This window comes from Lissotriton vulgaris, chromosome 12 (genome assembly GCF_964263255.1).
Source record: "Lissotriton vulgaris chromosome 12, aLisVul1.2, whole genome shotgun sequence".
NCBI lineage: Eukaryota > Metazoa > Chordata > Amphibia > Caudata > Salamandridae > Lissotriton > Lissotriton vulgaris.
The window spans coordinates 294,846,175-295,095,572 of NC_141700.1; the positions used below are offsets into that span (position 1 = coordinate 294,846,175).

At 47.1% G+C, this 249,398-nt stretch overlaps 1 protein-coding gene across 1 annotated transcript; it reads left to right on the forward strand.

Annotated features, from left to right (window-relative positions):
• The first annotated feature begins 15,210 nt into the window (after positions 1-15,210).
• Positions 15,211-141,795, forward strand: GCSH (glycine cleavage system protein H). Its single transcript, XM_086945087.1, has 5 exons — positions 15,211-15,456; positions 37,489-37,568; positions 128,660-128,723; positions 135,512-135,643; positions 141,036-141,795. Exons 1-5 carry the CDS (start codon positions 15,273-15,275, stop codon positions 141,131-141,133), a joined length of 558 nt encoding a protein of 185 aa, XP_086801213.1. The 5' UTR covers positions 15,211-15,272; the 3' UTR covers positions 141,134-141,795.
• Positions 141,796-249,398: the final 107,603 nt, after the last annotated feature.

The following is a 249,398-nucleotide window of genomic DNA, read 5'->3' on the forward strand; positions in this document are numbered from 1 at the left end:
ACCTTCCTTGAACTGAATCTTAAGCCCCAGCTGGACAGGCTGAAGGCGGACGTGCGCCACTGGAAAAATCTCCCCCTTACACTACTAGGTAGAGCAGCGCTCTTCAAGATGATGGCGCTGCCTCGCTTCCTCTATGTCCTGGAAAACACGCCGGCGATGGTCCCCGTATCATTCTTCCGCCACGTGTCGGCACAATTGTCCGGCCTTCTGTGGGGTGACAAACCGGCTAGGGTTGCGCAGTTAAAGTTAACCAGGGACTGGTACAGTGGGGGGATAGCCCTCCCCAACCTCGAACTGTACTACTGGGCCGCTCACCTCAAGGTGATCAACCAATGGGTCCACGCGGCACATGACGACCCGGCATATGAAGCGGATAGGCACCAACTGGGCACGTCCACCCTCCTGGCCCCACTCTATAACAAAGGAATAGCGAGAAAGTTAGAGGGACCTACCAAACACACAGTAGCCATCTGGCACAAAGCGCAAAGGCGGCTGGCATGGGAGGGAGTGATCACTAAACTCACGCCACTATGGGACACCAAAGCCCTCGGCAACCTGCGCAGTTCAAAAGGGTTTGATCAATGGGATACCATTGGGATCTCCACGGTGGGTGACCTATGGACAAGGGATGGCGTGCTCTCCTTTGCGACCCTGAGGGAGCAATATAACCTAGAGGTGACCGAAACATACAGATACATACAAATTAGGCACGCACTCTTGTCAGTGTTGGAACCAGGTGTGACGCTTCCGGAATCAGCCCCGTTAGAGGACCGATTGCTTACGGACTACATGGAGTCCAGTGCAACCTCCCTCACTTACCGCAAACTGATGAACAACCTACCGGATCCCCTTGGAAAGCTGAAGGAATATTGGGAGGATGAGATAGGAGACCTGGACGAGGCAGACTGGAACGCAGCCCTGGCATCGCCCAGGGAAGCAGGCATTTCCACCCGATTCAGGCTGGTCCAACTCAAAGTACTACATAGGGTCTACTACACACGCACTACATTATATAAAATACACAGAGCAGAACACCCGTATTGCCTGAGAAACTGTGGGGAGGAGGGTACACTGTTCCACACTATATGGACCTGCCCCATCATACAGGACTACTGGAGGCGTGTCACACGCACGATCAGTCAAGCCCTCCAGAACCCATTCACGCCTGACCCCAGAATTTGTCTCTTGAATGTATGGGGCCCAACAGATTTATCACTGCATGCAAAGGGCTGGGTGGTCATTGGCGTAATGATGGCAAAGCGTGATATCGCGAAAAATTGGGGGGCACTAGAGGCACCGACACTGGCGCAATGGTGCAGGAATATGGACGTGCTCATGGTGACGGAGAGGGCAGTGTATCAACAGCGACATAATCCACGTAAATGGAACAGAATCTGGACACCATGGAATACATACAGGGGGCACATTTGTGAGCCTTTGCCCGAAGAGGAGGATGGGGACAGCTCAGGGGACGATGAGGATCTGGAATAATGGAAGGGGGGAGGAGGGAGGCCCAGATGCAAAGCATGACACAGGGACCTGGGGAATGTAAATGGAGGCGAGAATGTTATTACCAGAGACTGTCTTTAGGGCTGCTGAACGCCTATATACAGACCAATGTTGCAATAGACTACAGTTCAGGATCGTGCACTTTAACCCTTGAAGTAGCAAGTTTTAAGTTGGGGGGGGGGAAAATAAAAGTTGCTCTATTAATCGTAGACAGCTGAATGTTGACGCTGCTCTACAGAACGAATGACTGTTATTGTATACCATGTGATAGCAACAACAAAAATAAATTAAAAAAAAAAAAGAAATAAGACCATGCCACCAAGGGTTTTACTGAGCAGTGACCCATATACTTGTGAAATGAGGCAACACAGTGCTGAGGGCTTTGCAATAATGTATTCATAGATGGAGTCATCCTGCTCTTTACCTAAAAAGAAAAACAAAAATATATCTGGCATTCAAACCTGAACAATTTAGATGAACTTGTAGAAATATTCTAGCTGGGATTTGTGTTCACTCATAGGGAGCAGTTATTTATGCACAGTGAGATCGTCTTTGGATTACATATTATCAGAAATGGAATTATGGAAATAATAAAAAGAAAAAAGCAGCATTTTAAAACCTGAAGCATATAAAAAACCTTTCATTAGGTCAAGCCTACCAGACAACACAAGCTGTCTTATTGCGAATTATATATTATTAACATAGAGTGGGCTTAAATCCCACTTGTTCCTTGCCATTGGTTGGCTTTATTGTCACTCTCACTTGGTTGCTTCTCCTTCGTTGGCTTGCCTTCCACTTCCTATGTTTGTTCCTCTGCTAGAGGATAACCCTTTTACTTGTGTCCTTCCACTGCACAATTTCAGGGAACTTCTTTTTTCTTTTTGTTTAAGCACTCCACAAGAGTGTATGTCTTTTCATGGGCATTTCCCTCACTCACACCCTAATGTTGCTCTGTCCCTCGCATCATTCTGTAACTGTGCGCATGAATGGTGACGCATGCTTGTGCCTACACAATAACAAACCTGGCAACAGAGTTCACATCAAAGCACCTTTTTAATGTTCCTTTTTTTTTTACAAATGCTGTGCAGTATCAGCAAAAAACATTTTGCTTTGCAAACTGCATTGGCAAAGTAAGTATTCCCAAAAGGTGAGACCTATTGGCATTGCAAATCCTTGTTTTCTAGCTGTAGTTGCCACCTGATGGTTGGGCTACCCACCCCTCCCTACCCCAAGCTGTCAACTCTCAGTGTTTAGCCTGAAGCTCATTCATTTTGGTCTAATAACAAATAAGAGGGTCTACTTTCTCAGGGCTCCCACCTATGTTCTTAAAACCTATGACTAGCTTTTAATGTTTCAGAATCAAACGGAGAAGTGTGGCTCACTGGTTAGAGCAGGCAGACCCTGAAGCAGAGGTCAGACCCGGGACCAGGGTTCAATTCCCAACACGGCAGGTTCTTGAGCTCAAATGTCCATGGACTCGATAATTCTCGCTTCGGTGCCTGACCTAATCATGGGTTCACACTCTGCAACTCTGGACATTAAGCTTGCTTAATCTCCACAATGCCCCCTCTCCGCCCCCCCCCCTCTCTTCCCCGCGGCGGGATGCCTGGCTTTCGCCTTGGGGATACCCTGTAGGGGCTATCTCACAGGGAAAAGCCAGGACGGGTTCCCAAAGCAAGTGGGGAGATACCCTTTCGGGGTCGATTCTGGCGCTATATAAGAAAAATAATAATAACAATTTTTTCTCTTTTTGTACATCTAAAGATGTTTCTTATAATGAAAACACTTGAACGCCATAGTTTCCAGACATGTCAAGTCACACGCAAACTGCGGGTGCCACCTGCATTTTGGGTCAAACGTTGGCACCTCCACACATTTAGGTTCTCACCCACAGATGTGCTGACGCCGACAATTGCCAGGGTGGCTAATGTTCTCCAATCCCGGCTCGATGGTGCGAGAATGATAATTATTCAGGAGTAGGAGACAGGCACCACACGTGACTTCATGTCGGTTAATGTGATTTGTATAATCGACTGCCTCACAAACTATCAGGATTACAGGAATGGGCAAATGACAGGAAGCAATAAAAGCCCAGAGCAATGCTTTGGTAGCTCAGAGAGGGAATTACGCCCACAAAACATTTCCTCAAGAAAAATGCGGACATCATATGGGAAATGAATGGTCATTTCCAACAAACTCCCTGTAACTGTCAAAAAATCGTTTTCGCCGGGGCCACACTCTCAATCGCTTTGGTTAACTCTTATGGGGGGAGGGGGTGGCAAGATTTGGTGCTGGTAAATTTTTATAGCAATGTTTTTGACACGACACGCAGTAGAGTAGCCAAAGCACTTGATCATGGCCTTGAAGCTTTTCTACGCCCTATTAGCCCTATTAATACTTGATTTGTTTTCTTATGGGAAGGCGATTTTAACATTCAGGTTTGCTCTCTACCTGCAACACTAGTAATTGGATATACTAATCAAGAAGCGGTGGGCCTCGTTCATTTTTGCCATAACAAGAATGTGGGGATGCACGAAATTCCATCATTTTTAAGTATGATTTACAGTTATTGAAGTGTGGATGTGATGTTAATGGGCAGCAAATTCCATCCTTTACCAGAAGAAACGTCTCTACAGACACTGACCATGCCCTGGTATCTGCTTCTGTAAGTGGTATTCGTGGTACCCTTAGTATTGTTCAGTCCGCATTAAGTGACCATGACCCCTTCTTATCACCCCTTCTTATCACCTTTCCTTTTCTGGGGTAAGAAATATAAATCATTCTCCCTAATTAATAATATCACTCCTAAAAGGCTTACTGTTGTGCGAATTAAGTGGGAAGGTATTGACCCAAGAAGCATACCGCGAACAATGGTAACAAGAAATCTCACTGAAGTATATTACTGTTTACAGGAAGATGTGACTTCTAATCTGCTGATGGATAGTTTTAATCATATTACCTGTTCAATTAAGTTACTTATGATCCGTTCATCGAATATTACTAGGAAAAACAATAGGAGATGGTTTGATCATGCTTGCACCCAGGCATCCTGGAGTTTGAAACAGGCTTTATGTAGCGCCCCTTGTGATATTATGGTTATCAGATCCCTCCGTATACAGTATAAAAAGGCCCTTGCCACATGGAAGAAAGCACTTCAGGAAGAGGCGTGGACAAAATTGATCCTAGCCGCATAAACTTTTGACAATAAGTTATTCTGGGACACGGTCAATGCACTGTTTTAAAAAAAATGACACCATGCTTGAGTTCTGTTCCTTTGTTTCCTGTGATGCTTGGGTGGCATAAGTTTCTGATTTTTTTAAACAGAGCAATAGGAACAGTGGAGTAGAAGATTCTGAGGTGATGCACAGATGGGAACCCCTTCCGCTGGATATCACGATTGACGAGGTTCTCTCAGCTTTGCATGCTAGTGCTGGAAGCGGGGGGCATCAGGAACCAACGGAGTGCTGGTGGATGCATTCAAATCTGTCACAGAATTATGGAAGCCTATCCTTACAAGAGTGTTTAATGTAGCCGCTGTTGATATGATCCCACCTTCCTGGGGTACCTCTATAATTGTACCTATCTACGAAAAGGGTGATAAATTTTGCCCTAAAAATTATCGCCCCATTTCGCTCTTGGATTCCCAGTGAAAGTGATAAGCATGCTCCTATTGATGAGGTTGAAGGTATGGGGACAAGAGTATTCTATCTTAACTCCAGTCCAGTTTGGTTTAAGAAATGGCTTAGAAGCCCACTAGAAATGCATCAACCTGGATTTGTTGATTGGAAATACACCAGAGCCAAATCAGGTGCTCTTTACATCTAAGAGGCACCTTTGATTTCCTTGACCATTCCATTCGTTGGTCATCATTATTTCCCTTGGTGTCCCCGGGCCAATTATTTGCATGCCTTTATCAGAATTTATCCAGTAATGTCTGTTCTGGATCCCAAAGTGAATGCTCGCCCGCTTTTAAAGTGAGGAGGGGCATCCGACAAAGCTTCAATTTGATCCCTTTATTGTTTTCACTTTTTGCAAATGGGGTGGATAATTTTTTACAGGTTTTGCAAACTGATGCTAGCTGTGCCACCGGGCGTTCTATACCAGTGTTGTTGTACGCTGATGACACCGTCTTGCTATCTAGGACCCTGGTCGGTTTACAGAAATTTAAGAATGTTGATGGGGAGTTTATGTCTTCTAAAAAATGGTGATTAGCAAATCTAAAACTTTTACAATGATTTGTGGGCACAAACCTAAAAAATGCAGAACTTTTTTTTATCGATAATACTTCAATTGCAAAGTTAACTCTTTTTCGTTTTTGGTTTTTTTTAATGAGAAGTGGTTCTTGGGCTCAACAGATATTAAATTTTAAAGCTTAAATGAGCAGGAATTCTCAAGGGATCTTCAGGTTTTTATCCAAATTAGGTAGCCAACCCATCTTCGAAATGATGGAAATATACAAGGTTAGAGGGGTAGTTACTGCCACATATGTGGCCGACCTTTGGGGTTATATATTCAGCACAGCACTGCAAGTTCAATTAATCAATCAAGCTTTGTATAGCGCACTACTCACCAGTGTGGGTCTCAAGGCGCTGGGGGAGATGGTGTGAGCAGCTCTGTTGGTCATTCGAAGAGCCAGGTCTTGTGGTCCTTTCTGAACTGGTGCAGTGTCAGGCTTCAAGTTGAGAAACATAGCTTTCTAAAACAATTACTATGCCTCCTTGCTTCTGCCTCAACTATGATTGCACATCAGGAGGTTGGCCTACAGTACCTGGAGGATATACCTTTGGTAAGACCATTGCTATTATGGTTTTCTTTATGGGCAAAAGAAGAAACCGGCTTTACCAAATCAATTATTCTAGATTTTTTAAATTTGGATAACGTTTTACATATCGCATGGTTAACTTCTATTAATTCTTCTTTTTTGCACATTGCTTAAACTCTCCATATGGTCAGATCCCATCCATGTGTTATCACTTACTAAGAAGACAATTAAAGAAACTTTTTTGCTGCAAAAACTGGAACAGCTTATGGGCATTGAAATTATGAAATCGACGGTTGCTTTCCACATGTCACTCGCACCAGAGGAGGGTTGTAAAAGTTATTTATCATGTGTTACTTATATGCAGCACCGTTTTGTTTTGACAACACTCAGATTTGCTATTATGCATCATTTGGTGACTTTTCCTAACACAAAGTCTTGTCTCTCATATATGACCACTTGCCCATGTGATAGTCAGTGCAAACAAAGCATGTTGTACTATCAGTTATTTTGTAACTTTTATCTGAACTATAGGCGTTTTTATCTTAAACCTATTCTTGTTGCCCAGGACATTAGATCTTATAAAGATGCCCTGACGTTTTTTTGCTTGAATTAAATGAACTCTTTGTGTATTTGAATGTTGCTTCTTTTATCTTGAAGGCCATTATCTTGATGAAAAGGTTCATGTATTAGCTAGTCCTTTGATTTTAGAATTCTCTAATGATTGTATGGTGATGATGGACTACCTATTTTAAAATGTGTTTTTCCTGGATTTGTCAAATACTGTTTTTATTATTTATGTCTGTCATCAGGATATTTTTTATATTGTTCTTATTATAAGTTTTCTGTACTTTTATGACTGTTCCAAACTAGCCGAATTAAGTTAATGAACCGAATGGTCATTTTAACATGTGCACAGCTACCTCAAGAGTTACAAACTGACGAGTTCCAGTGTAGAGGCAGCGATTTATTAGCACTTGCGCTATGATACTCGTTAGAGCCTATAGTGCGCCTGAGGGGCTGGCTGGTTTTGCCTCATCCACAAACTTGTGACTGTACTGGACTATAATTGCTCGTCAGTACCACTTGGAAAAGGAATAGAGAAATGCACCTTTTCTCAGAAGGAACCCCCGTTTGTTTTTCTCACTTTCTTTTTACAAAACAGATAAGAGCAATGAGAGGTCATAGATGAAGGACTCGGCAGAATCATCTTCGATTACACAATTCATTAATGATTCATATACTTTCCTTCTTGAGCATACTTTTTCATCTTTATGTCTGCTGGGTGGGCTAAAAGAGTGTTGACTCTAAATTAATATTCTCATTTTGCACCAACATCACACAGGACCACCTCTAGGCACTACAAATAAGATAAGGTACCTGAAACAGAACGAGGTAGGCCCACTGATGGAGCGAGATGTTGTTCACAACTCACAAAGTTAAACTTCCATAATGTAACCGTATTAATAGCATGTGCTGAAATAATTAATCAACCTAGATTAAAATCGCACACATTATACGCGGAACTAATGTGCTTTCATGTTGCACTTGCAAGTTTGTGAAAAATAATAAACTAACCTTGTCTATCGTTATTGTCAGTATTAAATGCAGCTGTTTTATTAATAGCATGTGCTATATTTTTGTGCATATGTTTTGTCGTGTCATTTATGTGGCAAAAGCTCGTGGAGAATCCTGGTGGCCTAAAAGAAGAAAGTTTTTATACACGCTGCTTATATGTGCCTTGCTAGGTAACATAATTAATGAGTTAATATTTAGTAAAGGGGAGGGTAACAGAATGGGTTTCAATTCTTTAATTAATTACTGTCTTGTGTTTGTTTAAATACTAGTTCTTCTCGAGTGGGCCTAAGAAAATGGCTGACTGGCAGTGCTGGAAAATGCGAAACTTGACCAGAGTGAAGCCTTCACTCACATGTAGAAAAAAAGAGCTTTTTTGCTAAACAATGGAATAATAAACGGAACTGTTTTTGGTCGAGTTGTACGTGTTCTTGGAGAAGAGCATCAAGGACAAAAAGCCTGAATTGCCTGCCAAGATTAGGAAGTATAGGTTTTTATGTTCGGTGAAATGTTTCTTTTCTGAGGAAGCTAGAAGGATGGAATCTAAGAACAATAAGGGCTTATGATGTGCCCCGGACTTGGTCAGGAAAGTATGACATGAGGATGGTCTGACATCTGTCAACCAATGGGAACCCTGATGGCAAGTTAAAGTGTACTTTTTGAGAAGATTAGCTAGTAAGAAAGGTATAAAAACTTCCCGATTCCTGAATGACGTGCTGACGGACTCTTGGCGCACGTAAGGATAGCAGTCTTTATCATTTATTTCTTTAGGTGAAGAGAGTTTTAGACAGGGAAATAGAATTCAGGGAATGGAAACTTTATTTTTGCTTTAATTCATGCTAAATGATTTACTTTAAAATGTCAGACTAATAAGCCTTATCCTTGAATGATGCTTTCAAATTGTTAATAAAATAATGATTTCTGAATAAAAGAATACTCTTTCTCTGAATATAATAAAGTTAATTAAATAGATTTTGAAATAACAAGCTGGTCTTGTTTATTCATGGTCTAGTTATCGTTATTAGATCCATTCACCTATGTGACTTAATTAATGTTGTATGATCAAAACAATGGTTAAATACATTAAACTGCAGTTGTATATAGTTTTGTAAATATTTTACGAACAGAATGTTATAATTAGGTCACATGATTCAATCGCTCAGAATTGTCTCCTTAGTTTATGGGCCTAGGTAGTGTTTTATGATTAATGGTGAGTATTGTGGAGATGAGTAGCGTTTGTGAGACAGTTTTTCATTAGGAGCGCTGGATCAATTATCTGGTAGCAGAGTTACGGTTACTATGGTAACTGACATGTTACATGTAGATACATAGGATACATGTCTAAAACACGTTAAGTTTGTTCAGTTGTTATATGTAGTCGAAAGGTCTTTTCCAGCAGTGAGAAAATTCCTAGTGTGCCGGCAAGAGTAGTGTGACAAGTGAGGTTACACAGTGCATTTGTTCTGTTTCAAAATAGTGGTATTGACATATATCACTAGTGTTGTGGACATACAGCACAAGTTTAGGGACCTTAGGTGTGATAGGTAGTTGAATGTATAGTGAGGGTTGTCTATGAAATCGTAGCTTTTGAGTATAGGGACAACTGTCCTGTTTTAAAACTTACTGTGAAAAGAGTAATAGAATTTATCCAAGCTTGAGTGAAGGGTAAGGAAACGTTGTTTCTTACTGGCAAGTGAGGATTTTTATTGGCGGGTTAAAGTCCTACCATAAATTTCATGTATGAATGGTTAGGGAGTCTTTCCGTATGAATGCGTATGATAGAAAAATATTTTGTGAAAATAGCGTCATCTATTTCACGCGAAAGGATACTTGAATGATTGTAAAAGCTATCTTTTTATTTTAGCGAAACAGACAAATGGTTTGTTTATGTGAAGTTACTAACTGAATTTCCATTGAAAGATTTGTAAAATGTGGCGCTGTGAAAATATTTTGTAAATGAGTGGTTAGGAATGAAGTGGACTGACGCACTTCCACTTGTCTTAATGTCTTTGAGAAGTATTCCTGACAGAAAAACAGGTTTAAGTCCTCATGATATTCTCATGGGCAGAGTAATGGGACAAGCATTTGTTCCAGTTGGAAAGGTACTTAGCATTAATGATAGTGCAGTTATGGAGTACTGTAAAACTCTGTCTGACGTAGTGACTTCTGTGTTCCATCAGGTGGGAACTGAAGTGCTCACAAGAGAAAAGGAGCAGACTCATGATCTTTTGCCAGGAGATTGGGTGAGGACAAAGGGTCATCGAAGGAGAAATTGTCTGGTACCCAGGTGGCAGAAAGAGAGACAAGTGATACTTGTTACAACACATGCAGTTAAGTATAAAGGTCTGAAAAGGTGGATACAAGCTAGTCATACTATTCGAGTGCCACCACCTAAGAATTCTGACGAAGAAGGTGATACAACAACTGATTCAGACTCTGAAGGAGAACCTGAGAATCCAGATACTGAAGATTGACAAGAAAGTCGAGATCTGGACAATGCAGATGTGAATCAGGCATCGAATGAAAAAGATCTAGAAATCGTGATACTAGACTCTGAAAATGACGAAGATCTGCTAGACAAAGAAGCAGAAAAGGAGTCAGATCAAGAAGTGATTCAAGATCAGGAACATATTGAAAAGCAGACTGGAAGCTCTGGAAGAAGGAACGAAAATTCTGAAACTGGTGGATTGGAAGTAATTCAAGAGGAAGAAGAAGACGAATTACCAAGTACCAGGTATAAGGATTCCTAACGGAGTGAAGCTGCCGAGTAAAGAAGTACCTGAATCTAGAATTCTAGTCTCAGAAGCAGAAAGTGAAACTGATGAAAGTGCCGAAGAATCAAAAGTAAGAGAATTCAGAAAAAGAGCTTGGAGAACTGAATGTAATCAATCTGAGCCAAAGAGGAAACTATTCAGAAAATGAGATAATTGGCCAAATGAGAATGAAGGCCTGAAATTCAAATTAGTGAATAAGTCAAAAGAACAAATAAATGAGATTTCGAGTCAAAAAAGTGAGTTGGATAAAAAAAATCAAGCAGGAAAGAAAATAGAAGTGATTAGCAGTAGGGGAAAAAGACCATTAAAGCCAAACCAGAAGTATAAGTCACCTGAATGGACTTACATCATTATCCCACCAATAGTGGAAGTGAGCAGTATTAGTCTGGAAGAAATAGATGACACGAGTGACATCGATTGAATTTGTTTTAATTGTAAGTGACATAAGGTCGAAGAAAATGTGTTAGCTGGAAAAACACATTGTAAGACGTAAGGTCGAAGAAAAGCTGTTAGTGGATTCTTTTAAAAAAAAATTAAAAAGGGGGTGTCATTTTTAATTTTAGTGATTTTTAAGAATTTTAATTTTTGTTTTTTCTGAAAGGCTCTTGTCTCAAGTAAAAGATGCCTAATTCTAACAATAATTCGAGATGTTCTATCTTAAGAAGGTGTTGCAAAATGTTTTCTATTTGTGTGATTTTATTAATTTTGGTCTGGTTAATTCTAGCTGTCATTTTCCCTTTTGGAATTGACAAAGAAATATGCAAAGCTAATATGACTAGTAAAGCTGAGACTAAACAAGCTGTTCATGATGTAGCAGGCAAAACTAATAGAGTCATTGAGCATAAACCAGAGATCCACCAAGATAGATCTGTTGGTGATGTATCTAGTAATACTTTTTCTAGACTCCTGTCTGAATATGTCAAGGTGATGAATGTCAAAGATTGCTACGTTTGTGTGAAATTACCTGCTTCAGTTTCGGAAGGGGTGACTTATAATATGCTTCCCCTTACCTATGGTATAACTTGTAGTGTATTAACAAGCTTGTTTTATGAAACAGGTCGGTTGGAATATTATTATTCTGACTTTGATGAAATATTTGCAAATCTAAAAGTTGTAAATAGCTTAAACAAAGTGAGGCCTGCGAAACAGATGAGGGAATTTTTCTTAGTGACTGGTGAACTCAATTATGAGTATGCGTTCAAAAATAATCTAACATGTAAGTTGAGAACAGAAGAAAAAACGTTGCTAAATATGGTGGAAGAGAGAAGAGCAATCTATAAGAGAAACATGATGACGAAACATACTAAATCTAAGTTTTGACAAAAGGAGGACAAGAACTTAATGGAAGAAATTAAAATGTTGCTATTAACATAGATAAACCTGATAGAGGAAAGCTTTGCATTAGGAGGGATAACACGTTAATTACTTTGTTGGGGTAAGTCAATGTGAAGATACCTATCGTATTATAGGGGGTTGGGGATTTAAAGGGGGCAAAGATCTGATCATTCCTGGAATTTATTTCATTTGTGGAAATAAAGCTTATTACAGTCTTCCCAACCATTGGTATGGGACTTGCTTTGTTGGTTTAGTTTTCCCAAAGATATTCCATGTAGATAGAAATTCAAAGGGTTCATTTGAAATTGGTGATCACCTGAGCAGATTTAAAAGAGAAAGTTTTTCAGAAATTATTGGAGATATATTTGGCGCAATAATACCTATGGTGGGAATTACCCTGAATGCGAATAAAATCAGAAAAGTATCTACAATTGTTGATAGATTGTCAACAGACACTGCAAGAGGATTTCAATTAGTTGACACTGAACTTGTTGCCATGAGATCCATGGTAATGCAGAACCGTCTTGCTCTAGACATTCTGCTAGCTAAAGAAGGAGGAGTCTGTGGGACATTGCATGTCCAACATTGCTGTACATTTATTCCAGATAAAAGTAGAGATATAGAAATGTATATAAAGAATTTAACAGAAATACATGCTGAAATTGAACCTGTTGAAGATGAGAGTTTTACAGAGCACTTGGCTAAAAGATTTGCAACAATTAAACACTGGTTCCAAGAGATTGGTAGCTCAATCATTGGGAAAATACTTTATCCTGTAATAGTTATAGCTATAGTAATACTTTTGTTAAAAATAAGTTGCATGTTACACAAGAGAGAGAAATTTGTGAGGGAAAAGAAGAGAATTTATAAGCTCAGAAAGGAACAGGAGAAGGAAATAGGACTGGAAGAGCTTCGTAGAGCTCATTATGAGAGTAGTAGACAAATTGCTGAATCTAAGCTTTAGAACAACTAACACAGAGAATGTTCAAAACATGATCAATATAGATAAAAAATTTATTGAAAATTTTTGGGTGTGGTTTAGTGATTATGAAATCACCAGATGAGGGAGTTGTTGGAGCGAGATGTTGTTCCAAACTCGCAAAGTTAAACTTCCATAATGTAACCGTAATTAATAGCATGTGCTGAAATAATTAATCAACCTAGATTAAAATCGCACACATTATACGCGGGACTAATGTGCTTTCATGTTGCACTTGCAAGTTTGTGAAAAATGATAAACTAACCTTGTCTATCGTTATTGTCAGTATTAAATGCGGCTGTTTTATTAATAGCATGTGCTATATTGTTGTGCATATGTTTTGTCATGTCATTTCTGTGGCAAAAGCTCGTGGAGAATCCTGGTGGCCAAAAGAAGAACGTTTTTATACTCGCTGCTTATATGTGCCTTGCTATGTAACATAATTAATGGGTTAATATTTAGTAAAGGGGAGGGTAACAGAATGGGTTTCAATTCTTTAATTAATTACTGTCTTGTGTTTGTTTAAATACTAGTTCTTCTCGAGTGGGCCTAAGAAAATGGCTGACTGGCAGTGCTGGAAAATGCGAAACTTGACTGACTGAAGTTTTTATTAAGCGTTCGAATGCTGCTGCGTCTTGGCGCTGTAGAATAGAAGGTGATGCGAGACAGATCAGGGCAGGGAGAACAGCCATGTTTTCAGGGATTTTCTGAATCTCAGTTTGGAGGCTTGTGAGCGAAGTTCGACAGGCAAAGAGTTCCAGAGTTTGGAGGCCTGATTAGAAAATGATTTTCCACCCCAGCGCACTTTCCGGATTCTAGGCACGCAGAGTGAAGCCTTCACTCACATGCAGAAAAAAGAGCTTTCTTGCTAAACAATGGAATAATAAACGGAATTGTTTTTGGTCGAGTTGTACGTGTTCTTGGAGAAGAGCACCAAGGACAAAATGCCTGAATTGCCTGACAATATTAGGAAGTATAAGTTTTTATGTTCGGTGAAATGTTTCTTTTCTGAGGAAGCTCGAAGGATGGAATCTAAGAACAATAAGGGCTTATGATGTGCCCCGGACTTGGTCAGGAAAGTATGACATGAGGATGGTCTGACATCTGTCAACCAATGGAAACCCTGATGGCAAGGAAAAGTGTACTTTTTGAGAAGATTAGCTAGTAAGAAAGGTATTAAAACTGGCCCTACAGGCAGGAGGGGGTTCTTGCTTCCCGATTCCTGAATGACGTGCTGACGGACTCTTGGCGCACGTAAGGATAGCAGTCTTTATCATGTATTTCTTTAGGTGAAGAGAGTTTTAGACAGGGAAATAGAATTCAGGGAATGGAAACTTTATTTTTGCTTTAATTAATGCTAAATGATTTACTTTAAAATGTCAGACTAATAAGCCTTATCCTTGAATGATGCTTTCAAATTGTTAATAAAATAATGATTTCTGAATAAAAGAATACTCTTTCTCTGAATATAATAAAGTTAATAAAATAGATTTTGAAATGACAAGCTGGTCTTGTTTATTTATGGTCTAGTTATCATTATTAGATCCATTCACCTATGTGACTTAATTAATGTTGTATGATCAAAATCATGGTTAAATACATTAAACTGCAGTTGTATATAGTTCTGTAAATATTTTACGAACAGAATGTTATAATTAGGTCACATGATTCAGTTGCTCAAAATTGTCTCCTTAGTTTATGGGCCTAGGTAGTGTTTTATGATTATTGGTGAGTATTGTGGAGATGAGTAGCGTTTGTGAGACAGTTTTTAATTAGGAGCGCTGGATCACCACGATCACACAATAGGTCAAATACAGACATCACTATTTAAACCACATCATCTGATGCGGGTAGTCACTAGGATGCAGCTCTACTTCTCATTCCCCTCATTTTCTTTTTCCTATTTAACGTACCCAAGGGGTATAAGCTGTAGTGATTATTGGTAGTGGTAGTAGTGACCAGTCGATGTGTGGCTATCCATTCTATTTACACAGGAATCCATGGAGTATAATCTTTAATCTAATTCTAACAATGGTTCTGCGTTGATAAAGTTTAGAAAGTGCCACCTTGGGAACAACCTGGAGTACCTCACGCCAGCAGAGAGGGTACTTGTAAAACCACAGAAACAACATTCATTTTATGGCTTGAAAAGTTGACAGGTACGATGGTTTAAAATTATTTCAGTGGTGTATGTGAACCTCCTGCCGGTGATAGCTGCTGACTGCTGAGACGCAACCTGACAGGGCAAATTTGCAGTTGGCGCATGCGCAGACTGACGCTCACTCCCTGGGCACGCTCAGTCTACTCTCTGCCTTGACTGTGAAGCGCGTGCACGACAAAGATGGCGGCGCAAGTAGCGGTGACTGCGAGAGCTGCTCTCAGGACTCTGTGCTGCCACAGTGGGAAGGGGACAGGAACCGCGGCCACCTTTGCCCTCTCCATGCGAAGCCTCGCAGCTGCCCGAAAGCCTCTCCAGCCCCTCCATACAGCCAGAGGCTTCTCCACCTCCGCACTGCTGCTCTCCGGTGAGGTTCGCATGCACGGTACAGAAAGTGAACTACTCTGAAGTTCTTAGGGTAGGGGGCGCGCCGGTGCACAGCTGCATTGAGGGTTAGATTCGAAGGGCACCTGAAGGCATTGCATGCCCCTGGGCACTAAGGAGGAGTTAGGAGTGAGGGCACTTGCGTGAAGGCGCCATGGTAGTGCAGCATCGTAAGCGTGGAGCAAAACAGTGGGTTGTGACTTCTTGCACGTGATATTCTGTTTTCTTAGAGATGCTCTGGTTCAGCACAGCTGCGCAGTCCGAGGTCACAGGCTGCACAGCCTAGTTAAATGCAGCTCCAGCTTGCTACTTTGTGTTTTCTTTTTTACAGCGCGAACTCGACCCGAAGGTATTGGAGCACTTTACGTGAGTACCAGTTACGTTACACAAAGACACATTTATTTTTCGGTAGGGGAGATTAAGCGCCAGCTCAATACCCAGAATCACAGAGTATTGAGCTGGCGCAGAGGCTCGAACCTGGTTCCCCAGTTCTAAAGCCGGGACCTCTAGCCGTGAGGCCACATCCTATAGCAGTGTGAATCCATGCAGAGCAGACCCCTCATTTTTGGAGGTGGTGTAAAGGGAATGGGAGATATTATTAATCAGTGCTTTAAATGGAAATAGAAAAATGTAGGTACTCGCTACCCTGGAGTACTTCTTGGGAAGTGGCGGTACTTTTCCATTAAAAGTATTGCACAGGTACTGAGAAGCCAGGTACTCTCTCTTTCAAATTAATAAAAATGCATGTACTTGGTACCTGCCCATTTAAAACACTGTTGTTAACGGTAACAAGTAGGCCATCGCCAAGGGACAGAGCTGGAGTGTTGGAGATGATGTGGTGATGCATGTTGGCATGTAGGAATACTTAGACACCCCCAGTAGATTAAGAGAAAGTTTGTCGGTTGAATGGATACATAAATGACCCCACCAGGAGCAGATGTAGATAGATGCTCAGACGTGGTCTGCCTGGCCCAACCGCCCTTCAGAGACCCATCATAACCCTAACATTCCATGACATAATTGGGTAACCTGAGAAGCAGGATACCATAGGTGATAAAGCGACAAATCTTAGTTTGGACAATTGATAATAGAAAGAGCCCCTAAAAGCGGTCCTTTGGTGTGTCTGGGTGTTTTAGGTCTGAATTTAGTGCACAGACCAACTCGTCCAGGAAGAGAAAACCACTGACTACCTTTTAGGTTTCGTGCCTAGCGTTGCAGTGCGCAGCAGTGCTCATGCAACGTGAGACCTCTTGTACGGGGTTCTGAAGGCTAACCACCCGCTCGTGCGTGTGGTTTTGCTTTTGCCCGCTTCCCTTGGCTTTAGCGTGTTAAAAAAAATGAGGCACGCAATTGGGCAAAGGCGGGCGCCTGTCCCGCCTTTGCTCCGCCCAGTCCCACCGGTGTCTGTTATGCGCATCAGCGCGGCACAGACAACAGGCTCCCTCGCCCCCCTCTCCTCTGTGGTACGCGCGCACCAGTGGTTACACCGGCCCCTGACTGGCTGTGTGTGCGTGATCCGGCGGTCCCATAAAACGCGCTCGATGTAAAGCTGCGACCAAAATTCTTGTTAAAACACCTTGCAACATAATTTTACTGTCAGCATGGTGCCCGTTTCAAGAGCGCTGTTCTTTATCTATTACTTGCCGTTTTGGCGCTACATCTCACTTTCTAGTGCACTCCCTCCCACCACAAAAAACTGCCTGCCTGTTCTACGCCCCTCCGAGCTCAGCTGCCTGCTTAGGGAGACCGCACATTTGTCGTCATCTGGACTCAACCTCTCTCAGGATCAGCTCTAGAGCCACAGGGGCCACTGTGATCCCCCGCTGCGCATGTATCAGACCTGCCCACTTCCCTTCCTCCCCCACAGCAGCCGATCTGCCTCCACTGCTCTGCAGCATGCAAGAAGGTGGGGTCGCTGGTTGATAGACAGTCACCTGGCGATGGTAGGTCTCCTTCATGCTTGTTAGTATGTGTGTGCATGCTAGGGAAAGGAGAGGTGGCGTGGGCCCTATTTTGCCCTGGGCCCTGACACCACCTCAAGGCTTGGTGCTCTTAGCTCCCCTCACTCTGCGAGCCCAGCCCACGTTAACAGGCAGCTGCAGGCACCTGGTTGCAGCCATAACAGCTCAGCCTGCAATGCCAGCTTCCTTCTCTTGACATTGCACCACAGGCACATGTGCTCTGCCTGTTTGAGTGTTGTGCGCACCTTCTCTAATGAACAGAAGATGTGAAGCACTGTATGTTACCGATGGCGTGCAAACATTTTTGGGGGTAAGGCAACTGTGAAACTAGCAGAGATAGTGACCTGCACAAAGTCACACAATTTGTACACTTAGAGTAAGTAGGATTCTTACGCGGGTCTCCTGTTTAAATTAACTCCCTATGGCACACACCCTGGTGGTAATTTTTTTCTTCTCACATGATATATGCTCTCATTTTTAAAGGGAAAAACACAAATTAGGTGGTTAACACACAAAACAGTGCTAATACACAGAAGTTGCGTACGATAAGGCACGATGCATCAAATTCTGAATTATCATGCATTTTGTAAAGCTCGTTTCAATGCTAGCGTCATTCGATATTTTTAAACACATGAGTGTTTCCTACCAGCACTCGTTCTCTGGACGATAGGAGGATGAAAGGATGAGTGCACCACTGGCGTCAAATCTGTGAATGGGTGAATTGGTTTGTGAGTCTTCATGCTCCATATAGTTGGGGTGAAACACTGCATTGGTACCCAGCACCTTACAATTAACATCAAAATAAGAGCAACACACAATAGAAAACAAATGTGCCTACAACTAAAGGTACTGTGTTCCATATACAATATGAAAATGCAGCAGGTACTCAAGCTATTCGATTTTTTTATTCATTGTCATGTAGAATACGTGCTTGTTTGTTGCAACATAATGAATATAAATGTAATCCTCAATTTAGAGCTCGGTTAGCCATGGTTGAGCTGTCACAGATTCCAACAGCAGCTGCTGTATAAATGCATTCCTAGGTTTCACTTTCCGTGACACTGCTATCTGACGTGCTTCTTTGTCCACTGATTAACACACTGACCTGTCTGATGCTTCCTAGATTAGTCAGGTAAACGCTTGCCACTGACATGTGCTGGGATATTATGGCCACTGCACAGTATGCCACATAATTCCACTGCACAAATCCATTCCACACCACACAATTCCATGCCACAGAACACCACAACTAACCATTCCAATCCGACTCAAATAATCCCACTACACACCACATACATTAATTCCACTCCTTAACACATAGGCAAGAAACATTTACACCACCAATAGCTCTAACTCTTTCTCTTATTTTACACTCCCAAACACTCAGAGCTGGAGCTTACTCATACCGATTTGTTCTTTTTCATCACAAAAAAGGCAAAGCATTCCACACAGTTCCATGCCACACATTTTCATCCCACATTACATAATTCGACACCAAATCACATAAAACAACTCAACACAATTACACAACACACTACATACATCCAATCCACACCACATACTTTCATATTATGTCCCAAAATTCAACAGCAAACCACATAATTAAACTCCACTACACATCACTCCACGATACACAATACCATTCTATATAATCTATATAATCACACTCCATAACTCAAAATCCCACTCCACATAATTGCTCTATCCTCAATGGTATATAAATACCATCCACATAATTCCACAACAGACCATGCCACATAATTCCTCTACACAAATCCATGTCACACAATTACACAGCTAACTAATCCAATCCAACCCACATAATTACACTACTCACCACATACATACACTCCATAACACATTGGTAAAAGACATTGCCATTTACAATGTCAATAGCTCTAACTCAAACTAATGCGAGACCTATTGCATTTCTTTTTTTAATTGTAATACTTTATTCGATGAACATACATCATAAAAGTACAAACGTACAAACATATAAAACAAATGATCCATAGTACTGCAATTACATCTCATAAAGCAGGAAAAAACAGAAATTATTTTAAGAAATTATCTTCCCCTTTCCCGAAATTTACACATTGTTCACCAATCTAGAGCGTAATATCCACGCACCCCCCAAATATTTGGCCACCCCACAAACAATGTACAAAGAAACCGTGTTGGTTGTAATAATACGTAAGGCTGACATACAATCTTTAACCCCCAACTCCCTACATACAGGTTTCAGCCATTTAGTTCTAACAACTTTATACGTTGGGCAAGCAAATAGGAAATGGGGAAGGGTTTCCTCAGGACATTGGCACCCTGGACATTTTAATTCAGTTCCCCCCTTAGAATCCCATTTTCCCACAAAACCATTAAGGGGCAGGGTGCCATACCTTAATTTCAAATATAATGTTCTATGGCTGGCTATTTGGATGAAATCTAGGAACTGTTCTAGCTTCATGTGTGGTTTATGAGCAAGAAAGTTCGTTGTTAGCGTTCCCAAGTTTGAACTATTATTAATTTTGGACTCAACCCAATCCCAGTACAATTTTTTTACACTTTCTTTTGGGGGTGGATCCTGTGACGCCCAAAACTCCCCCAGTCCTACTGACACTACTAGTTTTTTGAGGTTGTTAAGCCATTTTATTTGTTTGGAAACATTGAGAGTAATTAGCTCATCCAACACTCGAGCGTACCCCCTTAATTCCTCGGTTCTTCTAAGGCGGACCCAAAATAACAAAGGCCGAAGCCGAACTTTGTCCGCAATTGACTTTTTACCCATGTCAAAAAATAGGGGTAACAAGGGTGAGGAAATCGGAAGTGACACTAAATCTCTGATAAACTTATTTTCAGCAATTACCAGTGGCCTAGTGTTTTCTGCCCCCCAAAGTTCGGCGCCATAAACTGCCGAAGATAAAGCCTTCCCTTCGTAGACTATTAGGGCCGGGGCTACCGGACGGCTTATGGAGAGTCGTTGATTTTTTGTTATTGCACCGGACACCCTTTTTAAATTCAGTACCATCTTAGAAATATGGGAGTCCCAAGTCATACGGTTAGACAGTCTCACCCCCAGGTAGTCAAACTCACTCACAACCTCCAAGGGTGAACCACACAGGGTAACATGTACCTTTCTCAACTTACTATTGGGGGTTAAGACCATTAGTTTAGTCTTCAAAGTGTTGACAGTTAACCCACGGTCCTCACAAAATAAAGAGAAACGGTCAAGAAGCGTTTGTAAACCTTTGGGGGTTTTAGACATCAAGAGGGTGTCGTCAGCAAAGAGGAGGGTCGGGGTTTTCTCCCCGGCAAGAATGGGGGCATCTGCCGGAACCTCCCTCAAATGGTCCACCACCCCATTTATAAAGAGGGAGAATAGTGTTGGCGCCATCACACATCCCTGCCGTACCCCCCTGCTGACTGGAACCCTCTCTGTCAGTTGGCCCTGCTTTCCCCAACGTATTCTTGCATAGGTGTTCTCATGCATTTTAATAACTAATTGGAGTAGAGGGCATGGAAACCCCATAGCTTCAAGAATTTCCCATAACTTAGCCCGAGGGATAACATCGAATGCCGTTTTTAGATCAATGAAAGCCAGGTACAGGCAACCCTTGGTGATTAATACTGACTTCCAGTATACGGCACAAAACCGGAAGACTTGGTCCATAGCACCAACATTCCGCCTAAAACCGGCCTGAAAATGCGTGAGGATGTCATTATCCATTAACCAGGTCTCTACTCGGTTTATGATGACCCTACCAACTACCTTCTGGATAGTGTCAATCAGACTAATGGGTCTGTAGTTAGCCGGGTCCTCTCTATCTCCTTTTTTAAAGATTGTAATCACCTCCGCACCTTTCCATGATGCAGGGATTGGGTGGCCTAGCTGGATAAGAGCCAATAAAGTAGCTATATAGTTAGCCCAGAGTGGGGGGTCATGTAGTATAAGATCTCCCGGCAGGCCGTCTGGGCCAGCTGCTTTCCCTGGATACATCTTTAAAATCGCCGCTTTAACTTCTAACTCGGAGAAAGGTAATCCGTTAGTCAACATTTCCGAACCAGATGCAATTTTACCAAACTCCAACAAAGACGGGATGGGAGCCTGAATAACAGGATTACAGTATAGTTTTAAAAAATGGGCATACCATTGCTGATCAGTAATATGATTTACAATTGGGCTACCAGCCCTCCTGTCTAACTTGTTAATCAATTTCCAAAATATAATGGAATTTTTACCACTGGCAGCAGTTTTAAGCTTCTGCCAGTGCTCTTCCTCCCAATTTTTTTTTGCCAAGGCAATGGCACCACGGTATTCTTTCCTTGCTATTCTAACTAACAGTGGATCCTTTAATTTTATTGCTGTGCCAATAGCTTTCCTCTTGGCTTTACATTCTGCTGTAAACCACGGATTCTCTTTAGACAATCCGTTGGTCACTGCGGGTTTCCTTTGCGGTGTTTTAACAAAATTTGCTCCTACTTTGTCAATGAAAGTTTGGTATTGGTCCAAAAGTTTTTGGCCCATAGGGGGAGTATTACTTCTTACCATTTCGACAAGGTTGGAAGTTTCTATTCGGACCAATTCCCTAATTTTATCGATTTTCCCCTCTTCAAGCTTAACCACCTCCCACCTCAGTTTCCGATTGCAATTGGATGGTTGAACATCCTTTGTGATCATCTCGGGGCCACCTTTGTTGTTAATCCCAATGCCCCAGTCAATTTCCATACAAAGTGGGTTGTGGTCACTGTCAGAGGACTGTTTAACTTCCATATCTTTTAGACTAGCCCAAGAAGGTACATCTAGGAAGATATAATCAATACGTGAAGGGCAGTTAATTCTATTGAAGGTCATTGCTCCTTCACGATCAGAAATTGTCCGACCATTTAATGCCCGTAAGTTATGGTCCAGAGCTAATGCATTCAGCTGTAATGCTCTTGCTGTCCACTTTTTGATAGGCACCAACGTTAACAGTGGAATAGCCTGACTCACGTCTTCGGTATTTGAACCCATGACATCCTCCTCATCCAAAGGTTCAAATGTACAATTAAAATCTCCCCCCAGCAAGATTCTAGACTTAGGTGGAAGCTCGGACAATTTAACATCTAAAAGCTCAATCGTTGGGGAAATAGAACCACCCGGTGTCCCTCTAGCATATACACAAAACAGATGAACACAGCTCCCATTGGGACTTTTCAGAGAAATATGCAGGATATCGCTTGACAGTGTATTATGTAACATAACAGAATAATTCAAAATCACTTTCACCCAAATAAGCAGGCCGCCAGAGGGGCGCCCTTTGCCTATAGAGACCGCTGGCACAAAGTAGGAAGAATACCCATTTTTATATTGGGGAGACATGCACCATGTTTCCTGAAACATACAAATGTGGAACTTATCAACAAAGTCATTCCATTCTGGGATTTCAAGGTTTTTCCTTAGTCCCGCTATATTCCAAGAGAGAATGTGGATGGACCGAGAGTCAGTGACTATTACCGGAGTTGAGGACAGGGGACTGCACTCAGATTCAATCGCTCTAATGGGCATATCGATCAAAGAATCTTCTCTATTTTCTCCACCAGTCTGTATTAGGACCCTATCACCTAGGGTGTGGGTTGGAAGTCAATCTACTCCCTCTAAGCTGCTAAAATGATTGAAACATGGAAGAGGGGGGGGGTAATGTTGCTGGCCCGACCAATCTCCCTGAAACTGGCTAGCCCCCTGAGGGTATCTGCCTGTTCTCCTTCGTACGGTACTCCATCCTCTATCTTCCCCTCCATCCCAGAAGTTAGCTTTATGATCACGGAAAGATTCTCTCGATCCCCATCTTGAATTGTTCGGAGCTCTTAACCAACTCCATCTATTGCTACGTTGATCATGAGACATATAAAAGTAAGAGAGCGATTTAACCTGAATAGGCGAGTTAGTGTCACATGGGGATCCGGCACATATGAATTCTACTGTGCGCGGGTCCCCAAATGTCACAACTATACAATCCCCCTGAATGTTTTTGGTCTTCTGGCCCACCCAAGGTGCTCTTTCTAACATAAGCATGTCACTGCGAGTATTTGGCGGTAAAGGATAATTTCTGTCAAGCCAGTAGCATACTTTATTCTTAAGAGCCCAAAATGGTTCAGATGAAGAGGGGGGTAGCTCGGTAACTCCTGTTAAGACAATTACATAAGGGTGAGCATCAGGGGGTAGGTTGATATTCCGTCGTGATTTAATACCTACAGGAGGGGCTGAGGGTGGTTTAGAATCAATTGTATTGGAGGATTTAGTACCTACAGGAGGGGCTGGGGGTGGTTTAGGATCAGTTGTATTGGGAGTTTTAGGGGCAGTAGTTGAGGCAACCTTCCCTATTAAAGGCAAGCTGGTTGACTTAGAGGGAAGGATGTTGGAGCTATTGTTAACAGTCTTGGCAGGGAGGATTTTAGCAGGACGCACATGTGGGGCCGGGACATTCCCTACAGCTGGTAAGGAGGGCAAGGAAGGTATATCACCAACTAAAACTTGCCCTCCGGTGGTCTTTACTGGAAATGGTATTGGTTTACCTTTTAATTCTAGATTCAAGGCTTTCAGATTATCTTCTATGGCCTTTAATCTAGTTTCCAAAGGGGCCAGAAGGGAAGCCATCAGTGTAGCTATAGAGCTCATAAAAATACCTCTCTCGTTTTCCTCCCCATCAGGTTGCTCCACCTGAGAACAATCCTCAAGGAAGTTTTCCAAACTTTGGGTTGAGGCTGTGTCATCGGGAATACCCAATGGTAGGGGGTGAGAAGCACGATGCTCCGCAGTTTTGTCTTCGCTGGTTAATACGAAGCCCACAGTATCGTTTTCTACCTCCAACCCACCAGACAAACAGTTTGGATCTCTAGGGGTTCCCCCCTCAACCAATACGGGTATTAAAACAGTGTTATTCTGTTTCGAACAATGCGAGGATTTGGGTATAGCACCTTCCCTAAGACCTTTAAGTGCGAGTAGAGCATCAGGTTCATTAGGATTATTTGGATGTACTATTAATGAAGTCAAAGAGGCAACTTGGGGGGTTAGTAAGGGAGTATGGTCCTCAAATGCAGTATGACTGGTAGAACCCGGTTGGTTTTCAGAAATGGATTGTGAAGGGTCTAGGAGGCGAATGCATTGGGAACTGTTTGGTGAGGGTGCATGGGCTAAAGGGCCTAACGATGATCTCCTAGCAACCTCGAGATCCCTGGACACTCTTCGTTCCATGAGGGCAATTCCCTCATCTATTAACGAGTGAGTGCGCACAATAAAATTATCCAGGGTTCCCGTCAGTTTGGCGGCGCTAGCAGCAGCCTTACTTCGGGTTTCACGAGTGCACATCCCTGGACCCAAAGGACAGCCCTATAAGAAGTAATGAAAGACACCCTTATTTATAACAATTACCAAACAATCAATAATAATAACCTGGAGATATGGCCCAGACCAGGCTCTACGGGACTCGGAGGGCCACAGAGGGCCCGCCCTTTGCCCGGGCTTAGCCCCGGGCGCTACCGCGCGCTACCGCGCAGCGGGATCCACTAACTCTGATATAGAGCTAGGGGCGGGGGCGTTGCCGGCAGGGAGAGCAGCCACAGGTGTGACAGGCAGGGACTCTTGGGATATTGAGTCCCTGCAGTACTGCTCGCAGCCCTGCCGGTGCCTCAAGACGGTTGCAATCACTCGGTCTTCACAGCCCCAGAAAGTCCAAGAACCAGGAGGGCGCAGCGGGACCCGCGAAGCGGGTCCGGCAAGGTGTGGGTTGTCCAGAAGCAGGCGAGGGTAAAATCTTAAAATCGGCTCCCAGCGTCAGCAAACAACCAGTAAGGGTTCCCAGAGCACACTACCTCCAGCACAGTTTAAGAAGGGGCGGGGGCGTTGCCGGCAGGGAGAGCAGCCACAGGTGTGACAGGCAGGGACTCTTGGGATATTGAGTCCCTGCAGTACTGCTCGCAGCCCTGCCGGTGCCTCAAGACGGTTGCAATCACTCGGTCTTCACAGCCCCAGAAAGTCCAAGAACCAGGAGGGCGCAGCGGGACCCGCGAAGCGGGTCCGGCAAGGTGTGGGTTGTCCAGAAGCAGGCGAGGGTAAAATCTTAAAATCGGCTCCCAGCGTCAGCAAACAACCAGTAAGGGTTCCCAGAGCACACTACCTCCAGCACAGTTTAAGAAGGGGCGGGGGCGTTGCCGGCAGGGAGAGCAGCCACAGGTGTGACAGGCAGGGACTCTTGGGATATTGAGTCCCTGCAGTACTGCTCGCAGCCCTGCCGGTGCCTCAAGACGGTTGCAATCACTCGGTCTTCACAGCCCCAGAAAGTCCAAGAACCAGGAGGGCGCAGCGGGACCCGCGAAGCGGGTCCGGCAAGGTGTGGGTTGTCCAGAAGCAGGCGAGGGTAAAATCTTAAAATCGGCTCCCAGCGTCAGCAAACAACCAGTAAGGGTTCCCAGAGCACACTACCTCCAGCACAGTTTAAGAAGGGGCGGGGGCGTTGCCGGCAGGGAGAGCAGCCACAGGTGTGACAGGCAGGGACTCTTGGGATATTGAGTCCCTGCAGTACTGCTCGCAGCCCTGCCGGTGCCTCAAGACGGTTGCAATCACTCGGTCTTCACAGCCCCAGAAAGTCCAAGAACCAGGAGGGCGCAGCGGGACCCGCGAAGCGGGTCCGGCAAGGTGTGGGTTGTCCAGAAGCAGGCGAGGGTAAAATCTTAAAATCGGCTCCCAGCGTCAGCAAACAACCAGTAAGGGTTCCCAGAGCACACTACCTCCAGCACAGTTTAAGAAGGGGCGGGGGCGTTGCCGGCAGGGAGAGCAGCCACAGGTGTGACAGGCAGGGACTCTTGGGATATTGAGTCCCTGCAGTACTGCTCGCAGCCCTGCCGGTGCCTCAAGACGGTTGCAATCACTCGGTCTTCACAGCCCCAGAAAGTCCAAGAACCAGGAGGGCGCAGCGGGACCCGCGAAGCGGGTCCGGCAAGGTGTGGGTTGTCCAGAAGCAGGCGAGGGTAAAATCTTAAAATCGGCTCCCAGCGTCAGCAAACAACCAGTAAGGGTTCCCAGAGCACACTACCTCCAGCACAGTTTAAGAAGGGGCGGGGGCGTTGCCGGCAGGGAGAGCAGCCACAGGTGTGACAGGCAGGGACTCTTGGGATATTGAGTCCCTGCAGTACTGCTCGCAGCCCTGCCGGTGCCTCAAGACGGTTGCAATCACTCGGTCTTCACAGCCCCAGAAAGTCCAAGAACCAGGAGGGCGCAGCGGGACCCGCGAAGCGGGTCCGGCAAGGTGTGGGTTGTCCAGAAGCAGGCGAGGGTAAAATCTTAAAATCGGCTCCCAGCGTCAGCAAACAACCAGTAAGGGTTCCCAGAGCACACTACCTCCAGCACAGTTTAAGAAGGGGCGGGGGCGTTGCCGGCAGGGAGAGCAGCCACAGGTGTGACAGGCAGGGACTCTTGGGATATTGAGTCCCTGCAGTACTGCTCGCAGCCCTGCCGGTGCCTCAAGACGGTTGCAATCACTCGGTCTTCACAGCCCCAGAAAGTCCAAGAACCAGGAGGGCGCAGCGGGACCCGCGAAGCGGGTCCGGCAAGGTGTGGGTTGTCCAGAAGCAGGCGAGGGTAAAATCTTAAAATCGGCTCCCAGCGTCAGCAAACAACCAGTAAGGGTTCCCAGAGCACACTACCTCCAGCACAGTTTAAGAAGGGGCGGGGGCGTTGCCGGCAGGGAGAGCAGCCACAGGTGTGACAGGCAGGGACTCTTGGGATATTGAGTCCCTGCAGTACTGCTCGCAGCCCTGCCGGTGCCTCAAGACGGTTGCAATCACTCGGTCTTCACAGCCCCAGAAAGTCCAAGAACCAGGAGGGCGCAGCGGGACCCGCGAAGCGGGTCCGGCAAGGTGTGGGTTGTCCAGAAGCAGGCGAGGGTAAAATCTTAAAATCGGCTCCCAGCGTCAGCAAACAACCAGTAAGGGTTCCCAGAGCACACTACCTCCAGCACAGTTTAAGAAGGGGCGGGGGCGTTGCCGGCAGGGAGAGCAGCCACAGGTGTGACAGGCAGGGACTCTTGGGATATTGAGTCCCTGCAGTACTGCTCGCAGCCCTGCCGGTGCCTCAAGACGGTTGCAATCACTCGGTCTTCACAGCCCCAGAAAGTCCAAGAACCAGGAGGGCGCAGCGGGACCCGCGAAGCGGGTCCGGCAAGGTGTGGGTTGTCCAGAAGCAGGCGAGGGTAAAATCTTAAAATCGGCTCCCAGCGTCAGCAAACAACCAGCAACAATGCTTGTTTCAAAAGGGTCGCTCTTAGTGACACTATGCGTTCTCACCAGACGTTCACGACACATCATCACACGCTTTCCCTCCTGATTTGGCCATCTGCATTCAAATCTTTAGAATGTATTGCTTGTCTTTACTTTTGCACCTGCAGCCATTTTAGTGATATATCAGGTTCTGAAGAGGTCCTAGTTATTATTGTTTGTTTTAATACATTTGTTCCTTGTGAAAGTAAACAGCAGCACATTGAATACTTTTTTCATAGTCAAACCCGACTTGCTGTCCATTTCTTTTTCCAATCACCACAAAGACACTCGCAGGGACATCTTTCTAAAGAATCCACAGCAATGTATGTTGCTGTTCCCATATTGATTCGATAGAATATATTGATCTATGGCCACTCTTAAAGTCATCCGTTTTAACAGTCACAAATGTGTGTATCCACTTAAGTGTGTTAAATAAGCCCTCTGATGCTGAAAGAAGACATCTCCCATGACACTCATGGACAATTCCTGGGCACCTTAGTGGCTTTCGTGATGTTTCAGCACAGTTGTGCAATTTGCACTGTCTAAGCTTCTCAGTTTGAAAGTCTCACTTCTCACAATGCTTTTCTCACTAACAACTACTTGAAACCCAAGAAATGTTCCTTTGTGTGTGCACTTGCACCACACAGAATAATATGCTACTCTCATAGACATCTGCTATCAAGATGTACATGCAAATTTCTCGTCTGTTCCTGCACTGAAACCAGCGAATATTCTTGCCCTTATAAACATACAAATATGGCGTACATAAGCACGCTGCTCTTGGTGGTGCTTCAGAGAAGCTACAATTTCTGGCCTTGCATAGTGTGGCAATGTGTTAAGACATTACCAAAAAACCTTCACTGGTCTGTACTCCTAAATGCAGGGCACAAAGACCGTGTTGGACGGCACCGGCTTACTAAGGTAACCCAGCAAACACAGTTGAAGGAGACACGACCCGCTGCACATGTATTGATTGTCAAAACACAGGTTAGCAACCTGTGACTGTGCGGGAGATCATTCTTCCTCGTTGAAATATCGAGAGAGAAATCATTCAGTAAGTAGCTTCTTTAATTAATTACTTGGAAAACTTTAGCTTTCAGCCACCTCCAACACCAGGGAGTAACTTAAAGGACAGAATTTCTGTTTATCACAATCTCCACCAAAGACGGAACGTTCAAAGTCATTGCAGTCTATATTTTACACACTTTTACAATTCTGATGTTGTGCGACATAAATTGGATTCTGTTAACGTCTTGATTTTACATAAAATCCAATTGTTTTTAAGGTGATGTCTTTTAACTAACGTTTGTCATATAAATATGGCCATTTTAGACAAAATGGGGACTTGTTTGAGGAAAATACGAAAAAAAAGTATGTCTTGCAAAATGCACTTAACATTCGAGTCTTCAAGCACACCTAAATAGCTGTCATCTAGTTTTTTATATGTAAAATTATAAAGCTTTTAGTTTCCTTCAAATTCAAAACATGTGTACAGAGTTACACAACAAACGTTACATGCAGTTCTAACCTGTTTACATATTAAACAAATACTTTTTTTCAGCAATCTGGTAAGACAACAGGCTGCAAGTAGAACCTGAGAAACCAGTCGATAGCTGTACATTGTTCACCCGGCTCTGTTATTCATTGCACTTTGGGGTTCTTGCAGTATTGCTCCCTTGCCACATATCCTCTGAAACGGAAGTGAAATAAATGTTGATCCTTTTATTGCAGCTCCTACATTTGACTGAAAGGGATAATCGAGTTGGATATTACAGATGTAAAAAATGGACTTTTTATGATTTACTAATGATGAAGTTTAAGTTCTTAAGTGCTGCCAATGGCTGCATGCCCTCCCCAGTGCGTCTGTCAGCTATAGACCAAACACTGAGGAGGTTAGAGGGGGCCCTCTGGTGCTTTGCACCTGAGGGTTTTAGTTTTTTCTCCTGCAGCTCGAACTGCTTAGGAATAACTTTCTTAGTAGCTTGAGCGTTCTTTTTTTGTAATGACGATCAGCGCGCAGGACGTCATTACATTACATAGGTGAAAGTAAAGCACGCACTGCTTCTTCTGGGAGAGGTATTGTTGGAAAGTGGAGAATCTCTCCTTTTTAATGGTACCTCGGCTCGTTGGATCTCTACTTGGAGCTCTCCACAGGAGAGTGATCCCCACGCAGGGATCCACCCACTAGACACCGCAGATTGAGGAGTAGCCCCTTGGGCAAGTGCTTGTGCTCCCCCCCCCCCCCAGCATATTTCCTTTTAAGTCTTTCTGCCCACCTCTGGGATGCAGATGTGGGCAATTACCCACTAATCGAGGGGGGGAGCGGGAGGTCAGCGAGTCCACTGAACACTAACACTAGGGATTGTTTTTGCATATAAAAATATTGGGGGTGTAGAGCAGCATATAGAAGCTGCTCACTAGAGCAGGGGCCGGATGCAGATTGCCCATGTGTATGTGTATATGTAAATGTTTTTGTACTTGTGTAGCGCACAGCTACCCGCAGTGGGTTTCCCGGCACTTGTACGAATACCGCAAGGGAACCATGCCTGGCTTTCCCTGTGAAGTGTCCACTCCTGGGCACCCCCAAATGTTGCAGACCAGGCATCCCTCGCGTTGTGGGGGCTGTTGTGGAGACTAATCAAGCTGTTGCCCAGAGTTGCAGCGTGGGACCCATGATCAGAATAGGCACTGAGTGTGTGTGTGTGTGTGTGTATATATATATATATATATATATATATATATATATATATATATATACATATATATATATATATATATATATATATATATATATATATATATATATATAAAGAAAAACGATCCACTCCAAAGGAAAGATCAGAGGACACAGCAGGGGAAATATATATATATACACACTCTGAAAAAGCAAATGTTACAGGGACGTTTATAGTTAGGCTCAGGGTTCACCCATACAATACCAGTGAGCTAACTATAACTCGCGCCCGCAATGCACTGCCAATGACCTCACATATTTCATCACTCATGACCTGGTCAGTGACATCGATGATGACATCAATGATGTCATCATCCGGGGACTGTGAGTGTTTTAAAAAGTTTGTGTGATAAATATATATACCAAGGTGTATTGGTGAATCAGTGGGTGTATGAGTGCTTGTTTGGATGATTCAGTGGATGCATGACTGGCTGTATAAGTGAGTGATTAGGTGTCTCAGTGAATTTATAGGTGAGTTACTGGTTGTGTGAAATTCTATTTCTCTGTCAGTTGGTGTCTAAGTAGCTGTATGGGTGTGTGAGTGGATATGTGAGTTTCTGTATGGGTCGAGTGATTGGTTGTCTGAGTATCTTTATGGGTGTCTGAGTGTTGGTGGGTGAGGGTGTGTGTGACTGCCTGTATGGATGAGTGAGTGGATGAGTCAATGGCTGTATGGGTGAGTGTGTGTGTGTGAGGGGCTCTATGGGTGAGTGAGTGAGTGCAAGTGTCAGTGGTATATGGGTGGGTAATTGGGTATGTGAAAGGCAGTATAGATGGGTATGTGAGTGACTATGGGTGAGTGAGTGAATGAGTGTGTCTGTATGGGTGTGTGCTTGTGTCAGTGAATGTATAGGTGAATGAGTACGTGTTCGTATCTGTATGAGTGAGTGTCTGTGTAACTGTATGGGTAAGTGACTGTGTGATTGACTGGGTGAGTAATAGTGTGTGAGTAGTTTAATGGATGACTGAACAGACAAAGGCACCTACCACCTAGTACACACAGTGGTCAAGGGAAGGAAGAACGTGGTGGTAGAAAGGTCATTTAGCGAAAACTCCGCCACGGATGTATACATTGTGTTTTAATGAAAGAAATATGTCCAGAGAGGTCCTTTTCTGGGACAGAACTTTTTGACTCTTTATCGTCCTGAAAACAGGTCATTTTACTTTTACCTTCTTCTCTCTCTCTCCTTCTTTTCTGTTTTTATCCTATTCAAATATTGTAAAGATTTTTATTAAACAAACAATAAAATAATGATGATGATGACTGTGTGTGAGTGGTTGTACAGGTGTATAAGTGGATATGTCAATGGCTGTATTAGTGAGTGGGAGTATGAGTGGTTTTATGGGTGAATGAGTGGATGTGTGTGTTGATCTATAAATCAGTGAGTGGCTGTTTAAATACTGGTATGGGTGTGTGAATGGGTTTGAGAATGGTAGTGTTGGAGTGGTTGTATGAAAGGTTATATGGGAGTGGGTGCGTCAGATTCTGTGGATGATGTCATCAGTGATGTCACTAACTATGTCATGAGTGATATAATATGTGAGGTCATACGCAGTGTAATGCGGGGGCGCAAGTTAGTTAGCTCACTGACTAGAACGGCTAAATTTCTCTGGTTTTGTACAAGGGAATCCTAAGCCTAACAATAACGTCCTTGTAACCTTTGTTTTTTTCAGTGAATTTCTCAAGTTTTTAAAATGCTGATTTCTAACTATAATGTACCTATAACCTTTGTTTCTTTTCAGTGATCTTCTTTGGTTTTTTAAGTAGTAGTCATGTTTGCAGAGTGGTGGAGAAAGGGGGTGGGGCCTCCAACCAGCTCTCAGGAATCATGCTGTGTAGGACTTACAGGCTCTACCAGGAGGGCCTATTGGCCCCCAAGTCCTTCAGGAATAAAGTGGCTTCATCCCCCAACCAAGAGCCGCATTTGCAGAGTGGTGGAGAAAGGCGGTGTGGCATTCGAAGACCTCTTAGTAATCCCTCTTCGTGGGACTCACTGCAGGTAACAGGAGGGGTAGTTGGCTCCCCAAGGATGTCCTTGGGGGCTAACTACCCCTCCTGTTACCTCCAGTAAGTTCCACACAGCACAGCAAGATTGCTGAGAAGTTGTCAAAGGCCACGCCCCCTTTCTCCAACACTCTGCAAACGCGCCTCCTGGCACGCTGCTAGTTGGGGAATGAAGACCCCTTGGCTCTTGAGGGTTGTCGGGAGCCAACTACCCCTCCTGTAACCTCCAGTAAGTCCCACACAGTGGGATTGTGGAGAGGTTTTTGGGCTATACCCCCTTTCTCCACCACTCTGCAAATGCACTTCCTGGCGCACTACTAGTTGGCGTATGAAGTCCCCTTGGCTCTTGAGGGTCTTTGGGGTCCAACTACCCCTCCTGTTACCTCCAGTAAGTCCCACACAGTTGAATTGCTGAGAGGTTGTTGGAGGCCACGCCCCCTTTACCATTCTACAAACCTCCTTCCTAGCGCACTACTGGTTTGGTTAAGAAGTCCACATTAGTCCTGAGGCCCTCAGAAGTAAAGTGGAAATCAGTCTCCAACCAGCAGCGCGCGAGGGGGCACTTTTGTAGAGTGGTGGTGAAAGGGGGCATGGCCTTCAAGTCCTCTAATATTTTCCTATGGAATCTTTGGACCTAACTATACCTACCTACTGGCGAAGTAGGAGATCAATCTATCTAGTTATCTTATCACCAGGACATGGCCATGCCCCCAATAAACATGGAGCAGTCTGTGTCCCCCGCCCCCAGCGGGGGAAGATAAGATGATTACCCCAAATCTGCCCCCCTTCCCCACCGGTGGGGCAGAAATCCCACGAGACCCCAGAGTATAATTTCTAAAAAAGACTAAACGCAGGGTGGAGGCTGCTCACCAGTATCCTGGCCATACCCCTCCCACCCCAGAAAGGGCACATACAGTCATTCTGCCCCTTTGGATGACTGATGGGGGTGAATACTCCCAGTCTGCTCCCAGGGGAGAGGCAGAAAGTACACTAGACACAAGGGAGAACACACTGGAGCAGGGGCTGCCACCAATCCCCTGCACCCCTAAATAGGGCTCAAATGGATCAAATTTAGGTCAGTGGTTGTCCCAAGGGGGAATGACGGCAGCTGTTTAGAACGTCACCGCTCTCACCTCTGTCTTGCAACAGTGAGGTGACTCGCTAATGACTGGAGAGGAGTGATCAATTATGCACAGACTTCTCGTGATAGCCTGTGTTTTTTTTGGGGCTCCTTACACATGCAAAGAGATCACGGAGAGCCATTATATTTCTTTTTACCCGGTTTGATTCATTCCTGTGGTGGGCACTAGGCCCAGGCATACAAGTGGTGCAGAGTTTTTATTGCCACAAGTGTGGTAATTCTGGTTGGTAGCCTTTTTTGAATTCCTGCGGATTCCAGGTGTTTCCATCACAAACAATATATGGAAAATTAATGATTTGAGGGAAAGTTTGAGACTTGCAGGGCAGGATGGGTAAGAAAACGTTATGGGATTTCTGCAGGACACACCACCCTGGAATCCCCTGGTTGTCTAATTTTCAAAAATGTTTGTGGTTCGTATGTTTGCTGTGGGTGGCACCACAGCACAGCCCTTAATGCAGCTGCTACACCTATTGCTTATCTATCAGTGTAGCACATTAATGTCTTTTTTGCCATGTTCTCTTGGCCCACCCATACAAGTTGGGTACCATTCTTATCGGGGGACATGTTGCAACTCATGGTGATAGGAAATTGTTGTTCCCCACACATTTTCATCACAGAAATGTGAGGAAAATTTTATTTTTTGTCAGTTTCAGGTCCACAAGGGATTCTGGGTATAAAAAATAAAACGATAAGAGCCACAAAAGTTACCCCAGCCTAGATTCCCCCAGGTGTCTAATTTTCAAATGTGCATGTTTGCATCGTTTCCCTAGGTGCCGGCTGAGTTGAGGCCCACTTAGCAAAAAAGGGTCAGTTTTCAGTGGAAAAATGTGATGTCCATGTTGTGTTTTGCCCCGTTTCCTGTGGTGGGCACTAGGCCTACCCACACAAGTAAAGTACTGTTTTTATCGAAAGACATGTGGGAGCTTAGACAAGTGGAAGATTTGTTATTACCAATTGGATTTTGCTGTATTTGTGCCTTTTAAGTTTATGCCAGTGTGTATGAAAGAAGGCATTTTGAAACCCACAGCGGACCCCACCGAACTCAAGAATTACCGCCCCATCTCGCTCCTCCCGTTTCCAGCCAAAGTCATCGAGAAGACCGTCAACAAGCAGATGGCCGCCTTCCTCGAGACGAACGGATCCCTCGACCCCTCACAGTCCGGCTTCCGAGCCAACCACAGCACCGAGACCGCCCTCATCGCCGCCACCGATGACATCCGAGCCCTGATGGACAATGGAGAAACAGCGGCCCTCATCCTCCTAGACCTCTCCGCGGCATTCGACACGGTCTGCCACCGCACCCTAGTACGGCGCCTCAGCAACATCGGCATCCAGGACAAGGCGCTGGAATGGATCACCTCCTTCCTCGACGGAAGAACACAGAGAGTCCGCCTACCACCTTACAAGTCAGAGGCCTCCGAAGTCATCTGCGGCGTCCCCCAAGGATCATCTCTGAGCCCCACCCTCTTCAACGTCTACATGAGCCCCCTCGCGGCCATCGTACGCAAACACAACCTCAGCATAATCTCCTACGCCGACGACACCCAGCTGATCCTCTCCCTGACCAACGACCCCGCCGCCGCCAGAGCCAACCTGCACGAAGGGATGAAAGAGGTAGCCGAGTGGATGACGACCAGCCGCCTGAAACTGAACTCGGACAAGACGGAGGTCCTCATCCTGGGCTCCTCACCCTCCGCCTGGGACGACTCCTGGTGGCCTCCCGCCCTGGGCACCGCACCCAAACCGACAGACCATGCACGAAACCTGGGCGTCATCCTGGACTCCTCCCTCTCCATGACCAGGCAAGTCAACAACGTCTCCTCGGCGTGCTTCAACATCCTACGCATGCTACGTAAGATCTTCTGGTGGATCCCCACCGAGACCAGAAAGACCGTCACCCAGGCCCTCGTCACCAGCCGGCTGGACTACGGCAACGCCCTCTACGCCGGCACCACCGCCAAGCTCCAGAAGAGACTCCAGCGGATCCAGAACGCCTCAGCCAGACTCATCCTCGACATCCCACGAACCAGCCACATCTCCGGACATCTGAGAGACCTTCACTGGCTCCCCGTCAACAAAAGAATCACCTTCCGCCTCCTCACCCACGCACACAAAGCCCTACACGACCAAGGCCCGAGCTACCTCAACAGCCGAGTCAACTTCTACGCTCCCAAACGCCACCTCCGATCAGCCAACCACGCCCTCGCCGCCGTCCCCCGCATCCGAAGAGCGACGACAGGAGGAAGGTCCTTCTCCTACCTGGCCGCCAAGACCTGGAACTCCCTCCCTCCCGACCTGCGCCTGACCCAAGACCACCTCTCCTTCAGGAAGAAGCTCAAGACCTGGCTGTTCGAGCAGTAGCGGCACCCCCCCCCCCCCCCCAGCGCCTTGAGACCCTACGGGTATGTAGCGCGCTTTATAAGTGTCCTTGATTGATTGATGCTGGTACAGTTACCCACAAATTCAGTGATGTACAAATAACCACTGTTCCTAAACTCCATATTGTGCGACCATTTCAGAAATACATCTGTTTCCTTTATACCCATTTTTTCACTCTACATATTTCATCATGTGAATTGGTCTATACTTATACTTGGTACAAAATGAACAATCCTTGTATGGTGCTGCTCAGTTGATGGCACTGGGTACCATGGGCTCTTGAAGACCCACAATCCCTATATTTCCTCACAACAAGAAGGGTCTAGCGGATGTAATGGTGCATTGCTTTTGTAAATCGATCATCGTGACTAAAAGTTACAGATAAAACATTGTCAAAATGGCTGTCATCTGCTCGTTTTCAGTATCTCTTTATTTCAACAGTCGTTTCTTTGGGAAAATCGTAGGTGATCTAAACATATGACCCCTTGCTGAATTCAGTATTTTGTATACTTTTCAAAAATGTATAGCTTTCCTTGATCACCCGGGGTGTCACACTAGTTTCCACCACAAACTGGAAGTAGGTTGAGAGCATGGGCTACTTCTTTGACAATGGCAAAACTGGCTCCTGAAAGCTGGGAAGGTGGTGGCTTTAGCACAGCAAACTGCTGGTGCCTTTTTTAGGGGGAAAACACACTTTTATACGGAGCCCTTTTTCCCCTATTTTCCCCCAAAATTCAAAATGCTGCTATATTTTGCCTATTTTTTCAGTCCCCTCCAGGGAAATCCAACAAACCCTGGGTACCTTTTTAGAATCCACAACATAGTCAAAAAAAGGGCTCAGCACAGGAGGGAAAGGCCCAGCAGTTAAGAGTAATGAACCTAACTTCCCCATCGCCAGACAACTTAATTTAAAACTAGGGACTTTAAAATTTCATATTAAAGTGAATAGTTTGATGCTTTTTTGTTATTTAACCAAATTCTTTTAATGGAAACACTCTTGTTAAAAGAAATTTTAAAAAAATCGTATTTTTCTATTTCCAGGTTTCATTTATTTGCTTTCGATTAGTGCAGTTTGCATAATTGAAACACTGAAATTTCCTAGAAAGTAATACTTTGGTAATATGGAAATAATTTTTCAGAAGTGATTTTTATTTGCTTTCAGCCTATTGGCTTTTTTGATTTTCATTTAACATTTATCCCGTTCAAAAAAGTTGTGATGTTAGTGATTCCCACCACCAAGACACTCATGAGATAGATGAGTGGGTTAAAAATAAACTGAAGATTTGTGGATAATGTGCATATGGCTCAAACGTGAATCCTCATAGAGGTGGGTGACTTTCACTACTTAGAGAGTGATTAAAAGAGTAACATTAAATAGCCTATTAACCCATACTAAGTGTCATTCGGTTTGTGAAGTGTGCTTTATAAATTGCTAGTCTAATTGAGACACTTTCTTCAAATATATCTGTCTCTGAACCAGTATAAAGTTCCTAATTCTCTTATTATAGCTCGCAAATTCACAGACAAGCATGAATGGATATCCGTGGAAAATGGGATTGGAACCGTAGGAATCAGCAGTTTTGCACAGGTATTGACTTGTTTGCTTTTCAGTTCTGCAATATTGCTGCAAATCTATACGAGCACCTATCTGATCTTTGGACTTTTTTAACCTTTTTTATGGTTATAGCTTGTGTAGCACATTGTGGACTTGGATCTTTTCCAGTTTTTGTGGTACTAACTTTGCTGTGCTAGCATTCCTAATCACTTCTTGATTGTTTGTACCTTGCCTTATGAAGACAACCTTGTTAAAGTTGCCCTTATTATGTAGAACTTGTTTATTTAACATGCTTACACACACTGTGTGTGTGTGTGTGTATATGTATGTATATATATATATATATATATATATATATATATATATATATGCATTTATTATCTGAAACTGCTAATAATAAGTGATCTGCAGATTGCACTCCAATGTTTAACATGTTATTACAAAAAGGAATTTATCCTATGAATTCTGGTATCTAGTAGAAAGCCTAACACCACTCCTTATATTCACCTGCTAGATTTAAAATGCTGATAACTTGGGTACTAACCTATACTAGGAAAAGTGTGAGGGGACCGTGATACCTACTAAAGGGGGAGGGGGTGATGACTGTATAGAAAATTAAATAATATTGACAGATAAAGTCTAGACACATAAAACAACTCCATTTTACAATTGAAAATGTCTAAATGCTCTGTAAATGTGAAGGAATTTAAAATTGGAGAAAAACAATTAAGTTTGAATCCATAGCTGATTTGCGGGAGCAGTGCATGTATAGTAAACAGCAGTTTGGACGATTGATGGCATCAATTGAAACACTAAAAACAGACAAAAAGGGGGGCGTGGCTTGGCGGGCGAAGATGGCGGTCGCAGCCTTGTAGAGCTCCCGCCGGCCCGGACTTAATTCGATCATTTATCCTGACCCCCGAGCCCACTGTTGGTGCCCAGTGATTGCTTTCGATCTAGTGAAGTCTCCTGTCTACTTTGGTGTGTTGATCCTGCAATTCTTCCCTTCCTGCGATCAGAGGGAGGCGGCGGCGGAGTGCGGCCTGGTGGCCGGCCGGAGACCGGGGTCCTCGAGTTTCGCGACGCCTGGTGGCAGTTGCGACCTAGCAGGTGCGGGTGGCATCCGCTACGCTGCCCTTGGCTCATTTCTTCGGCCGCGATCGCCTGGAGGTCGGGACGATCCCAACAGCTCCTACCCATCGGCTCGCCCCCTGAATGACCAACGAGCGGTGGCGGTGAGGCGTGGCCCCGCGACAGTCTGGAGACGGGGCTCCTTGTGCCCCGAGGCGGCCGGTGACGGACTAGTGGACGGTAGTGGCATCCGATCTGCCTCTCCTGGCCCGGCCCGCTGGATACGGCTGCCCACAGACCACGGACCCACAGATTCTTCCTGCTGTACCTTGGACGGCTGCTTGTGGGGACGAGTGCGGGTGCGGCCTGTCCTGCCGGGGTGACGCCGGGACCTCGATTTTCGCGACACCCGATCACGGCGGCCGGCCCGCATTCCTCTCTGGGGCCTCATCTGGGCCGTCCCGCTCAGGACTTGTGACAGTGCCCGAAGGTTCGAGGGTGGTGTCCGCCCTGCCCAGCGCTTGCCATGACCAGGGACAGAGGAGGTGGCCCGCCTAAACATGGCCCCATCGATAAATTCACCGGGCCGAGTGGTGGCGCCGGGGCGGCCGGTGGCAGCGGCGGCCCCGGGCCGGACAATGCAGCTATACTGGCGGCCATCACCCAATCCCGAGACATGCTCGATGCCAAGATTGGAGCGGTTGGGGCGGATGTCACGCTCCTGCGCCAGGACCTCCGCAACGCGGTGGAGCGGATCGCTGGGGCTGAGACCCGTATCACGGAGACTGAGGCGGACATTAGTGGCCTAAAGAAGCGACTGGCGGAGGTGGAGAGCGTCCAAAAGACACTGGCGGCCCGCGTGGAAGATGCAGAAGGGCGCGCGCGGCGCAACAACCTCCGCTTCATTGGCTTTCCAGAGCGGTGCGAGAAGGACAACATGGAGCGGTTCCTAACCGGGTGGCTGGAGAGCTGGCTCCCCGAAGGGGCACTGTCTACGTGCTTCGTGATTGAGAGGGCCCACAGGGCTCTGACCCAGCGGCCACCAGAGGGTGAGCGCCCACGGCCAGTTATCGCTCGCCTGCTGCACTATCATGACCGGGATGTTATCCTGCGGGAGGCGAGGAACAAGGGCTCACTCGCCTTCGAGAATCATACTATCATGATTTTCCCGGACTACACGAAGATGGTGCAGCAACAGAGGCAATCCTTCATGGACGCTAAGGCTAAGCTTAGGGGCCTCAAGCTCCAATACTCGCTACTGTATCCGGCTCGCCTGCGAGTAATATATCAGTCTCGGACCCATTTCTTCGATTCGCCGGAGGAGGTGTTCCGCTGGACCGATGAGGCGGTGCGACTCCGGCCCCATGCCCAGCCGGGGCTGGACCCGGGCAGGTCTCAGGGATCGTCGCCGGAGCGGACGGATCGCCCGAACAGGAAGGGCCGCCATCGGAGGTCTCGCTCCAAGAAAAGATCGGCTTCCGCCTGTGCATCGCAATCGGGTGGTGCCAGGGACTCGGAACACTCCGATGCGGGCAGCTGAACATTGCTGGGCCTACACGCACTTTGTATGCTGCATACTGAACTGCTCTGCTTTGGCTGGTGAGACTGTTTCATTCTGTCCTTGATGTGCCAGTCGGTTCCCATGTGAAGACTTCAGTTATTGCCATGGGGACGCAGTGGGGCTCGGAGGGTACCATTTGTGGGCCTCAGACCCTCACGGATGTGAGTGTTGTTGGGGGGGTGGTGTGTGTGTGTCATTGTGGGGTTGTGGGGATCCATTGGTATGGCGGGCCCTGGGTCCTCTGTTTTGGACCCGGGTCTCTCCATGCCGCGACAGATACTTCAATGTTTTCTGAGGTATTGGGGTGGTGGGTGGGGGGTTCTGGTGTTGCACTTGTTGGGGGGGTTCTGGGTTGGGAAGGGGGCGCTGAGTTTGCGGGCTGGGGGGGTGGGTCCACACATGTCTGAGGCTTTGATTCTTGTCGATTTGCGGGTTGCACCAGGGTGGGAGGGAGGGCCAGATTCTGGACTGTACATTGACAATGGCTGATACTGCGCTTATGTCTCCTTCAAAGACCCTGCGGGTGGTGACATGGAATGTGCGGGGTATCCTGGATAAGATCAAGCGTGGGGCTGTGCTGCGGTGGGGGAAGAGGGAGATGGTGGATGTACTCCTGCTCCAGGAAACTCACATGCTGGGCTCCAAGGCCCTTAGCCTTCAGAGGTTCGGTTATCAACAGGTCTATCATGCTGGCTTTACGAGGGGATCACGGGGGGTGGCCATATTGATACATCGTAGGGTGGCCTATGTCCATGAGAAGCAATGGATTGATCCTCAGGGCAGGTTTGTCTTTGTTAAAGGCCTACTGGGTTCCGAGCCGGTGGTCTTTGGAAGTGTTTACGCCCCTCCCCCCCTGCAATGGGCATTGTCTGAGCGGCTGTTTGCGTTGTGGGACGAAATCCCCGAGGTCCTGACCGTGGTGGGGGGTGATTGGAACGAGGTCATGGATGTGGGCCTGGACCGCCTGAGGCGAGCGCATGTAGTGTCTGACCCCCCTCCCGCGGCTGCCCCCACCCGATTGTGTGCGACTGTGCGTAGTCTGGGCTGGATTGATGTGTGGCGGCATTTTCATCCCGCAGTGCAGGCCTTCACGTATGTATCGGCGGTGCATGGGTCCTTCTCGAGACTCGACTATCTGTTTGTACCGGGTGCCTGTCTGAGCCGTGTCAGGGACGCCACGATACTCCCCAGGGGCCTCTCGGATCATTCCCCTGTCCTAGCCACCGTGACCCTCCCCTCTAAACGGCAACCCTTTCGCTTGCGTATGTCCGCCTGGCAGCTGCAGCGGCCGGAGTACGTGGCGCATCTACGCGAAGAGATCGATCACTTCTGGCGCGAGAACTTGGTGGGGGGTGTCGATGCCATTGTTGTGTGGGAAGCGCTGAAGCCTACGATCCGGGGCATCGATATAGCTTGGTGTGCGGCCGCTCGGCGGGAGCGTCGGGAGGCCATTGTGACTGCCGCGGCCCGCGTGGAGGAGCTGGAGCAGCGTGGTCGACTCGGGGGTGACGAGGGCGTCGTGCGACAGCTCCTGCAGGCCCAGCAGACATATTCCTCGGTCCTGTACGAGGAGGCCCGACAGGCGTGGCTCGCCACGCGCAGCAGGGTGTATCAGTGGGGCGATAAGTCCTGCACCATGTTACATAGGCTTTGCCAGGCGACTTTCCAGCCCCTTGAGCTACCCGGCCTTACGGCGGAGGACGGCTCGGTTATGACCGACCCGGGTCGGTTGGCGGCTAGCTTTGCCCGCTACTACGAGGCACAATACGCTCCTCGTGACCCCTTGGTGGAGGGCGAGATTGCCTCATACTTGGACGACCTACTCCCACAGGCAGTCCCGGAGGAGACTAGAATGGCCTTGGAGGCCCCGCTTACGTCCGAGGAACTTGGGGAGGCCCTTGGCCAATTGAATACTGGGAAGGCGCCCGGCCCGAGCGGTTATCCTGCCGAATTTTATAAAAAATTCCATGTCCAGCTGGGACCCCACTTTCGCAACGCCCTGGAGGCAGCGCGGACTAGAGGCGAGCTGCCACCTGACTGGCGTCATGCCGAGATTGTAGTCTTTTTGAAGCCAGGCAGGGCGCCGGACCGGCACGACTCTTACAGGCCGATCTCCCTCCTCAACATCGAGGCCAAGATTTTGGCGAAAGCCCTGGCGAACCGCCTTCTGCCCCACATCGCCGACCTGGTCCACCCTGACCAGGCCGGGTTCATGCCGCGCAGGGCCACCCGGCATAATATCCGGCGGGCGCAGGCAGCGATCGACGCCATGGGTGCTAGGGATGAACAGGCCGCACTCCTCCTTGCGGACATGGACCGGGCCTTTGATTCAGTGAGTTGGGCGTATTTGTTCACCTTGTTGGCCCGCCTCAATCTGGGGCCTGTCTTCCTGTCCTATATCCGTCTCCTATACACCAATGTTACGGCGTCGGTCCGTGTAGCCGGTGCGGTCTCAGGGCGCTTCCAAATCGGACGTGGTACTCGGCAGGGTTGCCCGCTGTCCCCCTATCTGTTCGCCCTGGCCATGGAGCCCCTGGCGTCGCGGATACGAATGGATGCCCATCTCCGTGGCTTTGTCTGGAACGATACCCTAACAGATAGGATTGCACTTTACGCAGACGACGTCCTCCTGTTCCTTACCGACCTGCGGCGCTCGGGCCCTCGAGTTTTGGAGATCATGCGGGGGTTTGGCGAAGTCTCAGGGCTCCACCTTAATCTGTCTAAATCGACCCTGTGGATTTTCCATGGCGGAGTGGTTGTCGACCCTTGGGCCGCCGACCTGCGCGTGGCGACGGACGGCCTGAAATATCTGGGTGTCTTCCTCTCGACTTCGCGAGCCGTGGCCTGGACACGCAGTGTCTTGCCGGTGTGGGAACGGGTCCAGGCTGATGTCAAAACATGGTCCAGGATGCCCCTTACAATCTTTGGGAGGTCGGCCATCTTTAAGATGGTGGCGCTGCCGAGGCTGTTGTACCAACTCCAACACTTCCCGCACCCTATTGGCATGGAGTGGTTCCGCCAGGTGAACTCTGTGCTGAGCCGCTTCCTGTGGGATGGCGGTGCAGCCAGGGTAGCCCTGAGGACGTGCTTTCTGTCCACATACTGTGGTGGTTTGGCCACATCCGACCTCCTCTCCTACTACCAGGCGTCACATCTACTTGTCCTCAATGACTGGTGGTACGGGGATAGGAGTGACCCGGCCTATGCCCTGGAGAGACATCTCATGGGAGATCGTACGCTCCACACCATTCTTTATTCGGCCCGTATACGCCGTGGGTTGCCGTCGGTAACTAAAGTGGTCTTTGCAGTGTGGCGGCAGTCTCTGCGCCGCATGGGTTGGTGGGGCAAATTAACGGCTGAAACGCCGCTGTGGCACAACGGTTTGCTCCCGGAACTGGCGGCCCTGGCCGGGTTCGAGGGTTGGGAGGCTATTGGAATTACACAACTGGGCCAGGTCGTATCAGGCGCCACCCTCAAGTCCTTTGAGGAACTCCGTGTGGAGTTCCAGATGCCTCAGTCCCAGTTCTTCCGTTACCTACAGCTGCGGCATGCCCTCGCCCCGAGCATTGCCGGCCTCGACTCCCTGCCGGAGTTCAGTCCGATTGAGGCGAAAGTGTTTATGGGAGACTTGGGAGACAAGAAGGTCTCTAGGATCTATCAGTCACTTGTTACTCACTGCTCATCCACTCTCAGCTCCCTTCGGGAGGCGTGGGAGGTAGACGTGGGCGCCTTGGATGAGGACGATTGGAGGGAGGCGCTGGAGTCCCCGCGCGGCACCGCTATTGCGGTTCGGCTCCGCCTGATACAATTCAAATACCTGCATCGTGCCTATTATACACGTGAACGGCTGTGGAAGGCTGGTTTGATTGCGTCATCGGAGTGCCTGCGCTGTGGGGAAATGCCTGGCTCCCTGCTGCATACGGTGTGGTCGTGTGGTCGCCTGGCTGGATTCTGGAGGGGCGTATGGAGTTGCCTGGCTGAGGTCCTGGGCTGGGATCTTCCTCGAACCCACCGGCTAGGCCTACTGCACATTATGGAAGGGGTTGGGGGCAACATGTATAAGCGACATCTGTTGCTCCTGGGCCTGGTGGTTGCTAAGCGTGACCTGGCTCGGGCCTGGAAGTCTGTGAGGGCCCCCCCCCCTGTCTGCGTGGAAGGCTGGACTGGACTACTTTATGGGTCTTGAAAAACCGGTCTTTGAGGCGCGGGGCTGCCCACGCAAACACTTCAAGATCTGGAAGCGGTGGGCCGACTACCGTGGCCTGTCCTTGGAACCCCCGGCGGAGCAGGAGGAGGACATTTGATCGCAGTGACTCTTCTGGCCCGAAAGGCACAACCCTGGTTGCATTATACCTGCTTCTTCTATGTGTATCGTCTTTGTGTTGCTTCTGTACATGTGTGGCGGGGGGGGGGGGGGTGTTGGGTACGGGTGGGGGTGTAGTTGGGGTTGGGATGGGTTGTTAGGGCATTTTTAAAGCTGAGCTTCATTGACACTTGCTTCATGGAATACTATGTATGTCACCGTTACATTGATACTGTTGTGGGGATCTTGGTGTGTGAAGATACCACATTCTGGATACTCTTTTGCTCAATAAAATTGGTTGTGAAAAAAAAAACAGACAAAAAGAAAAGCTGCATTAGGTGTACAAAAAATAGTGATATTCTAGAGTCTAGCATATTGCTTTCTCTTTTAGAAATCAAAATTTGAAAAGTCCCAACCTTCGAATTCAAATTTCGATGTAGTTTTTTATTTTTGTGAATTACAAAAAATATTTCACAATTGATTTACTTGTTTGATGTATACTTGTTTGTATAATTTTATGCATTTTATTGAGGTTTTAATTTTTGAAGTCGCTTATTGCTTGAGTCCCGGGCTTCCAACAACGATTCTGTGGAAGTGTTCAGAAGTTAAACAGTTAAGAAATGCTGGTGTAAGATAGTCATCCTAAACAAAATATTTACTAGCTCCCTATGATCTAACATATGTCGGCCTGCACACTTGTCTCAATGATCATATGAAAATAAATCCAATGGCTAGGACGGGGAGCAATGTAATCCTGATACGAACTTTGATACTCCCCGATTGGACACACCGCTAATACATTTTGTGATTAAGTTCAATAATCAATACTGAGACATTCGTCAAGGGTGATCGACACCGGATAGTAGTTTGAAATTTTGTATAAGAAATTAATGGGCAAGCGTACAATCCTAAGGTACTAAGAATTCAGTAAAGTTCAGTATGAAATCCGGCATAGATTCACCTTCTAAAGGTAGGAAATGGGGGTTCCGGGATATGGAGTTTATATAAGACTTTAGAGAAAGACTTTTATACATTCTACACAAGTACATGATTTTCAGGATATGCACTAATCGAAAACAGCCTAGAAGAAATATTCTACTACAAAATACATCTGAGAATTATCTTACAGTAGCATTACATATTACATTAGAATTTAGTGGCTGTCAAAGTTTATTCGTGCATACTCTTTGATTCTTCATTGGCTCCCAGTTAAACAGAAGATATTGTTTAAGGCCTTGACAGTTACCCATCGGCTCTACATCAAACTGTACCTCTTTATCTACAAAGGAGATTTAAGAAATATGATCCCATTAGGGTTCTATGCTCCTACAACCAGGGACTGGTGTATATCCCTAGGATACATAAAGAGAGGCTAGGAGGATGGCCTTCTACCTATTTCGCCGCTAAAAACTGGAATTCACACCCTAAAGCTCTGAGAGATCCAGATGTGAAAAAGGTTTTCAAGGCATCATTAAAAACATACTTATTCAGGGAATGCTGAGTGTGTTTGTTTTGCTCTACAAGTTTATTTAGCGTCCGGACGCTTCTTGGGAAGCAGCTGTGCACTTTACAAATGATAGAGTAAAACACGATCCTTGATTTAGAACTAGAAATTACACAATATCGTCACGTGGTATATTATGACACTGATGCAAGATGGAGGACAGTGTAAGCACAGTTTATATTAGCATAACCTCAGTTTATAATGCATTTAAAATGGGTAAAGAAAAACTCCCACACATTTATTGTGCAAGACATCTTTGCTGCTGTTTCAGCATATTTCCATGTATGTACATCTACCGTATTGAAGGACTGGGTTCTTTAAGACCCAGCGGTGCCAGGGCACAACACCTGAAACCTTCGTGGGTAACCTGCTCCGGCGTACGAATCACAGAGACACGGGACACTTCCTTCGACGTCAAAGATTCAAGGTTTATTTGCTGCAGGGAACACAGAGATCACGACAAGTACACAGCGTGCAACTTGGGGAGACTGCTTCAAATTGGTTCTGTGAATCGCTCCTTTTATACAGTTTTTACCCATAGGATTATATTGAACACAAAAGTTTACAACCCGGTTCCCACCATTATCCCCCAGAGGGGTCGCTTTGGTCACTTTGAAACACATGAGGTCCGGAACATAAGTGCGGAGACATTTGGCGGTTCCCAACTGTAAAAACCATCTTCCCACCATTAGCAAATTCCAATCAACAGTAAAACAGATCGAAATAGGAACAAGGACAGGTGTAGAGGAAGACGGAGACAGTGGGGAGATCGGAAAGGGTGTAAAAGGGGAGGTATCAGGAAACACGATATACAGGCATCAAAGGGACGTGCCTAATGAGATGCACGGCTGAGACAATAAGTCCGTGCGGCAAGATGAGCCTCGAGCGGCGCCATCTGCCTTGCAGTAGCAACCCCCTCGTCATAAAGATACTCACAAAGAACATGTGTCTTCCGCAGATATCTTGGGAGTCCCAGGGTCGCGAAGCGGACAACGTCCGTTCGCTGGCTACTTGAGGGCAAGAGACAAAATGGATGCCGTATCTAAGATGGAACCCGTGGGTACAGATGAAAAACCCACATAACAAACGAACGGTTTAAGTTAGCACAGCGAAATTGCGCACACTTACTAAACTCGTCATTTGCGGTTCATAGATACCAGACTCGACCATATTCGTGCGAGTCGAAAACACCACTTACAATTGTCACGGAACCTCAGACGCTCCTTTTGCCCTCATGTAGGCAAGCACTAGTCGGAATCATATTCGATATTCATCAGACCATCGAGATGTTGCTGTAGCATAGCTCTGTCCAACCGAGTCCCCTTGGTAACAGATGGTTGTCTCATACACGTTGTAGCACAGAGGCCACATAAGGCAGGACCACACTGCACACAAAGGCAACACGTGAACAGGAACACTACAACGACTCAGATGATCATCAGAATCTTCCAACCCCAAGTCGACATCAGGCCCCAAAACCATCCAAGTAGCGTCCAATCCCCTACATCCACGTGTATGGATTCGGAGATCTTATGCAACCTCGAGATGGCTTGATAAACAGTAGGAGCATTATCTGGGATGAAAATGCAGCAGCTCGAATGGATCACCTTACATACCCCACCTCGATCTGCTAAGATGACATCTAAAACCATACGGTTTTGTAACGTCATAAGTCTCTCCGCCTGAAGTTCTGTGGTGATATTACCAAGGGCACTGGCAGTAATATTAGCTGTCGATTCTACCACTCGAGTCAACTGTCTCAGGTTCCTACTATTGACCATAGGTCCCCAAAACGGGAGGAAACCCTTGAAAAAGTCTCCTGCCTCTTGACCGGCAGTATCCTCTTCACTAATTACGCCTCGCACAACTCTAGTCTTATGATAATCGGCATCTACAGTGAACGTCGGAGGCAACAGATTTGCAATGAAACATGAGCCCATGAAGTCTGCGGGCAACCATGTGTATGCACGATCATAGCAGATAAAGTATGTACCCTTGGCAGCCAGAAACACAGGGGACGAGGACATCGGCAGAATGTAATTTTCAGTGCAAGCACTTGCTCCAAGTCGGGCTTGCGATCTTCGGCCACGACCCATAAGACATAAATTACCAGTGTGGGGTACGACCCATATCGGAGGCGAGCTTTTAAGCTGCTTTTCGCTAGTGAACACACTATATTCACCTCTACTTAGGACCCTATAGGCCTGTACCTCTTCTTCGGGAATAAGCGAGGGATCATAGATCTCACTATCTAAATCCTCTATTGCTATCGACAAAGGTTTCTGATACGAGGTAGGACCAGAGTAGGGGGAACGTGGTTCTCGAATGGGGTGGAAACCCAGTGCGCTTCGAAACATTATTTGAAATGCTCGAGCTGACCCTTGGGAACTATACGGTAACACCAGATATGGAATTCCCTTATCCGTAGTGTGTGGCATCAACCCACACACCCAACAATTAGTAGTGTTAACCACTAACTGATGCTGATGGAGGAGCTGAATAAAGGAATTGTTGCGGAATTCTACACGTCTAGCCTGCTCGTGTTCTGGTAACATGTGAAAGGAATGGGGAGAAGCAGTAGAGGTAAAATTAGGGTAAGGAGTAGGAGTAGGTGTAGCAGGTAAGAAGTAAGACATCGTGTAATACACCCCACCCGCCAATAATGCAGAAGCAGTCAAGAACAATACAAACAGTTGGAATATGAAACATTTGGTACGACTGAGTTGCTGCAGCTTGAATCTGTGGACTTGAGCTCCCTCCAAATCATTCAGCTTCGAGAATGTCATTCCCTACGACCGTCCGCAACGTTTCTTGACGCACTTCGTTCTGTGCAGCAATAGTCAATCCCTAGGAGTTCCCAGGAACCGACGGCCTTTAACCTAGCGTCAAGACCTACTGTCCAGAAGGAAGTACGCGCGCGGCCCTACGGCCTTCAATGCACAATACGTATGTATATGCAAAAACAAAGTCTCTCAGCTGTAAAGGCAAAAGGTATAAGGAATGAAGCTCAATATATGTATATATATATACAAAATAATCACAATAATACGAAAGTTCAGAACTGATCACGGAAAACGGGATAATGCAGTTGTCAATACAGTAAGGCAAGATCTTTTTATTTGTCCTTAGTGCGAGATCGCAAAAAGTATCGGGTTTTCCCAGGACGTGTCTGCTCGTCAAACAAAGGATCCGTTGAAGAGACAGCGTCCTGCTGATCAGTTGAGTGTTCTGGTCTTGAGTCTTTTGATGCTAATTGTTCAACAGTGTCTTTCTGCTGCGCTGACGTTTCTTCAACAAGCTGTGCGTCGCTAAAAGGCACAAACGCCGGCAATGTTTCTGTTTCAGATGACGCAATGCCTCTCCTTACCCACGGGTCTGCTGGCAAAGGGATGGGAACTCTTTTGGTGTGCGTGGCATGCACCCAATTCTTACGTCCCTCAAGACGAACGGCAGTCCTCGTGGCCAGGAGCACTTGGTAGGGTCCGGTGAACCTCGGGTCCAGGTTATTTTTGCGTGAAAAGTTCCTTGTCACCACCCAGTCTCCGGGCTGGAGCTGGTGGCCCGGACCCTCCGTCTGCGTCGGCAATGCGTCGTAAACCTGTTGGTGAATTAACCTCAGTTTAGCAGTCAAGTCATGTAGATAGTCGATCAACATTGGGTACTCAAGATCAGAAAACATTCCTGGCCTAGGAACCCCCCACACATTCGCAGGACGGCCGAACACTATTTCATAGGGACTAAGCCCTACTCGGGAGTGTACAGTCGCCCTAGTTGACAGTAATGCCAAAGGTAAAGCGTCAGGCCACGAAAGACCAGTCGTAGCCTGAATCTTTGCTAACTTTAGTTTAAGGGTGCCATTGTACCCTTCAACCAATCCAGCTGACTGGGGATGATTGGCGCTGTGGAATTTCTGATTAATTCCAAGGCCCTTACACACACTCTTCATCACACTTCCAACAAACTCACTTCCGTTATCTGACCACACGACTCTAGGCATTCCATACCGAGGAAAATATTCCTTCAGTAGGATTTTCGCAGTAGACAAAGCAGTATTATCTTTGAGGGGATAGGCCTCGATCCATCGGGAGAATGCGCAAACCACAACTAAAACGTATTTCAGGTTATTGCATCGCTCCATATGGATGAAGTCCAATTGAATCACCTCAAAAGGATACGAAGGGGGAGCAAAACTGCCAGGAGGAGTTGGGGTTCCTTTGCCAGGGTTGTACATAATACACACCATACAATTCTTCACCAGACGTTCAGCACATTTCGTAATGCCGTCATTCTTCCACACAGGAGCCAGCAACTTACAAATACCTTTCGCGCTAATATGTGCTAACCCATGCGCCATTGTCACAACGGCCAGCACATACGCATCAGGCAACAACCATCTTTTCTGATCCGACAAATCAATCCAACAACCATTCGTATCCAACTTTCCCGTACTTTCTTTCCACTTCGTCTTTTCAGTCTCGGTGGCCTCATTCTGAATTGCTTTCACACTCTCGATAGTGTCTTCACACATACTCGATTCTGTAGGCCACCTAACCGAACTCGTCACATACATCCAAGTGCTAAGGTTTCGGGCAGTCTCCTTAGCAGTCTCATCCGCAAACGCGTTACCACGACCAACATCATCCGTCACCTTACGATGCGCACTACATTTAACAATCGCAACTTGCGTAGGCAAAGTCAATGCATCCAAAAGATCGTTCACAAGCTGGCCGTGCTGTATCTTCGTACCATGTGACGTCAAGAAACCTCTCTCTCTCCACAATCGTCCAAAACTATGTGCAACGCCGAACGCGTATTGGCTATCGGTAAACACATTCACGCGTTTCCCTTTCGCCAACACACATGCTCTGGTAAGAGCAATCAATTCTGCAGCTTGGGCAGAATTTTGATTCAACCTTGCAGTCTCAACAACAGTATTCAATGTTACAACAGCATAAGCAGTAGTCACATCGCCATTCGGCAACTTAAAACATGACCCATCCACATACAAAGTGCCATCCGGATCTTCCAATGGGGTGTTTTTAAGGTCCACTCGACCTTTTGTTTCCTCTTCAGTCCTCAAGTAGCAGTCATGTTCTGCTACTTCATCCGACTCTGTGCTAATTGGTAACAAAGTTGCCGGGTTCAGAACGTTACAACGTTTTATCTGAATGTGGCTTGCCAAGAGCGTCAACTCGTACCCAGACAACCTCGCACTCGTCAAGTGCTGGGTTTTCGTTCGATTCAAAAGAGTATCGACTGCATGCGGAACCATCACCGTAAGCATATTATCCATGACCAATCCTGCTGATTGTCGGATGGAGACCGCAGCTGCCGCTGTTGCTCGTAAACAACTCGGCAACGCTCTAGCTACTGGGTCCAAGGTCGAGGAAAAATATGCACATGGACGTTGCTTACCACCAAAAGGTTGCGTTAAGACACTCAAAGCACAACCTTCTCTCTCATGAACATATAACGTAAACGGCTTACTGTAGTCAGGAGTACCTAACACAGGAGCCGAACACAATGAATCACGCAGTTCAGAAAAACTTTTCTGACATTCTTCCGTCCATGGTAAAGGAGTTGAAACATCCTTGCACGTAAGAGCCACCAATGGTTTCGCTAGCAATGAAAAATTTGGAATCCATTGTCTGCAGTACGACGTGATACCTAGAAAGGCACGCACATCTCTTTGGGTTTTTGGCACAGCCATTCGCGCAATCGCTGCAATTCTCTCTGGGGTCAATCTCCTTCCCTCCTTTGACAATAAGTGACCTAGATAGGTTACTTCTTGACAACAATATTGGAGCTTAGAAGGTGACACCTTGTGATTTAACTCAGAGATGTTGCAGCAATGACACCGTAGCAATTTTGCAAATGTCCTGAGTATCAGCAGCCACCAATAAGTCATCGACGTATTGGATCAAGGCCGCACCGACCGGCAACCTGAATGCATCCAGTTGACCCTTCAAGGCTTGACTGTAAATAGATGGACTTTCACAGTAGCCCTGAGGAGCGCGTTTGAACCGGAAGCTACGTCCACCGAGAGAGAAACCGAAAAGGTCCCTGCTCTCCTCGGCAATCGGGATGCTGAAAAACGCATTTTTCAAGTCCATCACCGAAAACCATGATGCAGAAGCTGGAATCAGAGTCAGTAGCGCCGTGATGTCAGGCACAACAGGAAATTGAGGAACCACAATTTTATTTACCTCCCGTAAATCGATAACAAAGCGATAAACAGGCGGTCTGGAAGGATCAGTACGTTTAAGAATGGGCAGCACAGGGCTGTTGCACACGTTTCCCCGAGTCTCTTCAATAACATCTTTCTCGATCAAATCATAGATGATCGCCAACAGCGCTCGTTCACCATCAAGGGAGATACGATATTGGGGAATACGTGGCAATCGCACATTAGATTTCAGCTGTACAACATAAGGGGAGATATCAAGTAGGCCCACGTCATTTGGACCTGTTGCCCACAAAGACGCAGGAAGAGAACTCAATTCCGGTGGGAGCTTATCGAGGGACAAATACATAGGAGAGACAACCCTCTCTCCTAACGTAAGTTTCACACCCGCAGGAGAACAATACAAAGTCGCATACAGACGTTTAAGCAAATCCAGGCCCAAAAGATTTTCGCCACAACCCGTGGTTAGAATCAACGGAGCTTCTAGCTCACGAGGCCCAATTTTAAGGGGCAAAGGGCGCGAAACTGGATTGCTAACGGGGGCGCCAGAGAATCCAACGGAAACATTTGTTAAGCCAGACAAAGGTGCGCCAGGGAGTTTCGAATACATGATAGAACTTTTCGCTGCACCAGTGTCCAACAGAAAAGGCTCAACGACGCCCGATGTAGCAACTGCGACGTAAGGCCCTCTCTGATCAACCGGAACTGATACCACTCCCTCTCCTTGTCTATGGCTGTCCTAGTAATTACTGTCGTCAGTTCCCTGATCGACGTAATAATCGTCTACATTGTACTGCGCAGATCGTCCTTGCGATGATCCACGTTGATCGAAACAATTATTAGAATTGGATGAGTTATCTGAGCGATCATTCTGAGCACCACGACCTCTACCACGTGATGTTTGCTGCGAACCACCACGACCTCCTCTAGATGAGTTACCATTGTTACGTTCATTCAAAACAGGGCAATTGAATTTAATGTGTCCCTCCTGTCTACAATAAGCACATTGATTGTACCCTAACGAGGATCTTTGGGAGGAGGAGTCATTACGGGTTTGGGATCTGTTCGATTGTGGCTGTGACCTATTCTGTTGCGAATTAGTCTGATTTGAACGTGGAGGATACGCTTGTTGCAACAACACTTTAGTTTTGAGCTCTTTCGTCTTTTTATCAGCACGGTCGTTCTCTTCTTTCTCTCTATTCTCATAGTATTGTGCCGTAGCCAATATCTGAGCCGAAGTAGAAACGGCCCATGCACTTTCCGAATTTCTCAATTTATTGCACAAATCGGGCAATAAATTCGAAACAAATTTATCCACAAACAATCTCTGACCACCCTCGGTACCCATATCCTGTCCACTATGGTCAATGAATGCTTCCTCGAACCTCGTAAAGAAGTCGGAAACACTCTCATCCTTCTTCTGCTTACAGGCTGACAATTTGTCCCAATTCACTCTCATAGCTGGCATAAGAGTTTTCATTAATGTTATTATTCTTTGAGGGAGAGCAGCAATCAACTGTTCAGGCTTAGCGCCGCCAACTTGCAACCCATCTGCCGCTATAATGGCCGCCCAATCACCACCTAGTTCATTTGTGTGATTTTCCTGACGAATCTTAGCCCATACCGGTTGTGGTACGACATTGCCAAACAACATGTCGATATCGGCAAGATTCATTACCGTAGCATCCACGAGCTGCGATAATTCTTTGTAATACCCTGCAGGATTTTTGCGAGGGTCAGGCAAAGATTGCTTCACCTGCAACACTTCCGATCTTTTCCATGGGAGATGTATCCATACTCTCTGGAAATACGGCGGGACCGGAGGGGCAGCTGCGGGGTTACCTGGCATCCAAACCGGTGGAACTTCACGCATGGGATATTGGCCAGAGTCATCTGGTTGTTTTTCAATATCCTCAACAAACAATGCATGAGGTATCGGAGCGGGACGAAGAGATAGCAGTCGTTCAACGGCACGTCGAACATTAGTATCCACTATCAGTCCATTTGCGAACTGAAGCTGAAGATCAGACAGGGCGGTCAGCACCTCGTCAGGCGCATCAGCCGCTATTTGATCATAAAGGAACTTACACATTTCATTAAACACATATCTCTGGGTTGGTACATTGAATTGACAAAATGTATCGAGGACAACACGGGGTGGACACCTAAGAGGATTTACCATCCAACCCATCGCCATATTATATAACGCAACGCGTTCTCTGTTTCCGGGAAGCTGACTACGTCTCTGAGGACCATCGGAACCAGCGGACCCATGAACAGGTCCGAGAGAATGAAAGAAGCTAGCCGCAAGAGGAGAATTGCGACTACGAGTAGAGGGAGAAGCATACGATACAGGACTAACAAGAGAAGGAGTAGACACGGTAGCAACAGCAGGGGTTAACAAAACAGGAGCAGTAGCAGGAGCAGTAGCGGGAACAGGAGTATGTGGAAGCGGAGGAGCAGTAGGAATAGAACCAGGCAAAGGAGCAGGAACAGTCGGAAGAACGGGTGCAGTTTGAGGAACAGGCAGAGGAGGAATAGGCGGAAGAACAGGTACGGCAGGGACCACAGGAGCTGCGGTACCCTGTACGTACGGAGGTGGCGACTTCATAAGATAAGACATTAAGGGATCCTCAACTGGCTCTTCCTTCTTTTCCGACTCCGTAGGCAAAGCGGGGTAACATTTATCTACAGTCATACGCTGTAATCGGTCAAACACTTCCTTATCCTTAACCTCCTTATCATGCTGAAATTGCTCTGCTTTCTTCACTATGGTAGCGACATTATCTCGCTGATTACGTTTAGTCTGTCTGATTTCTTTCTGTCGGGCTTCTTTGCGCCACAACCGAAAGGCATCAAACATGGCCGGCCGTGACTTTCTTTCGAACAATTTAATCTCTAGATTATCTAAAATCGGGGCCTCGAAGCTACCATGAGGTGGCCAACGAAGGTCGCCATCCTTTTTCGTATATTTAATCCAGTAATCGTTAAAGGTAACTGGGCCTAGCCCATGCTTACTATAGAGCTCATACGCGGGAGTTCCAACCGGAGGTATCGGACACGAGTCCTCCAGTCGGGAATCCGTACCACAAGATCTGAAACAACTAAACAAAGTACTGCGACCAGGCATCTTGCACACTAGCCGAGTTTCACAAACTTCAAGGGTTACGGGATTTACCAAGTCCCAGCAAAGAACAAAACCCTCGGTTTTTGGCGGCTGCAGTCGTCAAACAACACAACAAAGTACGCTAGCAAAGTGTCACCGACAAAAACACTCACACAGCGCTAACAACAAAAACACTCGCTAAAGTGTCAACAACCAAGAACTATGGGAGCGACCCACAAATACTTAACTCAAAAATCGATGGCGTCACCAGGAAGGCCCGTCAATCGTCTCGCTATACCAAGGTCTACGCCAGGCGCCAAAACAGGTCTACAGTCAGGGCAGCAGTCCGTCGCAGCCGTCCGGAGGCGGGAATCTTCGCGGGAAAAGTCTTCGGGCCACTTATTTCAACAACAGGATCGATGAAGCGGAGTGCACCTTCCCTCGGAGATTTCACACGAAGTTCCTCACGATCGTCGGGCTTGGACCGGTACCACTGATGCAGCCCCACGTTGGGCGCCAACTGAAGGACTGGGTTCTTTAAGACCCAGCGGTGCCAGGGCACAACACCTGAAACCTTCGTGGGTAACCTGCTCCGGCGTACGAATCACAGAGACACGGGACACTTCCTTCGACGTCAAAGATTCAAGGTTTATTTGCTGCAGGGAACACAGAGATCACAACAAGTACACAGCGTGCAACTTGGGGAGACTGCTTCAAATTGGTTCTGTGAATCGCTCCTTTTATACAGTTTTTACCCATAGGATTATATTGAACACAAAAGTTTACAACCCGGTTCCCACCATTATCCCCCAGAGGGGTCGCTTTGGTCACTTTGAAACACATGAGGTCCGGAACATAAGTGCGGAGACATTTGGCGGTTCCCAACTGTAAAAACCATCTTCCCACCATTAGCAAATTCCAATCAACAGTAAAACAGATCGAAATAGGAACAAGGACAGGTGTAGAGGAAGACGGAGACAGTGGGGAGATCGGAAAGGGTGTAAAAGGGGAGGTATCAGGAAACACGATATACAGGCATCAAAGGGACGTGCCTAATGAGATGCACGGCTGAGACAATAAGTCCGTGCGGCAAGATGAGCCTCGAGCGGCGCCATCTGCCTTGCAGTAGCAACCCCCTCGTCATAAAGATACTCACAAAGAACATGTGTCTTCCGCAGATATCTTGGGAGTCCCAGGGTCGCGAAGCGGACAACGTCCGTTCGCTGGCTACTTGAGGGCAAGAGACAAAATGGATGCCGTATCTAAGATGGAACCCGTGGGTACAGATGAAAAACCCACATAACAAACGAACGGTTTAAGTTAGCACAGCGAAATTGCGCACACTTACTAAACTCGTCATTTGCGGTTCATAGATACCAGACTCGACCATATTCGTGCGAGTCAAACACCACTTACAATTGTCACGGAACCTCAGTATACGTTTACTTCAGTTCAGAACTATTCATTACATTAGAAATGTCAATGTTTTGTTGTGTGTTTTATTACATGTTTTATAATTGTATATTTTAACTTTATTACATAAACGCAAACGGTCATTGAAGTACTGTTGATATTCCTTCACTTGGTAACTACTGTGGATAAGTGATTTTGACTGTTGATCGAGTGGCGTGAGCCATTATGTATAAACCATTGAAAGATAGAAAATGAAAATGTGTGCAGGCCAGATAAAAAAAGACAACTTTTGTGTTTTCTTTTTTAAATAAAGCACTGGCCCTATACTAAAAAAATGTATTACCAGGGCTAATTCAAGTCAATATAAATCTGAAAATGGGCAAAAGAATTTAAGTGTACTTCTTGGTCTTTTAGCTAGAATTGTATCAAGGTACAACCCTAGGTGGAAGTTAGAAGTAAGGAGCCTGCCAGTTGAGGATTAGCCGTATGGTAAAAGTGGTCATAGGTTACAAAAACCATTGTGGAGGCACAGTTTGGTTAAGTCTCATCTAGTCGTAGGTGGTTGGTTTTCTGGATGATGGAAGTTTGAGGCAAAGTTTTATTGAGTGACAAACAAGTGTTAGCTGATTGTATGTTTTGAGATTAGTTGGCATTAGTCCTTGGTCAAGAATTTGGAGGAAGACCATTTTTTCAAAACAAACTGATTTGAGTGCTGCACAGACTTGGTCTAAGGAAATTCAGAGCTTCAAACTCTGCTGTACGGCTCTTTGGCAAGGCTGCTGAATGATAAAGTTCTGCAAAGTATTGGTGCTACCAATCTTGAGGGTGATGCCAGCTCCCAGTTTCAGACTCCACACCTAGCGGCAAATGCTATTGAGGAGCTTCTCTTACAGTCATCCCATGAGAGCTTCTGAGTTTTGTGTACATATTTCTTTTCTGAAACACCACAGATAACCACTTCTCTCTGTCTTACTGAACAGGGATGCTGCAAACTACTGATACTAATTCATGGCTCTTCATCACTTGTCACCTGAGTGTCTGCTAGATGCTACACTCCCATCACACCAAGGATGTACCAATTGAATTCTCCTAATCTCACTCAAGCCTCCGTGTACCACACCTAGATTTTGCTCGTTTTACCCTCAAGAACATAATCACTGCAATTTGCATCCCCCATTCATTTGAGTAAGCATCTCATTCCAGGACTTGAACAGTCCCGAATAGTCTTCTCCTGAAACTGGAATGAAAACAGTGATTACCACCAAACACTGCTTTTATTCATTATAAGAACATATTTCTTCCTGTATATCGTGCTAGATAAATGCATGTCGATCAATTGTCTGTCTTTCTATTTAGCATCTTTGATCCTCATTTCTAGTTTTTGTTATTAGATTTAACCATCCACACTTTCTCTGTGTACAGTCCACATTCTTAGTACTACTGCATTTCTGGTCTAAATGTTTTGGCTACCAATATAAACAAGTATGCACAGGCAGCCAATGCAAACTTTCTTGTGGGCAAGAAAAAGAGTCAACTAAATTCCAGATGTTTGGTCAAACAAGGTTGACCTCAAATGTTCTCCTAGTGAACTTTAATTATCACTGAATACCTTTGCTAGTCATAGATAAAATCTACTCTCTAATCCCCTGACTACATTTCTCAAACAAACATTGAGCAATACAGACCAGTATCCTGGCACATTTGTCTATACTATTTACCATTATTCAAAGAGTAAGAGTATAACAAATTACAGATCCGTAAGTTAAGCTAGTGGTAAACATCTTTAAACACTGATGCCAGTGCCTGTTTCATATAGTAGACAATCGTGCTAAGCTTTCTACTTTTTGCACAGCACGCAGGTATCATCCTTGCTATATCTGAGGCTACAAAGAGGACACATCCTTGAGGGGGCTGCCCCCTGTGCTGAAAGTCCTGCATCAAAAGGAAAGCATCTGCAACCGGACATGAAAGACCTTCTGAAATCATCTGAATTTAGGATCTGAATTTAGGCTGTGAAGTAGGGCCCCTAATGGTCTTACCATGGCAATTAATTTTTATGGAAAATCAAAATTAAAAACAGACCTTGGGGGCGTGGCCAAGATGGCGGCGGAGTAGGACGCCTTTCCGAGCCGCTCCGGCGCGGATCCGACGAAAGCATCTAATAGCACGGTCCTGAGGGAGCGCCCCTGCTCCAAAAGTGGTGTGGAAGGCTCCCTAGCGAGGCGGAGTGGTTTGGTGCCGTCGGTGGGACGAAGAAACCCCGAGAACGTCCTCGAGATCGATTGAACTCCACGGCCTGCGCATCCCCGGCCTCTCTTGATCTCGGCGGCTGGTGTAGGAGGAGGGCGGAGCTCCTGAGAACCCGCTTGGAGACCCCGATGCTGGCGGAAGGTGGAGAGTTGCGTTGAATCGGCAAAGCGGAAAGGTTTTGCTACGGAGGTGGCTTGGAATCCCCTGGCTTGTGAGGTGCAGCAGACCCACGGGGCTCGACTGAGAAGGCTCCACAGCAGCCGGCGGTGGTCGCCGAGAGGTGGCTCGAGACGTCTGAACGCCGGAGGCGATGAACCTGGGCGGTGGCGATTACCCTGGCCGAGACCGGGGGTGGTGAGCGGCGCCAGATCAGCGGATCCCGGTGGAGCCCGGGCCACGTGTGGGACGGAAGCGGTTTCGGGGATAGCGACAGCACTCATGCATGGCCACCATTGGACCTCTGCTCATCTGCGGGCCTGAGCTTTGCCCCGTGCACCTGTGACGACTAAGGCACGTGCTGCTGGATATGCTGTGAACGTCGTATCAGACGGGCCAGGGGTGCTGCGGACTATAGTTTGAGGCTTGGCACTTGAGATCGCAGGCACCCGCTCTTGCCTGGGCCGAGCGACAAGGCCCGCCATCTTGTTTGGCCACGTGGCGCCTGGGTGGTGCGCTGCCTGCCGCCATGTCTAACGCACAGCGCAAAGGGCGCCCGGGGAAGGATGGCACTTCGAAATCCACCCAACAGCCGGCGTCCCCTGGAGCTAGTGGATCGTCGAAGCAGTCGGATGATGAAGCCCCGGCGACGAAAGCTTTCATGACTCAACTCTTTGCCTCCATTAAGGAGGATATCTCCGAGCTCCGGGCGCAATTGGCCTCTGATCTGCGGGAGGTGCGGAGAGATGTAGACTGTTTGGGCGAAAGGGTGGCGACCCTGGAAGACCATGATCTAAGTATGGCCAACGACGTGCACTTGCTGCAGCAGGATATCATTCGCCTCACCGAGCAGAACCTGGACTTACAGACGCACAAGGAGGATTTGGAAAACCGTTCCCGCAGGAATAACATTCGTATCCGGGCTGTGCCCTGGGATGGTGAGGCAGGGGACCTGCGTGGTTATGTCCAGGAGCTGTTCCTCCAAATACTGGATGAGGAGGATACACGGGAAATCCAAATGGACAGAGTACATAGAGTGGGGCTGCCCAGGCGCGGGGGGGCCCCCCCAGATATCCTTGTGTGCGTCCACGACTTCCAGGTAAAAGAGCGGATCCTCCGCAAGGCCAGAACACTCTCGTCATTGCAATTTCGGGACCACCGCCCCCAACTGTACCAGGATCTAGCGGCCTCCACCCTGCGGAAAAGAAGGGAGTTCCGCCCAGTGACTGCCTTTCTGAGAGACCGGGGCATCGCTTATTCCTGGGGGCATCAATTCCGGATCATCTTTCGGTGGCAGAATCGACTCGCACAAATCCGCACGCTTCAGGCGGCAAAAGACCTTCTGGGCCTGGAGGATGTGCCGCCTTCGCAGGACACAGCCACTTCTCCGTCCCGGAGGCGCCACCGCTCGTCTTCCTGGCATAGGGTGGGCGCTTCGCCTGACCGGCGGCGGCCGGACCTCACTACCAGCCTGCAGGAGCGGGGAAGCGCTGTGGCATCGGTGGCTTCGGCCACATTGGCTGATACGCAGCAAAGCTCCGGAGCGGCGTGACCTCCTTATCTTGATGGATCGGCGCCGGAGGGGTTCGGGCCTTCCGGTCTGGGGGTATGAATGTACTCTTGGAGGAGACACCCTCGACTGTGGCTATGGGGGATTGTGTGCTAGTCCCCCCGGCCTGCTTCCTGGAAGGAAGGCCTCTTACGGACTCCGGCCTTCTGGACATGATGAGTACTGTCTCTGCTTTCACACTTTTGCTTTTGCTCTTGTTTTTGGTTGTGTTTCAATTGAGGGAGGGGTGGGAGTTGGGGAGTTTGGGGTGTTGGGGGGGACCTGTGACGGTTGGAATGGGGGGATGTTTGCTGTGTGGATGCGGGTGTGTGTGTACAATGGCGTTGTAGATATCATTGCAGTGGTTGGCCGGCGAGTGTTGGACGTCTCTTGCGTGTGTATTGGCCTAGTTGCGGAGAGGGGGACACTTGGAGTGATGAGAGCAGTTTTTTGGGTCCGCCTTTGTTATGCCGATTAGCATAGGGACATGGAATGTTAAGGGCATGAATTCGCCACAGAAGCGGCAGAAGGTTTTGAAGTACGTAGTGGACCACCACCTTGACATTGTCGGGTTGCAGGAAACCCACCTAGCGCGGACAGATGAGATGCGGCTCCGCCATAGGGCCTATCCCATTATTTATAGATCTTCTGCTGCTACGAAACACAGGGGGGTGGCACTCCTTTTCCGAGCTACGCTGCACTTTCAGCCTGTGGAGGTCCGTCACGATAAGGAAAGCCGTTGGTTGATGGTCAAAGGGCTTATACAAGGTCGATTGTGCACCTTCGTGGTCGTGTATTTACCCAATGTTGGTCAGAATAAATATCTGCAGGATCTGTTGGTGAAGGTGGGGGACTTTGCAGAAGGTCAATTATTCCTGATGGGGGATTTCAATCTGGTGTGGGACAAGGATCTGGATAGCTCAGGGGGACATAGGGCGGGTACGGGAGTGTTTTCTGATTCGGCACAGCAAGGGGTGGGGGAGCTGGGACTAGTTGATGGCTGGCGATTTTTCCACCCTACCACGAAGGATTACACATTTTTCTCACACGTGCATCATTCCTACTCCCGTTTAGATTTCATTTTTCTTAGCCAGTCCCTGCGCGGGGACGTGATGGATGCCGCCATTCTTCCAATCTCTGTATCAGACCACAGTCTCTTGGTGCTTAATCTTCGTTGGTCGCCACCTGATGCATCGCACCGGAAGTGGTATTTTCCGGCGTCGGTGGTCGGGGACGATGTCTCTAATCAGGCATTGCGCCTCGCTATCCGAGAATTCTTTGACCTCAATCCCCCATCGGACACCTCACTGTCGACCACGTGGGACGCCTTTAAAGCTACGATCAGGGGCACGTGCCTGGGACTCAACTCGCAGATTAACGCATTGAGGCGGAAGGAACGTGAGAAATTGGAGGCTGAGGTGGTCGAGCTCGAACGAGCTCACAAACTCAACCCCTCGAGAGTGACTCTTCGGCCGTTGACGGCAGTGAGGGGTAAATTAAAGGCACATTATGCCAATAGGGCCGAGCTTACTCTTCTGCGACTGGGGCGTCAATCGTATTCTTGCGGCAACAAGATTGGTAGACACTTGGCGCGACAATTGCGGGATAGGAGGGAGCGGGAATACATAGGAGGGATCAGAGATGCCGCAGGAGTGTTGCAACATCGGGATGGAGCGAAGGCGGACATTTTTGGGCGCTTTTACGCCGAGTTGTATACGGGCGACGCTCTGGATGCGGAGTCGCAGCGGGAGTTCCTGCGCCGCTTGCCGTTACCCCGAGTGTCTAAGGAATGGAACGAACTGTTAGAAGCACCGATCTCGAGAGAAGAGGTTCTCTCCGCCATCAAAAACTTGAAATTACACAAGGCCCCGGGTCCGGATGGTTACACAGCGGTCTTCTACAAGACGTACGCTACTGAGTTGTGTGACTTTCTGGTGCTCTCTTTAATGATATGGCTACGTCCGGGAGGAACGCAGGGACCCTGGCGGAGGCGGTGATAACGGTCTTGCCGAAACCAGGGAAGGACCCGGAGCACTGTGCTTCGTTTCGTCCCATAGCCTTGCTTAACATTGACGCAAAGCTGTACTCGGCGATTCTGGCTGGCCGGCTACAAGATCTGCTGCCGGCGATCATACACCCAGACCAGTCTGGCTTTATTAAGGGTCGCCAGACTCACGATAATACCCGTAGAGTGGTTCACCTCATCGAAAAGGCGGACAGGTTCCGCATTCCGGCTGTGTTGGTGGGTCTGGACGCGGAGAAGGCGTTCGACCGCGTGGATTGGGGCTTTCTGTTTAATACGCTGCGAGCTTTCGGCTTCTCTGATAAATTTATTACTATGGTGCAGGCGAACTTTTGCAGCCCGCGTTCGAGGGTGGCAGTGAATGGCCACCTGTCGGCCTTCTTCCCACACTCGCGGGGCACCAGACAGGGGTGTCCCCTCTCCCCCTTGTTATTCGCACTCAGCATTGAGCCCCTGGCGATGGCGGTGAGGGAACACGAAGGGGTGAAGGGCATACCGTTCACGGGAGAGCAATACAAAATCTCCCTCTTCGCGGACGACGTCCTGCTCTCGGTGGCTGATCCGGCTGGTTCTCTGCCCTGTGTTAGGGACATTTTGCTTGAATTTGAGGGTGTGGCTGGATTTAAAGTAAATTATGGCAAGTCTTACATTTTGAATTTGACTTTATCGCAGGCTGATGTTGCCCAGGTGCGGGCGTTGACGCCGTTGGCTTGGGCTTCTGGCTCGATTGTCTATCTGGGAGTCCACCTGACTCCTACAGTGGGTAAGCTATTCGCGGCCAACTTCCCGCCCCTCCTGGCGAAGACTCGGGCGGAATTGGAGAGGTGGAAACCTAAATTCCTGTCCTGGTTGGGTAGGGTGCATGCGATTAAAATGGTTCTGCTCCCCAAACATTTGTACCTATTCCAGGCCTTGCCTATTCCGCTGGATAGCGCTTACTTCCGGCAACTCAAAATTATGGTATTGAAATTTGTCTGGCAAGGGGGCCGAGCGCGACTGTCCTTCGCGCTTCTTCGCCGACCGGGGTTGGTCTCCCGGACCTGCGCCTCTATTATAAGGCTGCCCAACTGAGGGTCATGGTGGAATGGTCGCAGCAGTTCTCTGAAAAACACTGGCTGCATATGGACCGGAGCGTGGCGGGTCGGTCCATCTGGGATTTAGCCTGGAAACCGAAGAGGGATCGCCCCGTGAATGCTTACATCAGTACCCCCACGGGCACTACGCTGAAGGTATGGGACACCTTGGCTGGTGAATGGAGGTGGACGACCTTCCCATCTCCGTTCACGCCATTGCATTTCAACCCGGCCTTCCCGCCGGCGCTTGCCGAGGGGCCCTTTGACGCATGGTGAGAGGGTGGATGCAGGACGCTGCTTCACTTGTTTCACGGCCCTGATCCTTTGACCTTTGCTAATTGCGTGCGAGACTACCAGGTGCCGCAAACTGATAGATATAGGTATGTTCAATTGCTACATTGGGCCACGTCGCCGGGGGTGCTGGAGGCTGCCACGAGGCCTCCTTCGAAATTTGAGGCTTTTCTGCTGCGGACGTCCACCATGAAGGGAGCCATTTCCTTCCTATATCAGCTGCTGCTTCAGTCCGAGTTGTCACCTAGGCCACGCTATATAGAGCAGTGGGAGGAGATGGTGGGGAGGGACATCGCCGACGCCGAATGGTCAGCGCTGTGGAGAGATATGACCCAATTCAATCACTCGATCCACTTACGGGAGGCTCATTTAAAGACTCTCACGCAGTGGTATATGGTTCCGACTCGGCTCCATCATATCTACCCGGCTACCTCGGACAAGTGCTGGAGGGGTTGTGGCCTTCTGGGGGACTTCCGCCACATTTGGTGGGATTGCCCAATAATCAAGCCGTTCTGGGATGAAATTCTTTCCCATATCAAGGATATCCTGCGATACCCTATTGAGAACTCTTTGGCCTTTGTGCTCCTGGGCCTACGGGACCCCGGTCTTGAGCACCAGACGCGCGCGGATAAGAAAATCTTATGGCTGTGCTTGGGAGCAGCCAAGCTTACGCTGGCGGCGGCTTGGAAACGGAAGGAGGCACCGGCGATTTCCCTTTGGCACGCGAGGCTCTGGAGACTTCTGAGTCTGGAAAGAATGGCGGACATCTTCCTCGGTAATTACAAGAACTTCAAGCACGTGTGGGGTCCTTTTGGTAGCCTTTCTGTCTACTGGCCTACCTTCAGCGGTTTGCCCAGCATCATTGAGATCCTTACACCTCTTCCAACTTTAGTGTGCCTGCTGAATGACTGTGGTATGTTTGTGTCGCCGTCACGGGGGGAGGAGGGGGGGGGGGCTGGGGAGTTGTATTTTTTTTCCTTTCTTTTCAGTGTTGCAACCGGGGTGCCTAATTTCCACGGATGGTGCATTTTTGTGATCTTTGGGTTGCTCGAAGACCTGCTTGAAGGGACAATTTGATTTCGCAAAGACTTAGCTCCTAAGGAGCACTATTTTTGGTTTTTCTTTTTCTACTAGTGCTTGTCCTCATTGCCTGATTTTTCTCTTAGCATTGTGGCATTACCACCGTCTTAAATTGCTTCATTTCCCACTGTGTGGGAACATGTGTGACGCCCCGGTGCGGCTTATTGTGTTTTCTTTTCCTTTTTGTTAATTGCAAAATAAAAATTTTACAAAAAAAAAAACAGATCTTGCAGATTCCTTAGCAGATAAGAAAATCAATATACTTGCGCAGGACCTAAGTGACACATTTAGAAGCCAAGTCTGCGGGGAAAAAACAAACCAGCAGAAATGAAAATCGGAATTAATCACGAAGAGATCCAACAACGTTATCTCAGTGAATCTAGGATCTTGGAAGTTGAAAATGAGGGCATTAACAGTTGCGTAGAAGCTCCTATCAAAGTAACTGTGTGTTATCCTTAAAGCCCTTCGACAACCCTGTGTAGGTAACAGTGTATAAATACATTTTTTAATCAAATAAAGAGGTTTCTGCCCAGGATGTAGTGTTAGTCTTTTGTTCAAGCACAAAGTAGCTTCCAAATCCTATTCAGATGAGACTGGGTAAACCTTTTCCAGAACGAATGGCCCAAGTACAGCTTCCGGTCTGCAGCAGGTGTACTTCCACTGGCCACAGACTCCTATTTATTTTTCACTTTTGCACATGCATTCCTAAAGAGTTTACAGTTTCAGTTTCTTTCCCTCATCTTGCTGTCCGTCGTTTCCCCACCCTTCTCCAGTTGCCTGTTGTCCCCTACCCTCCTCAAGTTGCTTGCCTTCTCCCAACCCCTGCACGTTTTTTAGGTCTCGCCTGTCGATGCGCATGCGCATCGAGCAAGCGAGACTGTGGCGATTCCTTGCAGTGCACGAGAAATTTAAGCTCAATGCGCATGCGCATTGAGCTTAAAAGCGCGTGCACATGCCCCCAGCCGCGTGCCTTGCCTACTCTCCCAGCTGGTGCCGCTCCACCCCCTGCGGCATCAAAGGCTTTCACGGCCGGCCGGCCATGCTTTCAGTTTCACGACCGGCCGGCCGTGTGAACTGCATTTCAAAGCCCGCTCTCCCTGCTCCGCCCCCTGCTCCGGCCGAGACGCATTTCTCCTCCCTCCTCCCCCCTCCTGGGTCAGGTTACCCTGCTTACTCTTTCTTCTTTGTTTGGTAGTTTGTTTATTTTACCCAAGTGACTTTGCGCTATTGCAAACACGAAGCATGGTTGAGCTTGCAAACACGAAGCATGGTTGACCATGTACTTTTATTTGTTTTACGGGTTGATCGTTCGAACATTATTCATTGTTTATTTTTACTAGTAACACCTATGAAAAACTCTGCGGCTTTTGAGATCAACACTTGAACCTCGTGCCCACCCCTGCTGGCGAAGAGAGGCTTACACAGGAGGCTGCACACGACCCAGGGGACGCTCTGTGCACATGGCTTGTGTCCTGCCCATCTCTTGGCGTGTCCCTTCGCTGCCTCCGTCGCCGCCTCCCCGGGCACCGCCTGAATGGAATGGGTGGGCGCAGGTTGTGCATCGCCCTGAGAAGTGGGCAGCTGTGCTGGCGATTCCTCGAGCTATGCCAGCGAGGAGCAGTGCCGACACAGGTCCGACATTGCTGGAAATGTGACCATAAACTTCCTTAACCTTGACCTTGTAAGTAGAGGGTGGTGTCAAATGTTGCTTCAATACCCTACATTAAAGTTAGCCCCGGGTGAAACCGTGTGAAATTGGCGTCACGTGAATAGAATTTTATGGGTGCAGCTTTTTGTAGAACGGGCTCCTCAGCACAGTAGTTGGAGGAGACAATGCTTGGTGGTAACAGTGACGTCATTGCTGCGGGGCTCCTAACTCTACAGTCTCCAGCTGGCTCACGAGTATGGTCGCTTTTCGCCAGAATTGAGCCATTTCTCCGAACTTGTGCCACGATTCCCCATCGACCGTGTGTTCATTACAAAGAAGTGTTGCCAGAAAGGAACCTTTGGGTTCCACAAACTTATTCCAATCAAGTATTTCTAGAGGAATGGAACAGTGTACCTGACGCTGGAGCTGAGGGCTTTCTGTGGTGTGGGGTGAAAGGACACTTGCAAATACACGCGCTGGTCACTCAGGGCCCCGTGTACAGGCTTTGCATCTGAAGCACGTATCGGGAGAATCCCTGCACTTTACCTTCAAGTGCCTGAATTCGGTCTCTCACCCCCTCACCCTCCACCCTCACTCACCCTCAACCCCTCACCCTCACCCTCACACCCTCACCCTCACACCCTCAACCCTTCACCCTCACACCCTCACACCCTCAACCCTTCACCCTCAACCTCTCACTCACCCTCACTCACCCTCAACACCTCAGCCTCACCCTCACCCTCACTCACCCTCAACCCCTCACACTCACTCACCCTCACCCTCACTCACCCTCAACTCCTCACCCACCCTCACCCTCACTCACCCTCACCCACACTCACCCTCACTCACCCTCAACCCCTCACCCTCACTCACCCTCAACCCCTCACCCTCACCCTCACTCACCCTCAACCCCTCACTCACCCTCACTCTCACTCACCCTCACTCAGCCTCAACTACTCCCCCTCACTCACCCTCAACCCCTCACCCTAACTCACCCTCACTCACCCTCAACACCTCACTCACCCTCACCCTCAACACCTCACCCTCACTCACCCTCACCCTCACTCACCCTCACTCACCCTCACTCACCCTCACTCTCACTCACCCTCACTCACCCTCACCCACCCTCACCCTCACTCACCCTCACCCTCACTCACCCTCAACCCCTCACTCACCCTCAACCCCTCACCCTCACACAGTGCAATAGGTCTCAGACCATTTCAGTTAGAGCTTTTAGAAATGTTTATGGCTTTTTTTATTCGTAATTCTTTAGCATTGGCTACAGGAAACAAAAATGCTAAACATTTACAAAAAAAACCCATAAACAATTCTAAAAGCACTAACTCTAATGGTGCGAGACCTATTGCATTTCCAATGCTTGTTTCTTTTTTGCATGTTGCAAAGGGGCACAAGCTGCAGTGTAAGATTTATTAAAGAAGCAAGCATTGAAAATGCAATAGGTTTCGCATTTGGTTGAGTTGGAGCTGTAAATGACAATGTTTTTTACCTATGTGTTATGGAGTGTATGTATGTGGTGTATAGTGGAATTATGTGGTTTGGATTGGGAGTGTTAATTGTGGAATTGTGTGGCGTGGAATTCAGTGGTGTGGAGTGGATTTGTCAACAGGAATTATGTAGCATGTTGTTCAGTGGATTCTGTGGATAGTAATTATTTGGTATTAAGTACTGGAATTATCTAGAATGGGATTGTGTGTTATGGAATGTAATTATGTGAAATGTTTTTTCTGTTGTGGAGCATTATGTACAAGTTTATACAAGTTTATTAATTTAGCACAGTTACTTAAAACCATTGCTATACAAAATCTACTTTAGCTCAGTTATAAAGTTTAGCTTTTAGCACATTTATCATATAAAAACGGGGCTAAAAAACAATTTTCCAGGCTTAAAGACCGGTATGCTTATTGAAAGAACAGCGTTATAGTTGCCTGTATTAACGTTTTGCTGTGCTTAGCCTGATAAAAATAATTAAAACAAAGGGTACTGGGCCAAAGGACGGAAAAAGTCTGTAATGAGTTTTTGAGGGGGTGGGGGAGGAAGCATGGCGGCCAAGGGAGGTAATAGAAGATTGTCCAAAAGTCTCACAAATTTACCAAACCTTGCGAACACTTGGATGTCAGTAGATGTAAAGCACAAGGTCTAGGCCTCCCAGCACGTCCTAGCACCCCATTTTAAGAACAAGGGTTTCAGGAGGTACCTTCTGGGGGCTGCTAGTGCCGGGCAGCAGCACAGGAGATGCAGCCATGATTCAGACTGGTATTTGCACAGCCTACAGGCCCCCCCCCCCCCTCCCCCCCTCGCTTGTTGGAGTCCATTTGTTGAAGGCCGTCGAGCGCAGGCCTAGAAGTCGCATAAACATTATATTCTTCCGAGCCACTGCGCTTAAATTTTCTCGGAAATATGCTTGTGGGATCCCAGGAAGATACGACGAGTTCAAAGGGAGCAGAATGGTTGATGACTTTACAGCCTGCAGATCCATAGACTGAGAGATAAGTTTGACTTATTTGTTGATGGCGCTTTTCCAGGCCGAGTATGGAATGGTGACTGAAAGGAGAGATGACTTGTCAATCTCTAACACTCTTATGGCCTTTTCAATCTGGGTGTTCCAGGGCTTGCCAGGACTGGACAGGATACCGTTTAGCTGGAATTTAAGCGTGTTATCACTGCTTTTAGAGTCCTTATAAAACATTTCAGAGTGTCGGTCTCGCAGTAAAGAGATTGTCTTTGTAGACCCAGCTCCAATCGTAGTCTTGCCCGCTGAATGAAACTTGGCAGATGGAACATTTTTTTGTAGGTGGAGATTTGAGCGAGCTCAAGACTGGGGGAGCATGCGCCAGGAAAGGCCTGGTGTCCATAGGTTAACGCAGGAAGTAGAATAGCTTTAGTCACCTTCAGGATGGCTTCTGCAGATGGGCTGCTCAGGGTTTGGTTCAGCCGGGTCAGGGAGTATGTATTTGCGCCTGCTCTCTTTTGCAAGGTAGCTAGGTGAGCTGTAGGCCTGGACGTCTCATTGAGCCAGACTCCCAAGTAATTATATTTTGTTGTTGTGCTAATCCTGGCGGGCCCGATGTTCCATACCAGCCTTTTCTTGTTCTTGCATCTGCCGAATACCAGTACCTTCGTCTTTGCCTGGTTGATTTTCAGAGCGTTGGCGGTGTTATATATATGGAGCGTACTTGGTGCCCGTTGGAGACCCGATTTTGCTTGGTCCATTATTACTATGTCAGCGTACTGTAATATGTGAAGAGGCTATTTGGCGGGTCCTAGTTTTGGCGGGAGAAGATTACTGTTCTCCAAGAAGGTACCGAGATCAGCTGTGTAGAGATTGAACAACAGCGGCGCAAGAACACAGCCTTGCTTTAGCCCGTCTTCGACAGCAATTCTTGAAGAAAGTGTCTTTGGGCCGGTTTTAATTCGCACCCACGTGTTCTTATGCAGGGAAATTAGTGCTCTTAGTAGATCCAGCGGAATCCCCCATTTGTTCAGCTTCCTCCACAAAATGTTCCGACACACTTTGTCAAAAGCCGCACTGTAGTCTATGAAGCAGCAATAGAGTGGAGGATGGTTTTTTTGTACTGCTTTTTGACTCAAAATGGCTAGAGTAGTGATGTGGTCTATTGTGGAGGCCGAAGCCCGGAACCCAGTTTGGTAGTATGGAATTATGTTGTTATCTACGACCCATTTTTCAAGCAACCGAAGGCGACATCGGGCATATGCCTTTGCCTCCAGATCTAATTGGGCCATGAGGCGGTAGTTAGCCGGTGACGCAGGGTCTCCTTTCTTGAATATGGGGCATAGAGTTGAACCTAACCAAGAGTCTGGTAGCTGGCCTGTCGTGAACATGTTGTTAAATAGGGGAGTCAATAGGGCCGCACACTCTTCCGGGGCACTTTTGAATATCCCGGCAGGGAGTCCGTTGGGCCCTGGAGCTCCGTCTTTTTTCATAGCTCGCAGATACTTGGCGACCTCGACTGCAGTGGTCAGTTCGAGAGTTTCCATTTGAATGGAAACAGCGCGATCTCTTAATTCAGTCACAGCGGGGTCCCCAGAGTCACTGCGGTAAAGATTGGACACGTGCAGGGCCCAGGCTTCTTCGCAGACTGCGTTACCTCTCGTCTTGTTGGTGGAGCGGAGTTTGTTCATATAATTTCAAAACTGGGACTGGCTTTTGCCCTTGAGTAGGGCAAACATTTGTACCCACTCAGACTGTTCTTTAAGTCTCTTGGTCTCCCATAAGGATTTCTTGTAGGTCGTCCGCAGCGATGCCACCTTGTTGGCAGTATGTACAGTTCCAATCAGTTTGTGCTTGCGGACGGCTTTCCTGAGGATATTTAGTTGGGAGGCTAACAGTGGGTCATGGGTTTGCTTCGGATGTGGCCCGTGTGTTCTATGATGAACCGCGGGCCCTACCAGAAGATCCTGTAGCTTACCAATTGCCTTATCCCACCAATAGTGTGATTCTGACGGAGCACTATGTCTGAGGTTAAGTATTTCGCCCTTGAGCCAGGTTTCCACCTTGGCAGATCCCTGTGAATCACATTTGATTCTTCTAAGCATGGTGTGCAGTTCGGCCAGCGTTGAATGCCCCACTTCTGTCGTTTCGAGGGCGACTTGTACTTGCAGGTGCAGTGTAGCCATTATGGGGTTGTGGTCGCTCTCCAAACGATAGGGAATTTCCATCCTGGCCAGATGATTGCCCAGGAGCGGTTAGAGAACAATATAATCGATAGTTGAGGTTCTCCTGAATGTTGGTAAGAAGTGAGTGTTCGGGTGCTGTTCCAGCGTGATTTGCTGAGCCAAGCGGAAGTTATGAGTTGTTAAAAAAGTGGTCATCACTTCTTGCTGTTTGTTTTTCCTAGCTAATAGGCTGTTGGTTGCTAGGTCTTTGATGTTAAAGTCTCCTAATAGCAGTACCTCCGTGGATGCAAATTCCGCTAAAAGATCTTCCAGTTGTTTTATCAATTGATCAGTTAGAGTTGATTTTGCGGTTTTTGCTGTGTTATGGTAAATATTAATTAGGAGGATAGAGCGTGCCCTGCCGTCAAATGACAGACTGGTGATCAGGACCGTCTGCCCTGCCGTCCGGTTCCGAGGGATAGGTGTGGCCGTTATCTTACACCTGTGACTGATGAAAATAGAGAGGCCCCCTGAGGGTCTTCCATGAGAATTGACCTGAGCGGCCGGTTGAAAGAGTTCATAATAGCCAAGCAGAGGCGATGGAGATAGCGACCAGGTCTCCTGAAAACAAATGATGTCGCTTTTGTTCAGGAATTCCACGGCTGATTTTGAAGCAAGGGTTGACTTTAGCCCGGACGTGTTCCAAGATATGATAGTTAGTTTGGAATCGGGCCAGTTGGTGTTCTTGTTAGGAGGATCGCTGTTGATGGGCGAAGTTGATTGACGGCTCTGGGACGGAGTCTCCGTGGCGCATGTTGTTGGCATGAGGGGCAGGGCAATTAAGTTTGCAGCTTATCATACGTTGATTGTTGTAGCATGCAATGTTTAGGAGATTGTCAGCTTTCAACGCATCTGGGAGCCAAGCATGGGTTGCGCCCCGGGACCCCTGCAGTACGTGGGGGTATTTTTGTTGAATCGGAGCCCATATTTCAATGCCCCAGTTTTCAAATCGATTGGCTTCCTTGAGAATTGTATTCCTGATGGATTCCTGGGACCACATTGAAGTGATGGCCTCTGAGCCCCCTTTCCCTGGTATTGTGTTGAACTTGACTGATATAAGGTCTGAAGAGGTGACCCCGGCCAGCGCTGGAATACAGTTGAAAAGGCGGAGGAGGTTGCATCTGTTAAGAGTGTCGTGTGGGCCCTTGTGCTCATAGTGTGGGTAAAAGATTAGTTCTGCTCCCTTTTCCGGGATCTGGTGGTCCTGACTCCTAGCTGTTCCAGGTAAAGGGGCTGTCGCCATCGAGGGTTGGAAGCGTGCTTCGGGTGGGTAAATAGTCCCCCCGGTTGACTTGTCGTTCCCGAGACTTGTGGCACTTGAGACAAAAAATGCCTCTGTGGGTGCATGTGGAGGTCCCAGCAGGCTTTAGTTGAATCTTCTAATGGATGGAGCGCACAGCGGTCTGTTACCTTGCCCGCTGTTGAGCTATGGAGATCCATGTACGTGATTTCTGCCATTACCTGGGGTTTAGGTGGACTTTTCCGGTCTTCCACTAATGCTTCAGTGGTCTGTACAGGGTTATTCTGGTTCCCAACGCTGTAATCTTGGGTACTTGTTCCTGTAAATTTGTTTGGCGGTGATGGGTTTGCTGTAGTTGTGGTGTGCGCTTTAATAGCTCTTGTGATCCCGGGACTGCCCAGGGTTGATGGCCCGGGCTGTTCGCTGGTGACCTTTGAGCCCGCAGGCGTCGTGCTTGTCTCGCTATTTTTATTTCTGGTTTTAGAGGCAGGTTGAAAATGGGGAAATAGGGGAGACCCCTTGGTTTATTAACTGGTAGACTGGGTGCCGCTAACCCTTTGAGCCCCGCTCTTCTGTTCGCTAAGCGTTGTTTTTAGATTGTTTGTTTGTTTTTTAAGTTTTTTTCTCTCCCTCCTTGACAATGAAGTTTTCATTGGAGGCTTAGAAACGCTATGAGTCGGACCCGTATGGGTAGTGTCCGAGCGGCATATGGATAGTGTCCGAGCGCCGTATGGGTAGTGTCGGAGCATTATGTAGTGGAGTTTAATTATGTGGTGTGCTGTTGAACTGTGTGGCGTGGAACTGTGTGAATAGTTTAGCTTTTTTTGTAACACAAAAACAAATGGGTAGAAGCAAAGCTCCAGATCTGTGTTTTGGGGGTTTGGGTGTTAAAAAAATAACAACAAGGGCAACACACCTTTAACTCATTACCCACCAATGACCTAATCGGGTTCCTCTGTATAGTAATTCTTTTAGTACTTCTCGCGGTAGCCAACTCCTGCATTTTCCAGGTGTCTACTGTCACCTAATGAAAACAGCAAAGTTGCTTTTAATATAAATTATTTTTCTTTCTGCAAAGCTGCGTGAAAGGGTGGGAAGGTGAGTGAAAGGATGGACGAATGAGTGAAATGGTGGATGGGTGGGTGGATGGATACATACATACATGCATGGATGAATGAGTAAAAGGTTGGATGAATGGACGTGTGAAAAGGTGGATGGATGAAGAGGGAAAACATGGATTGATTAATGAGTGAAAGGATGGATGGTGAGTGAAAGAGTAATTGGCTGGACAGGTGGAATGAGTGGATGAATTGATGATGGCTGGATTTCCGTTTCTCTTCACAATCATGGGGTCTCCTCACCCGTAGTAAATTGTACACTTAATACCCATCAGTAACTGGTCTACAAAATAGTCTTTTTTGCTAATCAATTGTGTTCTATGCATTGTATCTGAGTGTAAGTAAACGAGTGGCTAAGGAAAGGCTCTCACTTAAATCTCTCTAATTTTAGAACAGGTAGCGTTGTGTCCACAGACTTGCCACTAAAAAACGACAGACAACTGTTCTCCGTGGTAGCTAAGACTGCGTTTTATTTAGTGTAAGTGTGAGTAAAGTGTGACACTCTCTTTTAGGTGCATTAAGAGTAGGATTAGACCAGAATATCTTGCCCCATTCAACCTGAAAAACCCTGCAGGTCCATAGCTAAGAAGTTTCATTAACTAGGAGCTGAAAATCCTTACACTCCACCTGTGACTTCACACATACACTTTCCACTTGAATGTCAGTGGTTTTCTCTGGCACCGGCACAGAAGAGGACCCAATGTTGCCAGGTCCCTGCCGTCCATCCCCATTCCGGTAACAATTGTAATTGCCAGAATTTGGTGTGGGAATACCAGGCAGGTCTGGAGATTTCGGTCCTTCCAGTATGAGTAAGTGTCCCACTAAGTTTGATATGTAAAAGATTAATCAACTCAATTTTTTTATCAGACTAATTATTGACAGTCACATGGTGTTTGCTCATATATGCAAGCTCTCAGCTGAATTTGAGCTGTTTGTTCTAGCTATCCCTTGAGACACACGGATACCTCTTTCGGTTTGCAACACTTTCCCGTGCTCTCCAGGATGCTCAGGGTTTTTTTAAAAAGTTTATCAAGGTATAAAATGATAGTACTATCCCTTAGAATTGCATGCAAGCCAACCGAGCGATAGTCGTAAAAAAAAGGGCAGCCATATAAATGGCGTGGTACTTGCAGGTACTGAGATCAGCTTTCCTTTAATATTAAAGGAAGTGCACCAGCACTTCTCTGAAGGGATGCAGCAGGGTAGTGGAAGAGGACAACAGACAGGTAGTCTGAAACAGAGAGTTTGGCACTTTAACATGTTCATGTCAGGCACTGGAACGGGAGCCTGGATGATTTTCAGCTGAAAAATAAAATGTAAAATAACACTTTAACCTGTGCTCGAGAGACTATCGTCTCTCTGCTGTGCTTGCTTATGAGTAAAATGATAGACGCTTTTAAAGGATACAGATTAGACATCTGTGTGGTTTAGAAAAGGCTGTGATATTTACACGCAATTTATTCTGAACAAAACCCCCGCTCAGCGCGGCGACAAATCACTCCTGCCTGCAGCTTAGAAGGTTCAGCTGCAGCCATCTGAGTCCTGGCTAATGCACTCACCTTTTTAGGAGGAAATTGAGGGTTGTCTATACTTCCCTTTCCTTCACTCCCGACTTGCTTGCTAACGCATCCCTTCATATCTATCTATGTTTTATCTAAGTTTTAATTTTCTTGTTATTTTAGCATGCACAATTGCACAATTTGAGCTCAGAGCAACTGAAAACTTCAAGCACTCTGGTCAAGTGCTCTTGGAGTAATACAAAAGTAGTCCCCAAACAGATACTACAATAGGATAGTATAGTCCTTTATAGAGCGCTCGAATGCCGCGGTGTCTTAGCGCTGGAAGTGAAACGGGAGGAGACCAAGTAGTAGAACTGAAAGGTTTAGCTTGAAGGGAACAGCCAGGTTTTCAGCGTTTTCCTAAACATCAACCGATTGGGTTGAAGTCGCGTGCTAGAAGGCAATTGATTCCATAGCTTGGCTGCACAGTGTGATAGGCTCTGACCCCCCCCCCCACTCCTCCTCTTACTCTACAGATTTTAGAGGTATGGATGAGGCCCGTGTTTGTAGATCTAAGAGTTCTGGTTGGAGAGTACCATGAGAACATCTTCTGAATCTTCACCGACCCTCCTCCATAGAGAGCTTTATGCGCCAGACAGAGGGCCTTGAATTCAACTTGTTGCTGGACAGGGAGCCAGTGGAGAGACCTTATGCCTGCCGAGGTAGAATGACCTTTGGGAATATTTAATAGCAATAGTGCAGCAGCATTTTGCAATGATTGTAGGTTCCTGGTCTGAGACTTATCAATGCCCATAAAGAGCACGATGCAGTAATCTAATTTCGAAAGAAAGAGCGCTACTACAATAGTTTTTTTAAGCTCCCCTGGCATGAAAGGGAAAATCTTCTGTAGACACTTTAGTAGGAAGAAACAGGAAGAGGTCAGACGATTAACCTGGGCAGAGAAGTTAAGCTGATCATCAAAGATCACTTCTAGGTTTATGACCTTCTTGGTGGGACAAGGACAGTCACCTGCCTCTTGTCGGCCACCAGGTTTTATTCCACAGTAGCAGGCCCTTGCCGAACGCCAGAACCTCCGTCTTGTCGGTGTTTATCTTGAGGAAGTTTTGGCTCATCCAGCTCATAATTTCTGTCACACGCACGAAAGCCACTGGCGACTGTCTCTGGTTGTTTAGACACAGATATTACGAGCTGGGAATCATCAGCGTACGAGACCAAGGTGAAGCCATGCTTTCTGATGAGTCTGGCCAGAGGGGTGATACACATATTAAAAAGCGTTGGAGACCAAGCCGAACCTTGTCGTACTCAGCACTGGAGATGAAAGGAGTCGGACTGTAAACTATCCCAGTGTAAGTTTTGTCCCTTGCTTCTAGAAAGGAGGAGAGAAGGGCCAGAGCTGTATCCTCAATTCCCATGTCCTTCAGCCGCTGCACTAACACTGTGTGGTTCACGGTGTCAAATGCTGCCGATAGGTCTAAGAGAATGAGAACATATCCGCCCCCCCATCCATCACTTTCAGTATTTCCTCCGTTGCCGTTATCAGGGCCGTCTAAGTAAAGTGGCATGGCCTAAAGCCGTGCTGTGTAGGGTCAAGCAGATTATTGGATTCGAGGTAATGGGTTAGCTCCTTGTTGACAATGAGACAAGTGGAAGGGTATAAGTACTGGGGCACTGCTCCTCTGAATTGAATAGGAGGGACAAATAGGAAAGATTGACCAATAGCAAGCAAGGATTTTTAAAGGACACTGAAACATACTAATGAAAAGCAGTAAACCCCCATAGAAGTATATACAAGAGGTCTCGAAAGCTTCAACTAAAAAAAGCTATATGACGCTGTCGACTCTGGCTGCTTCATAGTCCTTTTTTATTAAGCCATATTGCACAACAGCTCAAGCTGCTGTGCACCATGTAAAAAAAATTGTCAAAACTAGTAGAAACTAAACCTGTTTGCTTTGCCACTGCGTGTTCAAGCTTTGCGAGTAAGTCAATGTTACATATAATAAGAGGGGCAGGCTTGAATGGACATATTTCGAGCATATAACCTAATATTCCTACAATAATATCAAGTTGGGGGCTGGCGGCATCGATCAATTTTGCATTAAATCAATAAAAAAACAGTTTTGTATTGTCGTAGCTTGGGGTAGTCTATGCGTCCGGGCATAAAAACATTTTGCAGCAGGATTAACAAAATGGTATGGCACGAAGAGACAAAGTGTGGTGCGTAATGTGGCAAATTTTTGACTGTATTGTCACGATTTTGTCATTTTTGTGTTATAATGTTAACACTGTCTGGGCAAAGGTTTCACCTCATTGATAGCAGTTTAACACCTGAGTGTAGCAGTCGAGGAAAGGTGACGTCACTGTGCAGCAACATGTGTAACGCATATGTAGTAAAACTTGATGTGTTTCTGTTTTTTAATCTACACATAATGCATCATCTTCTGTATAATGTTGCAAATGTGGCAAATCCAAAATTATGTGGAAAGTGCAGGAGCTACTGAATTGCATTCTTCCAGTGGCCCTTATAGAGAGGCCTTTGCCTGCATGTCACTGGTTACTTTATCAGGTCAAAGCTGCGAGAGCAACCTGGTCTTGGTGTGCCCTATGTGTCAGGGTGGTACAAAAGGGGGTGGTGATGGATGGAGCATCTGAATCAATCAAACGCTCACACCCAGTCAAAAGATCTGGGTTTAATCCATCACCGTTCTTTAGCCCACTCTGCAACCCCAGTTCAGAGTGGCATTTGGCATCCTCTTAACTTTAGAAACAGTGCAGTCATAAAGTGGTAGTAGGATACTTTTTCAGCCTACAGTGAGTCAATGCCAAATCATAAGTTCATTCTGTTTACAATGACAATTGTTGATTGCTCGCTTCGTGCTATCGTCTGCTTGTCTGCTCTTAATGTATTTGCTTGGTTGGAATACATTACTTTGCAATAATTTTTCAGATTGCTGCCTAGCATTCTAAGATGTATTGTTAAATTGTGATTTTGTAAGGCTGGTGGCCTATTAAACCAGCCTTGCTGGTGGGCTGTTTTTGTTAGTTTGACCATGATTATTGAAGTTTTATCAACCAGTGAGCTGGTTCTTTTGCCATAGTTCGTGAAGCTGTTGGACACATTTTAGCTTATTAATTCGGAAGGTGATTTCTCTTAAGCACAATAATTAATTAGCTAAAGACTGTGTCACCTCTCAAATCAACCTCTGAATCTGTTAGATTTGCAGGCTTGGAACGGTTATTACTCATGAACGGATGAACAATATTGGTTGTGGTTACTGCGGGTCCTAAGCTTTTACCTGTAAATAATGTGTAATAAATGTTGTAAGGGCCACAACCTTTTACCATGTTTGTCTTAATTGCACTGTCTTTTTTGGATTTTTAATTTGCCTAATCTGTCCTTTTTAATTTGTTATGATGAAGTCTGAAGGCCTGCAATTTAGCTTAGTGGGGAGGTTTCTGTGGTCAATGCTTCACTATTCATATCAGACAAATCCCTATAACATTGTGGGACCATTCACATATGTTGTGTCTGTCAGACATCAAGTTGCACTTCATTTATATTCTTTTAGTTTGTGTAGCTTTCTGTAATACTGAGGCCAATGCTATTCTTCCTTTGTTATCACATTTAACAGTTCGGGGGCGTGGCTTAGCAAGCGACGATGGCGGCTGTGTCCTGCTGAGGCTCCGCGATCGGGCTAGCATCTTGCCCAGTTCCTGAGATTGCCGGGAGCCTCAACCTACAGCAACAACACCGGTAATGCTCACCCGCACTGGGGCATCTTCTGGGTGAGCTGCGAAGGCTGCTGGCGAGCAGCACGCACGGAACATCTCTTGCCAGTGCCGAGCCCAAAAATGGCGGACGCGGCTCCGTCTCATTGATGTATACGCCACCGAGAGCCTGTTCCTAGGGCGGCGACCCTGAGCTACGTGGACAGCCGGCGGCTGTGGAGGTCCCGGGAGAGCGGAGTGACCGGCCCACGGGGACGTACTCCGGACCAAGCTTTTCTTCACAGCGGCACTTCGGCACGCAAGATGGCGGCCGCCATACCGGAGCTCCACTGCACCGGCGCTCCTGCACAAATGGGAGCCTGACCTGACCCCAGCACCAGCCAGCCCGCCGCCGCGGATCGCGGGGCACCAGTGGACGAGCCGCCTGCACAGCACGGCGCCCTCCGGACATCCGCGGTCTTCACCTAGGGGCGGTGAGTGCCAATCCTTCTCCCCCCCCTTCCGTGGATCCCGGCGCCGGCGTCCCAACGGCCTCCTGCCTCCTCTGGGGGCCCTTAAGGGGGTCGCGGATCACATCGGCCCTTGGTCAGGGAGGCTGGAACGCTCCTGCCGCCACGAGCAGCTCGGCGGACCCGAGTGCCTGACCTCAAAATGGCGCCCGCGGGGACCTGGACACCGTGACCAGCGCGAGCCCCAACTTGGGAGCAGGGGTGCCCCCATCTGAACCTGAGGCGGTAGCACGCCACATCGCAGCCGTCCGCTGCCCCGGACCCCTCCGGGGCCCCTATCACCTGACCCTTGACCCCCAAGATCGGCAAAGACACTGCACCACACGCCGAAGGGGGAGAGAGCAAGAACCGGCCGCACTCGAGATACCTTGTCTCCTGGGGAACCTGTACAGTGGAGGAAGAGCCCCCTGATGACACGCGCCCGTGGGCACCCGCACGACCTCCTGACACCAGAGCTACCATCCCCAACAGCCGCAAGCCGCCACTAACACCCCGAACCAGTGGGGGCTCCCCGGGGTGAACCAGAGCCTGCCCTAGGACCGAGAAAGACTGGGGAGACCAGCCGGCACTGAGCTGCCACCTACCCGGATACACTGAGAGACGCCGGTCTGCCGATCCCGGGGTTCACGGGGGTCCGGGCCCCTTTTGACAGCACTCATGGGGAAACTGAAGGCCTCGCAGGTGACGGCTGTCCCTGAAACGGCCATCGAGAAGATGCCACACACAAGAACGTGGACGCAAGCCAACATGTCGCAAACCGACCCCACGCTATCGGCGAAGTTGGATCAGGTGTTGACGGCAATTGAACTGTCCCGCCTTTCGATGGAGGAGAGATTGGGCGTCCTGACGACGGACATCAGCTTAATCCGCGACGATCATCGCAAGTTGGCGGACAGGGTGAAGGAAGGAGAACGGATTGTGACGGAGCTACAGCCCGCGGTGAAAACGCAGGAGGCAGACATGAAGGAGGTCCTGCGTCGCGTGGCGGTCCTCGAGGAACGCACGGTGGATTTGGAGGGACGCTCGAGACGATGTAACATCCGCGTCCTGGGCCTGCCGGAGGGAATCGAAAATTCGGACCCTCTGACCTACATGGAGTCATGGACCAGATCGTTCACCCCGGAAGCGGAACGGTCGGCATACTTCTCCATTGAAAGAGCCCATAGGGTCCCGGCCCGGGCACCCAAGCCAGGCCTTCCTCCGCGACCCATGTTGGCTAAATTCCTGCACTTCCGAGACCGCGATGCGGTGCTCCGTGCGGCCCGGACGGCGGGCCCTCTACAGGTGGAAGACCAACAGGTCATGGTGTTACCGGACTATGCCCGAGAAGTCCAGCAGCAGCGATCCACCTTTCTGGAAGTCAAAAGGCGCCTCCGCGCAAATGATCTTCAATACTCCTTGCTATTCCCGGCCCGCCTTAAAGTGCTTCACAAAGGGAAAGCCCTCTTCTTCAACACAGCGGAGGAAGCACAGGATTGGACTGAGTTTCACTGCCCACTAATCCCTAAACCCGGACCCCAGAGGACACGCAACAACGACTTCAGACGATCCAGAAGACGGGGTGCGAGCCGTGCCCGATCAGGTCGCCCCAAAAGCCAGGCATCCTCCCCCACGGGCTCACCCGACCTCACGCAAATCATGCAGGAGCGACGAGACGCCTTACGGGCGGTGACCGAACTGCACACATCACCCCCGGCATCAGATCTGGAAGGTCAACCACACCTGTTCGCCCCTGAGAAAGACCGGGACAGTGATGGGACAATGTCGGGGTTTGGCCCAATCTCTTCCCCCCTCGTTGTGGCACACACATTGAACGCTGCCCTGGCCAGCCAACTTAACACCTCTTCGTGATGGATGGACTGTCAACTGCTATATCCTTCTCATGGTTGCCTACTGTATTGCGCGACATCTAGGAGCCTAGACTGCTTAACCAGATAACTGTATGCGCTAGCGAGCGATAGACATCTCTCCTGCAAGAGCCCGACCCGCGCACAAGCCCAGCAGCGACACACGCTGCCACCCCCGCAGATTTCTGTTGTATTTCTCCCCTAGTGGGACACTAGTTTGGATATGCCACCTCCGGTGATATATCCCCTGTATTGGGACTGTTACCCACCCTAGGTTCTACTTGTTGTTAATCCCATTAGTTCCTCCCCCACGATTGTGGAAGCTTGGCGCGCAGGAGCACACGCGACACATAAGCACTGGCGGCCCTCGGGGACTGTAGGAGGGTCCCTTTCCCAACCACGACACCCTAAGGATGGCGGTTCCACAATCAGACATTAATGTCCTTACACTGAACGTACGAGGCCTACACACGCCCAGCAAACACTACTCTGTTTACTCCTACATTAAGCGTATGTCAGCTAGTATTGCATTTCTGCAGGAGACGCACATTAACGCTACCGAACTCACTCGTTTGCAGGCCAAATGGCGAGGGATCTTTTGTGCCACACAATACTCAGCATTTGCGCGCGGCGCATTAATCTGGGTCAGACCGGGCACTCCCTTCCGGGTGCTCCGGCGGGTAGTGGATAGAGAGGGCAGATGTGCACTTCTGGAGGGAATACTTGACGGACAGGGAATCCTCCTTGGCAGCATTTACGCCCCTAATACGGACCAGGATAAATTCTGGGACCACCTCACGGGCATTTTGGCCCAGTTCACCACAGTTCCGTGAGTGTTGGGAAGTGACTATAACTGCACTCTGGACCCCACCCTAGACCGCTCGCACCCTCCCCCCGCACACTCCCCAGTCCCCCGGCAGGCAGAGCTCTTCAGGGCATGGACCACACATTGGGCGCTCACTGACGCATGGCGACACCTACACCCACTGGCTCGCATTTACTCATTCCACTCGATCCCACACAACCTCCGGGTCCGCCTAGACCGATTCCTATGCTCTGCACCAATCCTCCCGAAGATAACATCTACAGATTACCTAGGTCGGATCCTCTCAGATCATGACGCCCACATCCTTCGTCTGACCTGGGGCCCCCACACCTGCCAGTCCCCACCTGGCGCCTCCCTAGAGATTGCCTATCAGACCCAGCCTTTAGAGACGCACACAAAACCAGCATACAAGATTACTTCACACACAACACAAACACGGCATCGTCGGTACTGGTGGAGTGGGACGCGTTTAAAGTAGTGGCAAGGGGAGAATGCATCAAACAGGTAGTAGGGGTTCGCCGCACATTGGAACGGACGCTCCTATCCTCAGAGCAGAATTTAGCCGCACTCACTAAACGGCCTGACGACTCGGAGGAACACGCCGTGCTCACGGCCGAGGCTAAGACAATATATCAGACTGCCTGCGCTGAACTCCGAAAATACAACTTTAGGGCTTACGCCTCTAGGGTGCATAAAGACAGAGACAAAACGGGGGCACTACTGGCCTGGATGGCGAGGCAGGACACCGAAATCAAGCCAATCACGGATATTATCAATCCGGAAGGTGTGCTGGTGCGTTCACAGGCCAAGATCCTTCTGGCGTTCCAGCGCCACTATGCACAAGTGTACGGGACCCCGGCCCAGTGCTCCCCGTCTTATGTGGATCGTTTTTTAGACCCGCTGACGTTACCCGCGATATCGGATGATGACAAGCGCACACTCGAAGCCTAGATAGTAGCCTCAGACATCACCCAGGCGATACGTGCCATGTCTCGGAATAAAGCGCCGGGACTGGATGGCTTCCCACTAGAATACTACTCGACATTCTCTCCCCTAGTGGTCCCCCGACTATCTCGGATGTTCGGGGCATCCCTTCATCTAGGGAGGTTACCCCAGTCACTGCGGGAGTCCGTGATTGTCACCTTTCCCAAACCCCACAGGGATCCACTCCACATGGGGTCGTATCGTCCCATCACGCTCCTGTCGGCTGACTGTAAGATCCTGGGGAAAATCCTGGCTGATCGGTATGAACAGGTTGAAGGACTGGGTTCCTTTGGACCCAGCGGTGCCAGGGCACAACACCTGAAACCTTCGTGGGTAACCTGCTCCGGCGTACAAGTCACAGAGACACGGGACACTTCCTTCGGCGTCAAAGAGTCAAGGTTTATTTACTGCAGGGAACACAGAAGTCACAGGAAGTACATCGAGTGTAGTTCGGGGAGACTGCTTCAAATTGTATTTGTGGATCGCTCCTTTTATACAGTTTTTACCCATAGGATAACATGATACACAATAGTTTACAACCTGGTTCCCACAAGTTGCTCTCAGAGGGGTCGCTTTGGTCACTTTGAAACACATAAGGTCCGGAACATAAGTGCGGAAACATTTGGCGGTTCCCAACTGTAAAAACCCATCTTCCCACCATTAGCAAATTCCAATCAGCAGTAAAGTAGATCGAAATAAGAACGAAGACAGGTGTAGAGGAAGACGGAGACAGTGGGGAGATCGGAAAGGGTGTAAAAGGGGAGTGTCGAGAAGCACGAGATACAGGCATCAAAGGGACGTGCCTAATGAGATGCACGGCTGAGACAATAAGCCTGTGCGGCAAGATGAGCCTCGAGCGGCGCCATCTGCCTTACAGTAGCATCCCCCTCGTCATAAAGGCACTTACAAAGAACATGTGTCTTCCGCCATATCTTGGGAGTCCCAGGGTCGCGAAGCGGACAGCGTCCGTTCGCTGGCTACTTGAGGGCAAGAGACAAAATGGATGCCGTATCTAAGATGGAACCCGTGGGTACAGATGAAAAACCCACGTAACAAACGAACGGTTTAAGTTAGCACAGCGAAACTGCGCACACTTACTAAACTCGTCATTTGCGGTTCACAGATACTAGACTCGACCATATCCGTGCGAGTCGAAAACACCACTTACAATTGTCACGGAACCTCAGACGCTCCTTTTGCCCTCATGTAGGCAAGCACTAGTCGGAGTCATATTCGATATTCATCAGACCATCAAGATGTCGTTGTAGCATAGCTCTGTCCGATCGAGTCCCCTTGGTAACAGATGGTTGTCTCATACACGTTGTAGCACAGAGGCCACATAAGGCAGGACCACACTGCACACAAAGGCAACACGTGAACAGGAACACTACCACAACCCCGATGATCGTCAGAATCTTCCAACCCCAAGCCGACACCAGGCCCCAAAACCAACCAAGTAGCGTCCAATCCCCTACATCCACGTGTATGGATTCGGAGATCTTGTGCAACTTCGAGATGGCTTGATAGACAGTAGGAGCATTATCTGGGATGAAAATGCAACAGCTCGAATGGATCACTTTACACACCCCACCGCGATCTGCTAGGACAACATCTAAAACCATACGGTTTTGTAATGTCATAAGTCTCTCCGCCTGAAGTTCTGTGGTGATATTACCAAGGGCACTGGCAGTAATATTAGCTGTCGATTCTACCACTCGAGTCAAATGTCTTAGGTTCCTACTATTAACCATAGGTCCCCAAAACGGGAGGAAACCCTTGAAAAAGTCTCCTACCTCTTGACCGGCAGTATCCTCTTCGCTAATTACGCCTCGTACAACTCTAGTCTTATGATAATCGGCATCTACAGTAAACGTCGGAGGCAACAGATTTGCAACGAAACATGAGCCCATGAAGTCTGCGGGCAACCATGTGTATGCACGATCATGACAGATAAAGTATGTACCCTTGGCAGCCAGAAACACAGGGGACGGGGACATTGGCAGAACGTAACTTTCAGTGCAAGCACTTACTCCAAGTGAGGCTTGCGAGCCACGACCCACAAGACAAAGATTACCAGTGTGGGGTACGACCCATATTGGAAGCGAGCTTTTAAGCTGCTTTTCATTACTGAACATACTATATTCCCCTCTACTTAGGACCCTATAGGCTTGTACCTCTTCTTTAGGGATGAGAAAAGGATCATGGATCTCATCTTCCATATCCTCTATTGCCATCGATAGCACCCACTGATACGAGGTAGGACCAGAGTTGGGGGAACGTTGTTCTGGAGTGGGGTGGAAACCCAGTGCGCTTCGAAACATTGTTTGGAATGCTCGAGCTGACCCTTGGGAACTATACGGTAACACCAGATATGGAATTCCCTTACCCGTAGTATGTGGCATCAACCCACACACCCAACAATTAGTAGTGTTAACCACTAACTGATGCTGATGGAGGAGCTGGATAAAGGAATTATTGCGGAATTCTACACGTCTAGCCTGTTCGTGTTCTGGTAACATATGAAAGGAATGAGGAGAAGCAGTAGTAGTAAGGTTAGGGTAAGGAGTAGGAGTAGGAGGAGCAAGGAAAACGTAAGACATAGTGTAATACACCCCACCCGCCAAAAATGCAGAAGCAGTCAAAAACAAAACAAACAATTGGGATACAAAACATTTAGTACGACTGAGTTTCTGCAGCTTGACTCTATACGCCTGAGCTCCTTCCAAATCATTCAGCTTCGAAAATGCCATTTTCCTACGACCGTCCGCAACGTTTCTTGACGCACTTCGTTCTGTGCAGCAATAGTCAATCCCCAGGAGTTCCTAGGAACCGACGGTCTTTAACCTAGCGTCAAGACCTACTGTCCAGAAGGAAGTACGCGCGCGGCCCTACGGCCCTCAATACACAATATGTATATATTATTTAGCACAATATTTCCCAGCTGTGGAAGGAAAAAGATACAAGGAAGAAGCTTGATATATATATATATATACAAAACAATTTTCAATGATACGAATGTTCAAAATTGATCATGGGAAACGAAGATATTGCAGTTATCAATTTCAGCAAAGCAAGCAAATTTTATTTGTCCTTAGTATGAGATCTCAAAGAATATCGATGTTTCCCGGGACGTGTCTGCTCTTCAAACAAAGGATCCGTTGAAGAGACAGCGTCCTGCTGATCAATTCGTTGGTCTGGTCTTGAGTCTTTTGCTGACAAGTATTCAACAGTGGCTTTCTGCTGCGCTGAGGGTTCCTCAACAAGCTGTGCGTCGCTAAAAGGTACAAACGCCGGCAATGTTTCTGTTTCTGTTGACGCAATGCCTTTCCTTACCCACGGGTCTGCCGGCAAAGGAATAGGGACTCGCTTACAATGGGTAGCATGTACCCAATTCTTCCGCCCCTCAAGACGAACGGCAGTCCTCGTGGCCAGGAGCACCTGGTAAGGTCCGGTAAAGCGGGGGTCCAGATTGTTTTTGCGTGAAAAATTTCGGGCAACCACCCAATCCCCGGGCTGGAGCTGGTGGCCTGGACCCTCCGTCTGCGTCGGCAAGGCGTCGTAAACCTGTTGATGAATTAACCTCAGTTTAGCAGTCAAGTCATGTAAGTAATCAATCAACATCGGAAACTCAAGATCAGAGAATACACCTGGCCTAGGAACCCCCCACACATTCGCAGGACGGCCGAACACTATTTCATAGGGACTAAGCCCTATTCGGGAGTGTACAGTCGCCCTAGTTGACAGTAATGCTAGAGGCAAAGCATCAGGCCACGAAAGTCCAGTCGTAGCCTGAATCTTCGCTAGTTTTAATTTAAGGGTGCCATTGTACCCTTCAACCAATCCAGCTGACTGGGGATGATTGGCGCTATGGAATTTCTGATTAATTCCAAGGCCCTTACACACACTCTTCATTACACTACCAACAAACTCACTTCCGTTATCTGACCACACGACTCTAGGCATTCCGTACCGAGGAAAGTATTCCTTCAGTAGGATTTTCGCAGTAGACAAAGTAGTATTATCCTTGAGGGGATAGGCCTCGATCCATCGGGAGAATGCGCAAACCACAACCAAAACGTATTTTAGGTTATTGCATCGCTCCATATGGATGAAGTCCAACTGGATCACCTCAAAGGGATACGAAGGAGGAGCAAAACTGCCAGGAGGAGTTGGGGTTCCTTTGCCAGGATTGTACATTATACACACCATACAATTCTTCACCAAACGTTCAGCACACTTAGTAATTCCATCATTCTTCCACACATCAGCCAGCAACTTGCAAATACCTTTCGCGCTAATATGTGCTAACCCATGTGCCATTTGCACAACGGCCAGTACATACGCATCAGGCAACATCCATCTTTTCTGATCTGACAAATCAATCCAGCAACCATTCACATCCAACCTTCCCGTACTTTCTTTCCACTTCATTTTTTCAGTGTCGGTGGCCTCATTCTGAATTGCTTTCACACTCTCTATGGTATTTTCACACATACTCGATTCTGTAGGCCACCTAACCGAACTCGTCACATACATTCGAGTGCTAAGGTTCCGAGCAGTCTCCTTAGCAATCTCGTCTGCGAACGCATTACCACGACCAACGTCATCCGTCACTTTACGATGCGCACTACACTTAACAATTGCAACCTGTGCAGGCAAAGTTAATGCATCCAAAAGATCGTTCACAAGCTGGCCATGCTGTATTTTCGTGCCATGCGACGTCAGGAAACCACGCTCTCGCCACAACCGTCCAAAACTATGCGCTACACCGAAAGCATACTGACTATCGGTGTACACATTCACACGTTTACCTTTTGCTAATACACATGCTCTAGTAAGAGCAATCAGCTCTGCAGCTTGGGCAGAATTCTGATTCAATCTTGCAGTCTCAACAACAGTATTCAATGTCACCACAGCATAAGCAGTAGTCACATCACCATTCGGCAACTTAAAACATGACCCATCCACATACAGGGTGCCATCCGGGTCTTCCAATGGGGTGTTTTTAAGGTCCACACGACCTTTTGTTTCCTCTTCTGTCCGCAAGTAACAGTCATGTTCTGTTACTGCATCTGACTCTGCACTAATTGGTAACAAAGTTGCCGGATTGAGGACATTACAACGTTTTATCTGAATGTGGCTTGCCAAGAGCGTCAATTCGTACCCAGACAACCTCGCACTCGTCAAGTGCTGAGTTTTCGTACGATTCAACAGAGTATCGACTGCATGCGGAACCATCACCGTAAGCATATTATCCATGACCAATCCTGCTGATTGTCGGATGGAGACCGCAGCTGCCGCAGTTGCTCTCAAACAACTCGGTAATGCTCTAGCTACTGGGTCTAAGGTCGAGGAAAAATATGCACATGGACGTTGCTTACCACCAAAAGGTTGCGTTAAAACACTCAACGCACAACCTTCCCTCTCGTGAACATATAACGTGAACGGCTTACTGTAATCAGGGGTACCTAACACAGGAGCCGAACACAATGAATCACGTAATTCAGAAAAATTGTTCTGGCATTCTTCCGTCCATGGTAAAGGAGTCGAAACATCCTTGCACGTAAGAGCCACCAATGGTTTCGCTAGCAATGAAAAATTAGGAATCCACTGCCTACAGTACGACGTGATACCTAGAAAGGCACGCACATCTCTTTGGGTTTGTGGCACAGCCATGCGTGCAATCGCTGCAATTCTCTCTGGGGTCAATCTCCTTCCCTCCTTTGACAATAAGTGACCTAGGTAGGTTACTTCTTGACAACAATATTGGAGTTTAGAAGGTGACACCTTGTGATTTAACTCACAGAGGTGTTGCAGCAACGACACTGTAGCGATTTTGCAGATGTCTTGAGTATCAGCAGCCACCAATAAGTCGTCGACGTATTGGATTAAAGCCGCACCAACCGGCAACCTAAACGCATCTAGTTGACCCTTCAAAGCTTGACTGTAAATCGATGGACTTTCACAGTAGCCCTGAGGAGCGCGTTTGAACCGGAAGCTACGTCCACCAAGAGAGAAACCGAAAAGGTCCCTACTCTCTTCGGCAATCGGGATGCTGAAAAATGCATTTTTCAAATCAATCACCGAAAACCATGAAGCAGTAGCTGGAATCAGAGTCAGTAGCGCCGTGATGTCAGGCACAACAGGGAATTGAGGAACCACAATTTTATTTACCTCCCGTAAATCGATAACAAAACGATAAACAGGCAGTTTGGTAGGATCAGTACGTTTAAGAATGGGCAGTACAGGACTATTGCACACGTTTCCCCGAGTTTCTTCAATGACATCTTTCTCGATCAAATCATAGATGATCGCTAACAAAGCTCGTTCACCATCAAGGGAGATACGATATTGGGGAATACGTGGCAATCGCACATTAGATTTCAACTGAACAACATAAGGGGAGATATCAAGTAGGCCCACATCATTTGGACCCGTCGCCCACAAAGACGCAGGAAGAGAATCCAATTCCGGTGGAAGCTTATCGAGAGACAAGTACATGGGAGAGACTACTCTCTCTCCTAACGTAAGCTTTACACCCGCAGGAGAACAATACAAAGTCGCATACAAACGTTTAAGCAAATCCAGACCCAAAAGATTTTCGCCACAACCAGTGGTCAAAATCAATGGAGCTTCGAGCTCACAAGGCCCAATTTTAAGGGGCAAAGGGCACGAAACTGGATTGCTAACGGGGGCGCCAGAGAATCCAACGGAAACATTTGTTAAGCCAGACAAAGGTGCGCCAGGGAGTTTCGAATGCATGATAGAACTTTTCGCTGCACCAGTGTCCAACAGAAAAGGCTCAACGACGCCCGATGTAGCAACTGCGACGTAAGGCCCTCTCTGATCAACCGGAACTGATACCACTCCCTCTCCTTGTCTTTGGCTGTCCTAGTAATTACTATCGTCAGTTCCCTGATCGACGTAATAATCGTCTACATTATACTGCGCAGATCGTCCTTGCGATGATCCACGTTGATCGAAACAGTTATTAGGATTTGATGAATTGTCAGAACGGTCGTTCTGAGCACCACGACCTCTACCACGTGATGCGTTCTGTGAACCACCACGACCTCCTCTAGACGAAGTACCACTAGTACGGTCATTCAAAGCAGGACAATTAAATTTAATGTGTCCCTCCTGTCTACAATAAGCACATTGATTGTACCCTAACGAAGATCTTTGGAAAGAGGAATCATTACGCGGCTGCGATCGATTCGATTGCGACTGTGATCTATTCTGTTGAGGCGCAGTCTGATTAGAACGCGGCGGATATGCTTGTTGTAACAACACTTTAGTTTTTAGTTCTTTCGTTTTTTTATCAGCACGGTCATTTTCCTCTTTTTCTCTATTTTCATAATATTGTGCCGTAGCCAATATCTGAGCTGAGGTAGAAACAGCCCACGCACTTTCTGAATTTTTCAATTTATGGCTCAAGTCGGGCAATAAGTTCGACACGAATTTATCTACAAACAACCTCTGTCCACCCTCAGTACCCATATCCTGTCCACTATGATCAACGAATGTTTCCTCGAACCTCGTAAAGAAGTCTGAAACACTCTCATCTTTCTTCTGCTTACAGGCTGACAACTTGTCCCAATTTACCCTCATAGCTGGCATAAGCGTTTTCATTAATGTAATGATTCGCTGGGGAAGAAGTTCAATCAACTGATCGGGTTTAGTAGCAGCCACTTGTCCAGCGTCTGCCGCTGTAATGGCATTCCAATCACCACCTAATTCATTCGCATGATCTTGGTGACGAATCTTGGCCCATACCGGTTGCGGTACGACATTGCCAAACAACATGTCGATATCGGCCAGATTCATTATCGTAGCGTCTACGAGCTGCGACAATTCCTTGTAATATCCAGCAGGATTTTTGCGAGGATCAGGCAAAGTTTGTTTCACCTGAAGCACTTCCGATCGTTTCCAAGGGAGGTGTATCCACACTCTCTGGAAATGCGCCGCCACTGGAGCATTAGCATTAGTATTATCAGCGGGTACCCAAACCGGCGGAACTTCACGCATAGGATATTGGCCAGACCCATCTCCTTTCTCAATGTCCTCAACGAACAATGCATGAGGAATAGGAGTGGGACGAAGAGATAGCAACCGCTCAATAGCGCGTCGGACATTAGTGTCGACTATCAGTCCAGTTGCGAACTGAAGCCGAAGTTCAGACAGGGCGGACAGCACCTCGTCAGGCGCAAAGGCCACTATCTGATCATGTAAGAACTTGCACATTTCATCAAACACATATCTCTGAGTTGGTATGTTGAATTGATCAAACGTTTCGAGGACAACACGAGGTGGATTTCTAACAGGGTTTATCATCCAACCCATCGCCATATTGTATAGCGCAACACGTTCTCTATTACCAGGAAGCTGGCTACGTCTCTGAGGACCATCAGAACCAGCAGACCCAAAAACAGGTCCGAGCGACTGGAAGAAGTTTGTCGCAAGGGGAGAATTACGATTACGAGTAGAGGGAGAAGAATAAGACACAGGACTAACAAGAGAAGGAGTAGAGACATTAGCAGCAACAGGGGTTAACAACACAGGAGCAGTAGCGGGAACAGGAGTATGTGGAAGCGGAGGAGCAGTAGGAATAGAAATAGGCAAAGGAGCAGGAACAGGCGGAAGAGCGGGTGCAGGTTGAGGAACTGGTGGAGGAATAACAGGTGGAAGAACAGGTACGGCAGGGACCACAGGAGCTGCGGTACCCTGTACGTACGGAGGTGGCGACTTCATAAGATAAGACATTAAAGAATCCTCAACTGCCTCTTCCTTCTTATCCGACTCCGTAGGCAAAGCAGGATAGCATTTGTCTATGGACATACGCTGTAATCTCTCAAACACTTCCTTATCCTTATCCTCCTTATCACGCTGAAACTGCTCAGCTTTCTTCACTATAGTAGCAACAGTATCTCGCTGACTACGTTTATTTTGTCTGATCTCTTTCTGTCGGGCTTCTTTGCGCCAGAACCGAAAGGCATCAAACATGGCCGGCCTAGACTTGCGTTCGAACAACTTTATTTCCAAATTATCTAAGATCGACGCTTCGAAGCTACCGTGAGGTGGCCAACGAAGATCGCCGTCTTTCTTTGTATATTTTATCCAATAATCGTTAAAAGCAATCGGGCCTAGCCCATGTTTGCTATACAAATCATAAGTAGGAGTTCCAACCGGAGGTATCGGACACGAGTCCTCCAGCAGGGAATCCGCACCACAAGGTCTAAAGCAACTGAACAAAGTACTACGACCAGGCATCTTGCACACTAGCCGAGTTTCACAAACTTCAAGGGTTACGGGATTTCGGGATTTACCAAGTCCCAGTAAAGAACAAAACCCTCGGTCTTTGGCGGCTGCAGTCGTCAAACAAATACAACAACAACAAAGTACGCTAGCAAAGTGTCACCGACAAAAACACTCACACAGCGTGTACAACAAAGACACCCGCTAAAGTGTCTACAACAAAAACACTCGCTAAAGTGTTTACAACAAAGACACTCGCTAAAGTGTCTACAACAAAAACTCTGGGAGCGACCCACAAATACTTAACTCAAAGATCAATGGCGTCCTCAGGAAGGCCCGTCAATCGTCTCGCTATACCAAGGTCTACGCCAGGCGCCAAAACAGGTCTACAGTCAGGGCAGCAGTCCGTCGCAGCCGTTAGGAGGCGGGAATCTTCGCGGGAAAAGTCTTCGGGCCACTTATTTCGACAACAGGATCGATGAAGCGGGGTGCACCTTCCCTCGGAGATTTCACACGAAGTTCCTCACGATCGTCGGGCTTGGACCGGTACCACTGATGAAGCCCCACGTTGGGCGCCAACTGAAGGACTGGGTTCCTTTGGACCCAGCGGTGCCAGGGCACAACACCTGAAACCTTCGTGGGTAACCTGCTCCGGCGTACAAGTCACAGAGACACGGGACACTTCCTTCGGCGTCAAAGAGTCAAGGTTTATTTACTGCAGGGAACACAGAAGTCACAGGAAGTACATCGAGTGTAGTTCGGGGAGACTGCTTCAAATTGTATTTGTGGATCGCTCCTTTTATACAGTTTTTACCCATAGGATAACATGATACACAATAGTTTACAACCTGGTTCCCACAAGTTGCTCTCAGAGGGGTCGCTTTGGTCACTTTGAAACACATAAGGTCCGGAACATAAGTGCGGAAACATTTGGCGGTTCCCAACTGTAAAAACCCATCTTCCCACCATTAGCAAATTCCAATCAGCAGTAAAGTAGATCGAAATAAGAACGAAGACAGGTGTAGAGGAAGACGGAGACAGTGGGGAGATCGGAAAGGGTGTAAAAGGGGAGTGTCGAGAAGCACGAGATACAGGCATCAAAGGGACGTGCCTAATGAGATGCACGGCTGAGACAATAAGCCCGTGCGGCAAGATGAGCCTCGAGCGGCGCCATCTGCCTTACAGTAGCATCCCCCTCGTCATAAAGGCACTTACAAAGAACATGTGTCTTCCGCCATATCTTGGGAGTCCCAGGGTCGCGAAGCGGACAGCGTCCGTTCGCTGGCTACTTGAGGGCAAGAGACAAAATGGATGCCGTATCTAAGATGGAACCCGTGGGTACAGATGAAAAACCCACGTAACAAACGAACGGTTTAAGTTAGCACAGCGAAACTGCGCACACTTACTAAACTCGTCATTTGCGGTTCATAGATACTAGACTCGACCATATCCGTGCGAGTCGAAAACACCACTTACAATTGTCACGGAACCTCAAGGTCATACGCCCACTAATCCACCCCGACCAATGCGGCTTCGTTCCAGGGAGGAACACCTCCCAGAACCTCCGCCGAGTCTTCCATGTCCAGGATCAGGTACGTGACAGATTTCCCCGCGCCGCCTGCCTCATTATGGACCTGGAGAAGGCGTTCGACACCCTCACCTGGCCCTATCTATTCTCAGTCCTGCGGCGCCTCAACATCGGCCCGACACTCACGGCATACACACGCCTTCTGTACACCGATCTAACCACTCGTGTTCGTATCGGGAAACGCATATCACCGGTGTTTGGAGTTCGGCGAGGCACAAGACAAGGGTGCCCCCTGTCGCCTCTTATTCGCGCTGGCAGTCGAGCCGCTGGCGGTTCGGCTGCGCCTGGAGGGTGCGAACTGGGGCATTCCGCTTGCGGACGGCACACATTGCGTCTCCATGTACGCGGACGACCTTCTCATATACGTCCGAGACATCGAGACAGACCTGGCCCCCATAGGGGTAACGCTGGCGGAATTTGCAGACGCCTCGGGACTCTAGGTGAACTGGGACAAGTCCACAGTCTACCCCTTTCACTCGAGTCTACCCCCCGGGAAGTCGAGCTCGGACCGCATAAACTCTCATGGTCCGCAGAAGCCCCCCGGTACCTCGGTGTCCGCCTGTACCATTCTCCAGCAGACATTTTTGAGGGTAACCACCGCAAAGCACTCGCTAGCCTGCGCCCGACTGTTGCCTTCTGGAATAAACTCCCGTTGGCCCCAATAGGACGGATAGCCCTGGCTAAAATGGTGATCCTTCCCCGACTCCTTTACCACTTCACAAATTTACCGGTAGTGCCACCCAGGTCCTTCTTCCGCGACGTCGACTCCCTCCTAGGAACCCTTATCTGGGGCGCGGGCCAACACAGGGTTGCCCTGAAAACCCTCCAACTTCCCACAACGCAAGGTGGGCTTGGAGCTCCGTCCTTCGAGTCATATTTCCTCGCGGCGCAGCTCCAATGGCTGTCATACTGGACGGCGGACCGTTACCCCCAAGAGACTTTTACCCCGACCAGCAGAGTCACAACCCCGGAACTCACCCGTCTTCTCCTCCCGGGCACCAAGCCACGGCGTACATACCCCCTTCAGGCAGCGATAGCGCGCCGGTGCATGATGCGGATCCACCGGATATCCCCCAGTAGACCTCCATACTCCCCGCTACTACCGTTGATAGGCAGCCCCAGGCAGGACTCCTACTTCACGGCTCCACTGTTCACCGAATGGTCGCACTGTGGCATCACAGATATGGAATCGCTCTTTGAAGAAGGCCAGCTGAAATCACTCGACCGACTGGTCGCTGAATGCGGGCTCCCCCCAGGTCAATTCCTCAGATATAGACAGCTGCTCGATGGGTACCGGCCCCATTTTAATCTCTGAACTGGCGAGCCAGACACGCACCCAGTAATACATACTATCCTGCATATGGGAGTGGGACGCCACTTAGTCACCTGGCTATATAAATCTATCCGGGAACTCTCGCACGCTCCCCTGACGACCTTACGTGCTACATGGGAGGAGGACATAGGTCGTGCACTACACGACTCGGAATGGACTAAAGCACTCGAGGCCCCAAAACGCGTCTCTAGGAACGCCCGCTTCAAAAACATCCAATACTATATTTTACACAGGGCATACCTCACCCCAGCGCGCTTGCAGAAGTTCTATCCCTCCACACCATTCCTATGCCCCAGATGTTGCTCCCCTGCTGCTGATTTTCGTCACATGTTTTGGAGTTGTCCCAACCTTCATCCCTTATGGCGGGCGGTGCACGGAAAAATGTCGGAAGTCACAGGTCTCACCACACTAGCCACCTGGGAGTCCAGCGCACTAGGCATTTTTCATGTCTCTAAGCAAGAACCGGTGCATAGACGCTTCGTGTCCTTAGCACTCCTGTTGGCGAACAGATGCATAGCCATGCACTGGCGATCCCCGGAGGGTCCCCCTATAGCAGCATGGACGGGGGCGGTCTGTAAGTGGGCGGCGGCGGAAGAGGATGCTCTTAGGGAGGAAGAAGCCAGGGGCGCGCGTAAAATTCCCATATCCATGGAATGGGCCATGCTCCTTTATAGCTTCCGGCAGTCCATGCGTGCAGGAGACCCACCTACTACCCGCCCCCCCCCCCGCCCGAGAGGGCCAGTAGTCTCTACCTGGTGTCAACCATCCCAGGGCCGAATCCCGGTACCCCACGCATCCTGGTCAAATTCTCATCTGTCATACCACCCATCCCATCACTCACATACACGGGATGTATCCACCCCCTGTCCGTCCCTCTCCCCCCTTGGAGTGCAAACTGGATAGCCCAGTGCCCCTCCCCCCCCCCCCGACGCCCATCACCAGTATCCCCCTACTTGGACCCTGCTAGCGCTCACATGCTTCCCTCCCACAGTTTTGTCCCCCCCCCCCCCGTTCTCTGGTAGCACCACTATACGAACTGTACAGACCCCGATCCTACGCCCTTGAGGCGGGATCTTACATGCCTGCTATTGTTCACCGTCCTCTTGGCGATGCACGTTCACTGTCTCCCAGCCTGCAGACATATTTGCTCGATCTGTACTGTTTAATGGAGGAAATGCCTACTTGTACCAGTTGTATAAAACAAGAAAACGTTGCGCGCCTAGCTGATCGTGGCTGAATGTTGACGCCACGTCAGCAGATAATTTACACTGTACCCATATATTTTGATGCAACAATAAAAAACAAATAAAAATAAAAAATCACATTTAACAGTTCTCTTATTATTCGAAATGGTCTTTGATTAAGTGGGCGCTAGCTCTCCTTTACAATGAGTATCCAGTGACTGTAAGAATCATTCTCCATGGCTTGCTTTCTAACAGTGAGCCAGACCGGAATTGGTTTAACAAGATTCACCCCTCCCCCCTCCCTCCCACCAATCTGGAGGAGATGCTTGTAACAAGTAAATAGACATCTGTCAGTAGGAAGTCTGTAATTGGGTTGCACTCCTGAATTATACTGATAGATAAGGCAAACGTGTTTAGAATACAATGTAGCCAGATGTCACTTAGCAAAGTCTTGCAGTTCTTGATCTACAGGAGTGGTTCTTAACTAGTGGTTCGGGGAACCCTGGGGGTGCGCAGAGCCTACTCCGGGTGTCTGTGACTGTTTAGAAAATTAAATAATCTTAACAGATTAATAAATTGCATATAAATAAAGCAATTAAATATAAACATTCTGTAAAATGAAGGAATTTGAAATTGGAGGTTAAAAATCAAGTCGGCATCCTCCAATTGATTTGTGGAAGCAGTGGAAGTGCACCAAACAGAATTTAGAGATAAGTACCCTCAATTGAATTTAGAAAAATTCGTTTTTTACATTAATTTGTGAATATCTAATAATTTTTGTGTTTGATGAATGCTTGTTTCTGCATTTTTAGTATATTGTTTTGCAGTACAAATCATCGAAAATGGCTTAGGCCGAAGTCCCGGGAATGCAGACTTGTGCTTTTTATGCAGCTCACAGAGCTAATGTTTGCTACCTTTTGTTGTTTATTGGATAAATGCAGGTACATACTGAAACTTAAAACCAATAGTGTGGTCAGTCTAAACTGAAAAGAAATAATTTTGTTTTGTGAGGTTTAAACTTCAGTATGGTTTTGAGAATAAGTGGAGATTTTGGAAAGTTATATAAAGGTTTCTCTGATCAGCGTATGTACCGGGCATTATCTTGGGTTTCAGAGATGCTGTTGGTGAAATTCTGAATTTCACATTTTTTTGCTTGTCTGAATGAATCTTTAGCTGTCTTACCCCATGAGCCGAGGATGTCTAAAAGCACCTCATCGTTTGAGACCAATGTGTCCACTTCTTGCAAATACCTTCTCACACAGTCTGCTTTGTTGTTCTGTGTGCCTGGTAGAAAATGGGGGTGACGCTAGTGAGGCTCTGAAACAGAGACTAAATAAGATATTTGATTTGTTTCTCCACAAGACTCAGTCACCTTTCACTTTGTTTAGTTAATAGCCAAAATCAACATAGTCGAACGTGGTGTATGGGAGAAAATGCTTCAGACTTAGGTGGTCTGTTTATATTTCCAATGTTTGTGTGGTAAGATTGTTCTGTGGAAATGAATTTACCTTTAGATTATCTATTTGGGTTTCCCATCCTTAAGATAACCAAGTGCCTGTAGAGATCTTTCACAGGGGACTCTTGCCAGCATGTTGGTTCCCTGTCATCACCAAGAACGCGGTACTTTGCCAAATAGGGTATGGTTATCCAGTTATCTGTCGGAATTTCGCGCACCTGTTGTCCTTCAGACGTTCTTGCTAAGGGCTCCTGAGCGTGGTGCTCAAGAAGAGTTGTCTGCTCTTTGAAGTGATGATGAACCAATCAATGGTAAGCAATGAGTGGGGTCTGAGCTTCCGTTGAGCTAACAAAACATCTTGTGAGCGACCGCATTCACTGTCGCAGGTGTAACCTAATAAGCAAACAAGTGACAGTGACAACAATGGAAAGTAGCTGTAACTAATGGGCGTGCTTTAAGCCCTCTCTAGGCTTTTGGTGTAGTCCAAAAGAAAACCGCTAAAAGCAAACCATTGTTATGCTTTTCATGAGGCTCAAAAATGTTCTGAAACAAGAAGTCATTGTTTTAAAAAGAGAAGTATTGTTTGAAAGCGTGTTTGGTATGGTCTGTCATTGAATAGTATAGAATGGAATGGCCTTTTTATTGAATGGTATGGTCTCTCACAGTCAGTTTGTCCCGTCATTGTAGAGTATGGCATGGTATGGATGGCTATTGTACGGTATGGTGTTGCCTGTCACTGTATTGCATTATATAATATGGTATGGCCTGCCATTGAATGGTGTATCCGGTCATTGAATGTTGTGGCCTGTAATTGTATCCTATGGTACCATTGTATAGTATAGTAAGGCCTGTCATTGTATAGTGTAGTAGGATATGACCTGCCTTAACGGTATGGAGTGCTAAAGCCTATCATAGTATGGTATGGCCTGTCCTTGTGTAGTATGGTATTGCCATTCATAAATGGTAAGATGTCTTGTCTTTGTATAATATGGTATGGACTGTCAATGTATAGTATGGTATTGTATGCTAATGTCTGTCATTGTATTGTATTGTATGGTACAACCTGCCACTGTATAGTGTGGTATGGCCGGCCTGCCATTGCGTGGTATGACCGGCGTGTCATTGCTTGGTATAGCCATCCTGTCATTGTATTGTATGTTATGGCCTTACATTGTATAGTATGGGATGGCCTGTCATTGTATAGTATAGTATGGTGGCCTGTCGTGTAGTATGGTGTGGCTGGTTATGGTATAGCAAGCTATGACTTATCATTATATAGTATGGTGTGGCCTGTCGTCGTATAGTGTGGTGTGCCTTGTCATTGTATAGTCGGGTGTGGCCTGTCAGTGTATAGTGTGGTGTGGCCTGTCATTGTATAGTGTGGTGTGGCCTGTCTTTGTATAGTGTGGTATGACCTGTCTTTGTATAGTGTGGTATGACCTGTCTTTGTATAATGTGGTATGACCGGTCTTTGTGTAGTGTGGTATGACCTGTCTTTGTATAGTGTGGTATGACCTGTCTTTGTATAGTGTGGTATGAGCTGTCTTTGTATAGTGTGGTATGAGCTGTCTTTGTATAGTGTGGTATGACCTGTCTTTGTATAGTGTGGTATGAGCTGTCTTTGTATAGTGTGGTATGAGCTCTCTTTGTATAGTGTGGTATGACCTGTCTTTGTATAGTGTGGTATGACTGCTCACTGTATGGTATAGTCGATCATGGTTTTTTAATGTAATATCGATCAGTATGGTCTGGTATGCCCTACCACTGTATAGTGTGACATGGACTATCATTGTATCATATGGTATGGAATTATATGGGCGGTAATTGCATAGTATGGAATATTGCTTGTCAATGTATGGTATAGCCTGTCTTTGTATGCGATGGCTTGTGGTATGATATGGTATAGCCTATCTTTGTACAGTATGGTTTGGAATGACCTGCCACATACAGTATGGGTTTTCATTGTACAGTATGGTATGGCCTGTCATTGTATTGTTTGTGTAAGAAATATAGTTATTGGTTGAGGGGGGTGGAATCCCCACTCGGGTAACACCCATAGTACTGGTCAAGGTGAACCACAAAAGTCACTAAATTAACCCTCTGGTATCTTAAGCAGCCAGGCTTTACTTGGAGGCAAGGTGTGAAGTATGCATGCAGTAAAGGAGTAAACCCTCGTGGGTAGAGAGAAAGGTAACTCTCTTACAATGAGCACTAGTGCTCTGGTTAGCACATTTTGCCCCAACCTGTTACTGGATAGAGCATATCCTTATAGAAGACCCCTCACTCACCAACCTAGTTGGTGACATGCTTCATCATCGGGGTCCCACCCCATAGGCCGAGTGCCTACAGGGTGTGCTGCGACACCTGATTACAGTGGAGCTGGTTTCGTTTTTATGTGTACAAGACTATCAAAATTGTGTATTAAAAAGGGCCAACACTACTCACTTCAAGTATTTATTCTTGAGCGCTTGAACCCTTAGTAAAAATAAAGTGTGGCACCTTTGCCCAATTAGGAAGGCTTTGGTGTCAAAAAGTCGTGTTAAAATATATAAAAATAGCGAAAGTGTGCTATGTGAATGTGAATGTACAAAACTATTGTTTAAAAAGGTCTACATGTTTCAACCCAAACATGGATTCAAGGGTTTTCGTCAGGACCGTAGGTGATTTGAACTGGGTGGTCCGCCCACGCTAAGGAGCGTCCTGCCCTAGTTCAATTTAGAGATCGTAAATAGGGATCTCGTGCAAAAAGGTGCGTTTTTCACTTTTGAAAAAACCTGTGAAAAGACAGGGAAACAAAAAACAGGAAGGGGTCACACACAGGGGTAGACAAAATGGATTGTACCACATGTAACATATATATTCATGATTATTTAGGAACAATCATAATATCCACGTGTGGAATCATACCAGCATATCACTATCGTGATTAGAACATATCTACTGCGTGGGTGGCAACAGAAATATAGTGATAAAATGCCGGGAGGTGCCTTTCAATCAAAGGGCAGCCGCCAAATGAGAGGTGTCGAAATGGTTTGGCGTCTGGGATACGTGAAAATCAGGGGTCGATAAATGGGAGAGTGACCTGTTAGCGTGCTGCGCTGTGAACGGCTGCCAAATAATTGTGAGCAGTCGTGAGAAAAAACCGTCTCAATAGTATTGAGGCGGCTGGTTATTCAGTGCTTACGCTTGAAAGCGAAACTCTCGCTTCATAGGCACCAGCGTTACCAAGTGGACAGGATTCCGTTCTCCTGTAGGTGAAAAAACAAGTTTCCAGTGTCAGCGCTGTGATCAAAGCGCATTGACAATCGAGTATTGCCCCAAGAAGAAATAGTAAATAATACAGGCGGTCGTTCCCGCTTAGCGGTCCTTCAAGTGTACTTACTTGTCGCTTCTGTTCATCAGACCGATTAACCTACTTGGTTCTTGCTCGGCGTGCCCCGTGGAGTGTCTCCGGTACCTGTTTGCCGGTAATGTGAACACTTCCTCGTTGGGCGTGGCCGGGTCACGTGTGGTGAGCACGTGATCCGGAGATGGCCAATCACAATCTTCGGTGAACACTGTTGTAGGACTTGCCCGAGTCAAGCAATGTATACATTGCCATGGAAACAGGTGCAGTGATCTCGGGCGGACAGCGCTCGCGTTGCTTAGCTATATTTCTTGGGTATTTTTATCGTGTTTCTAAGCACATACATGGGAGTGGATGGGCAATATTTACAAGGTGTTTAGTATACAGAGATTACTTTCAGGACATAGGAAAATGATTGCCTTTTAGAGACTTTGACAAAACCGGACAGGCATAAGATAAATCCGTCGGGTGGGGTGCTCTCTTATGTCAGTACATTGTTCCACGGAATGTTATCGTTTAAGCCGGTTTTGTGCGTGGAAAGTCTGTAGACCCACCTCTGTTCCTTCTCGTATAGGCGTTTTTCTAGGTTTGTACCAGGTTGTATTTGTTCAATTATTGTCCACTTTATGTCATCAGCAGTGTGACCTACCGACAAAAAGTGTTCAGTAAGCTTTGTATTCGTTTTCCTGCACCTGATGGTGCTTCTGTGCTCTCCTATGCGAAGTTTTATTTTTCTGCTGGTCATTCCTACATAATGCAAGTCGCATGGGCATGTCAATCTGTAGATGACATTCTCGCTATTGCAGTTGGTCTGTCCTCTAATTGTCCACACTTTGTTAGGTTCCAACAGTAATGTTTTTGTATTTGTGGTAAAGGGGCAGACACTGCAACTTCCGCATTTGTAGTGACCAGTTACCTTAGGTAGACCCCATAGATTAGTTTGTGTTTCTTTCTTAGGGTGTATCGCTAGGGGTCTGGTATTGACTACCGCATCTTTTATGCTTCGTGCTCTTTTGAAAGAGAATAACGGTTTGTTCCATCTTAGGTTGCCTGTATTCAGAATGTTCCAGTGCTTTTTTATTATTCTTGACACGTCATTGGATATAGTGTTATATGTTGTAACACACGTCAAGGGGATCTCTTCCGGGACCCTTTCTTTTGGTTCCAAGAGCGCTGCGCGAGGCTGATTACGAGCTCGCTTCTGGCTTTTCTGGAGGATTCTGTTAGGGTAACCTCGGTTTTGAAGTTTCTGAGAAAGATCTTTGGCTTGGCTCTTGTAGTCATCCAGTTCACTACAGTTCCTACGGATTCTAAGGTATTGCCCGTATGGTAAATTTTCGCGTAGGGGTCTGGGGTGAAAACTTTCAAAATGAAGGAGGTTATTTTTGGCAGTAGGTTTGTAATGGGTAATAGTAGTCAATTTCCCATCTTTTTTTGTGATTTTTACGTCTAGGAAGACCAGGGTGTCACTGCTTTTTTCATATGTGAACTTTAGATGATTGTCTCGAGTGTTTATCCAGTTGAAGAAAGAGGTTAGTGATTCCTCTGAGCCTTTCCAAATGGTTAGCACATCGTCGATGTACCTACGCCATATCAGGAGATTGGAGCTATAGGGGTTTGTATCGCTGAGAATGTATTTCTCTTCAAAATCAAATACATACAAACCCGCTATGCTTGGAGCAAAAGAACTGCCCATGGATGTTCCACCCGTCTGTAGGAATATTTGGCCCTCAAACTCAAAATAATTCCTTTTTAGTGCTAGCCTTGCACACTCGAGAATGAAGTTTTTGGGTGTTCTTGATGTCCATGTTTCCTTCTCTAGAGCTCTTTCTAGTACTTCCAGCGTTGCATCTTGAGGGATGCTGGTGTACAGGCTCTCAATGTCAAAACTCACCAGGATGGTGTCATTATCCACAGTGAGTTGGTCAAGAATTTGTAGGAGACTCTTTGTGTCCTGTAGGTATGTGCTGGTTCTTTGCACCATGGCTTTGAAGAAAACGTCGCAAAATTGTGATAGTGGTTCGAGGACTGATCCCAAACCAGAGACAATTGGTCTACCTGGCGGTGGTATCCTGTTTTTATGTATTTTGGGGAGGGTATAGAAGTAGGGGATTTTCCCTTCGCTGTTGCAAAGGAAATTTGCCTCCTGTTTAGATATAAAACCCTTTGTTTCTCCATATTCCACTAGCGATGTTATCTCGCTTTTCAAGTCTTCTGTTGGATCCACTGGTAGTCTCCGATAACTATTGTCATCTGCTAGAAGTCGAAGACATTCGGTTTGGTAAGCTGTGCGATCTTGCACAACAATTCCTCCACCTTTATCCGCAGGTTTTATCACTATTGTTTCACAGTTCCGCAGGGTTTCGAGGGCCACTCTTTCCTGATTAGTCAGGTTCATGAATTGTTTCTTGGGTTTTGTATTCTCAATTTCATTGAAAACAGCCTGCTCGAATGTGGAAACTTCCACAGGTATCGAGTGTGGCGGAGGGGTGAAAGTGGCTTTGTTTCTCAGACCTGTTTCATTAGGATCTGGATTCTCCTCAGTGATTGGTCTTTTTTCGAAAAAGGCTTTAAGTCTGAGTTTTCGAAAAAAAGACGAGAGTTCGCAGTGAAGTCTGAATTTGTCCAGATTCGCTGTCGGTACAAATCCTAAGCCTTTATTCAAAACTGATTCTTCGTCTGTGCTCAATGGTCTAGTTGCGAGGTTGGTTATTAGGTTCTCCGGTTGCTTGGTCCTGCTTGTTGCGGTCTGGGCTTGTTCTGGTTCGCGCTCGGATCTTCCGCTGCCCAGTGTACCTGAGCTCCCTGGTTTTGATTTCTTCGTTTTCCCCTTCCTCTTCCGCCCCGGTATAAAAAAGGGGGTGTGTAGGGGTTTGGTTGGAAAAACGGCTGCTGGAATGGTGGTTGCCAGCCATACATTGGCATATTTTGTGGGTGATAGTATGGATCAGGTGGTCCTTGCATTGGTACCGGTGCGTAATGTGACCAGTTCCCTTGACCTCTACCCCGTCCTCTCCCTCTTGGTTTGGAGTTGCTTCCTCCAGAATTTATACTTGAATTAGAAGACTGGGCGGCCATAGCATGGCACTGTACGCACGACTGGATCGTTTTGATATTAAAGACAGCCTTAAGACTGTCCGAAACAATACAAGTCGAGATCCAGGTGACAGAAAGCCACATGAAGACTACGATTACAGGCTTTAAGAAAAAACTTGATGAATTAAACAAGGAAATGACAGACTATAAAGACAATTTGACCCAGCAAAAAGTGCAAAAGCTCCATAAGGATCTAAAGAGATTTTCTTATACCAAGGCATACCCATACTCTGACCCAGAGTTTACCCCTCAATCTAAAGGAGAAGATACCTCAGATGCCTCCAGTAATGCCTCAAGCAATACTTCTAATTCAAGTATAAATTCTGGAGGAAGCAACTCCAAACCAAGAGGGAGAGGACGGGGTAGAGGTCAAGGGAACTGGTCACATTACGCACCGGTACCAATGCAAGGACCACCTGATCCATACTATCACCCACAAAATATGCCAATGTATGGCTGGCAACCACCATTCCAGCAGCCGTTTTTCCAACCAAACCCCTACACACCCCCTTTTTTATACCGGGGCGGAAGAGGAAGGGGAAAACGAAGAAATCAAAACCAGGGAGCTCAGGTACACTGGGCAGCGGAAGATCCGAGCGCGAACCAGAACAAGCCCAGACCGCAACAAGCAGGACCAAGCAACCGGAGAACCTAATAACCAACCTCGCAACTAGACCATTGAGCACAGACGAAGAATCAGTTTTGAATAAAGGCTTAGGATTTGTACCGACAGCGAATCTGGACAAATTCAGACTTCACTGCGAACTCTCGTCTTTTTTTCGAAAACTCAGACTTAAAGCCTTTTTCGAAAAAAGACCAATCACTGAGGAGAATCCAGATCCTAATGAAACAGGTCTGAGAAACAAAGCCACTTTCACCCCTCCGCCACACTCGATACCTGTGGAAGTTTCCACATTCGAGCAGGCTGTTTTCAATGAAATTGAGAATACAAAACCCAAGAAACAATTCATGAACCTGACTAATCAGGAAAGAGTGGCCCTCGAAACCCTGCGGAACTGTGAAACAATAGTGATAAAACCTGCGGATAAAGGTGGAGGAATTGTTGTGCAAGATCGCACAGCTTACCAAACCGAATGTCTTCGACTTCTAGCAGATGACAATAGTTATCGGAGACTACCAGTGGATCCAACAGAAGACTTGAAAAGCGAGATAACATCGCTAGTGGAATATGGAGAAACAAAGGGTTTTATATCTAAACAGGAGGCAAATTTCCTTTGCAACAGCGAAGGGAAAATCCCCTACTTCTATACCCTCCCCAAAATACATAAAAACAGGATACCACCGCCAGGTAGACCAATTGTCTCTGGTTTGGGATCAGTCCTCGAACCACTATCACAATTTTGCGACGTTTTCTTCAAAGCCATGGTGCAAAGAACCAGCACATACCTACAGGACACAAAGAGTCTCCTACAAATTCTTGACCAACTCACTGTGGATAATGACACCATCCTGGTGAGTTTTGACATTGAGAGCCTGTACACCAGCATCCCTCAAGATGCAACGCTGGAAGTACTAGAAAGAGCTCTAGAGAAGGAAACATGGACATCAAGAACACCCAAAAACTTCATTCTCGAGTGTGCAAGGCTAGCACTAAAAAGGAATTATTTTGAGTTTGAGGGCCAAATATTCCTACAGACGGGTGGAACATCCATGGGCAGTTCTTTTGCTCCAAGCATAGCGGGTTTGTATGTATTTGATTTTGAAGAGAAATACATTCTCAGCGATACAAACCCCTATAGCTCCAATCTCCTGATATGGCGTAGGTACATCGACGATGTGCTAACCATTTGGAAAGGCTCAGAGGAATCACTAACCTCTTTCTTCAACTGGATAAACACTCGAGACAATCATCTAAAGTTCACATATGAAAAAAGCAGTGACACCCTGGTCTTCCTAGACGTAAAAATCACAAAAAAAGATGGGAAATTGACTACTATTACCCATTACAAACCTACTGCCAAAAATAACCTCCTTCATTTTGAAAGTTTTCACCCCAGACCCCTACGCGAAAATTTACCATACGGGCAATACCTTAGAATCCGTAGGAACTGTAGTGAACTGGATGACTACAAGAGCCAAGCCAAAGATCTTTCTCAGAAACTTCAAAACCGAGGTTACCCTAACAGAATCCTCCAGAAAAGCCAGAAGCGAGCTCGTAATCAGCCTCGCGCAGCGCTCTTGGAACCAAAAGAAAGGGTCCCGGAAGAGATCCCCTTGACGTGTGTTACAACATATAACACTATATCCAATGACGTGTCAAGAATAATAAAAAAGCACTGGAACATTCTGAATACAGGCAACCTAAGATGGAACAAACCGTTATTCTCTTTCAAAAGAGCACGAAGCATAAAAGATGCGGTAGTCAATACCAGACCCCTAGCGATACACCCTAAGAAAGAAACACAAACTAATCTATGGGGTCTACCTAAGGTAACTGGTCACTACAAATGCGGAAGTTGCAGTGTCTGCCCCTTTACCACAAATACAAAAACATTACTGTTGGAACCTAACAAAGTGTGGACAATTAGAGGACAGACCAACTGCAATAGCGAGAATGTCATCTACAGATTGACATGCCCATGCGACTTGCATTATGTAGGAATGACCAGCAGAAAAATAAAACTTCGCATAGGAGAGCACAGAAGCACCATCAGGTGCAGGAAAACGAATACAAAGCTTACTGAACACTTTTTGTCGGTAGGTCACACTGCTGATGACATAAAGTGGACAATAATTGAACAAATACAACCTGGTACAAACCTAGAAAAACGCCTATACGAGAAGGAACAGAGGTGGGTCTACAGACTTTCCACGCACAAAACCGGCTTAAACGATAACATTCCGTGGAACAATGTACTGACATAAGAGAGCACCCCACCCGACGGATTTATCTTATGCCTGTCCGGTTTTGTCAAAGTCTCTAAAAGGCAATCATTTTCCTATGTCCTGAAAGTAATCTCTGTATACTAAACACCTTGTAAATATTGCCCATCCACTCCCATGTATGTGCTTAGAAACACGATAAAAATACCCAAGAAATATAGCTAAGCAACGCGAGCGCTGTCCGCCCGAGATCACTGCACCTGTTTCCATGGCAATGTATACATTGCTTGACTCGGGCAAGTCCTACAACAGTGTTCACCGAAGATTGTGATTGGCCATCTCCGGATCACGTGCTCACCACACGTGACCCGGCCACGCCCAACGAGGAAGTGTTCACATTACCGGCAAACAGGTACCGGAGACACTCCACGGGGCACGCCGAGCAAGAACCAAGTAGGTTAATCGGTCTGATGAACAGAAGCGACAAGTAAGTACACTTGAAGGACCGCTAAGCGGGAACGACCGCCTGTATTATTTACTATTTCTTCTTGGGGCAATACTCGATTGTCAATGCGCTTTGATCACAGCGCTGACACTGGAAACTTGTTTTTTCACCTACAGGAGAACGGAATCCTGTCCACTTGGTAACGCTGGTGCCTATGAAGCGAGAGTTTCGCTTTCAAGCGTAAGCACTGAATAACCAGCCGCCTCAATACTATTGAGACGGTTTTTTCTCACGACTGCTCACAATTATTTGGCAGCCGTTCACAGCGCAGCACGCTAACAGGTCACTCTCCCATTTATCGACCCCTGATTTTCACGTATCCCAGACGCCAAACCATTTCGACACCTCTCATTTGGCGGCTGCCCTTTGATTGAAAGGCACCTCCCGGCATTTTATCACTATATTTCTGTTGCCACCCACGCAGTAGATATGTTCTAATCACGATAGTGATATGCTGGTATGATTCCACACGTGGATATTATGATTGTTCCTAAATAATCATGAATATATATGTTACATGTGGTACAATCCATTTTGTCTACCCCTGTGTGTGACCCCTTCCTGTTTTTTGTTTCCCTGTCTTTTCACAGGTTTTTTCAAAAGTGAAAAACGCACCTTTTTGCACGAGATCCCTATTTACGATCTCTAAATTGAACTAGGGCAGGACGCTCCTTAGCGTGGGCGGACCACCCAGTTCAAATCACCTACGGTCCTGACGAAAACCCTTGAATCCATGTTTGGGTTGAAACATGTAGACCTTTTTAAACAATAGTTTTGTACATTCACATTCACATAGCACACTTTCGCTATTTTTATATATTTTAACACGACTTTTTGACACCAAAGCCTTCCTAATTGGGCAAAGGTGCCACACTTTATTTTTACTAAGGGTTCAAGCGCTCAAGAATAAATACTTGAAGTGAGTAGTGTTGGCCCTTTTTAATACACAATTTTGATAGTCTTGTACACATAAAAACGAAACCAGCTCCACTGTAATCAGGTGTCGCAGCACACCCTGTAGGCACTCGGCCTATGGGGTGGGACCCCGATGATGAAGCATGTCACCAACTAGGTTGGTGAGTGAGGGGTCTTCTATAAGGATATGCTCTATCCAGTAACAGGTTGGGGCAAAATGTGCTAACCAGAGCACTAGTGCTCATTGTAAGAGAGTTACCTTTCTCTCTACCCACGAGGGTTTACTCCTTTATTGTTTTTTCAGATTAATTGGGGGACCAGGAGTTCCCACCTCACATAGTGCCTAGCATTATTATTTTCCCTCTCTCTCTCCATTGTTGTGAAAAAAAAGTATGCATGCAGCACACAAACAGGACTAAAGCTAAAACATAACAGAAATTCCAAGCCATTTAGAAAAATAGAATAGATTTTATTAAAATATCAGGAGGACAAAAATCGAATCTGTAGAACCAGAGATCTTCAATTTCATAGTTTTAAGTGACAATAGTGCCTAAAAGAACAAATCGCTAACTGTGGTTATCTGGTCGTGTTGGACCGGGAAAAAGTCACAAGTTCAGGTTGATTACTATGGAGTGTGGGCCAGCCCCAGGGACCAGGTTAATCCTACTGAAAGTTGTACATTATGTCCTTGATGCAAGGCTTTTTGTTCCTCTGTGTCGGTTCTGATCAGGAGCTGCACAGTTCTCAGTGCAAAGTCCTGCATCGCACTACGTCTGTTCCGATCAGGAGCTGTGAGGGTTGCAATGAGAGGTCCTGCATCTAGTTGCATCTGTTCCGATCAGGAGCTACAATGAGAGGTCCTGCACCTAGTTGCGTCATGCTGCAGCAGTTCTGATGAGGGCCTGGAGGCAAGGTCCTGCTTGGCGCTGCATCGTATTTGATGGAACCCATTATTAGACAGGGAGGAGCACACTCTGAAGCCAGTCAAGGGTTCAGTACCTGCTGGGTATCAGGACTCATTCCAGGCAGAGACCAGCAGCCGGGCTCAGGCAGGTCGAGTTGCAGTTCCAGTGCAGCAGGTCAGCTGGGCAGTTGCAGGGAGGCCTATGATGCTTGTTGTGTCCCCGTAGTTCACACAGGTGGTCACTTAACTGACCCTTGAAGTCACTCTGGTTAGCCTGGTATGAAGGTAAGCTAGTCCAATATTCCTTCTCAGACAGCAAGGCAGTCCTTCTTGCAGCAAAGCACTCCTCTGTCAGCGGGGCAGTCCTTCATCTGTAACTTCCACAGGTCCACAAGTGTTCTGAATAGTTATTCTGAGGGTCCAGTATTTATACCTAGTGCCACTCTTTGTTTGCGTAGAACACCTTGTCTCGCTCCCAACCTAAAATTTGGCTCCTCATTAAAGAGAGTTTTAAATTACATTTCATTTGAGTCTAAACATGACCTGCTCTATTTTCTCCCAATTCAAAGTTAGCACGTATGAGATGTAATAAGGCTGCCCCATATTAGTCAGTGGTAGAGAAAGGCCTTACAGTAGTGAAAATCAAATGTACGTTTTTTCACTTTTTCACTTTGAGGGTATGGAAAACATAAGCCTACTTTGAGGGTATGAAAAACATAAGCCCACGTGTCCTACTTTTTAAATACCGTGCACCCTGCCCTATGGTATTAAAATGTAAGGGCTAATATGGTATTAAAACGTAAGGGCTAAACCTGGCAGAAGGTTTATTTTGCCAGGTTAAAATGGAAATTTAAAACTGCACTACAGGCTGCAGTGGCGGACCTGTAACTTCTTTTTAAAGGTTGCTTCTCTGGGTGGTACAATGAGTGCTTCAGGCCCACTAGTAGCATTTAATTTACAGAGCCTGTTATATGTAGTACCTTATACTAGGGACTTACAAGTAAATTGCATTACTTGTAAGTACATTTTACCATGTTCTTGTGTACAAGCACTTTATCACTGGTTAGCAGTGGTAAAGTGCACAAAGTACTAATGCCAACAAAAATAGAAGGGGTGAAGGCAAAAATCTTGGGGGAATACTCCGCCCAGGATGTAAGGTCTAACAGTTTGATATTGTGTGACCTGTCATTGTATAGTATGGTATAGTCTGCCATTCTATAGTATAGTGTGGCCTGTCATTGTATGGTACGTTGAGGTACGATATGATATGGGATGCCGTTGTATAGTACGGACTGTCGTATATTCTGGTATGGCCGGTCTATGTAGGTAATGGTATGGTATAAGCCTGTCTTTCTCTAATTTGGAATGGTATGGCATGTCATTGTATAGAAGAGTTTAGTACGGCATTGTATAGAAGAGTTTAGTACGGCATTGTATAGAATGGTATGTTATGCCAGTGTATAGTATGGTATGATTTGGGCTGTCATTGTATAGCATATGGCCTGTCATTGTATTGTATGGTATGGTATGGTATGGCTTGTCATTGTATGGGATGGCTTCTCATTGCATGGTCCGGTATGGCTTGTCATTGTATAGTAAATATGGCCTGTCATTGTGTGGTGTGGCCTATCATTGTATAGTGTGGTATAGTATGGGTTGGCCTTTTTATTGTATAGTATGCTATGTTGTAGCCTGTTATGGTGTGGTGTTGCATGGCCTGTCCATGTATGGGATTGCATGGTCTGTCGTATAGTATGGTATGGTTTGGCCTGTCTTGGTATGGTATGGTGTGGCATAAGTGGCCTGCCATATGGTATGGCGTCCCCTGTTGTATAGCATGGCGTGGTCTGTCATTGTGTTCTATGGCATGGTATGCTGTGGCCTCTCATTGCATTGTATTGTAAAGTTTAGAATGGCATTGTATTGTATGGTAATAGCCTGTTATTGTATTGTATGGTATGGCATGGAGTGGCCTGTCATTCTATTGTATGGCATGGCCTTTCGTATTTCATGGTATGATAGTAATGTTATTTTCAATCTAGAATGTTCAGTCTAACCTCGTAATCATGCAAGCATAAACCAATTTAAAACCGTGTTATTGCCTATAACGTTTTAATATTGCCAATACATCCTATAAATCAAGAAACATGAACCATTAAAGGACTTTGTTACAGACTAAACCAGTGATTACATAATCACGATAGCGCAAAGCCAATTACGTATTTTAAAATTTAGAGACACTAACACTCTCTTGCCTGTTGATATCACAGTTAGCAACACCTTTTGTGAAACACTTGTATTACATTTTAATGATCAAGTTGTCATGGCTGCTTTAATTTTGGTGGTGTCAGAAAAGCTTTGTGCTTCTAAATTATACCTATATAAATTGTAATAATTCTCCTGCTTCCAGTAGGAGCTTTATTACAATTTTGGCATTCTGCTGCACCAAAGGGTTGAAGTGGAGAAGAAGAAAAGTGTAAAAGGAACGTACACAGGAAACAAGGAGGCAAAAGCAACTGAGCAGGTTCTATCCAACCATTAGTCCTGCAAGCATAAACCAATTTAAAACACACTGTTTTTTGCATAAACATTTTAATCCTGCCCAAAATATCCCATAAATCAGGCAACATGAACCACAATAGGACTTTTTCACAAACTAAACGAGCGGTTACTTAATAGCAAACATGGGAAATGACCGGGTGAAAGTAATGTAAAAACACAAACTCCTAGGAAACTGCTGAAAGCAGAAGAAAGAAATAGGCCTGGACAAACTGACCAAACAGGAGTCTGAAAATAAGAGTAACTATGAAGGAAACAAATGGTAGTCAGTGGGCATGCTCTGAGCCGCCTTAAGTTAACAAAATGTCTCGCAAGCAACTGCGCATGTGCTGTCTCAGGTGAAACCTAAGAATAGAGAATAATTTAATCAATTAAATGACACCAAATCGACAAATCCAATAAGGGAACCGTAGATATAAATTCTTAACGATTTAAGTAAAATTAGTGCCCAAAACATCAAGAACCATGCTAAGGTCTAAATACAGTTTCAGGCCGACCCCTATGGAGCGTGTTTCGGATGCACCAACCATGTTTGACCCTGTCTGAGGGTTTACCTTGGGGCTTACTCTTTTTTTTCTGGAAGTCCATATCCTTTAATGGGGTAGGGAGCAAGCTGTATCTGAGGAGGCATCACAAAGTAAAATTGGTGTTGGGTAAGGTGCTGGTGAAGCCATTAAGTTTGGCGGGAAGAGCTTGGATCTGGGAAACTTGATGCCCAGCGAAGTCCTTTCCCTGGACAGATACTTTGGACTCCTTAAACCGGTCAAGATTTTTATTTTGGGATTTAGTCTCCTTTTCATAGCTCAGAACCCTCCAACAGGACAAGGCTATGGGCTATGTCAGACAAAAGCTCCACAAGTCCAGATATATTTTTTCGGCGGTCGTGCTGAAATGGATTTGGTGCTGCTAAGATGCTCGGGATGGGGGAGTCCTGTTTATTCAGCCCAGCAAAGTCACACCGTGAGCAGATTGGCTTGTCTGTTTGTTCCAGGTCCTCTGTAGATTTTGAAGTACAAAGTCCCAGGTTTTCTGGTGGCAATAAAAGATCCCCGTTAGGCAGAGCCAAGTGTTCCCAGGACCTCGTGAACAGCACTTGGGAGTCAAGACTCACTCCTGAAAAGGTCACCAGGAAGCGATCGGTCCAGTTGGTACTAGTCAGCTGGAAACTTAAGGGAAAAGGCCTCTTGAGCTTGCTGTAGCCCTGTAGCTTACACAGGAGGTCAGCCAACTGACCTTTGGAGCCCACTACTTTGTCCCTGGTAAAAGTAAGTGGGAGCAGGTCCAGCCATTCATGTTTACTCACAGGTCTCAAACAGCAGATGAGACCTCCTCTGGTCCAGGTGAAGGGGTCTTGGGGTGCCACCTTGATATCTGGCACTAGCTTGTGGGTGGGCGTGACTCCTGGCCCCTTCCCAATCAATAGGGTAACATGTCAAAAGGATAACCCTTTCAACTTTGGCAGCAGTTCCTGTGTGCCTTACTGCAAGCAATCCAACAGTACCCCTCACTCACTAAATCCAATCTGGAGAAACTCTTCCCTCTTGTGTAAAGACTGTGTGCCCACCCAGAGTTGTGACCAGGGTAATAAGTAGCCCGTCTTCTGTGGTCACTCCAAACCAGTTCATGTGGTAGCTTAAGTGTTTCCCTATGGGCCAGCCAACATTGCTACAGCTTTTGGGTGCTAGTTACTGTAAGGACAAGTTATTTTTTTATTTCTACATGTCCCATTTAAATCCCATGCACACTACCTTGTGGGATGCAAGGCCTACAGTGGTGTGACATTTTAATATTTAAAAGGAATGTTTTCTCCTGCCTAAAGAAGTTATTTCGAAAGGCCGGAGTACAGGTTTAAACTGCAGCTGCCAGGCAGCAGTGGCAGTCTGGAGTCATGTTTGCTGTGTCTCGCTAGTGGGTGGCACAATAGTACTGTGATCAATAGGTAATATTTAACTTTCTATGCCATGGCATTTGACCTTGTGTACAATGGCCTTATTGGATAGCTAGGTAGGCCATTTAAGGTTTAGTCAATTGCAACCATTTTTAAGGGGTCTTAGCACATACATTGGGCACTGGACATTGGTGTCCCAGAGTGCAGAGTAAAAAAAACCTTCAAATTCAACAAATTTGGGTGACCACACAAAAAAGGGATTTTTCCCACAGCAGCCTTCACGCCAGAACCCCCCAGAATCGATCACTGTTCTTGTAATCAAAGGTTCATAATGGACTGATTTGTAATGCAGTCTATACAATATTTTAAATAGTTCTTCCTTCTCTTGAACTAGTCACATGAGATAATGCTGGAAGCGATTTCACCCTCCTGTATACGTCTAGGTAAATTCATAAGACTCTCATTGTTTATGAGATGGTAGTTTTGCATGCTAGGTGGATGGTTAAAGACTGCAATATTGATGGATGGTCTTGTGAGTGTAGGATGTATTTGATTTCACCAACATCTCAAAGGGTGCAGGTTTTGTGTTTCCCAGCTTCTTGCACCTGTAGATTATGCACCTACTGGTGAATTTGCTAATAATGAAATAGTTTGGACTCCGTAATGTCCTTTATCACTGCACGCCCTTCAAGCCACAAATCACTTACGATCCATACCCATGTAAAATACCAATTACTCAGGACATGGGTGAAAGGTTCTAAGTACACAGCCAAATCAGCGGATGTACTCGGAATCATTGATTACATGCAGAGTAGTCTTACTAATCAGGGTAGATACAGCCCATAGTCATCCATACTGCTTCCTACAACAAGTCTCGACCTGATAGAGTATGGTCCACAAAGCACCACATCTTGTTTGTCTTCATGTGAGATAAGCAAAGGTGTGAGGCCTGATGATAGTGTAGTAAATGGATATTCCTGAGCTTCCCTCCTTTGGGGTTTATGTGCTGTCTTTCCATCCTTTCCTTCTTCTCGACCATTCCCCATATAGAATTCAAACATGCATCTTACAGTAGCTGGATGTCAAATCCGTCAGGGTATGAATAACCAATGTGTCTTAAGTACTCACAGTATTTCCTATAAAGTGGTCATCTTTACTGCCATTTATTTTACCCACCCAGGAGAGCATATGATTATTTCAACTATGCACTTCTGCCCTGATATTACGGAGAAAGTGTTGTAATATTTTGGTAGCCTCTCTGGTATGGTGTTGACCATGTATACCCCTATATATTCAACAGTGAAATGAGTGCCTGACACTGGGTGACAGTGTTGTGCTTTTTGTTGTTGCTGTAATTTGACATTCACTCTCATTGACTTGCAGAGCTCCATCTTAAAGTGGGAGACAGCTTGAAAGTGCTGTTAGACAGACACGTAGGCTGAAACTCGGGCAGGGGAAGTACAAGACCATTAGATATCCCTGACCATGGCATTTTCAACTCCTAACTTGATACCCCCTCCCGTGGATGTTTGACTTCTCCTTCATTTTCTGCAACAAAGATTAAAGATGATCACCAGAAGTGGAAATATCTGGTACCTCTGTGTAGTACTCCGTATAATCTGTATTTTTTCAGACAGTTTCCTATAAATTCTGGGACTTGGCATTGGACACTTGTTAGGAAACAGTCATGGTTGGAAGTGTTCCCCAAAATCAAAATTTGGATGCCTATAATGTGAGACCATTACACTTCGTTGAATACCTTTTCAGTGTCAAATGAAAGAAGGACCTCCTGCTTTCCTTGTTTCGGGTCTGTGTTCGTAAAAAGGATAATCTGTGTTTTTTGTCATCTCCATTTACTCTGTATTGAAGGAAACCTGATTGGGCTTATGCTCGAACCTTTCCATCCAAATCAATCTAGCCAGGTGGCCAGTATCCTATTAAAAAGATTGATGCTTAATTTCAATTCCAATGTAGACTAGTTGGATTGCCATATCTCATCCACAGGGTGAGAACATCTGTAGCTTCAATTTAATTAATCGGGTCTTTTAGAGTTTGTAAAAGTGAGTGTGTAAATATCCTGCAGAACTCTGCTGAAAGCAGCCTAGGCCCGATGCTTTAGGGGCTTGGAGGACATTTATGGTCAGTAACTCCTGCTTACTTATGGATTATTCTAGGAGCTCTCTTGCTTTGTACGAAATGGCGGGGTTAAACACCTCCGATACATAGTAGTGCCTTTACTCCCTCAATGCTTGGTCTGATTACTATAAGGCTGTGCCAAGTTTTGATAGCACTTTAGCTTGTTCCATTTACCTGATGCATAATTATGATCATGATCTTGAAGTTCTATGCAGTATCTGGCTTGTTTCTCTCTGGTTTAGCTGCAAAGGGCCTGCCAGCTTTGTTTTCCTCTTCATGGTACTTGTTCTGAGTCTAGCAAGTAAGTTGTCAGCCCCATCAGATTTTGTGCGCTTCAGTTTAGAAAGTATGATTGGCATCTGCTTCTTGCTGTTTCCTGCTTCAGAACCTAAATGTGTTCCACCTTAAGCATTTTAAGCTGGGATGCCTCCAGTATGTAATGACCTCTCACTACCATCTTCAGGGCAGACCAGAAGACTGCCTTTCTTATCTAACCTCTGGTTCATGCACCAGGTAGTACATAATGCATTTAATTATAGACTTGCAGACTATGTTGTCGCTAAGCAAAGTTTTGTTTAGCCATCAACAACCTCTTCTTAAGTGTTACCTCTGCCGCACACCAGCAGAGAGTAGCTGTGAAGGCTTCACAATCTGAGACCATCATTGGGCGTTTGTCCACCTCTTCAAATTTAATACAAAAGACACTTATCTGTAGGAAAGAAGTTGAGCCTCCTATACCAGTGGTAGGGCACCAAATAGTGCAAATATTTTCTCTTTATAGGGTCTCTAGCTCCAGAGGTTAACTACCCCAGGCTTTCTAACCATTCCTTACTCCAATCTGAATGAACAGTTGAGCTCTGGTTACTACTGGTGAGTCTCATCCTTGATTGGGGCCATGACCAAATTCAAATCTTCTGCTATCACTAACCGTTTTTGTGCCTTCTCTTGATTTTTCCATACAGCCTTTTTAGGGAGGCCTTGTTGCCCTGATTTAGACATGCCCTGTATATAGATTTTATTGCTTACGCCATCCATGCCCAATGGGGCACCCTAAACCGAATTTTGTGGTATCTGAACCTTTTTTCCAAGTCTTCTTGTGTAAGATTTTATTCCGCTCCTCCAGACGGATGGTGTGAGCTTTAGATGTGCCTTATGTTGCTCCGAGAAGCCACTTTTCATTTCATTGAACTCTTCCTTGAGATCAGGTTTGACAGAAAGAATGCCCTCCTTTATGTTCTTAGAGTCTTTCCATAAAACCTTTAGTTGCTGGTTAATTTTCCTCAATTGTTCAACTTTCTGGTGGGCCTAATCACTTATTGGGGTGCTGAGGACAATTCTGTTTGACAGCCCCATGCAAAAATGGTTCTAGCACCCTTTTTGGCCTAGACACTGGCCAACTCATGCAAACCTATCTTATTGTATTGAAGAATCTCAGTTGCAGGAGGCATCTTGTAACATGCACTTGATGTTGAGTGCTCCCCATCTGCATTCCTGTTAACAAAATTGTTCCCCCTCAGGGAGACACTTAAGGAGTAGGTCAGCTTGAATGACCAGAAACTATCTCTGCCACCCAAATGAGTTAAGCAGCAGCCTTCTTGCACCCCCTGCATCGCTATGTGTGTGATTGGATGGACTGACCAAGCCAAGGATGATGCTTTCCCCATTGTAGCATCCATTGCCTCCTTCTGTACTTTTGATTTGAGGTTCTGTCTTACCTGGTTTGAATTTCACCCTGATGGGTGGCTTGTGTAGCCAAGGCCAAGTTGGGTGCAGTGTCAATGTGTCTATAGAACCTGTAGGAAAGTGGCATGTTATGCAGCGAGGCTGGTTAGGCTCCAGTATGTAACCCTCTGGCAATACGATTTACAATAATAAATCCTTAGCTCAGTCCTGGTAGAGTGCAAAGCACAGTCGGGCTTTACTAGAGGGATATATGTTAAGTATTTCGGAGTCCCAACATGGATGATCAGTGACTGGCACGACTCGAAACACATCGGACACCACTTTATAACAACAAAGCTGATTTTTATATATATTTAGACACCAAAATGAAGACAACCTGATGTGTATAACCGGAGTTATGAATTTTAGAAGGAAAACATTAATCTGTCAAATCAGTACTGCATAGCTTTAGTATTGTGGTCAATTGTAAAAAGCACTAGTGATAGTCGATCACTTGCAGGTCGAGTTGTGTGGAACCGGCTAGGGGTTAAGGTAATGACAGTTCCAGGAGCAAGATATGGCAGTCCGTTGAATTTTACCCGGCTTGTAGGGCCCAGGTGCAGAGTTGCTCTGGCTGTCCTTGGTGAGGAAGCGGGAGCCACGTGGGAGTTGGTTTTAGCGCTTAGATAGTGCTGATGAGGTAACTGGTGCAAAAAATCGACTAAGGGGCCACTGTAGTGGTCGGGTGAAGGTGCGGTGGAGTTATCTTGTGTTGCAGTGTTGAGTAAAGGTAGTGGCAGCCGGACTGGCCACCAACGAGGCAGTGGTAAGGTCAGCAAGAAGTAGTTTCAATGTCCAGAGGCCTGGGGTAAATTGGTAGCCATCTGAAACTTGCTGGGGGGTCAGGACTAAGTTTCCCACAATGCACTGGATCATATACTTTTTGGTGATCCTTCTGAGGGCTTGATGGCTAGCGATTCTTTGGTTCTGGAGCGTTTTTACCTGTGGACAGCAGGGGACTGGTGCCACTAGTCAAAGTGAGTCTGGGGTTGCCTTTGGCACTCAAAGGGGTCACTTTGTCTGGGGGAACCAGTCTGTGGTCCGGGACAAGTCGATGTTGTGCAGTATCAGGATGGTTGCCAGAGGTGCGGAGTATTGCACATTTGTTTTGTGCAGGTCTGATGTCGCAGACTTGGGTCTCTTCTTTGTCCTCTGTTGCAATTCAAATCAGAATTGAGGTTCTCGTGCTAGGGCTGCCCTTTAACTCCTAGATTTAGGTGTGGGTGCAAGTGGCCAATGGGCTACTAGCCCCAGCGTCTAATCCGCACCTGATGTGACGACATCCATGGGTGTGTCTCCGTTTCTGATCAGAACCCTCTATTCTGACACTTTTAAAAATGGCAGAAACCTTCCTTGGCTTTTCAGACCAGGTTTGCCATCTGGGGGTGTACAACTCCGGACTTCATAATGTTACTGTCTACCCGGGTGCAAATATGCCTGGAGGAAGGGGGATGGCTGTGTCCTCCTCTGGGAGGCAGCCTGGATGCATATCCGAGGCGGTGAAAGCTTTGAAGCTCACCACCTTGCTGTGCCACGTAACTATCTATACTGTCAGGGAGGCAGGTATGATCTCCGTCCCATCCAGGCCACTGTTTATGACTCCTGGGAGAGTTCATACTTCCTGGCAGAGGGTAAGATTCCTGTCTTGGCTGCAGCAGCTGCGAGCTGTCAGCCAGGGCACAGGAAAGGCTGGGGACGACAGGTGGGCAACCTCTAAGATAGCCACCTAGGTGCATGCCACATCGACTTTGACACAGGAATCATGTCAGGGGTCATGAGGCAAGTTGTTTGATACTAAACATCACATATTTTGGCGGTACCATAATGAGTTGGCAACCGCTTGGGTGCCTGGGTGCCAGCACATGCTATCCTGTGACCCGTTGATCACTTGTAGTAGCTCTTAATGGAAAGAGGCTATTATAGGAGCATATAAGGGGCTTGCACTTATATGTCCGCACCTTTAATATAATGCACCCTGCCTCCTGAGCTCAGGAGGCCTTCCGTAGCAGTGACTGGCATATATTAATAATAGTGCTTTGACCAAGTCACACATGGTGAGGCCAAGTAGAGTTCGAGGAGTTTGCGCTGCTCCTGCAATGGCAATACTGCTGTCCTTTATTTACTTGAGCCACTCAAGGTGGCACAAACAGTGTTTCAGGCTCTGGTGACCGCTTTACTTCCCATGCCCTATGTACCACTGGTACCATTTACCAGGGACTCATAAGGGGATTGATGTCCTTGCCAACTGGGGTTACATATTCTTGTGTCTCAGTTTTAGGGAGAGAACACTTTCACTGAGGCCCGGTTAGAACTACCCAGTGCACTTTCATAGTCAAAAACCAGCATCTAGTAGTCTAAAGGGGGAGGGTGAAAGTGTGTGTGGGAGGGGGTAAGGGGGTCCTGCAAACAGCTTGAACTGCATTTTCTCTGTAATCTGTGTTAATTCATTTTAGTTGGGTAACTGCTAAAAGGCCATGCACTCCGGGTGCTACAGAAAGCATACCCAAGTCATGTTAAGCTGTGAAAACCCAGCATTTTGGGAAGTCTGAGGTCCACCCACTAAGCATAATAGAGTAGGCCCTAAAGGTTCATGTCGAAGTCAGCTCGCCTTATACACAGTAGGTGTCTTGATTCAAAGCTGTGTAAGTGTCCTAAAAAGGCATCTTAAAGCTTCTCACCTGATGCAAACAAATGCTGTGTCCTTTAACAGATGCTGGACCAATACACACTCTCCTGTGGGCCACATAATCAAGACATCTTTGACCCAATGGCAAGATGACATCCAACAGGACAGACAAGCCAATCTGGGCCATAAATCGTTCTCCTCCCTCCCAAAACTGCTTGGCACCCTAGTGCCTGTCATCTGATGGGGACCAAATTCCTATCGGTCAGCGAGCCTCTCCCAATCCCCCCCCCCCCTCCCCTCATGGTACCCACCCAAGCACCAAACTTCAGAAGGCTTTGAATCCCTTCTTTCATGCTGCACACTGGGCCCAGCGCTGCTGCCAGCAGTCATGTTGTGCAACTACTCAACTGCTGTTCGGGAGACTCCTGACACTTGTATGCACACTGGGGAACTCCAACAGCCAGGATCAATGTGGAGGTGGTGGAAGAGGAGGAGAATGACGGGAGATGCATTACAGCTCGATGGGGCATAGCTCTGTGATTAGACTACTTTCTCCATCTTGCCTGTGTTGGAACTCCATCAGTAGTTTTATCCAAATCTTTATCCTGTACCAGGAACCTCGACAGAAACCCATAGATCTGCTGTCTAGGATACCTGGTAAGATACTGCACTTTCTCTGTTTTGCTCGGTTGTCTGGCTTCTGAGTACATTTCAAGTGTCCAGTTAAATCTGCCCAAAGAATTTGTGGGCATTCTGAAGGAAACAAAGTACCCTTTATATACTTTAGTATATACTACTTGTGGGCTTAACGCCATCCCCTGTTTTTCATTTGTTTGTTTCAGTGTCCTTTTAAAATCCTTGTTTGCTAGTGGTCAGTCCTGCCTTTGCCCCTCCTTTTTTCTTTTGTTTCTCCAATGGAGCTGGGACCAAGTATTGTATATTTACACTTTGGTTTTTAAGGGGAATACTTTTTTTCTTTGTTTCCAGCTTGTGTTTCAGTGGGTGCATTTTCAACTTCATTCTCCCGGGCCTGCTTCAATATATAGCATTTCTCTATGGCTGCCTGTAAACCTGGTATGATAGGGATGCTTTTTCCCATCCTGCATCATTCATGACAAAAAACCAGCAAGGATTCTCGTCCTTCCCCCGGTAGGCTCCATAAGCCATTAAACATGCAGGTACATTCACGCGCCTCAGGCAGTAGTACACATACCATTTTCAGCAGCTGCAGATGACCCTATGCATGTGAAGAAGAGCAGCAAATCTTCTAGCGAGCAATACTATCCTGGTTTATTTTTACCTCCGCCCTTCTCTTTGGCTCTGAGCCATCAGGCAGCCCTTGGCTACTGCATGTTTCAACCCAAGTCTGCAGCTTTTCTCTGATTGCAATCTCTCAGGACTGCCACAGGAAAGCAAAATAAAGCTGTGTGAGCGCAGGCCCCGGCTGCCGCACGACTGAGCCACCGGTCGCAGCTTCCCAGAGACGGCTCATCGGTTTAGCCGGTGTCCGCATATATTCCCTGGTGCCTCACACCCACACGAGGGCGTGGCAGTCTGTCCCTCAGCTACAGATGTTTGTTAAATGGCCACGCTCTCAGGGGAGCTGTGCCTGTGCTCATCCCTCCTGCAAAGGGCATGGTTGCGTGGATAGATTATGTAAATAATCTTGATATACTTTTATAGCCTATTCTTGAATCTGGTAGTTTTTTATTTATTCTGGGAGGGTGCGAATAGGGAATGGCAATATCATTTCAAAGCACAAGGGAACCCAAGGAAGCAGTACGCTAGGGACCTTAGGGAATTACATTTTTGCACAGGACAGTGGTCCCTAGTCAATAGGATATTTTGAAAAATAAATATAGACTTAATAGCAACTATATTCATTGTCCAGCCGGACAGTATTTAATTTCTAATAAGTAAAGTACAAAAGTAATATGGTGTGATACAAGCCGGACACCAGCCGATGTCCAACTAACACACTCAAGAGAAAGACAAACCGGAATTTGCAGGCAATTCAGGTACTGTGTATCACAATTCACAATCAGACAATACAGTTAGCACACTATTGCTAGCAAACATTAGCATAATTCATATGCATATAGTGTGACAAAGTCGACGAAGTTTCGAACCCTATAATTATTCAGAGTTCATCTTCAGGACAAACAATGCATGCCTTCTTATTGGAAAGGTTCACAAATAACTTTCTTTAGCCCATACTATGGGTACCAATTGCAAGAACATATATTAGTACAAAAGCAAAAAGAAAAAAGGGAAGAAAATACAAAAACAAATTAGGGCATTTTTCAAAAGATCATACACTTAAAGAACATATGTACAATAAATTCACCCCATAGGAGAATTGTGCCAACCTTCTATAAACACAGACCGCATTTCAATATGACAAGGTGAATTGAGATTTCAAGTAACGCCGTTTAAAGAATGTTTGAGCAAGATGGTTAAAAGGGTGAAGTGCTATAACAACAGACAAGATCGACCGAAACACCATGTGCCCAAGTGCAAATAAGGTAACCACAGTAATGTAGTCAGGCAATAATTACATGCCTCTCGGGCTAGGGTTCATGCATCATGAATTAAGATCATCGTAAAAAATGTCTAGCCCACCATGTGACGAGTGCAAATAATTAATTAAACCAACGTGCAACGTAAAATGTTGGTAAACTCCTGAGCGGTGTCTCGTCAGTCAGCACGTATCTGATGTGCTTGCAAAGGCTACATGCTCCAGGTGCAAGGCTAGATTGGCACTGCAAGACGCAGGAGAAACCCCCTTTGCAGAGGGCCAGCGAGAGCTGCTTTTAGGAGTGGAGCATGGGCTGTCCAGTCTGGCAAACTGCCCTTAAGGAACACACAATTTTCTCCTACAAACTTATAAAATGTGCCCCGCAAATCCACTTGGAGATGGCTGGAATAACTTACTACATTTTACAATATGTTCACTCAATAAAAGATGGGGCGGTTGTGATGTGATCTTCGCAGCAGCCCTTGTCTAGGTGCGCTAAATTAAAAGACAATATATGTGCAAAATGTAGCAGGTATTATTCAACAGCCTAAAAGTCCAGTGTATCAGTCTCAGAAAAAGAATAAAAGTGATATAGGGACCTGACAGTTTCAGACCATTCACCAGGGTGTTTCTCATAAGACTCGGCAGCAGGAGCATTACCCGCAATGCTGTCTTGCCCGTTTGGTTTTTGGTTTTGGGCGGTTTGGGTTCTTACTCACACTGGCCAGTATACAACACCAGTCCAGCAGGGGCAACAAGGTAAAGGGAGGGCAGATCAGCTCTAATTTCAGCTGACCATGCACAAGCAACGCTTCTGAATGTGCGGCGTTCATTTCTTAAGTAGAGTAACTACACCAATTGCTCTAACTTTCAACAATGTGAGACCTATTGCATGTCAAATGCTTGTTTTGTAGGTGCAGGGAGAACCACACCCTGTTATCTACCCCCAATCTCCCTCCCATTCACCGACAAACCGCCCTCCCGTTCCCCACCCAAATGCCGAAGACATTAGCTCGCTCATAAGCAAGACATGTTGACTTTGTCAATGCTTGTTTATTTTATTGGCATTATGATTGATCTGCACCTTCAGTCTAAAAAAGTACACTTAGCTGTGTATAGTGTGTCATAAAAACCCTTCCTAGGAATTCTTTTTTTTCAGTATTTCAGTAATTCTTTAGTTACCATTGTCGGAGCAAAACGGCCATTGATGCTTTCAGAAAAAAAACATGGCAATTTCAGAGGTTTCTAAAGAATCCACTTCGAAGTAATGATTCTGATGCTACGACAAAGGCAGTGGTGGGATAAGAGTCATTATTCTATCTATCTGATTAAATATCTCTGATATTTTTTTGTCTTTGACTGTACCCTAAGAACATTCCATGGTGGGAGAGGAGAGTAATGTGCACCACTAGTACTCCATCCTGTTGACCTTTGAATTAGCTATGAAAGTGCAATGGTTTTGAGCTAGACCATAGTCTACTGGGTTAGGTTCATATTGTAACGTATAAGATCTCAGATGGGATATTTGTTATCGCTTCATGATTAGAGAACTGTACCATTAGTAGTTCAAGTGTAATGATTTATTCTGTGATTTAGTTTTTATTTGCATGTATACACCTTACAAGAAAAATAAGCATTTGCAATGCAATAGGTCTTGCATTAGGAAAGTGCGAGCTATTGTTATTGTTAATAAAAATATATTTTTAATGTGTTGGCTTTGAAAATATATAAATTGATAGCATTGTTATTCACAAAGCCAATAGCTTACTTTCCTAATGCGAGTCCTATTGGCTATGGCAATGCTTGTTGGTAGCAAGCAAGGACAGTGCTGTTGTGGTGCTGAGTGATGATGTGGTTGGGCTGAGTGATGTGGTGGTGTATTAGAGTGATGTGGTGGTGCCCCCGAGTGATGTGGTGGTGCCCCCGATTGATGTGGTGGTGCCCCCGAGTGATGTGGTGGTGTCCTTGAGTGGTGCCCCCTGAGTGATGTGGTGGTGCCCCCTGAGTGATGTGGTGGTGCCCCCTGAGTGATGTGGTGGTGCCCCCTGAGTGATGTGGTGGTGCCCCCTGAGTGATGTGGTGGTGCCCCCTGAGCGATGTGGTGGTGCCCCCTGAGCGATGTGGTGGTGCCCCTGAGCGATGTGGTGGTTTCCCTGAGTGTTGTCCCTGAGTGATGTGATGGTGCCCCTGAGCGATGTGGTGGTGCCCCTGAGCGATGTGGTGGTGCCCCTGAGCGTTGTGGTGGTGCCCCTGAGCGATGTGGTGGTGCCCCTGAGCGATGTGGTGATGCCCCTGAGTGATGTGGTGGTGCCCCGAGTGATGTGGTGGTGGTCCCTGAGGGATGTGGTGGTGTCCCTGAGTGATGTGGAGCAGGGGCAGATTGTGTGTTGAGCTGCAGGGAAGGGGGTCTGTGAGGTGTGGCAAAGTGGTGTGAGCTGTGTGTAAGGGGGTCGGTGAGGTGTGACGAAGAGGTGTGAGCTGTATCTGCGTTAAGGGGAGCAGCGGAGGAGGGACGAGAGGCTGTGGAGCAGAGGCAGATTGTGTGTTGAGCTGCAGGGAAAGGGGGTCTGTGAGGTGTGGCGAAATGGTGTGAGCTGTGTGTGCGTTAGTGGGGAGCACCGGAGGAGAGAATAGAGGCTGTGGAGCAGGGGCAGATTGTGTGTTGAGCTGCAGGGAAGGGTCGAAAGTATGAGTGTAAGCCTCTTAGCCAAACAAGTTAATTGTAAAAAAAACTAGAGATACTTTGGTGTGCAGAGGTCAGTGGGACGGTCAGTATTCCTAAAGATATTTTTTGCACGGAGACCTGGTGAGTATTTCTCGCACTGTGCCCCTTTAGAATGATGCTTAGGTGTACCGAGCCCTCCTGGGGTTTGGGTGAATAGAGAGCTCTGTGGAAGGTAATGGGCACAGGCGACGTAAATATTTTATTATTCTCAGTCTGAGTACTAAGAATGCCAGACTCACTGTGAGAACAAGCAGCCCAGAGGCCGCATCTGTGATTCATTGGACAGTGGCTGTCATGAAGCCCTGCAAATGGCTGGGGGAGTCTTATGAGCAGGCCTTGGGATACCTGCTAGAGACACACACACTCTCACGGGACACACCGGGTACAACACACTTACACTATTGCACGCACGCACAAACACACTTTTGCACACAAACACACATAATGCACGCAAGGAAATAGAACTGCTTACATCAAAGTATAACAAGAAGAGGATGAGCCTCGAGGCACAGCGTGAAGGGGAGGCAGCCTTGAGAGCGATAATTAGGAGAAGACTGGAGTGATGGGAAGAGGGGCGAGAAGGACAAGGCAAACAAGCATGCTTGTGTTTTTTGTTGCAAATGTGTGCATGGCTTAGGAAGTAGAGCTTTTGCTGGTGGCAATTAGGATAGTCTAACGTGGAAGGGTTTGAATCCAGGAATTATGTTCCCCGCTCCCGTGCTACTCATGTTCACATGTTCATACTTATCATATTAGTATAAAGAAGAGGGTAATTACACTTTCAATTAAGAGCACCTAAAATCGTCAGATGTGGGGTATGAAGAGCTAAACAACAAAATTTGAAGTAAAGCTTCCACGTCGCCCACTTCCCTCTCACACTTAACTGAGAAGAGCTCTGAGTTTATAGAATGCCATTTTCCTCCCCACTGTCCTACTGTTTTGTGAGATCACAAACATGACACCAGTATTATTAGCCCGACCAGTGTTCTTTAGTCAAAGCAATGTTTCGTTGCAGCTGCAGGCAACAAGCATAGCATATAAAACAATCAAAAAAACGCAAGAGTGAACCTGTCCGTCAGTGTCTTGTCCGCAGAGACTGGCCGCTGATGATATAACATTTACTCATCTTCAGTGTCTGAACATTTATTACCTAAACTTTCCACTCCGACTGCCTGCATGTTTATTCATTTACTTAGAAAAGCATGGAATTCAAGTTTTTGGTGTCCTTTAATTGCTAGCTGGAGGCGGCTCATAATAATAGTCTATAAGAATTAAAGGGGTGAAGTGGCAATCAGAGGGCTAGGCGCCTTTGTACCAGTGAACAATGACTCGAGAGCTGCTCCGTCTCAGCCTCTGGGAGGGTTGCTTGCTCAGCGAGTTTAGTGGCGTGGATTCCGCAGGTCAGGAATGAAAGATTGCACTGGGGATCACTTGTTATGAACCTTTCATGTGTCTCTATGAAATGGCTGCATACGTTCTGCCGTAGAAATGCATTTCATGTCGGTACATGGAATGCATTTCTGCAAAGCTTTTTAGTTTGTGCTCGAAGGTCGAAACATCAATTCATTGCTGTTACAACACAAATACAGGATGCCTGCAAACAAACTCCCAAACAGAGGCTGGAAACAATTAAAAACAAGACGTCAGCGTTTAGTTGCTTCGGCTGTGAAATGGATCCAGAAAAAAAAAGAAGCTTGTGAGTGGTGCCGCGCGCGCGCCACTGCGAGCAGATGTCTTTAATTATGGCGGCCGAGTCTGGCCGCCATAATTGAAGACGTATGGGCTTTGCTGCTCGTTACAGACACCAACAGGCCATAGGCGGAGCTACGTGACCGCCTATGGCCTATTGCGTGTTCTGTTATAAAACAGCACCCATGCAAAGCCCAATCAAAATGGATCTTGAAATGCACATGCACAAGCTTTGTGGAATTTCAAGGTCCATTTTTGAAACCCTAGTAAAAGGGCTTTTCGCTCGCTTCGCTTGCGAGCCCTAAAAACCTGACTGATTAGGCATGTACAAAGTTTTTTTTCTAATCTTAACGACATGGAGGAAAATTTTGACATACATACAAATCATTCTGCTGATATCATTGTGATATTCTTAAAACCCGACAGTAGTCTTAATCGTGTCCCCCAAATTTATGTGGAATATAGGTGGATATAAATAGTTTCATTTAATTAATATATCTTAATAGTTGGAGACGACCCCTGTTACAGAGGTCTTTCTCTCTAATGTTGAGTTCATAAGCACCTTACCCTCTTCTCCGTGAATTCAAGTAGAAAGACCGTTTTTCCGGCAAGAGTCGAAGGGACAGTACTGTTGATAGAATTTCTTAAAAGGAGCAAGGTATGATTTCCTATCCTTGTTAAAAGTAACTGCGGTGGCTTAATTTCTGGTTTATTTGTTTGTAGTAGAGATAGTTTATTTATTTTTGGAAGACAAATTTAATAGTATTTCTTTTACAAATTACAATTGACTCTTTTAAAGTCAGACCGTCTTATAACTGAAAGGCCTACTTTTTCTGCAAAAAAAAATTGAGCATTTTACATAGTAAATTTGTTATTTTAATTTATTACGCTCACGAATCTTCTCCGGAGGGGTATTTCGGTGCGGGGCAAGGATGACAGACAACGTCTTAAGCATGGACGCAAGTTTCTAATGTTTATGAGCTGAAAAATATACCCTCGATGGAAAACTAGGGTTTGCTATAAGGAAATTTCGTTTTCGTAAAATGTAGGAAAGTCACGCGGGCTGTACATTTCCTTATCCTTCTTTATCTTGTTGACAAATGAACTGGCCCACAGCTTGACTCCTTTTTTTTTTTTCCTTCTACTTTTTCGTTTCAGGAAAAATTGGGAGATGTGGTGTACTGTGGCCTTCCTGAAGTAGGAACAAAATTGAATAAACAAGGTAAGTGTTTAAGACCGGCTATAAACATTTTTTATTTTGGTGTACTTGTACACTGTTAAGTAGAACTGGTAAATTGATTAGCAGCTGGGGCTGTATGCCATAAAAATCTATCAGTGTAACAGGCAAACTGTTGTTTCATAGCTTATGTTTGTTGTCTTTGAGGGAAGAGACTTGCCGTTTTATTCTCGTTGTCGAGTTTAATGTACCAACCAGAATGACTTGACATCATTTAAAGTTGCATCTACCAGAGGTCCAAAAGATGTACATGGCACAAACTTTCTTTAAAAAAAAAAAAGAAAAAAATGCTAAAGTTAAAACTGCCACATACTAGCAGAGTTTAGCAAGTAAAGTTACCCCATTTTTACTGTTGACTCCATAAAGCTATTTGAGTTTAGGCAGGAGGTTTTACTACGAGCTATAGTATTAGGTTTGGAACTCCGATACTGTATGAGACTGTATTTGCACACAACAGGCTAAGCGTCCAGCTAAGCTATTGCTTTTTTTTACTTTATCCACAAATAGGCAATGAAGTTCAATTAAAATGATTAATAAAACCAACAAGCTAGTGTTGTGCATAGCTAAAAGACGCTACGGTCTAAGGAACAGAGTAGACCATGGACAGCGTTCTCCTGAAGGGGGCAAATCACAACTTCTCAGTTGTCTTAAACCAGTTTCGCCGTTCCGACACACTGCTATCTGCACATCAGATCTGCTGTGACACATTTTTTCTTTGCCCTGGTTTCCCTGTGCCCCTGGTTATAAAGTGATGTGTGTAAACATATGTGAATTTGCAAAAATGTGTACACTCAAAAAGCTCCCTCCCAAAAGAAAATTGGGGTTTCCAGCCTACAAAAAGGCACAGGTCAGGTTACCAAGAACTGTTTTTTTAAACTTCCAATGTTGTGATTCCAAAGTATGGAGTGGTCAGTACAACGTGCGTGGGGCACCAAATACATTTGCGAGGTGGGTGGGTAGTGTTAGAATCCGCTCCAACTTGTCTCCCATGTCGGTGTTCAAGATCATACACTATAATGGCAGGCTATGGACTTCGCAGCAACAGCGGTTTCTCTGGGAGTGGTCCAACAACTTAGGAACCTGTATTTTTCAAGTGGTGTAGCATGATTGAGAAGTTTGTTGGTGGTGACACAGACAGGACTTGGTGCACCCACTTGACTCACAGGTTCTCATTAGTAACTGGGGAACTGGTCTTTAAAGGCAGGGTCATAATGTACATTTAGACCACAGTATCTGTGAAACGTACAAGGTGCACAGATCCGGCCCATCAAGGTCAAAGGAAAAAAAAAACATGATTGTCCTTCTCGTGCTAGAAGGGTATTAATATGGTCTTCTCCTAGAATGTCTGGTGTAATCTAGTAATTTTGGACAGACAGGCATCCATAGCAATCTAAAAGTGTGCCTGAAGACCAGGGCTGTTGAAGCGCACAACGTTTCCCACGCTTTCTAGCAAAAAATTAAGAGCAGGTATCAAATTATTACAGGATACATATATATATATATATATATATATATATATATATATATATATATATATATATATATATATAAAGGGAAAACGTGTGGACCATGTAACTTCCGGAGACATTTTAGCTTAGGAGGCTTCAGGTTGAGTACATATGGTCTCAAGGTTGGCTCGCAGTGGATAACCTGCCAGCAAATCCAAGAAGGGAAAAGCTCATCTGCTCCAGGCAGAATGGTTTTGGTCAGAGCCTTATTTGCCTATAGGCTCAGGCGTGCAGTGGACTTGAATGTTGAATCCACAAATATTCTTAGATGGGATACAGAGCTGTGCATTGGAAAGCTACATGAAAACTAGTGGCAGTGAACCCCCATCGCCTGCTTCGTGTCATATTGAAGGACATCACTCATGAAGCACATGTGTACCTTGTCCTGTAACTTGTAAACCAATCATGCTCACCACACAGGCTGCATGTCGTAGCTCACCACATGTTTACATGGGTTACCAAAGGACCCCATTTATGAGAGCTGTGCATATTTTTCAAGAAGTTAGTTGTGTTTTGTCTCCCAGACGTGTGGTTAAAATCATTTGTGTCTAACACTAGTATCTGCCAACAGAAGTGGGCCTCCATTTAGCCGTGTGAGGGTACTTTAGGCAATGTCTGTTACGAACAAAGTGCATAATGACGCATACCCCAGTCCACAAGAAATTTGCTCTCAGGCTTGTCCACTGCTCGGTAGGCAAAACAAAACCATTGGAGCACTACACGAGACTTGTAGATGCAGAATTCAGTTTCAGACGAAAACTCAGGGACACTGAGGAAGGTCAAATGAAAACACTCTGAAGGCACCCACTTTTTCAACCACCCCCCCAAGCAATTCTTAGAATCTGAAAGAAACACGTTAGTGATAGATTCCTTACCTTAGAATAACCCCCAGGTGTCAAACTTGATCCGGAAAGCTTTCGTCAGCAGTACCCCTGTGCGTCGGTAGGTGTCGAACCATGGCTCCGCGTACGTCGTTGGCGTTAAGATGATGTCGCTGGAGCTACATAGACACGCGCTGATGTCAGTTCTTTCTTTTTCCGCACCAGCAAGCGCAGATCCGGAAAGGGCGGTACCCCCAGTCAATTTTTGACTGACTTTTTGGGGACTTTTGTCTCTGTTCTTTTTTTTAGACTTTGACTCCTGGTGTGTAGGGATGCCCGGTTTTAAATCTTGCGGGGTTTGTCCCCGCACTATGTCGGTGACGGAACTGCACCCTGAGTGTCTCTACTGTTTGGGGCACGGCCGTGACTCCGAGTCTTGCCCCGAATGCCAGACCCTGGCTCCGAAAACTTTGCGGGAGCAGTCTTGAAAGTTACTGGAGGCCTGAGAGTCGGCTCCGCACTGTTTAAGGTCCCGGTCCAGTGGGAGGTCGAGGGACCAGTTGCGGAGCCGCCATCACCATCGTTTGAAGAAGACTTCGCACTCGGAGTTAGGTAAGGCAAAGCACAAAAAGTCAAAGAAGCGACGTGGCTCTTTGCCTTCCCCTAGCCTGTCGCACAACAGGGTAGGGGGTGTGGGTGGCCTACCTGCCCTTTCCGGGTTTATCTGCGACTTTGGCCCAGCTGCAGGAGTTCTTGTCAGCCACAGCAGGCGTCTTTGGCCCGTCGGGCCCCACGGGTCGGACTGGGGCTCCTCGCTCTTTGTCGTCGGTTCGTCGTCGACGACTACGCCAGGCTTGACGCCGAGAAACCCCCATGGATCCATGCTTGGATCCCAGCCGATGTCGGTTGGTCTGGTACAACCACCGTCGACAGCGCTGCTGCCGGCGTCTGCTGGCTCCCCGACCGGCGCCGTCCCCAGCTTCCACCCCGACGTGGGGAGGGTGCCGGACTGCTGTCGATCGATCCCGACGCCGATGGGGGATTTCTATCCCCTTCTCCATCCACCTCCTTTTCTGCCTGCCCGGCAGGTTGTGAAGGACGGGTACGACTGCGAAGGGTCAGAGGGCCCTCTTGCAGCCTAGTGCGAGTTAGACCCAGACTGGGAAGAGGAAATGGAGGAGGCAGGTGACCTGGAATTTACTCTAGAACCTGGCACACTATCTCCTCGTATCGTGGCTACGGAGGAGGGTGGTAAATATTCTGTGATGTTGCGTAGGGCGGCCGAGGCTCTCCACCTCGAGCTGCCTATGGTGGCCGTCAGGACTAACCACCTGACAGAAGTGCTTCGGCCGGCATCTTCATCTGCGGAGCCGCTACTGGGGCTCCTGTGGATAAGAACGTGGCCCAACTCAATCTTCTGGCCCTGGGTGACCCCATTTTCCTCTCCCAACACCGTACCCCTGAGAGCTTGGTTCTCCAAGCCTCTGCGTCCCCAAGCGCATTCCCTTCCACACCTCCGGACAGGGAATTCAAGAAACTGGAGCAATTTGGGAAGAACATTTTTACTTCCGTCGGTTCAGACCTGCGGTCTGAGAACACTGCATGCCTCCTGGGCCGTTATTCCTGTTCCATATGGGACACGGTTGCGCAGGTGCTGCCTAAGTGTCCGGAGGAGTCCCGGACGGTGCTCTCCCAAGCTATTGCTGAGGGGAGAGACGCAGCCAAGTTCATGATTCGTTGTGGCCTTGACACCGACGACTCTCTGGGCAGATCGATTTCCACGACAGGGGCGCTACGCCGCCACACCTGGCTGAGGACTACTGGTATTTCCGGGGATGTCCAGAACACTCTGATAGACATGCCCTTTGATGGCACTTTTTGGCGACAAGGCAGATCTGCCACGCGCACTCCTTCCGCTTCTGCTTTTCGCTCCTTTCGTGGCCAAGGAAGGGGTGCCCAAACACTTGGAATCAGAGCCACAGGCCTGCGCAGCAACCGTCTCAGTGCAGCCGTTGACTTGGAACCAGCAGAGGTGGGTCATGGGGCCAGCGGGCGGGTCAGTCCACCACCTCCCCTGCAGCCACTGCCTCCAAACCTTCATAGTCTGATGTTTCAGGCCCACCAGAGGCCAGTGGGTGGCAGGATTCACCATCACCTCCCCCACTTGCGCACCATCACTTCGGACAGGTGGGTTCTGCAGATAGTCCGACGGGGCTACTCCCTCCGCTTCGAAACTACCCCTCCAGCCATGCCACCTCAGTACCACCACATGTCAGTGGATCACTTGGCACTTCTCCAGCAGAAAGTTGAAGAGCCAGGTCTTGCGAAGTCGTCTGAAGGCAAGGAGGCCTTGGGTCTGCCGTAGGTTGTTGGGGAGGGTGTTCCAGGTCTTGGCAGCGAGGTGGGAGAAGCATCTGCCGCCGGCGGTTGTTCTCCGGATGCGCGACTCTGTGGCGAGGCCGGCGGAGCGGAGCTTGCGGGTAGGGGCGTAGAAGCTGAGTCGTTTGAGGTGCGCTGACCCGGCGTTGTGGAGGGCCTTGTGTGCGTGGATGAGGAGCTTGAAGGTTATCCTCTTGTTGACAGGGAGCCAGTGTAGGTCTCTCAGGTGGGGGTGTGATGTGGCTGCAGCGGGGGATGTCGAGGATCAGTCGTGCCGAGGCTTTCTGGATGTGTTGCTGCCGTCTCAGGAGCTTGTTTGATGTTCCTGCGTGGAGGGCATTTCCGTAGTCCAGCCTACTGGAGACGAGGGCCTGGGTTACTGTTCTCATTTCGGTGGGAATCCACTTGAAGATCCTGCGGAGCATCCGTAGGGTGTTGAAGCAGGATGAGGAGACAGCGTTGACCTGTTTGGTCATGGAGAGTGTGGAGTCGAGGATGACCCCCAGATTGCGTGCATGGTCAGTGTGTGTCGGTGCTGTTCCCAGTGATTTCGGCCACCAGGAGTCGTCCCAAGCTGAAGGGGTGGAGCCGAGGATGAGGACCTCCTTCTTGTCAGAGTTCAGCTTCAGTCGGCTGTTTCTCATCCATTCGGCGACGGCCTTCATTCCTTCGTGGAGGTTGGTTTTGGCGGTGTGAGGGTCTTTGGTGAGGGAGATGATCAGCTGGGTGTCGTCTGCATAGGAGATGATGTTGAGGTCGTGCTGACTGGCGACGTAGGCGAGGGGAGCCATGTATATGTTGAACATCGTTGGGTTGAGGGAGGAGCCCTGGGGTACGCTGCAGATGATCTCGGTGGCGTAGATTGCTCAAAGGCATTACTCACCTTTTCCCTCCTATTCCGTTTGTAATCTCTCAGTGGGACTTGAATCTGGTTCTTACCTATTTGATGTGCGCTCCCTTTGAGCCGCTTCACACCGGTCCTCTTCGTTTATTGACTTTGAAGATTGCTTTCCTGGTTGCCATCACCTCCGCTAGGCACCTGAGTGTGCTCCAGGCACTTTCCTGTAAGCCTCCTTTTCTGTCGGTCCATCCGGACAAGTTTGTGCTTCGCACTCGTCCTTCCTTCTTGCCAAAGGTTGTCACTGCCTTCCACATCAGGCAAACTATCACCTTGCCCACTTTCTTTCCACCTCTGCACCCTGCCAGAGGGGAAGAGAGGCTCCACCATCTGGACCCAAAACGTGCGCTCTCCTTTTATCTGAATCTCACACAACAGTTCCGGGAGGATGACACGCTCTTTGTTGGCTACACGGGCGCCAAGAAAGGCCAGGCTGTACACAAGAGGACTATCTCCCGCTGGGGCGTCTTGTGTATCAAGGCCTGTTATTCTCTGGCTAAAAAGAAACCTCCAACGGGATTGCGTGCCCATTCTACCAGGGCGACAGCAGCTACTACTGCATTGGGACTTGGTGTCCCCCTGCAAGACATCTGTCAGGCAGCCATGTGGGCCTCGCTGCACACTTTTACTAAGCATAATTGCCTTGACAGTCAAATCCGGAGAGACCGCTTCTCTGGCCGATCTGTTCTCTGTGACTTTCTGGTGTGATCTTTGTTCGTAGACCCCTCAACGGGGTTGCTATAGGTGGGGTATGTGTTCTAAGGTAAGGAATCTATGAATCTGTGCCACCCATCCTAATTTTAAACAGTTTCGAGATTGGTAATTCGTGACATGTTATGCCAGTCTTGACTTTAGAAGGCAAAGCCATTTCCTCTCTAGGTCAGCCAACTAATTACAATTGTATTTTGCCTAGTCCGGGTGGGAAATATTTATTTGTTTAAATGTATACACTGGATGAGAATATTTTAGCCTTCATACTTCTTAAGTACCAATGATGGTGGTAATATTGATTGCATAGAACACTGCGGGTGCATGCATTCTACAAAAAGTGAACAAAAGCTCAGCTTGATACTTCTTTTAATCACTTTTAATGTTTCCTTTCATTATTTTGCATTTTGTAGCAGGTGGTTTGTTAATAAAAATCTGTATATTTTACTTCCCACTTAGATGAGTTTGGTGCATTGGAAAGTGTGAAGGCTGCAAGTGAGCTCTACTCACCCCTTACCGGTGAAGTTACGGAAATTAACAAAGCCCTAGAAGAAACTCCAGGCCTAGTCAACAAATCCTGCTATGAAGACGGTAAAATTCTTCTGCTTTCTTCAATGTAACTAAACATTAATATTCAGATTGTGGCCAGACAATGTATCATTGCTAAATTTGGTGCCTGGATTTGCTTGAGAAATACTTTGAGAAACATAACTGCATGAACTGTCCTTAATGCCCAATAATTTTTTATATACATTTTTTTTAAAGTCATGACTTGAGTGACATGACTTGATCGTGTTATGTCAGCAACTAGAACCTCTGTGTCTGAAATAACAAAACCGGGTCCCGTTACTTTGCCTTCTTTTTTTGATGTTTGGGTCAGCATATGTATTCAAGAATATATATTTAGTGCCAAATAGCAGCATATCTGACTTATTCTGCATGTTCGGTGTAAATAATGAATGACAGGTACACCTGGGACTGAACAAAGCTTAAAATCCAGTTATGGTCTGAGGATTTTCATACAATATTTCATAGGTCTAACATTTGTGTACTTGATATGCAACCATTTTTTAATTGTTCAATGTTTTTAAAATGTTTTATATATCTACTTGTCCGTGGGTCAGGTTGTTTCACAATTTTACTTGTCCTTTAAAAATAATCCACTTTTTCCTTTTGTGCCTCTTAGTGCGGCGACTAATTATGACAACAATCTCAATATATAAGAACTTCAAGAAAGGCCTCTCTGATTATGCCAGGGCTCAAACTATAGTAGAGTTTGAATACTAGCAATTCCCTTATTTTGCCACCTTTCCGCAGATCTACATACTGGGGCTGGAGGTAGCGGTGAGCAACAGTTACAGGGGCGAAATGCCTTTTGAGGTGTGCAAGCCTTCTAACTTGCATGTTTTAGTAGTTTTCATCAGCTGTTCTCTAATCTTTTCCCGTACTGAGAAATGTTGGAAATGTACTTCTAACAAGGGCAGAAGTAACACTTCCAGGGTTGGGGAGAAGGTAGTTGGAGCGAAAGTGAACTTGTAAATGCTCAACAGATTTTGGCATTAACAAATTTACACATGCATATTTGCTCATGCTAAAATGCAGTTTACAAATATTTTCTAGGAGTATGACTTCCTACTTCCGTAAATTCTTGTGAATTCATGAAAGCCATAATTGTACACTAATGCAAGGACATTATACCATGGGTGCACTTTTGTGACTTTCTTTAAGAATTGGGCCCCTAATGAGGTTTGGCATTAACCAAGACTCTTTTTTTTATTTTTTTTTAATAATCTATCGACTGATCTACTGGCTTCCCTGTGAGTGATAGCATTTTGCTCTGTCATAAGAAGCACATCCTCACACAAATTAATTCAAAACAAGCTTTATTAGATTTTTGTAATAAAATCATAAAAGCATACATTTAAAACACATCTGCATTACGGGGTTTAAGAAAAAAACTTGAAATAAAAGTAGTTGTGTTCAGTGCAAAGAACTATTGTGGCAATCTATGGTTTTGGGACCAAAAATATATTTTTGCCAATGTTTGTAATAATGGTGAGGCCCCAGTAGCTCCAACAATAATAAGGTTTTACAAAACCGTGTCAAAACAAGACCCACATTAACAAAAACGAAAAGGCTAATTGCCAATACTAGTTTATTTTCCCATAATCTTGTTGAACTGATTACACTGATTTTCCATTATGAATTTGTTTTGGAAATGCTAGCATACAGCAACACATTTTACTGTATGATGCTCCAAAGAAATTGTACCTAAAATGTTGCAGTAGTTTTGGAAAACATTTGTTTCCCTTGTTGCGTTTATTTGTGAACATTTTATTTGAAATCAGAAATTCTTCAATCTTGCTTTCAAGCTTCTGCAATTATTTGCATCTAATTAGAGCGCATTCTAGGAGCATTATGGTAATAGTGTAGTTTGTCGAGCAATTTTTCTGTGACTTCAGACGGTATTAGGAACACTAAAGGTAGATGCAGGAATAAAAGACCCTTAAATCAACCCAAAGAAAAAACATTCTCTTTCCTCAGATTGAACTGCCGATCCCGTCCGAAACATAAAGCCGAAATTTTCAACTTATTAACAGACGAAGAACCTGATGCCATGTTCCTAACGGAAACTTGGTTCCAGGAAATCTCTGGGACAGAATTGGCTGAAGCATTACCTGACCACTATGCAACGGTTAGGTTACATCGAACAAATAAAGTAGGAGGAGGAATTGACATCCTTTTTAAAAAGGAATACAACTGTGAATTCACTAAACTACCATGTTCCAACTGTGAAGCGGCTGTAGTCAAACTTGCTCTTACTCCCAACTATACACTAACTGGAGTACTTATTTATCGCCCACCAGGAACGGCGATAAATTGGGTGACAGCCCTTCTGGAACTCATTGGTCCTTTAGTTATGAAGGCATCACATTTCTCCCTATTGGTGACATGAACCTGCACCTAGAGAATCCTAACTGCTCAAAAGCCATAGACTTTATTGCTGATCTAGCATGCCTTAACTTAAACCTTATGAACTCTGGACCCACACATAGTGTTGGACATTTACTTGACCCGATTTTCTCCAATATTAAGGAAATCACCACCCTCCCAGCTCTGCCACTTTGCTGGTCAGACCATTACCTAGTGACATTTTCTCTCCAAATTGTCATATCAAGGGCGGAAGCTACACCTGAGCAACCACAGTTCATTAGAAAGTGGAAGAAACTAGATACTGACGCTTTGAACACTTTCTTAAACTTATCCACGCCTTGTTCTAAATCATCGGTTCACACCTTATCCACAGCCGTACAGAAATGGCTTATGACAGCCATAGACACTTGCTTACCAAAACCTAAATTAAAATGTAAAGAACATAGACCCCCTGCCCCCTGGTTCACAGAAACACTAAAAACTAGAAAAATCTAAGTGCAAAATTCAGAGCGTACGTGGAGGAAAACGTACTCATCTGAAGCCAAAAGGGAGTACAAGACTAAATTAAATAAATATCATGCACTTTGTAGTAAGGCTAGAGCTGACTTTGTGTGCTCTACAATTATGGAAGCACTGAATCGGTCAAAAGAACTTTTTAAAATGGTGAGAACTGGCAGGTTCCAAAACGTCACAACCTCCACTAGACCTAAGTAAACAGCAATGTGACTTATTAGCCACGTTTTTTGTCAGTAAAGTGGATAAAATATATCAGGGGATAGAACAAGCTCAGAATAATAGCTATCGAGCACATACTTCCTCACATAGCGCCCTGATCACTATTAGCACGGACACATTTATCGAGCTACTTAGCACAATTAAATCTGGGTCACCAAATGATCCGTTACTGTGCTCAGTACTTAAGACACTCGATGAGAAGGCAGTGGCTACTATTACAGACCTTTTACATTTTTCCTTACAAGAGGAAACTGTACCAAAAGAATGGAAACATGCCATGGTTCACCCACTGCTAAAAAAGGCTGGAGCCGACCCTAACCTGCCGTCCAACTTTAGACCCATTTCCTTACTACCCATATTTTCTAAGATATTGGAAAAACATGTGCACCATTCCTTAACTGAATTTACCATGGCTCAAGACTTGCTGCCTCCCCATCAATCAGGTTTTAGATCAGAGTTCTCTACGGAGACGACACTACTGGGAGTTACTGAAAATATCCGCTCCCTGATGGATAGTGGCGAAACGGTTGCACTGGTACTTTTGGACCTTAGTGCCGCATTTGATACGGTATCACACACTGTATTAATGAAGACACTATATTTATTAGGTATCAGAGGCCCGGCTTTAAATTGGATTAAATCTTTGTTGGAGGAACGCACCTTTCAAGTTTTCTCTCGATCTGCTTGCTCTGATGTCCAGGTCTTCAAGCATGGGGTACCACAGGGCTCTATATTAAGTCCACTATTATTCAACCTAATATGTGCCCATTAGCAAGGGTAGTGGAAGAAACTGGGCTACAAATGTAATCCTATGCTGATGATTCTCAGCTGCTCTTTTCACTTTCCTCTGGAAATAAAGATAATCCCTCTATACTCAAACAAGGGCTTGTGAAAATTGCTGGATGGATGCAAGAAAATGTTCTCAAACTAAACGGTGAGAAAACCAAAGTGATGATACTGGGCAAAGATAAAAAGTTATGGGGCCCCCAACATTGGCCACAAGAAATGGGCCTACTCCCAGTCCCAGTAATGCAAGCACGTAATTTGGCCATTATTATCGATGATTCTCTTAATATGCATCAACAAGCAGTGACAACGTCTGCCACCTGCTTTGCCATTTTAAAATGGCTAAAGAAGATTTGTTGGATGCTACCAGAATCAACTAGGAAAACTGTAATCAACGCATTAATTACATCTAGGCTTGATTACGGAAATGTGCTGTACCTAGGCGCAAAGAAAGCTACGATTCGTAGGCTGCAGACAGTTCAAAATGCTGCAGCCAGACTCTTATGTAAAATTCCTACCACAACCCCCACCACTCACTATATTCGGATCTCCACTGGTTAAAGATTAAGAACCGAATCAAATTTAAATCGCATTGCTTTATGCACAACAGTTTCACAAAAAAAGCCCCAAAATACCTTCAAAATTTGGTTCATCCATATTGCCCCTCTCGTGCTCTCCGCTCTTCTGCAGCAAATTTTTTTATAATCCCTAAAATCAGACGCTCACGCATGGGCAGCAAATCCTTTTCTGGGACCCACCTTATGGAATTCCCATGCCCATTACAGCCCGAAATGAGACCAATTACATGAGCTTCAGGAAAGTCCTAAAAACCTGGCTGTTCAACATGTAAGCTGGGCCCTGTCTATAGTAGAATTATTCATCTTCTAAATGCGCTGGGAAACCCTTTGTGGGTAGCTGTTGCGCTATACAAATAAAATGAATAATAATAATAATTATTATACATAGCCTCATATTAAACTTTGGAAACGTGTACTCATTTTTATACTCCAACTACTGTCAGTAGTGCAGTCCAAGCTTACAACATTTCCTTACAGCCTCACCCTAATAATAGAGGCTTTGCATTAATGAACCATAAATACAAGCTCGAGCTGCATTAACATATAGACACAAATGTTATCTTTACTGCGCATAGTGCCATTCCCTGATACAAAATGTGGTACTGTAAACTGCCAAAGGTTTTGTGCTACAGGGGTTGAGTCTATTTGTCCCAAGGGCAAAATTAGCATGAAAACCTGTTGTCTTTAACCCCAAACAATATGTACTGGGCTTCGGGCTATAGGAATTCCACACCCCTGTTTTAACATGTGGCCACTATTTTTATATTTATATACTGCATATTGAAAAGCATGCTCTTTATCTACTTTTATCATTCCGTTCATTTGACATGTGGTGAAATGCCTTGGGGCTTACAAATATGTTTATATTTGCTATAAAATAACTGCTACTTTTAGAACTCTTATGAACCCAAACTCCTCTTTTTATTTAACACTTCAACTCTTCATTGTAGGTTGGTTAATAAAGATGACTGTGGAGAACCCTTCTGAACTTGACGACCTGCTGAGCGAAGACGCCTATGAGAAATATATAAAGTCTATTGACGACTGATCAAAATCTTGGACATTTTAAACTAAAATCTTTGAAGCACTTAGCTGTGTGTAGTTCATCAAAAAATAATGTACAGAAGTTCTGAAAGCTGCATATCACAAAGTGTGATTTGAAGACAAATGAAAATACATCTGTAATGTTTTTGGTAGGAGGACCAAACTTCTCTGCGGATAGAATTGATTATACCTGAGGCTTCGCACGCCTTTTTGATAGTGTGGATTTTAGACTACTGTGTCTAATTATGACATTTTCAACTCTTAATGTTCAATAACTTGGTTATTAATATTTTGTTCTTAAAAGTAACACTAAAATACAATTGCCTTAATTTTAGTAGACCGATGGTGACTGGTGGCTGTTTTTTTCTTTTTGGATACTATAGAGTACTGTACAAAATTACAGGGAAAGGACTGTTGGTTCGCTGGAATAGTTCAATGGCTGGAATAGTTAGGCCTCCCCATTACCATTTACTGTGATGGTTGTGTTTAGTTTGCACAGCATAATTTTTTTGAACTGCTTCAGCTGCTGCTATTTATGAAAGCTGTTATCTGATGACGGAAAAGAAAGTAACAGTATTTAATTTTAAAAAGACTGTTGACGTTTCGTCTTGTAGTGCTTTTCACAATGTGTAATTATTAAAGCAATAAGACCGACTCCTCCCTAAACAGAATTGGACTCTTTTTATTTTTAAAGGCCAACGTAATTGAGCAGTGCATGATTCCCAAAGGCAGAAACATTTAAAATAGTACTGTAGAGGTGAAGGTCAATGGCCCTATACCGTGTTTCGAACAGAACCTCAATTTGCCCTTCTGGCATAACTGTGAGGTTTTCTTATTCAGGAGACCTGTCTCACAAGCTTCTGCAAGTTCTCTACACTCAATTTATGCTGACAACCAACAGTACTGGTCTCTTTTGGTTGATGCGGTACACCTAGAGTGGGACTCCTTTTAAAAAGGTTGACTCCCTTTAAAATGGTTGACTCCCAGGCCATGACACTACTGATAGTACCTGTTTATTGTAGTCGTTGGATGCAGACCTTTTTAACGAATCCCTCTGAGGAGACTGCCTACTTGTGCTTCCTAATTAATCCACATAGTTTGTCATGAATGGGCCCTTTGATTTTACGTTGTGTGCACGAAAGAGCTTGCCTACATGCACACTGCTTCCCCCCTCCCCCCCCCCCCCCCCCCTCCCCAAAGCTTGGGCCTCTCCTTTTTTGGATAGAACCTCTAGGGCTGTCCTGTTCTCCCATATGTCCCTGTTTGCTGATCCTCATACCACCCTCCCGGCAGAATCATTAAGATAAGTGCATCTGTTGGAGCTCTGATTCATGTCTAGCGAATGAAGCAGTAAGGATCTTTTCTTGCTAACTGAGCATGGGCACGGCTAATCCTTGCAGGCCACTTGGTTGCCTGACTAAAAGAGCACCTGAACAGTTGAGGCAAAACCAGTATCTGCAATACAAATTGAGATGGACTACTCCAATGTGGGCCATTGTCTTGGAGCTGTGGCACACATGAACAGAAAGCACTCTCTCCTAATATCTCCCTGTGAAACTCCACCCCCACCTTTCAAAAGTATTTTTGCTGGACACTTGGTTGCAGACCAGTGGCACTAGCACTGTGTGTGTGTGCAAGTTTATACTCTGTGCTCATTCACTGTTCCCTTTATTCTTCAAGGAGCTTTCCACAGACAGTTCTGTCATGGAAGGTTGGCATAAGATGCAGAATCTTTGCCTGTCTCACTTCCAGAGTAGGAACTATACTCCAGTAGGAAGATAAATTGCTGCTGCATCTGAAGGAGAAGAGTGCTGGCTTGTGTGCAGTGCTTGCCTTATTGAACCAATGCAGAGTTGAAGGGTCCCAAGGTCTTTTTTTTTGGAGCAAAACTAAGCATGTATAGATTGGGAGTTTGTCCGTTGCTCAGCCATACCAAAGATTCCCTAAGGACAACCTGAGCCCACTTTCTTCAGCCTGCTGCTACCATGAAGAGCATACCAGCTGCAAACGCTGGATCTACATACTGCTAGGTGTGGTTCTGTTAAATGACACAGATGTATATGTGAGCCCAGTTGGCTTCCACCTTCTGTGTTGAATGCCCTGCCTGACAGTACAGTTGTCTGTGAATCGTGTGTATGTTTAATGGTGTGTGCACAGTCTACACGCATGCTGATGTTTATTTCAGCGATATGAGAGCATCCTTGTCTTGAACCCCACTCCAACTGTGGTGCTGACACTCCTGCACCCACACCCCCCACATTTGTGATGTATCCAGAAACTCTAGTGTATTGATTCCTACTGAGAATGATTACTACTGTGATATTATGTTCCTGTTTGTATGCAAAAAAATAGTAAGCCATTATTCAGGTAAGTGTTGTAATGCTATTCTTATGCATGAATACTACTCACAAATTTGGTTTGGCACAGCAAAGCGAGCGGAACCTGTAACCACGCGAGTTGAGCTAAAAATGTGGTAGTCCTTGTAGAGGTAATTCGTATAATCAAATTTCGAGCCCTTGGAGGAGTAGCCAACAATTGATGCTGTCGAACTCTGGTCTGTAAGCCTTTACCCCGAGTATATCCTAATCCAATGACATCCAGACAACCCCCAGGTAAAACTATGAAACTCTGCAAACAGTAGACCCCTCAGTCCTGTTAAAAATTAGAGATATGCGACACCAGGAGCTGGTAGTAGATTGAACTGAATGGAATTGGGATTGAGGAGCAACACTCAAGAGGGCGACAATGGAAGCTAGACAGATGTCAACCTGTAACTGAGGGCAGTACACATTGCATGGACACTGACGGAACAGATGCTAGCTGATTAGCGGGGAACAGAGCAGTAACTCCACCCAACCTTGTCTACCCTGAGCATGTTTGGCCTCTGTCAGACCTGTTTGTGCATCAAAATTGTTGAATTGAGGCAGAGTTGTAGCACTGTGGCTTAGGGAGGGGCTTTAAAGGAGTCATGGGGTGACGGCTTTTGCCCTGGACCACCTGCGGCAGCGGTTCTGAATGTTTGCATAGGAATAGAAGCAAAATGGATTAGTAAGCAACCCTGTTATGTTTCATGCAGGTACCCCGATATAGGCTCAGGTAGTAACTAAACCTTTCACCTATATTTCCCTGCCCTGCCATTACACTACAAACGGTTCTTGGTACTGACCTTTTACCTAGCCACTGTACTGCTTAAATGATGTGGGGTTTTCTCTGAAAACGAGCCTCATTGATTATGCATGGGTATTCTTGGAATCTCAGCAGGACTACCATTGTCTACATAATAACTATTTATAAGGGCCATTTCTTCCGTCATCCTAGTCCGACATGACACAGCAAGGTAGATCCCCTGAGGTTGCCTCTTTGGGTATATAAACACCATATCATTGCTGAGGCAGGGATAGGAGAAAAAGGACTTCCAAGCTGACACACGGCCGCAAGACGTTGAGGTTCCTGCACGCGGACACTCTAGCTCGAAGTGGTCTGACATCTCTATTGGGGTGTCCATCTCGAGACAAATACTGGGTCCCAGAGTCTCTCACTTAAGGTAAAGGGGTTGGCTTCAGCCTAGGGGCATTCTTGGCTCGACACCTACATACATGCTAGGTACACTTAGGTACAGCTAGTTAGAGTTGCATCGTTGGAGTACACATTATTACTGTCATGTATTTATATACCTGCCTGTATTCATTGTTTTAGCACTATGGTAAGAATCTACCATCCTTTTACTCTGTTGGTGCTTATAATCATTTATATCGGTTTCTGTCTTATGGTTGTTTCAGCACACCTATTTTACACTACATTGCCGCTGGTTCAATAAATGCTTATTGAAAACGTCCCCACCGTTTAATCTGTGTATCTCCCTGAGACAAAATGAGCACGAGTGACTGAGCAAAAAGTACTGTACTGTTTCCACGATCCCTGATGGGACAGAGTTGTCATGTTCGATAGTATCCAAGAACTATTCTCTTCTCGGTAAGAGGAGTTTACAGAGGCACTGTGAGCTAGCTGATTTACAGGCAAACATACCCGGTGGGGGTGTCTGGAATCAGTCTGGACACCAATCCCACAGTCTATGTTGTCTAAACATGCAGATCCGATATAGGTTTATAGGAGCTACACGGCATAGCACCGCCAACATTGGTTTGGTACTTATATAACGTTCAAATCTGAGTAGTTCAGTCGTGCTGGTCTCAGAGATCCCTACTTGCATATACCCACAAAGTAGGAATATCCTATGTATTGGCTGTAGGTTTATCAAGCTTGAAGGACAAATAGTTCCCTGTTGTGTACAAAACCTCATCTCCGTTTCCTTGAAACATCTCCTTTATCAATAATGTCTGATGAAGACGCCGCTGCTCCAGCGAACGCAGTAGTGGAAAGAGAACAAGAAGGTGAAATATTCATTTTAGAAAATGTCAGAACTGTCCTTACATTAAAACTAGAAGACTATGAAGTCACAGCTAGGGGTGGGAGAGTAACTTTCATGATTGAGGCACACGAATCATACAGAACAGAGGTATTCTATTAATGGGTTAAATTCCTACCAGCGAATGCACACGGAATACATTTTATTCTTACACTAAAGATGAAACACCAGATGAATGCTGTGTATGAGGACATTTAAATTCGGCTCACCTACCAGGAGCACATAAACTGGTTTAAAGGTGCCCTCCCACTCACAAAAGAAAAAGTAAGACTCTGTTCGCCTCGAAGAGATGGTGCAACTTGGCCAGTCCTAGCGGCTTACACACCGCATCCAGACATTGACACAATACCAGTAGCAGATTTACGTCCACTTCACAAAGAGATAAGAAAACTTTACAGAAACCTGACACAATTCGTGATGAGGACACTCCCACATCAGCCAGCTAGGGCTACACCTACAGGACAAATTCAGGGATCTACAACTAAAATAACTCTCCAAACGCTACACGCAGTTATGGGTAAAATGCCCACTAGACGTGCACAAATGCCATTCTGGATAGCTCAGAAAATAACACAGTTCGAGGCGGTATTTTCATATGCAAGCCCTCAAAAAAAACAGAGAATGCTAACCATTTGCCTGCCAATGGGGATAGATCCCCAGCTAGAGGATTATACTTCTTGGGGGTACAGTCTTTGCTACCATATATACCAGAACTCATGGTATCCCTTCAATAGCAGTAATACCAGATGTATTAAGACAAATACAGAATGAGTATGGAGCAGAACCTGCTCTGAACATAAGGATGTAATTGTTATCTAATTTTGCCCAGGTATGAACTATTATATTAGCAAACATACCAAGCATTGGCATAGCCAAGAGGTCTCGCCTTTGTGACCTGCTGCATAACTAAATACTTATAAGGTCCCAAAGGCGAGACCTATTGGTTATGCCAATGATTGTTTTATGTATGTCTTTTGCTAGATGTCTGGCGGGTGTTGTGCTTCTTCTTCGACTGTGATCGCATTGATGACTTCTTTGGCGAGAGAGGCCGTTTTGAATTTTTGTGACATGGGGTGTCATTTCCGGGAACATCTTTGCCAGAGTATCTGTTTTTACTGTATGCAGCTGCCTTTAGTGAAAGATTTTTGCTGACCGTTTATAGCTAGAAGGTTACGCACCTTCAGACTAAAGATCTGCATTAAAAAGGAAATACACCCCTTCCCTGCCACACACGACCTCATACAACTCTAGGAGCAACAGACAAAGGACACCTCTCTCTTACATGATCTCCAGGAGCACAGTACTATAACTGGACTTTACTGATGTCGGCGTGATGCAGTGAAAGCGCTGCAGTGTCCTCTGGACTTACGGCCTAAGCCTTGCGGTCACGAGCGAGGAATGCAGCTACAGCGTCCTGCGAGTGGTGCGCGCGTGCACTCATGTTGCTCGTAACCGCAAGCCTTAGGCCGAAAGTCCAGATTGATTCCAAGAGGTCGTTTTACCTAGATCCGCGCATGTGTGCTGCGCTAGGCTCGACCTAAAAAGGGAGGCAGCAGCAGTGGTAGTATGCCAACGCGTGAGAGATTTCACTCCCTTACAAAAGGAACATGGATTACCTAAAATGATCGAAGAGACCTATGCCAAATTAGGTAGAGGTAGTTTGGGAGCTAGAGCAACAAAAACTCAACTCATGCGTGGTCCTGATAAAGATAACACCAAGCAGACACCTGATTCTTCTAAGAAGGAATGGAATAATAATGAATAACAAAAGAACAGACAAAATAGTATGCCAAGAAGTTCCCTTGGAGGTGTCACTCCTTACGAAAGTCCTTATTGAGATGAGAATGTGGCGACCTGATCTCGATTATAAAACCACAGTGGCGGATGAAAAATCATTTGACATAAAAAAACGTTTGGCTGTTTTACAGGATCTCAATGAATTCTTGGCACTACAAAGCAACGTGCAAGTAAAACGCACCGCCACTGGAGAAGTCAAATCAGTCATGGCAAGACCTGCCTGGATCCTAAAAGTCTGGGATCTGGTCCTTGAAAAGAATGTGGACAAGAAAGAATTTGGGCCATCATACAGGAAGCCTGTGCCTGTCCTGGCCGTCGAAGGATCAGTACTTCTTCCACCTCTTGCCAGCAAAAAAGTAAAGAGATATGTCTCCATTGAGCTAATCAAACCACACTGTGGCTGATACTGAATAGGAGGCCTCGTGGGCTCCTGGGTAGCCCAATTGCTCCTCGCTCTAACATACAGGAAATTCAGACAGAAAGGCTCATAACATTTGAAGTGTCACCAATACAAAATTATTGACTTTACAACAATGAAATGGAACTTGTTCCTGTTGAAACAAAACACTAAAACACAAATGAAAGACAAATACCAATTTGGCCTACCACCGATATCTACATAAATATGCCTCTACAAGGGATCTGCCAGTTCAACAAAACCTGCTGAGCTACCAAAGATAGATCAAACTGCATCTGGCTACTTCAACGATTTTTGATACCTTTTCTCTTGATCCCAGGGAACCTCAAACAACGCCTGCTCCAGTTTACTGTAAACGACAACTTCATGATTTTGACTTTTTTCTGAAAAAGACTTACCTGGTCTCACCATAGCTACAGCTCTGGATAATAATTGGAATATTGTTTCTTCTGTTCTGGATTGGCCTAGTGACAGTAATTTGCTTACTCCTGAATGGAAATGATCTCCCAGAACGCTCTGCAGTATCAAATGTGAACTTGGCCCTGAAACCTCATACGTCATCTCATTGTGAACAAAGAGACATGTCCTTCATGAACATTACAGCTGTTCCAATTCCTGAAGGTATAGTTTGGGGCAGAGTTTCATATGATGTATTTGGTCCTATAAAACCTTTGAAAATATTTAAAATTACTTTAAATTATATCCTTACCTCCAGTACATTTTCTGCTGATTGGGATTTTGAAACTGTAATTAATGTCTGATTTAGAATAATTGCTACATTTTAAGCATTGAAATGTTAGAGGACACAACTGATTATGACACAATGTACTGTTGCCAACATTATGGTCATCACTTTTTACATAAATCCATTATCCCATGCAATGTTTTTACATACCACCAATGAGAACATTGCCCAACACCACCGAAAGGTAGTTCACGAACGTTTGCACAAAAAATTTCTGCCCTCCTGCTGCTGAGTCAAGCTAGAGCAGGAGAAGGCAGAACAATAGGTATCCTGTCACAGGGAGGCGTGACCGGCTCTCAGACAGGATTTAGTGTATTGGGATGGGTGCACTTTCCAGCACCACTCAGTCTGCATAAGGGTCACATTTGGTGTCACTGTGCGTAGTACAGTTCAAACCAGTACTGGGAGCCGTTGGCTCCTGCTCTGGCATGAAACTGGACAAAGGGCATGGGAGCAACCTCCCCCCTGTCCAGACCCTCCCCTTGGTGGGTCCCCTTTATCTTCCCAACCCTTTCCGAGGGTACTTAAGGGTTTACCTCGGTGTAGGTCCGTAGATTCGTCGTGGGATAAGATTCAGATCCGACACCACTGCACTTCTACCGTCTGGGCACTCTAGACTTCGTTTGGGCCTGACTTTGTCTCCCTTCCAGTCTGCTGCATCGCCTGTGCTTGTGCATAATACAGAATGTTTCCAAGGCCTGTGAAGCATCAACGACACTTGAAGAAATCTCCCTTGGAGAGAAGGAGTCACTCCACCGCAAGTAAGTCGACTGGTCTGCTGATCCTGAGCTCCCCCAGACTCCGTGGGCTCTGCAACACAGGTGGTTGTTTTACACAGCTCCTGAGGCCTGCTCTGCCCTCTCACCAAGTTTGAGGCCAGTACCCCTTGTGGGGGTTGCAATAAAAGAACCCCTGTGAACTGTGTCCAACTTGCAGTTGCAAAGGTTTGTTGGCTTCTTTCCAAGAAGATCTTCGGGCTCCAAGTAGCCCCACCTCGACCATCTCCAGAGTACCGAATCTTCAGCCACACCACATCGTTGTGCACCGTGTCCTGCATCTTTTGGTGAGCTGCTTGAGGTTTTTTTGTGACTCCAGTGCCTCCGGCCTGTGGATCCCATTGAGGGCCACACTTGTTTCTTTTGGGCTCCCCTAATTGTTTGGGGCCGTCCCTGACTCCCCTGCTTTTGGTGAGTCTCTTGGACCTTGCTAGTTCTGGCGTTGTTCCTTCTTTGATTCCTATGTTAGTTCCATTTGCCAAGGCTTGTTGGTGCTCCTGCTGGACACCGACCCCTTAGCACTCGACATCCTTCGTGGGACAGCTCATCCACAGCTCCTGGTCCTCCTCGGCATCGCCTGGTTCACACAGCTGCAGAGTCAAGGTCATCGTCATCCATCTTGCAACACCCAACATCGGAGGGCATTCGTCTTCCAAGTCTCCTGGTCACTCCTGAGTGACATAGACTCTAGCCCCTCTGCCTGCAGGTACCTCTCAAATTGGTTCCAGCTCTGGATTCCACTGGACACTTTCTCCTCCTCCAGCAGCAGCACTTTCCTGAAGTTCTCCATTTGGTTTGACGGCGTTTTCCGACACCACTTCACATGTATGCATCCGGCTTCCCTGGTGTAGGTAACATGGGTACTAGGATATCCATGGGTGGGATGGCTCTCCAACCGTCTGTCTTCCATGAGATTTCTCCAGGGTCCACTGGGAAGGGTCCTTAATCTTAAAAAATCGAACTGCGACTTACACGTAAAGTTGTTCGGAGCAGGCAGTCGTGTTCCCACACTGCACACACTCTCCGTGTGGTCTCTGTCTACTCACCTCGGGTTAATCCTTGGGTCCCCAGCACTTCTACCTCCTCTCCACCTTGTCTTGACCCGAGTTGTGGTTCTTATACCACTTTCTTAGTATATGGTTTGGTCCCCTCCCCCCGGGTCTACTGTGTATTTCGTGCAATTTACTGCTTCTTTTCTGAAGTATTGTGTGTATTGTGCATATCTCCAGGTAGTATATATTTCTATGTATTAGAGTATTATATAATAAATACATATTTTTATAAATACTTTGTGTTTTTTTTCACTTTATACTATAAGATTGCATTTTGGTAAACCAAGCTGCTTTACACTCCTTCTGGACTAAGCCTGAAGGCTGCTCTCCACTACTACCGCTTAAAGAGCGATCCAAGGTTGTCTAAGACCTCTTAAATCACGATAAGGGTTGTCTGGACTGGTCCAAGGTGCCCAATTACATTAGTGGACATATACCAGGCCAGCTCCTCTCAAAGGCCAAATAATGTGCTGATAGTAGAATTGCCAAAGAAAATAGGCCATAGCATGTTTCTGAAGGAGTGGCTTAACACACAGCTGACACTAACAGGTATCCAATTCTTCATGAGTAAAGGGTCCTGGTGAATCCTGAGCTGTGGGGACATAAATAATGTGGTACACGGAGCATGTGAGTCTAGACCAATACATGTAAACAATAGCTTGGAACTCCAGTTCCCAGGTATATGTCTGTGGTACAATAGCAAAGAAGGGCCACCTTAGAGCTTAAGCACAAACGGAGAGCCCTGTAACTCAGATAAATGCTGTTATTCCCATTGAAACTGACGATACTAGATGCTAATACATTATGCTTCACGGACTCTAGAGGTGTGAAAATGAACACTGTAGTGGACTGCATCACAGTATACATAAAAACTCTGCACCTTATTGGAGAAATGGGAGACAAAAGAAATGACATCCTAGATGTGTAGAAAAACCTATATCTTTGCAAGCAGCAAGTGACAGAGATGCAAAATAGGCAGCAGATACAACCTGGCTTCATAAAATGTGACCAACCTAGTCTTCTCGATTTTTGGCTTAAATACTTAAGAGGAAGATACAGAAATGGGAACAACTACATGGACCCAAGATTACACTGATGACAGCAGATGAGTGATCTTATTCCAGTTCTGTACATTTGTTGTGTAAGATGCGACTTTTGCGTAACTCTCCAAGGTGTCCTTTCCCACCCACGGGTGTCACCGGTGAACTTAGTTCAATGCACCAGTGATTAATGTGAAAGCCAAGTGAGTGTTGCCCCGCAAAAGGCTATTAAATGTGTAATGGACATTAGAAGCATTGCTTTTGGGTTACTTACAATCCCATAAAAAGGATCAGGAGCCCCATGGAAACAGCAACAACCATATTTCATTATTCATAATATCTCACACACTGTACTAAGAAAAATGAAAACTTTTAAATTAAACATATTTATTTCTACAGGAACAATCTGTTTCTTAGCACATCTAAAACTACTCAAAATATTATAAAACAGCAACAAGACACTTTAGAAATAACAAGAATAAAAGGAACATTTCCAGCATTTTTAAAATGACATTTAAAAGAATATCTAGAGTCTAACACCCTAATGCCTAGTTCTTTACGCTATCCCATGCGAGCATGAAAGTCGGAGCAACTTGCGATTTAGAGTTTTAGAGAAAAGAGATACACTGTGTACCTTGTTTACAGCTAAGGCTGTCTTTATCAGCGAAGGCATGAAGACAGTGTTCCCTGTGAAGGGGAAACGCCCACTGTGGTAGCAGTCGCTCTGTCTTCCTCCAGCACTTGGCGTTATCAACTTCAGGCAAGGTGTATCCTCTGCCAAGTGTGAAGTGCACTGGCAGCAGGTGAGACAATCTCTGAGAGAATAGCAGGTGCGACCATCTATGGCAGAATCTCAGGCGATAATCTGGGCGAAGGGCCTCTCTTGTCAGGTGGCAGTCCTTTATATCCTAAACCTGATCAGAAATTGGATTTTTTGACCTAAGTTTAGGAATGTCTGACATAGATTATGCATCCCAGACATTTCTTTATGAACACATGAAGCAAAAGGAAGTCAATTCAGACTACATTATTTTGGTTATATGTCTGTATGTGTTCTTATTTGACCCTCACATGGTGAAGAGTAGAAATTTGGCCCAGACGACTGTCATATGAGAGATTGTATCTATGCCATTAATTAAGAAACTTGACACTATCACAGTTCCTAAAAAGATATGGTCTGATGACATCGGGGTTTGAAGGCAGACATGACTGATTCTGCATAATTCAGGGAATATGGCTGTTGCCATTGTCTAAGTGAGGTTAAGATGGTGATCTCCATCAACTAAGATGGAGTCTGATCTTAGGGACTTTGTCGCATTGAGTAAATATTCTGTTAATGAGGAGAGGAGAAATGAAACGAGAGACTATTCTGACACAAAATGGACTACTGTAGGAAAGCAGGATCTGCTTCTTATGGTTACCCCCACTTTTTGCTTGATGTTACTGTTTTGACTAGTCTGACTGGGATCGATCCCAGTATCTCTGCTTCCTCCCTAAAATGTTATGACATACTTGGGTATACTCTAGATTGGATACTCGGGTACCCTGGTCAGTTACTAATATATGGTATACATGTACACAGGGCATAGGTACCCCAGAGACCTCCCATGGGCTGATGCATGTATTATGTCACCCATGACAGGCCATGCAAAATGGAACTATAGGCCTGCCATTGCAGCATGTGTAAGATGGTGCATGCACCACTTACTTTATATATAGGTTTACTATATCTATAGGTCACTACACCTAAAACCTATGTCCCCCCTATAGCAGGCCTTAACAATCCTGAAGGCAGGGTGCTGGGTTTATGTGAGAGGGTGCCCCTGCAGCCTTCGGAGACCATTCTCCTGGGTTGTCAGTGACGCTGCCGGACATATAGGTAGAGGTGCATTATATGCTTGGGAAAAATGCTATCTCAAACGGCTACAACAAACGATGTCATGTTTGGTATCAAACACCGTGGATTCATACCTCCCACACTGGTAACCGGTGTGGGAAATATGATTCCACCCTTCAGAAGCAAGCTTTGTGGGGCCTCCGGTCTTCCCAGTACCTGGCTTCTCGACCCAGACAGCACAAAATGGTTGCTGCTGACCAGAGACACATTTCTGCCCTCCTGCTGCTGAGCCAAGCTCAAGCAGAGGACGGCAGCACAATAGGCATCCTGTCACAGGGAGGTGTGACCGCCTCCCAGACAGGATTTAGTGTATTGGAGCTGGGTGGGTGCACTTCCAAAGTGCCTGAAAGTCTGCATGAGGGGCACATTTGGTGTCCCTGTGCCTAGTCCAGTTCAAACCAGTCCTGGGAGCCATTGGCTCCTGCTCTGGTGCGACACTGGACAAAGGACATGGGAGTAACCTCTCTACTGTCCTGACCTTCCCCTGGGAGGCTCCCCAGAATCTGTCCAACCCTCTCCTGTGGGTAGAAAAGGGCCTACCTGGCTGTAGGACCCTAGATTCGGCATCGACAACTGACCTTTTTCAGACTTCTGGACACTCTGGACTTCTACTGGGCCCGACTTAATCTCCCTCTCCGTCCAAAGCCTCGTCTGTGCCCGTGCACCACAGGTTCTGTGCAGGACCTGTGAGGCATCAAGGACAACTGAAGTATCTCCCTTGGGGTGAAGGAGTCACTCCCCTGCATTTGCAGGCACCGTAACGCAACTAACTGGTCTGCTGATCCTGAGCTCCTGCAGACTCCAGCAACACAGTAGGTGGGAGGTGGGTTCCTATGTTCCTTGAGGTCGAGCTTCCTTCTCACAGAGATTGAGGCCAGTATCCCTTCTGGGGACCGTATAACCCGACCCTCTGCGCACCATGTACATTTGCAACTGCATATGCTTGTTGGTGTTCCCCAACTAAGGGGCATATTTACAAGGGCTTCATCTTTGTAAGCCAAAAAAGCAGAGATAAAACCAGCCCCCTATTGACAAGAGGATGCTAACATGCAAAATCGCATGTTAGCACCCTTTTTCCCAACGCCTCCCTTTGCATCTCCAATGAGATGCAAAGTGGGCGTACCCCAGATGGACTACCTTGCAAATATCGCTGATGTTTACATTGCGATAATTACAAGGCAGCCCACATGATTTTAGCACACATTAGATTTTGGCAGAGACAGCAGTTTTTGCCAAAATCTAACATCTGCTAAAATCCTGACTTAGCCATCCCTAACATAGGGGATGGATTATGCTGATATGACCCTGTGGGTCATCAGCAAGGTTATCGCCCTTTTGCAGGGAACATCACTGAAAAAACAGCGATGTTCCCAGCAAAAGGGCAATAACCTCGCTTCTGCGATAAATACCAGAGATAGCCTGCAATAATATAATTATCGCTAAGCACGGCCAGCGATTATTATCGCTGGCTGTTGTTAATATTCCCCTAAGTGCATTGGGCTATCGATAGCCCAAACCTCTGCATACATTTTGTACAAAGGACTTCGGCCTCCACGCATTCTGTGCCCTGCAAGCTGTTGTTTTGTGAAACTGCTAGAGGTGCCCTTGCGACTCCTGTTCCTTTGGCCTATGGGTCCATTTGAGGGACAACACTGCTTTTCTTGGGCTCCCCTGCTTGCCCCAGGCCTGCCCTGACTCCCCTTGCTGTGGTGAGTCTCTTGGTCCTTGCTGGGCCAGACCATTACCTTCCATGCGGGTTGCCGCTGCCAAGAGTTGTTGGTGCTCCTACCGGACACTGACTCCTCGCCACCCAACATCCTTTGTGGGACAGCTCATATCCGTCTCCTGGTCCCCTTGGCTGCAGAGTCAAGGTCTCCCTCTTCACACCTGAAGCACCTGACATCAGTGGGCATTCGTCTACCGAGCCCTTGGTTACTCCTGAGTGACCCAGACTCAGTCCCCTCTGCTTTCACGTTCCTTCCATCAAGAATCCGCCTGTGGGTTCCACCGGACACTTTTCCTCTTTCCAGCAGTGGCATTTCTTTGAAGACTACCATTGAGAATGACAGTGGTTTCCGACGCCACTTCAGCCCTATTCACCTGGCTCCCCAGGGATAGGTAACTCTGGTAATTAGGTTTTCACAGGTGGGGTGTCTCTCCAACCTTCTATGTTCCAAAGGGTTTCCTCGTAATCTACTGGGCAGGGTCCTTAAACACTAAAACTGCAACTCACCCATTGAATTGTACGTAGCACGCAGTCATGTTCTCACACTCAAATCAATCAAATAGTACATTTTATAAAGCGCATGCTTACGACATCTCGGCGTGTCCCCGTGCTGTAGTGAGAGGGAAGAAGGCAGCCCAGCGGCACACAGCGGCTGCGGGATTAACTAGGGAATAAATGGGTTTTAAGTCCCTTTCTGAACTTAGCTTCAGAGGTCTCCATCCGGAGTTTTAACTGGAGTTTATTCCAGTTCTGAGCTGCCAGGACCCGATAGGATCTGCCCCCCATTCTGGCTTTCGTCACCCTTGGTACTGTTAGCAAACCAGTCCCACTTGATCTCAAGGACCTCCCTGGTACATAGCTGGTAACAAGATCCCTCAGGTAGGAGGGACCTTTGTAATGCGATGGCAAGTGCAGAGCGCTTTAAACATTACTCTTTTCCTTACTGGGATCCAGTGCAAAGTGTCGAGGGCTCTTTTAGAGGCAGCCCTCCTTGGATGCATGAGAACAAGTCGAGCAGCAGCATTCTGCATAACCTGCAGTCTACTAAGACATTTAGCAGTGGCACCCAGATAGAGAATGTTGCCATAATCCATGCAGGATGTTATAAGGGCATGTACCAGTGACTCTCGTGCCTCTATTGGCAGGAGATCCATTGTTTTACGTAGACTTTTTTGGACTCCAAAACATTTCCCTACTACGCGGCTGATGTGCACTTCATAGGAAAGAGTAGGGTCCAGCCATACCCCAAGGTTTTTCGCCTGGGTACATGGTATAGGTGTCGGACCCAAACTTAAAGGCCACCATGCCGACGTCCAACCTGCTGGATCGCCCCCTACCACAAGCACCTCAGTCTTATTGCCATTTAGTTTCAGGCATTTCTCAGCCATCCAGGAGGCAAGCTTCTGCATGCATGCCCTGAAATTAGAGGCTGCCACGTCAGGTGCCTGAGACAGGGATATCACCAGCTGGGTGTCGTCCGCGTAAAAGACGACCTCCACACCAAAACCCTGCGCTATTTCCGCCAGCGGATTCACGTACAGGTTAAACCGGGTAGGGCTCAGTGCAGAGCCCGGAGGCACACCCTTCTCTAGTTTAAAATCCTTGGAGTAGTGAGCTCCCTGTCTAACCTGAAAGCTGCCTTCGGTCAGGAAGGACTTCAGCCATTTCAGGGCCGGGCCCGAGACACCGCCCTTGTTCAGGCACTGGAGCAAGGTGTAATGGGCTACAGTGTTAAAGCCGACACTCAGATCTAGCATAATAAGGGCCATAGTATGTCCTGCATCAGCCCCCTTCCTGATGGACTCAGTGGCAAGCAGTAATGCGGTCTCCATGGAGTAACCAGCGCGAAAGCCGATTGAGACGGATGTAGGAGACTAGAGTCTTCAATATAAGTCATGAGCTGTTGATTTACCACCTTCTCAGCTACCTTAGCTAGATATGGCAAAAGCGAGATGGGTCTGAGATTCTGCAGAATATCCTGGCTGATGTTAGGCTTTTTCTGGAGTGATAGAACAATAGCTCTTTTCCAGCTCACTGGCACCGTGTGCGATATAAGTGAGACTTCCAGAACATGCCTAATGTAAGGTTCAAGTATCTCCATACTCTCGCCCAGCAATTTAGGTGAGGCGGGATCTCTCGGAGAGCCAGACTTAATGCTGAGACAGATTTTACTGAGCATCTCCGATGGAGGGATGGTAAAATTGCTCAGTGTCTGACCTGTCTCAGCTTCATCTGCTATTTCCTCGAATTCCAAACCCCTCCTTACTGTCCCAGAAAAGGATGAGTAGATTTTCTCCACTTTTCCCGAGAAATAGCTCGCAACCCGGTTGCAAGACTCCACCGAGCCTTCTGTTCGGGTGGCCCTGGTTGAAATGTGTCCCTCCCACCCGTGTTCCATAGGGCCCCTCACCTGGGGGTCCCAGCGATTCTACATCCTCCAGACACTGTCTTGACTCGAGTCGTGGTTCTTATACCACTATTTTGGTATATGGTTTGGTCTCCCCCTGGAGTACACTGTGTATTAGTGCTGCTTATGATTGTTTCTATGCAACAGTATTGTGTTCCTTGTGTTAATCTGCGTGTAGCAGATACTGTGAGGTATTTAAGGTGTGCTATAATATTAAATACTTTTTTTAAAACTACAGTGTGGTTCTCCTTTCCTTTAACCACTACAATAAGATGGCATTCTGGTAAAACAAGCTGCTTAACGTTCCTACAAGAATAAGCCTGAAGGCTGCTCTCCACAGCTACCACTTGGATTGCTTTCTAAGGTTATCTTTGACCTCTTAAATCACCATAAGGGTTGTTTGGACTGATGCAAGGTGCCCACTTTAAATAGTGGACATCATATACCAGGCCAACTTCTCACAACTACCAATAGGGGTAGACAGGCTGGGAAGAATATACGCTGTTGGATTTCTCAACCTACAACTCATTGATTTTTATGGGTGAGTCTAGTTCTGTACCTTGCGTTAAATGGGCATTTTTTGAGGGTTTGTCAGTTCAGATCACATGTTCTGGGCCTGATTCACAAAAGTAGGTTACACTTTTGAAATAGTTTACTACTTTAGGTATTTACAAAGTCACAGTGTAAGTTACTATAAAAAAAAGAGGGGGGCGTCGCCAAGCAAGATGGCCGGTCAAACGTGAACCAATCCGGCTCTGCTGCCAGCCGGCTGTTGTGAGCTGCTCTGGAGCTCCAACGTAACTGAGAGAAGCATGAAACAGTGCTGTACAAGGTGGGGAACCGCGGGAGCCCATTGTAAGCGTTTTTCTCACAGGGAATTTGGCGTTTTGCACCAGTTTTGCCGACACGTCCAGAGAGATCAAAATGGCGCCAAACCCCTGAGGCCAATCAATCAATCAATCAATCAATCAGTGACACTTGTATAGCGCGCTACCTACCCGCAGGGTCTCAAGGCGCTTGGGGGGGGGGGGGGGGTTCCTGCTACTGCTCGAACAGCCAGGTCTTCAGCTTCTTCCTGAAGGAGAGGTGGTCTTGGGTCAGGCGCAGGTCGGTTGGGAGGAAGTTCCAGGTCTTGGCGGCCAGGTAGGAGAAGGACCTTCCTCCCGTAGTCGCTCTTCGGATGCGGGGGACGGCGGCGAGGGCGTGGTTGGCTGATCGGAGGTGGCGTTTGGAAGTTGATTAGGCTGTTGAGGTAGCTCGGGCCCTGGTCGTGTAGGGCTTTGTGTGCGTGGGTGAGGAGGCGGAAGGTGATTCTTTTGTTGGCGGGGAGCCAGTGAAGGTCTCTTAGATGTCCGGTGATGTGGCTGGTTCGTGGGATGTCGAGGATGAGTCTGGCTGAGGCGTTCTGGATCCGCTGGAGTCTCTTCTGGAGCTTGGCGGTGGTACCGGCGTAGAGGGCGTTGCCGTAGTCCAGACGGCTGGTGACGAGGGCCTGGGTGACGGTCTTCCTGGTCTCGGTGGGGATCCACCAGAAGATCTTCCGTAGCATGCGTAGGATGTTGAAGCACGCCGAGGAGACGTTGTTGACTTGCCTGGTCATGGAGAGGGAGGAGTCCAGGATGAAGCCCAGGTTGCGTGCATGGTGTCGGTTTGGGTGCGGTGCCCAGGGCGGGGGGCCACCAGGAGTCGTCCCAGGCGGAGGGTGAAGAGCCCAGGATGAGGACCTCCGTCTTGTCAGAGTTCAGTTTCAGGCGGCTGGTTGTCATCCACTCGGCTACCTCTTTCATCCCTTCGTGCAGGTTGGCTCTGGCGGAGGCGGGGTCGTTGGTCAGGGAGAGGATCAGCTGGGTGTCGTCGGCGTAGGAGATTATGCTGAGGTTGTGTTTGCGTACGATGGCCGCGAGGGGGCTCATGTAGACGTTGAAGAGGGTGGGGCTCAGAGATGACCCTTGAGGGACGCCGCAGATGACTTCGGAGGCCTCTGACTTGTACGGTGGTAGGCGGACTCTCTGTGTTCTTCCGTCGAGGAAGGAGATGATCCATTCCAGCGCCTTGTCCTGGATTCCAACGTTGCTGAGGCGCTGTACTAGGGTGCGGTGGCAGACAGTGTCGAATGCCGCGGAGAGGTCTAGGAGGATGAGGGCCGCTGTTTCTCCATTGTCCATCAGGGCTCGGATGTAATCGGTGGCGGCGATGAGGGCGGTCTCGGTGCTGTGATTGGCTCGGAAGCCGGACTGTGAGGGGTCGAGGGATCCGTTCGTCTCGAGGAAGGCGGCCATCTGCTTGTTGACGGTCTTCTCGATGACTTTGGCTGGAAACGGGAGGAGCGAGATGGGGCGGTAGTTCTTGAGTTCGGTGGGGTCCGCTGTTGGTTTCTTGAGGAGAGCGCTGAGTTCGGCGTGTTTCCAGCTCTCCGGGAAGGTGGCGGTGTCGAAGGAGGTGTTGATGATGTCCCGCAGGTGGGGTGCGATGACAGCGTCGGCCTTGTTGAAGACGTGGTGGGGGCAGGGGTCGGTTGGTGATCCGGAGTGGATGGAGTTCATGGTGCGGATGGTGTCTTCGGTGCTGATCGGGGTCCAGGCGTGGAGGGTGGTGGTGGGGGGTGGTTGTTCGGTCAAGGTGTGCGTTGGTTGGTTGTTGACGCTGTTGTGTATGTCCGCGATCTTGTTGTGGAAGTATGAAGCGAGGGAGTTGCAGAGGTCTTGTGATGGGGTGATGTCGTTGTTTCCTGCGCTGGGGTTGGAGAGCTCTTTCACGATGTTGAAGAGCTCTTTGCAGTTGTGTGCGTTGTTGTCCAGTCGGTCCTTGAATGCTGTTTTCTTGGCGGCGCGGATCAGCTGGTGGTGCTTCCGGGTGGCAAGCTTGAGGGAGGGCCTGTTGTCCGATGTGGGTTCCCTTCTCCAGACTTTCTCGAGGGCTCGGCAGTTCTTCTTGGAGCTCTTGAGTTCGTCGGTGAACCACGGGGCTTTCTTGCTGCCGGGTCTGCTGGGCGGGGTCCTCAGCGGGGCGAGCTCGTCCGCGCAGTTGCTGATCCACTTCGTGAGGTTGTCGGCGGCCTGGCTGGGGTTCGCTGAGCTGGCAGGAGGGTGCTGGCTCAGGGAGGTGACGAGCTGGTCTGCTGTGATCTTGTTCCAGCTTCTGCGGGCGGCCTGTTGCTGGTGGTGGTGGGTCGTCGTTCTCTTGAAGGTGAAGTGGACGCAGCTGTGGTCCGTCCATTGAAGCTCTGTGGCGTGGCTGAAGTCGATGTCTGGGCTGGAGGAGAAGACTGCGTCCAGTGTGTGTCCGGCGAGGTGGGTGGGGGTGGACACCAGTTGCTTGAGTCCAAGATTGGCGAGGTTGTCCAGCAGGGTGGTGGTGTTGCGGTCGTTGTTGTTCTCCAGATGGAAGTTGAGGTCCCCCAGGAGGATGTAGTCAGCGGAGGGGAGGGCATGCGGGCTGACGAAGTTGGCGATGTCCTCGCTGAATTGTGTGCGTGGTCCAGGGGGTCGGTAGATCAGGGTGCCTCTGAGGGTGGTGTTCGGGCTGGTGTGGATCTGGAAATGCAGGTGTTCGGCGCTGGTCAGGGTGTTGTCGGTGCTGGTTGTGAGACGGATGGTGTTCCTGTGGATGATGGCGATGCCTCCTCCCATCTGGTTGGCGTTGCGGTCCCTCCGGACGATCTTGTAGCCCTCTGGGATAGCGATGGCGATGTCGGGAGCTGAAGAGGCGTTCATCCAGGTCTCCGTGAGGAAGGCAACGTCAGGGGCTGTGGCGTCTAGGAGGTTCCAGAGTTCGATGGCGTGTCTGTGGACGGAGCGGGTGTTGAGCAGGATGCATTTGAGGTGGGTGCTGCTGGTGTTCGACTTGGCGGGTGCTGGTGCGAGGCAGGTCCGGATGCAGGTGAATTTGCAGGCTTGGCAGCTGAAAGGTCCGTGGGTGCGTCGTGGAGTGGCTTGATGGCATTCTGGGAGTCGGCCGGTGTTGAGTGCGATGAGGGTGGCGGCGGAGTACGTCAGGCGGGTCGGTCGGGGTCTTCGTGGGCCAGGGGTCCTGGCGCTGGGCGCGGTCCAGGCACGGACGGGCGCAGACGGGCTTACCTTTGGCGCGCCTTCGGCGCACATTCGGCGCCCGTGCGCGTGACCGCTGTGCGTTCGCACGGTCGCCATTTAAGGCGAAGTGCGCGGGTGGGCGGAGCAGCTGGGAGGCGGGAGCGGGGAGGGAACAGAAGAGAAAAGGGGCGTGGCCACAGGCGGTGGCGGGAAGCGGGGAGGGAGAGCGGAGGGCGGCGAGGTAGGCGGGCAAACAGGAAGGAAACTGGACACGGCAAAGAGGATATAATTACATTAACAGGCACAAATGGAGGGAAAAATAAAGCAAAAACAGAAAGGAAAACGATGGTACAGCACAAGGGAATACAGGCACAATTGACGGGCAAAACAGAGGAAAGCAGCTAAAAAAGCGATCGGACGGCGCAGAAAAAACAAGCACAAATTTTGGGCAAAAACACTGGCAAAACCAGAGGGGAACGGCCAGGCGTCAGCGAGGCCGGCGGCGAGGCAGAAGGCAGGCAGAGGGAGACACACGCAGCAGCTGGTGGCCGTGCGGCGCGGGGGTGTCCCACAAGTGGGTCACACTCACCTGCGTCGCACGGTCGCCATTTAAGGCCAAGTGCGCGGGTGGGCGGAGCAGCTGGGAGGCGGGAGCGGGGAGGGAACAGAAGAGAAAAGGGGCGTGGCCACAGGCGGTGGCGGGAAGCGTGGAGGGAGAGCGGAGGGCGGCGAGGTAGGCGGGCAAACAGGAAGGAAACTGGACACGGCAAAGAGGATATAATTACATTAACAGGCACAAATGGAGGGAAAAATAAAGCAAAAACAGAAAGGAAAATGATGGTACAGCACAAGGGAATACAGGCACAATTGACGGGCAAAACAGAGGAAAACAGCTAAAAAAGCGATCGGACGGCGCAGAAAAAACAAGCACAAATTTTGGGCAAAAACACTGGCAAAACCAGAGGGGAAAGGCCAGGCGTCAGCGAGGCCGGCGGCGAGGCAGAAGGCAGGCAGAGGGAGACACACGCAGCAGCTGGTGGCCGTGCGGCGCGGGGGTGTCCCACAAGTGCCACCGCGTCTGAACGACGGACAAGAGGGGCAGGGCGCTGCCCAGTACGGAGCTGGGACGACATTGGAGGGGCATTATGCGGTAAGTAGGCTGCCAGCAGATGGACTTACCGGCTCACACGGCTGTGCAGTCACGGAAGGGACATGGAGTCGGATGCCCCGTGCTCTTGTCTACCATGGAGGGCTGATTGCTGGAGAGAGCCGAAGGGGGTAAGTACGTAGCCCATAAGCTGAGATGTGATCGTCTGGGCTCCCCAAGGCTAGTGTGGTGAAGTCATAGGCAAGGTGACCGCAGCAGGCATGGAGCTGACTCACTCCTTGGGGCGCCTGATCTTAAGATGGCAGTCCCTGCACCAAAAGGGGGAAACTTACGCTGTGGAGGCCCGGGAGGCACCAGATAAGGGAGAGGTCACAAACGGAGGCCCCTGGGATTGCAGTGGAGCAGAGGGTAGACCTGATGCAAGGAGGAACCAGAGCTATGGCCAATGCCTGACTAAGATGGCTGCCGCTAGGTACATCTGACAAGTGGAGTTAATTCACTCCTATGAGTTTGAAAAAGGTCTGTAGCCAAGTTAGAACACATGAATAAAGATCAGAACTAATTAAACAAACAATTAAAAGACCCACATGAAAAGGACTAATCACCAACTTGCTAGAAAAATTCTTACATTTTTATTAATCAAAAAGCTTATTTTGCAATTATTAATGATATTTCATACTGTTATGCGTTCAGGGTGTGATCCATTATTTACACAGCAGCATTATAAAAATTCATAAAAATCACATGACAGACATACACATAGCGTTAGACAAGAAAGGCGATGGAGGCAATGCGGTAGATAGAGACTACGCGCGTTTCGACTTGTCAGCCTTCATCAGGTAAACGTCTATTGCACTACAATTAAATAAAATAGGTGATAGTCAATTATATACAGTGGGCATCATAGAAACAACAATGCTTGTTGAAAACATTACATCTTGACATATGATCTCCCACAAAGAAAATTTAAAGTACAGATACATATTTACACAACAATGTGTGTTATATTTACAGAGCCACACATGTTATATACATGCATTTAACTGGTATATACATAAAGCATTAAGACCTATTTAATAAATAGTTCAACAAAACAGAATCATCTGCTTCACTTCAGACATCTATGTAAAGGATCGTCTATGACAAAACGCAAACCCAGATATGGCATGTAAATGCACATTATTCTACATGAATTTAAGATAAGGTTCATATAAAAATATTGTAATTGGGTGGAAACATGAATATCCTGCTAGTATCTAAAAAGATTTACCATATCAAAAGGGAGAGAAAATAAATAATACTTACAGACAAAAAACACAAACTGGAAAACAGGTTAAAACAACCAATCGTCAACAACAGATATTCCTGTTTGAAAAGAAAAACACAATAGGGAAAGGCATAATAGCCTAGAAACAATGAAGAGCACAAATTGATAACATCATGGAATAACAGGTTCAACAAGTACAAAAAGACATAAAACCAAATACCAATATGCTTGACTAAACTTAAGGTCTGATTCGAAAATAAAATATAATTAGAAAAAGACAAAAGCGGCGAAAAGATGTGCTATAGATCAAGTAAAGAAAGAAAGAGAAAACCCGAAAGCCTTAGTAAAAAGTTACAGATCAATTAGAGTTAAGGGCTACCGTAGGCAAGGAAATCAGCACTTACCAAAGAATTGGAAAATAGAGAGAATGATGACAAATGTAGGGGATGACATAGTACCTAGTGATAAATTGAAGAAGAATCATCATGTAAATTACATGAAAAAAGCAAATAAATGACCATGAGGACTAGTGGTGTTTGGCGTGCTGAGACCATTGAATGTATAGAATATATATACCTCCAGTGTAGGATGGGTCTCGCAAATATCCTCTTAAGTGTCTGTGGACTGCCGAGAGATGAAAGGCTTAACAAGTACGACAAAAGGACAGTCGGGTGGTTGACAGGTAATCTATAAAGAAAATACTCGGAATAGAATATCATACCAAAGTCCTGCAGGCCAGCCATAGCCACCCCTATCTCGTGAAGGTATTCAGAGTATAGCTGGATGACAATATTGTGTACAACATTGTTACACCACACAATATTGTGTCAAAAGTTAACATATTTTGAATGTAAACTACCAAAATATTGTCAACAATTTGAGGGAAAAGAATTTCCTGAAAATAAGTATATCAAAATGTTTAGTATATATAGAATTACAAGTCTTTTTTTAATTACTGTACACAAATATAAATAATAGTTTTAATGAATGGTAAAATATATACATATATTGTTTCCTTTAAAAATATAGAAAACAATATATACAATACTTTAAGTATATTTAAAATAACATACTTTAAAATTCAACATATATAACCTAATTAAATATAATAAAGTTGTAATTAATACTGTAAAATATATAATAACTAAATATTTATCATTTGAGTTACAATACTCTTAAACTTTAAAATATGTTAACATATCGCAATAAACTAAAAACATTAATGTAAAAGAAAAATCTAAATTAAATAAAATTTTCTCAAAAATATATACATTAAAAAATATATCTTAAAAAAATTACAACAATTAACGGTAAACACCACCACCTAAAGACTCCGCTTTACTAATCTAACTCCAGTTTTAATAAAAGTAGAAATAGTGTTCTTTTGGAGGGTCAAATGTAATATTCCCACTCAAACGTTAGCAAAAACAGAGAAAGTGTAGACTTTGGAGGGGTTCAATTTAATATTCCCACTCCAGTCTACACAAAAATAGGGAAAATGTTGAACTTTGGAGGGGTTAGGCTTACCATTCTCTCTTCAAAGTAAGTGAAAACAAAAAGTATTTAACTTGGAAATGGTTACATGTACCACACCAACATCTAACGATTTTTAAACACATTTCAATACATAACATACAATTATTCAAAATAAAAAATACATAATCTATAAATAAATAAATACATAAAAAAATAGAATTCTAACAAATAGAAAAACAAGCAAATACGTTTAAAATACACTTCCCGCCATACAACGCGAAAGTTCTTAATACCCAATATTAAAATCGTAATTTAAAAAAACACATTTAATAAAAACCAAACTTAAGTATTACATTGTTTTTAATAAATACACTTGGCAGTAAATTAACAATTAAAATAATACTAATAAGTTACATAACAAATAATGAAACAATTAAAAAAAATGATATTAACATGAAATATAAGGTATTGAGAAAATTATAATTTCAATACCTTCCGACCCGGTCTCAACATGCAACAACATTTTTGATTATTAATTGAACCATAAAAATAAAATATAAATTAAAAATGACAACACACTTAACAAATAAGCAGTTTGCATAATTAATCACCAATTAAGCATTTAACTTAAAAAATTGAAAATAAAAAATAACTAATTAGCAATTGAATACAATTTTAATTGCACAATAGAAATGTCAAAGTATCATTAAAAAAAATTATACAATTACATTAACATTGAAATTGAATGACTAATATATTAATATAATTTAAAAAATGATTCAATACAACCGTATTAAAGTAAACAATATGACATTATTTTTAAAAACAATATTATATACCTAAAAACGATATTTTTATCGTCTATGTTCTGTTCCTCAATATTTTTGCAGAGATGTTAGTCATATTAAGGTAAAATTCTATTTTTGAATAGTATTTGTGTCCTTTACCTCGAGAATGTCAGAGAACGGGGAGATAACCATCTCAACGCATGCGTTAGAACGCATGTGTTTACATCGTATGCCGTCACTACGCACGTGATTATATCGCATGCGCTTTGACAACGCATGCTTTTAGAGCGCATGGGATATAATGGACGGATCGTGTGCTGGGACGGGCTCCGGGAAGGTCGTGCGCCTGGACACAGACGACGGAAGACAATGCTGGAACCACGACGAGAGACAGCTAAGGACGACACAGGACTCGTAGTGTTTTAGGGTTTAAGGTAGATGATAGGGAGTCCACTGGGGGTGGTGTTTTAGACTTTAGGGATTAGGGTTTAGGGCTTAGGGTTGAGGAAGTTGTATATGGTTGTGTTTTAGGCTTTAGGGCTTAGGGTTGAGAAAGAGGTAGTGTTTTAGGCTTTAGGGTTTAGGGATTAGGGTTTAGGGTTAATAGAAGTGCTGTAAATTCAGGCCTTCATATTTGTGTAAAGTTTTTATTTATTTTATGTCATATTTTACAAGTTTTCTGCTTCCATATCTGACACTGTAATGATTACAAATAAGGATGAAGAAATTAGTAAAATTGATGTTGAAGTGTGAAAAAGTTTTTGGTAAATGTCTGCCATTGACATGGTATGGTATTGGGTAGTAGACAAAATATTCTGCCAGTATCCTGTAGTTTGCTGGTTAGAAAAAGGTCTTGGTCCTTGATAGGAGAGGACTGAGGATAGGAAAGCTATTTATGCTGAGGAACTGGTATTCCAAAATTAATTGGTTTGCGGATTTGCTGTTGCAAGAGGAGGGGACAACGCAACGGCTGGTGTGGAGAAGGTCTCATTCAGGAATAAGCAGCAAGCATGGTGGGGGGGCGTGTCTACGCCGCATAAGGGATGGCCGCGGCTACGCCGCGTACAGGATGGCCGTGCAGCGCTGAAGCTCTCCCGTCACTAGCACCCACTCTCCATCAAGCCGGACATCCATGAGGCTACAAACTCCGGGAAAGTGTGGTGAAACCCTGCAGATGGCGCAGATAACCTCAGCGGGCCCCAGAAGCACGGGTGGGGGTGAACAAAGATTGGATTGAGCAGATTCTGTCCGGACGGAGCGTTCGGGGCAAGATGGCGGCCACAACGATCCTGCGGAGGGAGGAGACTGCGGAGGAGTGACGTAGCTGCCGGCTGGCGGCAGGGGGACGGTGCGGTAAGACTGTACACACTGCGATGCACCCGGGACTTGGGGGCACCTCTCGGTGGCGCAGGTAGGGAGAGGAGGGAGCGGAGAGCCAGACAGGCCTGCTATGTCGCACCCTTGACTGACCCTGGAACCATGAGTGCCGCCCCCACACCGCAGCTGCCCCATAACACGCGGCATACGGGACTCCGAGCTGGGTCCTGGTTCCACCTGCCTGCAACACTCCTGGGACAGCGGGTAACAACATTGAGCCCCGGTGCTTTGGCTTGCACACAGCACCTCCTCCCCCCCCCCCCCCCGGCGCCTGGAGCCCCTGCTCACTGGGGGGAATCGCCTGCTGCCTTGTGCTGTGATCCGCTGGACTGAGTGGCATGATCAAGGCGCGGCCCCCCTCTGTCAACTTGGGGCCCGTGGTGGGGGGGACACCACCAGTCTGACACACTACCTCCTCGGCCCCCACATATTGCGGTAAGGCAGAGCAGTGAGCAGCGGCGGAGAGACTCTAGGCCCTGCAACATCTAAGGGGGGCTTCCCTGGCATTGTATAACAGTTTGCTTATCGCCCTAAACTATCTCCTGTCTTCACAAGTCCACCAGCCCGAGTGGCTGCGGCATGGGCCGCAGAGACCCTAAACAGCGTGTCCTCCCCTTTGAGAAACTAGGGGAATCTTCTAGAGACCAACTAGGCGACATGGCGGTCGGTAGGCACCCGTCTACTGCTCCCACAGACGACCCAAACCACTTGCACCCATTGCTATTGGAAATGAGAGCGGGGTTCAAGGCTCTGGATGGCCGCTTCGACTCCTTAGACAAACACATAGCGGATCTTGGCACGAAACTCCAGGTGCACGATCGCTGACTGGATGTTGTTGAGTCCCGTACATCGGACCTAGAAAATGGAATGGCACAGGCAGTGAAGAAAATAGACCGCATGGAACGGATACTACAAGAGGTTGCTACGAAGAACGAAGATTTGGAAGCGCGAAGTCGTCTCAATAATATCCGCCTGGTGGGTGTGCCGGAGTCCACTGCTTCAGGGCGCATGGATAATTTAGTGGAGACAACCTGTTTGGGAAAGAAGCTTTTACTCCTGGCTTTGTGGTGGAGCATGCCTACAGGTCTCTGGGCCCCCGCCCCAATTCAGGGTGCCCACCCAGGCCCATCATTTCGCTAATAATGAACTTTTGCAACAGAGACACTGCACTGCGGCTGGCTCTTGAACGAGGCGAACTCTCCTGGCAGGGGTCAAGGCTGTCGCTATATCCAGATTTTAAGACCATGGTCCAAGACGCAAGGAGGAAATACTTAGGGGTCAAAGCTGCACTAAAAATTTATGACTGAAGTATGGCATGCTTCATCCCACCAGGCTGAGTGGAGGTAAATGGTCGTGTTCGAATTTTTTACACTCCTTCAGAAGTGCAGGAATTCTGACGCAACTATAAAATCAACAACAAACACCCCGCTGAGACAGACACTGCTTCACCACCGCACATTGGCTCTGCCCCAAGTGTGGACTTGTTCTCAAACTCTGGGCATGGCTGACTGCTGGGCTTTCGATACCTGATACTATGCCTCGCATTTGGAAATCTACTGTTGAAAGCCGGGACTTCATGCATTGATTATATTATTTGTTGAGTTGCTAGGCCATGGAAAGCGATGCACCCCCCACTTCGTTGTACACCCAAAAGATTGTAATTGTGATGTTTGACTGTACCGCTTTGGTTTTATTGTTGGTTATTTTTACAAGGCCATTGGTACTATTACAAGTTCTTGGAATGGTGGTATTGCCTCTCCGGAAGAGCGGGAAGGCTGGGTGGGGGGAGGGGTATTGTTCGTATTGCATTGTACTGATGCTGTGAATCCTGTTTGTGTCCAGTCTATCTGGGTATTGTGCTTGGTTACTCTTGACAAAAAGTTTTTCTTTTTCTGGATGGCACAGTTAGGTTGTAATTTAGGCCCATCGAGTGTCATATTAGCGACATGGAATGTTCGGGTTTAAATGATACCTGGAAAAAACGTCAGATTGTTCATTATTTGCTCAGGCACAGGGTAGATGTGGCCTTTTTTACAGGAGACGCACCTTCCCACCAGTGATCAGTCCAGGTTCGCTGCTTCCTGGGGCCCAAATAGATTTTTTACGAACTACAGCAACTACGCCAGAGGCACAGCCATCCTATACACAAGAGACTCTCTTTTAAATGTCACTCTGTCATCCATGACCCCGACGGCAGGTATGTGATAGTGGTGGGAATGTTGCTAAGTCACAGAATAGCATTCGTATGTATATATGGCCCGAACACCGATTCCCCTGATTTTTACGATATTGTGCTATCCAAATTGCTACAGCTCGGCCCCATACCACTTCTTTTAGGGGGTGACTTCAATATTACCCTGCACCCACCCACTGACAGTACCTCTAGGGCCACCGACCCAAGCCCCGAGCGCGTAAGACTCTGTACTCGATCATTGAACACTTCTGCCTCCTAGACATTGGCCGGACGCGTGACCCCTGCCACACCACCTACACCCATTATGCCAGTTCCCATGACACCTGAACCAGACTGGATTATTGGTAGGCTACCCCGGACATTTCCAGATGGTTCCATAGAATCCAAACGCTACCCAGAACATATTCGGACCACTCACCAGTGCTGCTCTCCCTGATGATCCCACGCCCCGGGGGCTTTGAGAGGCAGTAGAGGTTCCCCCACCGAGCACTAGAAGATGAAGTTTTTAGGAAAGATGTCCAGGACGCGATTGAAGACTACTTTACACTTAATACTGGGTCGCTGGACACGGAGGCAGTATTATGGGAGGGCTTTAAGGATTACATTAGGGGCGTGTACATGGCCAAAACCTCTGGAGTGCTACGTGATATTCGTAGTACTCTGACGCATGTGGAGGGCGAGATTGGTGCCCTAGACGCTGCAAAGATGACGGCCACAGACCAGACCCACAGCGAGAAGAGGGCAGCTTTACTTTTGGAATACTGGGAAACGGCGGAGAGGGAAATCCTATACATGGGGAAATACCACAATGCTAGGGTATATGGAGAGGGGGACCGCCCTGGTAGGATTCTAGCACAAATGGTTAGACCCCCTTACACGAAAACCTACACCACTGAGCTGCAGCCACAGGCGGGACAACACATCACTGACCTAGTGCGCATACAGCAAGAATTTCGCACTTATTTTAAGACGCTATACTCCACCAGGTTGGGGCAGGATCGTACAGCTCAAGAGGCCTATTAGGCAGAAGTAGCGCTTGTCTACTTAGAGAAATTTATGCAGGACTTGTTGGCGATCCCCATCACGGTGGAGAGCATAGATGAAGCCATCTCCTCCTTGAACACTTCTACTGACCCCGGGCTTGATGGGTTTACTGGGGAATTTTACAAGGCATACAAGGAACTCTTGATCCCTCATTTGTTGGATATGTATGCTGAAGCCTTGGAAAAGCAGGTCCTCCCGCCTACGCTCCGCGAGGCAGTGATTATATTACTTCCCAAACCTGTGAAAGACCCGTTGCTGTGTGGCTCTTTTCGTCCCTTGTCCCTCCTCAATATAGACTATAAAATCCTGGCCAAGGCATTAGCATGCCGTCTATCGCTCCTTATTCAATCCATAGTATCACCAGCTCAGTCGGGTTTTATACCCCACCGCTCCACGGCATTCAACCTCCGTACACTGTTTAACACCATACATAGAGTAGATCTGGACACCCCCGCTGCTGCCATCCTGCTAGACACGGAGAAGGCCTTCGACTCCCTGGAATGGCCCTTTTTTCTGTCTGTAATGCAGTGAATGGGTATGCTGCAGGGTTTTATAGCTACCACAGCCCTGTTATATAGTCAGCCCACTGCCAGACTCCGACTTAATGGCACCCTATCCGAGCCCTTTTCCCTGTCCGGGGGTTACCAGGCAGGGGTGCCTGTTGTCCCCCCTGTTGTTCATACTGGCAATGGACCCACTAGTAAGGCACTTCCAGGAGAAACATCTTCACAGAGCCCCGTACGGGCCGCTGCTGGTCTCCTTTTATGCGGACGATACAATCCTTTATGTCCATGATCCTCAGACTAATTTAGAGCCCCTTATAAGAGAAATTCTGCGCTTTGGTACTCATTCTGGGCTAGGGATTAATTGTCATAGATCGGTTATTTATCCTCTCACAAAGTGCACCACCCAATGGACAATGGAATTTCCACTTGAGTGGTGCTCGGACTCAGTGAAGTATCTGGGGGTGCACATACACCTTGAGGTGGACCAAATCATTAGTCGCAATTATAGCGTGGCTATTTCCAAACTCGAGACACAAATTGACCATTGGCTGAAACTCCCACTTTCCATGGCTGGACGAGTAGCCCTCATTAAAATGATAATCCTACCAAAGTTCTTATACTTATTTCACAATATCCTGATTCCTCTTACAAATACATTTTTTAGCGCACTTCGTACCCAGTTGATCAGACTGGTCTGGGGCGCTAGGACACCCAGAGTTCGATGGCAAGTCATGATGCTGCCTTACGCCAGGGGTGGGTATGGCGTTCCTGATTTACGGCTATACTACCTAGTGGCGCGATGCAGCTTTGCGCAGGCCTGGTAACACCCGGACGCCAGGATTACTTTTCTGAAGCCGGAGTGTGACTTTGTCCTACCAGACACGCTGGCCGCTGTATTCCCTGTCGGTATCCCGCGAGACCGTACAGATATCCAGCGGGTCTCCACAACTAGCTGAGCATGGGCCCAGTTGGGGCGACTCCCGAACACCCAGATCGTGTATTCCTCAGACATGCCACTCCCAACACTAAGCTACTGCAGATAACGGGGGCAAAGCTTATACAGAAGACCTGTGCAAAATTCAACATTGCCAAGCTGGGAGATTTTTTCCCTGCAGGCCATATATTTCACGCAGAAGACGCGTCCATTTTTCCAGATGCCACGTTCATGGATAATTTGTCCTTGCCAGGCTTCTGTCGGCCCTACAGCCCAGATTCCCAGACTTCTCGCTGGAACCTCCTTCTTTCCCACCACTTACAATGACTATAGGTAGTAGCAGGGGGGTTCCACTTGATTTCGCAACTTTATAAAGCATGTGCAGAGTTGATCCCGGTTGATGATAGCGGAGTGCATCGGAGGCAGATCTAGACAACCAGATATCTGATGAACAATGGGCGACATGCTGCCAGGAGACTAAAACTGTCTCCATAAACAGTAGACACAGGCTGATCCACTTCAAGTTTCTACGACGAATGTATGTCACCCCAGACAGAGCACACAAGATAGACTCCAATAGACCACACCAATGTCGGAGATGTCATTCCCTTCAGGCTGATTTCGCCCATCTGGCCTGGACGTGCCCACGCATACAGGCATATTGGGTGGAGGTTCACCACACATTAAGGAAGATTATTTAGTTCCAAATCAACCCACTCCCCGAGATTGCACTCTTGGGGTATGTTGTTCAGCTCCCTCTTAAGGTTAGACGATTGGCCGCTATAGCCTTGCTATTGGCCAAAAGAGAAGTAGCAATACATGTGGGAGGTGGGAAGGTACCCATGAGGCAGAGTTAGCTCCAAAGCTTGGCATCCTGCTTTAATAGGAGCGAGCAGTATGCAGACACTGCCCCCCCCCCCCCACCTCCAGAGACATATGTGGCCCCTACAGGGAGTACCTTGTGGCACAGCAGCAGGACTACCCCTCGCAGCGTGAACAAGGCCTGGTTCCAATTGGAGTGGGATAAGTGACTGTTTTTTTTTTATTGATGGAGTATGCTTAGAACCTTACCACATTTACCACACAATTCGAGCTGTCGGGCACGCTCCATTCCTGGGTGGAGGGTTGTCGGGTGCAGATGGGCTGGTGCAAGGGGATTTAGCAATAACACAGAAGCTGGGCTTTTACAGTGTTAACAATACTGGATGTGCTATCGCAATATTACTACTATGCTCAAATACCGTTTAATGAAGATGTTGTGTACCTATGTAACCAAGATGCCCTGTTAAATCAGCTCAGTGCCTTGCTCCATGTTGTTTTTCATGAAACTGCTAAATAAAGTTAATTAAAAAAATTTAAAAAAGCAGCAAGCTTGGTACATTAATGATATCTTGCGAACATTTTATTTTAGACTTCTATGAAAATCTAATAAATATATGAAAAGATGTATCCAGACTTGTATATCTATACTACTATTATAAAGGAAGAACTTTGAACCTTTGAGGCGGGTAAACTCGGAAACCACAGCGCCAATCCACACACCCGATACATCGTTGTAATCGTCAGGGTGTGCAGATGGACATAGGCTATATGAACTTAATAAGTATACGTTATTTAAAAAATTTACAGAAAAAAAGTAGTTCCTTGGAAGAAGCTCCGGCCGCGACGTGCGTGCCCGACGTGAGGAGCGCGGGGAGGAGCGGCGTCCAGGAGCGCGAGGAGGACCGGCGGACAAGGAGCGGTGAGCGGCGGTTGAGGTAGGTTATTTATTTATTTATTTAGGTGCAGTGAGCGGCGGAAATATGAAGCAAAAATGAAAATCGTGAGCAAGAGGAAGCAAACGGAGCATTACAAAAGTGAGCCAAACTGTGCATTACAGGAGGAAAAAGTTACGTGTGCAGGTTACAAAAGCATACATCGTGAGCAAGAGGAAGCAAACGGAGCATTACAAAAGTGAGCCAAACAGTGCATTAAAGGAGGAAAAAGTTACATGTGCAGGTTACAAAAGCGTCCAAAGTAAACATAGAGGTATAATACTGCAATATAGGTACATAAAGCATTTGAATAACAATATATTGAATAATGTATGCGTTATCCAAAATAGGATTGAGTCTTGGGTATCTTAACCCTTACCGTTCAGTATTTTAGTGGACCAGAGTTTACCAAGTTTCTGCACCACAGAACTTGTAGTGCTGTATTGAACTTTGTTAATTTCAAAGACCTTGCATAATCCCAAGCACATCACTTCTACTGAATATGCTACTAGAAAAATCAACGTCCACCAACTGTTATTATCTGAAATGTATTTCATATTTCAATGTGTTAATCATACATGGACACTTTAACAGTTATGCCTAAAGTTAGGCAATAAGAGGATGCCTAGCCTAAATTTCAGGTAAAAAAAAATCCATTCATATGAATTTACCATCCTATCGGTATATCTTTGCCCTCCAAGTAGGGATTTTGCACAAAAACTCGGGGCAAAGCTGCTGACCAGAGTTCAATGTTTTGTGATTTAACTGCTCCCAATATTACGCTTTGGTTATTGCCAATCCTATTATATTTCCCAATGTAATTTCATAAGAAGAATTTAATACACATTTAGGGCCTTATTATGAGTTTGGCGGTTCAATGGACCGCCAAACTCATTGTGTTGATACAGCTAGCGCTGCAGCTGTGGTCCAACCATCCAATTACAAGTAGGGCAGTAGGACCGCTGCTGCCACCATTGATCTGCGGTCTTGTAGCGGTCTTGATGCTGCAATACGCATGGCAGGGCCGCTGTGGCCCTCCAAGCATATTACAAGGTTCCTCCCTGCCTCACTTTTCACGCCTGTGAGCCCACTGTGAAAAGCTTGGCAGTGAAGAAACAAAGGGGCCCTACAAAGCCCCCTTGTGCTTCTGGCCCTGAGGATGGTGTGCCTCCCCTGTGTGCATGCACCCTTAGTTCCTGCAGGAACTTGCTTTGGCATTCCCATTGTGGTGCCTTTTATATAGGCACTGCAGTGGGACCTCCAAAGAACCGCCCGTCCGTGATGAAAAACATCAAAATCTGGCAGGCGGTGCTCACATCGCCAAGCACATAATAAGGTCGTAAGCATACTATAAAGTACATGATTTTTCAGTCTGCCTAGCCGCTACTACATGACCCAACTTCAAACAAATCAGACAATGGAAAATACATTGAAGGTAAAGATGGTCCTAAGTGAGTTGACGTCCATCAACAGATATTACATTGACCCAAATGTGAACAAGCAATGTCACAATATTGTCTCAGTATTTGCAGTAAAAACTCCTCAGAGCTGAAATTTGTGATACTATAACTTATTTGGGTTCCGACCCATGTGTTAATATAAAGCCCTTATATCAGATGTAGTGGATTTTGTCCAATATTAGAAGCAAGTTTGTTCCATGTTTTCGCCTGGTCAATTTTCTAAAAAAAGCGCTATTGCTGCGACAGCAATATTAACTTGTTTCTTTGTGCTGTTTGATGCAGCTGACACCAGGGTAGTTATAGCAGCGATGTTACCATATGTGCTGTATCTGGCGTTGAGGTCAGTTTGAGGCAAAGTTAAACCATGATTACATTGCAGCCTCTTGATCAAAAAGTGCTAAATATATTTGGCAAATAATATACCTTCTGCTTCTAGCGGCCAAATGCATCAATATTGCTGTTTGCGAATCCTTAATTGCGAAAATTAAGGAATCGCAATTAAGAATTCGCAAACGACAATGCATTAAAATTTCGCAAATATTTTCGCGATTTCTTATTTTTCCTTAATTGCGATTCTCAATTTGCGATTCGCAATTAAGGAATCCCATTCCCATAGATTCCTATGGGCCAAGGGCCCATAGAAATCAATAGGAAGGCATTCACAATTTGCGATTTTCAATTTGCGAATCGCAAATTGAAAAGGCAATTTCAATGGTGCAGGTGGGGGTCCATAGAACCCCTCCCTGCACCCCTGAAATTAAACTTAAGTGCACTTTACACACACACATGCCCTAAGGACATGTGTGTGTGTAAAATGCAACTTTCAAAAATGCAATTTAGTGCATGTTTGAAAGTTTTCGGTAAATTAGCATGAAGTCCAACTTCATGCTAATTTACCTCTTCCAAATTGCGAATTCACAATTTTGAAATGATCATGCATTGCATTTAAGAAATCTCAAATTGCGATTTCTTAAATGCAATCGCAATTTTAGAAATCGCAACATAATTGCGATTTCTAAAATTGCGAAAAAAGCAGAAAAGCTTAATGCATCCCAAAAAAATGAATTGCATTCGCAAACGGCCGAATTTTGCGATTCGCACTGTTTGCGAATGCAATTCAGTTTGATGAATGTGGGCATAAGAGTGCAATTAGGGACCAGTTCTTAGGGTCACTCCTGTTGCCTTTCCTAACTATTGGAATACATGCACTCCCATGACAAGACTCCTGAATAACACCTATGTAGGTTATCCTATGAAAAAATGGGCTTATAGCTGAAGCTCAAAACTTTGTTTTAGAACTGCAGGCAGGAATATCCTTTTGTCCCATTGCCATAGATATCTTTGAAATATTAATGAGGGATGTTGAGAAAAAAGTTTTTTAGACTCACTTCCTCTTGAAAAGTAACTCTTTGATATAGCCAACCCATACAATTATCAACAGCTTTTACTAATTCAATTATGGAGTTTCTGAAGAGGAACTCATTACCATTACATTTAATTACCCATTTCCACAATTGTTTACTGCCATTAATTTAATCATATGAAACAGTTTGCACCCTTCATATTCCTGGAAGTTACATTTTGCCCTAAAAAGAAATGTCCATACTCTAATTGGGCATCGTTCAAATTGTTTTACTTGTGATGATTTATCCTGGATACATTAGGTAATCGATTAATGTGTTTCTTTTTATAGTGGTAATTAAACCAAATGTTGCCAGTGGCAAGGTCAGTGAAAATTAGGGTTGAGAATAACTCAAAATGTAAGAATTAGCATGCTGAGCAACTGGTCACGGGCACCAGTACATAAATGATAGAATGTGGTCATAGAAGTAACACTTGACACCATAACTTACTTGCATGACAACATATTTATCCTAACGGCCAGCATTTCTGCTTTCTTGCCCTCTCTTCGGGCTCCATCAAATTGATCAATCTAAAGTGTCTTCAAATTCCCTGAAATCTCATGAGCTCAAGAATTCGAAACATGCAAGATTGTAAATGCCCTGAAGCACACAGCACTGCCTCAAAAGATCTGCAGTGCCAAGGTCATTAAACTTTAAAAAAAAGCTCTCTCACACATCATTACCACACTTGTCAGTGGCATGTTTCAGAACTAAGAAATTTCACAACTTCTCACAGTATGATTACTCCACTACTGAAGTAGGCCACGACAAACCCTAAAGCTCTTGCAAGTTCTTGTGAAAAATAGTCAAAAATATTGGAAGCTTTGTTCCTCAGTCAACTTTCAGCTCAACTTTAACAGCAGAAAATACTGAGTAATGTGCAATCCGTCCAGAGACAACCACCAATATCTGAGAAATCCTCCTGCACACTCCATATCAAGGACAGGTTTGTACTTGGCCTCTCCTTGGTTTTTCAGCAGCGTTCGACACAGTTGAACATACCATAATATTGAACCAACTTTTATCTCACCCTGGAGTCAATGGAACTGCCCTAAATTGGTTTGCTCCACGCCTACTCAAGAGGTCTCGTGGTAAACGTGTCCATTTAATCCCGCTCGAATAATATTACTTGTGAGTCCACCAGGGATCTGGTCCCCTGAACTCTTTTTTAACATGTATGATTCGACTTGCGAATATCTTGGAGAGATATAAATGGGGGTGACTTCCATAGGCAACAAAATTCACATTAAAGATTCTGGCATTGCCCAAAAGTCATGGAATGCTTTGTGTGTCCAAAACAGGATTGACATGAATTATCACCTGGCCGTCAGGCTGCAATGCACCAACCACTTCACTCTGATAACCCCCCATTGGCTACCAGTGAAACAAACAATTGAATTCAATCCTTTGTATCTTGTAAATAATGCTTTTTGGGGCTAAGTACCATGATACTATGCCAATATGATTCTGGTTTACTGTCCTACCTAAGGTGAACCACTCACACTCTCTTCTTACCTTTGAGACAGGCAAGATAGAAACCCTTTGGGGACAGATCCTCTAGAACTTGCTACAGTAACCCTCTGCTTGTTAGACAATGTCTGCAATTTCAACAAATTACTGTAGATGTGACTTTTGTGGCGCCTTGACGCCCCAGGGCTAAGTTTGTGCTCGATAAAGCTTATATTCATTCATTCATTCATTCATTCATTCATTCATCTGTTGCTCAGTGTTTTGACACTCCGTCACACACCACCCGACACAAACAAGCATTTGCAATGCAATAGGTCTCGCATTAGGAAAGTTTGAGCTATTGGTCTTGTAAATGACAATTTTTTTATTTATCTGTTGGTTTTGAAAATAGCTAAATTAATAGCTTTGTCATTTACAATGCCAATAGTTATAACTTTCGCAAATGTGACACCTATAACCTGGGGTTGCGCTGAGTGATGCTGAGTGGTGCTGTGGTGGTGCTGAGTGATGCTGTGGTGGTGCTGTGGTGGTGCTGAGTGATGCTGTGGTGGTGCTGAATGGTGCTGTGGTGGTGCTGAGTGGTGCTGTGGTGGTGCTGAGTGATAATGTGGTGGTGCTGAGTGGTGTTGAGTGGTGCTGTGGTGGTGCTGAGTGGTGCTGTGGTGATGCTGAGTTATGCTGTTGTGGTGCTGAGTGGTGCTGTTGTGGTGCTGAGTGATAATGTGGTGGTGCTGAGTGATAATGTGTTGGTGCTGAGTGATGCTGGGGTAGCGCTGAGTGATGATGTGGTGATGCTGAGTGGTGCTGTGGTGGTGCTGAGTGATGCTGTGGTGGTGCTGACTGATGATGTGGTGATGCTGAGCGGTGCTGTGGTAGTGCTGAGTGATGCTGTGGTGGTGCTGAGTGGTGCTGTGGTGGTGCTGAGTGATGCTGGGGTGGTGCTGAGTGATAATGAGGTGGTGCTAAGTGATAATGAGGTGGTGAAGAGTGGTGCTGTGGTGGTGCTGAGTGGTGCTGTGGTGGTGCTGAGTGATGCTGGGGTGGCACTGAGTGGTGCTGTGGTGGTGCTGAGTGATGCTGTGGTGGTGCTGAGGGATGCTCGGGTGGCGCTGAGTTATGCTGGGGTGGCGCTGAGTGATGCTGTGGTGGTGCTGAGTTGTGCTGTGGTGGTGCTGAGTGGTGCTGTGGTGGTGCTGAGATGCTGTGGTGGTGTGGAGATGCTCTGGTGGTGCTGAGTGGGGCTGTGGTGGTGCTGAGTGATAATGTGGTAGTGCTGAGTGATAATGTGGTGGTGCTGAGTGGTGCTGTGGTGGTGCTGAGTGGTGCTGTGGTCGTGCTGAGTGATGCTGGGGTGGCGCTGAGTGATGATGTGGTGATGCTGAGTGGTGCTGTGGTGGTGCTGAGTGATGCTGTGGTGGTGCTGACTGATGATGTGGTGATGCTGAGCGGTGCTGTGGTGGTGCTGAGTGATGCTGGGGTGGTGCTGAGTGATAATGTAGTGGTGCTAAGTGATAATGTGGTGGTGAAGAGTGGTGCTGTGGTGGTGCTGAGTGGTGCTGTGGTGGTGCTGAGTGATGCTGGGGTGGCACTGAGTGGTGCTGTGGTGGTGCTGAGTGATGCTGTGGTGGTGCTGAGGGATGCTGGGGTGGTGCTGAGGGATGCTGGGGTGGTGCTGAGGGATGCTCGGGTGGCGCTGAGTTATGCTGGGGTGGCGCTGAGTGATGCTGTGGTGGTGCTGAGTTGTGCTGGGGTGGCGCTGAGTGATGCTGTGGTGGTGCTGAGTTGTGCTGTGGTGGTGCTGAGTGGTGCTGTGGTGGTGCTGAGATGCTGTGGTGGTGTGGAGATGCTCTGGTGATGCTGAGTGGTGCTGTGGTAGTGCTGAGTGATGCTGTGGTGGTGCTGAGTGGTGCTGTGGTGGTGCTGAGTGATGCTGGGGTGGTGCTGAGTGATAATGAGGTGGTGCTAAGTGATAATGAGGTGGTGAAGAGTGGTGCTGTGGTGGTGCTGAGTGGTGCTGTGGTGGTGCTGAGTGATGCTGGGGTGGCACTGAGTGGTGCTGTGGTGGTGCTGAGTGATGCTGTGGTGGTGCTGAGGGATGCTCGGGTGGCGCTGAGTTATGCTGGGGTGGCGCTGAGTGATGCTGTGGTGGTGCTGAGTTGTGCTGTGGTGGTGCTGAGTGGTGCTGTGGTGGTGCTGAGATGCTGTGGTGGTGTGGAGATGCTCTGGTGGTGCTGAGTGGGGCTGTGGTGGTGCTGAGTGATAATGTGGTAGTGCTGAGTGATAATGTGGTGGTGCTGAGTGGTGCTGTGGTGGTGCTGAGTGGTGCTGTGGTGGTGCTGAGTGATGCTGGGGTGGCGCTGAGTGATGATGTGGTGATGCTGAGTGGTGCTGTGGTGGTGCTGAGTGATGCTGTGGTGGTGCTGACTGATGATGTGGTGATGCTGAGCAGTGCTGTGGTGGTGCTAAGTGATAATGTGGTGGTGAAGAGTGGTGCTGTGGTGGTGCTGAGTGATGCTGGGGTGGTGCTGAGTGATAATGTGGTGGTGCTAAGTGATAATGTGGTGGTGAAGAGTGGTGCTGTGGTGGTGCTGAGTGGTGCTGTGGTGGTGCTGAGTGATGCTGGGGTGGCACTGAGTGGTGCTGTGGTGGTGCTGAGTGATGCTGTGGTGGTGCTGAGGGATGCTGGGGTGGTGCTGAGTTATGCTGGGGTGGCGCTGAGTGATGCTGTGGTGGTGCTGAGTTGTGCTGTGGTGGTGCTGAGTGGTGCTGTTGTGGTGCTGAGATGCTGTGGTGGTGTGGAGATGCTCTGGTGATGCTGAGTGGGGCTGTGGTGGTGCTGAGTGATAATGTGGTAGTGCTGAGTGATAATGTGGTGGTGCTGAGTGGTGCTGTGGTGGTGCTGAGTGGTGCTGTGGTGGTGCTGAGTGATGCTGGGGTGGCACTGAGTGATGCTGGGGTGGCGCTGAGTGATGATGTGGTGATGCTGAGTGGTGCTGTGGTGGTGCTGAGTGATGCTGTGGTGGTGCTGACTGATGATGTGGTGATGCTGAGCGGTGCTGTGGTGGTGCTGAGTGATGCTGTGGTAATGCTGAGTGGTGCTGTGGTGGTGCTGAGTGATGCTGGGGAGGTGCTGAGTGATAATGTGGTGGTGCTAAGCGATAATGTGGTGGTGATGAGTGGTGCTGTGGTGGTGCTGAGTGGTGCTGTGGTGGTGCTGAGTGATGCTGGGGTGGCGCTGAGTGGTGCCGTGGTGGTGCTGAGTGATGCTGTGGTGGTGCTGAGTTATGCTGGGGTGGCGCTGAGTTATGCTGGGGTGGCGCTGAGTGATGCTGGGGTGGCGCTGAGTGATGCTGGGGTGGCGCTGAGTGATGCTGTGGTGGCGCTGAGTTGTGCTGTGGTGGTGCTGAGTGGTGCTGTGGTGGTGCTGAGATGCTGTGGTGGTGCTGAGATGCTCTGGTGGTGCTGAGTGGGGATGTGGTGGTGCTGAGTGAAAATGTGGTAGTGCTGAGTGATAATGTGGTGGTGCTGAGTGGTGCTATGGTGGTGCTGAGTGGTGCTGTGGTGGTGCTGAGTGATGCTGGGGTGGCACTGAGTGATGCTGGGGTGGCACTGAGTGATGCTGGGGTGGCGCTGAGTGGTGCTGTGGTGGTGCTGTGTGGTGCTGTGGTGGCGCTGAGTGGTGCTGTGGTGGTGCTGAGTGGTGCTGGGGTGGCGCTGAGGGATGCTGGGGTGACACTGAGGGATGCTGGGGTGGCACTGAGGGATGCTGGGGTGGCGCTGAGTGATGCTGTGGTGGCGCTGAGTGGTGCTGTGGTGGTGCTGAGTGGTACTCTGGTGGTGCTGAGATGCTGTGGTGGTGCTGAGTGGTGCTGTGGTGGTGCTGAGTGATGCTGTGGTGGTGCTGAGTGATAATGTGGTGGTGCTGAGTGGTGCTGTGGTGGTGCTGAGTGGCGCTGTGGTGGTGCTGAGTGATGCTGGGGTGGCGCTGAGTGGTGCTGTGGTGGTGCTGAGTGATGCTGTGGTGGTGCTGAGTGGTGCTGTGGTGGTGCTGAGATGCTGTGGTGGTGCTGAGATGCTGTGGTGGTGCTGAGTGGTGCTGTGTGATAATGTGGTAGTGCTGAGTGATAATGTGGTGGTGCTGAGTGGTGCTGTGGTGGTGCTGAGTGGTGCTGCGGTGGTGCTGAGGGATGCTGGGGTGGCACTGAGTGATGCTGGGGTGGCGCTGAGTGGTGCTGTGGTGGTGCTGTGGTGGTGCTGTGGTGGTGCTGTGGTGGTGAGTGGTGCTGTGGTGGTGCTGAGTGGTGCTGGGGTGGTGCTGAGTGGTACTCTGGTGGTGATGAGATGCTGTGGTGGTGCTGAGTGGTGCTGAGTGGTGCTGTGGTGGTGCTGAGTGATAATGTGGTGGCGCTAAGTGATAATGTGGTGGTGCTGAGTGGTGCTGTGGTGGTGCTGAGTGATAATGTGGTGGTGCTGAGTGGTGCTGTGGTGGTGCTGAGTGGCGCTGTGGTGGTGCTGAGTGATGCTGGGGTGGCGCTGAGTGATGCTGGGGTGGCGCTGAGTGGTGCTGTGGTGGTGCTGAGTGATGCTGTGGTGGTGCTGAGTGGTGCTGTGGTGGTGCTGAGATGCTGTGGTGGTGCTGAGATGCTGTGGTGGTGCTGAGTGGTGCTGTGTGATAATGTGGTAGTGCTGAGTGATAATGTGGTGGTGCTGAGTGGTGCTGTGGTGGTGCTGAGTGGTGCTGCGGTGGTGCTGAGGGATGCTGGGGTGGCACTGAGTGATGCTGGGGTGGCGCTGAGTGGTGCTGTGGTGGTGCTGTGGTGGTGAGTGGTGCTGTGGTGGTGCTGAGTGGTGCTGGGGTGGTGCTGAGTGGTACTCTGGTGGTGATGAGATACTGTGGTGGTGCTGAGTGGTGCTGTGGTGGTGCTGAGTGATAATGTGGTGGCGCTAAGTGATAATGTGGTGGTGCTGAGTGGTGCTGTGGTGGTGCTGAGTGGTGCTGTGCTGGTGCTGAGTGATGCTGGGGTGGCGCTGAGTGGTGCTGTGGTGGTGCTGAGTGATGCTGTGGTGGTGCTGAGTGGTGCTGGGGTGGTGCTGAGTGGTACTCTGGTGGTGCTGAGATGCTGTGGTGGTGCTGAGTGGTGCTGTGGTGGTGCTGAGTGATAATGTGGTGGCGCTAAGTGATAATGTGGTGGTGCTGAGTGGTGCTGTGGTGGTGCTGAGTGGTGCTGTGCTGGTGCTGAGTGATGCTGGGGTGGCGCTGAGTGGTGCTGTGGTGGTGCTGAGTGATGCTGTGGTGGTGCTGAGTGGTGCTGTGGTGGTGCTGAGATGCTGTGGTGGTGCTGAGTGGTGCTGTGTGATAATGTGGTAGTGCTGAGTGATAATGTGGTGGTGCTGAGTGGTGCTGTGGTGGTGCTGAGTGGTGCTGTGGTGGTGCTGAGTGGTGCTGTGGTGGTGCTGAGGGATGCTGGGGTGGCACTGAGTGATGCTGGGGTGACGCTGAGTGGTGCTGTGGTGCTGGTACGTGGTGCTGTGGTGGTGCTGAGTGGTGCTGGGGTGGCGCTGAGTGATGCTGGGGTGGCGCTGAGGGATGCTGGGGTGGCGCTGAGGGATGCTGGGGTGGCGCTGAAAGATACTGGGGTGGTGCTGAGTGGTGCTGAGTGGTGCTGTGGTGGTGCTGAGATGCTGTGGTGGTGCTGAGTGATAATGTGGTGGTGCTGAGTGATAATGTGGTGGTGCTGAGTGGTGCTGCTGAGTGGTGCTGTGGTGGTGCTGAGTGATGCTGGGGTGGCGCTGAGTGATGCTGGGGTGGTGCTGTGGTGGTGCTGAGTGATGCTGTGGTGATGCTGAGATGCTGTGGTGGTTCTGAGTGATAATGTGGTGGTGCTGAGTGATAATGTAGTGGTGCTGTGGTGGTGCTGAGTGGTGCTGTGGTGGCGCTGAGTGATGCTGGGGTGGCGCTGAGTGATGCTGGGGTGGTGCTGTTACATTAGTTAGAAGTCAACGAGTAATTTAAGTCCTTATTCTTCGTCCAATTTATGGCACCAAATTTACACCTCTTTGCAGTGTTCCAAGTGGTATATGCCAACTCGTACTCAGGGATTCTCATGCCACACTCTTTAAGAGGTTCAAATGAAAAGTTTTGGGGGTCAAGCTATCTCGGTGGCCGCACTAGTGCTATAGAGTTTGTTGCCTCAATCTTTGTGTCAAAAGTAGGGGTGGGCGTAATGCGCATAGCTTGGTAGAGCAGAATTACGTGACATTTAAGCACATTATTCGGCATTATGTGAAGAATTTAACCCATATTTTAACCCTAATTCCATAGTGCAATACAGATCCTCCATCCGAAACACAAGAGGAGGTGCCTTGATGAGCTTACAGGGACAGAGGCTCTCCTTGCGTTTTACAAATGGGATGTTTCCCTGCAGAGTGAGTGGTGCACACTCGCAACTCTTGCACCAGGGCGTTTGAACTGCTAATTTGGGCATGTGTTGTTCGCGAAATCAAAGCAGCATCAACACTGCCTCCCGCAAAATAACTTCCCAAAACAGAAATAAGCATTACGCAAGCGGCACATTGCTGCAGGTAAGACTGCACTTAAATTAAATTAAATGGTTTCTAAGCTATGTGAGGATGTGCCGGGGATGTATAAATATGCATGGGAGCTAAATATCACGTTTTAGAGCTCACGCTGCCTGTGCTCATGATGAACAGCCGAGGAAGGAAAGGAAACCCGCTTGCCATTAAATGCAGCACTTACATTAACCGGAAGCAAAACATAAGGAGCACGAGGAAGGGTGCTGTAAAAATATGAAATGTGGCAGACACAACTGTACCAGAGTGAGCCACTGAACAGGCGGCTTGATTTGCGAGGACAATGGATTTTTATTGTTTTCCCCGTAGGAAGATTTTCTTGACATAACAGAGCTTCCTTGGAAAAAATACAGGAACACAGCTTCAAGGTAAGGCGTATCTGGCCACGCAATGCTTCAGAAATTCAGAATGTGTGGGGAAGGGACAATGGTGTTTGCTTACAAGCGGGTCACAGTGAAGTTGTATTAGTAGGGGGTAGTGCATTCCGAGGGACGCGGGGAGAGAAGGGAGGGGGAGGTGCAATTAGAGGAGCCTCCAGGAAGCAGAGGTGAAGGGACGAGTTAATGCAATCTGAATGACGATAAGAGCGGGAGAAAAGGGAGGGAGGGGGTAATACGAGCTGAGGGGCTGATGCAGGTTTGCTGAAGCACAGATTCAAAACTTTTTTTAAATGCTGAAAGGAGCCTATTTTTTTTTTTTTAGCCAGCGGTGATGGTGGGGAGGGGTGTGGGGTGGGGGCAGCCAGACAGAGACATGCTGGGTGGGAGGAGAAAGGGAGCGAGTGAAAGCACAAGAGCCACGAGAAAAACAAGTCTTTGGAGGAGGGCTCATTAATGCGATGATGCGGGCGGCTCGGGGAGCAAACGGCAAGCGCGTGCACGGGCACATGTACTCGGCCTAATCCGTGATGGTTTCAGACCTTGGTTTTGCCTCTATACTCTAGTCCTATTATCCCTTGTAGGATTAATAGGCGAGACCTAAAAATAAGTGAATGTGTCCTTGTGTAACGTAACCGGCGCTCATGTACAGCGCTCCAGTACCCTCGGGTGGAATTTGCGCTATATGAATCTGCATTAAAATAAACAATAAAATTCAAGCAGCGGTTCGAGGCCCGGTCTTCATCCTTCTGAGGTCAGTTAGACAAGTTACAATTCCTTGTCACGCGGTGCCTACGGGCGCCCAAGAGACATAAGCGGGGGTCAGGCGCTGTCTGGGGAGGGGTGAAGGGGTGTTATTACAGTTGGGCATACAGTACATACAATTCCACGGAACCTGCAGCGCGCATGGACGACTGACTGCACCCCCTCCCTGGGCCTCCCCACCACCACCACCCCCCAAGTTCATCCGGCGGCAGGAGTGGCGCAACGTGCGAGAGGATGGGTGATGGGGAGGGGGTTACACATGGTATTTTATTTTATTTTATTTATTTAATGCGATTTTATATAGCGCGAACTTTACCCGAAGGTGTCAGAGCGCTTTACATAAGAACCAGTTGCAAAACATAAGGACTGTGGATTACATGCGTTACATAAAAGATACAAACAGAAAAAATTGCAAATGTATAAGATGTGGCTTTAAAGTGTGTAGGGTGGGGGGCGTTCTCAATGCAAGTCAGGTATGCGCAAATACTGGGAAATGGCAGAGGATGGATGTTTTGCCGGGCTCAGCCCACTGACATGTAACTATCTGTGAAGGATTAGAAGTACCACAGAAGGTTTAATGAGCGAGGCAGCGACAGGAAGAGGCAGCGACAGGTCTAGTTACAGGGCTAAAGGGAGGAGGGGAGCCGGGGGACGAGACCCTCCAAGAGAAGGAATTTTCAGATAAGGAGAATGGGGTGGGCTGGCTATCTGGCTATGAGCCATTGGGCGGTCCCTCAAATCTGGTCTGTAGGGGTGAGATGGCGAAAGTTTACCTAGCACTCCGCCTTACATCGTTCCAAGGCCAGTTACAGGAATGACTGTCATTTCTTGTACGGGAGGGGGGGGACACTGGGGCGGTAGGAAGGGAGTTTATACAGTGAGAGATGCGAGGGAAGCCAGAGCTGGTTTGCTCAGGTGGGGGCAGAGCAGACTGTCACCTTCGGGAGAAGAGGGGGCCCCTCGGGGCGGGTGGCGGTTCGGACGCATGGGGAGTACGAGTCATACTCAAAAAATTAACTGTTCACCCTTTATATTAACTGAGCGCTTTACATAGCACCAGTTGCATTACATGAGGACACATTCATTTTTGTTAGGCACAGGGAAATTTTGTGATTTGCCCAGAATCACAGCATGTTCAGAGTCCTTGCTGAGACTCTAGCCGTTAGACCAACCGTACTCTGTTATACTTTAGAAAAAGCTGTGGTACTAAGCAATTTTCATGCAAAGGATTTATATTACCGAGGACACTACGTGTCTCTTTATTTGACAAGACACAGGTAGGGTTATTTTAAAGTTTCACCAGGTAATTGGGAGTATAACCAACGGCTTTGTTTGTCGAAAATGTACTTGTTCAATTAACCTGCTAGATTATACCTTAAATCCAGAATAGGGTCACAGATTACCACAAACTGTAGACAAGATTAGACATTGCAAAACAGACATATACGATGCTGCTATAATTACCCATTGAGAGAGTAACTAAAGTACACATTCTTAGTTCATTTTGATGTGAATTAAACACCGTGGTGGTTATAAATTGACAAGTCTACTAGACAAGGGTTCAATTTATGAATCAGTGTGGCCCGTTTCTTCGGTTGTCTGTAAACAGGCCGCCATACCCTGCAAAACACTTGCACAGCGGTTTGTGCAAGTTAACAAAAAAAAAAAAACACCAGCCCTCGTTTGCAAATTTGTGACACATAAAAAAGCCTTTGATGCAGCAGGGGGCGGAGCGGATCCCCTTGAAGTGAAGCTGCTGGCGGCACCACGCTGGGGAAGCAACAGATGGCTGGCTTTGATGTGGTGATGCGAGGCAGGCAGGCAGGCAGGCGGATAGAAGCGCGTGCACGGGACACATGCACTTCTGTAAATCCGCATTTTTTGAGAGGTTAGTTTAGCTCTTAGTTTAGCCCCAATAGGTTTCGAGTTATAAATAACTCGACCTAAAAACCAGAAGCATGAAAATAAGCCTAATCACAAAAGGCACGTATCCTGACCCCACTTGCCACAATACATCCCACTACTACGGACCTGTTGAGAAGTGGCCCAAACTCTGGCAGGACGACATGTAAACGAGCATGTGATTCAACCACTGTTATGTTTGAATAATTTTTACAACTACATTTCTACATGTTGCCATTGAAAATAGCCCAAATTCCCCACTGAGTACATAAAACAAAACTGGAATATATCTTTTCACAGAATGGGCAATGGAGCTCAGACCGTAAAGTGTTTTCTGGAGTTGGTGTTCGCTTCAGTATATCTAGCATTTGTATAGAGATCTCTGTATGATCAACAGGGTCACAACTTTCTTTGCTGGTGTCCTGTCAGTTACCAACTCCTGCGCCTTCTGTTTGCTCAGTACAGCCACTGGAGTATGTTTCCTCGGGATTCACAGCGGACAATTTCCTAGCTGTTTGCCATTAAGTCCTCTACCCCCTATGAGGAAGACAGATTGCATTCATTTGACCACCAGGAGCAGGAGTAACTGGATTTAGAGGTTCTGAACCCACCTATCCCTCCTTCACAACTGATGCCAGTTATTGCTCTTATTTTAAACGCAATACATAGCTCAGACTCATTCCTGGATGTCTGAGATTGAAGTTGGAGGCTACGGATACACCTGTGGCCCCTGCCAGTTTCCATTGCTGCTCTCAGGAGCATTGTCCAGTCACCCTGACACAGCTGAACTTCAGGCTAAACACTGAACTGGGCTACTGGGAATAGGTCCTCACTTTAAAATAGGGTTCACCTGGGGAAAACCGACATAAGATCTTTTACTAATCTGGAGAAAGGTTCAGATCATGCTGAGGACTTGCACCTAACTAGGTACTATGGTATGTCATGCCAGACCCTTATTAAGAAAATCATCCCATGAAAAATTGATCCTAGATTTTACTGCTGTCATTTTTCATATCCAGTTGCATCTAATAGCGCTGACAAAAGGGACTGCTGATCTACAGGCCTTTGAGAAGGTTATTTCAATTCCATTGATGATCTGGGGTTCTTTAGTAAGGGGAAATAAGCACTTTTATACATTCAGTCTAATATCCTTAACATTTTGGATATAGGAATCATACCTTGTTTATGCTGCTCAGTCCATCTGGTGCCTTTCATTCCATAGACCATGATGCCTTGATAAACAAGGTCTTCAAGGCATGTGTGCTGTAGATACACATGCTTTGCATACTCCTGCCATTTAGTTTTGGGTCCGGATGTTTGCAAGTTGTTTTTCTTCAAAGAAGTCTTTCCTCGTCACGAGGTAAGGTGACTCCTCCTTTTGATGATAGTGTGCATGGGCATCGACTCCACTGTTAGATAGTTTTTTCCGGCCATGGGGTTGGACGTGTTTTGCTGCGCTCCGGTTCGAAACCGTTTTCAGGTTCCCCTTGGTGCGCAGTCCATTCTACTCTCAACAGTATTGTTTCATATGTGTTTCCCACTTCTTCATTTATCGATTCTGTCAACAAAATCTCCAATTTCGATCAGAAAGTTTTGTGGGTACCTTTCAGGCCTAACTGCGTCGGTCAGCTCTTCGTCAATGGAATGGACTCCTTTAAAATTCTGTCCTCTGTGCCAAGCCAAGTACCCGCGTACTGACTCGCACCAGGTGTGTAACTTGTGCTTGTCTCCAGAGCACAAAGAGAAGATTGCAAAATGTGCAAATCGTCTCGGTCGAAGAAAACTCTCCACAATTGTCAGGCTCGACGTCGGGAGATGCAGTGCCAACAAGCCGACAATACACCAGATATCTTCGGTGAAAACTCCGAGCAAGATTACTTCGAGCCCTCAGTGGCTGAGGAAGAACAGGCCTTCTCCATGTCTGACTCTGATTCAGAGTTGGAAATAGATCTCAACGTCAACAATGTTTGCAGGGACAGGGTGACGTGAGTACAGAAGATCCCTTGCCCCGTCCACCACCCCCCAAAAATCTAAGGCTTTGGCACCACCTCTGCCTTCTGGCCAAGGTCGGCACCGAGACAATGTTTCTGACACTCTGCCTCCCAGCTCGCCACTGAAACATGTCATCAAGCCTTCCGGCTCGGGACTGAGTTGACTGAAATCTACCTCAGAGCCGAAATCTTCCGGTTCCAAGCCAAAGTCGGTTTGGAGCCAAAACCCTCCACGCCAATAAAGAAACAGCCTTTGAAGCCGAAACCTTCTGTGCCGAAAGACCATTCTATCTCGGCCCCGAAACCGTTGGTGCCGAAAACCAAAGATGTTCTTTCAGCACCTTCGGGTCTGAAAATAGACATTTTACCATCTAAACTGGATCCCAAACAAAATAAACTGTACATTATTCCTTGTACAGGACATATTCACGCAAAGCCTTCTAAGCACAAGCTTCCTGATGAGAACAGTCATTATAAAATCCCTTTGAAGAAGAAACATGTTGGTGCCAGCCCTTTTCATCCACCACTGCCATCTCTTCCACCTCCACCCTCCTCTCCACTTTTATATCCTTTGCACATCACACCTCACGACTCTCCACTACCTGCCCATGACAGAGACAATATTGATGAGGGACACACACACTTACCAGGGGATCCATGGATGGATTATACAATTGACAGGGGGTGGCTCCTCCATTAAGGCAGAAGAGCATCGCCCACTGCTTTCTCGCAGTGCGAAAAGCAGAAACATAAAATGGTAAACCATTTTATGTTTCTGCTTCTCGCACTTCGAGAAAGCAGAAGGGTTTGGTTGGGGTCAGGCATGTCTGCTGGAGGGCATGGGAGGAGTGGCTACCCCAATGCTGTGGGCCCTGACGGTTTGGTCAGCCCTTGGGGGCTGACCATACCAGTCATGCACACTCTCCCTTTTCTCCATGTAGGTTACATGCAGCCTTCATGGAGAAAATGGCCTCCCCATAGGCGCCTGGCTGGGCGCCGTCCCCACCAATCACAATGCTGCCATTTCAGTGTTGTGATTGGCTTAGGGAAGGGGAGGGAGGCTTCCTGTTCCACAGGACCTAGCCAGGCTTCCTGTTCCACAGGACCTAGCCAGGAGCTGAGATGGCGCGGGACCTGGTAAAGAAAGTTTTTTATTAATTAAATCCCCTCCCGTGCAAACCGCCCCGTGTCACTCTGCGCTGCAACTGCAATTGACCCTGCATTGGATAATGATCAAGACCTTTACCCTGCCAAGCCATCTCCACCTGATGACAATGTATGCTCTCAAGAACTTATTGCCAGGGATGCACAATACCATGGGGGTGGTACTCCACAAAGAATCTTTAGAAGAAGATTTTTTATTTGAGATACTGGGATCCACACACAGGTCGAGCCAAACACTCTGTGCTCAAAGGAATGATGAGGCACGCAGACAAAATTTTACAGGCCCTGTACGTGCACAAATGCTGACTCCTAGAGTTGATACAAAATACAAAGGGGCAGATTTATGAAGGACTTGCGCCGCCGGTGCGTCACTTTTTCCCATGTTAAAAATGACGCACCGGCGGCGCAAGGCCTTCATAAATCTGCCCCAAAGATTCCCCAACAGATCTGGTATTTATTAAAGGTAAGTTACCACTTGACTCCATTGTAGTTTCCAATGCTCGTATTTTAAATGTTATAATTATGCTGAGCTCTTCCGTTAATTGGCCTATCTCACCTGGCTTGTAACTTTTTATGCTGCTCATCTGTTCATTACCGCAGCCATTTAATTCAATAACAACCTAACAGGAACAGCAATGTCTTCTGATTGCCATTATTAAGGAGAAACATTTGTGTTTAAAGTATATCACCAAGAGACAGGAAACGGACCATTTAAAGCATATGTTACACAAATCCTGAGCAGTAAAATAAGTCTGAACCGAATTGAGAGTAAGCAGTTGCTTAGCTGCAGAGAAGAATCTGAATAGGCCTGCCAATACAATTACAGCACAGTGACTTATTGAATGGTACACACCTCGGACTGGAGGTCCAGGTGTTTATCCTAGTGTTCTGATGGCATTTCCGACCCACGGGCTGCGAGGAATGTTTACTTGAGGGCATAGGACATAAGGCAGTGTTCGATCGACAGACACAGACACACACACACAGACACACACACACACACACACACACACAGACACACACACAGACACACACAGACACACACACACACACACACACACACACACACACACACACACACTCACTCACTCACTCACTCACTCACTCACTCACTCACTCACTCACTCACACACTCACACACTCACACACTCACACACTCACACACACTCACACACTCACACACTCACACACTCACACACTCACACACTCACACACACACACTCACACACTCACACACTCACACACTCACACACTCACACACTCTCACACACTCTCACACACTCTCACACACACACTCTCTTTTCCTGGGTTTTTGAACATTAATAACTTGAATTCTCTTTGATGAATCTCCATGAAACTTCGCAAAACTTTAGCTTTTACTACATTGACAGATGATGCAAAGTTTTGTGGTTGTTGGGCATGCGAAAATGTAACAACTGTCACTTGTAATCAACGCATAAACACATGTGTGGCTTTCTACAAAACACAGCAAATGTGAACTATTTTCTGGTTACATTGTCACATATACCACATCATGCTATAGTAGCTGGAGTAGCTCTGCAGGAGGCTGAGAAGAAGGCGGAGTTGAGGGAGCTGGGCACACATGGGAATCACCAGCCCAACTTAAACTGCTGAAGACCAGATAACAGAATGGGTCTGGCAGATTCTTCATGTGCTTGGGACCTGTGAAGATTGTTTTGCAGGGTGCAAAGGACAAACAAGGTCCTGGTGTTTTAGGGCTGGTAGACATACCAAGTTGAGGGTCCAACAGATGTAGCAGTTCACATGTGATACATGCATCATGTTGCAGCCTGGAAGATTCCCCGTGACCCTAGAAGGATAAATATGTTGCTGCACTGGCTTCCATCTTACAAGCAGGGCAGGTGAAAACTGATGTTGGGATCCAATCAGCCAGGAAACTAATGTTTCTGTTCAGCCCAAACCTGCCTAAAGGAACACAAAAACCGAGAATCTAGTGGCACTGGGTGCAAGGTACCCATATGGCCATGGGTTTTGGGGAACGCTTGATGTGACTGAAGCACAATGGCATCACGGGTAATGGGATCAACGGTCATGGAATCTTTTTTAAATTTTTTTTTGAAAACCTTTATTTTGTAAAAAGGGAATACAGTTACAGACCTACAACCACGGAGGCTGGTCAGTAGTACGCAATACCAGTAGCACAATAATACACAGCTCATCGGCCGACAACCCGAGGGCCCGGCAGCGAAAAGGCACGATATAATGGAGAACTTGTGGCAATAAGAGGATAAATAAAAGGTTTCACATTTTATATTTTATAAATAACAAAAATTGAAACACAAAAAAGAGAGTCGAGGTGGTACCATGCAATGTAATGACTGTCTCATACGGCAGGGGGAGACAAATGATTAATGAGTATTGCTATGAAGGAGGAGAGATCCTGGAGAGGGGGGGGGCCGAGAGCAAAACAATACATCACATACAACAAGAAGCTAAGAAACCGGAACGCACAGTCAAGGGAATTGAGGAATGTCGGGAGCTTCAGTAAAGGGGGGAGTGCTGATCTCTCCTCAGTATGAATTCCATTGACCCCATATCCCTCCCCATTTCTTGGGCCTACCACGGGAGATATATACGATTTTTTCTCTAAACATGCACCAGTCCATGTTTTCTTTCCAAGTTAAGACTGATGGTGCCCTCTCAGATCCCCACAATTGAGCAATGACTCTTTTCGCAATCATGTTGCCCAGTGTGACCCATTGAGTCTGAGCAACAGTGCAATCATTCGGCTCCCAAATGTTCAACAAGCAGTGTCTGGCCTCAGGCAATAACTCAACACCCGTCATTTCCCCCATCACCGCATGCACACGATTCCAGAAAACCACTACCTCCGGATATTCCCATATAATGTGAAGGAAGGTAGCAAGCATACCACAACCACGCCTACACAGCCCATCCGCAGAATGACCCATATGTATCAAACGTGGACCCGTGACAGAGACACGGTGCAGAATCTTCAGTTGCACCAGTCGGAGATGCGCCGGAATCGCGACCTCTTTAGGGGAGGATATCGCAGCCTGCCAGTCTTCATCGTCCAATTCCAGTCAATCGCCAGTCCAGGCACCCCGAAGCTGTACAAGGAGGTCCGAACGGTCATTGATGAGTTTTTTATAGATGAGAGAGATAGTGCTATCAGGGACATACCCGTCAAGCACTCTATCTTCCAGGGGAGAAGACTCCGGGATCGTAGCACCAGCTGGGAAAACCGACTCAAGTGCGTGGCGAACTTGGAGATATCGGAAAAATTCCCTATCACTCAATTTATATTCCTGTTTAAGTTCATCAAAAGTCTTAACTCTGTTCTTGGCCCAGAGATCGCCCACTTTACTGATGCCAATAAGGTCCCATCTATCGAACCCCTTCGTCGTCCATAGACCACCCAGTCTCTCTGCAGCATATAGGGAGGTCGCTCTAGTCAGCCTGTCCGTCCACCCCGTAGCCGTAGTTGCACTACCCCATACTCGTACCGCCACCCCAGTGGGGCCCGTCAGGTTCTTCCTGGTGGCTCTAGAATAGAGCGCTCTATTATAGTCGCCCCCGGGCTGCTGCCATCTATCCATCTCGAATGCGGAATTCGGAACAGGACCGTACATGGCATGGGTAACCGCGCTCAGTTGGGATGCCCAGTAATAGCGTTTAATATCAGGCAACGCTATACCACCGTCGTACCAGGGCAAAGTCAATTTTGCAAATGCTATGCGAGGTCGCCCGCCCCACACCAGCTTCCTCTGGAGGCCCTCAATTTCACGGAAATAGCTAGCCGGCACCAGATCAAGTGTGTTTTGGATGGCATACAAGAATCGGGGGAGAGACATCATCTTGAACAGGGCCGCTCTTCCCAAGGGGGACAACGGCAAGCCACACCACGCCGCAACATCCAGCCTAAGCCGGGCAAGCGGAGGTAATAAATTCCACTCATAGCGCACTGTGGGGTCCAATGAAATGTAGATCCCCAAGTACTTAAAGCCAACTCTAGAAACGGGTATCGGGCAAACACGAGGCAGAGAAGGTAATTCTACTGTGAGGGGGTAGATACAGGACTTGGCCCGATTGATGACTAAACCGGAATTTTTACCAAAGGAACTCAAGACGTCAAATAGGACACTCAGTGACTTACGGGGAGAGGTAAGGTACAACAATATGTCATCGGCGTATAGCGATATACGATCCTCGAAGTCAGGGGACCATCGAATGCCCTTGAGCGAAGGTTCCCAGCAGAGTAGGATCTGGTAGGAGGTCTCTGTGGACAAAGCCATGGCGTCTTGATACTGCTCAGAAGTCTTTGGGTCCATAAACTGCCTTTTGAGGGTCCTCGTCTCTTTGGGGATGCCTTGAATTCGATGGTGCAGCGCTCTGCGGAGGAGAAGAAGTTGTTGAAGCCTTTTCAGCCTGCTCCTAAGAATAGGGCTTTTTTCAGGGGTTTTTGTCCCTCAGCCCTTTCATGGTTGGGCCCGTGGTCGGAGGGCCGCGTTCCATTATGAATCCCGGCCTCAGCAGCAATAGCAGCAGCAGCTGCCGCAGCCTCCCTTGAGTGCTGGACAAAAGTGACTATGCCGCTGTGGGGGCTCGTCTCCATTTGTTTCTGGACCGTTGGTCAGCTCTGATCTCCGATCAATGGGTCTTGGATATCATCAGGTGGGGTTACCAGATTCCCTTCCGAGGCCCTCCCCCTCTGGATTGTCTTCTGGTTACCCCATTGTCAAGAGACCCCGTGCGGCGGTCTGCCATGTTGTCCGGCGTCACCATGTTTTTCCAGAAAGGGGCGGTGGTGCCGGTTCCAGTGGAGGAAGTGGGTCTGGGGTTCTATTCCCGTCTGTTTCTGGTTCCAAAGCCCGATGGTTCCTTCCGCCCCATATTGAATCTTCGTTCCCTGAACAAATTGGTGTGGTTGGATCATTTTCGGATGGTCACATTGCAGTCCGTCATTCCCCTCATCCAGGAGGGAGATTTTTTGGCTTCCCTGGACTTGGAGGACGCCTATTTTCACGTTCCGGACCATCCTGCCATTCAGCGGTTCCTGAGGTTTGTGGTCCAGGGGTGCATTTCCAGTTTCTGGTTCTGCTGTTCGGCCTCTCCACTGCTCCCAAGACTTTTACCAAGGTATTGGCTCCTGCTGTGGGGGTTTTGCAACATCAGGGTTTCTCCGTGTTTCCCTATATTGATGATTGTTTAGTCTCTGCTTCCTCTTTCCCTCAGGCTCTTCTGGCGGTGGTGGCTACGTTGTCCCTGTTCCAGGAGCTGGGGTTCAAGGTGAATTTGGCCAAGTCTCATCTGGATCCTGTTCAGAGACTTCAGTTCATCGGGGGTCTGTTCGACACCTCTCTGGGGGCGGTGTTTCTCCCTCCTGTTCGGATCCTTTCCTTACAGACTCTGCTGCAGGATCTGTTGAGTCGTCCCTCTGCCCCAGCTCGTGTTTGGTTGCGGGTCCAGGGGTTGATGACTGCGACCACTGCTGTGGTTCCTTGGGCTCGCCTCCATCTCAAGCCCTTGGTGACTCATCTGTTAGCTCGGTGGGACCCCTCCCGGGCGGATTACGAGACTCTGATTCCTCTCTCTCCTGCTCTGATTCAGGACTTGGACTGGTGGCTTTGCATTCCCAACCTGGAGAAGGGGGTGCAGTTTTGTCTTCCTCCTCCCCTTTTGTTGATGACTGATGCCAGTCTCTGGGGTTGGGGGGCCACTTTGGGCTCCTTGGAAGCCAAGGGTCGGTGGTCTCAGGGGGACAGCACCCGTTCCTCGAACTGGCGGGAGTTGGCGCCTGTCTGGGAGGCGGTGCAGTTCTTTCAGGTTCCTCTCCTGGGGGCGAATCTGTTGGTTCGTACCGACAACCAGGTGGCTTGTTGTTACTTGAACCATCAGGGGGGACCAGGAGCATGTCTCTGAACATGTTGGCCTCCATGATTTGTGCTTGGGCGGAATCTCATCTGTTGGCCTTGAGGGCGGTGTAAATTCCGGGACAGTTGAATTTTCATGCGGACGCTTTGAGCCACGACTTTCCATCTTCTGTTCTGTACCATCTATCTCTTCCTCTGTTCCTGTCCCTTTGCCTTTGGTTCGGGACTCCTTGGATCGATCTTTTTGCATCCCCTCAAAACTCTCTCCTGCCCCGGTTTTGTTCGGAGGTGCTGTGTCCTCAGGCTTGGGCGGTGGATGCGCTTTCGATTCCCTGTCCTTCGGGCCTTCTGTATGCATTCCCTCCCATTCCCCTCCTCCCGAGGGTGCTGCAGAAGATTCGGAGGGAGAAGGTTTCGGTCCTGTTGATTGCTCCTTTCTGGCCTCGCCGCATTTGGTTTCCTCTCCTGCTGATGCTGGCGGAGGGTCGGTTTGTCTGGCTTCCTTTGTGTCCGTCTCCTCTTCAGTTTCCACTCCGGTCTCTGCCTTGTCTTCATCGTTTGCAGCTGACGGCTTGGCTCTTGAGCGGTTGACTTTGGAGTCTTTGGGTTGTTCGTTGGTGGTTGCTCGTGACATCCAGTTGTCTCGCCGCCCTTCGACCCTTAAGTGCTATGGCCACCATTGGGGTTCTTTTATTTCTTGGTGTTCTTTTCATGGGGTGGATCCTGTACTGGGGGTTCCTACTTCTGTGTTGGAGTTTCTCCGGGATGGATTTTTGAAAGGCCTTTCCCCTTCCACGTTGTCTGCTCAGTGGGCAGTGGTTCGTGCTTGTCGGGGTCCTGGGGCCTCCTTGGAGGGTATTGTCCCTTTGGTTAGTCGGCTTCTTCAGAGCTTTCGGGTTCGTCGGCCGGTTTCTCCTGTTCTCATTCCTTCTAGGGATTTTCCTACTGTTTTGCGTGGTCTGCAGTTGCCCCCTTTTGAGCCTTTGATGGAGGCGGATTTGTTGTAGCTGTCCGCTAAGGTGGCTTTCCTGTTGGCTATTACTGCCGCTCGCAGGTTGGGTGCCTTGCTGGTTTCGTTTCCCTATTTGCAGATCCTCCCGTATCGGGTCGTTTTGCGGCTTGATCCAGCTTTTATGCCTAAGGTTTCTTCGAGTTTTCATTTGCAGCAGGAGGCGATTCTTCCTGATTTGCCTGCTGAGGGGGATTCCCTTGTTCCCCCTTCTATGGATGTTCGCAGGGCTCTCCAGATTTACGTCCAACGTTCCCTGGGGTGCCGGAGTTCTCCTGCCCTGTTTGTCTCCTGTGAGGGTGTGGCTAAAGGGAAGAAGGTTTCCACTTCCACGATCAGTCGGTGGGTCCGTTTGGCAGTCTGTCAATCTTACAAGTCTTTGGGTTTGCCTCCTCCGACTCATGTACAGGGTCGATTGATGCGTTCCGTGTCTGCTTCCTGGGCTGAGGCGGCAGGGGTCTATATCCAGGAGATTTGTAGGGCAGCCACCTTGAAGTCTCATCACACATTTGTGCGACATTATCGGCTTGATGTTTTACATGCCTCTGCTGACAGTTATTCTGTTGGCGTCTTGAACGCTGTTGTTCATTGATCTTTTATTGATTAAAGTTTTGTACTCTGCATGGATCCCTGGTGTCCTGCGTGTTTTCTTTATTGGTTCTCTGCTTGTGAGTTCCTCACGTTGTTAGGACTGGGACGGGGAGGACCCATGAAGGGGTAATGTCTTATTACTTACCGGTAATCTTCATTACCCGGATTAGGGTCCTCCCCGTCCCAGTCCTCTTCCCTCCCACCCTCCGGCTGTGTTTGTGTTGGAGTCTTGTTGATAACAGGCTTGGCGGTAGGTGGGCGGGGCTTATGTACTATGGAAATACTGGCGTTTTGATTGGCTGGGTGGAGGCAGGACTGCCTCACGTTGTTAGGACTGGGTCGGGGAGGACCCTAATCGGGGTAATGAAGATTACCGGTAGGTAATAAGACAGTTTGCAGCTGCAGGATTCCCTACACTTGAAGGGGCCCCCTCGGCCCCACACTGAAGAGAGTGCTGAAGTATAGGCCTGAGCAATGCATCAGTTCTGTTTAGCTTCAGCCTTTCTTTGGGCGAGGTAGCTGTGTTCTGAAAGGTCTCCACACAAAAAAGAAACAATTGCAATGTATAGCTTTTGTTTCTTTCTGGTGTACAGAGGCCTGGAATGAGAGGCACCCAAGGTTTATCAGTGAATCTGAGCACTGGGGTGGAGAAAGAAACAGTGGTCAGAGCAGCAAAGAAAAAGGTCAGAAGGAAGTTCAAAGGAAGAAGCAATGCTGAGAGGGAGAGACAGGTGATAGAACTCTGTGTGTAAATATGTGTGCACACAAAGGGGCTTACCCCGCCCACCCCTCCCCTGCAGGAGGCCCAGGGACCTCTCAGCCATGCACCTTGCTTGTCCTGATATTCAGCAGACAGAAACTTGCTCTTTTCTTTGTGCAGAGTGCAATAAGTTGACACTGCCCTGAAGAAATGTAAGTAACACTTTATTGTTACATTTTAGGAAGCCACTGATTCCACAGGAAGCCAGGCCAGGGGTTTTGTAATTGCAGGAGAGGGTGGAGGGCTCTTGCAGAAGGCCGGGATGGATGACTAAAGCAGGATTCAGTGATTGTCTGTGGACCCTCCCACATCCAGCCTACAGCCTCAGTAAGAGTCCAGGATCGGAGGCAGACTACAGAGGTGGCAAGCAGCACAGAGCAGCAGGCTTTCACCCGGCCATGTTGGCATCCTTCAGCTGCTGAAGGGCTGTGATTCCTGGGGGTTAAAGAAGTAGTGAGGCCAGGGCTGGGCTAACTGGGGTCACCCAAACAGGTGAGTCCACCAACAGCCCTTTTCTTTCTACCGTGAAGTAATAAAGGGAGGCATGGAGTAGCTGACAGGCCCTGGGGGTACTGGGCTGATACCATAGCATTCATTTTGCCTCACCACTTGGTCACACCAGACTTAACAAAAACCCCAGAAGCCCCCACTGGGGCCCCTGCAATTACTGAACAAAGGCAACTGTTTTAACAATGCCTGATACCGGGTGGAATCTGGGTATGAGTGACTCCTTGCATTGCTTGGTCTGCTTTTCAGCGGTAGATTTTGCCCCGCCCCCAAAAGTGAGATCTGACCAAGTAAATGCACCTGCATTAGGATTTCCAACCTCAAGCAGAATAACATTTACCACATATGTGGATTGCACATGTTGCTCTGGGAGGGAGACGAGAACCAAGCCAGGTTCGGATCCTGTGACTCTGGCAGTGGCGCTCTTGGCTCAGCCTGTCAGTGTTGAGATATTGTAGCATGGTGGCCTTATGGCTCAAAGCCCTGGTCTGCAGCTCTATCCCAATGATCCTCTGAATAGTGGGCATTGCTCCTTCATAAATATTGAAAGCTGGGTGAACAAAATGGGACAGCTTGGGGGCGTGGCTCGGCCGGCTGCAAGATGGCCGCACTCTGAGTGGGCTCTGCAGGCCGAGTGATCGTATCCTTCAAAATACTGCAGACATCGCTCATCTCCTTGCACTACGTTGGTAACCCCTGCTCCTGGGGGGTGTCCTGCACCTACCTGGCTGATTCTGGCGATTCTCCAAACATCCCAGGCACAGTCTTTACCCTTGTGGCTGACGCTGGACTCCTGGGCTGCGGCCTGCCTTCCCCTCTGCTGGGCCTGGGACTCCCGACGGCGGATCTGCTGTGTGCCTGCTTCCTGATCTCCTCAACGGACCCCCGACTTCTGCGGTGAGTCGTGCTTCTGCCCGGTGCGCTCGCCGCTGGGGGCTGGGGGACCGCTCGCTGTGCGGCCTGGCTGCGTGGCGCTGCGACCTCGCGGCAGTCTAGTGGTTCTCCCCGGCCCTGCGGTGGTTGCAGTGCTGTTTGCGGCTGGGCTGTGGGGGTGGCGTGCCTTCCAGCTCTTCCCTGCTGGTTTGCCCTTTCTTCGGGTGGTGCCGGCTCCCGCGATCGGGGGGTTTGTCGCCTGCTTGCTGCTGCCCTTGCGCCGCCTGGGGTGCCCTGCGGAGAGACCTTGACTGGGCCTGCCGGCCTTTCCTGTTTTTTAGCTCCTGGGAGGGGACAGACTGCAGATCGCCGCCCCTCCGCCGTGGGTTCCTGCTGTACCGGCCTGCATGCTGTGAAATCCTGCTGTCTTGGAGGGCACCTTGGTGCTTGGTGACAGGGCTGAGAGGCTCCTCTGTCCCGGAGGGTTTCTGGCGGTTCTGCTTCTCCGTGCCTCCTCCACTGATCACTGCTGGGCCTGCCTGGTGGCTGCTGACGCCCCTCTGCTCCCTTCCACGCTGGGTCCTGATTTGGGGGCAACTCCTCGCCGCAGCTGTGCCCGGATCTGGTGGGCCCTATATATTGCTATCTGACGATACTGGCTGCTGCCATATACCTGAGAGTTGGAGCGCACGACCCCACACCATTTCTGCGGCCTAGGTGGAGTCGTCCTGAGCACGCTGGGACATTGCTATCACCCCTCCTTCCTTCTGCCCGGGTATGGCCCACGTTGTCCTGCGGAGGGTCGCAGCGACACCACCTACCTCTACTTCCTTCCTTGCCGCACCTGGTGGGGCTCTGCTGCCCGATCTGCATTCCTCCCACCTTGTGCTCTTGCTGACAATTTGGCTGCGTCTGTCTGTCGCGGCCCTTCCTCTGGAGTGTAGGGCTGAGGACCGCCACTGCTGAGGCGTGGATGCCCTGCTTGACCACCGATTGCGTGGCAGATTTTTCCTCAGGTTTTTTAAGTTAGAACTTACATCCTGCCTCCTGTAGTGACCCCCCCTGTCGCCCGGTGTGGTTCCTGAGGGGCTCGGCCTGGTTGGCTGCCGGTGTGCCCCGCTCCTCATACTGTTGCACACTTACCCTTGCTGGTCAGCCTGTCGGGTGCTCAGTGCAATACTGTCCCTGCCTTTCTCAACGTTTGCCCGGGCCGTTCTGGTTGCATCCGGACACTCCCCGCTTCCTCCTTGCTACTCCCGGGGGTGCCTCTGTAGAACCTTGAGTAGTGGTCCTGGCTGACACCTATCTACAGTGGGCCCCTTCCTGCTGCCTACTACTGGGGCTGCTGCATTGCTGCGACCCCCACATCCATCAGGGCTCATCATTTGCGGCCCTGGGGCCTTGACCGTCGCCGCTGAGCCTGCTGTGCCGTGGGTGAGCTGCTGGGTCCCCAGGGGGTCCTTCCTTCCTGGCCATCGCGCCGCCCACCACCATTGCCCGCTGCTTTCTCCTTGGGCTGCTCCTTCTTGCCTATTGTCCCTGGTGTCCTGTGGCCTGCTATCGTCTCATCCTGGCCCAACATAATGGGGAAGAACGACCCAAGACAACCAAAGATTAACTTTGATTGGTGCTGCTCTTCTCGGCAGGACGCTGCAGGCGCTGAGGGCATGGACCCCGCTGTGGGGGTGCCCGACATCTCCCATGATGACGATCTTAAAGCCATAATGTTGGACGTTAAATCCACCGTTACGGGCATTGCCGCTCAGCTGGACCAACTTTCTGCCCGCCTCGATCACGTGAAGTCCCGGGTGGATTCCCATGACAACCGCCTACTGCACGTTGAAACCCGGGTATCCGATGCCGAAGACTCAGCCACCCAGGACCGGCAGAAACTGTTGCAGATGGACAGCCTCCTTGTGGTCATTCGCGAAAAGAATGAGGATTTGGAGACCTGCTCTTGGAGGTGCAAATTGCGCATCACGGGCCTGCCGGAGTCCACGAACATTACTAAAATGGAGGACTTTGTGGAGGGGCTGCTCAGGGAGTTGTTTGGCAACATCCTGTCCACCGTCTTCATTGTTGAAAGGGCTCATCGCTCGCTGGGGCCTCGTTCCCGCCCCGGTCTCCCTCCGCGTCCGATCCTTGCGAAGATCTTAAACTATCGACACCGAGACACTATCCTCCGGATGAGAGGGGGACCATCAACCATCAGGGCAACAACCTCTCCTTCTACCCAGACTATACCCTTGCGGTGCAGGCCGCCCGGAGAGAATTCCTCCCTGCTAAACGGATTCTTCTCAAGCACAAAGTCTCATATTCGTTGGCCTACCTGGCTAAACTTCGAGTTCGTCAGGGGGCTAAGACACTGGTCTATCAGGATCCTAAGGAGACCATGGCGTTTGCCAAAAAACTGGACAGGGAGTCCCGCCCTGCCACCCCTTCGTCTCAGCCTGACGGGTCCGGGCACCTCAGTGGCATTGAATGAGTAGTGTTACCATTACTATCTGACTAAGAATGGTTCCCCTTTATTGATGTCTGTTATTTACTAGCTTGGCCACCCTGCTTCCCTGCAGGGGTGTATGCTGAGTCCTGCCATGCCCCCACGGGATGATTCCCAGTTCCTCTCTCTCTTTTTCCTCTCCTGGTTGTGGGTCCCCGGGGTGGGGTGGGTGGTATGCTCAGCCTAATTGGGTAGGGGCATTCCCTGCCTGATTGGGATGAGGGGGTGGGTGGGACCGGGTGGGTGATTGAGGGTTGTTCTGCTGTTTGCGATCCGTATGTGACTTGACGAAGGGGTTTTGGAGGGTGGGTGGGAGGGATTGTCCCTCCAGGGAAATGGTGGATTTTTGTATTTGTTGTTCGTTTAATTCTTCTTCTTTCCAATGCTGGTTCTGGTGCAGATAGGGATCACTCTGTATGGTCCTCGTTTTGGCATCTAATGTGCAATACTGTGCAATTTGTTATGTCCTTGGTCCATCGTCTTTGCGATCTCATTTGCCCCACGTGCTATGCTGTTTGAAAAGAACCGGGGTCCTAAACTTTTTCAATAAAATTAGAAGTAATAAACATAGACTTAAATAAGGACTATGTTGCTTTTTGGTCCAATGTCCAGCCGGACAGAGGAATGTTTATTGCCAGGATTAAGTAAAGGTTGACAAATAACGTGGGGCACGAAAAGAATCAAACAACTGGGCACAAGCCTGTACCAAGTGACAAGAAGACAATACAGGGGAAAAAATAACAGGCAACCAGAGTGGAGAGAGAGGTGGCTTACAATACAATGCAATCTTGTGTAAGCTCAAACCAACAGTTACACAATTCACAAGTACAGTATTGTTTGAACAGTCGACGTGACGTTTCGATCCCTATCTCCAATTAATGACTTGGATCATCTTCAGGACTAACATAATAACTTTTGCCTCAGTAATTAAAAAGGCCTTTCAGAGTTTGGCCTTTTGGCTCAATAATGGTTTTGAAGGAACGTCTAATGATCGTTCTATGAGAGAAACCGGCGCCCTTTGCACGATGGCATAGGAGCCAAGTCTTGTCAATAGCAATGGGGCAATGGGGCAATGGCAGTATGCGGCTACAAGTAGTTGCAGTCCGGTAATTATGCTCCTTGGAGGTGTTTACGAAGGCGGACGTCGTGGGTCCCTCTAATTCAGCATGATAGCTGCATGATTTCTGCTATGCTGGTCCCCCTCCGGCCCTATTTGCTCTCCCCCTCCTCCCTATCGGAACTGGCGTTCCTTCCACGGTGGCCCCCTCTCCTACCATGCTCCTGCCGCGTCTGCGCTCTTCTACCGGCCCCTCTTCCCCACCAAGGCTCCACTAGGCCTATGCTGCATAGCCTTCCGCCCCTTGCCTCGGATCTGATCGTCCGCCATCTCCTGTCCCATGGCTTATTTAACTTGTTGGTCCTGAAATGTCCGTGGCCTAAATGACCACCGCAAGGCCCGTCTGACACATGCCCACTTACAGCGTCACAATGTCGACATTTGCCTCTTACAGGAGACTCACCTACTCCCCGCTTCAGCCCCCAGGCTTGGCAAACATTCTGAAGATATAGAGTTTGATTTGATTCAGTCTCCGCAATTCCCTATGCTTTTCGGGTTACCCTGGTTAAGATTACACAACCCTATCATTAATTGGGAACAACAGACTTTGACATTTAAAGCAGAGCAGGAAAGCATTTAGTGTGCAGCCAACATCTCTGTGACGACTGAAGAGGAATACGGTACCTTGCCCATAGAATATTATGATCTAAGGGAAATTTTTGACGGAACACAAGCCACAAGCCTTCCTCATCATCGACTGTATGACTGTCGTATTTATTTACAGGCAGGAGCCAAGATCCCCTGCAGTACGGTGTATTCCCTTTCTGAAAAGGAAAATGTGTACTTGGGAGAGTACTTAGATACCATGCTAGAAATCGGATTTATACGCCCTTCCACGTCCCCAGCCTCTTCGTCTCTTTTTTTTATTCCGAAGAGAGAAGGTGACCTTCGGTGTTGTATTGACTATAGGGCTTTGAATAACATCACCATTAAGAATCGCTATCCACTTCCGTTGATCGCCTCCCTCCTTGACAGAGTAAAAAACGCCTCTATCTTTACTAAATTGGATTTACGCGGTGCGTATCATTTGGTGCGTGTCAAGGAGGGAGACGAGTGGAAGACAGCGTTTTGCACAAAATATGGGCTCTTTGAATATCTAGTAATGCCCTTTGGGCTTTGTAATGCGCCTTCCGCATTTCAGTTTTTTATAAACGAAGTTCTAAAAGACTTGACTGATGACTGTGTTATCGCCTACATTGATGACCTCTTGATATTTTCCCCTTCAGTAGAAGAACACATACAGCATGTGAGGAAGGTATTAGAACGATTAAGGGACAACCACCTCTATTGCAAATTAGAAAAATATTTCTTTCATGTGCAGGGAGTAGCATTTTTAGGTTACATCATTTCTCCTCAAGGGATAAGCATGGATCAGCAAAAGGTGGAAGCTGTTCTTATGTGGCCTGCCCCAAGAACAGTTAAAGAAATACAACGCTTCCTTGGATTCACCAACTTCTATAGGATGTTCATTTGTAATTTTTCCAGTTTGGTTGCTCCCATTACAAAGCTTCTGAAAAAAGGAGTAGTTTTCCAATGGACATCTGAGGCTGATACGCGTTTGAATCCCTCAAGAGAGCGTTCACTCAAGCTTCAGTTCTACGCCATCCTGAACCGGCCCACCCTTTTTTGGCAGAAGCTGACGCCTCCCTAGTGGCAGTAGGGGTGGTTTTGTCTCAAGCAGATCCTGTTTCATCCGGTGGCATTCTTTTCTCACAAGTTAACCTCTGCTGAAATCAATTATGCTATAGGAGAAAAAGAATTGCTGGCCATTAAGAATGTTTTTGAGGAATGGCGACAATACTTGCTAGGAGCTAAGCACACGGTTACGGTTTTAACAGATCACCACAATCTCCAGTTTCTAAAGTCGGCCAGAGCATTGTCCATGAGACAACTTTGCTGGGCCCAATTCTTTAGTGAATTTGATTTCATTATTCAATACAGATCAGGCAGAAGAAATGGTAAGGCTGATGCCTTATCACGTTTGGGGTTTGAACAACAGGAGGAGCAATCGGAACCACCTCCTATCATAGCCTCTGACAAGTTTATCGGAGGAGTCTGTTCAGAAGAAGAATTCATAAATAAGGTGAAAGAACAACAAGAGACAAAAGAAATGAAAAAGATCATAGATTCCCAAGAAACCATCAAGAAACAAGAGTGTTTCTATGTTCAAGATAAATTAGTTCTTCCTTCTATGGAATTGCAAACTCAGGCTTTGGAGTGGTATCATTCTCATCCTTTAGCAGGACATCCCGGCTATAAGAAAACCCTAGAAGCATTACGTAGACGGTATTGGTGGCCTGGAATGGGGAAAGATACTAAACAATTCATTCAAACATGCCATATCTGTGCTCAGAGTAAGACCACGCATCAGAAACCCGTAGGATTGTTACTACCGTTGCCCACACCTCCAAGTCCATGGCATAAGGTGTCATTAGATTTTATAGTGGAATTACCTCGCACCACGAAGGGACAGAACACACTATTGGTGTTGGTGGATTTATTCACTAAGATGGCCCATTTTATTCCTTTAAAGAACCTCCCTACATCTAAACAGCTGGCTTCTGTTTTTTTGCAACAGGTGGTACGGTTGCATGGCCTTCCTTCTGTACTTGTTTCTGACCGAGGGACTTAATTCGTGTCACGATTTTGGAAGAGATTGTGTTCCATATTACAAATAGATGTACGACTATCATCTAGTCATCATCCCCAGACAGATGGGCAGACAGAACGAGTGAATCAGTGTTTTGAACAGTATATTAGAAGTCAAGTTCTTCTTTCTGTCACTGAAGGGGATGACTTGGTATGGATAGCGGAGATCTTATAACAACAGCCACCACTCTTCCACTAACTTCTCTCCCTTCTTTTGCTCTTATGGCTTTCATCCCAGGCTCTTGCCTGACCCTCCTTCTCCTGTTTGTCCCACACCTGCAGTAGCCGAACTGATACAGGAAATACACAAAATACACACAGCCACATATGAGAATATAGAGACAGCTAAAGACAGATACAAGAAAGCAGCTGACCAACACAGGTGTTCTGAACCACAGTACCAACAGGGAGAGGAGGTCTGGCTCTCCACAAAACACCTTAATATCAGAGGGGCCTGTACATTTTAACCTAAGTATATTGGACCCTACAAAATCAACAAGATAGTGAACCCAGTGGCTATGAAACTTGAACTCCTCTGTCTAGGAGGATACACCCAGTCTTTCATGTATCACTACAGAAACCTGTACAACCTGGCACTCATTTACCTCCGAATCCTAATCCAGTGGAACTTGATGATGATACGGAATACGAGTGGAGGCAATAGTCGATTCGAGGAGAGTTATAAGGCGACTACAGTATCTAATCCATTGGAAAGGTTATGGAATGGAAGAAAGAACTTGGGAACCCGCTAGCCAGGTCCTTCACACCAAGATTGGTGCGCCTGTTCCATAGACGGCACCCTAATAAGCCCAAGTATGTGTGAGGGGGGGGGGGTGGGGGGGGGGGGTGTGCTGTCATGATTGCTCCCGTAGCCTGCAAAAGGTGGCTTGGCAACGCGCATGCGCGAGGAGGTCAGGCAGGCTTAAGAGCCTGACTTCCCCTCAACGCAACGCTTTGCGTTCTAGCCTTGCCGCGACCCATCACGTCCGTGTTCCTGGACTACCTGTCTTCCGACCCTCCGGATTTCTTTGGATCTACTGAATTCCTATTTCCGTTTTGCCGCCGCCGTGTTTGTGTTCAGCACTGCTGTCATGCTACAGGCGCTCGGTTTTCCTAGTTATTTTCCCCGCGTTTGCAGTCTCCCTGTGGCCGGACTCCTCCACTTTGAATCACAGCGGGACTTAGGCTGGGCAGTTCCGCTGGTTCTTTGGTGGTCCTAGGGGTTCTGGAGTTCCGCCCGTTTCTTTGCTTTTCCCCCATTTTTATTTAGTTATTGCTTTCCAAGTAGGAGCGTTTTATCCTGTTCTCTGGCCATCTACGTCACGAAGCCTCCTATCCAGTTTGAACCCATCATCAAAAACTGGTCACAGCGCATAGCGCTGCTTTTGCTTATATCTTTCCACGTTAAAGCCACAATGGTTACTGGTTATTTCCCTTTTGTGTGACTTTTAGTTCTGGTGAAGAAGCCCTGTTCTGGCACAAGGACTGATCCTTTGCAATACCCCTGTATGTACTAATGGTGAGAAGAGGTTTAGGAGGGGAGTTATAAGGGTATTATACAGCTTACAAGCCTAAAGGTCTTCCTGTTTTCCATGATTATAGGATCCTCCCATCATACCTGAGCCCAATACTACAAGTCAGCTTTCCCCTCGACTTATAGATTCTGCACACAGAGGAAGAGTTAGGTAGTTATTCTGTAAGCACGTTCTTCCTGTACACATTCATTTCCCTTTTTTCTACCTTTGTAATTTCTTCTTTTCCTTTCAGATCCTGTCAAGGGCCAAACCAGCCAGTGGAAGGGATTCGTGCACCGCCAGTAGGGGGTATTGCTTCACAGATTCTTCCCCAACCTTTCCTTGTTTTGTTTCCCTGCTTCCCCGCAAGCACACTCATGATCTAGTGTTTGATAGTCACGTAGGTGTTGGTGGGAAGTTATGGACCTGTCTTCGGTTCCTGGACGCTCCTGCAGAAAACCCAGGTGAGATCCCTTACACATTTCCTGCCTCCACTGAGATCAGCACATTCTGAATCCTCACATTGTTGCGTCTGACCTGTTCTCCAGGTCTTCAGCATGTGCCTGTAAATCAATCTGTCTATCAGAGAGGCAAATTATTTCTTGGCGGAGAACTCAATTTCTTCACCCCTAGCAGTGTCATTGGATTCCAAGGAGTCCACTCAGTCCCTAATCTCTGAGACATCCTGCGCAACGGCCTTGGCCTTGACCTGTCCTCAGGCCGGGTCCGCTCCCCCACCGCTCCAGCGTTCCCTGCTGGTGCTCTGCTGCTGCCCATGCCGCTGCTGCCGTCGCTGGAGGTTCGAGGCCCTCCTCCACCCGCAGACTCCCGCCTGAGCATCATCCCTGGTGGCCAAGTGGTGGGCGGTACGTATCACGTCTGACCTCTTGCTCTTTTTGTCTCTGTCTCTCTCTCCTTTATTTCCTCTTTTTGCTGCACTTCAAAATCGTTTCTCTCTGCCTTTAACCTTGTTGCCTGTTTCTAATCTCTGCCTGCTTGTCTCCTAGTGCCCATCTCGCCCGCCCGCCCCCGCATTCCTCCCGCATTCCTTCCCGCCGCTGCGTCCCCTGCGGCCCCTCCCCCTTCCTCTCCCATTCGCCACTCGCCTCCCAGCTGCTCCTCCCTCCCTCCCTCCACCCTTCTTAATGCAGGCCGCTGCACGGTGAGAGTGCGAACCTTGACCTGTCCTCAGGCCGGGTCCGCTCCCCCACCGCTCCAGCGTTCCCTGCTGGTGCTCTGCTGCTGCCCACGCCGCTTCTGCCATCGCTGGAAGTTCGAGGCCCTCCTCCACCCGCAGGCTCCCGCCTGCGCCTCATCCCTGGTGGCCCAGTGGTGGGCGGTAAGTATCACGTCTGACCTCTTGCTCTGTTTGTCTATCTCTCTCTCCTTTATTTCCTCTTTTTGCTGCACTTTAAAATCGTTTCTCTCTGCCTTTAACCTTGTTGCCTGTTTCTAATCTCTGCCTGCTTGTTTCCTAGTGCCCATCTCGCCCGTCCGCCCCGCATTCCTCCCGCATTCCTTCCCGCCGCTGCGTTCCCTGTGGCCCGCCCCCTTTCTCTCCCATTCGCCACCCGCCTCCCAGCTGCTCCTCTCTCCCTCCCTCCACCCTTTTTAATGCAGGCCGCTGCGTGGCCGCGCCACTGGCACGCCGGAGGCAAGCCAGAGGCAAGCCCATCTGCACCCGTCCGTGCCTGGACCACGCCCAGCGCCCGAAACCCTGGACCCCGTGCACCCCACCGCGCCAGTCCTAGACTCAGCTACGACACCGAATCCCTCCATGCTCTCAACACCGACCGAGACCAACGCTGCGTCCAGGCAGCCCCGAAACGCACCCACGGCCACTTCTCCTGTCGGAACTGTAGCTTCACCTGCAACAGAACGACCAAACCATCGAGGACTAGACCCAACCACCTCCGCTGCATACTCCTCAACACCAGCTCCACACGGAAACACGCCATAGATCTGTGGGACTTACTCGACACCACCACCCCGGATGTAGCCTTCCTGACGGAGACGTGGTGGAACGACTCCTCGGCCCCAGACATCGCCGTCACCATCCCAGATGGCTACAATATCACCCGCAGGGACCGCGCCAAAGGCACCAGAGGAGGACTAGCCATCGTCCACAAGTCCACCATCGAGGTCACCACCCACGCAGACGACACCCTCCACACCGCCGAACGCATGCCCTTCCAGTTCCACACCAACCCCAACACCACCCTCAGAGGAACGCTCGTATACAGACCCCCCCAGACCCCGAGCCCAGTTCAGCGACTCCATCGCCGACCTCCTCAGCACCCACGCCCTCGCCTCCACGGACTACATCCTCCTTGGGGATCTGAACTCTCACCTCGAGAACAACAACAACGTCAACTCCACCACGCTGATCGACAACCTCGCCAACCTCGGCCTCAGACAACTCGTGACCACACCCACCCACGCCGCCGGCCACACACTGGACGCCGTCTTCTCGACTAGCACCCACCTCGCCTTCAACCACACGACTGAACCCCACTGGACAGACCACCGCTGCATCCACTTCACCTTCAGAAAACCAACCATGCACCACCACGCCCAACAGCTACCCGCCGATACTGGAGCAAAATAACCGAAGACCAGCTGACCTCCACCCTTGCCATGAACCCTCCCACCGAGCTCAACAACCCTGACATCGCAGCCCGCAACCTCAGACAGTGGATCGACGACTATGCCAACACCCTCACCCCCCTGAAGAAACCCCCCAACAACAACGCCAGCAAGAGAGCCTCCTGGTTCACCAACGAGCTTCTGACCTCCAAGCGCACATGCCGGAAACTGGAGAAGATCTGGCTCCACGCCCGCACACCGGACACCCAGGCAGCCCACAAGGACGCCACACGCAGACACCACCACCTCATCAGACAAGCCAAGAGATCCTCCTTCACAGACCGCCTAGACAACAACGCACACGACAGCAAAGAGCTCTTCTGCATCGCGAAAGAACTCTCCAACCCCAGCGCCAATGCCAACGACATCCCTCCCTCACAGGAACTGTGCGATTCCCTAACCAACTTCTTCCATCGCAAGATCGCTGACATCCATGACAGCTTCAACACCGCGACCGACCCGACCGCACCAGACCCCACCCCTCCAGCGCGCACCATCAGCACCAACAATCTGACTTCCAGGTCCAACGTCTCTGACGAAGAGACGCGCAAAGTCATGAACTCCATCCACTCAGGATCACCGAAAGACCCGTGCCCACACCACATATTCAACAAGGCAGGCACAACCATCGCACCCCAACTACGGAGGGTCATCAACGTCTCCTTCGAAAATGCGACATTCCCGGAAAGCTGGAAGCATGCCGAAATCAACGTCCTCCTCAAGAAACCCAAGGCGGACCCCAAGGACCTCAGGAACTTCCGGCCCATCTCCCTACTCCTGTTCGGGGCGAAGGTCATCAAGAAAATCGTCAACCTGCAGCTGACCCATCACCTGGAAGAAAACAACATCCTGGACCCATCCCAATCCGGATTCAGACGAAACCACAGCACCGAGACAGCCCTCATCGCAGCCACAGACGACATCAGGCGCCAACTAGACAACGGGAAAACATCTGCCCTCATCATCCTGGACCTATCGGCCGCCTTCGACACGGTCTGCCATCACACACTAAAGACCCGCCTCCAGGAAGCCGGAATCCAAGAGAAGGCCCTCGACTGGACCACATCCTTCCTCTTCCGCAGATCCCAGAGTGTCCGCCTCCCACCCTTCCGATCCGAACCCACCGACATCATCTACGGCGTCCCCCAGGGCTCCTCCCTCAGCCCGACGCTGTTCAACATCTACATGGCCCCCCTCGCTCAAGTGGCCCAACACCACAACCTCACCATCATCTCCTTCGCCGACAACACTCAGCTCATCCTATCCCTCACCAAGGACCCGCACTCCGCCAAATCCAACATCCACGACAGGATGAAGGCCATCGCCGACTGGATGAGGAGCAGCCGTCTGAAACTGAACTCGGACAAGACGGAGGTCCTCATCCTCGGACCCACCCCCTCAGCCTGGGATGCCTACTGGTGGCCGACCACCTTGGGAACAGTACCAACGCGAACCGACCACGCACGCAACCTAGGATTCATCCTCGACTCCACCCTCTCCATGTCCAAACAGGTCAACGCTGTATCCTCCTCCTGCTACAACACCCTCCGCACACTCCGCAGAATCTACAAATGGATCCCGACCGAGACAAGAAGAACGGTAACGCAGGCCCTCGTAAGCAGCAGGCTGGACTATGGCAACGCACTCTACGCCTGAATCCCAGCCAAACACCTGCATCATCTCCAGCGCATCCAAAACGCCTCCGTCCGACTGATCGTCAACGTACCCCGCCGCTGCCACATCACCCCCACCTGCGAGACCTCCACTGGCTCCCCGTCGAAAAGAGGACCACCTTCAATCTCCTCACCCACACACACAAAGCACTCCACAACGCCGGACCAGCCTACCTGAACAGCAGACTCAGCTTCCACACACCCTCCCGCCAGCTCCGCTCCACCAGCCTCGCCCTCGCCACCGTCCCCCGAATCCAGCATGCTACCTCCGGCAGCAGATCCTTCTCCCACCTCGCCGCCAAAACCTGGAACACCCTACCTACCCACCTACGTCAGACTGAAGACCTAATCGCCTTCAGAAAACACCTCAAGACCTGGCTTTTCGAGCAGTAACGCCCCCCCCCCCGCCCCACCCCCAGCGCCTTGAGACCCTTGAGGTAAATAGCGCGCTATGCATGTTCTCTGATTGATTGATTGATTGCAAGTCCTTAGACAGGTCGTTCTTGATCTGCTGGTGGTCCTCCTTCAGCGACAGGAAAAGTGCATCCATACAGGAGCGAGTGATGTGGGGATTCCCCATCTAAGCCTCCCTCCGGGGCCGAAGGTTCCGCAGAGAGCGCTATTGGGGTGGGGGTTTAGCAAGCATGTCCTTGATCGTACGCTCCTTCTTATCGCAGGCAGTGGTCATCTTGGAGGCTGAGGTGGGCTCCGAGGGCGCAAGGGCGACGGACAGGTAATTAGTCCAAAGGGAGCATGGAGTGTTCCAAACTGTGAGGCACCAGAAGAAATCGCCAGCACAGAGCTCACCAGCAGGGACCCCTCAAAGCATCTGTTTCCAAGGGGAGCCCCAAAGGGAGAACCCCCTGAGTCACCACAGGCAGTGGGAGGGTGCAACAGCCTGGGCCTCAGATAAGGCGTCAGGAGCCAGTGAAGCATACGGTCCCCTCAGAGTCCGGTCCCACCGCCGGGGTACTTCCAAGCTCGGCCCCATGCCATCCTGCCACACAATGCCGCTGAATACTGGAGGCCACTAAGTCAGCCCACCCCAGGCCCTCAGCACGATTCACTAACTAGCACCTTTCTCTGGCAGTAGGGGCCAAAGGGGGGAGGGGCGGAGCCACAGTCCTGTTATAGCCCCCAGGCCACCTGGTGTAGTCACGCCGAAGTAAAGAGCCTTCGTGAATGAGGGGGGCCGGCCTCTGGTCGGGCCTCCCACTGCTGATGGACTTGGGAGTGTCTTTAGGGTGAGCACAGCGCCGCCCCCCTGGGGGCCATGGAGCCAAGCTGCCAGATGTGCGGTAATGAGAGGGGGGACTGCTACCTCCAGGAGGATCCGCCATACCTTCAAAGACCGGCAAGGAAGGCCAGGCGTCGCCGCCTCTAGGCCCCGCAGGAGAAGGCCAGTGGCAATGCAGATGCAGGTGTTTGTTCCGACGATGACCCATCCTCCGCGGGCTGCCGCGTGAGATATTGATGGGGCCAGCGAGCAGGCGTGGACGTCGTGGAGGCTTTACACTCAGTCGGCGGACCCTCAGCTCCCTAGTCCCACGCCATTCGCATCCCACCGAGCCACAGTGGAGGGTGCAGCCAGCCCTGCTCACTCAGGTCCAGGCGAGCTGGCTCATTAGCGCTGGTGCTTCGTCCAAGCCCCCGCAACGGCCTCCAAAAACCCCTCTGAGCCGTCCAATGCGGCGGAGAATATCCAGTGTTGCAGCTGCAGCAGATGGGCCCCCCAGGACCTTGGGGTTCAGTGATATAGGTGCAAAAATCCAGGGCCGGAGCGTAACGGTTACAAAGCACGTATGCTCACAATGCCATCTTGGCCACGCCCCCCATTTGCCTCCTTAGAAAAAGTATACTTCTTCACGCTAGGTAAGGTAGCACATTTCTTTAATGTAATTCTGAATGGTGAAGCAGTACGAATAGGACTACATCATCTGGACTATTAGTCCACAAGGTGTCTGGTACATGGAACAGATCTGCTTCCCTAACAGAACCAAAAACTCTACCCGGTGTGGGCATCCTTACTTCTAACACTGTCCTCAATGGTATGTCATTTTGAAAGACGACAACTGGTTTCATGGAATCAACACATAACAGTTGGTCATCCATTTTTCCTGCTTCAATGAAGATAACACATACCCATAGGACATGATTATGGTCACTGGCTGTTAGAGCGCCATAAGTTAGTATCACCTCTAAAGCCTCAATTTGCAGTAATAATTCAGCAATAGGCATCTAAGAGTCTTGCCAGTGTTGCCAAAATAGAAATTCTTTAGGTAACTCTTGTGTCTCTGCTATAATTGTATATACTGCCATAGTAAATGCATCCATATATGCAGGTCATGCTCTGATCTGACCTTCGGTAGAGGAGTCTACTGTTAATGCCATGATCCTGGAAGGTACTATTACAAGATACTGGACTAACCCATACAAAACCCATAGGACCTGGGTAACATGTGGTACGTAAAACAGTATGGTCCTACTGGTACATGAGCAACGACAAATACAACATTTAATTTGAGCTTTAGGTGAGCACAAAACAAATTCAAACACAAAAGGCAACAACATAAATGAAATGCACTTAATGAAGAGTCAAACAATGGGATTCAGTTTTTGTGTCAAGGTTCATTAGTTATAATTCAGCAAAGGAATCCATGAAATGTATTGTATAACGGTTGCTCCAAAAAGAAAAGATGTGTTTCAGATGGTGCTCAAGTGCGCAGTGATATGGAGAAGGTGAAGAAAGGATTAATACAAAATTAGCCTGTCTACAGGATTTAGTACGGTTTCTTATTTCTCCTTGTTCAATAATCAGTCCCGGCTTGTTAGTCTAAAAACATCAATGGTTAGACCCGACTGTTGCCTAAGGTGACTTAGATCCTAGCATACCGGTCTTCATCAGGACAGAGAGAAGTGCGATGAAATGTAGGGCAACCTCACAATGGTGCAAGCGCTCCATGTGATGCGGGAGGTGTAGAATCAATGTGCATTCTCCCCTAGCAATTTTCAAGAGTGGTAGGTGTTCGCCTTAAGTGCTAATTAAATGTTGCATTTGTCATTGCTCACCTACCAGTAGGGCCCTACTGTTTTATGATCCTGGAAGGTAGCACTCCAGGGATGGAACAATTCATGGCACCATCAGATTCAAAATGAATAGTCATATTTAACTTGGCCTTAAGATTTCTCCCTAACAAATTGGCTAGGGCAGCTGGCGATAACAGTAAACAGCCATTGATGTACCTCCCTCCTACTTCCACCTCAACTAGTTTAGTAAAGGAACCCTCAGAGGGTCTCCCTCTCTAATACAGGATATTGTTGCTCCTGTATCTATGAGTAATACATACCTTTTGCCATTGAGAGCTACTGTCACAGTGGGTTCCCCATCTGGCCTGTATGTCACTGACAATAATGGACACGTGTAAATACTCTGTGGCTACCTTCCTTGTGTATCTCCTCACACAGAATTAATCTGTAAAGGATTCCCTCCTCTCATAATGACACCTCCTTGTTCACATTGAGGTGGAGTCACCCTTGGGAGTGTTTGGTAGTTTTGCTAAGGCGGCACCTTTTGTGCTTGAGGCAATACTGGTGGCTGCATATTTTGTGATGGCGTCTGAGGCACATATATGATTTGCAGATTCGGCTGTGGCTGTACTATTGTGGTTCCTGGCTGATTGTAAACTCCTGCTCTTCCATTTTGCTCATCCCATCTCTTAGTTCTGAAGTCTCTAATGAAATGTCCATAACTCTGACAATAATGACCTACTTGATCCATCCTTTGATGCCATAGCCTACCTCTTCCTATTCCTCCTTGTCCTCCTCTGATACTTCCCTTTATCCTTACATTATCCTGTTGTTGAGGGTACTGGTGTCGAGTAGTCACTGGGACCAATCCCACAGATATTGCAGTCATCCGAGTCGTGACTGCCACTTAAGCTCCTTCTATTGCTCCTTTCTTTGCCAACTTTTGCTGCACTAATTTAGCTGCTGATTTTTATGTCACCTCTTGTTTGTCCATTTTTCTTTCATCCTATCAAGGAACTGCGCGGGATCCTCATTTTGCTACATTGATTGAGCCATGAGAGATCTAATGTCTGGCCTAATCAGGATACACTTTCCTCAGCTGATCCCAAACCACTGTTCTAACCAAATCAAATGGATACAAATCATATCTGGTGTCAGTGAGGGCAACGTTTCTCACTCCAGCTTTTCGAAAATCAATGTCTGTTTCATCTTCTATAAGCGATCTAAGAAGACACTTTATGCACCCTACTGCCAAGGTGATACCTCCAGTTTGCTGTTCGAAAGCTCAAATCCATTTCCCTGCCCCCTCTGTAAGCAGCGGCAGTCATTTCTTGGGTCCAAGGAACAGAACGGGGTGCCCCAGGTCCCCTGCTTATCAGGGCGCATCTGTAAGGGAGTGGTAGAACGCTGGGGATAGTGCTGTCTAGCATATTTCTGACATACAAAGGAACATTTCAGCATGTAGGGATAACCCCATTCTAGATCTCCCTCCCTTATCGCTATTGCTTGGTTAGAGACAAATATTTACCGCTGCGCTGCGGCGATTTTTACCGCAAATAAAGCTTGGTATTACCAAGGTTTATCGCAAATGCGATAAAAATCGCCGCAATGCATGAATATCGCTGAAAAGTCAGCGATATTCATGCATTACTGAGCTAATGCTCTTAGCCATGTTATCCACCTCCCATTGGATAACATGGCTAAGAACTGCTCAGGGCAGGTGTTAGCTTTTGGAGATAGCGATGTTAGCGACTGTTTTCAGTCGCTAACATCTTGGCATGCCCACTTTGCATATCATTAGTGATAAATATCACTGACATGCAAAGTGGGGCCCAAGATGGTCGCTATCTCCTACTAGCTGTCGCTAACTGGTGCTAGCGACAGCTAGGTAATAGGGAGATAATTTTATCTCCACTTTCTTGGCTTTTAAAGCCAAAAAAGCGGAGATAAACCCCCTTGATAATATGCCCTCTGGTTTTCAGCAGTCTGCGGAATGAGAGAAGATTATTTTCTTTGCGGATGTTAAGGGGAAGGCTGTTCCAAAGCTTGGAAGCGTTATAAGAAAAGCGGCGGCCGCCAGCACGAGCTTTCCTTATTCTGGGAACGCTTGCTAGAAACAGGGTGTCCGACCTGAGCTGTCGGGATGATTTGTGTGGCTTGATGAGGGGTCTCAGTATTGGTGGACCCTTGCCTTGTAGGATTTTATGGGAGATGCACAAGGCTTTGAAGAAAATGCGTTCTTGGACGGGAAGCCAGTGAAGAGCCTTGAGGGAGGGTCTGGCTGTGCATCTAGATTTTGTTCCAGTCAGTAGTCTTGCTGCAGCGTTCTGGGTATGCTGCAGTTTTTTCATGACAGCTACAGGTGCACCTAGGTATAGGGCGTTTCCGTAGTCTAATCTTGATGTGATGAGGCCCTGAATCAGAATTTTCCTAGACTGGGGGGAAATGAGCGGAAGGATCTTACGGGCTGCTCGCATGAGCCCAAAGCAAGTGCTGGCTGTCTTTCTTGCTTGGGCTCTGAAGCTGAGGTCCTGGTCTAGCCAGAAGCCCAGGCTTTTGATTTCTTGTTTTGGTATGGGGGGGGGGGTGCCCATGCTAGCTGTCCAGGCAAGGGTTTTGGGGAGTTTGTTTGGGTTGCCCAGAAGCATGATTTCGGATTTCTCTCCGTTGAGTTTGAGCCTGGAGTCGCCCATCCATACAGATATGTTGTGCAGGCAGGAGACTAGATTCTCCATTGATTGATCAGCCTGGTTGATGGAGATGACTAATCGTGTGTCGTCGGCGTACATGACCACCTTTATGCCGAATGGAGAGGCAATGTCATCCAGAGGGGCCATGTAAACATTAAAAAGTGTGGGACTCAGGGAGGAGCCCTGAGGGACTCCACAGTTCAAGGGGAGAGATTTAGAATGACCTGTGTTCGAAGTAAGATTTTAACCATGCCAAAGCGGTTTCCGAAATGCCCGTTTTTTGGAGGCGGTGTAGAAGAATGGTGTGGTCCACCGTGTCGAAGGCAGCACTCAAGTCCAGGAGGATCACTGCCACTGATCCTCCTGCGTCTAGGTTGGACCTTGTCTCCTCAGTCACTGCCAGAAGGGCGGTATCAGTCCCCTGTCCAGGTCTGAACCCTATCTGTGAGTGGCGAAGGAGGTTGTTAGACTCTAGGAATGTTGAGAGTTGTTCATTTGCAATTCTCTCTGCCATTTTGCTAATGCCTGGGAGGAGGGAGATGGGTCTGAAATTAGAAGGGTCCAATGGGTCTAGGTGAGGTTTTTTTATGAGTGCACGAACTACCGCACTTTTCTAGCTGGCGGGGACTGTGCCGCAGGAGAGAGAGGCATTTATCAGCCTCGTGAGATGGGGAGCTATAGTGGGGGCTACTAATTTGAGTTTGCTCATGGGGGCTGGGTCATCTGGTGATCCACTCTTCATACGGTTGAGAGTGTCCAGCAGCCTCTCGGTGGAGACGGAGAGGAAGGCTCTCAGTGTTGGTGCGTCTGGGTCGATGGGCCCAGCTGGGAGGTCGGTTGAGGGATAGGTGTTGGGGAAAGTCATTATGATTTATGAAATTTTGGCTGAGAAAAACTCAGCGAGTTGGGTACATCTGGCACCGGTGGGATCAGCGGCTGGCTGCGGTTCAGGGACTTTCAAGAGACTTTTTACTACGCGGTGGGTCTCCCTGGAGGAGTTGGAAGCAGCCATGATTTTCTCTTCGTAGTAGGAGGCTTGTGTCTTTTTGATAAGAGTTTTGTATTGTTTCATAGTGATTTATAGGTTTCTTTGATGTTAGGGGTCCAATCTTTTCTCCAGATACGTTCCAGTTTTTTGCATTTTTTACGGAGATCTCGTAGTTCCGACGTGAACCAGGGGGATTTGTATGAGTTCCTCTTACTAGGGAGCTGTTTAGCGGGGAGAACCACGTCCAGAGACGATTCTATCCAGTCTCGGAATTGGATGTCTGCTCGAGAGGGATCTTGGTTCAAGGTAGGGGTGGAAGCTATGAGCTGGTGGGCCCAGGCATCCGTGTTTAGTTTAGTCCACGGGCGCGAAGGCGCTTGGGGTGGAAGACTGGGGCTGGTTTGACTGGTGATTGGGATACTGAGGAAGATAAGGTGGTGATCTGTCCAGGGGATAGGTAGGGGAGAGGAAGTGGAGAGTTCTTGTATATTTGAAAAGATGGGGTCCAAAAGGTGGCCCTTTTTATGAGTGGGCTGGAGGTTTTTCAAGGAGAGGCTGATTGCTGAGAGATCTTCCTTGAGGTCTTCCGCTATTTTGTTCCCTGGGTCGTCAAAGTGGATGTTGAGATCTCCTAGCACTGTAAAGTTGGATGATAGACAGGTTAGGGAGGTGGCAGTTTCTACCAGAGAGTTAGGGAACTGTTCAAGAGGTCCCGGGGGTCTGTATATAAGTATACCGACAGAGTTTTTTCCGGGGAGAGATGTAGGGAAAATTGAACATTTTCACAATTGAGGATTGGACTGTCCTTAAGATGGCAGGTGAGGTGGGCTTTCGTGATTATTGCTAGTCCGCCTCCTGATCCTTGCGGTCTATCCAGATGTTCAATTGTATAACCTGGAGGGAGGGCTTGGATTATATCTGGGTCGGATGCGGAATTGATCCGCGTTTCCGTGAGGAACAGCACTTCAATGTCGTAGTTCAGAATTAGTACGTTTATTTCGGTGCTGTGTTTAGGAAATGATCTACAGTTGAGCAGAGCCATTTTGATTGTCCGTACTTTGAGGGTTGACTGCGGAGTGAGTTTGTATGCACAGTGATTACATTTGTTATGATGCTCTTCTGGAGAAATTGAATGAAGACAGAGATCCGGGATGTTTAATGCCAGTTTCCGAAGAGTGTCTGACGAGTAAGTATTGGGGGCTACAACGAGAGGAACAGGGGAGCTGGGCTCTGGGCTCGTACTGGCGCGGACGGGCGCAGACGGGCTTACCATTGGCACGCCTTCGGCGCGCTGGCGGTGCGCCCGCAGCGCGCGTCCGCTGCGCGTCCGGCAGAGGCACATCCTTATAGGGATAGTAGAGGGGGATGTGGCCTAAGGGCGGTGGGTGTGGCCTCACTTCCCTGCAATATGGCGGCAATTTGTTGACAGGTCCGCGGCAGCGTTCAGATCGGCTGCGCGGTATGAGAGCAGCTCTAAGGAGGGGCGAGTGCTCAAGGAAATGTGAAACAGCAGGTGAATATTTTAAAAAACAGCTTTTCAGTTTCAGTGCTTTTTTAAAAGAAACGGCGATCGTACCTCCCGGCTTCCGCCTCAGGAGTGATTGTGTCAGGCTAATGCTGGCTTGTTAAGCAACGCGTCTTATATAGTCTCCAGGGGGGGCGTGGCCTAAGGGCGGTGGGCGTGGCCTCACTTTCCTGCAATATGGCGGCAATTTGTTGACAGGTCCGCGGCAGCGTTCAGATCGGCTGCGCGGTATGAGAGCAGCTCTAAGGAGGGGCGAGTGCTCAAGGAAATGTGAAACAGCAGGTGAATATTTTAAAAAACAGCTTTTCAGTTGCAGTGCTTTTTTAAAAGAAACGGCGATCGTACCTCCCGACTTCCGCCTCAGGAGTGATTGTGTCAGGCTAATGCGGGCTTGTTAAGCAGCGCCTCTTATATAGTCTCCAGGGGGGGGCGTGGCCTAAGGGCGGTGGGCGTGGCCTGACTTCCCTGCAATATGGCGGCAATTTGTTGACAGGTCCGCGGCAGCGTGCAACAAAAGCAATGTTGCTGATGAAACATGTAACTGGTCATCACTATCTCATGGTCTTTGCTGTTCGCTTCTGTCTTCCTGGGGAGAAGCTGGATCTAAATGTATGTTAAATGTGTTTCTGGGTGTCCTGAAAACTAGTAGTCACCTACCCTTACTTGCTGCCTAGATATACTTGCATGTTTTTGCTTTGGCATTTGTAGAGTAACATTAGAGGTAACTTTTAGAGATTGTAAAGGGGTCTCAATGTCGGGGTTCTCAAATACCACTGAGGTTTCCTGGAGCTGCACCAGTGAATAAATAGCAGGTACCTTGGGAGAGGTGTTCATAGGACCATATAGGGGTGGGGGAATAGACGGGGTACTATGGATATCAAATTTCGAGGGGTTCTTAGGCTTCTCACAAAAATCTTGCCATAAAGCTAAAGTGGCTTCTCGCTTCTGTAATTTGGCTCCTGCATATTTACTTCTGAGATGTGTACCAATATGCTCTAGTATTTTGTTGTCAAGTCTCCCTTCTTTTGGCCTGGGATTTGTATGTTTCTGGGAGGCTTTAAACCGGTCTAAATAATATTTTTGCAATTTTCTCTGATCATTTGGAAATGTCTTTTCTATATACACTAAGGGAGTCTCCATGATTATTCGTATTTCAAATTCTTCTACAATGTAATTTTTGTTATCTTTCTTGTCAAATATTACTCTTACTTTAAAACTTACACACGTTTTTTTCAAAACAAGGACATTCATCAACTTTGCCTTTATCAATTGTGCAATACACATGAAAATAACATTATGCAACATTACACAACATCATACTGAGGCCACATTTTATTTATATACACACACACGCACTCATCATCAGCATAAGAAATATGAAGACTTCAACTACTTCTAAATGTTAATCAGCATTATTGTACTCTAAACGATAAATACACCTGGCAACCACCGGTCATTTGCCTCTGCGCTCAGAGAGGATAATCTTTTCAAACCATGTATCTCTTTCGAATGACTTCTGGACATAAGGTCCAGGGCAGTAATTTGCGTGGTCAGATCGTACCTGGAGTTAAAGTGCGGCTACATCAGCTTTGCATCTGTCCCTGTATGTCAAACATTGGAGCACATATTGGCACCTTCCAATTTCAAATTTCCAATATTGACCAATTCCAACTTTATATTGGGACTAACAAGGTAACCAGTTATGTAGCGCCTTTCCTGACATTGTGCAACACATGTACACAATCTTGCACGCAATACCCTTATGTCTCTTATAACCTTATATCTTGTATATCTACATCTGTGTTTACTATTGCCAAGGGAAACTACTGATACAATATATACAAAAACAAGGACCATTGTCTGCATTGTCCTCACCTTAAAAAGATGGCAATCTCCGGATCGTACCAGTCCCCCATGTACAGCCAGAAATTCAGAGAACACAGTGGCTGCTTTCCTTATCAAAAGGTGTGCAATAATCTATGCAGCAGGGGTAGGTGGTCTTACGGCTTTAGCAGTCAGGTGAGGGCAAGAGGGACTTCCAGGCTGGCTTGCTAACTGTTGCAGGGTGACTTTAAAACTTAACAAAATTAAAAAAGACAGACTCCTCTTTTGCAATGTAAAGACAGCTTTTTACTGTTGTGACCTGGAAATCGACCCTCCTCACACAGGCAGGCAGCCGGTCTCAATTTGCTGTTTCACAGTCAGCTTCTTATAAACAAAATATGAAAGTACTTTATTACAGACCAGCAAATAATAATTGACTTAGTAGTTACAGATTGAAAGTAGAAAGCACTGAAATGCACTTGGCCCCGTACCCTCAAACTCAAAACGAATCCTCTGCCCAGTCTCCATTGCAGTTTCCAACAATGCTTAACAAACTAACCAGTCTTCATTCTTGAATGCATGTATATTTGTGGTAAATACAATTTTAGTGGTATGTGTGCTTTATCATTGTGCCCCTAAGACCTTAGTATATTTTTTTAAAGTAATTTTATCTCCTGCTCTTACTGTCTAGTCAAACTTCAATCTCTTTGGAAACACAAAATAAGTGCCTATAAACCAATGTGCTAAAGCGATACAGTTCTTTAAGCTTGTTAAACACGAGTTGCCTTTTAACTGCATCGCTTTCAAGTTATTTATTATATTATGTCCTCAAGTGAACTCTTTGAATATATTCTTTTACTTTGCATGCGTTACATCGCATGCCTTTACAACGCGGTCGTTACAACAACCGCGTTGTTACAACACCAACTATTACATCACTAGTCATTTCAACGACTTGCTGTGGGGGGGGGGCTGGACTTAGGAATAGTATAATTTACTATTCCTACTTCCGTTTGTGCAACAGCAGGGAAGGTGTTGGATTCTAAATCCAACACCAGTGCACCCCCTACAGCAAGTCGTTGAAACAACTTGCGATGTAATGGTTCAGGTTGTAACAACACGGTTGTTGTAACAACCGCATTGTAAAGGGATGTAAGGCATGCGTTGTTAAGGCTGTTTCCCAAACTCTTCGCCTCTCTCTTGTCTGTACAACATTTTGGCCCACACTGTTCAATCACTATGTATGACTGTGCAATGCTTTCTGCTGGTGTTTGTTGTTTCGCTATGTTTTCATATTTCACATTTTCCACAACAGTTGTCTCAAAGTGGTTGTAGCGGTGAACCCCGATCGAGAGCATCATGACCCATTCCCACACATAGCATTTGACAAATTGCCACTTAACTCACTGTGAGAGAATAATTTTGGCAGCAGAAAATTTTTCCATCAAGAGATGTAACACGCTTAACCCATCTTAACTTTTGCCGAATCCAGAGGGAGATGATGAGGGCAAATTTTACCACAACTGTGCTAGCATTACCAAGTTTTTGCACAAAACCGAGACCTGACAAACTAGATGTACCTCTTCCCGATTCGGACCGCACTCTTTTTGTTGATGGTCCTGCCTAAGAGACCGACATGGTATCTTAAGAGCCGCTTATGGTGTATGTACTCTGAGTGGAGTCTTGGAAGCGTCCTACCTGTGCCATGTAACTTCTCCACAAGTAGCCAAACTGATTGCCCTGACAAGAGCTTGCTGTAATTCAGAAGGTTCACGAGTCACCATTTACTCTGACAGTTACTATGGGTTCAGAGTGTGTATGACTTAGGATGGTTGTGGTCACAGCAAGGTTTCATGACCTCTTCTGGTTCTCCTGTTTTGGCACTGCATAAGTACTTTACACATTACCCTAAGGTATGCCTGCCTGCTCTGTGCCACAACTACCAGGGGGTTGAGTTCAGGTTTATTTAGGGACTTTATGGTTTACCCTAGCCAATTATTGTCATTATTCCTTGAAATGGGCAGCTGCCCTCCTCAAATAATAATCCACTTCTTATACTAGTCTGGTGAGGTGATGGAGCATCAGAAACGTCTCTTTTAAGGTCGTGCAAGTGTACATACATAGTATGGTAAGAGCTTGTCAGTGGCGGTTAGCAGTGATAATGCATTCTTACAAGGGAAGGTAGAGGATCAGCTCATCTGACCACTTTCAGTTCCAATTTATTAAACAAAATGTGGGGTCTATCAGATTTATTAAATCACAACCTGACATCTTGTCTGCCTTCTCAACTTCCCTCTGGGCATCCCTCTGCATACCTCCCAAAGAAAAGAGAGCTCATACCACCTTCTTCTGTTTGTTGTAGGTCTGTAGAGGTCTGCCCATTGTTGGACAACTATTATGTACATAGGTCTACAGTTGAGAGGGGTCTTACTTACAAGGATACTGGCACATTAAGAGCCCACTCAAAATGGTCTCTGTGCAACAACATATGTTTAAAACAAATTTATGGGCATGTGTGGAATTCTGCATGTGCAAGCTGAGACTAAGAACATGTGTGATCTTGTGCTGTGATAGGCTGTCAACCTATGAAACCCATGACCATGGTAAAGTATTAGAACCCAAAGCTGTTGACAAGGATACCAAATTGACCTTGTGGGTGCTCGCTCATTCTAGGCGCAGAACACCACCATTTGCTAATTTTTTGTACTTGGATTGGGAGTCCCACTCAGATTGCATGGTTGGACCGGGCTTTCCTGTGAAGATGGAAAACGCCATTGGTGAATAATAACAGCAGCATTCAAAGCAAAGGGAATGAGGCTAACACATCAGAAGTGCCAAGGCACAACCTGCAGTCATGTCTGATTTTCCCTATAAGGGGAGAGGAGGTACTGGATGCCACAGTGATTCTCAGCTACACTTGGCTTTTCTCCTCTATTCATCTCACTATCTGATATGTGATGAACATCTGTTTTCCCTAGGTGAGACTGCAACTGGGCCAATTGTTCTCCGATCATAGAACCGGAAGTAACACTGGGAATAGGTGCAAAAATGGAGAATCTAATACTTGTTTTTGGCTGTGTTTCTTGCTACTGTTTGAGTTTTTGCTTCTTTTACGACTGACGTGACTTGCTCAAAGCTAGTAAAACAACAGTGAGAGACATTCTCGAGGGATGAGTCTCAGTCATGACACCCAAGACCAAAGAGGGAGCATTTCTATTGTCTACTCACGTACTTCAGCCAACAATTGGCACTTCAGAATTGAAATCATGTTGAACAGTGCAGATATGATGATCCAGCCTTTTGACATACTCTCCTGCTGGAACATCTCGATAGCTCATTTTAAAAATTACCTGTCGGCTAATAAAGAGAAAGATCTATCCAATAGGTCTATTCTACGACCAAAAGGCCTATTCCACTTCACCTGGTGCGGGAGAAATGCACAAATGTTCTTCACTCTTCCAAACAAACGCTGGGGTAATAATTATAATGCCACAATAGTAGCCATAAATGGGCAGCACATCACACAGTCAAAATCTGACTGCGAGAGGTTCATTGTCAAACTAAGCAAGGTCTGGACAAAACTATAATCTCATTCTATGCTCGCCTGTGCAATCCTGCCAGCACACCTGAGCTAGACCACATAGATGAAGAAATTCGAGCTGAAATAATCCAGGTCTGTTAATCGCAAAAACTAAGGAGAGAATTCTACACCAAGTGAAAATGAAACTACTGGCTATGCTCACTCTAGAGCATTCTCTTGAATTATCAGAGGTGGGGGCTGCTTACATGGTAGCCTCTCTAGCCACTGCCCCATCAAAATAGAACTGGTTAATCAGTGATCAAAGAAAGTGATGTGTTACTCAAGATGCCTATCAAGTAACCTAATATATTCTGCAGTAAATATAGCAACCCTGAATATAGGACCTGCCAGCACAAGGAAAAACTGTTTGCCAAAGCCTGCCGATCATCAAGTGGCAGCAAAGTTGAGATGGACTTTGTGTGTTTGCCTTTGCTGGTGGTTTATTGTTTTCTGGTTTGTTTATATTTTTATTGGATGGGGGGTCCTTTCTCCGGTGAGCTTTTTACTTGTGGCCCTTTTGGGAGGGTCCATCCAGTCACATCTGTCTGTGTGGTCCCTTCCATGGTCTGTCCCCCTTTCTCTGCTCCATAGCATAAGACATATATCCCCATGGTTCTTTACAACCTGATGGAAGTTAAGGTAGTCAGCAATAATGTCGAAGGCCTTATCAATCCTACCAAGCGGAGGGCAGTGCTCTCCTTACTCGAGCATTCGGAGGAGGATATGTTTTTATTTCAAGAAACCCACCTGCTTCACAAAGATAGACACCATATGCAATCCAGGGGGTTACCCTTGAAGTTCTGGTCTTCCGGGAAGAGTAAGAAGGGTGGGGTGGCCATCCTATTTTTCAAACGCTTTAGAGGTTCCATAGAGGGCTCAGTGGCAGAGATTAAGGTGCACCTCTTTGCAATGAGGCTACAAATCAGCACCTATAACCTCACAATAGCCTCAATATATTCCCCAAACGAACATCAGGAGAAGTTCCTGACTGAGGCCCTGGCCGAGGTTCTCCACACGCCCGACTCCTTGGTTGTGGTGGATAGCAATTTAAATTTGGTAATGGATGCAAGGATGGACCGCTTTAACCCGAGGACTGGGGGGGCAGGATCTAACAGGGAGTGGTAGGGAGTGGTAGAAGGATTGTGGGATCAGGGAGGTATGGCGGAGCTACCACCCCAGTTATAGAGACTATACACATTACTCGATAGCTCATAAGTCTTACGCCTGATTGGACCACTTTCTTGAAACCCAGGCCGCATGGGTATGCACATCTTTTCCGCGCCCCAAAAATTATTTTTTACTTGAAGGTTGGGGCTGCTGAATGCCAGCTACCCTTTGTCATGTGTGGAAATATGGAAATTGGTGCTCTGTGATCTGTCAGGAAAAGAGATGCTGGAGTCTGCCTTGGAGAATGCAGCTGGCTGACTGCTGAGGAAGAGTGCTAGAGGTACTCTTGCCTGAAGAAGATCATGCCTATAAGGAGTGAACTGTGAGGAACTGGGAGTGGAACAACTTGGAGCTGTGTGCTGCTAAACAGAGAAGTATCTGCACCTCAGGCTGTGTGGGGTGGTTTTGAGACCCCATCATTACTGCTTTGTGTCCAGGAAAGTATCTCTTGTAGCTGAGACATGCCCTCCCATGAAGACATAGAGCCTGTGATTAATTGGACTGAGAAAATCGTGATCACATTTGACAGCCTTACCTGAAAGTGCCCTAGGCAGCTTAGCACTAGACCACTCTCCAGAATCAGTGGTGGCCTCAGTCTCTATCTCCTGGTCACTGCTGCGACATGTGGTGGGCTGGTTGTTTGGGTGACTGGGTTGTGTTTGGGTCCGAGAAAGATTGCCCCAGTGAAAATTCAATGGAACACAACCAGAGAGCAGAGTGCAAACTCCTCCTCGTTGATGGTGGTGCTGCCTGTCTTTGTCAGGAAGGGGAAGGTGCACCACATTCAGAACGCTTGGTCTGAGGCAACATCAACTGGGCTGAGGCAGAGCAACTGTGATCTCACTTGTAGGGTAGGTAGGAAACACAACATTCAATAAGGTCTCATGTTCTACTGGCATTCACAGCCTTGGTCTGCCTGAGGAACAACAAAGATAGAAATTTAATGTCACCCAGGGAGAATTTCATTGGGTACTATCCACGATCCACCTTACCACAGTTACTTGAGAACGAATAGATGGACTTAAAAGAGTACAAATAAGAATTGTACCCACCACTTATTCAATGAGGGCTAATGCGCTAACTTTCATTTTGGAACTATGTTATACCTTTCTCAGAGGAGCGGCATAGATTAGTTCCATGAGTCTCAGCAAACAGCGATTATTGCTATCACAACTTTGTATTATTTGTTTGCTCTCAATTGTATGAACTGTTTAGATTTCTATGTTAGAAGTAGGACTTTTCATGTGCACCCACTGCTACTTTACCAGCCACGGCACAAGGACCAGCACACCAACCAGCCCTACCCCGAACACATCACAGACACCACCTGTACAAAACACCAACTCGCATGTGCCCTTCTCAACCCACGCTTACTATGCAAGCATTCTTTTGAATTATGGGACCTCATCGCCACCCTCACACTGGGCATCCATTATCCACAACAAAACCATACAGTGTACTAGCACCACCGACAACACCACCACTCCCAAGGAACATCTCAGTTTCATGCTCCACATGGATGACAAGACAACTATCAGAGGTACCCTCACATTCTGACCCATGGCCCTGCCTCCAGTTTCTGCAGCACCATCCCCGACTACAATGAACCCCTCTTCTTCGGCGACCTACATTTCCACGACTCCAATGACAAAAACACTGCACCCCCCGAAATATGAGCAGCCTCAGATTGACCCAGATTGTCCACCACCCTACACACACTGCTGGACACACACTGGACCCAATTTTCACCTTCAGCAACCGTATCAAATACAGCCATGTCATAGAATTCACATGGACCGGTCACTCCATCATCCACTTCAGCATCTCCAGCCTGCGCCATCACCCCCAAGATGAACAACACCACCCACTGGAGGTAGAACAAAATCTCTGAGACCCGCTGTGCAAATGCCCTCAACTCCTCCAAGCTTACTACCGACACCGACCTCGCACAGTGAGTGAAAAACTTTAATGCATGGATCACAAATTCCACAGACAGAATCATCCCTCTCAAGAGCAACATCCAGAGAAAATCCTCCAAAAAGTCCAGATGGTACATCCAAGAAGTCAGGACAGTGAAATGAGACAGCAAACAGTTGGAGAGAAGATGGTTCAAGGACACCTCCGACAGGGCAGCCTTCAAGCCCTCCCTCAACCTCTACCATCACCTGCTGGGGGCAACAAAGGAGACAACTCTTGCCGCACACATGGAAACCAGCATCAACAACACCAAGGAATCTTTCAACATTATTAAGGAATTCTCTTACCTGTCTGCCAGCAAAAACACCATCACGCCATCACAGGAGCTGTGCAACAACCTCGACCACTTCTTCATTGACAAGATCGCAACCTTATACAGGAACTTCAAACCCCAACCCACACCTACGGACTTCCTTGACAGATACAACACCACCGTAACTGACACAAACCATACACTGACCATCTGGAATATCCTCTCAACCCATGACACCACCTCCACCATGAAATCCATTCACTCAGGAGCTCCTACAGAACCATGCCTGCACCAAACCTTCAACCTCATAAACCAAAGGTTTAGCCAGGAACTTACCATCTTACTCAATACCTCTATCACTTCCGCAACATTTCCCGACACCTGGAAACACGCAGATGTCAGACCACTCCTCAAAAACCCTCCACTGACCCCAGCAAACTCAAAAACCTCTGGACAATCTCTCCCATCCCATTCCCAGTGAAGGTACTGGAAAGGATTATCAACAATCAACTCTTGACACACCTGCTACTTGACTCCTCCCAATCTGGCTTCCGCAGCAATCACAGCACAATTGCAAGGACTGATGACATACGAACTCTCCTCAACTATGGAGAAACAGCTGCTTTGATCCTCCTCGACCTCTCAGCAGCCTTCTACACCGTATCCCAATACACTCTGATCGAAAGGATCTAACATATCGGCATCTAAGGGGACGCGCTCAGATGGATCATCTCCTTCTTCACAAAAAGAACCCAGAGGATCCACCTCTCACCTTTCACCTATGAACAATGTTTGCACCCCATATGTTTTAAAGGAAAAAGCACCCTCTCAGAGGCTATTTGAGATAACCAAGCAGCCATATTAAGATAACAAACATTGTGTTTTATTGAAAAACAAAAATGTGTTTTTCACAAAATTGTTTTGGTTTATTGCTTGATTTGCATTACTTCTTTGTTGGTGTAAACAGCATTATTTATTTTCATTTTGTTTTCATTAGCAGATCTATTTTTTCTAAGTTAGTTTAAGAATGATTACTTAAGTCACATGGTTCTCACACGTTAGGATAGTTGCACGGCAGGTTTGAAAAGGTTGCACGTGCGGTGTTCACAATGGGGCTTTGGGGGGGTGGCTGTCCAGTAGGGAGGCTCACACCCTTGGTTTTTTTTTGCCATGGGTGCAGCCCGGGCCCACTTTTGCTCTCTTTGGGCTGCATTTGGGCTTCGGGCTTGAGTTTTAGGCCAGACATAATAGGGGCTGTGTTACCATTTTGTAAGCTGACACTGCAGCCAGCAGTTAGGGGCAGTTTTCGATCACAGTTTCCAAACGTTGAGATCTACCGTTTAGTTTTATGGTAGTGAGGCAGAGTGAAATCAAGAGTTTCTGGTAAGGTTATATGAGCGTATGGGTCAAAAGTAGGGGCCCCAGGCAAACAGGAGGGGTACTCCGCGGGAACGAGTAGAGGAGGTTTTAGGCAGACGGTTTGGGGGGGCAGGTGTGTGAGGGGGCACTGACAGTTACCTGAAGAGCAGTACAGGTCCAGGGGGTATTAGCAGTTGTGCCCGGCCCAATGGGAGACAGGGACGGATAGGGATTCTAAACCCTGCCCCCCGGACCTTGCCATTTAATTGTGGGATCAACGGGTGCTTGTGGCACACACCTCGGGTGAGCCAGATGCTGCTCCGCAGTACCAAGTGGAAGCGATGGCAGGGTCTTGGAAAGCCAGCCGGACCACGGCAAGGGACTACAGACTCAGTGATAAGTGGAGGTTTGATATGGTCATGTTGGGGTGACAGCCCGGTTGGGCTGATGCGGCCTCTAGCTCCACGTTGACATTGTCAATGCAGGGACAGCAAGAAGTGGCAGAACGGCAGCGAAAGCTCCCGCCACATGTGGAGCACAATTTGGAGGAATTTATTCAGCGTATGCGACAGTGTGCAGAGGCACATTTGGGGGAGCAAATAGAGCAAGATGGGGGCTATGGGAAGAAATATCATTGGATTATGAAGAAGATAGCATAGAGGAGGGGGAGATAGTAGATGAAGAAAGGAGGGGACAAGTAATTTTGTGCCTAGTATGTTGCAGGACACAGAGCAGGAAGTGGTTGTCCCGGCCAAGCCTCATGCAACTCAACCCTCTGCAGGACTGGTTAGGCAGCGGGATCCAGTGAGGATGACAACCTTGAAGCCTGTTAAGAAAGTGGGGAAAAGGCTGGGCAGTTAGTCCAAGGTGGAAGGTGTCCACGGAAACTGATGCATGAGCGGAGGACAGGGAGATCAATCTGCGCAAAGGACAATGTGTACAGGACACAGGGGTAGGTACAGAAGGGCGGAAGACAGAGGGGGAGACAGGGTCTAGTGGAAACACAAGGAAGGTAGACGGGAAAGCTCAGACAGCAGTGACAGAGATGGATGAAATAGGAGATGGCAAAACAGATGGAGGAAAAAGCCAAGCGATGGGGGCCAAAGAGAGCAAAGAGGTCTGATTGCCTAAAATCAACTAAACCAATGAAACCAACTAAACGTTTGGGAGCATACATCATGTTAGCCACAAAAAAAAATATTTGGAAGGGAGAATATGTGGATATCTTGAAGCTCCTGCATATGGAATTGCGGCCCAAAGAGAGATCGAAAGAGGACCATAGAAAACTGGACAGCAGCTTTTCTGATTTTCGCTAGTGTATATTGCGAGAAATACCCAGACAGGTGTGTGTCCTTGTTTAAATACATGGATGTGGTTAGGAGGGCACAGTTGACATACGGGGGTATGCATGGTCGCACTACTACAAAGAGTTCCGAGCCAGACTAGTTTTGGATCCCGAGGCAAATTGGGAAGGTATTGTATCACCAGATGATGGGGGCAGTCAACTTTGGGAAAACAAAGTATACAGCCAGTGGGCTACATTTAGTTTACCACCCTTTTCAAAATTGCCCCACCAGGGGAGGGGTAGGATACACACCGAAGGAGGTGGGGGGTCCGGGGGTATGTTGGGATTACAATAAAGGAACCTGTATGCAGGTATAATATAGATTTCGTCATGAATGCTCAAAATGCGCAGGAAGGCACCCATTGGTGCAATGCTTCGGGGCAGGATATGCAGGAAGGGCACAGCAAGGGGGGCAAGGTTTCCAACAACAGAATGCTTATAGTGGACAGCAGGGACAACAGGAGGCTGAGAGGCAGGGGAGGAAGAGGGGCACAGGGTCACATGGGCAAATGCTCATACATCCATTAAGAATGACTGCATGGATGCCTGGCTGAGATTCTACCCACGGGAGCAGGATGCATAGTTACTGAGTAAGGGTTTCAGGGAAGGTTTTAAATTGGGGTATGAGGCCCCTCGGACAGCAAGATGGGCAGAGAATCTGAAGTCAGTGGTGGCTCATACATCAGTGGTTTGGGGAAAATTGAAAAAGGAATTTGAAGTAGGGCGCATGGAGAGCTCATTCACTGTTAGCCCGATAACGGATTTGATTATTTCTCCGGTGGTAGTGGTGCCAAAGAAAGAACCAGGCTAGTATTGGTTTATTCAGAAATTGTCATGGCCACAGGGAGGGTTAGTGAATTATTTCATATCGAGGAACTGACATTAGTTTCCTATTCATCAGGGGACAAATCGAGGGACCTAGTGGAACACGTTGGCAGAGGTGCCTAGAAGGCAAAATGTGACATTAAGGCTGCCTTCCATCTGATGCCAGTATACCCAGAGGATTTTCAGCTGCTGGGCATCCAAGTGGATGGGAACATCTTTGTGGATAAGGAGTTTCTCATTTGCTGTTCAATATCATGTGCCTTGTTCGAGAAGTTTAGTTCCTTCTTGCAATGGGTCTTCCCTTGGAAAACGGGCAAAGAGACGGTGACACACTACCTTGATGACTTCTTCCTGGTGGGATGGCCTGGTTCGTTGGACTGTCGGCAACAGTTGGCATATTTCCAAGAGCTCAATGGGGCACTAGGTGTGCTCCTGGCATCAGAGAAGACGCAGGGTCCAAGCAAGGTGTTGTCATTTCTAGGTATTGAGTTGGATTCGGTGGCCATGGAAGCGAGGTTGCCGGCGGATAAGAAAATGCATGTGAGATTGTTTATTGATGACATGTTGGCCAAGACAAAAGGGATGGTGAGGATGGTACAGGTGCTGCTAGGGCATCTGAACTTTGCATGCAGGGTAGTTAGGTCAGGAAGGGCATTTTGCAGGAGATTGAGCAGGTCATTAGCGGGACTCATGTTGCAACACCATCACATGTGACTGTCCGCAGGGACGAAAGAGGATTTACACATGTGAGGCAAGTTCTTAGAAGAATTCAATAGGATTCCCATGTCCGCACCAGTGGAGTGCAAATGGGACGTGCAGATATTTTCCGATGCTGTAAGAGCATGCCGTATTGGGATGTACTGGCAGGGCAGGTGGTGACCAGAGGTACGCCCGCAACAATGGAAGAATGGGGGCAGGAGTATTGCTTTCTTGAAGATGTTTCCTAGCGCATAGAAAGGCCATTTTCGGGGTGGTTAACATGGCAGTGGTGCAGGTGGTCAACAAGCAGTCAGCAAGAGATGTGCAGGTCCTGAAGTTGATGAGAGTATTCATTCTAAGTTGTCTGAAGTGTGATATACAGTTGTGGCCGAAGCACATCCCGGGAGTGGACAATGACATTGCAGATGCTTTGTCTCGTTCACAGTGGGGGAGGTTCCATGGACTGGCCACGGAGAGGGAGTTTCAGAAGACGCTGGTGCCTGCGGGGATGTGGCCCGAAGGAGACAAAGGATGCTGCAACTGGTGGTAGGGTCAATAGGAGTTTCTACAAGACGGGCATATGGCCAGGATCTGGCAGGCCTTTATAACAGGAGGGGCAAGGAGGAGGACAGGGACTTGGGCCGGAGAGGAGGATGTCATACAGTTCATTATGTCTCTGATAGGGGTTTGGTGAGGTTCACTGTTGCTGCCAAGCTAGCGGGGATAGCACTCATGGACAAGTTGTGGTGGGGATATGCCCCTTCGGCAGGTGAATTAGGAAAGTGTATGCTGAAAGGTTGGGCCAGGCAAGGAGGGAAAGGACAGCGGGCCAGGATGTCGGTGTCAAAAGCATTATAAGGCAGGATGATAGAGGAGCTACCAGGATATGCATTAGCTTACAGGAAGCAGACTTATTTGCTGCCCTAATGCAATGGCTGTATTTCAGAGCATTCAGAGTATCAGAGTTGTTGGGGAGGAAATGGATTGCAGGCCTTCATTGAGGGAAGTACACGGAGTGAAGCGGTCATGATCCTCCTCACGCACTCGAAGACGGACCAAAGGGGTGTGTAGAAGACAGTATTACTAGGGGCCAATGAAGAGGCTTTGATATGTCCCGTTCGATGGGGGTACGTATTACAAACATGGACATGTGTCTTTTCAGGTGCAGAAGCAGGGCCAGAGTCGGAGGCGCTAGCCATTTGCATAGTCGGGCACTCATTCGTCAAGTTGGCAGAGAGACACTAGCTTCAAAAAGGGAAAGGTGTTAACTTAGGATTGGAACCTGCCTTGTTTAAAATAAGTTGGCATGGGAAAGGGGGTTTGCGCTGGCACAAGCTCAATCCCAGTTTGAATAAATTGTGCCCGAATGTTCTCATAATTAATTTCAGGGAGAATGATTTAGTGCTTTGCAAGGGTTTGGCCCTACTAAAGCAAATGAAAAGGGACTTGAGGGAGATTAGGCAGCAGTGGTCGGGATGCTTTGTCGTTTGGACTGAATTCATCCCTGGAAGACAATGGAGGGTGCCGCCATTGATAAAGCCAGGAGGAAGATAAACAGGGACATGAGGGTCTTTTGTGGTGAGTCAGGTTTCGGTAGAGTGGAACAACCAGAACTAAGATATGCTGCAGTGTACTTTTTCAGGGTTGATGGCGTTCATTTGTCTCACTACGGGATGGAGATTTACCTGATATACAAATAAAAGAAGTTTTAGACAAAGCACTATACATGCGAAGATACCCAAGAATAGCCTAGGTAATGGGGGGGGGGGTTGGCCTGAACATTATAGGGACTGTTTCTGAGTAGCGTCTGGTAGCTGGTTCTGTACAGTTTTCCTGTTCACTTTATGGTTGGGAACAGGTTACTCCAGGAGCAGATAATAAGGGTAGGATAGGAGATACTTAGGTAAATATTTAGACAGGTAGAGAAGATGTTACAGGATTTAAGGGGTCACCAGTTATTGACTGAGTTGGGGTTGTTAAATAGTTGCAAAGAAAGAAGAAGGGCGGGGAAACTTTAGGGGTGGGGTGGAGGATATGTAGATGAAAGATTTATAGCGGGGTTTAGTCTTGTGAGGCATAGGACAAGGTTATGTTTTTTGTAAGATGCCCCTGTTTTCAATAAAGTGTCCTTTTTCACACATCTTGAGATTTGATTGTGTTCCATTCTGGGCATGTGGCCCAATGGGGCTTTGGGGTGGCTCGCACCCCCAGGGTTTTTGGTCCATTGGTGCAGCCTGCGACAAATTGGTCTCTCTATGGGCTGCACTTGGGCTATGTGCTTGGGTGTTTTAGCTGGAAATTTTAGAGGCTGTGTTACCATTTTGTAAGGTGACATGGCAGCCGGCAGTTAGGGACAGTTTCCGATCCCCTCCTACCGACCCTTTAGAAGGTAAGATGGGGGGTTATTTTGGTTATTATGGGATGGATGGCCAAATTTGTTGGGTACAGGTGCATCGGGGGAGTGAAAATGCATTGTAATTGGTTGTCACGTGAAGCAGGTTCATGGCGTCTGGAAGCTAGTTCTGTTTAATTTTACAGTTCACTTTATAGTTGGGAACAAGTTACTCCAGGAGCAGGTAATAAGAGTAAGATAGGAGATATTTAGTTAGGTAGATCTTTTGACAGGTGGAGAAGAGGTTACAGGGTTTAAAGGGCCAACCGTAATTGATTGAGTTGGGGTTGCTAAATAGTTGTAAAGACAGGAGAAGGAAGTGGAAACCATAGGTATGGTCGAGGGGGATACGTAGATGAAGCATGTATAGAGAGGTTTAGTTTTGGGAGGCAAAGGCCAAGGTTATGTTTTTTGTAAGATGCATCTGTTTTCAATAAAGCAGCCTTTTTCACACAGCTTGAGAGTTGACTGTGGTCCATTCTGCGCTTGTGGCCCAAAGGTTATTCTTACAATGCGTTAAAGGCATGTACTATTTAACAAGCGGCTCCACTAAAGGTTGTAAGGCTGAGTCAGAGATGACTAAAAACAACGTTCATAGAATTCTTGAGCTGGGTGTTTGGGTTAGGTTTTTTAATAAATAGTGTTTGATTTTAACACAGGGTTTATTCACTTTTTGTTTCATTCACTTTTTGGTGCTTTATTCATTTTGCGGTGTAAAGGCATATATGCATATATGAACAGCATGGGTAATTTTTCACTAATTTTCAATTTTAAGTAATTGATAATAGGCACACATATTTTGATAAAATATATGTTTGAGTACAATATGCATAACATTTTACATTAATTTGGAAGAGTCTAACAATTTATACATGGTTCCAGATGGGTTGTTCTAAATTTCCAGCTACCCCTGATGAAGGGCCTGTAGCCCAAAATGCATTGGGTGGACTTTAAATCTGGTTACTCAAATTGAAATGTGATACACGGAGCTGTTGGACAAAGCCCAGACGGGCATTCTTGGAGCATTGAAAGATTTTAAATCACATTCTCTCTGTCTGAACTTTAAATTGAACACAGATAAAAAATAGATGTAAAGGATTGCTCATAAGATTACTGGATTTTTTACTGAGACGATTGATTGTCTGTATGCAGTGCAGCTGTAAACTGGTGCATGCCGATGCCCCAGGTACTCTTTGCAATTGAATTTGTGACTCCTGAAAATCTCATTGTACCCTGTAACCGTTATAGTCAATGAATTAATCGGGGTAGGAGTAACAAGTGAAGTAGGCCTGCTGCAGTCTTAGTTCATGAATACATATAGTCTCAGCTGTCAGTAAACATTTATAACCTCTTGTAGAATGTTCTTGCTGACCACTAATTACTGTTGGTCTCTTTCTAGGTGAGAGGTGTATTCCACTAAAGCTGGTCATTGCTGACTGCTAGTATTAATAGTCTCACCCACCCTGGCTCCATGATATGTGGTAACCCTCCCTGGTATTACTTTGTGAGCTCTGAATACGCTAAGAGAAGCTCTTTGCATTAGTAAGGATGATTTTGGGCAGGTGTAATAGCAAGTGATTTTTTTTCATCAGGTGTTACTGTCAGCTGCAGCTACAGCTACTCATTAATGATAGATTTAACGAGTGAAGATGTCCCTATAATGAATGAGACCTCTTCTTCTGTCAGCAGGATCTCTATTCCCTGTCATGTAGATAGTAACCACTGGATGCATTTACTGTGGAATATTTACTTCATCAGCCACAATTTAGTAACATTCAGGTACTGGTTCTTATCTCAGGTTTCTTTTGTATCTGTTACACTTAAAAAGCCCTAAGGGATAAGGGGACTTGATTCTATGGAAGATTTATAAGTACACATGGGTCTTCCAAACACATTAGTATGTCACTCAAATGTGAAATTTGTAGCAACCAGTGAACTGGCCAATATAGGGTACCACTGGTTCATATCACTCCTTTCTAAAGGCACACCTGGCTAGGTTTTGCTAGTTCCTAGAGCTGCAGGACTATGTGTGCGTTACTGCAGGTAAGGGAAAGCACACAGTCATCTCATACCTCTCTCCGAGGACCACACACATTAGAAGAAAGCCCATTTTTTAGCACAACTAACAGAGTAGTTGGAGGAACCATGATGTGCCTACCCCAATTGTGTCTACTCAATTCATTATACAGGCAATAGATAATTAATATAATGGATGTTTATTAAATCCTATCATCTAGTATTATCGAAGTATTACAACAGTCATCTCAACAAGATCAGTACTAACAATGTCACAATAAATTTGGGATAAAAGAACAAAAATACAAAATATTATATTTTGTTAGTGAATTCAAGCCTACCATTGTTGTCAGATCAGTAAAGCTATGTAAAACCACCTGCACTCCTTTTTACGACCCAAGAATGGCCTCTACCTCATCAGATGGGATGTCCTTTGAACAAGTACTGCTCCCAGTTCTCTAGAAAGCCTTTCTCCCTCTCCTTAGGAGAGAAAGGGTTATATTGTACTTTCGCCTGGTTATGGTTGTTTCCTATTTGAACGGCATGCAAACCCATTGTTTGGTGAGTGGGCCTGGCAACCTGTTGTTGGGTGAAGCACTTTCTTTTCAGTTTTATATAAGGCACACTTGACCCAAAGGTATCAGAGCTCCTCATATGAACACCAGTTGCATTACAGAGGGACACATTTATTTTTTAAGGCACAGGGAGATTAAGTGAATAAAAGTAGCGCTATCATATTGTTATGACAATTTTCACACAATCAAATCTCCTTAGGCCTTCAAGACTTGTACCCCAAGAGTCAGTTAGTAAAGGCCTTTAGTGAGGCACTATACCATATGACATGAGTTTTCATGTATCAAGTAAAGACGAAGTAATAGGGGCATCATGAGGAGAGAAATCCTTCCAGAGATTGCAGTATTAAGCCTGCCATAAAAAGCACCAAGCCCTCATCCTGCTTATCCCTCCCACGTTTGCTAAACAACAAGCAAATTCTCTCTCACAAAGGACATTTTGAGACACACAGTGGCAGGGGTTTGTTTTCTAATTATCTCGTCTCTGACCTGTGACAGAGAAGTCATGTGACCCTGAGGTATATATCTTCCTTCTTAGAATGAGTCAGGATTAGAAAAAATAATATGGGGTAAAGTTCTCATGCAAGTTAGGGGCTTGTGCACAGATTCACTTTTTTTAGTTTTGTCCTTTATTTATTTCTTTAAGAAAGATGCATGTTTAAACAGTAAGATTCTTTTTGTCCGTTGAACACCCCAAATTACGATGATCGTTGAGAATAGCCAAAGAAGATTCCTAAATGTGATCAACATGGAATTTATTTTTATAGTGGTTTGTGTAAATGCGGTTTCCTAGATTATTAATGGCTGGCATAAGCGTTTTCGTAAACAAGGGACAAAGTAGGAGGCCTGGCCAGAATTTGCGGAGTGACCAAAAAACTCTCCAAGGAGTTCCGCAAGCGACGGAGTGAGGTAAGTTGCACTGCTGATTTTTAGCTCATAAGGGTGCATCCTTCTGCCACTTGAGATGTTCTACTCGAGTGGCAGCTTCCTCAATGCAAGTGGCAGGTTTCTCAACATGAGCAGTAATGACCTACCGCGACCCCTCGCAATGAGAAATCTCGCCGGGAGATAGTCTAGCATTGGATTTTCCTAGCTCGCTCTTGCTAACTGTAGGAGAGTAGGGTCTGCTATCCTATGGTCACCCCAAATTTTTGCTTTTTGCTTCACTGGTTTCTGACTTAATGTGGCTGTGGGCCTGCTAATCAGACCCACAGCCTGCTGTTCTCTCTCTAAATTGATGCCAATGCACTTTAGGTGCATTACGAATTGGAACTGGTTCACCTTATGAGCCCCTGTAATAGTGCACCCTAGGTGCCCAGGGCATAGGTGTATCCAAGGCCTACCAGGGGCTGCAGCACGTATTGTGCCACCCCTGGCCTGGCCTCCATATTTGACACAACTGGCTGATCACTCAGCTGGGGTAAGTCGGTGTAACCACCTCTTACTTAGGTACAGTATGTCTGTGCCTAACCCTAAACTGGACACATATGTTCCTATCAGCCACTCCTATGGAAGGCCTCATCAATCCTGGAGGCAGAGTGCTTGGAAATATGTGAGATGGTGCTCTGGCATGAGCTGAGCCTGTCTGCAGCTGTCGGGAACCACTCCCTAAGCTGTTCCGGGATATTGCCATACCATATACTCTTAAGTGCATTATAATCCTCGCGGTTAAATGCTATCTTTGGTTTGGCTTTATCAAAACATGTCGAGTAAGGTGTCATACGAATTGGAATACTATCCCCTCGCCAATTCTGGCGACGGGGATAGCATTCCACCCTTCTAGAGGGACACGACATGTGTGTAGCCTTAACCCCGGTTAAAGTTAAACAGAGCCTCAGCTTCACAAAATGGACGCTGCCACCACAGACACAAGTCTGGCCTCCTGCTGCTGACCGAAACTCGGCAGATGGTGGCCTGGACAAAGGGTTTCCTGCCTTGGGAGGTGCGAGCACCACCCCAGACAGGATTTTGTGTATTGGGTAGGACAGGGCTGAATAGAATCAGACATGCCCGGGGCACACAAGGTGTCCCCGTGCATAGGCCAGTCCAAACCGGTCCTGGGGCCTTCCAGCCCCAGTCCTGGCGCGGAGCTGGACAAAGGAAAGGGGGTGTAACCGCCCCCCTTCCTGGTTCCTCCCAGAGGAGGGACCTAGTAGGTGATCCACCCCCAGTTTGGGAATAAGAGGGGGAGCAGTGCCATTGCACAGCAGATCATCCCGAAATCAACTTAAAACTAAGAAGAAGACTGGACTTCGACATTCTGTTGCACAGAAGACTGAAGAAGAATCTCCCTTGTGGCCAAGGAGTGACCACCCTGTGAACACAGGTACCAACCAGCAACTCGACGTCTGCTTTGCCGCCGCCTCCCGCCGGAGACCGAGCCCAGAGCCCGACAAGAACCAGACTCCCAGACCTCTCAGAGCCCGATCCACAGTCCCTGCAAAGAAGGGACCCGTGGAGGCACCGAGTGACGTGGGACCGGCCCTCTTGGAAGACACTCGTAAAGCTGACTGCGCAGCTTCTGAGGCATCCTTTACGTTGTGCTTTGGGGATTGAGAACCCCCACCACCGAGCAGCCCTTGCACCGAAGATCAGCCCCCCAGCATCTCCACGATCTGCGTGGGGCCCTTTTGCACTGTGCCACTCGACGCGCCATCCCGGCCACTAGCCACGTGGTCAGCGGCCATCTTGGCGACGAACCTGAAGATTTAAACAGCAGGTCTGGTTGCTCCAGACCTACCCAAGCTCCTGTGAAAAGGAGCACCCGCTCTGACCTTGCTGGTCCGAGTGAACAGCATCTTTCGACTTCTGCGTGGCTTGCATTTGCCAAGGCCTGTTTGCTCCGATCAGGTCGCCGACACCGCCAACAGCGAGAAGCCTACGTGGGACAGCTCGTGACCGACTCCTGGACGTCCTCGACCCCGGGTATCCACGTGGCTGCAGAAAGAAGCTACCCGACAACGCCTGTTTGCACCCGACATCGCCTGGTTCCAATCTGGTTCCACGGTAGTCACTGGCTAGTGACTTTGAACACTGTCCCCTCTGCTTTCAGGTCTTCACATCTTCAGATCCACCCTTGGATCCACCGGAACTCTTCTCATCGAGCCGCCTGCAGCATCTTCAGCTCCAAGCACCATCGACCAGCGTGACGAAACCCGACACATCTTCGACCCTGTGCACCCGCTTCCTGTGGGTGAGGTAACTCAGCTCCGCCGGTGCTCCTGCACTGGTACACATCCCAAGGGCCTGTGTTTTAAGTTTCAGCTCCGTAGGTCACTCGGAAGGTTCCTAACTTTCTAACTTTGTGCTTTTTACGCACCATAGACTTTGTATTGAGAAGTGCGTGCACTTTGAACACTGCACCCGAGTCCCGTGGGCCTTTCCCGACTTAGTTAACTCCAGTCTCGAATAGCTCCAGCGATTCCCAAGGCCCTAGGCCTCTTCACTTTCCTCTAGGTATCTCTTATACCACTTTCTTAGTATATGGTTTAGGTGGCCCCTAGGGCTCATCCATATTGTGCAACTTTTGTGTATTTTAAACTGTCTTGTGATTTAACGCTTGTGCTTCTGTGCTCATAAAGAGTCCAGGGGATTTTACAGTTAATAAATCAATATATATTTTCAATATATATCTGTGTGGTGTCCCTTTCATTTGGTATTCAAGGGGGTTGTGTATGGTATAACAGCTGGCTTCACATGCCTTTCAGAGTTTAGCCTAAGACTGCTTTGTCCACGTTACCACTAGGATAACTGGTCTACAAGGTTGAATTACAACCATCATCATAAGGGTTGCTTGGCATGGTACAAAGTGATCACTAGAATTAGTGAGCATTATATACCAGGCCAACTTCTCACACTAACTCAATATTGGCGAGCCATGAGAGAGGAAAGAATCTGCTGCACACCAATATGCTGAGTTTTTAGAAGCTCTGCGTGGTCCATGCGGAGTGCAGAGTTAGAAAAAGTCTACAAACTCCTCAAGGGTAGCAGAGTTTACCGCCCAGGCCTACAAATTAGTCTAATGAACAGTATTGTTTTTTGCATATTGCTTCCCTTGCACATGTCTGAGCCAAGCAAACTAATAGACAAAGACCAGTGAGTCTCTGTGTTTCAAACTTTTGGATGTGATTGAAGAAGCATGTTCCATCCAAATCCTAAATTCTGCTTAGAAAAACATTGCTGAGAGTGATTTTTCAAGAGTGACGCATTTTGATGCAACATGCCCCACACCTACTTCGTTTTGAAACTCTGTCTTGAAGGATTATGCCAGTCATGTAGCCAAGAATATATGAGAGTCATCATTAAAGAAAAGAGTGATTTAATTTTTAAAACATTTTTATATACTGCCAAGGGCCCTTAAATTAAATTAAATTACATAAAATAATGTACAATTTATTTATTTATAAACAGTTTTCTATAGCGCGAACTAGACCCTTGGGTATCAGAGCGCTTAACATCACATGGCATAGTAAAAAACAGCAATGTAGTTAGATAACAGAAGAAAAGATACAAGATTGCTATAAAATTCCAAGACATGAATAATACTGTTCTGAGGTAGTAGTTGATTGATTTCTCTCCTCTCCTGGATTGTCTCTTGCCTTCCGTCCAGTGTCCTCTTGTCGTGTGACATTTTCTATATATATCCCGATTTGTTATCTAATAGACCCCTACTGTATAGTTACAAAAGGCAACTTGCCTACCTATGGGAGGAATTTGCTCATGAGAAAGATCTTAGTTTCTTTCCTAAATGATGCAGTGTTCGAAATGTTTCTGATGTTCGCAGGGAGAGAATTCCAGATTCTAGGGCCTGCACCAGAGAACGCTCTCTCATAGGTTTTTTTCTTCCTGAAAATAGGTGGTCTCAGCAGCAGAAAATTGGCACTCCGGGCAGGTCTGTTTCCTCCTGATATTTCTATTTTCTGGGCAAGATATCTGGGTGTGTTGTGATGGATCGCTTTATGGGTGATGCATGCCAATTTCAGCTGTATTCTAGCTTCGTAGGGTAGCCAGTTTAGAGCTTTCAAATGAGGGGATATGTGGTCAAATTTCCTCGATCCTGTGATGAGTCTTGCCGCTGCATTGAGGCATGCTTTTAGAGGAGCTATGGAAATTTTTGGAAGACCTGCTAGTGTTGTGCACCCATATTCAATTCTTGAGATAACCAGTGATTGCACAGCTAGTTTTAGGTCATTCTCCGATAAAAATGACTTCATTTTTCTTAAGTAGTTCAGGTGGAAGCGTGCGTTTTTTGCCATTACTTTAATGTGGGTTTTCATATCAAGGTGTTCATCTAGTGTGATTCCTAGAGACTTCGCTGACTCAACTAGAGTCAGGGTGCAGTTTAGTGCTGTGATAATTTTGGACCATTCCTTCGCTACTGCTTGATTCTTTTGTGGTGCGATGAGAAAGAATTCAGTTTTACTTGCGTTTAGCTTGAGATTATTGCTAGTTAGCCATTTTAGCGTCATTTTGAGGGCCTCATTCATAATGGTTGTGTCTTCCATTGATACAATCTTGATGTAAAGTTGTGTGTCGTCTGCGTACATATGGTAAGATATTTTAGAATCTCGCAGAATTTCTGTAAGGGGTTCGATATATAAGTTAAACAGTGAAGGAGATAGAGTCGATCCTTGGGGTACTCCAATTGAGTTTGGGCAAGAAGGAGAACGAGATTGGTTTACTAGAAATCTCTGAGTTCTATTCTGTAAGAATGATTTGAACCAATCCAATACATTGCCGGAAATTCCCATCCTGTCGTGCAGCCTGTTTAGAAGTTTTTCGTGGTTAACTGTATCAAACGCTGATGACAAGTCTAGGAGGATGAGTAGACAAGATTGGTTGTGATCTAAAGCTTGAAGTGCCTCATCGAATATGTGGAGGATTGCTGTTTCCGTGCTGTGGCCAGTTCTGAATCCCGATTGGCAATCATACAGTAGAGAGAAGTTGTCGATGTGTCGGCTTAACTGATTTTGTACACATCTCTCTATTAATTTGGCAAAAAGAGGGATGTTGGTCACTGGGCGATAGTTATTTGGATCTGCCGGGTCTGCTGTGGGTTTTTTGAGGATCGGGACTACTTGACCTGTCTTGAGGCATTCTGGGAGGACCCCCTGGGAAAGTGAGGAGTTTATAATTTCAGTCCATATTGGAATCATAATATGGCTGATTTCTTTCAGGCATTTTGATGGTAGAGGGTCGTTAAAGTGATTTTTGGTTTAGTGGCAGCGAGCGTTTTAGTGATCTCAATCTGGTCTAAAAGTTTGAAAGTGTCACAGTGTGCCTTGTTTTTGTCGCATTGTTTGCATAGTTCGTTGCAGATTGTGATGCAGGTGTATTGTAGTTGGGGTTATCTGCAGCGATCCTGAGTTCTTTTTCCAGATCGTTGGCTTTGTTGTTGAAAAAGGTTGAAACTTCTTCGCAACTTGGTTGTGTTTTAGTAACTTCTTGGGCAGATTTTGCCAGTTTATTAGATTGTAATTTTATAATCTCAAACAGTTTCCGTGATCTGTTTTTGGCGTTGTCCAGTTCAGATCTGATAAATTCCTTTTTCGAGTTGATGATCTTTTTGTTATATTCCTTTCTGATCTTTCTGAGGGATTTCAGATCAGTGGATGACGGGTGTTGTCTCCATTTTCTTTCTGCACGTCTCAATTTTCATCTATCTTCATTCAACATTCCATTAAACCAAGGGTTTTTAATCTTTTCCGTGACTCTTTTTAATTTGAGTGGTAAGGTGGAGTTGACTATTTGCGATATTGTGGTCGTGTAATGGTTCGTTAGATCCGTCACATTCTGCGTGTTGTCAGGTGGGATTAGATCTCTTTTGCAGCTTTCCAATAGAAGATCTATATTCGAGTCTTTGGTTTCTCGTATCCATCTTTTCATTTTGCTAGATTGAATGGTTTTATCTTCTCCTATGATGATATTAGGAAGGTTATGGTGTGGTGATCTGACCAGTCGCATGGTTCTATTGAGAGGATTCAGATGTCATTATTCTTAGAGATAATCCAGTCTAAAGTTGCTCTTTTCTCGTGAGTAGGTTGTAGACAAGCTTGTGATCAATTTAGCTCAGTCAGAAAGTCTTTAAAGGCGTTGACCTGTTTGTCGTTGTTGTCATCCCAGTGTAGATTAAAATCACCTAGAAATATATTCTTACTTTCATTGCTGGAGTTGGCAGTGATGATCTCCATTAGTTGGTCAATGAAGTTCATGTTATTTCCCTGAGGGTGATATAAGGCATGTAGGTTGCAAAATTTGTTTGTTAGCTGATCTTATGTGGAGCCCAAGGTATTCGCATGATTCGAGAGGGTCTGATTGAAAATGGCCAATTTCTAAGTTTGATCTGTGGATACATGCAATACCACCTTATGTCTTTTTTCGTCTGTCAAGTCTCATTATGTTATAGTGCGGGGGCACCAACAAGTCTAAGACTGGGGACGAGGATTCAGACAGCCATGTTTCGGTAAGGATTGTTACGTCTATTTCCTGATTGATAATGATACCGGCTATGTCCGAAGCATGTTTCGCTGCCGATCGGCAGTTGAGCAAAAGGCATTTTAATGATTTTTCTGTTCTATCTGTGATCCTGTTTGACGAGTCGGTGGTTAGACGGATTTGTTGTAAGTTGTTGAGATTGGGTTTCTTCCATTTCCCGTGGATGTTCTGTTTGCGTCTATCGATACTCTTTTGATTTCCTGAACTCTGGTGGGGTCCGATTGCTCGTACTCCATGGGTAGTGCTAGTATCTCTACTTCCGACAAATAATTTTGATTCCTATTTGGTCTGTTTTGTCTGTCTGACAATGGCATTGCTCTCTTCTTGTTTTTGTCTTTGGTTGTATTTAATAGCTGTTTGATGTGTTCTACTTCCGTGTGAGTGTTTTCTGTAATGTAAGGCAAAGACAGACTAGGCTGTTCCTATAGACTAGAGAGTTATAGGAAGTAAAGATATGGTCACAAGGGGAGAGAAGGTAGTGCTCAGTGGAGGGCTACCCTGGGTATCCAATATGTTGGTATTAATGGCCTCACACACCCTTGCGAGTGTCATGCTTCATCATTGGCGGTTGCTCCTCGTCGGGCAGGCGGTGCAATGCCCCACGGGCTCACCTCAAAGAGGGGCTCTTTAGCGGAGATCTTTTTACCAACTGCCTCGGGTGAAGTGCGGGTGAGGGGCCAGAAAGGAACGGAGAGTGTAAGTATGTGAGTTAAAATGTGACATGAGGTACCTGAGATCAATTTATTCTGGTGGTCCCCTGTCACAGTTAAAAACAGTGGGTAGCCTATGATCGCTGGAAATTAGTATTCCACGTGGCGATCCAGGGCTACAGATTTTATCGTGAGGTCAACATGTTTCTCGCTTTAGCCCTCTGGCTGCGATTCTCCAGGACCTAGTGGTTTACATCTATCCTCAAACAAACATGACCTAGTTAAGTGTCAGTTTAAAGGTTGTACTACCTGTATGGGACAGCTCTTGCCTATGGAGATAAAAGAGATCATTACCATGGTTACGTTACAACAAACGCCTTGTGGTGACCGTGAACACCCAGTGCTGTGATGGGTGCAGTGACATAAAGGTAGTGACATACCAGTGAAACATTGGTGACCAGTATGCATTTGACTACATATCACATGGCTACTTTGCACCACACTACTAACTAAAAACAAAAGGTAACGTTTAAAAACAGCAGCAATTAAAGAAAATCTTCCGTCTAAAACCTGTGGACAGGGTAACATGTTTACTCACCTAATAGTCAAAGTGTCTAGGTGTCAACAGTACCCGGTAGGTTTTACTTCAAGGGGAAAGAACCATAGGGGTTTAAGGCTAAAAAGGAGGAACAAGCACAACAGCAAACTGTATGAATCATTTCCAGTAGTCATCTTATCACACAGTCGCCTAATGGTGTCAGAGGTGTGGGGAAAATTAAGTAGGTCGGCTATGACTCCAGCCCTACTATAGCCCATAGTAACAAATGGTATAAGCTCTGGTTAAACTTGCATAGGTTACAGTCAGATCTTAGCAGCCCCATGTTAAAGAGGGTTCATTATATGGCTACCTCTCTCTGCCCATCGTCTTTGGCTGTCTTTGTGTCCCTTCAACCACTTAGTAGTGATCATACTAACAACAGTAACTTAAACAGAGGACATGGGTCAATTAAACTTCCTCCTCATTGTGCCCGTATTAGAGTGTTATCAAATCCTTTTATAATGCCCACATACCGTGAACTAGATCGTACATGTTAACGATTTGAAGGAAATAAAATGAGGGGGCTTGAGGAATGTCCTCGTTATTTAATAGCGCGTTGCGGGGTTGGACACATTGCCCAGTTAAACGCTTTCCCATAGCAATCCCCGGACGGCATGGAAGGCGCTCAAATGCCGACGAGTTGGAAGCTCTGCCAAAGTGTTCTGTGGTGGTTTGCCAGGTGTAATATCACACGCCAGTCTTAGCTCGATGCTTTTGTAGTTATCAAGTGTTGTTGGTAATGCGGACGCATTGCCATGTTAGTGTTATGTGAAATGGCCAGCTACGGGGCGCAATATCATAGGGCTAGGGAGTTAAGCACGGTGTAGGACCTATGTGAAAGGTTAAGCGAGTAGCAAAACGGACATATTTAAGCTCCGAGGCACAATGTTACAGCGCTAGGGAGCTAAGCGCGGTGAAAACAGACACTCTAGGACTCAATGATTCTGTCCCCTGGCTTGCTCTCAACAAATGAGAAAATCACTACTTGTCTCCCCCATTCCTCATCTCTCTTTTCGGGCAAATGTCTGTCTTTAGTAAATACAGATCACTTTCCGATTTGCCCCTGACCGTAATAAACCATAAAAGGTCACCGGTGATTCACTAAAATCCCCTAATGCCCACAAATTTGATAAACCACTATTACACAAATTAAATCAGTCATATTGGTTATTATCTCGAAACATTCTTAACATTTCTCGCAACATTGCGAAGATTTCTTCCATTTCCATACTTTACTGCTTAAAACATCCGCCCCTCCAACACCAACCATTTCCGGGTGGTTGGAGGCAGAGACAGCACATGCTGCAGACGAGGACGTTAAGGCGCAAGGTAGAAGACGAAGACTCCGCTCAATTGCGAGACCAAAAGCGCAAGTAAAATCTGTCTGTACTAACGTATGTTTTACTCCTCTCCAGCGCTACCGTCCTCATAGAATCCCCTTCCCCCGATGAGGCTACTAGCTACAAATAAAGAGGTAGGCACAACCTCTCGAACCAGATAGGGACTCACACCATATCCGACATCGACCACGGACTCTAGACCACTGTCCCCGCTAGAATTTAAAGAGCAGGAAAAGAGTGTTGTTTCTGCATCGATAACCCACCGTGCACGTGACTTATGAAAATCATGTATTCACAATGAATATAACAAGAAAGCCACCACGAGCACTTGAAACACTCTATTACACCAT

Coding starts and splice junctions, on each gene's coding strand:
- GCSH (XM_086945087.1), top strand. CDS start 15,273: ATGGCGGCGCAAGTAGCGGTGACTGCGAGAGCTGCTCTCAGGACTCTG. Junction 37,569..128,659: donor GAATCAGCAGTTTTGCACAG/GTATTGACTTGT, acceptor TTTTCGTTTCAG/GAAAAATTGGGAGATGTGGT. Junction 128,724..135,511: donor AACAAAATTGAATAAACAAG/GTAAGTGTTTAA, acceptor CTTCCCACTTAG/ATGAGTTTGGTGCATTGGAA.